At 41.5% G+C, this 221988-nt stretch overlaps 1 protein-coding gene across 1 annotated transcript; it reads left to right on the forward strand.

Moving 5' to 3' along the window:
• Window positions 1-27916: 27916 nt before the first annotated feature.
• On the forward strand, window positions 27917-200163 carry ank2b (ankyrin 2b, neuronal; the record flags this gene model as incomplete). The annotated part of the gene is made up of 46 exons (XM_083937194.1): window positions 27917-28045; window positions 70145-70246; window positions 81050-81148; window positions 82721-82819; window positions 82960-83058; window positions 84534-84719; window positions 94098-94196; window positions 99454-99552; window positions 100443-100541; window positions 112949-113146; window positions 114208-114306; window positions 116271-116369; window positions 116520-116618; window positions 116748-116945; window positions 125962-126060; window positions 126809-126907; window positions 127720-127917; window positions 128218-128316; window positions 128491-128589; window positions 128949-129047; window positions 129132-129230; window positions 129712-129784; window positions 136241-136382; window positions 137556-137643; window positions 139425-139528; window positions 141195-141233; window positions 142839-143063; window positions 147989-148143; window positions 148275-148486; window positions 149060-149264; window positions 149368-149464; window positions 149590-149818; window positions 151860-151985; window positions 152129-152255; window positions 164319-164393; window positions 164530-164661; window positions 169952-170101; window positions 170205-170439; window positions 171647-181622; window positions 182627-183598; window positions 187053-187145; window positions 187970-188053; window positions 188164-188316; window positions 189507-189695; window positions 189937-190028; window positions 196395-200163. The coding sequence occupies 46 exons, from the start codon at window positions 27917-27919 to the stop codon at window positions 196594-196596; spliced, it is 16671 nt and encodes a 5556-aa protein (XP_083793320.1). The 3' UTR covers window positions 196597-200163.
• Between the last annotated feature and the right edge of the window lie 21825 nt (window positions 200164-221988).

A 221988-nucleotide genomic window follows, 5' to 3' on the forward strand; every position in this document is an offset into this window, starting at 1 on the left:
CCTCACAGTCGTTCTGTGTGTCTGGAGGCATGAAGCCATGAAGCCTTAATGGCAGTCTAGCCCACAGTGGTTGGGATAATCCAGTTAGCTCAGCTCTGTAGCGCGGCCCATTCACTGTGCCTCACCACCAACATCAGCTTTTGTTTCTGCTAATCCCATTGGCACAGTCGCGCCACACGCTGCACACACAAAGACACACATACACACACACAAACACACTCAGACCTCTATACAGTCACACACAGAGTGAGACAGGACATCCTGCAAAATCTGTTGCTTTGGTGTAAAACCTGAAACCCCGACTCGAGGATTAAGAATGGTTGAGTGACACCTCTTGCTGTGTAACATGATAAAGCTGTATTGTGACCGGGGCTAAGTTACATTCAAAAACTACGCTCTGGTTTAATTTTCTTAGCATTTTCAAACACACCCTGTCGATCAGCAATCAGTGGATGTTGAATAGTGTCCTCAGGCTGAATCTGCCCTCAGTCCTCGGCAGATTCATCTCGTCAGTCTTCATGCTGATCTTGACGAAAGGCTTTCCATTGTCATTGCTAAAGATTGGATTCAATATTGAGTATGTTTACCAAATTCACAATAGGCCCAAAATGGAACCCAACATTTGGATCATGTTGTCATGATCCAATTTTGAGATTTTTTTTACCGGGAATGGGAGTCATTCTTTTTTTTCCTGTTTCTAGCAGGACGACACCACCTAACTTCTGGCTAATCCAAAACTGGGTGGGTCGAATAAAGCCTATACTCTACGGTTGCGTCCTGTGTCTTCAACAGGGAAGTTAGCTATAGAGACTAAAAACCTTTTTTTTTCTTCCAGACTGTAAACATGTTTATTTCTGCTCTAAAGTTGGGCATTTCAACATGGGGCTCTGTGGGGATTGACTCGCTTTTGGAACCAGCGTCAAGTGGTCATTCAAGGCACTGCAGTTTTTGGCACTTCTTTGTTGGCTTCATTTCTCCGCCCCCCAGGTTGCCGCTTGGTTGAAATATAAATAATGTAAAGATTGATTGAAAATCCAAGAAATTGTTTTTCTTGTAATCAGAAAAACCTCTTGACAGGAGAGATTCAGTATGATTCAGCATGATATCAGTTACAAAGATGGCTCTACGGAGTGCTTTGCTTTATATTGCAGCAATTGAGATTTAAGATATATGAAGATAAATTTATTTATTTAGCTAAGTTAAAGACATTCTGTCATTGCATATCATTTCCTCAAGAAGTTGATCCCCGAAGAGAAGCTATTTTCTGGTATTTCTGGTATTAGTCTATTCAGGCTCTGCCCTGGCTCTAAACATGTTGGCAGTGTGAAGCTAATAGCTAAGCTATCCATAAGGGATTTACAACAGAACATGCTTTTCCACTTACTGAGAGGGAAGGGGACCTTGATTAGAGCCCTGGGGAACACCACAGTGCCTGTCCTGTGATCCGTATTTAGTTTACTATCATGTACCAGCATGTATGAGGGTGGCTTTTAACAAGCTTAAAGGTTAACTACAGTTTATGACTATTTGGGTTTCATTATAGCACTGGCCATTGGTCAGTTATAGTAACACTGTACTCACCAAAGTGAGATCGGTGACATGTCCACTGGGTCAAGAAAGATGAGCAGGTTGTAAACAAGCTCACAATTTTAAATTTCCATTCATAATGGAATGTGCCACAGGCTGCCCCGTAAAGGTCTATTTTATCTAACTGGATTCAATATAGATTAAAGAGCCCCATTATGCTAGTTTTCAGGGTCATATTTATATTTTTCAAGTCAACTAAAATAGGTTACAGAAATGTTAAGCCCCTTACCATATGCGGTATCAGTTACCTCAGTAGCTGAAAACACTGTTTATATGGAAGCTAGCCATGTTAGCTGTGCAACATGCTAACGTTAGCTTTAACAGGTTAACTTCCAAAATAAACTTACAGCTTACAATTTGAGCCTGTGTGTAGGAGAATGACCAATAGGGAGGTCAGGATTCTTCTATAGAGACAAATTCCAGAAAATCAAAGAAATCTTTGATAGCGAGTGACACCCTAGAGTTCAGAGCTGAGCACAGCCAACACAGACGGTCAGCAGGGCTCACATCTAAATGCAAGTACTTCATTATTTGATGCTTTGGTATTATATTTATATTTAACAATACTATAAAACATTATAACTACACTCATAGGTCAGAAAAGACGAAGAAGCATAATAGGTCCTCTAAGCATCACAGAGGTTAAATTCTTAGGAAGCGCCTGACTGAGGATGAATTAAAGCCCATTTCAAATGACAAGGCGAGTCATACATGTGAGAGCAGCACTGGAGACATGACAGCTCACTGAGCAGCAAGGGCAAAATGCTAAAAAGCCAGTCTATTCATCGGCATAGAAAGACCGCCTTGTCACACAAGACCTTCCACTGCACCTCGTGTTCTTCCACTCCTTGCTTCTCAGTAGTGACACAAAGGAAAGACAGACAAGTGCTGTCATCTGTATCTTAGAGATCTTTGTTGATGTTTTGGTCAGTGTCAATTTTCAAATGGAGAAATCGGATGAGAATTTAATGAAATTCAATAGAGAGGTCAGAGGATCAGAGCTCTGGTGTGCAGTCTTTTCCGCAGCTGGAGGTTACAGACAGTCTAATTGGTCAGACTGACACGGTCAATTGGATGCACAGCTTATTTTCCCCATTAACTGCCTGATTTATATTCCAGGCCAGGCTCTTCAATTCTGTTTCATTAGTGTATATTACACTAGTGGGAGTTATATCTTGCAGCCCAATTGAGTTTTTAAGGTCAGACTTTATTTACTGTGGTAAATGCCACATTCGGTAGTGTCCTTGTTAAAGGTAGGTGTGCATAATGTATGGTCATATTTGTGCCTAAATTCTTGGTGTGTGATGTGATGTATTGATATATTGAAAAGAAAAGGCACATAAATTAAGACAAATAAGATAAGCCTTTGTTTATCTTATATATAATGCAAATAATATTTCTATTTGAGAGAACCCAGTATTCCACTCACTCATCACTTCACTCATCTTCAACCGCTTATCCAGGGTCGGGTTGCGGGGGCAGCAGCTCTAGCAGGGGACCCCAAACTTCCCTTTCCCGGGCCACATTAACCAGCTCTAACTGGGGGATCCCAGGGTGTTTCCAGGCCAGTGTGGGGATATAATTTCTCCACCTAGTCCTGCATCTTCCCCAAGGCCTCCTCCCAGCTGGATGTGCCTGGAACAGCTCCCTAGGGAGTTGCCCAGGGGGCATCCTTACTAGTTGCCCGAACCACCTTAACTGACTCCTTTCAACGCAAAGGAGCAGCGGCTCTACTCTGAGTTTCTCCTGAGAAAACCCATTTCGGCCGCTTGTACCCGCGACCTCGTTCTTTCGGTCATGACCCAGCTTTCATGACCATAGGTGAGGGAAGGGACGAAGATTGACCGGTAGATTGAGAGCTTTGCCTTCCGGCTCCAAACTCACTTGGTAAGGACTCATCCCCTACCTGGAGTAAGCAATCCACCGGTTTCCTGCTGAGAGCCATGGCCTCAGATTTAGAGGTGCTGATCCTCATCCCAGCCATTTCACACTTGGCTGCGAACCGATCCAGTAAGTGCTGAAGGTCACTGACCAAAGATGCCATCAGGACCACATCATCTGCAAAAAGCAGAGACGAGATCCTCAGCCCACCGAACTGCAACCCCTCCCCACCACGACTACGCCTCGATATCTACGCCAACCCCCACCAGGAACGAATCCGACTTACTGCCGAGGATCCGGACACAGCTCTCGCTTTGGGTGTACAGAGATTGGATGGCCCACAGAAGTGACCCTCTCACCCCATACTCCCGCAGCACCTCCCACAGTATCTCCCAGGGGACCCGTTCATATGCCTTCTACAGATCCACAAAGCACATGTAGACGGGATGGGGATACTCCCAGGCCCCCTCCAGGCTCCTTGCGAGAGTGAAGAGCTGGTCCGTTGTTCCACGCCCAGGACGGAATCCTCATTGTTCCTCTTCAATCTGAAGTTTGACTATAGGGCAAACCCTCCTTTCCAGCACCTTGGAGTAGACTTTACCAGGGAGGCTGAGTAGTGTGATACCCCTTTAATTGGCACACACCCTCTGGTCCCCCTTTATAAATAGGGGAACCACCACCCCGGTCTGCCACTCCCTTGGCATTGTCCCAGACTTCCATGCAATGTTGAAGAAACATGTCAACCAAGACAGCCCCTCCAAACCCAAAGCTTTCAGCATTTCAGGACGAATCTCATCAACTTCTGGGGCCTCCAGCTCTGCCTCTACAAAAGAGGATATGTTAGTCAGCCCTACCACCCACAGGCGTAAGGAGGCGACCCTCTCGTCCACCAGGGTAAACTCCAACACCGCAGCGCTCAGCCGGGGGTTTGTGAGCATCCTCACACCCGCCCGGAGCCTCAAACGTTGGGCAACTCCAGAGAAGAATAGGATCCAACCCCTATCCAGGAGTAAGGTTCCAGAAGGTGACATTCCACATCCCTGTGAGTGGTGGGCCCACAGGATGTAGAGGGGGGAGGTGCCACATCACTTTTATGGGCTATGCCCACCGGGCTCCGTGGCAAACCCGGCCACCAGGTTAACAATAACCTATATTCATCCCTTTAGTTGTTCAACACTGAAGAGTAAATAATCAGAATGAACTCTGTATATAGATTGTTTCTCATTTCATTTTCCTGTCTGGGACTATTGCAGTGTTGATCAATGTCTTGTTCTGCACTGGTGTAATGATTCACAAATGGTTCGCAGGTGACAGCCAATGGGAATTGGATGCAGCAGTAATCTCATTGGTTGTTGTTCCATCGTTCTTCTTTCACCATCTCAGGTCACCTTTGACCCCTCCTCCAATCCAATGAATCATATTTACCTTGGTCTGACATGCACACACACACACACACACACACACACACACACACACACACACACACACACACACACACACACACACACACACACACACACACACACACACACACACACACACACACACACACACACACACACACACACACACACACACACACACACACACACACACACACACACACACACACATCCTTCACCTGCTACCAGTGTCACTGATTGACACAAGTGTTTTAATCCCTCCAGTGCTGCTTCAGCTCCTAACAAGCTGTGGAAAGAAAGAAAAAGCGTTGTGCTTTATAAGAGATGCTAATCCAAACCCTTGATACAGCGTATGGAAATGTGTTCTCATGATGTGTAATGAGACCGTGTTCCTCTGCAGCCCCTCCAGCAGCCTCCTACCCCGACTCTAGTGTCCTGAGGCTGTGGTGAATAATCACCATCCCACCCCCTTAGCCTCTGCCCCACCTCCCACCTACCCTTAGCCTCCATCCATTATTCAGTACCCTGTGGAGGGAACGGTGTGTATGTGTGCACATCAATTTTCTGTACCTGAGCATCACCATTGTATGCTTCAAGTGCTGTCTGTTATCATGTGCATGTGTTAGACATGCTGTTGCATTTGTATATGGGATATTGTCTATGTGTTTGTGTGTGTGTGTGTGTGTGTGTGTGTGTGTGTGTGTGTGTGTGTGTGTGTGTGTGTGTGTGCGTGTGCGTGTGTGTGTGTGTGTGTGTGTGTGCGTGTGTTTCTGAGCATGAATACAGGCTGTAGGGGGGGTAGTGGAGCCAAATGTCAGCCTGTGGACACCATAGTTGAGCTATGGTTCATGTTTATTTTTGTTTCTATTATTACAATAAAGAGCAGTTTGTTCTATTTGCACAAAAAACTATACAAATAATACATAAAACCACTTACAGAGAACCAACAAATCCATTATTTATTGAACTAAAAACTAGAGATGTTCCGATAACATTTTGTCCTTCCCCATACCAATTCCAATACTCGTGCTGTGGGTATCAGCTGATACCAAGCACCTATACCAGTATGTTTTTAAAAAAAATCTTCCTTAGCTTGCATGACTGTGATAGGATTATTATTGTGGTAAGGCCTGGCTCAGGTTAAACAATTTGTAAAACATGAATGAAAACAGCAAATGGAAGCCATTTATTTTTACATTATTTTTTTTAAATCTAACAATAAAGCAGTAGTGCAACATCAACTTAACTTAATAAATATAGGAATAATTGTTAGAACTACTAAGAATTATTAAACTGATTAATTAAAGATTAAAGAGTACTGTGTCTGAGCTAACGGAGCTAACCAGTAAATAGATTCCTATTTCTAATAAATTACATGGTATCGGATCAGTACTCGTCGATACCGATGCCAGCATTTACAGCAGTATCAGAAGCATTTCCGGTACTGCTATCGGATTTGGAAAATTTCTACTTAAAACACTTACATTTCTTGATTTGATCGACTATAAAACTATACAATTCAATTTCAAACCAAATAAACACCAATTGCCTCATGGCATCCAGGAGTTGTTCCAACTGAGCAAGCAAATCTAAGTTAAGAGGAACCTGTATATTAAAAAAACACACCAATAACAACCAGTACAAAACTACACTATATTATGACAAAGGCTGTTAGTCTGTGGAACAACTGTGATGATGAGATGAAAGAATGTACCAATATATCAAAACTAAAACAACTCTTCAAACACAATACATTGAATTCTTATGAGCTAGAGCAGTGAATTTGTTTTGCTGTGATTTGTTTTAACCAATGAGCCAAATATCTGATACCGATACTTTGTTTATGAATAATAATTATAAATAATTATAAAAAAAAGAGGGGGTAGGACCGGAGAGGTTTTTATCCCCTTCCATCCCTTTGAACATGAACTATATTGTTTGAGTCATGTATTTATTGCTCAGGATCCTGAGGATCCCATTTACTTGTTTTTCAATTTAATTCAATTAAATTCAATTTTATTTATAGTGCCAAATCCTTTCAAAAGTTATCTCAAGACACTCTACAGAGTAGGTATGATGTATGATTTACATAGACCCAACAATTCCCCCGTAGAGCACAGTGGCCACTAAAACCTTCCCTTTAACAGGCAGGAACGTCGGACAGACCCACCTCTATGGAGGACGGACATCTGTCTGCACCAGTTGGGGAGGAAGAAAAGAACAGAGGAAGAGAGAAAAGACAGACAGATGGACATAAGAGACAAAGACAGACAGACAGACACTTCCAGACACTTCTTTTTTTGCTTTCCTTTTTACTGCTCATTTGCTTTATTTAGTTTGTATTAATATGTTTTTTTTTACATGTTCTATTAAGATTAATGGACATGTATTCTCTCACTTTTACAGTTAACTGATTTTGTCATTTGACACCCCATTAAAACACCAAGCACATAACCTGAGCTCGTAAATATGTATAGTGATGCTGCCTCAGCTGTGGCGGCACCTGCTGACTGACACACCTCACTGCATGAATGGGTCTTGCCCCACATTTATTGTACCCTTACCATGTGAAATGTCTTGAAATTAATAGTTCAACTGAATGCATAATTTCTTCTATGTATCAGGGTTTCACTTATTGCTAATAGGACCCAGGTAAGAATATGTTGTTGAGCAGCCTTCTGGTACTGAAGAATGGGTGTCCCCCTAATATGAAGTATGTCTGGTCTAGCAAAATTATTGATGACATCACACTTTGGAGGCGGAGGGTGAGGACCTTAGCAAGAATCTTACAATATATGTTTAAAAGGTCTGTAGCTGCCACACAAAGTAGGATCCCTGTCTTTCTCCAGGAGCAATGGAATAGATGCCTCATACAAGGTCGCTGGCAGTCTGCCTTCAGTAAAGGAGGCATTAAACATTCTCACAAGGATGGGGGGCTAATAGCTTAAAGAACTCGACTGTAAAAGCATCGGGACCAGGTGATTTCCTGTTTTTCATAGACTTGATCGCTTCATGCACCTCCTACAGAGAGATGGGTCTACTGAGTTCCGTAGGTTCCCTAGTTCTGAGGGTATGTTAAACAGTCTAAGGCACTGGTTCTCAAACTGTGGTACTTGTACCACTGGTGGTACTCAAACTCTCTCTGGTGGTACTCGAAACAATCTCCAAAATAAAAAAAAGGAAACATTAATTACTAAATAAATATAATACTATCAAAATACTACAACATTTTAAAAGAAAAATACTTAAACTTTTAAGATCCATGAAATGTAATTTCAAATAAGTTTAGCATATCCTGTCATATTTCATTTCAGTATCAGCCTGCTACTTAACCATGTTCATAAGTCACAAGCTAAACTGTGATGGCATTAGAGTAAGCAGAGGTAAAATGATTTTAAAAACATTGCAATCGTTGCTTGCGTTTCAGCTCTGAGAGGGCACTTCAGCAAATGTTCCGGTGGTACTCAAGAGAACCTGATATTTTCTGAGGTGTTACATAATTTACAAAGTTTGAGAACTACTGGTCTAAGGTATTAGGGTCGCTGCATTATTGGGCTGCATTCAGAAGTATATATTGCGGTGTAGAAATCAGAAAAAGACTCGTTTACAATCAATTGATCAGAAGTGAGGCTGCCATCCGGTAGTTGAATTTTAGAGATCATTCTAGAAGCACTAGCTGCACGGAGTTGCTGCACCAGGAGTCTCCCTGCCTTATCTACCTGCTCAAAAGGCTTTGTTTAGGTTGTCGCAGCTGTCTCTCCACTACACGTGTCATTAAGAGGCCGTGTTCATATCATTCATTTTTATATTATTATGTCAGAATAGAAAAAGTGTTGCAATATGGGTTGTTTTTAGTTTTTAGTTAGTCCAGTTCAGCATGCAAGAGTTTGCCCCATATTTTGCTGCGACAGGGGAAACACATTCATGACAAGTGCAAAGTGTCAAACAGACCTGTGTCACAGCTCAAAAATAAAATGAAATGATATCTCAAACAAAAGTAGTGTAGGTGTAACCACAGATGCAGCCATAAGCAGATGATGCAACACGCCTTATAAACCCTATAAATCCTCTGGGGCAGGACGGCTGGTTTTTGATGCACAGGTGGGCTGAACACTAATCTGTTCCAGAGAAATGGAAGATAATTAACTTTCTACATGCAGCTCTTACTGGGACTAGGCTGAAGGAGCTCAAGTGACTCACTGTTATCTGCATACAAAAAGTAACAGTTTATATCAAATGATTTGAAGTAATAGAATGTAATCACAGTATTTGTGGCATTACATATTGTAGTATTAGAAAATACACAAACATATAGTGCATACATACAAATGATGGTATTGTTATGAATTTTAAATTTAGCATTGCAGGTCCATACAGATGGGGGACTCAAGAGTCAGATTACAGATTACTTGTTGTCCCTAATGATGACATTTTTTAAAGGGTCCTACAATTCCAATAATGCAACCCAATAATGTATTTCATTATTTCAAACCTCATGTCGTCCAAGTACACGTCCCAATTTGTTTTCAATTCAATTCAATTCAATTCATCATTATTTATAGTGTTGAATCATAACAAAAGTTATTTCAGGACACTTTACAGAGTAAGTAAAGACCACACTCAATGACTTATTTATGATTTACATAGACCCAACAATTCCTCTGTAGAGTACGGTGGCAACGAAAACCTTCCCTATAACAGGCAGGAACGTCAGACAGACCCAGCTCTGTAGAGGACGGCCATCTGTCTTGACCGGTTGGGGAGGAAGAAAAGGAGAGAGAAAGAGAGAAAAGACACACAGATGGACAGAGAGAGACAGACACACTTCCAGAGATGCAAGCAAAGCCTAACAGTAACTATAATAATGTTTATAGTATTGTGAATATAACGTATATGTTAAGACAGTTAATACAACAGAATAGTAGAAACAAGCACAGCTATGGTGACAGAATATGAAAATGATAATAATTATGGTGGCAAACATGATCAATGATGAGTAGTGGCAATAGCAGCTATGATAAAGCTACAAATTTTATAGTTTATTAAACTAGTGATAGTATATATGAGTAACAGTGATAATAGCAGCAGGAAGCATCATGTAGGACCACGGCAGCAGGCACCACCACGATCAGCAGAGACCTGCGAGACGACAAAGCACAAACAACTCCGGGGAAGAAGCTGAATTAGTAACATGCATTGATGAGACATGAATGGTACAGACAGAGAGGAGAGAAGCTCAGAGTATCAGGAAAAGTATTATCACCCGGCAGACTAGGCCTATAGCAGCATAATTAAGCAGAATAAAGTCTTATCGTAAGCCCTAGCTGTAAGCTTTATCAAAAAGGAAAGTTTTAAGTTTACTTTTAAATAAGGGGACAGTTTCTGCCTCCCAAATAACATTTGGGAGTTTGTTCCACAGGAGAGGAGCTTGGTAGCTGAAGGCTCTGCCTCCACTTCTACTTTTGGAGACTCTAGGAACGACGAGTAGCCCTGCATTCTCAGAGCGCAGAGATCTGGTTGGGTGATGCGGTACTATGAGCTCTTTAAGATACGACGGAGCCTGACCAATAAGAGCTTTGTACGTAAGGAGAAGGATTTTAAATTCTATTCTAGATTTTACAGGTAGCCAGTGCAGAGAAGCTAATACAGGAGAAATATGTTCTCTTCTATTTGTTTTAGCTAGTACACGAGCTGCAGCATTTTGGACCAACTGGAGACTCTTAACAGACTTATTGGAGCAGCCTGATAATAAGGAGTTGCAATAGTCCAGCCTAGAAGTAACAAATGCATGGACAAGTTTCTCTGCATCTTTCTGAGACACAATGTTCCTAATTTTTGCAATATTACGCAGGTGAAAATATGCAGTCCTTGTTGTTAGTTTTATGTGAGAATCGAAGGACATATCCTGATCAAAAATAACACCCAGATTCCTTACTGTGGTGCTGGAGGACAACACAACATCATCCAGAGTAACAATGTCTTTAGCTATTGAGTTTCGGAGGCCTTTGGGGCCAAGTACAATAACTTCAGTTTTGTTTGAGTTTAACATCAGAAAATTGCAGGTCATCCAGCTTTTTATTTCCTTAATGCACATTTGAAGTTTGTCTAACTGATGGGTTTCTTCTGGTTTGATCGACAAATATAATTGTGTATCATCAGCATAACAATGAAAATTTTCATGGGCTTTCTTTTAAAAATACCGAGTCACAAGGCTGATCCCAGGCCCTCATGATCCATAAGGTCTTATGTGTTCGGGGAGTGCCCCTTTGAAAGGTCACGCCCATAGTATAATAATCAGGTTCAAAGCTCAGCTCACTAACAACAACATCAGTATCATTTTACAGGAAACTCAGTGCATTGTGAAGCAAAAGGGAGGGATTTGGGGCACAGCCATTGTGTATATTCATTCTGTTTTGTTTTGCCCGAACCAATCAGAAAAGATTGATATCAGAACAAATCTACTTAGTACTTACTTCCCAGTTTGTTAGACTTTTTTCAAAAGAAGGATCGGTCCTTTCTGAAACCTTTCTTCACATTAACGTCTCAGTATGCTTGAAACAAACTTTGATAAACTTTCATACGTTTGTATGAGGATTGGTGCGGCCACATCAAAAGGCATATGTACCAAATAATGAAATGCTATGACACTTGAAGCTGATGTGAAAAGGGTACTGTGATAACGAGGGGCGAGATATGCCTGTATTGCGACAAATGGGGATAACGGTAGACATTTTTAGACAGTCTCTCCTGAAGCCTTGCACAATACACAAGTCAACATTGTGGTATAGGGAAAAAAAAACACTCTGGGTTGATGCACTCTTGAAACCAAATACAATCATCTTGGCTGAATTCAGTTCGCCAGAAAAGGAATTAATGGTGTTCCACTTAGTTGTGAAAGTGATGGAGCTGCATGAAGAAGAAATAAATGAGAGTACATTCACATCTCTATACACCTGTGAAGTATGTGAAGTGAGCATTGTGTCAAATTCTGTTTCATTAAAGTTGCAGTTGGCAGCATTTGTTTGATCATATTGACTGAAGCTGACACTCTGCTCTGATAGAACATAAATCATCCCGTTTTAGAAAAAAACGTGCCACTACATGCAACTGGACCCTGTTTGTTTTGCAAAAATCAACCGTGTCCGTATCATCCTGTCCACTCAGTGCAGTTCACAGTTCGTGCACAAGCCACAGACCCCCCCCCCCCCCCCCCCCCATTTCAATAAAACAGGCACACGCCTCAAGCTAGGCATACGCTAAATGACGTTAGCACTTGCTATTTATGGGTAAGTTAGCCAGTCTACCTCCATGTAGTGTGTACTCTATGCCATTTATCGATGAGAGAAGACAGACGTGTTCACAGGAAACTGGTTCACGCTCACTGACGAGCGCTTGATGGGAGGGAGCAGAGGAGCTCGGTGGTAGAGGGGAGGGGCGTGAGAGTTGTAAATATTCAAAATTTGACTGAGTCAACTCTATCTGCCAGACTTGCCGACTGCAGCTTTAAGTTTTGAAAAACTGACAGATCATCATCATCATCATCATCATCATAATCATTATCATCATCAAGTATGATACCCTTATGGGTGGGACAGAGTAATTACATTCTGATGAGCTCCTTTTGCATTTAGACATATATTGCAGATATTTTCACCTTAGTGACATTGAGCTCACAGCCTGGACCTTTGTATGGTGTTCAGAACGTGAGGCTATATTTGCATTATATCAGTAAAAATAGTGAAATATACAGGACAACAGCTGAACTGTGTTTCTGGACGAAGTGAGAATGCAGCAGGTGTGTGTGTGTGTGTGTGTGTGTGTGTGTGTGTGTGTGTGTGTGTGTGTGTGTGTGTGTGTGTGTGTGTGTGTGTGTGTGTGGTGTACACTATGGCTCGTCCGCCCTCCATTGTCTCTTTATTGCACCGTTCTGATTCTAGGTCAGTAGCAAAGACTCCTCTATTTTTGTCTACATAATCCCCTCTAAGAATGCACACACCCCTCATTGTGCACGCATCCACGACTGTGTGTTTGTGTGTGTGTGTCTGTGTGTCGGCCGCAGTGTGTTAATACCTTCAGTGCGTTACACACTAATCCACTCACAGTCGGAAAGACAGTCCTGCACTTGCGCCTCTTCCCCCTTTCCCCATCTCTCACACACATACACACACATTACACACAGTACGCACACTTCTGTCTTGACTTAGGCACGCCAAGTCATACACACGTTGGATATATTTCACCCCAGGGTGTTGTGGTCTCTTCAGGAGCACCCATAACCACAGGCATGGTGGTGGGAGCAACAGGCCAGGTAAGCTCTGACTGGCAAGTCACAACTGGGTTTATGTGTCTGTTATTGGCAAGAAATAGGTGCAAATATTAGGTAAACTATTGAATACTTGAATTCTATAATTTGATGTATAATTTGGTGTGAAATGGTTGTGATGGAAATTGTGGTTCTATGCATATCCTTGTTTGCTTCGTGTACGACAGAAGAGATGTTCTTCAGACACCTTCACTGTCACTTATAGCTGTTCATTTGTCCCGGGTTTATTTTCACTTGCTGTTGTTTGTTAGCGGCTTCAAAGCGGCTTTAAAGCTTCTATCCAAGTGCCATGTCCTGGCCTTATAGTTTAACCTGTCAGTCTGGGGTGTGATTACTACTTTCTGTGGTTTCCCCCCTCTCTCTCAGGAGAAAACCACTTTGTACTTTCAGGATTTTTAACCCCTAATCCCTTTATAACCAGGATCCCTGCTCCATCTTTTTACACCAGATTAAAAATCTGAGAGGCTCATTAACCAGCCAAAAGCATTATGGCTAGTTAAGCAAGTGTTTCCATCAGTGTGCACACTTGACTTAAAGTGGTACCCATAAAACATCATAAACCCCATCTGACTGCATAGTAATTATTATAATCTGATCAGACATTTGTTAAATACTGCTTCTTGTCTGTATACAAATATGTTTTTTTCCCCGAGGGTAATACGACTCTATGTTGTTTTGAAATTTTCAAAGAGAGTCAGTGGAATATGTGGTAGTGCTGGAGTCTGTCTAGCATTAGCATCTGTGCTCATCATTTCACAGCCTAAAACAACATTAGTTGTGCAGGCTGTCCTAATACACTATTCGTACATATACCTATGAAATGTAATGCACTGTAATATTCATATTTATTACTGTAAATTTACGTCTGGGTCAAAGAAGGAAATCAGGTGACGTAGTATAAGAGAGCTCAAACCCATGTAGGGCAGAGGGTGTAGGATGTGTCCCAAACACAGGACTTTCACCCAAAATTGCTAAACCCGTGCATGACCTTTTATCTAATCTTTATCAAGCCATTTAGATGTCTAAACTTAACCGTCAACGTTTGTTGTCTAGACACTTAACTAACTTCTAACCTTTTGTGTTGTGTATCTTTGTATTTGCTGCTTTTACAGTTTGCAATATTTATCTATTTATTCATTTTTAAACATATTTTTATTGCACATTTTCTTAATTTACAAACGGTGAACAATATGGCACAATAAGGCACAAACAAGAAAACAACAACAATAATAATAGCAATAATAATGATGAAAATAGAATTTTTCAATAAATAAAGAAGAAGAAGAAGAAGAAACACTTTTCACCACAAAACAAAATATCATTGCATGTGTAAGAATCATGGTGGTAGAAAGGTAATTTTTTTTTATAAAAAAGTAAATAAATGCGTTTAACTCTCTCTCTCTCTCTCTCCACCCACACACACACACACACACACACACACACACACACACACACACACACACACACACACAGATACTTACAGTATACAACAATGAAAAGGTCTAAATGTGTATACTAAATCAAGATAAAATGAAATGATGGATAAATCTACTTCAATATCTCAAGGAAATTACAAAAAAACTTTCAAGACTTTTCAAAACGCGGTGTAGCTTATCTTTTCTAAAGCCAAGTAGCAATGCATCCCTGTAAACCATTGTGAAGTAGTAGGGAAGGTTATCCTTTTTCCATGAACAGGCGATACATTTTTTGACTTTCAGAAAACAGATGTTGAGTAAGGATTTTTCATTTTTGGAGGTCACAAAGTTGTCCAGGTAAATATTCAGTAAACATAACTTTGGTTTAAGAGGTACTTCTTTTTCAATAATTTGACTAGCCAGGTTCAACACTTTTTCCCAAAAAGAGAGGATCAGAGAGCATTCCCACATGCAATGGAATGAAGAACCTTTTTGTTCACTGTATCTGGGATTTTTTGGGTTAAAAAGGTGCAGCTTACCTGGGGTTATATACTGTCTGCTTATCCATTTGTGCGCCAGTATTTATAGTGCTCATGAAGGGGGTTGATTAAACCTCTGTAGCTGTAATAATCATGCTCCAGCTATGGGCAGATTTGAATAGCTGCGTATAACCATGTGCGTGTGTGTAGTGTTCTTCATTTAAGTTTTAGTATTTGCACACAGCCCTCCATTTTCGAATCAGAGCAGAAACTGGGACGTGCTTAAGATATGTGTGTGTGTGTGTGTGTGTGTGTATTGTGTGTGTGTGTGTGTGTGTGTGTGTGTGTGTGTGTGTGTGTGTGTGTGTGTGTGTGTGTGTGTGTGTGTGTGTGTGTGTTAAGATGAATAAGGCGTGAAGCAGCAAGGGGAGCTGAGATAGATGATGTCATCAAGGCCTCAGGGGAATTCTGGGACAGCTCATTTGGCCAGGGTGGGCGGGGCGCTGATGAATCCACTCCTCCTACCACAGCCGCGTCCTCTTTCTCTCTGTTTCTGTTTTGCTTCCTCGCCTCCTTGTGTCCACCATCAGTAGCGATGGGGACACTTGAGTGTTCAGTTCATGACACCTGACATTCACACGAAAATTTAACCTCCCATTTTTCATTGTGTGTGTGTTAGTTTGTTAGCTCATTAGGTAGGGGAAGGTGGTACTAATGACACCCAAGGGACTGGGTTATCCAACACACACACACACTCACCCCATCGAGAGCCTTTTCTCTTTCTTCCTTTGCTTCACTGTCATCGGTGACTACGCCCCACACCCTTGTTGCTAGGCAATGGATGGATGGAGAGCAGCAATTGTGTTTGGAGTGTTACTATGAGGAAGAAGAGGCTATTCTTAGTTTCAAACCCGTTATGGTGGCAGAATTATTTTTAATTTAATCTTTATAGAACATGTTAAAAATAAAATAATAATAATGTAAAATAAATAAAGCAAATGAGCAGTAAAAAAGAAAAGCAAAAAAAAAGAGAAAAACAAGCAATGGGATCCTCCGAATTCAAGTGTTAAATACATGACTCAAATAATATAGTTCATGTTCAAAAGGATAGGAAGAAGTTAAAAACTTTTCTGGTCCTACCCACTCTTATTTTTTATAATTATTTATAATTATTAATCATAAACAAAGTATCGGTATCTGATATTTGGCTCGTTGGTTCAGACAAATCACAGCAAAAAAGTAACAAAGAGAAGAACAAGAGATACCGAAGAAAAGAACCCAACCAAAACAAAACAAAAAACAACAGACAAACCAAAACAGAAATGTAGTGTTTCAGCTCATAAAAATTCAATGTTTTGTCTTTGAATAGTTTTTTAGTTTTGATATATTTGCACATTCCTTGATCTTGGTGGAGACCAAAGCAGAGCTAAAGGAGAGTTAATGCTGTTGTATTTCTGGACACCTGATGGATACAGTTTAATGATTTGTTAAATGAATGACTGAATGTTACTCTGTAATGTGATGTCTGATGTGTGAAATGCAATTGATCGCAACTTTCATCCATTTGCCCTATCAACTGTTTGGTGACGTAACAGTAGGGGCCTTAATATTAACCTGTCTCCGCCAGATGCGATATGCAGGGGGGTGAATCCACTCTGGAAGACAGACAGTAAAGATACATAGAGAGTATGACAGAGGTCAGACATGAAACTTATCTTCAGTTTATCTTTAGTCTTCCCTCATTCAGCAGTCGCATCAAGCATCACAGGTGAACAAAAACCCAACTGAAAGCAAATAGAATGTAAAAAGTAAGTCAGAAAATGTAGCACCCATACACACAACCCTAAAACACACTCAGAAATGTCACTTCCATGCAGGTTGTCAACCACAGAAACAAAAGTAAAAGAAGGCCTTTCCTAGGCTTCATAAAGTAATTTAAAATGAAACGGACAAAAACTGAAACAGAACAAACAGATGTACAGTACACAGTACACAGATTTCCATCAAGATTGACATGTAGATGGACAAACAATATTAGCTACCCAAACAAAACCAAATTAAGATCAACACCAAAGTGCACTATGTAAACTGTACGTCATAGAAGTATTAGAGTTAGAAATGAGGAATATATGAAAAAAGTTAGAGATTGCAGAGCAGGTTGGAGTAGTTGTGAGATTCTTGCCTTACCTTGCCATTCTGTAAGTGTGGTCCGATTTAATGTGAAAAAGTTGTTTACAAAAGTGTGAAGAATACAGTGACAAACTTGATGGTTTAAAAACTTTACACAGTCAAAAGCTTAGAATGGTGCAAATGAAGGTAGTGTGGATGCAACATGCTATTCAATGCTTAGTCTTTGGCCAAGAAGGTAATACCTTATTGGCTTCCCAAGCAATTATCTATCAGCATTGTTGTAGTAGAAAAACAATAAAAGTCATATACCAGTCATATGAAGATGTATATAAAAGCATACACTTGAAATATTTCATAAGTTTCATGTATTGAAGACGAGGACAGCCAATATTAAAATAAAATCATCTCATACATTTAAGTTTTTGATTTGTGTGTGCATTACAGAGATAATTTGATTTTAATACAGGTCCATGAAAATGTGGGCATTGTGTTCAGATGAGGGTTATTTGGCCTAACCTGACTCTGCCAGATGGATTGATTCTCATGATTCTCATTGTCTCTGCATATCCATCTTGGAACTCTGGTTTGGAGATCTTTTGGGAAGGGCCGAAAATACTGGTTGCTGATTGGATAAACCATCTGTCTATCACCAAGATACGGGACAAATCAACCAATCAGATCAACAGTTTAGGAGTTTAGGACATACTAACAGCGTGGAGGCAAAGCTCAGAAAGTAAACAACATGTGGGTAAAGGATATTTTTCGTTTGTGTAACGTGAATTTGCGGAATCAAAGGCCCAATTTCAGGAGCCCGGTCCATATTCAACAGAAGGATCCAGAGAAAAAAGAGTTAGTGAGCAGCTTGCTCCATAGCTGCTCATCTCATCTGTGAAAGCCTCCATGTTCTTTACACTGAACAGTCTCTTCTCGTTTCATCACTTACATCTGCCTCAAAACCAATGCTGATTGGTCCGGTCATTGGTCAAACTTCTCCAAATTGTCTCCGTTGCAGGTTACCAGACTGATCTCAGAGTAAAATACAATAGAGCTCAGAGATCAGGATGGACTCATGAGGATACCTAAATTCACCTTACTGTTAAAAAGCGTGTGTGCTCTATGAAGATGGTAATTATTAGAGGCAGCTGAGATGAGCTCACGAACATCTTATCAGAGTTTCTCTCATCTGCATTATGACATCTGAAAGCAGCGAAAATTACAGTATAGACAATTAGGATGACAACCTTACAGATAGACTGTAAACAGATGTGAAAGATAACTAATGAATACATTAAGATGAAGCTGTTTAATTAGTAATCAAAGTAGAAAACAAAGAGTGCAATTTACACTGCCACAGTTGAAACCAGTGGAAATTACACCTTTGATTTTAATTGATGGGAACTGTGATATATTGTAATCTTGAACAAAAGAGCTGAAATATGACAATCTCATCATGTATCGACAAAAGCAACAATACAGGAGGGAATCAGTTTGTCATCTCATCGCTGACACGATAAGTAAAACTGCAGTTCGAGCTGTATTCATCCCTTGGGTCCCATCAGACTATTGGGAAAACTGGATCTGGTAAAAACCTTAATTTCTTCATCGTTGTGTGTTTACGCTATCTGGCTAACAGCACACTGACACATACTACAGCTCAATCTGAGCATCGGTGCTGTCATTGGGCTGTAGGCAGGGGCCATAAATGAAACACATGCACACACACACACACACACACACACACACACACACACACACACACACACACACACACACACACACACACACACACACACACACACACACACACACACACACACACACACACACACACACACACACACACACACACACACACACACACTATCCCCAACCCCCTATGGTTTGGCCTCTCCCCTGTAGCATGTCAGAGGTGAGGCATTGTGTTTTCATGGCTTGGAGCAACGATGTATTACACAGACAGACACAATGGAGAAGATAACACTCCGTGGGCCATGTGTTTGTGATCACTTTAAAATGCAGATTATGACAGAGACAGAAGCTCAGTTCTGAAATAATGAATGTGTTAATGGTGTATGCTCGTGCTGGAAAGGCTAAGGCGTGGCAACATTAATGCTGCCTCTTTGTCTGCTCTGCACCCGAGGGACACCCCCCAAAAGGACACCCATGTCTCGGAAAGCTAACCTCTGTGGGATGTTGGAGGGATGTTTGTGTGGTGTGTGGCGTCTCTCTGTCTGGTGTGTGAGCTCATAATTGCATATCTTAATATCTTCATAAACTTTTCAGGATTCAATTGAAAGTATAGCGCAGTTTATTTCCACAATGGTTTTATTTTCATAAGGCCAATGGTTTTATTATATATATGCGTCGATAAGTCGTCTAATCACTTTAAATGACGACCACTGGTCGACCAAGAAAATACTATGTATATATATATATATATATATATATATATATATATATATATATATACACACACACACAAGTATAGCCTTAGCGACTGAACAACATAGTTTAACATAATTAAGTGCATACAGCTGCGCGCTATAAGTCTAATTCTGAATGTGTCAGAAAAATCAGCAAGGATACTGTCAGAACATTGGCAGATAGCTAGGCTAACGTTACTGACATGTTTAAGGTGGTAAGTCATGTTTGTCTTACGTTACTGACATGTTTAAGGTTGTAGGTCATGTTCGGCTAATGTTACTTACATGTTTAAGGTTATAGGTTATGTCCGTCTAATGTTGCTTACATGTTTTAGGGTGGTAGGTCATGTTCTTCTAACGTTATTGACATGTTTAAGGTGGTAGGTCATGTTCGTCTAACGTTACTTACATGTTTAAGGTGGTAGGTCATATTCATCTAACATTACTTACATGTTTTAAGGTGGTAGGTCATGTTCGTCTAACATTACTTACATGTTTAAGGTGGTAGGTCATGTTTGTCTAACGTTACTTACATGTTTAAGGTGGTAGGTCATGTTCGTCTAACGTTACTTACATGTTTAAGGTGGTAGGTCATGTTCGTCTAACGTTAATTACATGTTTAAGGTAGTAGGTCATGTTAGTCTAACGCTACTTACATGTTTAAGGTGGTAGGTCATGTTCGTCTAACATAACTTACATGTTTAAGGTGGTTGGTCATGTTCATCTAACGTTACTTACATGTTTAAGGTGGTAGGTCATGGTCGACTGACGTTACTTACATGTTTAAGGTGGTTGGTCATGTTCGTCGAACATTACTTACATGTTTAAGGTGGTAGGTCATGTTTGTCTAACGTTACTTGTGTGTTGAAGGTCGTAGGTCATATTCGTCTAATGTTACTTACATTTTTAAGGTGGTATGTCATATTCGTCTAACGTTAATACATGTTTAAGGTGGTAGGTCATATGACCTTCATAGAATCATCCTTGTTCTTTTCAAAGTGATCCCATATTTTAGACATCTTTCCCGACATAATTGATTATTAATTATTAACTGTCAAACCGCAAAGTGGAAGGGACCTGTATGTCACGACTTCCTGTATCTGGCCCTTCAAAATAAAAGTCCTCCAGTCTTTTAGGCCCAATACCAGCCAGTCACATATATTTTCACATAATCTTGACAAGAAACAGCCCCAAAGGTTTTTTTCCTGCGACCAATGGACTAATGAAATGTTGGTCTGCTAATGATTTTTTGGTCGACCAGTGCATGATCGACTATTTGGGGGTAGCCCTATTTTATTGGTAATGAGAACATTGTTGGCCTGCTCACTGTACCAACCTGCCTCCATGACAGACGTCATGACTTCATGGTTCTGTAGTTTTAACTCAACATAGTGCCCTACTCCCTGATAGAATCTGCAAAACTCCAGATTGTTTTATTCTTCATTGCTAATGTCTTTAAAATTCTTTCTTTCCACAACATCTGAGTGTGGCAACAACAGTATAGTTCATAGGGAAAGAGTTATGGTACAATGAGATTATTACAGAGAGGAAGAAACGACCAAAATAAGACAGTTTGAAGAAGTCCGACATGTGAAAACAAAGCAAGCCTACTTTCAACCCCTCAGAACCAGCTGGATATGTTAAACCTTTTTTTTTTTTTTTTTTTTATCTGAATAGTTTTCAAAAGCCTAAAGAGGCAACATGATTAGCATTCTGGCCTGTTTATTAGGATGGCACACTGAAGGAAAATTGAAACATGAAGTCCATTCAGTCAAGTCCATTACTGACTTTTCAAAGAGTAGTTTGACAAAATAATCTTTATTTAACCATGGCGAGCTTCATCTCGTGTTGTGCCTTTATCTAGGTAATTCAATTCAATTCAATTCAATTCAATTTTATATATAGTGCCAAATCATCATAACAAAAGTAGAGTACTGTGGCAACGAAAACCTTCCCTATAACAGGCAGGAACGTCAGACAGACCCAGCTCTGTGGAGGATGGCCATCTGTCTTGACCGGTTGGAGAGGAAGAATAGGAGAGAGAAAGAGAGAAAAGACGGACAAATGGACAGAGAGAGACAAAGACAGACACAAAGACAGAGACAGACACACTTCCAGTAACTATAATAATATCTATAGTAATGTAAATATGACTTAAATGTTATAGCAGATAATACAGCATAATAGTAGAAACAAGCACAGCTAAGGTTATATATTATAATAGTAGCAGGAAGCATCATGCAGGACCACGGCAGCAGGCACCACCACAATCAGCAGTCCCCCGGCAGACTAGGCCTATAGCAGCATAATTAAGCAGAACAAAATCAGCTTTAAAATAAAAACATTGCTAAGGGCTCGTAAGCCCTAGCTGTAAGCTTTATCAAAAAGGAAAGTTTTGAGTTTACTGCCTCCCGAATAACACTTGGGAGATGGTTCCACAAGAGAGGAGCTCTGTAGCTGAAGGCTCTGCCACCCATTCTACTTTTGGAGACTCTAGGAACAACAAGTAGCCCTTCATTCTCAGAGCGCAGCGATCTAGTCGGGTAATACGGTACTATGAGCTGTTTAGGATATGACGGAGCCTGACCAATAAGAGCTTTGTAGGTAAGGAGAAGGATTTTAAATTCTACTCTAGATTTTTCAGGCAGCCAGTGCAAAGAAGCTAAGACAGGAGAAATATGTTCTCTTCGATTTGTTTTAGTTAGTACACGTGCTGCAGCATTTTGGACCAACTTGAGACTCTTAACAGACTTATTGGAGCAGCCTGATAATAAGGAGTTGCAGTAGTCCAGCCTAGAAGTAACAAATGCATAGACTAGTTTTTCTGCATCTTTCTGAGACACAATGCTCCTATTTTTCTCAATATTACGCAGGTGAAAATATGCATTCCTTGTCGTTAGTTTTATGTGAGAATCGAAGGACATATCCTGATCAAAAATAACACACAGATTCCTTACTGTGGTGCTGGAGGACAACACAACATCATCCAGAGCAACAATATCTTTAGCTATTGAGTTTCGGAGGCCTTTGGGGCCAAGTACAATGACTTCAATTTATCTGAGTTTAACATCAAAAAATTGCAGGTCAGCCAGCTTTTTATTTCCTCAATGCACATTTGAAGTTTATCTAACTGATCGGTTTCTTCTACAAATATAATTGTGTATCATCAGCATAACAATGAAAGTTTATGGAGTGTTTCCTTATAATATTTCCTAAGGGAAGCATATATAAGGTGAAAAGAATCGGTCCAAGGACAGAACCCTGTGGTAGGATGTGAATAATGTTAGTGTGCAAAGAGGATTTGTGGTTTACATGTACAAACTGAGATCTATCTGATAAATATGACTTAAACCAGCTCAGTGCGGTTCCTTTGATGCCAATTAGACGCTCCACTCTCTTCAGTAGTGTTGAAGGCAGCACTAAGATTTAGTAAAACAAGTACAGAGACAAGTATTTTTACCAGTGCTGTCTCAGTACTATAATTCATTCTAAATCCTGACTGGAAGTCCTCAAATAACTCATTATTATGTAAAAAGTCACACAGCTGATTGGCAACTAATTTCTCGAGGATCTTAGGGAAAAAATTAAGGTTAGATATATGTCTATAGTTGGCTAGTACCTCAGGATCAAGACTGGGCTTTTTAAGAAGAGGTTTAATTACAGCTACTCTAAAAGACTGTGGTACATAACCTGCTGATAAAGACATGTTAATCATATCTAATACAGGAGTGCTAACTAAAGGTAACACTTCTTTAAGTAACCTAGTTGGATTCGAGTCTAGGATACAAGTAGAGGGCTTTGATGCCGGAATAGTAGAGGTTAATTTGTTAAGGTCAACTGTAGAAAAGCAGTCCAAGAATATATCAGGTCGTACAGTTAGTTCCTGGGTTCCTGGGTTTGAAGAAAAATTGGTGGCAAGTGAGTTGATTTTGTCTCTAATAGTCAGAATTTTGTCATTAAAAAAGGTCATGAAGTCGTTACTACTGAGGGTTATAGGAATACATGGCTCAATAGAGCTGTGGCTCTCTGTCAGCCTGGCTACAGTGCTGAAAAGAAATCTAGGATTGTCCTCATTCTCCTCAGATTACAGATGATTGTAATGGAAGCAATGGGGTTGGTTCAGGTGTTTTATATCTGTGGATCATCATAACTCCTGTCTCCTTTCAAAGATGCTCTCTGGTGTAAATATCCATCTTGATCTTTCCCTTGTCACTGACTGAGGTTGATGACCTTTGACCTCCCTCCAGTGGATGCTGTGAGAGCTGTGTTCTGGTCTGCTGTTCACAGACAGTTGATGTCTGTTTCTGGTGATGGTGTTCATTCAGTGGGAGTGCACCAGCAAAAGATCTGAAGTGTTTGTGGTTTCTGACATTAGGTGATTTAAGAGGCCGTACGTTTGTGTAAAATAATGTTCAATTTTTTTTATCTGTTGTAGTGGCCTTTGCTCATTAATTAAACTACATCAATACAATGTTTTGAAGATCAGAGATTACAATTTCCAAAAAACGTGTGCTTTTTATGACATTTTCCTGCTGAGAAATGCTATTGTTAAACAGTTGTCTGAACCCTGATGTCTGGTTCATACAATAAAACATTACAGTAATGTTGTGAAATTTCATGTTTGTAAGGATATCATCTTTTTGTCAATTTACTGAAATGCAGGTCCAGATTTTATGTTCATCACTTATACTAACTCAGTCCTTTTGTCTTTCTTGTCTTCTAGGTAAGTTCAAATGGACGCGGAGACACACTGAGACTGGGGCTTTGTTCTAGGTATTGTTGACCAGCTCCTTTAGCCCCTCTGCTACAGGACGCAGCTGCACCTGCTACTGATTGCTGTATTGATTTCAACACTTGGATAAGCACATCTTCAGCTGAGTAGTAAAACTGCCCCCCCCCCCCCCCCCCCCCCAGGGCTAATCCATTACTGCCGTCATCATATACACACAAACTCCCACCTGTCCACTTGTTTATTCTCACATCAGCAATGGTCACAATGATGTATTGTACTAATTGTGGCCCACACTCTCTAAAGAAATGTTTTTTGCTCAAATTCGCCTTTCTTAGCCGTCCCTCACTCCAGCCCTCTCTTAACTAATTAACTAATAAACCTGACCACAAGGCTCCGAGGTCAAAGCTCTGTGGGTCACACTCCTCGGGACGTGAGGATTGTTTGAATTTTGTGTAAGCCCCACCCATTATTGAGGATGGTTAGGAGGGTAGAAGCAGCTTGAGGTCCTTTAATCTCTGAGACCCTCAACAGATTACTGATATACTACACATCCTCTCAGTTAGTGAAAATCTGGACAAGATTAGTCACCAGGCAGACTTCTTCTGCCGCATGTTAAACCAGGACTTGCGCTGATTGAGATTTGCTTTGAATTGAAACAAAAGAGCTTTCTTTAAATTCTGGAGGCTTTTGACTGAAGCCTTGTTCTGTAAAGAACCAGTTAAGGTAAATGCATGATATTATATAAGTGGTATTGATAGAGAATGATTAAAGACCTTTTCTATGTGGATTTTGCACTTATGTTAAATTTGTTGAGGAAAGAAACATTCTGAGTACCAGTACAGTTTCTGAAACAAATAACTTTATTAAATAATTTTTACCATTTTTCTATTATTCATGCAGTATTCATGCATCATTTAAATAAAGAATAGATAAAAAAAATAAAAAGTAGATATATGACATCACCATCTCTTTTTTACATTATATGTTCTGGAAAAAAGTTTTTATTTCGGCACATATCAGACATATCAGTTTGTTAAGCAGCTGGGAGTTGTTTCTGGAAAGAAGAACACTTGATTCCTTGACTCAGTTCTTCTTCAGATAAACTATTATCCTACCCTGTGAATTCCTCCCTTCTTGTACTCTAGATCCCATCTTATTCACATTCATGAGCGTGTTGGGCTTCAGTGCTTCGACAGTGCCTGTTGTAATTCATTGTTTTAATGCCACTGTTTTTCCATTTATTGACTCAATGAGTTGGTCATACTTTCTAAGCCATGCTTCTACATGCTATATGTTAATGTAGAAACACAATGTGAGATGCAAAACCAGTCAAACTGCACATTTGCTTGACTGTAAACACCCTCATATTCGAAAAACTGATCTTATGTGCCAACCACTCTGCACACTAACTGATACACACTCTTACACACTTTCTGTCTTTTCATATAGCCCAGGACATGTAAACCATCCGTATTTACATATTATTACACAATAAAGGGCCAACTTGTGGTCTGAGAAAGTGATTTTATTTAAAATTCTGTTTATTTCCCCCTTTTTTTTAAATTATTTCTTGGGAAATATTGTATACTATCACCTCTTCAGGCATAAACAAACCTTCAAATCAAACAGTCTAAGAGAGAAAAGTCAATAATTCATTGAATTGATTACAGCTCATGTCCGTACTCAGGCCACCACCTGTAATGAGGGTAATCTCAGGCGGTCAAAAGTTTTAAAACAACTGCCTTAAATCAAATGTTTACAAAGCCAGTCTGTCTGAAATGTGTTTATAAGATGATGGCTGTTATAATATAATATATAATCTCCTAATTGGAGTTGGAGCTGTCATCGTCTGTCTATGCTGTTTAATCACATGGATGTTCCCCCGACAAAGAAGACCTTGAGCTTTCATTCTTCAGTCTGTGGACTACTTCTGCCAGTCCTTTGTCCTGAACTTGCACCCAACTGGGTTGGGATATTCTCACCATCCTCCTTTCTTTTAGTTGTCATGTTGGGCCGAGCCATGGGGTGGCGCCATGGTATCATAAAGCAAAAAGGGTGAGGCTTTGGAAAAGATAAACATTGCAGTGGATGTGTTTATACTGTAGAGTATTAAGTAAGGACTTTATCTGGTGTAGTGTGTATATGTATGTGTGATTTATGTGAGTAGATGGTGGTTGGCTGGGTGTTTGTATTGAAGACTGCCTGAACTTAGACAGTGGACACAATAATGCCAGTGAATACATTTTCACTACATTCCTTTATACTGGTTCTTGACTGAGAAAGCTGGTAGTGCTAGACATACTGGTTAGTAACAGTGGACAGGCATCTTTTGCTGCCCTTCAGGGGGGCTTAGAATACACAGCAGCATTGTGACTTCAGCACCATGGACAAGGCTTGTGTGGGCTGATGCACAGTAGCATTGCTCTCTCTAAATCAGTCCAGCTGAAGTGAACCCTCAGTCATAGTAAGTGCTTCTGTCTCTGCCTTGTGGTACAGGATATATTATTAGTATTGGACGTTGTGGTACAATTGATTTCAGGTCATACTGTGGGTTCTTTTAGTGTCATGAAATCCGACACGATATAGCTGATGTACATGCAGTTATTCTCAAAAAGCCGTAATATGCATGCATATAGCAATGTTCAGCCTCAGCCCATTATCCCCCTAAATTTCCAGTTTAGTTCAGCTTCACCATTTTCATGAGATAGAGCTAAAAACTGTGTGCTCGGAAAAATGACTGTGATTTGTGTGTGTGTGTGTGTGTGTGTGTGTGTGTGTGTGTGTGTGTGTGTGTGTGTGTGTGTGTGCGCGTGTGTGTGTGTGTGTGTTTGCGCTGGAGCTGTGAAATCTCCCAGTCACCAATGCAGACTGAACCATTTCCATCTTGCTTGTAGGGAGGGTTGAATATAATGAGTGGAGTCCAAGTGTTCCCCCCTTTGACTCCAGTAAAAGTGGTTCTTCCCTTAAGGACAGTTGCTGATGCTTCCGTGTCCTATATCTCCTCCCATATATGGTTCCCTCTAACTCCTACCTCTACTCCTATAATCCCCCCACACACACTGTACCTCCCCCTCTGATACATAATGAGTGGGGAAGTCATGTTTTTGGAGAGTCTAAATCGGAAGCTTCCCAGGTTCCCATAGCATCTGCTGCTACCTCTGCAGCTCAAGCGGTAAAGGGAGGGGAGGAGCTCTCTCCGTCTTTGCATTTCTATTGGTCTCCTATCTAACCTCTTGGTGGTGTGTACTGGTCTACCCCTCCTCTCTCTCTATTCCTGTCTCAGATGCAGTTATCCAGGCAGCAGGGAGGGAGGCTTTACAGACACACACTCTCTGCATGGGTGAAAATAACTAGTGGGTTAGGACTAGAGGATATCAGCTCTACCTCTATCCTCTTTCCACTTTCGGCTACTGCATAAAAAGAAAGTCACCTTGTTTCCTTGGATGACTGGGGTCTTTGCCAATGAGACAATCATTCTGAAAGGACTTCTGAAAGTGATTTGAAGGCTAGTTTTCTGCTTGTGGGAGCAGTGAGAGGGCAGCCATGGCTCACGCCGCAGCTCACATTAAGAAGGCAAGGTCCGAGATGGATCAACCTCCGGACCTGAAGGCTCTGGAGAAAGCCAGAGAGAGGAGGAGGCGTTCCCGAGAACGGGCTGAACGCAAGCGCAAGGTACTGGACAGACTCACTGGAATAACCCACCTATTCATCCCTTCCTGCTTTATGTGACCAATCAATATTTTACTGGTCACTTCATAACACCTCCAGTCATCACATGACCAGTCATCATTCCTCCCTATCACCTTACCTTCACCTTTACCGAATGAAGAAGACTTTATTAGAGTCCATTGTCAAGGACTGTGGAAGAGTTCAAAGACTGCCCATGTCCTAATCTTTACTATTTCAACCTCCACCTTCATCATCACCTAGTTGTATTCAGTAGTACCATAAAGGGGTAAGAGTGTAAAGGGACTAATATATAGAAACACTCTTGATTAGATGGAATGAAAACCCTTTTATTTTACAAGACTGAAGATCTAAACCATTGGACAGTGCTCTGTGAGCCACCACAAGAACGACAAATGACAGAGAGCTGTGATTCCAGCAGAACATAGCCCATAATGATTACACTGTGCTTGATCCTTGCTGCTGTCAGTGCTTGTCCTCACCTAATTTTGTACAATGCTGAAGGATCTTCCTCAGTCCATCCCTCATTCCACTCCTCATTCTGTCATCATGTGCCTGCCACAATATTATTAATGCCTTCTGTAGTCAAGTCATCAATCACTTAATCAGCATTGCTGTCTCTCAACTCCAGCATGCCCTGGGTGGGCTCCATCATAACACAATCTATACTCAGTAAAGTAACATTGCTATAAACAACTCTGCTGGTCTCCCTGTAGATGCACCTACGCAGATCGGTCTCTGGTGCATTGCTAGGCTGCGCAGTGTATGCTCATTCTATTTGTTCATGGGTAGACACATCCTCTCATGCAAACATAAAATCCTACTGGTGTGGTTTTATTGGTAGGGTGTACAGCTGAGGTATGTTGTATATTTATGGTCAGTGATTTTATAGTGACTTTAGACTTTATAAGACTTAACTCTAACGAGCCATTTTAGGGTCTCAGGATTCTGTGCAGAATTACTGTTCATGCTGTTTTGGCAGCACTGCACATGACATGCAATTGCAATTGATTGCAGTTAGGAAAGTTAAAGGTTGAATATGGAGAATGAGTTGAACACAGCCATCTAGTGTCTCAAGACAGTAGTGGCAAACATTCCATCTGTCGGGTGGCCAGGTTGGTCAGACCCGGTCCAGTAGCCTACAGGAGACCAGAGTCTGTTTGAGCCTGTTTGAACCCATCCCCTCCGGCAAATCACACCATAAAAACAAGGATTAGAGGAGTTTGACTGACAGTTACCGTTAGCGTTAGCCTTTACCGTTAGCGGTTACAGCTAATCAAAGATGGAAGTGATGTTAGCAATCAAGGAGAAACGTAGCCATTTGGGCGTGCGTTTTAATGGCGTTGAACTTTTTCTCTCAGTCCATGGAGTAAATGCTTGGCCTTCATTGACTCTGGTTGTTGCCCGTCTCCGGTCACTCAGCTGCTGGGACAAATAATGCCCCCTTCACTGAGGCTCTGAAGCAGCTGCAGGATTGGCAAACTCCATTTCACCCAGCCAGCCTACAGCAGCGGCACCCAACAACAGACAACCCTAGAAACCAGATTTTGGCTGCTAGATATCTGGAATGTGTCTGCGAGGCATCACAATTCACTTATAGCACTCAAACGCTGATTTGTAAGCAAAGAGCAAATGCCATTAATCTGTGGCTTTTGTCATTGACTGAAAAATGAGGGCCAAAGTCCTGTAGTGTGTCCATGAGAAGGTTTATGTTTGGATCACTGCATATGTACCACTGTTGTATGAAATGGAAAAGGAGGATCACACTCAGCACTGATTGAGGCAGTAGAATTTGCATGGATTACAACCCTGTGGGATATTTAAATCAAGGATAATAGCTGCCAAATTATACATTGCATGATTATAATGGAAGATGCTGTAGCTGAACCACCCGATGTAAAGTGGAAGATGGTTGGCCTTGTAGCTGCTGTCTACAGTCTAATACTGACCCATTAATTTAGAATGGCAAACAAATATGTCCGTCCGAGCTGTCCGGTTAAACTGTCCGGTAGAGCTGTGTTATATGAGGATATGTATGGTATGATAATAGAATATGTTTATCGTTTTATATGTTGCTCTGTCATTTATCTTGCGTGTCATGAATCATGCACTTTACAGACTGAGGGGTGTGTGAAGATGAAGTGAGCCGAAGCCTGAATCTAAAAGGATTCACTCGTGTGTTATTACAGGCGGTGTTTCTCTCTTCATTAAATCGCCAGACAACAACTGTAACACACACAGAGACTACACCAGACGCATGACACTAACTCCGTGTGTGACTCTGACACAGGCTGCAGTGTTTCAGTGGAATTAATAAATGATGGGTTAATTATTCAGTTAATTCCGACCGACAGTCTGACACAGCGCCATGAAAGTGAAACTACAGTTCTACATATACCATCAGCTTTTGTCAAAGAAAGATACAAACAAAACACAAATACAACAACAAAAACTCCCCTATCGAGACCAGAATTCACATCACTCAGTCACCAACTGGCGTGACCGCGCAGCACTGGACTCACGTGCACCCGCACTCACAGTTTATTACGCTCAAAGTGCAATTAATAATAATAAATATATATATATATATATATATATATATATATATATATATATATATATATATATATTTACATACACTACTGTTACTAAAAGTTGGGATGAAGAGCTGTTGTTTTTGTGTTTTCTCTGTCTCTTCCCCCTTCACTGCCCTGCACTGCACTGCACTGGAGATTATCACATGGAATTATTGGTGTTCCCTCTCCGTAGTTCCTCTCTCTACACTGTTTCAACACACACACACACACACACACACACACACACACACACACACACACACACACACACACACACACACACACACACACACACACACACAATGTTTATGCCTGCATGTCATGAAATGCTAAAGCACATTGTGGACATAATAACGTATTTCCTCTCTTACACACCATCATGGATGCACAGTTATGCTAGCATCCCCAGTATGTAACAAAGCAGGGAAAATGCATCCTAAACAAGGTTTGTTAGCCTGACTGCAGTAAACACCCAGTACATGCTAAGGGATCCTCTGGTGTCCTGGCTGTGCTGCAGACCACAGGATCTTTTCCCTGATTTCTGTTGTAGTGTTGTAGGTTGGTAAGTTTAAGTTGTACAGGTAGTAGAAAAAAGCTTTTAAAGCTTTTAACGTCTGATATATTATTTACCATAAGTTCTCACACAATTTCAAACAGGCTGATATTAGAGACGGTTGTTAATTAAAGTTAGTTAAAGTATATTTCATTATATTTGTTATCCACTGTTGATGCTGCTTATTGTTACAGTTGTTAATTAACAATCCCTCCATGTTTACAGTACAGGCTGTCTGGATAAATCAATATAATGTGCATTAACACAGCACTGATTCGACCAGTACAACATAGTTATATCATATTCAGCACTCAGAAATACGGCTTCCATTCAATAATTATTTCAAGTTCAACAGCTCAAAGAGCATATTTCTGTTCCTGATACTCTTTTATTTTGAAACTCTTGATTAAGTGTTGCGTTTCTTTGCCATATTTAATTTAATACCACTAAAAAAACAGCAAAGAAGAATCCAATCCGAATATAAGACATTTATTTGACATTTTGGGGTCGTCAGTACAGATCTGTTATCATACAGATAAGTGGAGGTAATTCCACCCTCATCAATGTTTATTTACCCAGCCTTTATTATTATTAGTATTAGTATTATTATTATTGTTATTATTATTATTATTATTATTATTGTTATTATTTGTTGTGCGGGCCCCTCATTTAGCTATTACTTGAAACATGGCCATTATTTGTTGGTTTACAGTATTACAAAATTTCATGAACGCACAAAAAACGGTTTAATTTTGAAATTCAGTAAATATTTACTGTGTTCAGGAAGTTCAAAGCAAAATCCAAACCAGTCTCCGACCATTATAGACAAATTGCAAACATATTGTATCATTCTTGACCTGAACCCAACCTTAACATTTGACGTTCTGAAAGTCAGTGAGATGGGGGGCGGCATTTTTAGTGTTCTGGGGAGATGGTGCTCTGAATTTACTCCCATAATAGTCTCTGTGTAATCTATGTCTACTCTCTCAGAACGATGAAAGGGGGAAAACACTTTAAACAACACTTTAAAAATTTCAATAACTGGAAATATACATACTGTACATGATAATACATAACACAAACTAAAAACAGTGGACAGAACAGAGAACATATTGTAACATATTGTCTTGCATATGCATTTAACCACTTCCCCACTACTCTGCCACTCAATAAGGCACATATATCACTGCAGGGGTAGTGGTGCCATTAAACGAGTTATTAATTTAATGAGTTTATGAGTTAGATACTGAAATTACAGTACATGACTCCATCTTTGTCTCAATAGCAAGTTGTGTCCTGAGGAAGAGGGTTTATTTGGCACACACTGCCATCTTGATGAAGCTCTCTTGTAGTTTATTGTGCTGCACTGGCAGTCAGCACGATGTAACGGATTCATTAGGCATATTAAAGCCTATTTCAGCACTGAGTCACAGGGTGCAGAAAGTTTTGCCTGCGATACTCTCTGAGGCTTTAAAGGTTTAAGCATGCTTCTCCTTTGGCCACACCCTCATTTGTGATGTCAAAGCAGGTGCATTCACTTGTCTGTCCAATAACTGTTGAAATAGCCTTTAAAAAGTTTGGTTTGCTGAAGTAGCTAATTTAATATAAGATTGTCTTATCAAGGAAATGTTCCACTAAGTCAGACACACTTAGATACCTCTGTTTTTATTCATTTGTGTATTTATTTGTGTCCATTCCAGGGGACATCAATTAAACTGGTGCTTGGTTGTTTTCACCAACTCTGGCCGTCATCCTCTTGGAAGTGCCTGACTTTGCCTAATTCCCAGCTAATCCAAAAACAGGCAAAGGGGTGGAGCATGAAAGGAGCTGAGGCAGGCCGAATGAAGCCCACAGCCTCCTGTGACAGCATCCACCTGTCATTAAAAGCAGCCATTAAACCAGCCACACCCTTAATTATGCAGAAATTTAAGCCTTAACATAATTTAAACAGGTGAGATATAAAAAACATTCACCCCCTGTACAGTTGAACAGTGAAATTATCTATAGAGAAGAAAAAGATGTTTGTTGTAGCAGGCTGTTTATTTCTGCTGTAAATTTGAATATTTTAACATGGGACTCTATGGGGATTTGTATTGTTTTGGAGCCCCAAGCGGCCACTCGATGAACTGTTACTTGATTTTTCTGCCCCGGAGGTTTCAAGGTTTCCATTTGGTTGTTTTGATAAGAGATCTGAATTTATTTATTTTTTATTAGGCTAACTGCTGTCCTTTTTTGGACACATTTTCAGTCAAAGCCTTTTCTGCTACAACTAAATCTAATTGGATAACTCTATTTTCAAGGTTTTAAGCCACTCACACTGTAATTTCTGAAGCAAACTTGATAGAAAATGAGGCTAAAACTAGAATTAAAAGAGATAATTATTATTAATTGAAATACATTCAATATGACATCTAAATGCTGATATGTTGGGACTTCTTTGAAGTCCGAGAAGTCAATAAGGGTTCGAAAGAAGTAAAAGACTCACTGAGCAGCTTCTCATCATCGTCTGTGTGTTTTGGCCAGAATGGCAGCTCAGACAACCACAGGATAGCATGAAACAGCTGATGCTCCATACTGCGGGTGACATCTGAAAATGATGTCCATTCTGTCATATGGTGGAGGATACAGCCACCAATTTAAATGCCTTTTACGTTAGGATTGAAGCTAACATTCACATCTGTGAGTGTTTATCTTTCACATTGTTATCTACACAGACATTGCAAACTGAGACAATCTACCCATTTCACCATTAGTATTCACCTCACACTGCCCTAGCAGAAGACATGTTGGATGTTTCCTGCTTGTCATCATATTCCACTTGCTCTGAGTCAGGATGCCTGATAATAAAGCAACTGACTCAAGACAAGTTTGGGAAATGCTCAAATTCAGTGCTGTAATTGCCACTTGTGGCCAAAGTGTTTAAAAAGTGTCTGTTGTTAGGTGATTGTACAGTTCCACTTTAAAAGTAATGTATGGTGATGTTTACTGAACATACCTACCTACTACCTGCCATTAACCTCGTGAGACCATCCTGATCTCATAGCTCCTTTGTATTTTACTCCCAGATCAGTCTGGTAACGTGCGGCCGAGAAAATTTGGAGCCGTTGGCCAAGCGAGCTAACCAATCAGTGTTAGTTTTATAGAATCCATCCATCCATCCATCCATCCTTTTGTAACTCCTCTGTAACTTATCTAATAAAGGCACATTCAGCGCTGGATGTGAATGATTAGGATATGTAGTACTACAGTATACGTAATGCTTCCAATAAAAACATAATGGTGAAATTGATAAAAGTATTTTGAATGTAACGATGACTCGATTGTTCCACTATCTGCAGTGAAAATTCTGCTGTCTAGTTGCCTTGACTACAGTGCCAGTTGTTCAACGGAAAACTTACAAACTTGTTTGGCTCACATTTCATATTTAATTACTTGATCGACTCATCCGGAGGAGTTATTTTGAAGTTCCTTCAGGAGCCTTATTGAAATGAATTGAACAATAACATAATTCCCCCTTAATCTTACGCTGTCTAGTCACTCTGTTCTCTCGCTCTTTCTATTCCTTTCTGTCCATATCTCTCAAATATAATATTTAGATTGGCGGTGTATTACTTATCCGCTGTAGGGCCCCAGTGCAGTAGTAATCCATTAGCCATTTTTGCCGTGGTCGTTTTTATTGCTGTTTGTGTTTGACACAGTGCATTTCAGCCCTAACCTTTTCAAATCAGGAACATTATTTAGAGCTGTTTCCATTGTTAGGCTTGCTTTAATTTGCAGCCATGATGCAAATTGAAATATAAGAGTGATTCTTAATGGGCTTTGTAAACAACATTTATTCTAGCTCTATTTAAACGCTGTGGGAAAAGCTTGGAGAGGAACGCAAATGGACAGTTAATCCTGTTGAAATGGTTTGCCAGGTGCAACATCATACTGCATGTGTGACTCATAAGAACACCTGTGATTGTCCAAGTTGGTACTGTCTCTACACACATTTCCAGCTCTTCCTAGTGTGTGGGCAGCGCTGACTGAGAGGAACACAGAGAAAATGGTGGATGCAATTTAAATACAACATATATCAAAACATGTGTCAATGAAGCCAATTAATAGTCCTGTGGGTCAGTGACCACAATGTGGTCTTGTGACCCACAGTTGCAGTCTGCAGCATCTGAAGAAAAATCTGTGCAAACACTAGGGCTAATGTTTTTGGATAACTTTGTGAAAAACTTGTCCCAGACCTTTGACTCACCACCTTTATCTCCAATTTGAGATGATTGAATAAGATGTGGTAGAATCGCCACAAATTTCAGGACAATCCAATTTTGAGATAGACTGTACAGGTTGTTGTAAATTAACTTATATACACAAATAACAAACTCATGGATCAGCTTATTTCTTCAATTGGCTTAAGAAATGTTAAGTTGCAGGTGCTTACTGTTTATTTATTTTGTTATTTGGTCTTGCTTTTCTTCATATTGTAAAATCCGATGGATTGGTGTGCTAGTGTAAATATGTAAAGATGTAAGTAAAATAAATGATCATTTATATTGTACATTACATATAAGTTATATTAAATTACATTGTATATGTATGTTATAATATAAAAGAATGCTGTATTGTAGTTTATGTAGTATAGTAGTAGCTTAAGCTACATAAGATACATAAATATACATAATAAGAAAAAAATATATTTTTGCAATTAATTTATATCTTGTTAGAAAATAAAGATTATTGGTGATTAATGTATTAGATCAAGTCGAAATAATTGTTGTTGCATCAATAAGGAATATACACAATAAACCTACTAATTACTGAGAAGGGCTGGGATTAAATCAATTGTACTTCTTCCCAGTCCTTTTGGAATATGTTAACCAAATTAATTAATCAAATACATTTTTTTGCAATTGTATGATCTTTTTTTTTTTTAATTTACATATTTGACAAAAACATTTCAATCAGTACTGATCATTTTGCGTTGACAATGCCAATATTATAGGTATCTATTCCGTATCTTGGAATTAGAACTATATTATCATCTTGAATTATATAACTAAAACTTTGAATAACAATACTATCATTGTAGTCTTACCGGTAGGAGCCAAGAGTAAAGGCGCCAGTATGTATAATTCCTCAGTGGATCATCTAACAGTATCCCAAATGGACCCTTTACCAACAGTGGACATTGAGTGGGAAGCCTGTCTGCCTGAGTTTTCGAAAATAGACAATCACATCCACTTTCACAGTGATTGGCTGCTATTTCCATTGTATTATTACATCAGGTTAAGACAACAATGACTAAACCATTTGGATAACTTTTGATGGCACCCAATTAATTAATTCACACACTAAAATATATGCTTCAAATGCCTTTGTGTGGGGAACAAGTCTTTTTGGGCAGTGTGATCCTTTGTGTGCCAATATTGTCAGGGTTTATAGGGGCTTGGCCAACTTCATCTGAAGCATACTAAGGCCATGCCTACATTACATAACTCCAGGAACAGACATTACAGACACATTAAATTAACTTTTCCTTCAAAAAACTCTACAGTGAAATGTACTTAACTTCCATCTCCTCACACAATAGTGTATATAACAATGTTGGCAAAAGGTGTGCTTTATTTGTCCGTCAACTCCATTCCATCTGTGGTTTGGATGCTCTTCTGACCCTCCGACCCCCTCCAGAGCATTACATTATTTAGCTGTCCTGCTGGCAGTATGTATAAGGCGTCAGTATGTATAAGCGCTCAGTGGATCATCTAACAGTATCTGATATGGACCCTTTACCAACAGTGGACATTGTGTGGGAGCCTGGCTGCCTGAGTTTTCCAAAATAGACAATCACATCCACTTTCATAGTTATTGGCTGCTATGTCCATTGTATGATTACATCAGGTCAAGACAACAGAGACCAAGCCATTTTTGATACATTTTGATGGCACCCAATTCATTCAGGCCATGCCTACATTACGTAACTCCAGGAACAGACATTACAGACAAATTACATTCACTTTTCCTTCAAAAAGCTCTACAGTGAAATGTACTTAACTTCCATCTCCTCTCAATGTTAGGGTGTGAATATTTACAGCAAAGCTCAACATAGTTGAACTTTGTCCATGACACCCAACAGAAAATCAGAGTATTGCACGCTGCTATAGCTCACACAATAGTGTATATAACAATGTTGGCAAAAAGTGTGCTTTATTTATCCGTCAACTCCATTCCATCTGTGGTTTAGATGCTCTTCTGACCCTCCGACCCCCTCCAGAGCATTACATTATTTAGCTGTCCTGCTGGCAGAGCCACTCTACTGTCTGTTTTTACATCTAATCTCAGGTCACAGCTGGGTGCTCAGCTGATGCAATTCAGGGGGAAATGTTTGTGGCGGAGATGTTAATCACTGCCTCCACTACCCCCCTCTTGCCTTCTTTCCATCTATCTATGGATCTATTTTCTGATCCGCTGGAGATTTAGACCGAATGTTTATACACTCTATGACTCTATGTTCATAGTGTGTTGCTGTATATCAATAATTTTACTATAGTCCTTTCTGGTGGCTAATAGTGGGCTCATTTATGTCTGCAACCATAACCTTGTTAGATGTTGTACTAGGGACTTCCACTGAGTGACACCAAAAACCAATAAACACTTGCATGTCCCAAAAAACAACTCATTATTCTGGATTTAGATTGTTTTAGTGGAATTCCAAACACACAGCGGCTCTTATTCTAAATCAAGAAATGTCCATTTTACTCAGTATGACTCCATGATGCCCCCCAACTCAAAATCTTCACTTAAGACAGCAACCCACACACACCCCACTGACGGTACATGAATGTTGAGCCTGCACCACTGTTTGATGCTTCACTGGGATTGGCAAAATCCTGGATTAGAGCATGTATAATCTGGTTGCTGTGGCCCTATGGGACACTGCAGCTCAGGAGAGACACCAATCCTAACGTCATGGCAACCAAAAGAGGGAGAATCAGATGGTCTACCCTGGATGTGCAGAGATACACTGGTTAATAGCACTGTATTATGGCAGTGTAGTGTCAGGGTATTCATCCTAGACTTCAAACATTTAGATCCTTTATTCTTGTCTTTCAGTTTATCACTGGTTGTTCGACATCCAGGTCCATGAGACCATATTTTTACCTCAAAGTCTGAATCTGTGAATCTGATGATTTCTCATTGTAAATATAAGCACATAAGACCAGTGGCTGTGTCAGAGAAGATGGCCACACTAATGTGGTCCAAAGTTGAAAGTGCGGTGCAGTATAGCAGATGATTATGTATCTTAGTTATGCAAGGATCACCCAAAGGAGCTTAGCCTGAGAGCTATCGGCCTCAATGTCTTTTCGCAGAAGTCAAGATTTAGTTACTTTTGGTCTTAATGGACGAAACTCACTTTTTGTGAATTTAGCCCTTGAGATTTGGCATCAAACCATCTTTGGCAATAGAATAGTACCATGCTGTATAAAGCTCAGCCTTTTATGCTAGAGAAAGCAGAGGGTTTGTTTTTTATTTGTCCATGTTTTGAAATATCTGTTTCTGAGATGTATGCCCTGCCCCAATACCATGAAGGTGAATAGAATGGGTAGGTCAGGAGCCCTCTAGGATATCTGTAGAAAAAAAAGGTTTCTTGTGTTGGTGAGATCGTTTATAGTGCTCACCAGAATGTTTATTGTCTCTCTTGATCAGTGCTCTTTATTATTACCACCTGCATGATTTCACCTTTTGAGTTCGGTTTGTGTCATCTTGAAAAATCGTGAGTTGCCGACTGCGGCAGTGTCACAACCATGCAAGGTACAGTCACAAACTTCAAAACTGTGTAGTTGAAATAAAAATGAAGATTGTATTTGAAAATGGATGTGATCTGAGCAAGGGGTCTGGAAGTATGGGGTTAGGAAGTAGCAAAGGGGGGCATTGCACTTTACATCCCTGTTTTGTTGTTTTAATGTGTTTCTAGTTCTGTGTTTTCTACTTTTTGGACATATATCCAGGGACAACTTATAATGAAAAAATAACGCAACACCATTATCTGAGTCAAAAAAAACAAATAAAAAGCCTAGCTTTTTTATACCCTGGTTATCTGGTTTGTGTCACATTTCTTTGCTGGCAAATCTCTATGGTTAGTAAGTGCAAGCTGGTCCTCTCAACAAATACGGTTCCAATGTTTAATTAACATCAGTGATGGCATTCATTTAAATCTGGTTTGGTCTTCACCAACTCCTGAGAAAAATAGCTGGCTCTTAACTCTGTTCACCAGCTAGTTAGAGCACTAAGAACTGCCTCCTGCTACTGCTAACTAGGTTGATGAGAGCACTGAGACGGCACCAAACAGTACATTTATTGGCTGTAAAGAAAGATTGTATAGCAGTAATGGTTAACAAAGCTAACCTTAGCTAGTTAGCGTAAACTGGTAACTTGATGGTAAAGGAAACTTGAGATGTTCAACCAGCTCTGTGTCACTGCAGAGAACAGCACCAGTTATCAGAGCTCCCAGCTCAGCTCAGTGATAGTCCACTGGATGACTGATTCAGCTGGTTTAACACCAGCAAGAGGCGATCATTTGGTTTCAATGTCAAGCGCAGTGTCTCTACTCAAGGCAGAGTGAGGTGGTGCCCGGAGGTGTGATTTGTGTTTCTACCTAAAGACTGTGTGTGTGTGTGTGTGTGTTTGTTATCTGTAGACTCTGCATAGCTATTCTCCCTTCTGCATACTCACAATGCTCCTTTCAGCTTCCCTCTGTCTCTCTGTGTTCTGTCATTCCTTCTCCAATCAGAGTCATTCTTCTTCTCATCTCCCATTCAGTTCTGTGGGTGTTTGGTCTTCTATTTTAGGCAGTTTCATCATCTCTCCACACAACAGTTTCTTCTCTGTGTTTAGAAGGCTATGCTAAGGTTGCAAGGCTTGTAAAATGTTATAGTTACACCGATTCAATTAAACATAGCTGGGAGAGGCTCACTGCGATTACTTTGCCCTGCTGGATCCAGTCCAGGCACCAACATTGCTGCAAGTATGTGTATGTCTGTGTTTTCTGATTACTCACTGCCTGTCCTTCAGGGCATCAGAGCAAAAGACAGATTAAATTACAGCTGGAGACATTTGGAAGCAAAACGCTTGAGCTTCGCTTCGTAAGTGGAATAACTCTGCCCATTACATTTCTTTCTTTTCAGAAAGATGTCATTAAAATGTGCACTTAAGCAATTTAGTACTTCACTAACTTGCCAGTGATTTTTAAAAAATGTTCCAAAAGGAAGAATCAGAGACAGAGCTATTTAGTCTTTAAGGCACTAGTATCCTCCAAACCTCCCACGATGACATGTGATAGCATTTATTAGACCCTCCCAGCCTGCTAGATGTCTCCTTTAAACTCATGGTTGATTGCCCCTCAAAATGAGTGTGATAGATAAGTAAGGGCGAACTCACACTTTCCATCTGTACCGTGCCCGAGCACATTTCACGGCTAAAGCCTAGTTCATTTGACCAGTGTAAGTGCAACCGTATCGCGTCTAGGAGCGGTACGCTTGCCGGCCACGGCCCGTTTGGGAGAGGTTGGCTTTTGTAAAGCACGTTATCGCATGTACGAGCACGAGCGTGCGCACATGAAGGAGGATGAGCACGAGGCCTACGGCGGATCTGACGTCATTTTATGTGCGCCTGTTCGGACATAGAAAAAAGAAGGACGGATCATGCGTGGACATTTAAAACAATGGTGGCGAAAGTTTCATGTTGGTGTGATGCGGAGGTGGAGTGTTAACTGCAGATTTGGACGGATGAAAATATTCAAAAACAGTTGGACAAGATGCACAAAAACTCTGAGGTCCATGGAAAGATTTGTAAACAAAGTGACGCATCGCAATGATGTCATCAATGCGTGTGACGTGTTACGGCGTGATGACGTATAGGCAGCAAGAAGCATTCCGCTGAGGCCCAGGTAGTGTGAGTACAAACGGGCCTGGGCCACGGGGGAAGAGGGAGGGGGGGACAAGTACCCTAAAGCATGGAGCACGGTACGGATGGACAGTGTGCCCTAAGAGTTTTAAAGATGTAGTTTTTCCTGGATGAATGCCCAGTTTTTAAACTGATATTTTGTAGATAATTGTGGATTTGATTTAATATCGTCAAATGCTGACTGTTGTTTCTATTGCTGACAATGTCCTGTCATCTCTCTACTGTTGGCTATGAAGTAAATCACACTTTCGAAAAAGGGAGATGTTTCTCATTTAGAAATATTTTAAATTGGATTTGAAATTTTAGAAATTGTTTTAACCTTAAACTTAACCGAAGGCATCAATTTCATCCATTATCTTGATGTCTCTCAGTTTATAGTGTTATTAATGTATTTATGTCTTGGTTATTTTTATGATAAGATATGTAAGTTTAATACTTGGAAAAATAAAATATAACCAAAAGGGTGTTACCAGAATGTAGTAAGGCAGAGAAAACATTTACAGATGTGACGTTTATCATGATGAAGCGTAAATAGTAGTAAAAGGCTTCCATAGTCTAGTCTAGTAGGTGAAAATCAAAAGTGAGACCTCTTCTTGCAAGTCTCTCTCTCTCTCTACCCTTTCTGTCTTGAGCCAATAGGAACGTTCTCTCTCTCTGCAATGACCTGTGATTGGCCACAGTCTCCCTTCACACCTACATTTTCCAAAGCCTCAAAACAGACCCAAGAGCAGGTGCAGAAGTCTAGTTTTCTCTCAAAGGCTGCTGTATATCCCAAAAATACCAGGATACCCTACCACATCTGGTCTAATTTTGCATCATGCAAGCCAGCATTTTCTGCTTTTCTGCCCAACAATCATTTGTGCAGCACATACAGTATGAGTCAGATGATAAAGTTAAGGCGCAATGTTATGAAGAATTAGGGCGCACTCACACTGTCCTTCCGCACCGCGACCCGGGCTTTAGGGTACTTGTCCCCCCTCCCTCTCCCCCCGCACCCCAGCCCTGTTTGTACTCACACTGCCAGGGCCTCGGCCAATGCTTCTTGCTGTCCATACGCCATCACGCCGTAACAGTCACACGCATTGATGCGTGTGTGTGGCTTTGTTTACAAATCTTTCCACAGACCTCTGAGTTTTTGTGCGTCTTGTCGACTGTTTTTTAATATTTTCATCCGACCAAATCTGCAGTAAACACTCCACCTCGGCATCACATTAACGTGAACCTTTCACCGCCATTGTTGTTGTTGTTAAATGTCCGCGCATGGTTCCTCCTTCTATTTTCTATGTCGGAACAGGCGGACATAACGCTACTGCCGTAGGGCTCGTGCTCGTACACATGCGCACGCTCGTGCTCGTAAATGTGCAAACGGCTCCGCTAAAGCCCACCTCTTTCAAGCGGGCCGTGGGCGGCTTTTAGGTACTAGGCTTTAGCTGAAAAAACGGTTTTGGCCCGGGCCAGAAGGACAGTGTGAGTGCAGCCTTAGTATGCCCCTATAGTATGCATACTTACTTTTAAGGACAGCTGCAGTACATACTAAAAGTAAAAATAATTGTGATAAGAATGTAGATACTTTAGGTTTAATTGGATCAAAAGTGTGACTTCCAAATTAAATATTTGTAAAAGGAAATTAATAAAGAAAAATTACTAAAAATTAATAACTTTAATTTATTAAAACTTCACACGGAGAACCAATTAAATGTAGGGCCTTGACTCACGTTCAGATTATGAGATTGAGTATTCTCAATAAATTTATCGTTAATCAAGTAAATATTAGTTATCACCAATAATTATCAAAGATAATAATAAAAATTACTCTAGTTAAACCAGAGTTCCTCGGGGCACCACCGTCATAGACGGAGTGAAAACTAATATAAAAGTCTCATTAAATATATTAAACTACTAATTAAGGGATGAACACCGATAAAGGTAATAGTTTAATCACTTGAAGGATTTAAAAGTTCTTTTCTTAGTAGAGGCTGGCTCATTCATCTTTGAGTAATATTAAATATTAAAAAAAGTGTGTGTGTGTGTGTGTGTGTGTGTGTGTGTGTGTGTGTGTGTGTGTGTGTGTGTGTGTGTGAGAATAAGACAAAGAGGAGAGGTGGGGGCTTGGACCCCTGCAGAGAAGGTGTGAACATTTAAGTTACACAAAGGCCAGCAGGCTGAAGACCTCAGAAGTTAGAATCAGGTTATAACAAATGACATTTCTATCTAGCCTTAATACAGTCCTATAACATATAGTAATGCCCAGTTGGTGATTAGTTACCAGTCCATGAGATGGGAGATGTTTTGCGTTGCTTGATGCCAGTGGCTGGTTTCAGAAAGATTCTTGTCTTGGTTGTTGCTCTTAGACAAAAGAGGACTCAGATCGCTCTTTGTTCTGCTCAGTTGAGTGGATAACCGGTTGGTTAACCTTTTACAGTGATCCTACTCCATAAGCCAGGTTCAGGGCCTAGGGACAGCGGGCAGCTGGTCCCTGGATCCAGCAGGAGCGTGTCGAGTTGATTTGGTAGGTTCGAAGAGAGAGAAAGAATGGGTGTCCTACAGTTTTATAGACACCGATGATGTCATCACCAGAGGTCAGGTTAGCCAATTAACTAACAGTTTGGGGGTCCCTCCGGGGATTCATACCTGGGTATGACCTGTTGTGGGGGAAGGTTGCATGGCAGGCCTTTGTTTCAGCAGGCTGAGGCCTTCTCATAATCAAACTGAAAGTTCACGTTAATCCAGAAATGAACAATCATCTTTGGGGTGCCGGTTGCGCCTACAAGAAGCTCAGACTCCTCAGCAGATCCATTAACCTGGGTCATGTGGGAGGTGAACAGGCTCATTCACTGCTTTGTGAACCTATTTGCATGGTGTGTGTGTGTGTGTGTGTGTGTGTGTGTGTGTGTGTGTGTGTGTGTGTGTGTGTGTGTGTGTGTGTGTGTAGGGCCGTGTACTGTAAGTAAGTTTAAACTGGAAATTCAGTCAGTGTTTGAGTAGAGCACCTAGTTGTTCATAAGGAGGTCGTCCCCACCACTAATTTCTGATTCCACAGAAAGGCTGTTCAGAGGCTGCAGGACAACTCAACAGAAAATCTTTTGGAGAATCCTTCATACCTTTATAACTTTAAAGATGAACTCACTGCTGTCAGTTAAAAATGCTTCAGTTATTCACCACAGTCTGAGAGGAGTTCTGCTGGGTAGCATTAAAGGGCCATTTCAATAGTAACACCTTTTTATTAAATTGGTCCAGTATTGAATGTGAGTGCTGCAGCCTGGCTGCTGTGAACCACCGGGCTGCAATGGAATCAAATGGACCAACTCTGCAGCGTCAATGTACAGTACATCTGATAAAAGTGCTTGTTTTTGCCCCTGACAGGCTCAGATTGTTATCGTAAGTCTCTGAACTACATTATAGAGAGATGGAGTAGTCTCACTCTAATATGTTGTTCTGAAATCTCATAAAGTGACTTGTTGGAAGACAGCGTTGTGGAACTGTGTGGAACTGGAGTAAAAGACAGAGGGTCACTGTGATGGAGAGTTTGTGTGAAGTGAAGCTTTGTGAAATCTAAAAGATTTTTTAATAAAAACAATTGTTCATGTATTTCTGAATCCCATCAACATGTTGCTTTGTGAAACTTGAGATTTTGACTCAAGTAGGACCCAAGTCACAAAAATATGGTCTTGGGACTTGATTGGACTTGAGACTTTAAGTCTCGTGGTTTGCCATGAAAGTGTTCTGGAATAATAAAAAGAAGATGTCAGACAGGCCTTGCATGGCTGCTTAGCTTAAAAAAAACACTTGTGAATGGAAAAGAATATATAACAAACCCAACCAAAACAACAGCTAACTTGCTGGGTGTTATGGCCAAAATCGTCTCCCCTGATATACATAATGTCATACCTCGACATAGCATGTTTTCAGGTTATTCAGAAAATAAATATGAAATTACCACATGGTAAACCCTTTGTTGTATACTCCTGTGTGTTTTAAATATTTGACAAATGAAACATTATGCTATTGTTTTAACAATATATATTGTTATATCGCCCAGCCCTACAACCAGCTCTTTGATAGGTGCCGTGTCAAATACTCTGCTCCTTTCAAAGAGCATGAACCCAGCGTTGCAGCTGTAGGTCAGGCAGTGAAATTTGGGCTCAATGATAAAAATAATGTCTCCCCAGTACAACTTGGTTCCATTTGTTCAGACCAAAGAGCAGTTAATAAGAACCACATCATTCACAAAGAAAGTCACTACAGCTTAACCTTGCGTCATCTGATTTAAAAACAACTCCCTCTAACTTTACTGACAAAGGCTTAATCATTTAAAACCCTTTTTCCACCTTGTATTAACATGCAACCTTTATTTCGATTTTTTTTAGAACAGGAGTAGGAATCTTGAGCACATACAGAGAAAAATCCACTCAGCAAGCTGAAATTGTATATGGACTGCATTTATGTAGCACTTTTCTAGCCCGACCATCTAAAGCATTCAATAACACTAGTCACCATTAACCCATTCACACACACAACCTGGAAACCTATCAATTCAATTCTCAATTCAAAATGCCAGTCCTATCATTGGGAAAATAGAGATATTCAACAAGTCACTGTCCTTTCACTTGTAACAGTCAGATATGTCAGTTTCAGCCAGGTTTGATACAGAAGAAGCCATTTTCTGCAGGAAGCAAAAGAAGAATTCATGCATGAACCTTTTCCAAATCTGTGTTTCCATAGCAACCTGGTTTCTAACCTCTATAATTCCTTTTTTCTGATTATTTTTCAGTAAAGCATGTTAAACTGTAGCCTGTTCTTTATGAATAGAACCTACAGAGTGTAGTAATGTGTTTAATATTGATTTATACATATATCTACATTGATACTGTATATTAAATATCACATCCCAGATTTGTGTTTGCATCAATAACTGACCACCCCCTGCTGCAGTACTAGTGTCTCATACATGGGCTGCACTTCCTTTGATTTGTGCACAAATTCAACTTTAAACTAGTGTCACCTTTAGCTGGTAGTCTTATATTAGTTAAAAATGCCCATTGTCTTTATTTTTAAAAAAAGGATAAAGAAGTGACTTGGACAACTCCCTGAAACTAAAACATCTTGCCTCTCTCTCTCCTGCCAGTAAACCCTTTCATGCAACTACTGTAAACACACACATCAACACATTTCCCCCCACAGCAGGAACATGAAGCAGTACAAGTGGCTTTAACCAACGCCCCTCCTCCCTCTAGCTGCCAGTGAGCCATATGGTCAATCACGGATTAAAAGGGTTTGTTGTCTACGACTGCCCCGTCCAGTGGATTACCGACCCACAGAGGGAGCATGGGGGTGGGAGAGGAGAGGAGAGGAGAGGACAGGAGAGACAAGAGAGGAGAGGAGAGAAGAGACAAGGGAGGAGAGGAGAGACAAGAGAGGAGAGGAGAGACAGGTTTTTGGTTTTAAAAGTCCCTTTATTGAACCACTTCAAAAAAAAAAAATTCACTCTTTTACTTGCCTCAGGATGACAGTATCAACAAACAACAACATCAACAAAACAACAACAACACGGTCAAACAAACCAATGAGAGTCTCAGACGTGTATTTTCAGCTCCCCATTTTCCCCCACAGAGCACAAAACCTCCTCAACAGCCCAGAGATCTTTGAACACCTGCATAGTGCCAGTCATTTTGTAATAAGCGTGTTCTACCCACAGTCGGGCCTTCAGCAGTCCTTTCAGAACCCACACTGGCTCCACATTGCCGACAGTTTGTGCCTGATTTCTGCGGGTCAGCCAGATGGCCAACTTTGCAGAACCAGATATAAAGTTAAGCAGGGTATGGACAGGCTTTTTCTTTGCACAACATTTTGGGCCGAAGATAAACAACTGGAAAGAAAAAAACCTCCCCGAAACCCAGAAACCAGGTTTTTAGCAACCTGAACAAGATGTCCAAACGAGGACACTGAACAAACAAGTGTGCCAGAGTCTCAACCTGTGGACAAAACAAGCATCCCTCCCCGAGCTCAGGATCAAGGTGCACTCTGTATCTGTTTGTGGCTATTGCCCCGTGCACAATCCTCCACTGGAGGTCAGCTGTCCGTTTCTCAACGGGTAACTTGTACAGAGACCGCCAGCTGCCTTTGGGGGAGGCGTCTGGGCACAGACTTCCTCCACCACTTTATGAATCAGCCTGATAGAGGTGATGTTGCTCTTGTTCCTCAGGTTGTCCAGAGATGTCGCAGTCATCTTCATTAATTGGCCAAGTTTGGTGCAGCCAGCTCCTCTCAGACTGGCTCGAAGGCTGGCAGACTGCAAAGTTCGGGTGTTAATTAAGCTGTTGAAGAACAGAGGCTCCTCAAACAGCCACAGCCCCGGAGTCTCTGCAGTGTCACGCTTCATCCTGAATATCTGCCAAGCCTGCAGGACCGAGGTGTAGAAAGGTGTTATTCCATTTAGGTCTTAACAGCCAGCGAGCTGTGTCGCACCAGCTTTGGACACAGTCATACATAAGTTTTTGAGCAGTTCTCAGTCGGAAAGCGGCGATTTTGGATTGGATGCTGATCAATCCCTGTCCCCCTTCAGCCACAGGTAGATAAAGGCCAGCTGCACGGATCCAGTGTCTCCCAGACCAGAAAAAGTCCAGAACTGCTTTTTGAATGTCCTCTATCAGGCCTCTCGGTGGTGTCAGTGCTGTGAGTTTGTGCAAGAGGGTCGAGGCAACCAAGTTATTGGCAACCAGAACTCTCCCCCTATATGACAACTGGGGTAGCAACCATTTCCATTTAGACAACCGAGCACACACTTTTTCCTTCACTCCCTCCCAGTTCTTTTTCTGGAAGCCTTCTGTGCCTAAAAAGACTCCCAACACTTTCAGTCCCTCCTTCCCCCATTTCAGTCCTCCAGGCAGACCTGGCACTACCTGGTTATTACAGCCAATCCACAAAGCTTCGCTCTTTGCCCAGTTTAGCCGTGCAGAAGACGCCTTTTCGTAAAGGGACAGGGTGTCCTTCAGACATTAAACATCCCCTTGGCTGGAGATAAGAATATTTACATCATCTGCATAGGCAGAAAGGGTTGGAAAACCTCGATTAGGCTTGAACGAACCAGTCAATGAGAGACCACCGAGGCGATCTCTCAGCCTGCACAGCAAGGGTTCAATGGCTAAACTGTACAGCTGACCTGAGATTGGACAACCCTGTCTGATTCCACGCCCTACAGGGATTGGCCGACTCAACCCTGCCCCCACCTTCACCATACACTGTGCATCCCTGTACAACAAACTTACCCAAGACAAAAAAACGATACCAAACGCCTTAAGTGCAGAAAACAAATAGGAGTGATCCACCCTATCAAACGCCTTTTCCTGCTCTAAAGAGACAATGCCAATGCTGACATTGTCACATTTACACACATCAATGATATCACGAAGCAGGAAAATGTTGTCCATGATCGTCCTATCAGGAATACAGTATGTCTGATCAGGATGTACAATTATTTCCAGTACATCCTTGAGTCTGTTTGATCTGGCTCTGGAAATCACCTTATAAACGGTGCAAAGGAGAGCCACAGGCCTCCAGTTTTTTAGTAATGCCAGATCTCCTTTTTTTGGCAGCAAGGAAAGCACTGCGCGCTGACAGGAAACAGGAAGAGATCCGGTTCTAAAACACTCCAGCAGAACACAGTGCAGGTCAGGTCCCAGTATATACTTCAGGTCCCAGAAGTGTTTAAAAAGGTTAGTGGAAAGACCATCAATCCCCGGTGCCCTTCCTGGTGCCAACTGATTAACAGCAATTGTCAGTTCCTGTAAAGTCAGCTCGAACTCCAGAGCAGCTTTCTCCCCCTCGCTGAGCTGTGGAAGCCCTCCAGGAGCTCCTCACGGCCTTCCATGCTACATTGCTCTTCTGCAAAGAGTTCAGTGTAGAAGTCCATTGCATGGCTTCTCATTTCTTTTGGAGAGGTGGTCACTCTACCTCCCGGCAGCTCGAGGCAGGTCATGTGTTTCCTCTGTGCCACCGTCCTCTCCAAGTTAAAGAAAAAAGAGGTTGGGGCATCCATGTCCTTCAGCTGAAGGAAACGAGACCTTACCAGAGCCCCCTTCACCCTCTCCTGCAAAAAGGAGCTCAAAGCCAACCCCTTCTCTTGTAGCAGTTGGCCCTTGGTTGGATCTGAGTCTCCATGTAGTTCATCTTCCATGCTCTTTATGCTCGCTTCGAGTTCCTGAACTGTTGATTTGATCTTAGCAGTTGAATGGGAATTGTACTGCTGGCAAAAAACACGAATCTGTGCCTTGCCCACCTCCCACCACAGCTTCAGAGAACTGAAGTTAGCTTTTTGAAGCTTCCACTTTTGCCACAGTGATTTAAAATGCTGGCAAAAAACAGTGTCCTGCAGGAGCTTGTTGTTAAAGAGCCAGTAGGACTTAACCCTTTCACCTGGCGAGATGTTCAAAATTAGATTAACAAAATGGTGGTCAGTGAAACCAACTGGATTTATATGGCAATGAATCAGTCTGGAGCTTAGGTTTGGGGAAATGTAGATCCTGTCCAATCGTGCAGCACAGACCCTGCTGTTACTGACCCTCACCCATGTGTACTGTCTGGACTGTGAATGTTTTACCCTCCATGTGTCTAACAGATCCAGATGTGTGATGATGTTATTGAGGCCTTGAGCTGACTGAGGATGGGGTTCCTCACTTGTCCTGTCTAAAGTGAAATCTAGTGTGCAGTTAAAATCTCCACTAGATTTGGAGATCTAGTGGAGATCTCCAAATCTCCACTAGAGATTGAGCTGGTCCTGATGGTAGTTTCTCAGCTCATTTTCCATCTGATTAAAGAAACGTACCCTTTCTGCTCCATGATTTGGAGCGTAGACGTTGACGAAGCAGAACACGTTGTTATGTATTTCTGCCCGTACAATGAGCAGACGACCCTTGACCACTTCAGTGCAGGATATAACTGTTGCATTAGCTGTTCTCTTAAACAAAACAGCTACTCCTGCACTGAAGTTAGTGCCATGACTGAGGACACATGGACCCTGCCACCATAATCTCCAGTCTGTTTCATCTGCTAGATTTGAATGCGTCTCCTGCAGGAACAGCACATCTGTGTTTTTTAAAGTGGAAACTTCAGCTATCAGAGCCCTCTTGCGTCTATCTCTCCCCCCATTGATGTTCAGAGACCCTATTTTAAGACTCTCCATGAAGAAGTTTGAAAAAAGCAACAGACAGGAAGAAACTATACGAGTACAGTGAGTAGAGAAAACTAGCCTGTAGTGCATGATCGCGTTTTACTTTCTGGTCCTTCTTTAAACAGTTTTACCTTTTTTTGCTTTTCTCAATGTTGTGAGATGTTTTTGAAGGCGAAAACGCTTCTTCTCATCCAAAAGGTCAAAACCAACTAATCTTTTTAAGACATCGACAGATCTTATGAATTTGTCAGTGTCACTGAAGTAATCACTGACTTTTACAGATTTTTTGTACGTTTCATCCAGAAACTGATTGATGTCTTCCAGCGAGTAAAGATCTGTGGCCCTGGTGGTTATATCGCCTACTGAGGTGGCATCTGACTCAGAGTCATACTCCATCTCATCTGTTTCCCCTAACACCTGGCTGCTGAACACAACCAGTCCTTCTCCAGTGATCTCACTGTTTTGTGTGTCAGCCACACTTGTAGATGCTGTCTCAGTCTGTCCTGCCTGTGCTTCAGCAGCTGCACACTGAGAGCTGCTCAGGTTTTCTGCAGCTACATCAGCCTGCTGCCTCTCAGGCTGACTCTCTTCCTCCCTATCTATATTCTTTTTTAACAGTGCACCAGTAGCGCCGGCCGCGTCCTCACCACCATCATCCGCACTGTCTTTGGGTCCACTGGGTCGGACCGCGGCGCAACCGCCCGCAACACCGAGCGCAGCACCGCCACCGGCCGCGGGCCCGGCGCCACCACCGCCGTCGGCAGCGGGCCCGCACGGGTCGCGGCGGCGGCAGCCACTGCCCGACCCAAGCCCCCCCGCGGCATCACTGACGTGAGCTGCCGCCTACTGTTGGTGCGGAGAGGTGTAAAGCTTATGGCCCACATCTCCACATTCAAAACACTTGAGTTGTCCTGAGCTAGCGTACACCATGTAAGAACCGTCTCCGTGTTTCACTCGGAATGACACCTCCAGTGTTTGAGACGGCGAGTCTAAAAACATAAAAACCTGTCGCCTCAACAACTGGACGTGCTTCAGTTTCGGGTCCTTACACCCCAAACTCACAGTTTTAAAGACGCTGGCAAACTTCCCAAACCTCCGCAGCTCATTCTTCAACAGCTCGTTGGGAATGAACGGCGGGACTCCGGATACGGTGATCCGCGATGAGGGAGCTGACAGCGGGGACACCTGCACAAACAAATCTATGACGAACACTCCACTCTGCACCAGCTGATGAACAAGTGGCTAAACCATCAATAAACAGATATTAGATGAAAATTTAAATTGATGATCAGCTCCCCTTCACTCTTCACAGAGCACAGCACCTCCCTAACAGCCCACATTGTCCATCATTGAATAATAGGTGTGTTCCACCCTCAGTCTGGTTTTTCACCAATCCTGCCAGAACAGGCACCGGCTCCACACAGCCAGCTTCCTGGACCCGGTTCCTACATGTCAGCCAGATGGCCAGCTTGGCATCACCGGACAAAAAGTTTAGCAGGAGGTGCACAGCCTTGAACAGTGTACTTAGGACCAAAAATAAACAAGGCAAAAGAAAACTCCTCCCCAAAAACCTCCAACCAAGTTTTTAAAAGCAGAAACTAGGCTGAGAGACGAGGACATTCAACAAACAAATGTTCCAATGTCTCAGCTCGAGAGCAGAAAACACATCCCTCCCCAACTCTGGATCAAGGTGCGCTCTGTACCTGTTTGTAGCTATCGCCCCATGCACAAACCTCCACTGGAGGTCAGCTGTCCGCTTTTCAGCGGGCACCTTGTACAGGCAACGCCAACTGCCTTTCGGGGAAGAGTTTGGACCAAAGAACTCAGTCCACCTCGACTCCTTTGCTCCTTCCAAGGAGACAAGGTTCAACAACTTCACAAGAAGTTGATACATTTCTGTCTTCCCTGCATCCTGAAACTATCAAGGCGAGGGATTTTAAAAGAAAGCAGCTGGCCTCCTCCTTCCTGCCAGTACCCCACAGCTGGTGCGATGGACAACGCAGGGAAACTGTAGTTACTGTCCTCAATCCACTGGTCACACAAGGTGGCATCCTCAACGAAAGCCCTCAGGGACCGTGGCAGGGCTCCACGAACCTCTCCCACCACTCTGGTGACCAGCCTGAGAGAGGAGATGTTGCAGTGGGCTCTAATGTCATCCACAGAGGATGTTCTCATCAAATGGCCCACCTTTGTAAAACCAGCCTCCCTCAGACTGTTTTGCAGGTTGGCAGACTCCAGCATTTGTGGTCTTAGCCAGTTCTTGAAAAACAGCGGTTCCTCAAAAACCCACATTCCTGGTACTCCATCCAAGGAACTTGCAGTCTTTACGACCTGTAAAGCCTGCAAGACTGAGTAGTAAAAAGGTGTCAGTGCAGTAAGGTCCACCTCACTGAGCTGCATATCTTGGCTGTGTCCAGCCAACCTAGGCCACAGGCATAAAGAAATTTGTTTTGCTGTTTGCAGTCTAAAGCAGCGATCTTCGCCTGGATATATACAAGTGCCTATCCCCCTTAAACGACTGCTGCCTGGACCCATTGCCGACCAGACCAGAAAAACATATCCTTAATCAGACCTCTAGGTAGCGTCAAAGCAAAAAGTCTGTGCCAAAGGGACGAGGCGACCAAGTTATTAGTAACCAGAACTCTTCCACTATAGGACAGCTGGGGTAGCAACCATTTCCACTTAGTTAACCAAGCGCACACCTTTTCCTTCACTCCCTCCCAGTTCTTAGCTTGAAAACCCTCAGTCCCCAGAAACACCCCCAGAACTTACAAGCCTTCCTTTCCCCACTCAAGCCCACTGGGCAGAATGGGCACTGCCTTATCCCGCCACTATCCAACCAACAAAGCTTCACTTTTTGCCCAGAAGAGGCCCTTTCATACAAAGAAACGGTTTCCTGCAAAAACTGAACATCTTCTTGGTTAGAGACAAAAACATTAATATCATCAGCATATGCAGATACAACAAATGAACGATCAAGATCAATAGACCCCGACAGTGACCCCGACAGTGATAGACCCCTGAGCCAACCCTGAGGTCCTGCTCTAAAACAATCTAAAAACACCGGCGGGGAAATCAGCAGGAAGACTCTAAATTCCAGGCGCCTTCCCCGACGTCATCTGGTTCACTGCAGTTGTGAGCTCCTCCAGTGACAGCGAACAATCCAAGTGTTTTGGTGCTTGTGCCCCAGTGTCTGTGTCTGCAGGCTGAGAGCTGCTCAGCTCCTCTGCAGTCACAAAGGCCTGGGGCCTCTCGGGCTGGCTCTGTTCCTGTCTGTCTGAAACTGTTGTTCCTCCGCAAGCCCCCGCTAATGAACTACAATCCGCGGCGTCAGACGTTACCGAGGCAACGCGAGCGAAGTCCACCGCGTCAGCGTCGCTCGCTGTATCTGCGGAAACCGCGGTCCCTGTCGCGTGCGCGGCATCAGCGGCACTCCGCCGCATCCGACTCAGCGGCAGCCGCCACCGCCCGCTGCTTATGCGGACAGTTAAAGCGCTTATGTCCGACATCTCCACATTCAAAACACTTCATCTGTCCTGAACTCGCGTACACCATATATGAGCCGTCCCCGTGCTTCACTCTAAACGACAGCTCCAGGGTCTGAGTGGGCGAGTCCAGGAACATGAACACCTGTCTCCGCAGAGACTGAACGTGCTCCAGTTTGGGATCTTTGCAGCCCAAACTGACAGTTTTTAACCCGCTTGCGAATTTGCCGAACTTCCGCAGCTCGTTTTCCAGCAGTTCGTTGGGTATAAACGGCGGGACTCCAGACACAGTAATCCATGTCGAAGGCACTGACAGCGGGGAAACCTGTACAAACAAGTCCCTGATAAAAACGCCACTTTCCACTAGCCGGGGAACATGTGGCTCGTCCTTAAGGAACACTACCACAGCTCGGTTCATCCTGGACGCATAGACCAGGTTATCGTGTCCGACCTGCTCCCCTGCAGCCAGCAGAACCTCCTCCACACTTGGTGCTATCCTGCGGGGCAATGCGCACTCCCTGCCGGATCGACGGAGGAGACGTCTCGGAGGACGCCATTCCTCCAGAGAACACCCCCTACAGCCGCTGGTAAACTCCGGACACACTCGAAAAAACGGATAACCTGATCATGTACAAAGGGACAGGGGGAAGGAAACAGCCACAATCCAACAGAAAGCGACAGAAAACCATTCAAATCTCCATGCTACTCGCGCCTCCACCACCACCACTCACACCGGAAACGGAAACAGAGGAGAGGAGAGGAGAGGAGAGGAGAGACAGGAGAGGAGAGACAAGAGAGGAGAGGAGAGGAGAGGAGAGGAGAGGAGAGGAGAGGAGAGACAAGACAAGAGGGGAGAGGAGAGGGGTGACAAGAGAGTAGAGGAGAGGGTGATTTCTGTTGGTATTTTGGAGACATTGTTTAAACTTGTGATGAGTTGAAGAAATGGTATTACTTACTTGTATATGGCCAAGTTGGCCATTGACCTTTGTGTCTTTAAACCACAGACACACAAACTAATTTGTGTTCTACACTAATTGAATGAGCTTTTTGTCAGATGATGGCTCTTTAGAGAGGAAATGAAAGGGGACGTTAAGTAAATTTCATCCAGGAGACGTTTAATGAAACTTAAAAAAAACATTGGGTGACAAAGCAGTGGAAGGCCATGCCTGATTGTGAGCATGTTATGGAGCTTAACTGAATTGAAGCGGTATGTGTGTGGAAGGGAGTAGCAAAATTGTGACACTTGCATTAAGCATGAATGTGTGTTAACTCACTGCAAATTGTCATCTTAGCAAGTCATTTTTCTTGAACTCAACTAATCAAGCGTTGAAAGAAGAACTAACACATTGTTCCTTTTATAAAAGAAAAGTCCATTTCAACAGCAATGCAACGGATATTTGTAAGCTGCTACAGTCTTACTTGGTGTGGTATGACCAGTGGCTTGTGATGGCTAATGTTAACAAATGTTTGCAAATGCACATATACGTATATTGTTATGTAACTGATATTACTAAGTCCATTTTTTCCACTTTACAACTCCTATACTTGTCCTTCTGTCACACTACATTTTAGCATGTCACAGAAGAACAGTTATCACAAATGTGTATGTTGTCTCCTGCTTGTGGTTCCAAGACAATGGTTACATGATTATTAAATTTGATTAGATTTTGTCAGATATGGTAAATATGATCATGTGCTGGATTACTCAGTTTATATTCATTAATTTATAGAATACTCCAAAGCTTCTTTATTGTGAAGTCCCTGTGACTCTCAACAATAAGGAGTCTTTCTCTCTCGGCTAATATATTCAGTGAATGAGAATTGTTTGGGTGATATTTTCAACAGTGAGAGTATTGTGTGACTAATGACCTAGAAGAGTGCAAAAAGAATGGGGATATTTACCTCCCTGATGTCATTAGACAAGGACACATACATGCCCACTGGGTGAGTACAGACATATGTGACCGTGGATAAGACATACACTGACATGTAGAGACAGCGGGTACCTGATGACTGAAGTTTCTATTAAACAGCCTATGTGTCCCAATCAATTTCAATGAAAAGGTCTGTGTAGCTTATACTTTCATTCAGTCCATCTGAATCAATACAGCTCTGCTCTGGGCTACAGTCTGACACAGATCTGCATTAGCAAATCACTGTGCCTGCTTCCATTAAACAGTCCATGACATGACATTAAGTGAACATAATGCAAAATAAAAGTCACTTTGTGGGCTTGACTAGTGCCAAAAGCCTGGTATATTGCTAGTGTTTTACACCAGTCACCAGTAGGGGTCAGCCCGTATGATGACCACCTGTACTCATACTTTTATTGTACTTTTAATCAGTCTATAGTCAATTTGACTTTAATCTCAGATAATTCCAAGGTTTACGTCATGTACTACCAAAAAGAAGTTAATTAAAGTGTGCTTCTTTTAAACTGAAAAATTAGAGCTTATACTTTCAGTTTACTTTTTATGTACTTATCAGATAAAAGTATTCTTAGGTATACTTGGCTTATTCTGACATGTATACAGAAAAGGCTTATACCTGTACCTTTCATTGAGATATACCTTGGAATATTATAGCCTATATACAAATTAACCTGTAGTTTACTCCAAAGTATGCTTTCATAAAGAGTGTGCCAACTTTCCCTTAAAAGTGTGCCAATTTAGTCCTAAACAATATTAAAATAGTACACTTATAGGTATACTACTAGTACATTGATTATTACATTGACTAAACTTAGAGAAATATTCTTGAACTTAACCAAAGTTGACAGAGAGACTTATTAGTAGACTTATTATAGGTAAAGTGAAAAGTATTCAATGTTTTCTTATGTCATTTTCTGGCTAAATGACTTGTTATTTTTTCCAAACAGTTCCTCTTATAGGAAGAGCTGCTCCTTAGCAGGTGTTCAGCAAGCATGCAGTAAAAAGCATGGCTTAGTTTTCAGTCTGGGTGAAGGCATTCGGGAAAAGGTCGCATGAAGGAAGTGTTACTTTATTATTATTTACTGGTATGTGTATATGTACTAGCCTTGTGAGACTATCCTGATCTCTTAGCTCCATTGTATTTTACTCCCAGATAAGTCTGGTAACCTGCGGCAGAGAAAAATTGGAGAAGTTTGCCAAGCGACTGAACCAATCAGCGTAGGTTTTGAGGTGGATTTAATTGTGATGAAATGACAAGAGACTGTTCAGTGTAAACAACATGGAGGCTTCCACGGATGAGATGAGCAGCTATGGTGCAAGCCGCTCACTAACACTTTTTTCTCTGAATCCTTCTGTTTAATATGGACCGGGCACCTGAAATTGGGCCTTTGATCCGTAAATTCATGTTACACAGACGGAAAAAATTGTCCTTGTTGTTATTTGTTATTTTTAAGCTGAATTTGTCAAGACAGGTGTCCGTCCTCCACAGAACTGGGTCTGTCCGACGTTCCTCCCTGTTATAGGGAAGGTTTTCATTGCCACCGTACTCTACCGGGGAATTGTTGGGTCTATGTAAATCATAAATAAGTCATAGAGTGTGATCTATACCTACTCTGTAAAGTGTCCTGAGATAACTTTTGTTATGATTTGGCACTATAAATAAATTGAATTGAATTGAATAGAAACCCTTCTAATACTATTTCCACCTCAGTCAGTCAAAGATATTGTAATGTTGACCAAAAACAGGTGAAACATCTGCACAAATGGAAGGCAGGAAGCCCCATCATCTTTGCTCTAATCTGAACCTGTGGAAATCTACAGATTATAATGTTGGCCCCATTTACACTTGTTCCATCTGTAGTATCTGGATATTATCCAGATATGATTTAATATACTTTTATTTACAATTAGCAGAGTAATTGCACCTCTGTTTGCCAGACCAAAGAAGAGTTTTTGACACTTTTGGTATTTGAAGTGCTTGATTTGACCTCATATCAGTTCATGCCAAGTGTGCCTGTGAAGCCCCCTCCCATCCCCTCCTGTTTTTGCATGCCGTCCACCCTCTCTCTGCTCTCTCTCTCTCTCTCTCTCTCTCTCTCTCTCTCTCTCTCTCTCTCTCTCTCTCTCTTTACATGCATATCTTGGCTGGTGGGTGTAAAAATAGCTGGGTCAGGGGGGTGCTGGTTAATAGTCAGAGAGTTGGAAACAGCAATGAATGAGACTTAGCACTGTGCTGGCAGTAGGGACAGGAGTGCTGCTGAGGCTAAAGAGAAGTAAAGTTTGGCTGGGATTGAGGGGGTTGCCCCCCATGGATGGTAGCCTGATGGTTTTGGTTTTAAGGGGGGTGGTAGAGGGAGCAGGGACAGGGATTGGATTATCAAAGTGATTAAATGCGCTCACTCAGATTCCTTTACGTTCTGATGGGATAGACTTGTAAACCTTGCAGCATGGGCAATGTGGCCACGTGTAAGGTGTGTGGCTCAGACAAGAGCCTGAGGCCAGCCGGGAGCCAATCTAACCTGGACCAGAGTGCTTTGCCAGACTTCTACTGTGTGGATCATTTTCCTGTGCAGCCTCCACTCATGCTGGTAAGAGCCCACACTGGCAGGTGCAGCTGGGACGTGCCTGAAGTACTCTTTTGAGTAGATTTTTACAGATAAGAAGGTTTTGAGTCTTTTGTAAAGCAGAGACTTTGAAGCAGTTGGAAGCCAGTGTCAGCTATCTCTTTAAATCCTCAGTTATTTTTATTCTGGTCACAGTCTTGATGACAGGACTGTTGTTTGTGTCTTTCACTAACAAGCTACTCAAGTTGCATGTAGCTGATACATTTCTGTTTTCACTGAAAGCATAAACTGCTTTTGGACTTGTTCTGACTTCAGAGCCAATACTCACTGATACCTTCGCATTACGTATTAACAGGCATACATACATGATTCAGATGTTTAGGGTCTGAGGTGTTTGAGGAGCTTGTGTGTGCATTACTGTGTAAGTGTATGTAGGATTGGGTGGGGTGTTGTTACCTCTCCTCGCCCTTTAAAGGCCAGTGTGACATTTTTGCTCTTAAAGTATCCCTGCACAGCGGCATGTGGACTCTTGTGGCTAATTTGAAAAGCAATGTAATGACCTAGACAGCATGCCACTGCTGGTGCTGCTGCAGGGAATACAAGACAAAAAGTATCACTCATTTAGTCTAGTGCTCATGGTCCTTATGTGTGGCTCTTCCCACAGCAAGTTTGCTGGTGTATTCTAGTGCTTGAGGAAAAATTACTTGAAACACACAATTAACACATGGTCCTTTTGATGGAGCCTATGTTGCTTTATTATATTGTGAGTTCAGCTTCCAAAAGCAAAGCATGATAAAGCTTTTTGACACGTTGAATGTCAGAACCTCCAACAAACACCAACAGATTTTAGCTGTGTCCCAAGCCCCTGCATATGCTAATTCCATTCAGTATATACTTCATATTAATAACTATAATATATGTTTTATGTTATTTGGACTAATTATTACAAATATATACAATACTTCCTGTTATGAGTACAACCTACAGGAAGTTGAAATCTATATTTGCATTATATGATGTGGAAGTTAGTTAGTTAACGCATGCCACTATTTAAAAAGTGGTAGTGTTTATTTTAACTGACGTAAGTCAGCACCTGGCACAAGAGGGTCCACACTGCTGTAATTGGACTGTGTGCAGGAGGTGGTAGTGACCTGAAAGCCTCCAGTGATCCCTGGAAGCACAGGTTCCAGCTGAGCTATGATCTGAGGGGATGAAAGAGAGAGGAGAATAAGAGGAGCATCACAAAGAGAAAAATCAGAGAATTAAAGCAAAGCAGTGTGACAAAGAGTTGAGCTTTATTACAACAGTCTCTCTGAGTGAATGTTAACATGCTTGACACATTTACTCTTTGTCAAATAAACCATAAACACATGAATGGATAGTTACAGGATTTAATTGCTCTTCATGGATATGAATTCATATTTTTACTCTAAACAGAGCGCAGTACGGTGGTGTGGTGGTTAGCACTGTCACCTCACAGCAAGAGGGTTCCCAGTTTGAAATCCGGTTTGGGGCCATTCTGTGTGGAGTTTGCATGTTCTCCCCGTGTCTGCGTGGGTTTTCTCCAGGTTCTCCGGCTTCCTCCCACAGTCCAAAGACATGCACGTGTTAGGTTAATTGATGACTCTAAATTGCCTGTAGGTGTGAATGTGAGTGTGAATGGTTGTGTCTCTGTTTGTCTCTATGTGCCCTGTGATAGACTGGCGTCCTGTCCAGGGTGTACCCTGCCTCACGCCCAATGTCAGCTGGGTTCGGCTCCAGGCTAAATATACACTTAGGGCGTACTCACACTGTCCTTCCGTACCGCGACCCGGGCTTTAGGGTACTTGCCCCCCCTCCCTCTCCCCCCCGCACCCCAGCCCTGTTTGTACTCACACTGCCAGGGCCGGCCAATGCTTCTTGCTGTCCATACGCCATCCCGCCGTAACACGTCACATGCGTTGATCATGTGTGTGAGGCTTTGTTTACAAATCTTTCCACAGACCTCAGAGTTTTTGTGCGTCTGGTCGACTGTTTTTGAATATTTTCATCCGACCAAATCTGCAGTAAACACTCCACCTCCGCATCACATCAACGTGAACCTTTCACCTCCATTGTTGTTGTTGTTAAATGGTCCGTCCTTCTATTTACATGTCCGAACAGGCGGACATAACGCTACTGCCGTAGGGCTTGTGCTCGTGCTCATACACGTGCGCACGCTCGTGCTCGTACATGTGCAAACGGCTCCGCTAAAAGCCCACCTCTTTCAAGCGGGCCGTGGACGGCCCGCTGGCCGCAGTTATGCGCGGAGCGGGTGCACTCACACTGCTTAAAGGTACTAGGCTTTAGCTGAAAAACCGGTTTTGGCCCCGGCCAAAAGGACAGTGTGAGAACGCCCTTAGTGTGTATGTGCTACAAATGATAAGGATATATATATATATATATATATATATATATATATATATATATATATATATATATATATGTATACACACTTTGCTTGCTGTAGCAAAATTTAGATGATAATATGGTATGTTGAATAACATGAAATAATGTAAAGTTACAATTGTCATTTTGAACTTTTAATATCTGCTCTCTGTCAGAATAGTGTAAAAGATACATTATATTGAGTTAGAAAGTAGGTGGTACAGAACATTTCTTCCATAATGTCTATATGCACATTTGTATCTACAGAAAATATATCTGAAACATGTAATCCTCCAGGTCCTGCACTGACAGGACAGCTCAGATTGGCTGGGCTATTTCCAAGTTGTTTTTCCAAGCTGTGCACTGCTGTTTACAGCTCAGCTGACTTTGGTCATAATGGACATGGAGGGAATGGAAACAGGGATGGTGATTGTGGTTGATATCAGGACCCACTATAGTTCCAGCTGAGGATAATGAATTAGAATATTCTGGATTAATAGTCTGTAGTATGTCATTATCGGAATAATCTCAATGCACACCTTATGTGTCTGAGTGTAAAATAAAAGCAGTTGGCTAATTTTTGTGGTTTTAATGATTATTGGTTGCATTGATTGAAGTGCTGTTGTTATCTCTAAACACGAAATATTGTGTGCACGGCAACCAAAAGGGGCTTTACAGTTTTTTTTGATTGCTTTGACCTGGTTGAAGAAACTGGTGACCTCTCAGTCTTCATCATCACTCTCTCAGCAGAGCAAAGGACACCTCTTGCAAATGAGTTAACCCATTGTCATTGTTTTGACACACTTCCCGCACCCTTTTGCAAATCAGTTAACGCAGATGTCATTCAAGCAGTCCAAACTCCACTGCTTTAGCTGTGGTAACCAAACAGAACATATATGTCCCAATCTCTCAGACACTTCTTGACCAGTATGCAATCACTGAAGCACCTGTTTGACACTGCTTCACAAAACTTTTCAATTTGCAATCAGTCTGCAGGCTTCCTCCATACTCTCCATTTTTAAATCCTATAGAGGAATTCTTCAGTGCATGGAGATGGAAGGTTTACGATTCAAGATTCAAGATTCAAGATTCAAGATTCAAGAAGCTTTATTTATCCCGAGGGAAATTATTTTGCAACAGTTTCAATACAAAGGTGGGAAAGGGTCAGAGTAACAATAAGCATAAACATAAATCAAATCAAAATAAAGCTAACATCAGATAAATCAAGCAATGAACTAAGTGTGACAGAGTGCAACAGACATCGTGGTTAAACGTAGGTATATACAATATACAACAATACGCACTGTTCAGTTTAGTAGCAGATTGAAATGAAATAAGTACAAACTAAATAAGTGAGAAGGAGCGATAAGTTATAAGTGTTAAAAATGTTAAAAATGTAGCAGCATTTCCTGTAGAACTAAGTGACAGTATGGCAGAGTGGAGTGTAGCAGCATTTCATACTGAAGTAAGTTACAGTAAACCACAGTGAAATGTAGCAGCATGTCCTAAAGCACAGTAAGTGTAGCAGCAGATAGTTACAGTACCACAAAATAAGTGATGTAGTGGTGGTATAAAGTGACAGTGTAGTATGGCAGCATTTCTTACTGAAGTAAGTGACAGTACAACATCGCCCCTATGACCAGATGCCCTTGATCGATGCAATGACCGCTGCTGCCCAAGATATAGATGCAGATGCATGCCAAGGCTGGATCAGGCATGCAAGAAGATTTTTCCCTAGGTGCATCGCAAGAGAAAATATTGAGTGCGATGTAGATGAGGCCATGTGGCCCATTCGTAAAGAGAGAATTGACTAGAAGAGATTTTTTTCTTTATTGTACAGAATTTTTATTTTCATTTTCCTTATGTCTTACACAGTGATGGATTTTTATACTATATATGTGGTTTCTGTTGGAATATTTAATTTCTTAGCCACAATCTCAAAAAAAAAAGAATGAATGCTGCATTCAATACAATTTGAAAAATCATTGTATATGATTCTCGATCTATTTTTTGCAAGAAAGCAAATTGGCACTGATATGTAAGCTGCTGACCAGTAATGCAGCACTGATTCACATTGAGAGCTGAATGTTGTATTTTGATGCCCCTTGTCTAATAACTGATTGGAAGCGCTTATGCACTTGTGTGCAAGTTGTGTTGTTTTAAGGCAAAATTTGCTTTTGGTCCATATTTTAAATGTTTTGGCGGAGTAAGAGCCTTTTGCAGGCAAAATGAGTCATTTTGACCGTTGGTGCCACGGTTTAGGCCTTTGCGTTAACAGTTTTGAAGAATGTGTATTTTCAATTCAATTCAATTCAATTTTATTTATAGTGTCAAATCATAACAAAAGTTATCTCAGGACACTTTACAGAGTAGGTAAAGACCACACTCAATGACTTATTTATGATTTACATAGACCCAACAATTCCTCTGTAGAGTACAGTGGCAACGAAAACCTTCCCTATAACAGGCAGGAACGTCAGACAGACCCAGCTCTGTGGAGGACGGCCTTCTGTCTTGACCGGTTGGGGAGGAAGAAAAGGAGAGAGAAAGAGAGAAAAGACACACAGATGGACAGAGAGAGACAGACAGACACACTTCCAGAGATGCAAGCAAAGCCTAACAGTAACTATAATATTTATAGTAATGTGAATATGACGTATATGTTAAGGCAGTTAATACAACAGAATAGTAGAAACAAGCACAGCTAAGGTGACAGAATATGAAAATGATAATAATTATGGTGGCAAACAACTCAACAATTTTGAGTCGACTACTGTGTCAAAGCAATCAAAAAAAACTGTAATATCAGAAGCACGCACAAACAGCCAGCACCAAAGGGAGAAGTGCAGGTACTAGTAAACAGAGACACTGTTATTCCATCCTCACAGCTAGGAATAGAATGTGCTTCTTCAATCAAATAAACAAGGGCACAGCTGCAATTTATATGTTCTTACTCTTGTTCTTACTGTATGTGGGTCAAATATCTTCTTCAAACTATTCTGAAGGATAGAAATGTTCACGGTTAGAATTAGGTTTAAGTTAAATATATGGTATTGATATAGTTAAAGTGTAATGCTGCCGCAAAATCACACCATGGTCTTACATACATCAAATAAGCCATCAAGACAGTTTTTTGTGTATAAACTATTGACAGAGAAATCCGGGAGAGTCACTAACAGTCTTACATGGCTAACAGTGATTAGCTCGGGGCAGTACGATGAAGGCATTCAAACGTCTTTTTTAACCAGTAATACAGCTCAAAATAACAGCAAACCTCTGCTGTAGCATGAGAAGAGTCCTTACAGAGAAAACAATTGGCTCCTTCCGTTTGGATTGACTTTGGTAATCCTCTTGAATGGACTTTACTATGAGAGGAGCTGGTACCTGGGCCAGTAGGTAAGTCTTTAAAACACACTTTTAATAAACTCCGGGTTCTCTAACTATGTTGTTGGTGCTTTGTTTTCTTCGTAAGGACTCTTCTCATGCTACTGCAGTATTAGTGGTTAGAAAAAAAGCTGTTTTAATGTGTTAGCTGCATCCAGCTGTTAGCGACTCTGCCAGATTTCTCCATTAATAGTTTGATTGTGATGTATGTAAGTGCCAAAAAAGATCATGGGGTGATATTGGGCCGGAATTACGCTTTAATGCATTTTGTTTTTGGTGGACATACAGTAATGAGAGTGCACTCCCATCTAACTATAAAGCAGGGATTCTCTGTGAGTCCGTCACACACTCTGAAAGCTCTTTTTTATTTTTAATCGAGAATTTAAATCGGGACACCGCTATATGTGTGATGTTAGTGTGCTATGTACTTTCATTTGTTTTTTTTGTGTGTGTTCTTAAGTGGTCGAGTATCATCATCATTTGCTACAGTTTATTTTCTTTACCAAAATCTTTTATGGGAGCTTGAAGGCCTTTTTATATGTTGGAGTACGGAGAATAGGTACAGTCTATGTAGTCTGAAGCTACAACATCAGATACTCCTGTATTGCTTGCCAGGTGGCAGCAGAGTGACAGCCTGTATGTGCCAGTGTGTGTGTGTGGGGGGGGGTTGTCTTTTAATATTATTTGGGTTCTGTGCACCTCACTGATATCAGTCATGCTTGGTAGATGGGTACCAAAAGATGCCTAAATCATGCCACTTAAGTGCCAACAACGGTTGTATTTCCTCATGAAGCTCAATTATTTTAATGTTGATAACTTTTAGGCAGCTAAATAAATTTTAGATGTCTTTTACAAGTCCTTTATTGAGAGTATCCTGTTTTACTGTAGCATATGCTGGTATGGACATTCAAAAGTCACCCATGAAAAACAAATTATGGAAGATTGTTTCATCAAAAATCATTGGAACACAACAAGGAGACATGTACCAACTATATCTGACCAGAGTGACACAGAAAGCAGACAAGGTTTGCATGGAAAAAGCTTATCCACTTTCAGTAGCATTCGGCATGCTCCTTTCTGGCCACAGATACAGATACCCTACCGTCAGAACCAGCAGAGGAAATAACTAATTTATTCCCATGGCAATAACACAAATGAATCAGATCTGGGCAGGGGCACGACACCGGGACAATTCCGAGGTCTAACAGCAGTAGTATATATTTATAACACAAGGCATTTAGGGAAGATTGCTATAACCAACACTTGTTTGTTTTACTGTGTTATATTTGTTAATATGTGTATGTAAATGTAAATGTCAGCGAATCAGTGTTGTAGATGTCTCAATCAATGTCTGTGTCTGTGCTGTAAACCAAATTGCATCTCGTGGACATTATAGTTTTCTACCTACCTACTCTCCTGTGACAGTGATATATTAAAAATTTCAGTGACAAAATCAACTAGTTGTCTTAAGTCGTTCTATCCTGCTAAGCCTTTAGCATACAAAATGTTGAGTGATAAGCCTCCACTAGTAAGAAACTTAAAGTGTCATCATTTGTGTTACCTAGCATAGTGTGTATGTGTGTGTTTATTTCAAGCAGCAACCTTCAGGCTGAAAGAAAAACTGCAGTTGGAGTGGCAACCCACATGTGAAATTGCCCAACTATACACTAGAAAGAATCATGTGTATAGTCTAGTAAAAAAAAAAGAAAAAGAAACGTTTTGGTCTCTATAGCTAACTTCCTCATTCATGACAACTGTATAGAAAGTGAATGTTCAACTCAACCATTATACGTATTATACTAATTATATAAAGCTTACATTTCTGTATAAATTTGGCTGCTTTAAACGTCAGATGAAGCTGAGGCTCCATCCACGCTCCACGAATGAAGCTCCACCTCTTCACATATTTATGGATTATCTAGGAGAGGGCCGTGGCAAGCACTGCCAAGATGGTGACGGCAGGAGCCTCTGGGAGCCTCCCACTTATAGCTTCATGAGGGCTCTTCAAAAACCTCTGGATGATGCCACGAAGACTATGTCCATATTTTATACTTTTCTTCTGTATTTGTCCACACTTACATTTATATATCACTCAAACACGCACACCTTAAGACCTGTTATGTCTCACAGGTGAATGATACACTGATAACCAATGGATGTGTTAATAGACACTTCTAAAGGAAGCGATGTCATGTTTTCTGTGCTTCTTATGACAGAGCCTTGTTGTCATGATTACATCCAGAGAGGTGCTCGTCTAGGCACTGGTTTCTCACAGTGTGAGTGTGTGTGTGCCTGTTTGTGTGCCTGTGTGTGTGTGTGTGTGTGTGTGTGTGTGTGTGTGTGTGTGTGTGTGTGTGTGTGTGTGTGTGTGTGTGTGTGTGTGTGTGTGTGTGTGTGTGTGTGTGTGTGTGTGTGTATGTGTGTGTATGTATGTGTGTGTGTGTGTGTGTGTGTGTGTGTGTACATTTGCACAGTTATTGTTATTGGGGATTGTTTTTATGTCACTAACTACCTAACGCCATTCTAGAATGTTGTTCTGACCCCAAACATGACATTAATTTACATAATTGTAAGCCTTTTTAAAAAAAGAAATTTCCCCTGATCTCACAGCACATTTCCCCTCAACGAGAGGCACAAACTGACTAAGAGCCTTATAACCAGGAGTTATGAAACAATTTCTGTAGGAAAATGACTGACACAAGTGTCCCTTTCTTTTTTTCCATTCAAAAGCCCCACTTGTCTGAGAGTCCTGTTGGTCTAAGTGTCGCCATAGCAACCCGCCAGTCGCAGAACGATGATTAAGTCAAGATCTTGTATAATGTGACTTGGCATCCTGGCAGCAATGTGAGGATATTATCAGACAGGCTTGATTGTGGTAATGCTGCTTGGTGTCGTGCTGCTTGAACACAATGCTAACCCTCTAAGAACATGTATGAGGCTGTGTGAAGTTTCTCTCTTCTCTTTAGTACAATCCATCCGCAGTCAATCGCCCCCGTGTTTGATAAAACACAGAAAAAGTGCCCTGTCGGATGCTACGATGGCAGATAAAACATAACAAAGTTCCTTGAAGAACGCCTTTACAGTGGAGAAAACGTGATGCATCCAGTGCCTTTCATGCTAAAAAACTTGTGCGTGCTGCTGCCTCACAGCATGCAGCTGGTGCCCTTCTTATTTTTTTCACCACTGCCCCTTTTCGACAGCCTGAGTCTGCCACTGCCTGTAAACTACTGCATCACGTATCTCAAACAGCATTCAAGTCTCTACAAGTTGACTTTTGCAGTGGACAGGGTTTCTATGCAGTATGGAAAAGTATGGAAAAGCATGGAATTGAATTTGAGTAATTTCCAGGTCTGGATGAGTATGGAAAAAGGGAAAAGAGTATGCAAAGATGTTTTTATTGTTTCCAGATTATTATCTCACTTTCTAAAAAAAAAGTATTAATACATACAAATCAAACAAGTTTAATAACGCAACATAGCCGACCTGTAGATGATATGAAACTAATCAAGCTGGATTTAGAATTTGCCGTGCAACTGCAATTCTCATTTATCTATTTTCCATACGTGTTGTCTACATTTTATTTGTGATTTATTTTTATTTATCATTATTTTATTTATTTGCAGTATGTTTACTCCATCTAAAAGCTAATGAAGCAAAGACTTGCGTTTTCCTTTTTAGTTCCTGGTTAATTGTTCATCCCTGCTGTTACTGTCTGTAGTGTTACAGGTTCACAGTTATTAATTTCACTCTTTTAGCATTTAGATTAAATAAAATGCTGTGCGTTGAATATGTCTCAGTTTGGAGTTCATTCACTTATATAAGCTACAATAGGTATGTAAATTGTCCTGTAATTAATTGGCAACATAATGGCATACATAGTCAGAATTGAACACATGTGTTAAAAGTTGGATTTTAAAACCATTTATTTACATAATATACATCTAACAATTGGTATTTACATGTTTAATATTGACCAAAAAATCCTCAGAGAAGTCCTGAAATTTGAGTCTGAAAAAGTCTGGAATTTTGAAATGGAAAATGTGTAGGAACCCTGAGTGAATTGGTATGAATTATAATCTGTCTGTAATATAAACTTGGAAAAGTATGTGTACATTGTGGACTAACACATGGAGAAACAATGTCATCCCAGTATGATCGTGTTGTTGTTGCGGTAATCTTTAGTAGTCATGAGTGATGCAGTGCAGTTGTCTGCAGCAGCAGCCAGACAGCAGCTGACTGCAGGTTAGCCAGAAACATCAGACTAGGACTATTTGTATGTGTGTGAAGTAGACATCAGTGCTGCAGTGTCACTGCTCATTTTATACGTCATCAGGGCTGCATTCTTTCCTCTGACCTCTGCATTCTGTATGTGAAAATGTGTGCAGGGTGATGCTGTAGGTGACTGTGATGAAGAAAAGGATACACTAAACTCTGACTGTCAACACTGAAAGGGTTTGCTAATGAACATTTTAGGCAAACCGTGACCTTGACAGCCAATGAGAGACCATTCCTCAGCTCAACATCCACTGAAGTGTCATGGCAGCATGGCAGTGAGACCCCAGCAACCTCCAGTGTGGTGCTACACTATATCTGAATCTGACCTCTGACCTCCTGTTGGAAGGAGTGACGCAGTTTGATTGCAGTAAAAATAAGCATCACACAGTGTTTTTCCACAGAGGAGCAGAGAACTGGGAGCGTTGAACAGGCTGATTTAGCTTTAGTAAAGGCACCAAGAGGAAAATGCTGAATCATTCTTCCTCCTTACAGTCCTGGTCTGTTTCCAACTGCAGCTAACTCAGTATCCAAAAACAACCAGGAGACATGTCCTTCCCCACGGCCCTGGACATACACATTATTATGCACTAAGGAAACCGTATATGTCTGATTATGGCTGCACAATTATTGTTGATAATGATTGATTGTAAGATTCTGCTCAATGTCCATTAAGACCTTAGTCCTTTATAGAACATTAAAGCATGTTGATTGTGTACGCCTGCATAGATAGATAATTATCCATCCATCCATTAATTTTAATCCGGTCATCTGGGGCAGCAGGCTAAGCAGTGTATTCCAGACGTCGCTCTCCCCATCGGTGCTTTCCAGCTCGTCCTTGGGCACCCCAAGGCATTCCGAGGCCAGAAATATATAATATCTCCAGTGTGTTCTGGGTCTAATACTTCATTCACTGTGAATAGGTTTCGATCTTCTTGCTACCATGTCAACACTGATATGTCATGTAGTGTATTTCCGTGCTCAAAATGAAGTTTTTAATGTGCGGTTTTTGATATTCGTTGTGTAACACACACACACACACACGTCTCAACACAACACGTCTTCTCCTCCAGCAAGCTGCAGATAAAGGCTAGCCTATATTACACCGTTAAATAGTAAAGTATGTTCTGCACAGTTTTTTGTTAGGCTTTAAGTTAGCCTGTGTTTATGCTCCCACATTACAACAAACCTAAGTGTCCCTGATTCACAACAGCATCAACTACGGTACTAAAGGACATACGTCCATCTGGCTGACACATACCTATGAGGAGAAGTGAGGGCCAGAGACTATCTGTAACTCAAGAAGCTGCGCCCCTAATTATTCATGAACTTTAACCTTCAATAAAATAAAAACTAGCTTGGTTCCAAAAAACTTCACCCCCCTCAGTTTTGTCATGGGGATATGACCCAAACATACGGACTAGAATGTTTTTTTTTGTACCAGGCCTTAAAAAAGTTTAATTATGCTGTGAAAACAGCCTGTTTAACATGTGGGTCAATGAGAAACTGCTCTATAATAAAACTGCCCCTAGTGGACACTCGGGGGAACTGCAGTTTTAATCACTTCCCTATTGGATTAACCAGGAAGTCGCTGTGGTGGAGGCTTGTGTAAAATGAAAGATTTAAATATGTTTTGAAACAAGATCCATTACTTGAAAAGGATTTGACTCATTCAGCCATAGAGGCTAAATTTCGTGATTACCATTCATCATCGACAGCCAATGAGCAAATGGAAATGTTGTTTGGGTATTGTGTAGATTATGTTTTAAAATGCATTTGTCCTCTGTCTCTTCCAGTCAGACAGCAACACCAGTTTCCTGCGAGCGGCGAGAGCAGGGAACATCGACAAGGTTTTAGAATATCTGAAAGGGGGAGTGGACATCAGCACCTGCAATCAGGTAGAGACATATTACATAACACGTTCACTACAACCACACTCACACACTCCCTTCTGTGGCACAGTATGGTCAAAAAATACATAATATTTTTGTAATGAAATTTGATTCATCATAGTAAAACATGCACATGTGTAACTAATGTCATTCATGATGGCTGCATTTCATTTAGTTCCAACATGCATGCATTGTCTTTGTTATTACTTACTGGGCTACTTAAATGGAATGGGGCCAATGTTAATGTTAGTTTCACCTGTGCCTTTAAGTGTCAAAATGTGACATGACAAAGAAAGTTTTAGACATTTTGGGTATTTTTAGTAACAGATGTTATAATGTTCCAGAGGCCAAGTGCACAGATTCAGCAGTACAACAAGAAGCTGCCAAATTCTATTTCTGAAATTGAAACTTTTTCTAGCACAGTAAGGTTGTGGTGTCTGTTATTTCATCTAAGCTGCATTAAGTGATTTTTGGCCACTTGTCAAGCAGGAGCTTATTCATACATCCAGCAGACACAGAGCCACATCGGTATTTATTTGAGTTTGTTTGTGTCCACCTGATGGATATACAGTTGTTTTCACATATGAACCCGGATAATGTAAGGAGAATCAGGTCTGGAGATAATCCTAGGTAGACTGTGTAGGATGGAGGACATGACATGATTACAGCACGCCAACAATGCCTGTCCTTGATCACAAACAACAGTCTCTTGCTGTTCTTTGAATTTGTCTGATGATTTCAGTGTCCTTACCATCAGAAGTTCCTGAACCTCATCATCTCTCCCACATTTTTGTTGCCGTCTTTGTGTAAATCACCCTTCTTCTTCAAAATTTGTTTTGCTTCACTGTTAGCCGACGCATAATATAAACGTCATCCAGATGCCCCATTCAACTCCATGGATACAACAATAACAAGCAGGTGTATTCCCACTGTGAGTCCACAGAGATGATCTGCTGATAGATGCGTTCACACATACAGTATCACTAGTTAATGTCTAGATGATTTCAGGTTTGCAGTGAATGTGTCAGAGGGTCCTAAGTCTCCCTCCTTTTAGCTCTGTTTTGGTCTCCACCCACTCCTGAGAAAAATATCCGTCGAGCTAAAAGAGGTCAAAATGCTCAGTAGAGCTAAGGGGAATTGCAGGGTTGATATTAATTCTTTATGGGTTTGAAGCAAAACTTTTCACATCACACATAGTAATTTGATAAATGGTAAATGGACTTGAACTTATATAGCGCCTTTCTAGTCATCTGACTACTCAAGGCGCTTCACAGTGTCTGTCACATTCACACTGATGGCAGTGGACATCTACATACCATCTAATCTGAACTGATCTAACCATTCACACCACATTTACACACCCATGCGCAGCACAGGGAGCAATTCGGGGTTCAGTGTCTTGCCCAAGGACACTTCGACATGTGGACCGGGGGGCGATGGGGATCGTACCACCAATCTCTCGAACAGAGGACGACCCACTCTCCCACCAAGCCACAGCCGCAGATAGCGGATCTGGGTCACCAGTTGGACAGTTTTTGTCTGAATTCTATCAAACTTTCTGTTTAACCTACAAATATAAATGATGGTGTAATGTTTAGAGTTAATTACTGCAATTTCCCAGCTTGGAATCAATAAAGTATTTCTATTCTATTCTATTTAATGGTGATAAACTAAAGTCTACCTTCTTATCTTTGTAATCAAATATCGTTTTATCGTTTTCGTGTTATGATTTATTTTTGTGTTAACCAGAGTGGTGAAAAGGACACTAACACCGGTGAATTAGCCGCTTGTTACTCTCGGCCCTAGTCAGACACCCCAATCTCCTCGCCGTAAACACTGGGAGCTGCTGGTTGTTCTGTTTAACATCAATGTTGTCAAAACATCTGAGACCATTCTTCAGTCCTTCAGTCCTTCAGAATAAAATGATGATATTTAACAGCTCCAGCGTAAAGTCTTCTTAATTTCCATTTTAATGTTAACCACCACCTGAGCCACTCAGGCTGAGCGTCGCCCAAACGTTCTTACACCACCACAAAAAGACCAGAAACTGCAGCAGACTAGCTCCGTCCGGATAGGGATAATACCAGCGAACGGCGTCCAACTGGTGATACAGTCAGTTATATATTTGCCTGTTAAGTGAGTCCAACCATGTTTGCTACATATTTAGCATATAATTCACAGAATGTATTATTCGAAGTGCTAATGTGCTCATGTTGTCATGACTAATCTAGGCATTATTATCATATAAAATGGTTCTACATGGTTGTCAGCTGTTTGATCAGGGACAGCGTCTTTATTTAGGCCTAGTCATTATCTAGTCCCCTCTAAGCCTATTAACATTCCAGCCATGGACAAGGGGGGCAGTGAAAACTGATATGATGTAAACAGCCCTGTCCTGGCAACAACCATCATGACCAACCTGGTAAACAAAGTCGCATGGAGTTCAAATTTAAGATTTGCTGGTGGCTCTGTGGTGTGTGAAGATTAACTGAAGTGGCAGGAATGTTGTTGGCACCACCATCACTTGTAGCCTAGAAGATATTTTGAGCTCCTGTTTTTTTATGTGTTTCTCTGAGCAGCTGAGTAGAAACACATAGTATCAAATGTAATCAGTTATTGTTACATCAAAGTATCATGTCACATTTTAGTTAGTTATTGAGAAACCTGTTTTTGAATTCCTTTTTTAATATTTAACTAATTTGATACTTTACATTGAATGAATCAAACTCCCTTCTACATATACTAGCACTGACAGAAAGACATCACAGCACACAGGTGGGAGATGCCATTCGTGTGTGATAGTAGGCCTAGACAGAAAATACCTATATATTTTTTAAACTTGGAACATTCCAGGAGTCTGGGCTGTCATTCATATTTGTCTTGTGCTAAGAAGGAAAATGGACAACTGTTTGCTGTAGCTAACATGTCAGCTATAACAGCTTTATTTAAGCCAATAATAAACCAGATGCTGTGTTGGATCAGTGGCTTAGCCAGCTGGCCAAGAGGCCTAATAGTACTTCATTTTCCATGGATCAAATGAAAAAGCCGATCACAATGAGTATAGATCACATGCAGATGATTATTAAAAATTGGCCTTCTACATGCACGGTCACTTTGCAACAAAGCTTTCTCGATTAAAAAACTAGTTGTTGCCAAAAACTTGGACTTGTTTATGGTAACTGAGACATGGTTGACTCCATGAGACTCCACTGCCGTAGTGGAGGCTATACCACCTGATTCGAAACATCTTGATTCATCTGTTTTTTACAAGAAATGTAGGGAATGAGTCCTTACCCCAAGTGAAGGAGTTCAAGTACCTCGGGATCATGTTCACGAGTGAGGGGACGATGGAGCGCAAGTTTGGCCGGAGAATCGGAGCAGCGGGGGCGGTGTTGCAGTCGCTCTACCGCACCGTTGTGACGAAAAGAGAGCTGAGCCGGAAGGCAAAGCTCTCGATCTACCGGTCAATCTTCGTTCCTACCCTCACCTATGGTCATGAAAGTTGGGTCATGACCGAAAGAACGAGGTCGCGAGTACAAGCGGCCGAAATGGGTTTTCTCAGGAGGGTGGCTGGAGTCTCCCTTAGAGATAGGGTGAGAAGTTCAGCCATCCGTGAGGAACTCGGAGTAGAGCCGCTGCTCCTTAGCGTTGAAAGGAGCCAGTTGAGGTGGTTCGGGCATCTAGTAAGGATGCCCCCTGGGCGCCTCCCTAGGGAGGTGTTCCAGGCACGTCCAGCTGGGAGGAGGCCTCGGGGAAGACCCAGGACTAGGTGGAGAGATTATATCTCCACACTGGCCTGGGAACGCCTCGGGATCCCCCAGTTAGAGCTGGTTAATGTGGCCCGGGAAAGGGAAGTTTGGGGTCCCCTGCTAAAGCTGCTGCCCCCGCGACCCGACCCCGGATAAGCGGATGAAGATGAGATGAGATGAGATGAGATGTTTTAAGTGCTCTAATTTCCTTTGGTAATTTTATTACAAAGTTTTTAGAACTTTTATCTGCTATTTCATCCAAGTATGTCAGTGCTTATTCTGGGTGACTTTAATATTCATATATGTTGCACTTCATACCCCATGTCTGCTGAGTTCCTTGATCTAGTGGAATAATTGTATCTTGCACAATCAGTCAAAGAAGCTCCACATTCTAAATGTCATACTCTAGAGTTGGTACTTGCTTCTGTCTGATAACCTAGAGTTAGTAGATGTATTCCTGTCAGACCACAAAGCTGTTTTTATTAAAACTCCTTTACTTACTTCTTATTCTGTTTTACATCCTCACCACGTCACTCAGTCCTGCGTTTTTCTGCCAACTCTGCAGCCAAATTTTATAATTGTTTGATCCCCGCTACAACACTTGAGAAAAATCCAGATGAATTTGTAGCCTGTTTTAACAGTCAATGTATTTCTATTCTTGACTGCATTGCTCCAAAAAAGATCAGAAACCTAAAATCAAACTCCCTCCCTTAGCCTATAGCTGCAGTCGCCTAGTCTGGCAGATGGAGTTGACTCAGTCAAAGTTCGAATGTTTACAACTCTCACGTCCCTCCCCCTCTACCACCGAGCTCTCGTGTCCCTCCCATTGAGTGCTCGTCAGTGTGCGTGCACCAGATTCATGTGTTATCTAACGTTAGTGAAGTAAAGTCAAAAGTTCAGATTAAACTAAATGACAAAAGAGGAGGGAGTTAGCTAACATTAGTAGAATAAAGTCAAAAGTTCAGATTAAATTAAATGACTAAAGAGGAGGGAGTTAGCTAACGTTAGTAAAGTAAAGTCAAAAATTCAGATTAAATGAAATGACTAAAGAGGAGGGAGTTAGCTAACGTTAGTAAAGTAAAGTCAAAAGTTAAGATTAAACTAAATGACTAAAGAGGAGAGAGTTAGCTAACATTATTAAAGTAAAATTAAAAGTTCAGATTAAACTCAATGCGGTGGTGGTTGGACAGACTTCTGGGGGTGAGAAGAGGAAAGAGGCAGGGGATGAGGATATTGACAGAGAAACTAAGAAAAGAAAATGTAATGTCAAATGGCTGACGGGTCGTGGATGGCTTGTGTTTGATCACAAATATGTCATCATGTTTTGTTAGGAGTGCTGCATGTACATGAAAGAATAAAACAAATCAAACAATTTGGTGGTCGGAACTAGTAATTTTAAAGTCAATGCAGTAAAGGACCATGAGAGTGCCGGAAGTCATCAGGAGAGCCTGAGGAACTTGGATGTATTATAGATAGATAGATAGATAGATAGATAGATAGATAGATAGATAGATAGATAGATAGATAGATAGATAGATGGACTTAGATCGATCGATCCCAAGCTTGAAATTAAATGTTTGCACTTGCTGTGTTTATTTTGTTGTATGTATTGTACTTGATATGTGTATGTGTTTTTCATAACAACAATGTTAACAACATGGTCGTTCCAATAGATCAATGGATGCAGTTATGCTGTTGTGCCAATATCCCATCATGTGACAAAAGGTGACTGCGCCTTTGATGTCACAGCTCCAAGACTGTGGAACTATCTGCCTATTGAGATCAATTCAATTTCAATCCAATTCAATTTTATTTATAGTGTCAAATCATAACAAAAGTTATCTCAAGACACTTTACAGAGTAGGTAAAGACCACACTCTATGACTTATTTATGATTTACATAGACCCATTCCCTATAACAGGCAGGAACATCGGACAGACCCAGCTCTGTGGAGGACGGACATCTGTCTTGACCAGTTGGGGTGGAAGAAAGGGAGAGAGAAAGATAGAAAAAACGCACAGATGGACAGAGAGAGACAGACAGACACACTTCCAGAGATGCAAGCAACCAAAGCGTAACAGTGTCTATAATAATATCTATAGTAATGTGAATAAGACTTATTTGTTATGGCAGTTAATGCAGCAGAAAAGTGGAAACAAGCACAGCTAAGGTTATAGATTATGAAAATGATAGTAATTATGGTGGCAAACATGATCAGACTTGCCACAACCATAGCATCTTTTATTTCCCTTCATTAAAATGTTCTTTTATAGGAAAGAGTTGAGGTCCATTTAATATGTTGCTAGATTTTATCATCACTCCTTTCCTTTTTAATATACACTGGAGATCAACATTAGAGAACAAATTATCAATACTTGATTTGTTCTGAAATATTTTTTTTTTGTTGTTCAGAATTTGATAGAATATTCGCTGAACTAGCATGTTTTTTTTTAAATAAGTAAGGCACATACTTTGTTGCCAAGGATTTTCCAGAGATTCTCTATGGGGTTTAGAACTGGAGTCTGGACTGGCAATTTCATTGTTTCAAAATTCTTAGCTTCAAGGAACTGCTTCACTTGTTTTGCAGTGTGACAGGGGACATTGTCTTGTCTTGTCAGGTTCAGATAAACATTTGCATTCACCCTGCCACGTAGCTACAAGAGGCCCAACTCCTGCTGCAGAAAACATCCCCAAACCATGACACTTCCTCCTCCAAATGGAACTGACTTCTCTACACACTTTGGGTTCAGTCTTTCCCCAGTCCTACACCCAACATAATGTTTCCATCAGACCCAAATAAACGTCCTCTCATCACTGAAGTCACTCTGGACCAACCAGCAAAGGAAGTCTAGCCTTTTGATTCTTTCTGCTGATGAGAGGTTTGGTCACTAAATAGGGTGTGTCCAACAATGAATACAATCGTCACCAGGTGCCAGATTAACACCAATAACAGGGTGGGATCTGAAAATGTTCTCTCTTTTTTTTTTTTTTACAACATAAAGGTGCCTTGGTTAATTAAAAAAAACATGCTAGTGCAGCAGTGGTATAGCCATAGCGGACATGCTATCAGATTATTAACAATAAAAAAACAACAGTATTTCACAATAAATCATTTATTCATAACTTTTTCTCTAATTTTGATCTCCAGTGTATATTCATTTTATTTCTAACGTTATAATATCCTCTGGTGTTAATGTTTTATGTTTTCATGATACCACTGTTTCTGTCCATTGTTTTCTGTTGTTTTTGGTTTCATCTTATGTTTTTCTGGAAAGCACTTTGTAAGCTTGTTAAGAAAAGTGCTATAGAAATAAAATGTTTTATTTTTCGCTACAATATTATTTACCATTTCCTCGAAAAGTGTTGTGTGACACTTTGAACTTTCCCTGAAAGACTTATAGTCATTAGTGTTTTACTACAGATTACAGCCCAATGACCTACTGCACTGATGAGGTGGTATTTACTCTGATTATAACTGCCTGGCTCCCCTGAGACAACTCCATCACTGCTAAATTAAATTTTCACCACATAATTTTTCATTGCTAATAGATCTAACAGATGATTGGAATGGTCTCCTATGTAATTGTGTTCATGTGGGCTGACAGAATGAGGTAACAGATTTTATGCTAAGGAATGGCTGTACAGAGAATGATAGAGGAGTTAGTGGCTTCCTTGGGGTGAAGGAGGGCATGAGGAGTAGGGGATGTACAAAAATGAAAAGAGCCCCTGAGAGTTATGGCAGAACTAGAGGTTGTTTAATCAGTGTTTTTTATATTACTAAAAGAAAAGCAGAACACATCATGGTTTTGCTTACGGCAAATCCATTAATTAGAAATTGTGAATAATTAACATGTAGTAAATTTGACAAGGGATATATTTATAGACATTCTATATGAGCATGATTAAAAAGTCCTCTCCTGGCAAATGGGAGCAATATGAAGTGGAAATTGTAGTTCTCTGACTGTTGCTATCATTTGGGACCAAAGAAACTGTGATATTCACAGGTGAAAAATAGCTGCTGGTCTTTTATAGCAGAGCAGTGACAGGTGCTCCTTCAGACAGGCTGTTGAATGCTTGTTCTGAGATGAATAACTGAACTAAAACCACGGAGTGGGGGTTGGAATTTGGAAGTTGTTGTCTCTCCTGCTGTCCCACAGTTGTCTTACATTTTTTAACATGCTTTTTATGAAGTATAATTGATGTTATCTTTATCTTCTGGATTCACAATTCACTATCTTTGATGTATGTACCTAGGTAGCTAGTTATATAGGAAGATCCCCCATGGATTTTCCAACAGAGTAAAAGAGTAGTCAATGGAGACAACGTGACACCCCTTTTTGTTGTCAGAGAGGTCTGGGCCTTGGCTCCCAATTACCAAGGCCAAGCAAAAACGTAGGGTTATCAGGTACATTATGTACATCCATACTACATGCACCTATCCATCACCTGTCTTCCTCCTACCCCTTGACCATACCCATCTTCAAACTTTATTTCAATACACACTTGTAAGGTTTTGTGACTGTATCTAGTACAGCTGTGATGCTATCGCAGTGACAAAATCTGGCCACAGAAAGACATATAAACACCTGGAAACGTTTTTGAGTACTGTGATAGGTGTCTATACAGTAAATCTGTCTGTGCCTACGCTGCTACAATAGGTGTTTTCATTGCCACATTTTGCCATGATTGCACACACACACACACACACACACACACACACACGCAGCTGGTAATAAAGGGTTCACTTCCCTGTATTTTGAATTAGTATTTGAGATACAGTGGTTATTAGGCCAGCATGAGGCAGGTAGGTGCTTGGACATGTCAACTGATTTAAAATCAGCAGAGCATGTAAGCAGATCACAGGTGTTTCATCTGATCCCCTCCTAACTGCTCCTCTAAATATTGCTACACGCTTAGCTCAGATTTTATCCCACTCCACTAAAATCTTCTTCCATCTTCTTCAAAATCTCCAACCTTCTTCCATGTCACCAGTGCATGGAACTCCTTGCCCACACGCTGGCAAAATGTCTGCCATCCCCCGGCCGGATCTCTTGGTCTGAGTGGTGCTGGAATAAATTTGCAGTGGGAGGTATGGTGATGTTTCAACGTTTTAAAAAATCCACTCTGCACTCCATCCAAAGTCCTCCTGCTCTCTGCTCACATGCTCTTTGCTCACATGCTAACTAAAATACATAATCTGCTCTGTTACTGAACATGCCTCCTGCCAGCTGTGAAAAACCTCTGGGCAAAAAAAGCAGAAACATAGTCAGATGATTCTAGGATGAGCACTCACTCTCTTGGTATCCCACAGGGAGCCTCTGTAGGGACCAGTGCAGTCCACTGGGACCATCAGCCTCAGGGGGCTGTGGAAGGGTTAGTTTGGCAGTCACAGAGGAAATTGCTTATCGACACAGCAGCCCTTTTTATGGTTCAGTCTAATGCTCGTGGTGCTGAAAGGGTTATTGAATAAGTTCTGGGTCACTTAGGAGAGTATAGGGGCAAACTCAGGAAAGACTCTGAATTTACCTCCATTTCTTTGCTTAAAAATGTGAAAATGGAATGCTGGTAATGGAGTTATGTTTTGTTTTGGCTGTCATAAAATATCTTGATTTTCATTCTACTATTAAAGCTACACTAATCAATAGTATTTACTGTATATTAATGATGGATCAAATTACTATGTGTAATGGAAAAGGTGTTGGTCATAATGAAAACCTTACAGAGAATTATTACCCGCCTGTAAAGATCCTCCCAGCTTTACAGAGCCCTTTAGCCTTGGTTAGCTCATTGTTTTTTGTTTTTTTTACAGGTTACGAACACCACTCTAAATGACCACATTTTTGGCAGATTGCTGTTATAAGCAAAAAAAGCTGTGCAGTACCTGTCCAAAACAAAACATCATTTAGCAGCTCGAGAGCCCAATGCTTTTCTCAGGAGTTGGTGGCGACCAAAACCGAGCTAAAAGGACAGTGATTATTTAGCTAACGTCAACAGATGCACAGGAACATGGCTCCTCTGTGTCTGTTGGATGTGTAAACCGTATTTAAAAGATGAATGTTTGTGTATTTATTAAAAAAATCTGTATTAAAACCAAAAATTAAATTTAAGTCCCTACACATTCACACTGCATTTCCAATAAGCCCCTTGTAAACTTTTTTTTTTCAGTCATCTGTTTTCATCACAGTTTTCAGGCTTATTCTCTGACTTGGTGAGTCATCTCTCAGCTGACTGAGCCTGTTCTACGTCCTACCTGCCAACCAAGCAGCACATGATACTGAAGAGCCCAATACAGATATTAATAGAGGTCATGAGTGATTTTGACCTTTAAACATCACTACTCTGAACTGTCAAGTTAACGAAGATTCATTTGTCAGTATTATCTGTTATTAGATATGTTTAATGAAATGACAAGATTCTGTTCACTTTTTCCAAATGTGTTTCTAATTCATTTGGTATTTTAGAATGAATCCCCAATTTATATTTATTATATATTATATATATTTATTTTCATATTTGTGTATAAAGGATCTACATGACACCTTAGAATGAAAAATAAGAGGATTTGGTTGGCTTCATCTTCTGTTTTTCTGGAAAACACTTTGTAACCTTGTAAAGAAAAGTGCTATAGAAATAAAGTTTATTATTATTATGCATCATATTATTTACAATTTCTTTGAAGAGTCCCCCACCCACCCACAAACACACACACACACACACACACACACACACACACACACACACACACACACAGACATACCCATGCACAACTATTTATATCTTCATATTAAGGACGGCCTCTGCTCCACGACAACATGACATTGCAAAACATCTGACGCAACTTTGATAACTAGCTTTGATATTCCAGTCCATCACTCCAAATGTAGGAGTGAAAGACACGTGTTCAAAAGATGGAAACTGAGAAAGAAAAGCAGACTTAGTCAGTCATGGACCTGAGGGAGGAAGTAATCCCTTCTCTTTACATTTGGATATGTCTTTATTATTTATTCTTGGAGTTTGGTGGACATTAGGCTTTACCTTTCCTCCCTCTTCTTTTTCCAGAATGGTCTTAATGCACTGCATCTGGCAGCCAAGGAGGGCCATGTGGACCTGGTCCAGGAGCTGTTGGAGAGGGGTGCAGCAGTGGATTCTGCCACAAAGGTAGGTTATCACAGCTTCCCACTGGGCTGACTTCAATTGCTGAAAAGCAGGATTCATCCACATGTCCTTGCAAAATAGATACTATAGGAGAGTTGCAGGCAGCTAGTAGACTTAGGATGCACTCACACTGTCCATTCGTACCGTGCCTGAGCATGCTTCACAGCTAAATTGTAGTTTGTTTGACCAGTGTGAGTACAACAGTACCGTGCCCAGGCATGGCATAGTGCCCAGGTCAGAAAGGTTGGCTTTTGTAAAGCACGGATGCATATGTACAAGCACAAGCCTGATAACGAGTCCTGATGTCTATTTATATACGACTGTTCCCCGCTACGGATAATAAAGATGCAGTCGAACTGTTCAGGAGCAGCCTTCCACTGAACAGGCTCCTCTGGTTGCTGATGACGGTGTCCAGGGGATGGCTGGCATTGTCCATAATTAACAGCAGTTTGTCCAGTGTCCTCCTCCCTGCCACTGTCACCAGCCCGTCCTGTTTCATGCCGACCACAGAGCTGGACCGCCTGATCGGTTTATCCAGTCTGGAGGCATCCTTCTTGGATATGCTGCCCCCCCAGAACACCACAGTGTAGAAGAGGACACTGGTGACTACAGACTGGTAAAACATCCACAGCAGTTTGCTGCAGATGTTGAAGGTTGAAGATTCCTCAGAAAGTACAACCTGCTTTGTGTCTTCTTGTACATGTGGCTGGTGTGTGGTGTCCAGTCGAGTTTATTGTTCAACAACACAGCCCGAGGTATTTGTCCACAGCCTCCACCTCAGCTCCCTCTAGCAGGACTGGTCGCGGTCTTGGTCTGGACCTCCCAAAATCATTGACAAGCTCCTTCGTCTTGAAGGTGTTGAGCTATAGGTGGTTAGTGTGGCACCAGAGAGCAAAGTCCCCCATCAGACTCTAATACTCCTCCCTGTCACCCCTGATACATCCCACTATGGCTATGTCATCGGTGTACTTCTGTATGTGTCACAGCTCCGAGTTGAAGCAGAAGTCCAAGGTGTAAAGAGAAGAGGGGCCAGCACTGTGCCCTGAGGGGCTCCAGTGCTGCTAAACACAGTGTCAGACGTGGTGTCCTTCAGCCTGACGTACTGTGGCCTATCAGTGAGGTAGTCTCTGACCCAGTCCACCAGATAGGGGTCCACTCCCAGCCTGTTCAGTTTGTCCTGAAGCATAGGGGTCTGGATGGTATTAAAGGCACTGGAGAAGTCCAAGAAGAGAATCCTCACTGTGCCGTTTCTCTGATCCAGATGGGAGTGGACTCCTCCACACCAACATCTGTCTGGTACGCAAACTGCAGGCTTCCAGAGGGTAGGCACTCTCCCTAGCTGCAGGCTAAGGTTGAAGATCCATTGTAGTGGTTCCCCCAGTTCAGGGCGGGAATATGACAATTGCAGCACTTCACATCTGGACAGTTTAAAATGTACATACACTATATTATCTTTTAATTAGGTCAGATCAAAGTTGATCAGAATATTGATATGGCCCCCTTGTATAGGTAATGATTAATTTATATTAGGAATTGCTTCTTCTCATCATCCTTTTATGTTTTCTATTAATCCAGAAAGGAAACACAGCACTTCATATAGCCTCTCTTGCTGGTCAGGCTGAAGTAGTGAAGATCCTGGTCAAGAGAGGAGCTGACATCAATGCACAGTCTCAGGTGAGCCTCAGTGAAGCTGCTATGCTGAAAGGCTATAATAATCTTCCTGAGAGCTGTGTTTGGTTGAGCACAGTTAATACAGTTGATCTACATGACCTGCAGTATAATGGTAACCTCTGTTGTATGCCTGTTTGCTGCAGAATGGATTCACTCCTCTATATATGGCCGCTCAGGAGAATCACATGGATGTGGTGCGATACCTGCTTGAGAATGGAGGAAACCAGAGCACCGCCACTGAGGTGAGAGGAGTGTGTGTATTTAAGACGACTATATGGAATCACATATACTGCATACCGCAACAGATGCAAATAAATCATAAATTAGCAGTGAACACAAAGCTGAAACTGGAAAAGTATTTCATAAATCGTACCTCATCAAATATAATTGCAATCCATCCTGGACATGTCGAGACATTTCACTCTGATAAATGTCAACAGGTTAGTAACGCTAGAGGAAAAGTTTTGGGATCACCAAGTTATTACAATACATTATCTGGGAATCATGATAATAAATGACAAAATGTCATGGCACATGATTACAAAGTGATAGGCCAACTCACCATCATTATCAGGCCTCACCAAAGTCATTAGGATTCATCCTCTGGGGACCTTGAATGTCTGTACAAAATGTCACGCCATCCATCCAGTAGATGTAATGGTTGACTCCCTAGAGCCCCCAATAGTGTCCATCCTCAAGCTCCAGTGCCGGGACCCATCTCCAAAGCAAGGACCCATGGTGGAAAATCATCACTTGGTGTCTCTCAATCAAAACATTACACCGCCATGAAGTAGAATGTGTGGCATTATGGGAGTTGTCGATGAAAATCTCAGGAATAAATAATGTTGACGGACAAGTTAAAGTTTTATACATTTTACATTTGTAACGTTTATTAACTTTTTGTGGGAAAGAGGCTGTTGCTATAACCACTAACTTAAAAAGTTAAAGTTATATCAAAATATTAAGGTTATATTTTTTATCTTAGTGTTATTTGTTGAGGTCATGCAGCTATCCATACTAATGAGGCATGCTATCCTATCCCGATAGGATAGCATGTCACATGCTTTCTCCAAGCTGAGGATCCAAGAGGACCGACTGAGGAGGGGTTTCTGAGCCTGGAACTCTGCAGCTAGAGCAACCCAGCATAAGTGAAACTTCTTGCCCGGAGGCTTCATATAAGGAACCAAGCTTGGCTCAAACTGTATAGTCCCTTGCTGTCCTGGCAGACTTTCGGTTTGAAACATATTCAGGAAGTGTTGAGTAATATTGAAGGTAGTTTAACAGCGATCAGAAAAGCAGCAAAGAAAAAGCAAATAGGAATGATTTGTGAATCAAAACAGTATTTTTTGTTAAAAAGATAAAGTAATGAATATGACGTGGCTGTGTTGTACTGATAGAATCAATACCGTGGTAATGGACATTATTCTGAATTTACCATATCAACTGTTATAGCACAGGTAATATCACCCCTCCTTATTGTTTTTTTACCTACCTTTATGCTACTTTATTTCTTCTTGCTATTATTTGAGATGTGACCATTATTTTAACACTTAATTTTATTTGATAATTCACTGCAACGCCACTCATTGAATGTCTTTCAACCAAAACAGTTAGAAGTTTGGAAATAATAGTTTGGATACTTCATTAACATTCCCAAATTAACGATTCTTGAAAACAAGATGTAGCTAATCCTCTTAATTTGTCTTGCTTCATCCAGGACGGCTTCACCCCTCTGGCCATTGCCCTTCAGCAGGGCCACAACCAGGTGGTCTCAGTCCTACTGGAGAACGATACTAAAGGCAAGGTCCGACTGCCTGCCTTGCACATTGCTGCCCGCAAGGATGACACTAAGTCAGCGGCCCTGCTCCTCCAGAACGACCACAATGCTGATGTCCAGTCAAAGGTATGCCCATAGCATGGTTTGAGTTGAGGTTGGCATGTGAGGAAGCCAAGATAATGTGGTGCGATTTGCTTGTCCATACTGTGGCTATGGGGACTCGAATGTATGTATGTATGAATTGTATGAGGCTGTAATGGATTTGGCTAAATAGGATCTGGTAATATTTGAGGAATGTAGAAGGTAAAGTGTTGAAAACCAGTATAGCTTTCTTTTAAATTTCAATGGTTTTAGCATACAGTACTAACACTGGGGTTCAACCATGGGTACAGGCTTTGGATGGAAAGACCTTGTTTACATCTGCTATTAAAATGTCATCTCTACCTGGATAGGTTATCCTGATAATCAGCAATCTGTTCATACTGCTCTCATTACATCCTTTATTATAACAGGGTCTCATTTTTTTGCTCATTATGCATAGTAGGCGAGAAGCTGGAAAGCTGGCACATACAAACACAGGAAGGTGATGTTGCAGTCTGGACTTGGACTTGTGTGGATTGAGCTGTAGTTGTAGCAATGACATTACTGCTGCTGCTTCCGATGATGTAATTAGCCTTGATGATGAGGTATCTACCCACAATGATGATCCTCTCAGCCCATAGCATTTCAGGGTCTTCCAGGGAATTGTATGCACACAGTGGTGATGTTTCTATGTAAGGTAAAGCTGTTCTGGCCCACAATGATTATATTTGTAACTTTAACAGAGATCTGAAATTTTAAGGTTTTCACATGTGGTATGATATTTTTATCTCTAAAGATAAGACAGTATTTCTACCCACAGTGACTGCTAATTTGCCCTGTTTCATCCAGGAACACCAAGATTAAGAAGTCGCAGGAATTTACAACTGTCATCATCTGACTTTATTGATATGCACCATAATGTCACGCCATTGCCATGTCATTGCCATGGTATGTTGACAAGTTGAAACTAGATACAGCATTACTCAGGATTGTCCTTCTTGTCACAGTTATAAGTGAGATGCATGTCATGCTCAAACCTACCGAGGTTGCATATTTGGGAGCCCTGTAATAGACGGTGGCAAAGGTACAAGATCAGGTGACATCCGTAAGAAAAAGAGGTTGTCCTCAACAGAAAAATAACAGCATTGGTTGTTTGGCCAAACTCTGAGTATTACCTACAATTATGTTTTCCTGAGGAGTGATCTCTTGTAGCTGTACCAATAATGACTGTCGTCCATGCAGAGCAAAAGCATATAAGATAAGTTAAGATAACACTTTATTGTCCGTTTGCACAGAAATTTGTCTTGCAACACAAGCTCCAACAATTATACAGTTATACATAAGGACATTGGATAATATCAGTATAAAACATAAACAACAGCTGTGAATAATAAATATGATGGGGTTCCAGCCCTGCAAGAGTGGTCCTAAATAATCTGGGGGTAATCATCACTTCTGTGCGTTCCTGTGCTGATTCAGCAGTGATATGGACAAAGGAAGAAATTAATGTTAGCATTTGTTCTTCCTGCACTCAGGAACCCTATAGCGCCTCCCAGAGGGCAGGAGCTGGTACTCCCTGTGCAACACACGGTCCAGAGTGATTTTGTCAGCCAATCTGACTGTGTGTCTGTTGTTGCTTGATGTAGTTGTAGTGCCGCAAAATTTGCCAGGGAGGTGTCTAAGGTGGAGGTCAATGAAGTGTAAGACTCTGACTCAGCAGTTTGCATGCTACCTGCTAACAGTCTAGAGGTGTTCAGTACATGTATGAACCCTGATATGTCAAGCTGAACTGACAATACTGACTCATGTTACTAACCAAATCATTAGCCTTTAGCAGTGAAACTCCCTTTGCTGGTGACTAAAACTACCTTGTCAGATCAGCAGTTAATAATTAGAAGTATAATACTTCCTGTCTAAAAGCTTATTGACAGCATGAGATCATTATCATGTAATACCTGTTTTGCAAATATGTGGCTAAGTTTTGTTCTGAACCAGCAGCAGACTGTACTGACGACCACCAGTGACGTGACAGTTAGGAATATAGAGATGGATGTAGCTGCTGGGTCTGAAGAGTAAAGCCAATGCAGAAGTGCCTTTAACCTGCATTCTCTTTAATGTGCAGCAGGGGGTGACCCAACTGGTTGCATTAAAAAGTAATTTGTTTGGAAGTCAATGAGAAAATGGGCCTACTTCTCACTTGATTTATCACCTCAATAAATATTTTCACGAGTTTATTGTCTCAATTGCTAGTTTCAAGTCTTCTTCAATACAGCATGATGTTCATTTAGTACATTTGCTAAATGGTACATGAATGGACTTATATAAAGCACCTTTCTAGTCGTCTGACTACTCAAGGCACTTTTTACACTACTAGGGAGCAAATTGGGGTTCAGTGTCTTACCCAAGGACACTTCGACATGCAGACCGGAGGAGCCGGGGATCGAACCCTCGAATGGAGGACCATCTACCTCTGATCCACAGGCGTCAACATTTAGAGTAAAATAAATAATAAAGCAACAGATGCTTTAGAGTGAAACTGACTTGTGCCTGACAGGTTGCTGTGCTGGCGACAAATTTTAGGTTTTAGGTTTAAAATAGCTGTGAACTTGTTTTTGGGTGTTTCTTTTGAGCTTCGACCCTATGTGTTTGTAGTTCATTAAAAGTAATTGTAACATGTTGGATGCCTAAAAATGGTATGAAATGTGCTATAAAAATAAATTAGCCTTGCCCTTCCTTGATCAGCCGCAAACGAGAGCTAGCTGGCGCTAGGGTTAGCTAACTTAAGGGGAAAATGCAGATTATAATCCAGCTCTTGGTCAATGCAGTGCGGACAGTGCATGCAGATCATAGCCACCAGCACCAGGAGCTCCCCACTTACCCACGGTCAATAGTTGGTTAGCAGTTAGCAGCTGGTTTCGAAACACCAAGAATCTGTTAGAAACTATGGAATACCAGATGTGAGAGGATGCTGGCGTGGTAGTGTTGGTCTCTTCTCCTTTTGAGCTTTAATTCAGTCTGTTAAGTCCTTCTTATGCTCCTCAGTGAGTTTTATTTTCAGATCCTACTTTTCTTTTCTGCAAGCTATCCTTTTGACATCTCACCAACTCTGTTTGGATTGTGCAATGCTACTGGACTTCTCACTTACCTACACTTTTTCCACTGCACTGGTAAGTCCACGTTAAGTAGCCTAGCTATCTAGCTAGCAGCTGGCTACCAGCTGTCTAATACCAACAAGCTAGCCAGCTCCCTGCCTCCCCAGTCTCTCAGGCTATCCCGGTGCGAATTGTCAATGCAGACTAGGACCGTTGCCTCTTCAAGTTGGCTGCCAGCTTGCCGCCTGTTACACTCATCCATGGAAACCTCCCGGACAACTAGCTGGTTAACTAGCAGCTTCCTGCCTGCTGGCAACCACCAACAAGCACCAGCAATGTAGTTAGCAAACCTGGAGTGTATAAAAAGTGTGTTTTGAAAGACTTACCAACAGATTCAGCAAGTCCATTCAAGTCAATTACCAAAGTCAATCCAAAAGGAAGGCTCCCATTGGTGCTTTGTTTTCTGTGTAGGGACTCTTCCCATGCTGCTTCAGAGGTTTGGTTTTATTTTGAGCAGTATTATTGGTGAAAAAAAGACGTTTTAATGCCTTCTCCCAGATTTCTCCGTTAATAGTTGTTACACGAAAAAAACTTTGTCGATTGCTTAGGCTATTTGATATAATTGCTGAAAAAGACCATGGGATGATTTTGTGCTGGAACACAAGACTTCAAAATGGTAGTCCGCAAACCAGTTGATGACATCATGCTAGCTAAGTCCATTCCTGTTATATAGTCTATGGTTAGAAACAGCACCAAAAATTTAAAAAACAACATTATCAGTATGAATCACTCCTGTGTAACCATCTAAATAGTAGGCTATCACTGTCAGTGGCACACTCACACTTGTTATGTATTGTTTCGTGTTGGTGTTTGACTTTGGGCTTCAGTAGCTGCCTATCTTTGTGTCCCTCGCTGTACCCTCAAGTTCTGTGTGTGTCTCATTACTGTGTCTCTAAACAATATACACGAAGTGAGCACATAACATGGCCCAGATGATCCGTGCCTTGCTTTAGCGTAATCCTCCCTCTTCCTCCTCGACTGCTTGTTGCTTATACGTCATCACCCCTTAAATATTTAGTTTTGTCAGACTTTTTTTGAACATTTCATCTGACCAAATCTACAGTAAACACTCCTACCTCCACATCAGACCACCGCAAACCGTCCGGCTGCATCTTTTTAAATGTCCGGCGCGAGGAACAGACGTATGCCGGCATTGAGACTGCCGTCGATGCACGAACACATGCGCACGCTCGTGCCCGTACATGTGCATACACGTTAGTTTGTAGAATTTTTAAAAAGCATACGCAAAAATTAAACGGAAATATGAAAGTGGTGCCCAGGAGGAGAAGAAAAAGGCTAATGCCTTGTTTATTGTGATGTGTGAACAATGTTGTAGTGTGAATTAATAAGGACCTGAATTAGTAGTAGTAGATTAGCAAGACAAAGTTTAGGCAGGTTAAAGCCTAATGTGTTATTTGCCTGCCTGTCCTGATATAGCCTTAGGCCCAGCCTAAATTATTTATCTTCCTTATAATTGTACGTGCAAATTTCTGAATACATTTTGAAAAAGATGTATGTTCTGTAATGTCTGTATTGGTTAGCCCTGGTAGAAATAAGCCCTTGGAGTTTAATGAACATACAGTTGCTTAACAGACATGGACAAATATTTCCATAAAGATAATCATTGTTTCATATACAGCAAACGTAAATGTAACATAGGCACATAAACTTAATGTGGATTCTGGGGTTAAATCTGCAAAGTTAGTGATCGGCCTGTGTTGGTTTGTTCAAGGGGGCTCATGGTTGGACTCTGCAGGGGGGCCCAGGGTAATTGAGCAACGCCACTGGTCACTGTAGCACTCTGTTGTGGAGTCACTAATTGAAAGATATCACTTATCCAGATAAAATATCCAGATAACAATCACAGCAGGTGTAAATAGGGTCCACGGAATTAATGATGCTATTATTTAGTGTATGACAGAACTAACTTGTTGTGATGTACTTATGTCATGAAACTGTAAACCTGTGTACAGTGTGTTTGTGTTTCCATCTGTCTATCTATGCATCTCTCTATGTCTCTGTCTCCCTCTCTCTCATTCAGTGTCTCTGTGCCTGCCACGTCACTCCTGGTCCTGACACTAACTGGGTCTCTCCCTCTATTTCCTTTCTCTCTTTAAATGCTACCACTCACACACTTCCCCCATCACCCTCTCCTTCCCTGCTGCACCGGTGTCTAAGTGTAGCACTGTCCTCTGCATGGAGTGTGCCACTGTCTGCAGGTTGTATGGTGGTGATATTCAGGGCTGCATGCAACTAATGGGGGGTTGGGTTGTATTAACATTTACACTTAATTTTTTAGTTTTGACTGTTCCTCTGATGCTGGATAGTGGCTTTAAGTGACCTGGCTAGAGTGAAGATGATTTACTGCACTACACGTTTATTTAACCCCCTTCCTGAATGTTAATAATTACTTCTACAGCATATTTCAACAAGGCACCAATTATGTTGTTATGTAATGAAACAATGTCGAGGCACTGTGGAGCATTTATGCATGCACTACGTACTTTATAATGTATGCGGTTCAGCTGTTGTGATGCAGCCCAGCTCAATATGACTCTTAAAGAATGCCCAGAGTTTACAGTTCTAAACAGCAGCATGTACGCTCAAGCACATGTACACAAAAAACACACATTACTGCCACGCAGAAGGCCCAGTTCTGTTAATACATAGGGAAAACAGTCCAATGACAGCTTTCTGACATGGGCAGCCTTAAAAAGGGCAGCTGTCCTGTCAGAGTATTCTGTTATCATCAATGCACAATTCTGGGGACAGCATTTTTGACAAATACAAAACACTGACTCAGCACTAAGCAAGCAGTTTGTTCATTTATTGGCTCAATTCCCACTTTCCTGATGTAATGGTACAGATGTTTTTCCTAATACAAAGTTTCATAGAGAAGACTTCAGATTAGTTAATTCATGTAGAATGTTACATTTTCAACACCGTGTGATGATTTACTACATTACTTTGTTTTATATCTTTGTAACATGTATATCTGTAGATTGTGGATTTTTGATTGAAAAAGAAAAGTTTGGAGGATTTTTTAACTATAAACAAACTATAGGTTAATTGATAATGAAAACAATCATTAGTTCCCTATTCAAGACCTTAAAGAGGACCTATTATGCTTCTCCGTCTATTCTGACCTATAAATGTTGTTATAATGTTTTATAGTCATGTTAAATAATACCAAAGCGTCAACTAATGAAGTACTTGCATTTAGATGTGAGCCCTGCTGACTAGCTGTGTTGGCTGTGCTCAGCTCTGAACTCTAGGGTGTCGCTGGCTATCAGAGATTTCTTTGAATTTCTGGAATATGTCTCCGTAGAAGAATCCTGACCTCCCTATTGGTCATGCTGCTACACACAGGCTCAAAATGTAAGCTGTAACTTTATTTCGGAAGTTAACCTGTTAAATCTAACATTAGCATGTTGCGCAGATAACGTGGCTAGCGGAGTTTTCAGCTGCTGAGGTCACTGATTCCGTATATGGTAAAGGGCATAACATTTCTTGGTACGCAGCATAAACAGTCGACCAATCACGGGGGGGAGTGGGGGGTGGTTGGTAGCGTATAGAGCGTACATCTGACTGCAGTGCAGTAATGTGTTCAACAAGCTTAACTGAACTGATCTTTCCCTCCCTCATTCCTCCTGCTTCAGATGATGGTCAATAGGACTACTGAGGTATACATGCTCCTTTACTCTCCACAGAATCACTATACAGTTATTTCTCTTTCTTTCCCTCTACCATTCATTTATTTCACTTCCACAGCACTGCATGGTGTCAATAAATATTTATTTGATTCATTTTACAGTTTCAACCGTTTCTGTGGGTTTGTTTAATAGTCAACATGCATGGCTAAAACGAATGGACAAGCTACTGCCATGTGTGCTGCACTCAGGCACTGCACAGTCTGCTTCAATTTAATTTTTGTCTATACATTTTGTTTGGTCATACTGTGAATTTTCTTTTCTTTTTTCTTCCCCTTTTATATTAATTTTGTCACCCTATTGGGAAGCCCCTTTTGTTTTTGTCATATCTGACCCTCACATTTTGAACTATCTCTAAACACCACCATTATCTAGATGTAAGGTATACTGATTTTCTTTAATGCTTAATCTCATGCAAGGTTTTTATTTGAATACTGATGCTGCTGAATACTATGTGAACAGCTATGAATGTATATTTTCTGCTTATTTGTCTTATAATATTGTCTGTATGTTTGTGTTATATTGCATGGTCTCTAGAAATGCACTATGAACTGCTTAGTTTGAAACATGATTGGTTTTATCAAAGCATATTATTAATACACTTCATTGTGTATGGAAGTCCAGTGCTGCCAAAAAAAAACAATATTATATATTATTTTCCATTTGTGTGCCCATGAAAAAATAAAAGAAATCTGATTTTTATTCCCATGTTCAAAATACATACATACTTTTCAACGGACAACACTTCTGCAATGTTGAAATTCAATGTTAAATTGACTTTTGTTTTTATTTTCAAATGGGCAGACAATGTGCAAATGCAAACCGGACATTATGTTAACATCTGCTCAGAAACCAGAGCAAATTTAAAGTGTGTCCATTTCTTTGATTTGGGAGAATAAGATTAAAATTAGGACATAATTCAAATTAAACTTTAGATTGCACATTTTCTACCATTTAGAAAAATTTAAATAAATTGTCCATTTCCTGCTAAGTCAATATGGCAGTGTATTGCTCTGAAGTAAACTGAAACTCCTTTGTCAATAGAATACACATTTGAATCCAGATCTGTGTCGTGGCAATGTGGGACATCCGTAGGATTCGTTTCATTCTGCAGAACACAGCAGATCTCTGATGTTTTGTTCTGTAGGGACTTCGCCACAGAGACAGGACAAACATAGCCCTTCAAGACCATCCTGATCTCGCAAGCTCCACAACATGGCGGCTTCCATGGAAGAGATAAGCGCAGCTATGGAGCAAGCTGCTCCTTAACTCTTTTTTCTCTTGGATCCTTCTGTTGAATATGGATCCGGGCACCTGAAATTGGGCCTTTTATCTAAATTTGCGTTACACAAACGGCAAATATCCTTTACCGACATGTTGTTTACTTTCAATGCTGTTAGTATGTCATCCGCTCTGGGTGATTTGGCCTGTATGTTGGTGATTGACAGATGGTTTATCTAATTAGCAACCAGTATTTTTGCCCCGTCCCTAATGATCTCCAAACAAGTGTTCCCCGATGGATATGCAGAGACAATGGGAATCAATCCATCTGGCGGAGTCAGGTTAGGCCAAATACCCGTCATCTGAACACAATGCCCACATTGTGATGACACGGACCTGGATTAAAATCAGCAAATTATCTCTGTAATGCACACACAATTCAAAAATTTAAACGGATGAGATGATTTCATTTTAATATTGGCTGTCCTCGTCTTCAATACATGAAACTAATCAAATATTTCAAATGCATGCTTTTATATACATCTTCAGATGACTGGTATATGACTTTTATTGTTTTACTACTACAACAGTGCTAATAGATAATTGCTTGGGAAGCCAATAAGGTATTACCTGCTTGGCCAAAGACTAAGCATTGTATAGCATGTTGCATCCACACTACCTTGATTTGCACCATTCTAAGCTTTTGACTGTGTAAAGTTTTTAAACCATCAAGTTAGTCACTGTATTCTTCACACTTTTGTAAACAACTTTTTCACATTAAATCGGACCACACTTACAGAATGGCAAGGTAAGGCAAGAATCTCACAACTACTCCAACCTGCTCTGCAATCTCTAACTTTTTTCATATATTCCTCATTTCTAACTCTAATACTTCTATGACGTACAGTTAACATAGTGCACTTTGGTGTTGATCTTAATTTGGTTTTGTTTGGGTAGCTAATATTGTTTGTCCATCTACATGTCAATCTTGATGGAAATCTGTGTACTGTGTACTGTACATCTGTTTGTTCTGTTTCAGTTTTTGTCCATTTCATTTTAAATTACTTTATGAAGCCTAGGAAAGGCCTTCTTTTACTTTTGTTTCTGTGGTTGACAACCTGCATGGAAGTGTCATTTCTGAGTGTGTTTTAGGGTTGTGTGTATGGGTGCTACATTTTCTGACTTACTTTTTACATTCTATTTGCTTTCAGTTGGGTTTTTGTTCACCTGTGATGCTTGATGCAACTGCTGCATGTTGGAAGACTAAAGATAAACTGAAGATAAGTTTCATGTCTGACCTCTGTCATACTCTCTGTGTATCTTTACTGTCTGTCTTTCAGAGTGGATTCACCCCCCTGCATATCGCTGCTCACTATGGTAACGTCAATGTGGCCACTCTCCTTTTGAACCGAGGGGCAGCGGTTGACTTCACGGCAAGGGTAGGATTCCACCCTAAGCACAATCATTCGGTTCTTATTAGGGTATTAAAAGATACTGTAATGCAGTTTTCAAATATGAACCCCAGACAATATCAATCAATTTCAGACATAGTTTTTAGTCTCTCTATTACATGCAGTACACAACAGGAGAGAGACGACATTACATTACATGCCATTTGAGACCGTTTTGGTCTTAATTTTGGTCATAAACAACTGAGAATCCCTCCTTTTTGAAAAGTGTCTGAGGATTTTGTCCTTACCGACAGAAGTTCCTGAATATTTTCCATTGTGTCATACTCCATCGCTCAGAGACGTGACATGTCCTCTTTTTAACCTCCTTGTGTTGGCTGCCGCAAGATAGAAACATCATCAAAATGCCCATTTGCTATCTGTGAATAGAGCGGAGAATAAGTGGCACACAAGCTCATTCCCTGTACGAGGGAGTCTGGAGGGTTTACACTGTTCGATGACCAGTCCAGCTTATTGTCCGAATGACATTTGTGTTTAAACTTACAGCCCCTCTGGGCAATGTCTAAATAATTTCAGGTTTGCAGTGCGCTATTGCTAGTAACTTAAAGCAATTTTTACCTTTCATGCATGGCTCAAAGCGCTTCCCTCCAGGGTCCCATCCTCTTCCCCCTGCCTGACCTCTGAAGCTCCCTCCTCCCCCGACACATGCTGTGAGTGCTGTGTTCTAGTGCCATGGAAGGTACGAAGTTTCTGACCTCCAACTAGGCAAAGTGTACTGGAATACCTGTTAAAGTGGAACCTCCTACTCTACTAGCGAATTTGTGGGGGATCGACTTACCCTGAATTCACTAGTAGGAGGTTCACTTTGACAGTCATTCCAGGGCATTTTCCCATGGCACTGGAACACAGCAAGAGCAGCGCAAGTGAAACTTGACAGGCTGAGAGCTCAACAAATCATTTTATTAGGACCGCATAGATGTATTGCCTTGCTTTGGTTACATCTTCCTATGCCTAGTCAATAGATTTGGGAAAGGGGAGACACTGAAAATTTCTACCTAAAACCTAACCCAACCCCCTACCCTTAACCGTGTTTTAGTTGCCTAACAGTGTGTCTACACAGGAGGTGTTTCTGATGAAACAGATACGCTTGTATTTCAATCAATCCAGCTGTTTAAAATGGCTCGTATATACCCGGGTGATACACATGTGAAATAGAAGAGAAAGAGGTGCCCTTACTACACTCCCTGTGAGGACTGGATGGAGCTTCCTCATCCTGCCTCACCCCTCGCTAACTCATTCAGATTCAAAGTACACATTGTTGTCTTCAATGTATTTCTGGCCTTTCCGATATGTATATTATTCAATTAATGTCACCAAGAAAAAGAATTTAGATGCCCTATTTTTAGCCCTGCGAGCATTGTGGATAAAAATAGCTTTTTTTCTCACCTTGCACTCTCCTAATCCTCCTAGGATTGCTTGTGTAACAAGGAGATTGTAGAGTTTTGAAATCTGTGGTTAAAAGGTTTGAGAGAAAGCACTCTACCTGTCTGTATGAGATTCTTATTTATTGTTTTGATTTTGATTAACAGTAGAACTGCAACTACCTGGTCTGTCAAATGATGCCCTCGAAATGGTCATGATGGTGAAAGGGACATCTGTACTTCAGTGGATACATTTTCTGAGCATCATAATCCCTGCAATATGACTTGTTTCACCATCTGAATATGATCTATTCAGTTCATTTACATTTCAAAAATTTTGGGTAAAACTGAACCCTTTCTTTCAGAAAGCCCTGAAGGCTAACACAGCTGGCAGATGTCTGTACACCTGCTCCTCTGGGTATTTATAGACACAGCGTCACTGAGCATTCTTTATAGGAATGAGCAGGGCTCTGACCTGATAGCTGTATCCAGTTCTCTTTGTTCATCCGCTATACCCATTGTACTCAACATAGTATTGAAAAGCAGAAAATAACATTCACTTGCAAATATATTTGCCTTCCAGGCACTAGGGAGTGTCCTCAGCATCATCAGGAGTAACAGTAAGACTATTACTAATAATACACAGCAGTGGGTCCCAGGTTTTGTGGAATGCTGTCAAAGATCCCCTCTGTGAAAAACTTAACTTCTCTAACCGTAGACTAAAGGAGAATGTCACGTCTGGCGAGCAGAGTGGTAAAGGCCACAACACGTTGTGTAGTAATGGGCAGATTTTTGGACGGAGGGACCCCAAAAAGGGCAGTCAGGGGATATGGTCCCAAATTTGTGTTACGAGTCTGTTTGAAGATTTGAAATATATCAGACCAAAATTCAGAAAGCTTCGGGCACGTCCAGAACATGTGTGTGTTGTCGGCTGGGGACTACTTACAGCGGTTACAAGCATCACTGTGAATAGGGTATCTTTAGCCAATTTAGCGTTGGTGAAATGGGCTCTATGAAGCACCTTCCACTGTAATAGGCCGTGCACAAATTGAGGATGAGTGAATCAGTTTTAAAAAGTTCCCCCACTGGACCTCATTGATGTCTACCCCCAAACTGACAGATATCAGTTGCTTGTGTTGTAAGTTGAGAGACAGGAATTGGCCCATCTCAACTTCAGGGGGGCGGTTTTGAAAATTTGGGAATTGCTTTTGGTTAAAATGTCTCATTTGAAGGTACCGAAAAAAGTGGCAATTAGGCAGGCTGGATGCAAAAATACCTTCGTCATACAGGTCATTAAGCGTTTTGAGGCCTTTATCTGACCTTATTAGGAATGCAGGGTCGGTGCAGGAAGAAAGAAACGCATAATTGTTAATAAACTGGGGCAAGGATCGAAGCCCTTATCAATCCCTACTGCACCCTGAACTGGATTGAAATTTTAATGGTATAGATGACATCTGGATTTGGTGAGACCTTATGGGCAGTTATGGGGAGCTGTGAGCTAATCGTAGAATGCAAAGAGCATGAGAAAGATGTTATCTCAGTATGAGCCGAGGGCGAGCAGACATCTGTAACTCCATCGCAGAGCCAATATAGAAGTTTAGTAATGTTGCAAGCCCAGAAGTAGTTGTGGAAATTAGGGAGTGCTACTCCCCCTTCAGGTTTAGGAAGTTGAAGAATATGTTTGTTTTTTTTATACGGGCTGGTTTATTCTGCCAAATAAAGGGGTTGAGCTGTTGGTCTAGATTAGCTGATGAGCTAGATTATTTGTTAAGACAAATTGGGAGATGTTGAAAAAGATACAGAAACTTTGGTAAAATTACCATCATAATAAGATTAACCCGGCCTGCAAGGGACAGGGGGAGGCCTACCCATCTAGAGAAGTCTGACTTGCATTTATCTAAAAGTGGCTGGAAGTTCTTTTGAAAAAATCACCAGCATGAAGGAGCTGGTGATAAACAACCTCAAAGTATTTGAACCCCTTGTCAGCTTTTTGTAAAAGGGAATGTGGATTGTGGGAGTGATCTCGCCAAGTTGTTAGTAAAAAATAACTCACTTTTCTGAATATTCAACCTATACTCCGCTAGGTGCCCAAACTGATCTAATTTATAAAACTGTAGGGAGGGAGGATGTGGGGTTTGAAATAAATAAGAAGAGGTTGTCAGCATATAAGGAGAGTTTGTGGATTAGAACAACACAAGTGATCCCCTCATACTCATTCTGGTTCCTAAGCCAGATGGCTAATGGCTCGATGGCTATGTTGAACAACAGGGGTGAGTGCAGACAGCCCTGCCGGGTCCCACGTTTGAGAGGGAAGTATGCTGAGCAGACACCGGTATTGTTCACAGATGCAGAGGGTGTTACGTACAGAAGGTTAACCCAAGAAATAAAATTAGAATCAAAGCCGGTCGAAGGCTTTCTATGTATCCAGTGCCACTACGACCATGGGAGTGTCCTACCCAGGTGAGAATATGATGTTGAGCAGCCTTCTGGTGTTGAAGAATGGGTGACTACCTAATGTAAAGCCTGTCTGGTCTAGAAAAATTATTGATGACATCACACTTTGGAAGCGGAGGGTGAGGACCTTGGCAAGGATCTTACAATCTACGTTTAAAAGTTAGACCGGTCTGTAGCTGCCCCATAAGGTAGGATCTCTGTCTTTCTTCAGGAGCAATGAACTAGATGCCTCATACAAGGTCGCTGGCAGTCTGCCTTTAGTAAAGGAGTCATTGAACATTCTCATAAGGATGGGGGCTAATAGCATCGAGTACCCCTTAAATAACTGGACTGTAAAACCATCTGGACCAAGAGATTTCCTGTTTTGCATAGACTTGATCGCTTAATGCATCTCCAGCAGAGAGATGGTTCTACTGAGTTCCCTAGAGATATTTATATCTCTGAGGGTAGGTTAAAAAGTCTAAGGGATTAGGGGTTGCTGCAGTAATTGGGCTGCACTCAGAAGTGCGGTGTAAAAATCAGGAAAAGACGCGTGGATCATCACTGGATCGGAAGTGTTGCTGTCGTCCGATAGTTGAATTTTAGTGATCAGTCTAAAAGCACTAGCTGCGCAGGCCTGCTTTGTCTCCCTGCCTTATCTCCCTGCTCAAAAAAGTGTAGGAGAAGATCTGTAGAGTCACATCAAACAGGACTCTTTTATGAATGATAATAGCTACCCCTCTAACTCTATCTGTAAATTTGGAATGGAATAAGTGGCTCACCCACGCCCTCTTAATACTTGGGGTGTCAGATGACTTAAGATGTGTTTCCTTCAGATCATCACCATCACATGACATCCCCCTTAAGGTGCTGTAACCGTGTCAGGACCTTACCGAATTGGATCGCTTTGTTCATTCCCTTAGTATTCCAGGAAAGCAGACGCACTCCAGTACCTGTCTTTGCAGCATGAGCCATAGGAACAATAATAATAAGTTAGAATGACACTTCATGACCTTAAAGAATTCTGTAGTAGTGGAAAAACAGAGTGGGAGGGAGGGTAAAACAAAACAAAACAAAACAAAATAAAGGAAACAAGACAGTAATATTGTGACCAATCTGAGGGCTACTCCCATAGAAAAAACACCTTCTGAGCTCTGCAGCTCGCAACTAACAGCTAAACTGAACTTCCGGGGTCTCCTTCCTTAACTAACAATGTTTGACCCCTTGAGTTACATGAGAATAATAACGATAATAATAAAAAAAATATCAATAGTGATGATTTTGAACATCCACAACAGAATAAAAAATATTTTTTTGTTCTATATAATATTCATTTTTGCGAATGGATTACTATTACGTTCATCCCTCATATACAACAGTATAAGTGATGATTAAATTCCTGTCACTAAAAGTCCTCTTTCTCTCTCCTGTAGAATGGGATCACTCCTCTACATGTGGCCTCCAAGCGTGGCAACACTAACATGGTTGGCCTGTTACTGGACCGTGGCTCTCAGATCGATGCTAAAACAAGGGTGAGTACCATGAGAAGCCAAACTATGGTCATGTTGCCTTAGTTTTGAATTAGTAGACTGACCAAGACTGACTATCTCAAGGCTGCAGCATCTTCCCTTTATCTCCTCTCTCCTCAAGTCCATTTGTCTATTATCGCTTTTACTAATGAAACACACAACTCATATCTAATGTTTTTGCTGTTACATCCACAGGAGCAAAAAAAAAATATATAAGCTCATTTTTAATACCTTCATTAGTGACAACAGATGTAACTATGAGCTAAATGCAGCTCAGCTCAGTGTGCCAGTGGATTAAATTCAGTCTCACACTGGACATCATGACCTCTGCTTGGTGTTATTTTGATTTGGATCTGTGCCAGCTAGCACCACACTTATGTTATTAGCTTTATTTGATTCTAACCAGAGCTAACAGCATCCAGCCTAGGTTATTCACAGGCTACACCTGGGTTTCAGGAGGAGAAAAGAATAGAATAGAAAGCTTTTGTTGTTATTGGAAAATACAATGAAGTGTTACTGTGCCATTTAAAAATAATTTACACTCATTAAAATCCAAGTTATATAACTAAGCATACATATACATCATTTGAATAAATATGAAGTGCTATAGTGGCTGATATTGGCATGATATGCAATTCATCAGATTTATTTTAGTAACCTGGATGTGTGTTAGAACAACTGATTTCTTCAGGTTAAGCTATTGAATTCATCTGAACAGAATAACTTGGTTCTAAAAGGACTGTATGCAAGAAATGACATCAGTAGCGTTAAATCACTGCTTTTTTTAGCCTCCAGCTAAGTCAGTTTGTATTGAATGACTGTGTGTGTGTGTGTGTGTGTGTGTGTGTGTGTGTGTGTGTGTGTGTGTGTGTGTGTGTGTGTGTGTTCTGTAGGATGGTCTGACTCCACTTCACTGTGCAGCCCGAAGTGGCCATGATACAGCTGTGGAGCTGCTGCTGGAGAGAGGAGCACCCATGCTGGCCAGGACCAAGGTGTGTCACATGTCCTCTCACCTTTTACAATTAAAGGGACACAATTCAATTCAATTCAATTTTATTTATAGTGCCGAATCATAACCAAAGTTTTCTCAGGACACTTCACAGAGTAGGTAAAGAACACACACTTATTTATGATTTACATAGACCCAACAATTTCCTCGTAGAGTACGGTGGGCAACGAGAACCTTCCATATAACAGGCAGGAACGACGGACAGACCCGACTCTATGGAGGACGGCCATCTGTCCTGACCTGTTGAGATACAAGGACAGACACAAAGACAGAGAGACAGACACACTTCCACACTTCCAAAAATATCTATAGTAATGTGAAATTGACTTATATGTTATGGCAGTTAATACAATAGAATAGTAGAAACAAGAACGGCTAAGGTAATAGAATATAGAAATTATAATAATTATGGTGGCAAACATGATCAATGATGAGTAGCGGCAATAGCAGCTGATGGTGTTTTTATGGCTACAAATTTTATAGTTTATAAGACTAGTGATAGTATATATGACTAATAGTTTAATTAGTAGCAGGAAGTGTCATGCAGGACCACTGCAGCAGGCACCACCACGATCAGCAAAGACCTGCGAGACAACAAGGCACAAACAACTCCGGGGAAGAAGTTGAGTTAGTAACATGCATTGATGAGACATGAATGATACAGACAGAGAGGAGAGAAGCTCAGAGTATCAGGAAAAGTATTATCCCCTGGCAGACTAGGTCTATAGCAGCATCATTAAGCAGAACAAAATCATCCTGAAAATAACAATATAGCTAAGCCCTAGCTGTAAGCTTTATCAAAAGGGAAAGTTTTAAGTTTACTCTAACAGTTTTTCTCGATTGCTAAGACACATTTCTTGAAAGCTTCTCTCCTTTTCTTTAAACTGTGAACACAAACCCCAATTTTCAAGCTACATTCACAAAACCTCAGACTCTTCTTGCAAAACCAAACTTTCACCTCAAAACAGTTCAATCTGTGCCCAAAACTGAACTTTGTTGTCAAATCGTGCCCCAAGTCAATCAAAATTAAAAACACTACTGAGCAGTCACTAAACACTACATAGGAAAATAGAAAACACAATGCTCAGGACATGAAGCTGAATGCATGTTGCAAAACAAAAAAACCTATGCATTTAGCACTTGTACACAAAGACGAAAAACAGAAATCTTGTGCATTTACACACAGCACTTGCACAAAACAAACATAAATCGTATGCATTTGCCACTTGTGTACATGTGCCACCTGTCCTCCCACCCCCATGTGGCAGTCTTTCAATTCTACAAAAAGAGAACATGCAGTTACAAAAAATATACATGGAATACTAGGCAGGCCTACAGACAGTTAGACTAACCCTCCATTACAATACTACAGTACATTGGCACAGTGATGTACTGAAACATATATTTACTTACAGTATATACTGTGGTACAGTATATACTGTAATATGCCATACAGTAATTTGCTCTCAACATTTACATACTGTACTATAATGTCAAAAAAGATAATTACCTGTTCTCTTCTCTAAATCTTCGGATTATGTTGGACACAGTGAATCTACCGATGTTTGGTTGTACCCTTTGTCTGGCCTCCCTCATGCTCATACCATGGACAAGAACATGGTCAATCACAGTAGCTCTGATTTCATCAGATATTACTGTTCTTTTTCTTCACTGACCACCTTGACCACCTCGACCACTTCAACCACCTCGACCTCCTCGACCTCCTTGACCCCCTTGACCCCCTTGACTCCCTCTCACACGAACTCTTCCTCTCAGATTTCTATTCATTGTAGTGTACAAATCAGTGCTCTCTGAACTGGCTTTATATATTCCCTCACATCATCAGCCACAAGTGTGATCAATTTTGAGTTGTTGTGTCCAAGTAATGACAACCGTGCTTTAATTGTGTTTGACTTTTGCAACCTGTGCTTACCATTATGCAGCACAGGTGCATCACAATGAAAATGTGTTGGGAAGTTGTGTCTAAACAGGTGAAAAGTGCTCATGGTTTTGCCAAAAGAGTGATTGATTCAATCAGTGTGTTCAGGCAACAGAGAAATTGGTTCAGACAACAGGGTTTAGTCTTTTAGCAATTGAGAAAAACTGTAAGTATAGGGACAGTGTCTTCCTCCCGAATAACACTTGGGAGTTGGTTCCACAGGCTCTGCCTCCTATTCTACTTTTGGAGACTCTAGGAACGACAAGTAGCCCTGCATTCTCAGAACACAGCGATGTAGTCGGGTAATACGGTACTACCAGCTCTTTAAGATACAATGGAGCCTGACCAATAAGAGCTTTGTAGGTAAGGAGAAGGATTTTAAATTCTATTCTGGATTTTACAGGTGACCGGTGCAAAGAAGCTAAGACAGGAGAAATATGTTCTCTTCGATTTGTTTTAGATAGTACTCGAGCTGCAGCATTTTGGAACAACTAGAGACTCTTGACAGACTTATTGGAGCAGCCTGATAATAAGGAGTTGCAATAGTCCAGCCTAAAAGTAACAAATGCATGGACTAGTTTTTCTGCATCTTTCTGAGACACAATGTTCCTAATTTTCTCAATATTGCGCAGGTGAAAATATGCAGTCCTTGTCGTTAATTTTATGTAAGAATCGAATGACATATCCTGATCAAAAATAACACCCAGATTCCTTACTGTGGTGCTGGAGGACAACAAAACATCACCCAGAGTAACAATATCTTTAGCTATTGAGTTTCTGAGGCCTTCGGGGCCAAGTACAAAAACTTCAAATAACATTCGAAAATTGCAGGTCATCCAGCTTTTTATTTCCTTAATGCAGATTTGAAGTTTAGCCTACTCATCGTTTTTTCTGGTTTGATCGACAAGTACAATTGTGTATCATCAGCAGCAGCATAACAATGGAAATGTATGGAGTGCTTCCTTATAATTTTTCCTAAAGGAAGCATATATAAGGTGAATAGAATCGGTCCAAGGACAGAACCCTGTGGTGTTCCGTGACTAACTTTAGTGTGTATGGAGTTTTTGTCGTTAACATGTACAAACTGAGATCTATCTGATAAATACGACTTAAACCAGCTTAATGCAGTTCCCTTAATGCCAATTAGATGCTCCAGTCTCTATAGCAGGATGCGATGGTCAATAGTGTCGGATTCTGCACTAAGATCTAGTAAAACAAGTACAGAGAGAAGTCCTTTGTCTGAAGCTATCAGAAGGTTGTTAGTAATTTTTACCAGTGCTCTCTCAGTGCTATGATTCGTTCTAAATCCTGACTGGAAGTCCTCAAATAACTCATTATTATGTAAAAAGTCACATAGCTGATTGGCGACTAATTTCTGGAGGATCTTATAGAGAAAAGGAAGGTTAGATATAGGTCTATAGCTGGCTAGTTCCTCAGGATCAAGACTGGGCTTTTAAGAAGAGGTTTAATTACAGCTACTTTAAAAGACTGTGGTACATAACCTGCTGATGAAGACATGTTAATCATATCTAATACAGGAGTGCTGACTAAAAGTAACACTTCTTTAAGTAACCTAGTGGGAATAGAGTCTAGGAGACAAATAGAAGGCTTTGATGCTGAAATAGTAGAGGTTAATTTGTTATGGTCAACTGTAGAAAAGCAGTCCAAGAATATATCAGGTCGTACAGTTGTTTCTAAGGTTCCTGGGTTGTAAGAAAAAATTTTGCCAAGCGAGTTGTTTTTGTCTCTAATACTTATAATTTTGTCATTAAAGAAGGTCATGAAGTCGTTACTACTGAGGGTTATAGGAATTCATGGCTCAATAGAGCTGTGGCTCTCTGTCAGCCTGGCTACAGTGCTGAAAAAACGTCCTCTGTTTCATTATCTTCTTTTTTAAAGGAGCAGCAGAGTCGAGTGTTGTTCGTAGTGAGCCTGCAACAATGTCAACAAGGTGATCAATTTCAGAGAAACTAACAGGAATCAGGTTAGTACAGGAATCTTGAATATTAGGATAGGATGGAATCGCTTCCTTAAATTTAGTTACAGCACTATCAGATAAACATCTAGTGGAGAAACTTTTGCCCAGAGGTGAGTAATCCTGTAATACAAATTCAAAAGTTATTAAATAATGGTCTGATAAGATAGGATTTTGTGGAAAGACATTGATTTCCACACCATAAGCCAAAACAAGGTCGAGGGTGTGATTAAAACAGTGATTTAGGTTTATATACACTCTGACTAAAACCAATCGAATCTAATTTGTAGCTGTATCGTAGCTGCTATTGCCACTACTCATCATTGATCATGTTTGCCACCATAATTATTATCATTTTCATATTCTGTCACCTTAGCTGTGCTTGTTTCTACTATTCTGCTAGGTTTTAGTCAGACAGAGTAAATCAATATGGTTATCTGATATCAGATAATTTACTAATACAGCTTTAGATGTCAGAGATCTGATGTTTAAAACTCCACATTTTATTTTCAGATTTTCTTGCATTATCACATATTTTGTGTTGATTTGTATCAGGTTTTTCTGTATAGCTTCTCTTCTGTTCATTTTTGATCTGGTTAATTTTAATTTGATGATCGTGGGGCAGACGGCGTTTGTATAGGATACTGATCTGGGAAATGCTCCACAGGGAGCGCAGAGAGGTGTGTAAGACTGCAACTCTGCTTCCTGGGCATCTGTGATAAGGGCAGCGCAGAGGGGTGTATTAAACTGCGACTCTGCTTCCTGATCCCAACACTGGGTTGGCATGGTTTTAGACCGCTAACAAACTCGTCCAGGTTCTTAGATATAAGAGCGACACCCTCCAAAGTAGGATGAATATCATCTCTCCTCATAAGACCAGGTTTTCCCCAGTAAGACAATTATCTACGAAGCCCACGTTATTTACCGGCACCATCCAGACAGCCAGCAGCGGAATGATGACATGCGGCTATACATGTCATCGCAAGTCAAGTTGGGCAGGGAACCAGAGAAAATTACGGAGTCAGACATAGTTTTTGCATATGCACACATCGACTCCACATTCATTTTAGTGACCTCCGATTGACGTAATCAAGTGTCATTACCGCCAACGTGAATAACAATCCTACCATATTTACGTTTATCCTTAGCCAGCAGTTTCAAATAGGACTCAATGTCGCATTTTACTATGGTCCCTGGTGTCGCTATGTTCACGCTTCTCAGAATGGAGCTGCCAATACTTAGTGTTGTTTCATCAGCAGGTGTGTGACTGAGTGGAGAAAACTTGTTTCAAACGTGAACGGGCGGATAGCACCCTTTCTGCTCAGGGATTGACGGAGAAGGGCTAGCAGAAGCTAATGCTACACTGTGTGGCTTTGCACTGGCTAAAGTTATAGGTGGCCGGCTAGCTACCGTAGCACAAGACTGAGCTTCCATGGTGCGGAGCCGTGCCTCTTACGCACTGAGCCTCGCCTCCAGCGCTACAAATACACTACACATAACATATTTACTATTATCACTAAAGGGGGCAGAGGAGTAGCTAAACATACGACACTTAGAGCAAGAGAGAGCAGGAGAATCATGTTTCTATCATGTTTCCTATTAGCTGGTAAACAGATTCAAAGTAGTGAGTATACAGTCATCAGACAGACCTTGTCAAATGTCCCTACATAAGGTTCTCTACATAAAGTAGTCTAGTGTAGAGACTAAATCTGTATGCTTCTTTAGGATTCAAGAGCTATTTAAAGGAACAGTTGGACATTTAAAGGTTGAATATGAAGAATCTTTACTAAAAGGCAAGGCAAGGCAAGGCAGCTTTATTGTATAGCACTTTTCATACACAAGGCAGACTCAAAGTGCTTCACAGCACAACATGTCATGAATTCAAATGCATTACAGGAAGACAAAGAGAATAAAAACATAGACAATAATAAAAACAGTGCGGACGTTAAAAGTGCGAAGATTTAGCAGAAAGCTAAGGTGAACATAAAAGTTTTCAGTCTAGTTTTAAAAGTGGTCAGAGTGGGTGAAAGTCTCAAATCTTCAGGAAGTTTATTCCAGCTGTTTGTTGCATAATGACTGAAAGATGCTTTCCCTTGATTTGAGTTTACTCTGCGAACCACTAACAGATTGGTCTCAGAGGATCTTAGTGATCTAGAAGGCTTATGTAGTGGGAGCATATCAGTGATATACCTCGGCCCTAGACCATGAAGTGATTTATATGTGAGCAGGAGGATTTTGAAATCAATTCTCTGACGTACAGGAAGCCAGTGTAATGATTTAAGAATTGGTGTAATGTGCTCCCATTTTTTGGTCTTTGTTAGAACTCTAGCAGCAGCGTTCTGAACAAGCTGTAGCTGCCTGACAGTTTTTTTGGGAAGACCTGCAAGGAGACCGTTACAGTAGTCTAGCCTACTGGTTATAAAGGCATGGACAAGTTTTTCTAAGTCTTGAGCTGACATGAGCCCTCTAAGTCTTGTTACATTTTTAAGGTGATAGTAGGCCGATTTTGTTACTGATTTGATGTGACTGTCGAAATGTAAATCAGAATCCATAATAACCCCAAGATTTCTGGCTTTATTTGAGGTTTTCAGGGACAGTGATTGAAGGTGTTGGATGACTTTAGATCTTTCTTTCTTAGCACCAAAAACAATTATCTCAGTTTTATCCTCATTTAGTTGAAGGAAATTTTGGCACATCCAGTGTTTGACCTGCTCAATGCACTGGCACAGTAGATCTATGGGGCGATAGTCATTTGGTGATAGCGCTACATAGATTTGGGTGTCATCGGCATAGCAATGGTGGTCAATGTTATTATTTTGCATGATTTGTCCTAGTGGGAGCATATAGATATTAAATAAAGTCGGCCCCAAGATTGAACCTTGGGGGACTCCACACGTTACGTTGGTTTGTTCTGATACAAAGTCGCCAATGGAAACAAAATAGTTCCTATCTTGTAGATATGACTTGAACCAGTTTAGGACTGTGCCTGAGAGCCCCACCCAGTTTTCCAACCTGTCCAAAAGTATTGAGTGGTCGACAGTGTCAAATGCAGCACTGAGGTCCAATAGCATTAGTACTGAAGTTTTGCCAGAGTCTGTGTTAAGACGGATGTCATTTATAACTTTAATAAGGGCCGTCTCTGTGCTATGAAAAGGTCTAAATCCTGACTGGAGGTTGTTGTGGCAGCCAGTAGAAGCCAAGAAGTGAGTTAGTTGTTGGAGTACAACTTTCTCAATTATTTTACTTATGAATGGTAGATTTGAAATTGGTCTGTAGTTGTTGATAATAGAGGCATCTAGGCTCCGCTTTTTTAGAAGAGGTTTAATGACTGCAGTTTTGAAGGCCTTTGGGAAATTGCCCGATTGAATAGAATTATTAACTATTTGCAATACGTCTGTTGATAGGCAGTCAAAAACATTCTTAAAGAAGTTGGTAGGTAAAGCATCGAGACAGCAGGTGGTTGGCTTTAGATCCGTCACTGTTTCCACTAGAGTTTTAGAGTCTATGGCATTAAAGCTTGCCATCATTGCTGTGTTATTTTGGCCTAAACGGGGTGGTGATCCAACTTTTTTGTTTGAGATATTGATGGCACGTCTGATGCCTTCAATTTTATCAGTATAAAAGAATGCAAACTCATTGCATTTCTGTGTGGAATGGAGTTCGGCTGGTATTTGTGTTGGGGGGTTGGTCAGTCTGTCGACAGTTGCAAATAGGGTTTTGGCCTTATTAGTGTTGCTGTTTATGATATTGGAGAAGAATGTTTCTCTAGCACTTTTTAAGACTAAATTGTAGGCCTTGAGCCTCTCTTTATAGATGTCATGGTGAATATGAAGTTTTGTATTTCGCCAGATTCGTTCAGCCTTCCTGCACTCTCTTCTCTGGGCTGTTACAACAGCAGCTTTTCTCCAGGGTGCCTTTTGCTTACCAGAAATCGTTTTAACTGTAACCGGTGCAATGACATCTATGATATTCACAATTTTGGAATTAAAGTTGTTTACAAGATCATCAGCATGGCATGGGTTTAGAGGTGGTAGCGAGGAGATGGCATTTTTAAAGAGTACATTAGCATGTTCATTGATGTAGCGCTTTTTGACATTCTTTGATTCTGTTTGTGTCTCCGGAATTAAATAAATATTAAAGAAAACACAGAAGTGATCAGACAATGAAAGATCAGTCACAAGAACATCAGAAACATTGAGACCTTTTGTGATAATCAGGTCCAGGGTGTGTCCTTTACAATGAGTAGCCTCTTTCACATGTTGAGACAGGTCAAATGTATCTAAAATAGTAAAAAGTTCCTTTGCACCCTTGCCATTCGAATCATCAATATGAAAATTAAAGTCACCAGTTATAACTAGGCAGTCAAAGTCAGTGGAGATACTAGACAATAATTCGGTAAAATCATCGAAAAAATTTGCTGAGTATTTAGGTGGCCTGTAAATAATTAACAGAAGAATTTTGGGAGAGCATTTCAACACAGCACACAGGTATTCGAATGATGTAAAATCACCAAGTGACATCTGTTTCCCCTGAAATATGTTTTTAAATATAGCAGCAACCCCTCCCCCCCTTTTCCCAGATCTACATACATCAATAAAGTTATAGTTGGGGGGTGCTGTCTCGATCAGAATGCTTGCACTGTTATTTTGCTCCAGCCATGTTTCAGTTAAAAACATAAAATCAAGTTTGGAAGTAGTAATAAAATCGTTGACTAAAAATGATTTGTTATTCAGAGACCTAACATTGAGCAGACCCATCCTGATGGTGTTATTGACAGGCTTCGATGTTGACTTTGATTTGGAGAGGATAGGAATGAGATTGTTTAGGTTAGCAGGGTGTCTACGTTTCCCAATGTTCTCTCTCTTGGTAGTCACAACAGGAATGTAGAAGGTGCCAAGCTTTGACGTAGGCAGCCTTGGGCCCAGCTGATAATGTGGTCTACTGCTGAACCCTGTTTTGTATCAATAATATTCAGGACTGCTGTCAGGGCGGGACGGGGGTGGCCATGAGGGGGAGGAGGAGTGGGCAGCGTCAGAGCTGGAATGAACTACTGGAGGTGGACGTTGAGGGCGAAGAGGGGGTTTACGTAAGAGGGGCGGAGTAGGGCTGAGGGTTTGTGAAGCACACCTTCGTGGAGGGGGGGGAGGAGGTGGGACGGAGGTGCCACTGAGATGACGCTGAGGGGGGGATCGCTGAGGTCGGTCAAGGGGAGTAAAAATAGGAGTAGGGCGGGGAGTGGGTGGGGGTAGCTCCCGGAACTCCAAAGGGGATAAGGGGGGAGAAAGGCTTACTTGAGGGAGGGAGAAGGATGGAGACCTGGATTTAGGCTTGGGCGGTGTGGGGGAGGGATCTTCAAGCCCATTTGAAATGAAAGGGGAGGTAGAGGGGGATGGAAACGTCTCCTCTTTGCTCCGGTGTCTCTCATGGTCAGCGCTCTCCTTTTGCAATGGCGGTCCTCCTTCGACGTTCATGATAAGCTGTGTTGTGTCTGTCTTTTCCGTTGGTTCCTCTTGTCTCTTGTCCTTGGCAGTGTTGATAGATGGATGACGCAGGAAGTAAGACATGTTGGTCATGAAAAGCTTTACTCCCAGCTTATTTAGACAAAGTCCGTCTGCCTTAAAAAGATGCCTGCGGTCCCAGAAAAAGCTAAAATTGTCAATAAAATGCATCGAACGAGCAAGAAAAACGCTGGAGAGCCACTCATTCAGCGAGTAAAGTCGACTGAATCTCTCAGCTCCTCTCCTGATCGGGGGTAGAGGACCACTGATAAACACCTCAGCATTCACAGCGCTGACTGTTTCAAAGAGTTTATTGAAGTGCTCTCTCAGCTCACTTGATTGTTGTTTTTCAATGTCATTAAAACCAATGTGCAGAATGATATTTTTCACATTTGGGTGTGCAGCCACAATATCCAGGATTCTTTTTTCCAAGTCAGACACCGTATCCTTCGGAAAGCAGAGTACTTTGGTGTTATTATTGCTTTTCATATCTTTTACAGAAAAGTCACCCACAATCAGATTTTCAGGCCCACTTGTTAGCTTTCTCGGTGGTTTTAAGTTAGCAGGTCTTACCCTTCTGCGTGGTGATGGTGGGTTATTCAGGCAATCAGAGGGGGATCCATTGTCCGACAACAGTGGAGCAAACCTGTTCTTTAGTTGAACACTTGCTTGCTGGGGAAGTTTCTTGGTACTTTTCCTCTTCTCAGCTGTCCGCTGCTGTGTCCTCCGTGGCAGGGGAGTTGATGAAGCGCTATGCCTGGATAGAGATGGTAGCGCAGGCCAACCGGTCAGATCAGAGATATCGGGGCGCTGGGTCCTCCCGGTTGTCCGTTCTCCCTTGTCGCAGGGAGGTGGTCTTCTCTTTGGCTTTGCCCCAAGTGTGTTCCAGGGAGGATTATCGCTGGTAGATTTATTACCCTGTACAGGGACCTCCCGTTTCCTCGTAGCTTCATCATTGCTAGTTAGCTGGGCTCTGGCCTGCCCCTGTCCACTGTTTTCAGTCAGTGCTAGGGTGGTATTGTTGTCACAATATCCATTCACTTCTATAAATACTTCTAACCGATTCATTTTTGTTTCCAGCAGCAAAATCTTCTGTAGTAGTTTGTGGTAATCTTCCATAGAGAAGGGAGGCATCTTCTGGTGATTACCTTTAGCACTGTAGCACAGGCTCAGGCTTATCTTGAATGGTAGGCCTCCCTGCCTAGCGTTGAGGAAGTCGTAAAAATATTGAAAAATGCCTCTGTTATCTAAAAGAAATATAATCCCACTGGTTTTGTAAGTATCCAGGAGCTGTTGCTCTTTGTTTCTTATTGAGGAGAAGCAAATAGTAGCAGATAGTAGCAAAAAATGCAAGCAAAGGCGAGAGCAAGCAGAAAAGCGTCCGCACTGTAGCAAAGCAGGAAGCAACCGATAAAAGCTATATTTAAAAAAAAAAAATACACCCACAGGGAGTTTTGAGGGATATAGAATGAGAGTATTGCTTTTCCATAAAACATATATATATTGAGTCTGAATTAATATTAAAAAAAAAAAGTTTGAGAAGTTTGACAATGACTTTCTGTCACGTTCTGTTTATGTTGTACCAGCCAATAGCGTTGGGCATTGCGGGTTGCCAGGGTTGTCTGTTGTTGCTACAGAAACAAGGAATCATTTTGAGTTTAGAGCTAGCTAATGGATTCCACACCACTCAAAGACAGAATCTCAGTTGAAGACTGGCTAACGGTAAACACTGTTGTCAAATTAATTGATTAGTCCAAATAAGACATTACGCTGTTTGATTCATCACTTGACATGGAGCAGGTTGATCGCCTGACACACTCTGCAACAAACCTGGCAACCCGACTGTTATGTTGGTGAGTGAAGCACAGGAGACGAAAAACTGTTGAGTTGTTCATTTGTTTTCCCAGCAAACTGCTAACCACATACCCTTGCGCTCTTTCTCTCTCTTTTTCTTAAACTCTTCTTCTCTTCCCTAATTCCCAGTCTAGTGGAGAACCCTACTGGCGGTCAAGCACAAATACACCCACAAAGTGAACACATACAAATTAGGAATGTCTGTTAACACAATAACGACTGCTGGAATTATTTTTTGTTGTTGGCACGACGATCAGACATAGTCCTTTTAAAAGCAGTTTAGAAACAACAACAGTATCTTGTTTATATACAGTACAGTAGTAAGGTTATTGTTGGAATTCTACTGTGAACGAATTTGAGGTGACTCACTCCCAGATGTATTGATTAGCATTAGTATGGAGCTACATATAAATGAGACAACCTCTTACACAGGTCTTGAAATATATATTTTTGCACCTATACCAAAGCTAGCATAGCTCTGTTCCTCATAGCTTCCCTGCTTCCAGTATGTGTAGCCTACTAAGTTAGGCTAAAAATATCTAATAGCCATTGCATCTCTTCATCAATGAACCATTTAATATCTCTGTATTTTAAGTGTAAAATGCTTAATTTCAATAGAATGAAGATAAAAAACAGAACACTTAAAGATGCATTAATTTGAACATTACAGACACATTGGGCCCATTATGACCTTTGTTCATAACGCTAACTTGTTAGCAAGCAGCTGCCTATTAACACACCCAGCAGAGCAGACACAACATTAGCTTTTATTAGAAGTCATGTTTGTGTCCTCCTGACAATATAAGTCTTATAGCCACTCTTCTTTCAGCTCTGTTGTCATTTCTACCTGCTCCTGGTCATTTCCACCTGCTCCTGAGACAATGATCAGACTCTTCAGCTCCTAAATGCTCCATCTAAATATTCAACAGCTAGTTACTAAATATGTATAAGCACACTTACACCCTTAAACTGTTTTTCTTTTATCAGAGGATTCTCTCAGCGGTCATGATTTCATGTACATCCGTGACATTAATCTATGGAGCAGTGTTGTATTTAAACAGCCACAAACTCCCCTCCCACAGTTTATCTCCATCAAAACAGCTGACCTTTCTTTCACATTTTAGAACGGGCTGTCTCCTCTTCACATGGCGGCACAAGGCGACCATGTCGAATGTGTCAAACACCTTCTGCAGCACAAGGCTCCTGTGGATGATGTCACATTGGACTACCTGACAGCGTTGCATGTGGCAGCTCACTGTGGTCACTACAGAGTCACCAAATTGCTGCTGGACAAGAGGGCCAACCCCAACGCAAGAGCACTGGTATGATACAAAGACACAGTGTTGCTGTAACAATCCTCCTGGGGCAAGATACAAATCAAAATTTAGTCAAGCTATGCAGCATATATATAGAAGGTATATATATCAGGGGTGAACCTGAATAGTCGACTATTTCATGATTCTCTCCAAGGAGCCTGATTCGAGGCAAAATGCGAAAAATGTGGTGATGAAACAATGGATTATTCCATTCTGGCTCTGGGGGTGCTGAATGTTTGATTTTACATATAGATGCTTGGTTTCTCCCAACAAACCATGATAAATAGCTTATATGGGTATAAATATAAGTCTGTTAATAAATACTGTTAATAAAATGTGAAGATAACTCCTGTGCTTTTAATTTATCTCCTTAATGTGCAGGAATAACCCCCTCCCCCTCGTAGACTAAGTTGTTTTATCCAGGATCCGGCACTCAGAGTGCATCTTGGCTGGGCTTTAAATCTATCTGAGCATCAGAAATACAACAGTCTGCTCCTGTTTAATCATTTCATTTGAATATCTGCCCTTTTTTTTTTCATTATAGACATCCAATCCAACACAGTCTGACACAGCGCCGTGAAAGTGAAACTATAGTTCTAAATATACTGTCCGCTATTGTCAAAGATAGATACAAACAAAACACATTTATGTCACAATAACAAATGAATAATTATAATTTATATATAATATAATAATGATTAATTTAATAAGATTCTCCTATCAGAAATCACATATTTCAGTAACCCTCTGCCTGACACGTGTGACCACACAGAGCTGAACTCACGTTCATCCGCCGCTGTCTCCTTCATGTCCATGGCTCACCACCCCGGATCAGAGGGTTTTTCATGAGCAACAAAAAAAAAAAGTTATTCGACGATTAGTCGACTATAGTCAAGACATGACCATTCAGATTTGACTATGAACATTTTTAGTCGGGGACACCCCTAATATATATATACATACATATATATATATAGATATATATTTATATATATATATCTATATATATAGACTGATGATGACTAAGGTGAACATTTAGTTAAATATGTGCCACGTTTCCCTTACAGAACGGCTTCACTCCGCTGCACATAGCCTGTAAGAAGAACCGAGTGAAAGTGATGGAGCTGCTGGTCAAATATGGAGCCTCTATCCAGGCCATTACAGAGGTAGGTCACACACCTGAGTGTTTCCTTGATCCGACAGGGGCTACCACATGGGTCAGGGTCTGGTTGGTATCATATTATGGCTTTACCTCAGTAATACCAGAGCGGAGTCCCAGCAGATACAGGAGTCTTTCACCTTTATTTTAGGTACACAAAAAAATGTGGCTGGTGGCCAGAAACGTTAACTTCAGGCCTTGCTCTTAAATATGGGGACAGTGTCTGCCTCCCAAACAACACTTGGGAGTTGGTTCCACAGGAGAGGAGCTTGGTAGCTGAAGGCTCTGTCACCCATTCTACTTTTGGAGACTCTAGGTACGACAAGTAGCCCTGCATTCTCAGAGCGCAGCGATCTAGTCTGGTACGCTACTATGAGCTCTTTAAGATACGACGGAGCCTGACCAATAAGAGCTTTGTAGGTAAGGAGAAGGATTTTAAATTATATTGTAGATTTTACAGGTAGCCAGTGCAAATAAGCTAATACAGGAGAAATATGTTCTCTTTGATTTGTTTTAGTCAGTACACCAGCTGCAGCATTTTGGACCAACTGACTCTTAACAGACTTATTGGAGCAGCCTGATAATAAGGAGTTTCGATAGTCCAGCCTAGAAGTAACAAATGCATTGACTAGTTTTTTAATGTGAGAATTGAAGGAAATATCCTGATCAAAAATAATATCCAGGTTCCTTACTGCGGTGCTGGAGGACAACACAACACACAACATCATCCAGAGTAACAATATCTTTAGCTATTGAGTTTCGGAGGCCATCAGGGCCAAGTACAAAACATCAGAAAATTGCAGGTCATCCAGCTTTTTATTTCCTTAATGCATATTTGAAGTTTATCTAAGTGATCGGTTTCTTCTGGTTTGATCGAAAAATATAATTGTGTATCATTAGCATAACAATGAAAATGTATGGAGTGCTTCCTTATAATATTTCCTAAGGGAAGCATATATAAGGTGAAAAGAATCGGTCCAAGGACAGAACCCTGTGGAACTCCGTGACCAACTTTAGTGTGCATGGAGGATTTGTCGTTAACGTGTACAAACTGAGATCTATCTTATAAATACGACTTAAACCAGCTTAATGCGGCTCCTTTAATGCCAATTAGATGCTGCAGTTTCTGTAACAGGATACGATGGTCAATAGTGTTGATGGCCGCACTAAGATCTAGTAACACAAGTACAGAGACAAGTCCTTTATCTAAAACTATAAGAAGGTCATTAGTCATTTTTCCAGGGCTGTCTCAGTGCTATGATTCATTCTAAATCCTGACTGGAAGTCCTCAAATAACTCATTATTATTTAAAAAGTCAAACAGCTGATTGGCTAACCAAGAGCTCAAACATGTAGGCTGATGGCTGATTCTCTCCGATGTGTGGCATCTTTGTAAACCACCAGTAGAAGCTACAAGAAGTTAATCAAGAATCTCTAGCGGGGGCAAGGCCAAATCCAGAATTCTTCAATGAGGGAGAAACAGTATATGTGCTTCCAGCTCTATACTCAGCTCATTTTTACTTTCTCTGTCGCGAATGCATATCAAACAAAATATTAATCATGTTAGAGTTGTCTTTAAAAACTTAAACACATGCCTGGAGTGGGACTTTAAGCATACTTAGAAGGTTTTATTTAAAACTTGTTGTATGTATTTAGTTTTGTTTTAGTGTGAAAATATGTAGAAACTTGCAGGAACTGAATAGAAATGACATTGTAAGCAGTTGAAAATGAACTTGTGAACTCTTGTATTAAAGTACATATGTAAAAAGTCAAACGGTTCCTTTTTTGTAGGTTGGTTTTGGGGTTGTGTTTCCTACTAGTTGTGTTGCCAACTCTGCCAGATGACGTTATGTACTATTTGCATATTAATACGTTTGATGAGCTCTCCTTGAGTAGCACAGTGGCATTCACCATCCAAATAACATCCATTTCACACCTCTTGTTCCTCTTCTGCCTCCCTTCTGGGGTCTAGTCTGGTTTGACTCCCATCCACGTAGCAGCCTTCATGGGTCACCTCAACATCGTCCTGCTGCTGCTGCAGAATGGAGCCTCACCGGATGTCAGCAATATTGTGAGTGATGGGAAACAAGCCAATCACAGAGAGGCAAAGTCATTTGTGATGTGAAGTTATTTTTCAGTAAGAAAAGTCATCGGTCAGCTAGTTTAAAACTGTGTGTATTGACTCTGCTGACCCACATGTTGCTCTGTGTTGTGTGTACAGCGTGGAGAAACAGCGTTACACATGGCAGCCAGAGCAGGTCAGGTGGAGGTGGTCAGATGTTTGCTGAGGAATGGAGCAATGGTGGACGCCAGGGCACGGGTGAGACTACTGTTATCTATAGTAGTACATCAGGCAACACTTTGTACTTTAATATTTTGCCTGCAGAATACGCTTTTTAAAAAAGAACATTACCAAGAGTTAGTTCTGATTGCACTGTGCCATGTTCAGGAGGACCAGACTCCCCTCCACATTGCGTCCCGTCTGGGAAAAACAGAGATTGTTCAGCTACTGCTGCAACACATGGCTCACCCTGATGCTGCCACAACCAACGGCTACACACCCCTCCACATCTCGGCCAGGGAGGGTCAGGTGGAGACAGCCTCTGTCCTGCTAGAGGCCGGAGCTTCACACTCACTGGCCACCAAGGTGGGTTGAGATGTGTTTTGTCTTTAAATTTGAATACCTGGACACCAACTAACTCCTAAAATGATTGTAGGAGTATTCTGCATTTAGGATTTCATTATTTTATTTAATATCAAATATCAAAGCAGCCGTGCCTCCCAGCCATGTGAGAACAATACTTAAAGGTTGAATATGTAGAATTTTATTAAAAGCTATATATAAAAATAATCCACCCACAGGGCGTTTTGAGGGGTACAGAATGAGAGTATTGCTTTTTAATAAAAAATAAAAAAATTACCCTGAACCGAACTAATAGATTTTTTAAAATGTTGAAAGGTTTTGACAATGACTTTCTGTCACATTCTGTTTACGTTGTAGCAGCCAATAGCGTTGGGCATTGCGGGTTGCCAGGGTTGTCTGTTGTTGCTACAGTAACAAGGAATCATTTTGAGCCGAGAGCTAGCTAATGGATTCCACACTACTCAAAGGAAGACTTTAAGTTGAAGACTGGCTAACGTTAAATACTGTTGTCAAATGAATTGATTAGTGCAAATTAGTTGTTACCCTGAATGATTCATCACTGACGTGCAGCAGGCTGATCACTTGACACACTCGGCAACGAACCTGGCAACCCGACTGCTGGACTTCTTTTTTGTTGTTGCGACTACGATCTTGAGACACTAGTTGGCGGTGTTCTGCTCATTCTACATATTCAACCTTTAAGATGAGAAATATCAGCTGGAGTCAAGACATGTAGTTAGCTTAGCTTAGCATGAAGACTGCAACCAGGGCAGTGCAGCTAGCCTGGCTCTGTCCAAAGTTAAAACATACGCCCACAAACACCTTTACAGCTGTCTGATTAATGTTGAGTTTCATTTGTTTAATCATAAAAGCACAAACAACATGTAGTTGAAGGGAGAGGCACAAGCTGGAACTGTTTCTTGACAAACTATTTGTTCCCTATGAACAAAGCCAGGTTTGCAGTTTCTCACTGTATCCAGTCATTATGCTGCTCATGAAGTAAACTTTTCATTTGTAAGTTGAATATGTTATTCTTTCAAATGTCACATGGTCTAGCATTAACCACAGGGGCTTATTCTGGACTCTGAGGATTATTATTTTAAGGACACATGGAGCACCACTCCTTAATGGAGTTAGCCTTTAGTTGATAACATTAGCCTACTCTACACTTTCAACACAAAAGGAGTGATAGCCATCGGATGTTGATATCTATCAGTGACTTAAAACATAGTTTGCATATGGCCGAAAGACCAAAAGGTTGAAATAGAAATGTGTTACAACAGAATTAACAAATAGGATATGCATTATATACTGTAGTAGATAAAAGTAGAAAAACAAACACTTTATTCAACCAGACAATCTGTTGAATCTTTAAAAAAATAATACAGCTAATACACCCATCCACTTAAAGTGTAATGCCGGCACAAAATCATCCCATGGTCTTTTTTCGACAGAGTCAGGAGGGTCGCTAACAGCCGGACGTGGCTAACAGCGATTCGCTTGGGGCAGGTTTTTTAATTTTTGACCACTAATATGGTAAATGGTAAATGTACTTATAAAGCACCTTTCTAGTCTTCTGACTACTCAAGGCGCTTTTAAACTACTTGTCACATTCACCCATTCACACAGACATTCACAGTGATGGCATTGGACATCTACATACCATCTAATCTAATCCAACCATTCACACCACATTTACACACCACGCAATTTGGGGTTCAGTGTGTTGCCCAAGGACACTTCGACATGTAATAGAACCGCCGATCTGCTCTACCTGCTCTACCTCTGAGCCACAGCCACGCCCCTAATACTGCTCAAAATATCACCAAACCTCTGCAGTAGCATGATAAGAGTCCCTACACATAAAACGAAGCACCAACAATGTATTAGTAGTAGATTTGAAAGACTTACCTATTGCCTCCTGTACCAGCTCTCTCATAGTAAAGTCCATTCAAGTCAATTTCCAAAGTCAATCCAAAAGGAAGGAGCCCATTGGTGCTTTGTTTTCTGTGTAGGGACTCTTCCCATGCTGCTGCAGAGGTTTGCTGTTATTTTGAGCAGTATTAGTGGTTAAAAAAGATGTTTTAATTCCTTCACCGTGCTGCCCCGAGCTAATCAGTGTTAGCGAATCTACCGGATTTCTCCGTTAATAGTTTATAAGTGAAAAAAAAACAGTCTAGATGGCTTATTTGTGTCACAGCTCATCTCTGCCTCACACTCTGCACCTGCTTCAATCTGTCAATCAGACACCCCCCCCCCTCATCAAGCAAACTCCACTCACCTGTGCTCTCTGCTCTGGCTGCATTTAAGCCCCAACTCCACACTCACTCATTGCCAGATTGTTCTCGATGCTTGCACCAGACTCTCCAGCGTTACTCTGCCTGATCTCCCGGTTTCGACCCAGCCTGCCTCTGACTATCCTGCCTGACTGATCTCCTGGAAACCAGCTCAGCCTTCCGTCCCTGACCACAATCCTCGCCTGTCCCCTTCTGGATTCTGCCTGTCGGCTCCTGTGGCTAACTGGCGGTTACCTGGTTCAGCTCTTCAGAGTGAGTGTAACTCAAGTCTCCTCTGTGGCTACCTGCAGCGGCGTGACTCTGATTATTCCCTGCATCAAACCAATAAAGTTTGTTACCAACGATACCTGCCTGTATTTGTGCTGCTATTGGGTCCCAACCAAACCCGTTACAGTACAATCTGGCCATGAGTGTGGACCCAGCGCACAACCCGGATCCACTGGCTCGCCTAGACCGGGTGGAGACCCAGCTCCAGCACCAAGAGGTGATGTTAGCCTCCACCACGGCTAACATTCAGGTAGCAGCAGCTAACCAAGAGCAAGCGCTAGCCACGCTATCCGCCCAGGTTCAACAACTCACCGTTGCACTCGCCCAGTCCATCCCTCTGCCAGCTCCCGCGAGTCATCCTCCTCCACCAGCTCCGGTATATCCTGGTCCCGTCCTTGAGCCTCGAGTGGAAGTCCCAGAACCCTACGCCGGGGATCCAGAGGGTTGCAATCCATTTATCACAAACTGTTCAATCCTCTTTGCTCTGCAACCTCACACCTTCGCCTCCGAGGAAGCAAGGGTGGCGTTAACAATAAATAACCTGACTGGTCACGCTCGGCTGTGGGGAACAGCCGAGTGGGAACGCCACACACCTTCTTGCCTATCCTTCAATGCCTTCTCCACCGAGCTCCGCAAGGTGTTTGGTGTAGCATCCAGAGGTCCCGACGCTTCTGGGGTCTTCTGGGTCTCAGACAGGGAGGCTGCTCGGTGACTGACTACGCCATTGACTTCCGCATCCGGGCTCGGCGGAGCGAGTGGAACTAGGTAGCTCAGGTGGACGCTTTCCTGCTTGGACTGGCCGACTACATCAAAGATGAGCTGGTGTCCTACGACCTTCCTGCCTCTCTCGACAATATCATCGAGCTGGCTTCCCGTGTGGACAGACGGATTCAAGCCAGACACCGAGAGAGACGTCAGGGACGAGGGGAGGGGCTTCCGACTCCTCGTTCTCCAGCTCCTGCCAGGTCACTAACTCCGCTCTCCAGCACACTGGGGAGGGATTCTGAACCCATGCAGATTGGCCGGGCCAGCCTAACCCCACAAGAGAGAGAGAGGCGCCGCATAGGAAACCTCTGCCTCTACTGTGGGCAGCCCGGACACTTAGTTTCCAGCTGTCCAGTAAAAGGTCAGGCTCACCAGTGAGGAAGGAGGTCCTGGTGAGTCACACCTCTAAACCCTCCTTCGCTTCACGTCCCCTGTGCCAGGTTCAACTACTGCTACCCCAAGGCTCTCAGACTTTTGCCACACTCATAGACTCTGGTTCAGACGCTAACTTCATCGATAACAACCTAGCACTTCAGCTAGGCGTTGGTCGAATTCGTCTGCCAGTTCCTGCTCCCGCCAATGCCCTGGACGGTCACCTCCTGGGAACTGTCACCCACCAGACAGTGCCCATCCACATGCTCCTGTCTGGCAACCACCATGAGACTATCCAGTTCCATATCCTGCCCTCTCCTCGTCATCCACTCCTCCTGGGATTTCCTTGGCTCCGGCGTCATAATCCACACATTGACTGGACCACGGGGGCGATCCTAGGTTGGAGTTCTACGTGTCATCAAGTCTGCCTTAAACAAGCCACCCCTCCTCAGTCATCTACCTGCTCCATCCCTGCTCCAGATATGTCGGGGGTCCCCGCTGAATACCTAGACTTCCGAGAGGTCTTCAGCAAAGCAAAGGCAACCTCTCTTCCCCCGCATAGACCCTATGACTGTGGCATCGACCTCCAGCCTGGTTCTGTTCCACCCAGGGGTCGCCTGTACTCTATATCCGCCTCTGAGAGAGAAGCCATGGACACTTGCATCAATGACTCCTTGGCCGCAGGCATCATCCGACCCTCATCTCCAGCAGGGGCGGGTTTCTCCTTTGTGGCTAAGAAGGACAAGACGCTCCGCCCCTGTATTGATTATCGAGGACTAAATGACATTACGGTGAAGAACCGTTATCCCCCATCGCCTCAGCGTTCGAGCTCCTGGAGGGAGCCACCATCTTCACTAAGCTCGACCTACGCAATGCCTACCACCTGGTCTGGGTCCGAGAGGGAGACGAATGGAAGACGGCATTCAACACCCCTACCGGCCACTACGAGTACCTGGTGATGCCTTTTGGCCTCACAAATGCTCTTGCTGTCTTCCAGGCCCTGGTGAATGACGTACTCAGGGACATGCTCAATAAGTTTGTCTTCGTCTACCTCGACGACATACTGATCTTCTCCCGTTCCATAGACGAACACATCCACCATGTCCAGAGGGTTCTCCAACGCCTTCTGGAGAATTCTCTCTTTGTAAAGGCTGAGAAGTGTGAATTCCACGCTACGTCCGTCTCCTTCCTGGGGTACGTCATAGGGAAGGGGACCATCCAGATGGACTCTGCCAAGGTCTCTGCTGTCACCTCCTGGCCCACTCCAGACTCCCGTAAGCAGCTTCAACGATTTCTGGGCTTTGCCAACTTTTACCGGAGGTTCATCAGAGGGTACAGCACGGTGGCAGCCCCTCTCACAGCCCTCACCTCCTCCAAGGTGGTCTTCGGCCGCCAATGAGGCTTTCCGGTCCCTGAAGACACGTTTTACAACAGCCCCCATCCTCGTAATGCCTGACACCGAACGACAATTCGTGGTTGAGGTGGACGCCTCCGACGTGGGAGTAGGGGCTGTCCTGTCTCAGAGGGTCGCCATCGATCAGAAGCTTCACCCCTGTGCCTTCTTCTCCAGGCGGTTGACCCCGGCCGAAAGAAACTATGATATTGGTAACAGGGAGCTACTAGCAGTGAAGTTGGCTCTGGAGGAGTGGCGTCACTGGTTAGAGGGGACCAAACTGCCGTTCCTGGTGTGGACGGACCACAAGAACCTGGAGTACATCCAGTCAGCCAGGGGACTGAACTCCCGCCAGGCCCGGTGGTCTCTCTTCCTCACCAGATTCAACTTCTCCCTCTCAGATCGGCCGGTGTCCCGCAACGTCAAGCCTGATGCCTTGTCTCGGCAGTTTCAGGAGGAGGAGAAGGAGGCTCGAGAGCCTGAAACCATTCTCCCAGCTTCACGCCTCATCGCCACACTTACCTGGGAGGTGGAAGAGAGGGTCAGAGCTGCCATCCAGGACCAGCCTGGACCCAGTTCCTGTCCACCAGAACGTCTGTATGTTCCACCTGACCTCCGGTCCGAGGTCCTCCAGTGGGCTCACAGCTCCAACCTCACCTGCCACCCTGGGATCCAGCGGACGAAGGAAGTTGTGCAGCGTCGCTTCTGGTGGTCCACTCTGGCCGAAGATACACGGAGCTTCGTCAACGCCTGCCCCACCTGCAACCAACATAAACCCACACTCCAAGCTCCTGCTGGTCTTCTGCACCCACTACCAATACCTCATCGTCCATGGTCACACATCTCCGTGGACTTCGTCACCGGTCTACCACCGTCCAACGGCAACACCACCATTTTGACGGTGGTGTACCGGTTCAGCAAGATGGCCCACTTTGTGCCCCTGCCCAAACTCCCTTCTGCCAAAAGGACTGCAAGACTGTTGCTTAAACATGTTGTCCGCCTCCATGGCATCCCAGTAGACGTGGTTTCTGATCGGGTCCCCCAGTTCGCCTCTGTTTTCTGGAGATAATTCTGCTCACTCCTGGGGGCCACTGCCAGTCTCTCATCAGGATACCATCCCCAGTCTAACGGTCAGACGGAACGCAAAAATCAGGAGATGGAGACGGCACTCCGCTGCATGTCATCCCAATCCCCCTCATCTTGGTCCGAACAGCTCCTGTGGGTGGAATACTCGCACAACACCCTGACCAGTTCCGCCACAGGCCTCTCTCCCTTCCAGTGCGTCTATGGCTACCAACCACCTCTGTTCCCGACCCTGGAGAGAGAGACTTCTGCCCTCCTCAAAGCCGCTGGACGCTATGCCTCTGCCTCTAACCGCCACCGCTCCCAGGCTCCAGAATATCAGCTTGGTCAAAGGGTTTGGCTCTCCACCCGTGACCTTCCCCTGAGGCTGGAGTCAAAGAAGCTGGCTCCTCGCTTCATTGGTCCCTTCGAGGTGATCAATATCATCAATCCCGCAGCGGTGAGACTCCCCACCCAGATCTATGCGTGTTCATCCCACCTTCCACGTCTCCAGAATCAAACCGGTCCGAGAGAGTGCCCTGGTCCCCGCCATCCCACCTCCTCCACCTCCTTGTTTCATTGACGGAGGCCTCACCTACACGGCCCGTCGTCTCCTGCAGTCCCGCCGACGTGGGAGGGGCCTCCAATATCTGGTGGATTGGGAGGGATACGGCCCCGAGGAGAGATCCTGGGTTCCTGCCAGACACATATTGGATCGCCACCTTGTCAGGGACTTTCATCAGCGTCAAACCCGATCAACCCGCCAGAACCAGTTACATCCCCAGACCACGGACTCCACCTTCCCAGCCACTCCATCGATCTGAACAATTGGATGATGAGTCCGATAACCCACCCTCGGATGCAGATGACTCATTCCCTACAGTCAGGGATGAGGGGATGGAGGTGGACGTCTCTGACGAATATTAACCCTCCTCCGGACCCCCTCCACCCACCCAGCTCTGCATTGGTTTGTTTGGGTCGCCCCTTAAGGGAGGGGTTCTGTCACAGCTCATCTCTGCCTCACACTCTACACCTGCTTCAATCTGTCAATCAGACACACCCCCCTCATCAAGCAAACTCCACTCACCTGTGCTCTCTGCTCTGGCTGCATTTAAGCCCCAACTCCACACTCACTCATTGCCAGATTGTTCTCGATGCTTGCACCAGACTCTCCAGCGTTACTCTGCCTGATCTCCCGGTTTCGACCCAGCCTGCCTCGGACTATCCTGCCTGACCGATCTCCTGGAAACCACCTCAGCCTTCCGTCCCTGACCACGATCCTCGCCTGTCCCCTTCTGGATTCTGCCTGTCGGCTCCTGTGGCTAACTGGCGGTTACCTAGTTCAGCTCTTCAGAGTGAGTGTAACTCAAGTCTCCTCTGTGGCTACCTACAGCGGCGTGACTCTGATTATTCCCTGCATCAAACCAATAAAGTTTGTTACCAACGATACCTGCCTGTATTTGTGCTGCTATTGGGTCCCAACCAAACCCGTTACAATTTGAAGTGTGCAAGTTTTGAAAAAGACCATGGGATGATTTTGTGCCGGAATTACACTTTAAGGATGCATCTTAATGCCTTAGCAGGTTGGAACAAATATATAAATAGCAGCTACTGATAGAAAGGATTGTAAGAGAAAGCATGCAATAGCTGAGTATCCCACAGTGCCCTCAGATGAAAAGGTTACAGTATTACTGTATGAGCAGGTCTCTGTCTGTTTGACCCACTGCTTTCCTCTGATTTGCGCATGAAGCCTGAACGCAGTCAAGTGACTTATCATCATCACTGTGACGTGTTTACCAGAGGACGCTGCATAGACAACATCTCCACTTCACATCCAATCTGGGACAGATTAGTCCTTTAATGTATTCAGACACGAGGGGAACACAAAGCCCTTTGTGGTGCAGTGTATTCGTCAGGGCTCAGTGGCTCTCCTATCTCCCATCCTTCATGCCTCGCTCCATGGTTGCTCTCCAGGGAGGAAGGGTGTGGTTGTTTCTATGGAAACCAAATCAGAAAAATATTGTTATCGTGCAATGGTAACACTCTCCATCTCTCCAAGCGGGTTCATAATAGTCATGTCCTTAATTTGCTTGGTATTGTGTTTATCTTTCACGCCTCAGTGTATGGAAACCCTCCCACCTCTCCGCCCTCCACCCCTCTCCTCTCCATCACCTATTACATCAGATATAATCCCGGTTTTGACAAACAAAGGATCGCTCCGTCCGTGGGTAGGGCTGGGCCATACACACAGTGGTCATGTGATTTCAGTCAGCTCTAGTCTAGTTCTGTATTTTAAAATTGATAAAGTGCTCCCTCTGCTGGTATTATTGTGAAAGTTAAGACTAGTTAATATTTTGAGGTTACTCAGAATTGCATCAGCGTGTCAGCCTGCTGGGAGTTCTTTCTTGTTGTATGTCACTTACAAAAGACCAATTAGACCTCAGGGAATATTTTCTGATGACATTTTTGTCCCAGGGACCCTTAAGGGAAGATTTTAGTTTTATTTTGTATCAAAGAAAAAACTTTGTCTATGTAAAACAAATCTAATTGAATAAACTATTCATAATGATAATATGTATTGATATATGTAAATGAAAAATAAAATGTAAACTGAAATATAACCCTTCCTGATTTATGGGTTCTCAGAAATGATGACCATATTCAAGTCAAGACTTGCTTTAGTCCTACAGTGATGAAATAATGCAAATATTTATGTAGAAGGATACCAAGGCACCAATACCATAAATACATCGCCATTGATGAGGTCTGACTTGGATTCAAGCCGACCTGAGTTAACCTGTCTGTATAGCCTGTATTTACTGTATTTGAATATGTTCCCCTCTCTGGCTGTTTCTCTCCACAGAAAGGGTTTACTCCCCTGCATGTGGCCTCCAAGTACGGAAGCCTAGATGTGGCCAAACTTCTGCTGCAGCGTCACGCTCCAGCTGATTTTGCTGGAAAGGTATGCATCAAAAATAAACCCCTTCTAATTATATCTTTATAGTACAACAATTCACATGAAGTTGGGACGTTGTATAAAACATAAACAACCTATATTCAATTGAATACACTACAAAGACAATATATTTATTTATTTATATTTGATGCCTTACAACTTCATTGGAATTAGTGTTGTGAATTAGTGTATATATACTGTGTATATATATATACACATATATATATATATACACATATATATACAATATATACATATATTATATATTATATATCACATAATGTGTCCAATCTATGGGATGTCGCATGTTTGAATAATATCCTGTCCACTCTCTAAATGTTTTGGTGAACCTTTTTCCTGCATATCTGTATTTTAGGTTTTTTTTTTAAATCTAAAGCATGTGTTGCTATTTTTCTGTATTGAGGTTAAGACGACAACAAGAGCCCCGGTAAGAATAGTTTGAGAAAAATAATTCCTTCATGTGGATTAACTATCATTTATTCCAGAAAACATAAAACAGATAACAGAAGTCTTTTTGCATCAAGATTACTTTTTTTCTTTGTATATGTTTTGCATCTTAATAAAGACCCACTCAGTGATCCCTTCAGCTTTTGTTGTCTCATGTAACCCTAATCTAAAGCTGCTGCGTAGCCCCTTTGACACTTCCTATTAACTTTGTGCGGATGGTGTTTATGGCTTGGTGCTGCACTAACTGCTGTTTAATCCATATACGCTCACCGTCCATCCCTTACAGAATGGCCTCACCCCGCTACATGTCGCAGCACATTACGATAACCAGAAGGTGGCGCTTCTGCTTTTGGATAAAGGAGCGTCCCCCCACACCATGGCCAAGGTGAGAGTCCACAGTAAAGAGCTGTAGACACTGTCCTAGAGATAATGGAAAGGCTGACAGTTTATCCGGGTAAATATATAAATAGTTCTAAAATGAGCATAAAACTTGCACCCCTTTTCCTCATCCATAACTGAGTCAAGTCTGACCACATAGCCATCATAAACATTTTGCTGGAACTCCTTGGAAGCAGTGGAAAAGAATCTACTAAGAATGGTCTTTAACCTTAACTTTAGTGTTTTGTCTGGACAGTAGACAGGACAATGGCAAGCTAAAGTTTGGAAATGCTTATTTTTCATTCTAATTTTCTATCATAGACATGTCAAACAAACTATCTTGCGAGCAGGGCCTCCTCTTATTGAAAATGAGTTATTAAGAAAAATCCTATGGCCCAATGAGACACACAAATCCCATCTTCTATGCCTTTATTCAATTACAGCTGGACCTCTAACAATTACTTATCCAGACTTTTCAAACTACTGTTTCCAAGTTCAATAAGGAACTTTTTTGCCCTCCAAATACACTGCAGATTAAATTTAATAATGCCTCTGCCCATGAGATTTGTTGAAAGTGGAAATATAGACAACCTTTGCCTTAACAACTAGTCAAAATGTCTTGGTAGGATGTTTGCTCAAATATACTCGTTACAGTAGACACTTGGTTGCTTAAACGTTTATTTTACAGCACTATTGTATAACCTAAAGTGACACTAAGGCTGTTTGTTAGTTCCCAAAAAGACCTGTGGTATGTGGGGTTTACAGTGGCAGTAACATTCAGCATTGACACAAGTCTCTCTCCCCGTCCTCATGAATCAGAATGGATACACTCCCCTCCACATTGCCGCTAAGAAGAACCAGATGGAAATCACCACCGTGCTGCTGCAGTACGAAGCCGACACCAACATCCTGACCAAGCAGGGTGTCACGCCGCTCCATCTGGCCTCCCAGGAAGGCCACGCAGACATGGCTTCCCTGCTCATGAGCAAGGGAGCCCAGGTCAATGTCCAAACTAAGGTACTATACAAAACCTAAGTTGGATTTGAGTAATACATCAATGAATCATCAACACAAGACACTTGACAAGTAGAATTACCATAAAATGCAAGTCGTTTGGGTAAGAATTTATTAATTTTGAGGAACAGTCAATTAATTATACCACAGTTATTATCAGAAAGTCTAAGTCTGACATTTACACAAGAAAATCTTATTTCCAGAGTCTGATTGGCTATGTTTACTTGTTTTAAAAGAAATAATAAAGGGAATGTGTTGTGACTTTGATGGAATATAGTAACTGTGTTGTGTGTTGTCACACAGAGCGGCCTGACTGCCCTCCATCTGGCAGCCCAGGAGGATAAAGTGGCTGTTGCAGAGATCCTAGCCCGAAACGGAGCCAACCTCGACCAGCAGACCAAAGTATGAACAATCGTGCTTAATTTTCTGCATTGATCATTACACCTTTCAGAGTCATCTCCCATTCTGTTGAAATCATCATCTTCAATTACCGTATTCTGTTTTTCTTCATAAATGTAAGTATTGTTCTGTTATTCTTGATTAGAAAATTAAAATTGATTTGCTGTTGTTTTGAAGCTGGGATACACCGCGCTAATTGTAGCATGTCACTATGGCAACGTAAAGATGGTCAACTTCCTGCTTCAAAATGGAGCCAATGTCAACGCCAAGACCAAGGTACTTAAACTCAAGTAACATTCATTATTTAATATAAATTCTATTATCATATTTCAGATATTAATCAAGATATTTCCAAGTGATAATGAGATGATGATGTTTTCCTCCATATTGCTACTCACCAAATTATTTATATTAATGTATTTTAATTCTAGTCGAAGTTGGTACATCGAGAAACAACTTAGAAAATGTTCTTGTTATACTGATGGCAGCATCACAAATGAAACTGAGTTCATTTGATTTCACACATGGTCCATTTTATATCAGCTGCCTGAATGTTAAAGATCTATGAATAATCAATTTAGTTATTGAAGGATTTATACATTTTATGTTTATCTGCTGTATTCTTTCCTTTCCAGAATGGATACACCCCCCTTCACCAGGCAGCCCAGCAAGGAAACACACACATCATTAACGTACTGCTGCAAAGCGGTGCCAAGCCCAACGCTATTACTGTGGTACGTAAACAGACACAAAAACACCATGACACACACTTTACAGTGCATGGACATACCTCTCATTCACTCTGCTTTCCTGTCCAGAATGGTAACACTGCCCTGGGTATTGCTCGGAGGCTGGGCTACATCTCTGTGGTGGATACACTGAGGGTCGTCACGGAGGAGATCATTACCACAACAACGGTATGTCACACACACCTGGAATAAAATTCCTGTTATAATTCAAAGGTTATGTTATGAAAAGAAAAAGTTCATTGGTGAAAACAAACCCTAAGCTATGACAAAGTTTGTATTCTTAATATAATGTACCATATCATGTGATTAATCATTGTACAGGTTGCAAAACCAGAGCTGTTGCAGGATAAAAGACAATCTATTAAGTGTAATTCATAAGCAATACACTAAGAAATGTTGTTGCTACGGTCTTACTAAGTGCAGTATGATCAGTAGCTACTGGTGGCTAATGTTAGTCAAAATTGACCATAGATATAGATGTATAGATGCTGAATTAACCGCAGCACTAAACATCATGACCCTCAAGAAAGTAGGATTTATTACAGAACTTTGTTCCACTTCATTGGTTTCAGTTAGGCTTACCTAACAAACACCTGAGTGTATGCTGTGAAGTTTGGTTAATGGGATCCCTTTCCTCCCATGCTGCCAGACGGTGACAGAGAAACATAAGTTAAACGTGCCAGAGACCATGACTGAAGTGCTGGATGTGTCAGATGAAGAGGGTGAGTCATGCTGTCCACTGGAGCCTGTCCACATTAAACCACAGTGAGCCCTCAAAAGGAGAGAGATGGTACTCCAACCATGTGGATGAGTTAGATGAACTCAATTAACTGTTGGTCCCACAACAAAGCCCTGTTTGTGTGCTTGACTTAGTGGTTGATTGCAATTAGCTTATTTGTTGGTTTGTGCTGGTCATTTAACAAGACACTTAGTGAATATGTTTTCCCTGTCACAACTCTGTTTTCAGCAGATATGACAATATATCATCAAAACAATACAAAAACATGTATGGTTTATATTTACTAAAACATGTTTAATTTACTTTTTTATTTTATTTTATATTTATTTTATTTATTAAAGTATATATGGAATTACTCGAAAACATGCTAAATCATGACATATATCTTTATCAAAATATGATATATCAACCAGCCCTAGCAGCAGCAGCAGCAGCTGTTGACAGCCATACAGCTCTGATAAGCCTGCTGTACACTACCCGCCCAGCACCAGACACATATTTCCACCAGTAGTTGGTCGAGATCAAAGCAAAGCCAAAAATATTACTCCATGTCTGATAGATGTGTAAACAGGCAAGTCTTGCTAACATGTTAGCCATTACAACTCTGTAAGGTGTTAAAGGTTGAATATGGAGAATGAGCAGAACAGCTCCATCTAGTGTCTCAAGTTGAAGTCGCAACGACAAAAAAAAATTCCAGCAGTTGGTCAGACTACAGGCCTACAGGAGTCTGTTTTAGCGGCACCATAAAAACAAGTTTTGCAGAGGAGTTTGAATGAGGTTTTACCGTTAGCAATTGCCATTAGCTGCTACAGCTAAGTAAAGATGAAAGTGATGTTAGGGATCAAGGAGAAACGTAGCCATTTGGGCGTGCGTTTTAATTGCATTGAACTCCTTTCTCTCAGTCCATGGAGTGAATGCTTGGCCTATATTGACTCTGGTTATTGCCCGTCTCCGGTCACTCAGCTGCTGGTACAAATAACGCCCCCTTCACTGAGGCTCTGAAGCAGCTGCAGGATTGGCAAACTCCATTTCACCAAGTGCCAGCCTACAGTAGCTGCACCAAACAACAGACAGCCCTGGCAAGTACATTAGTACATTCTGTCTCCCTTTTGAGAAGAGTTCAGAGGTCTTCTGCCTTTAGCAGATTTTGGAAATAGTGAGTGACTGTGCTATCCCACAGCATTGAAAAGCATTGATGATGATGATAAAATGTCAGATGGAAGGTATTCAGCACAGTGCATTGTGTGACAACTTGCTGTGCTGACTTGACCCCAGTGGGGTTGTGTGTTATGCATGGTCTGTTGGCTGTTTGGTTAAATGATACAATACTAATTGTAGTGTAATATTAGGAAAGAAGCTATGCAGAGAAAGTGGTTGAAGTTGAATAATGCCAAAATATTCCCTAACCTGACCCTCTTTTTATTAGAAGACTTACAACATCAATACACAAGCGTTGCTGATGTATGTCAAAAGGGGAAAGTTCGGGGAAAGACGCTTATTTGCTTCCTGTGTGAATTTGAGTTGAAAGGATTATTAAGAGCCATGTCAGTGTATTCAGTAAAGAGCTGGGGTTAGGACATTGGTAGGCTAGCTAGCATAAAACAAGGGGTAACTTTCTCTCTCCCTCCCTCTCTGAAACACACACACTACTACATCTGTGCTACTATGATGTGTACAAAGGTCCGGGTTCGAGTGGTCGGTCAACTGTGTCCATTGGCTCACACTAGAATTCTTTCTGGAATGTCAGCATGCTATACTTCATCTTTCTTTGGTTCAGTGTGAAAAAGCAAAGCTGGCTTAACGGAAGATCGTCATTACAGCACTGTGATAAAGGAGCTATTGAGACTGACGAGCATTAACACGCACATTCACACCTTCAGGCAATTTCTCTCCAGAAAAACTAACGTGAATGTCCTCTGACTGTGGGACGGAGCTGGAGAAATCCCACGCACTCACAGGGGACTAACCACTACACCACTATCAACTTAACATTTATTCTGCTCTCAGACTCCTTTTGACATTAATGTTTAACTTTAAGTGTCTTATAATCAGGAGAAAGTCTAAACTTTGTTCATTATTATCAGATTTTAAAACATTAATAATGAAAAAAAAACAATGCTTGTGATGTGTGAAGTCAAATATCACTATTACTGCATTAGTGATTACTGCTTTATACTTCATTATTTACCAGTTATCTGAAGCAAGACCATACAGAGCATATTGTCAGCAAAAGACATAGCGTCATAATCACTTAATTTGCTCTAGAACTATGTTGAATATTTTTTCTTTATTTTAAGTTTTGAATGAGATAAATTATACTTAAATTGTGTTTTCTCTAAAGATTTCAATGAAGCCATGTCTAACTAGGTCTGTTACGATACCAAATTTTGCTGGGATATAAACTGTCCCAGAAATGATTGCGAGAAGCAATAATATTGCCATTTTGAGACCATTTTCAACTGATATAATGATAAGCTGATAAAGTACATCCTTTCAAAGATCAATAAACATTTATTTCCAAAGAATATTTAACACTAGAACTGGAAGACATTTAAAATATCCAAAATAAATAAACAAAACAACCAAAAACAATAGATCAAATCAACTCTTCTATTTTAACAAATTGGTTCTTTTAGTTGCTCCTGATTTAAAACAAGTGTGACACAGCGGCTTGGTTCAAGTGGTTCACCGCGGTCATTTCGTTTGAACCTGAAGTGCTCCCACACTGCCACAGCTGTGGCGTTCGGAGTACCAGCAGGAGTACCATCAGCAGATGGAATTTGCATTCTATAAGTAAACTGAGTAACTGTGTTTACCTTAGCTTCACCGATCATCTCTGTATGATAACAGCAGTCTCAGAACAAGCTCCATTGAGTCGCTGTTCAGGAGCTTTCAGTCAAGTCTCAATATCTTTCTTTTTTTTAAATTTTTTTTATTGAATTCTGAAGTACACAGCAAAAAGTATAATAGTTGTACAGTGCGTCTGCTTTAAGGTGAAAAAACACTCCTTCCAGGCACTAGAATGTGTTGTCAGCGTCATATGGATTAACAGTAAGACTATCACTAATAAGTGCCAGCAGTGGGTCCCAGGTTTGGTGGAATGCTGTCAAAGATTCCCTCTGTGAAAGCCTTTTCTTCTCTAACCTTAGACCAACCTTAGTGGAGAAACATGTTTCCATTTAAGGAGAATAAATGGAGAAAAAGAGCAGTCATGGGCTTTGGTTCCACGTTTGTGTTAAGAGCCTGTTTGAGGGTTTGAAATATATCAGACCAAAATTCCAAAAGCTTCAGGCACGTCCAGAACATGTGTGCGAGGTTGGCTGGGGAATGCTTACGGTTACAAGCAACACTGTGACTAGGGTATATCTTAGCTGTTTAGCATTGGTGAAATGGGCTTTATGAAGCACCTTCTACTGTAATAGGCCGTGCCTGGCACAATTCGAAGATAAGTGGACCAGTTTTAGAATGTCCCTCCACTGGACCTCAGTGATGTCTACCCCCAAATCCTTTACCCATGCATTTGAGGTGAGGCAGTGGGGACTGGGCTCAGAAGAACAATCTTATTATAAATTACAGATATCAGTCGTTTGTGTTGTACGTTGAGAGACAGGAATTGGCCCATCTCAGCTTAAGGGGGGCGGTTTGGAGAATGTAGGATTTCCTTTTGGATAAAATGTCTTATTTGAAGGTACCGGCTGTATTTGTCCGACATAAATGCAAAGGACACAAAAAACCCTTCGTTGAACGGGTCATTAAGGGTTGTGAGGCCCTGACCATATGCAGAATGCAGGGTCAGTGCAGGAAGGGAGGAATGCATAGTTATTCAAAACTGGGTCAAGGATTGAAGCCCTTTGCAATCAGTTCTGCTTCCTGAACTGGATCCAAATTTTTATAATATTGGCGACGACCGGATTAGGTTAGACCTTATGAGCAGATATGGGGAGCATTGAGCAAATTGTAGAATGCAGAGAGCAGGAGGAAGATGTTTTCTCAGTATGAGCCCAGGGTTGGCAGACAACTGCGACTCCACTACGGAGCCAATATAAAAGTTTATTTATGTTGCAGGACCAGAAGTAGTGGTGGAAATTGGGGAGTGCTAGTTCCCCTTCAGGTTTAAGTAGTTGAAGAATATGTTTTTTGATACGAGCTGGTTTATTCTGCCAAATAAAAATGTAAAGTTGTTAGTCCAGATTTTTAAAAATTTGTTTAGACAAATTGGGAGAATTTGAAAGAAGATACAGGAACTTTGGTAAAATGACCATCTTATTAAGATTAACCCAGCCTGCAAGGGACAGTGGGAGGCCTGCCCATCTAGACAAGTCTGACTTACATTTATCTAATAGCAGCTGGAAGTTCTTTTTAGGTCCCTGACGGAGCTGGTGATAAACACCCCCAGATACTTTAACCTCTTGTCAGCTGTTTTAAAGGGGAATATGGATTGTGGGAGTGATCTCCCTAAGTTGTTGACAAAAAATAACTTATACCCCGATAGGCCGCGGCCCCTCCACTGCTTCAGGTAGTCCAACCACTCTGATATTACTGCGCCTGCTGGGGGACTACAGTTCACTGACTTTAGCCAGCAGCTTAGTGTCTTGTAGCTTTACATTTATCTCAAGGGAGCCTATTTTCTGAGCGTGGTCAGATACTGTGGCGTGGACGTGGTCCAGCTTTGCTTCGAGCATTGAAATTGAGGCTTTGAGATCGACAGAGAGGGCTTTTAACTCGGCAGAGAGGGCTGTGTGGTGCTGCTCCAAAAGGTTAGTAATTGGCGCCATGTTAATTTGCCACCTGCCTCCTCTGCGGTGCTAGCCTTTGCCCCCTTGTCTTTACAGTCCGTCTGGTCGCATACATCAGCATATTTCCGTCCAACAAGACAAATATTACTATTGTAGTGACTTTCGGGGTCCTGAAACGTGAAATTATCCAAAATTTTCGGGAGCAAGACTCACCTGTGTCTACTCCATCTCAGCCAAACCGGAAGTCATCCTCATTATCTTTCTGATCAAATAAAGTTTGCCCAGCTGAAACAGAATTGTACTTCAGATTTTCATTTCTTAGCACTATAAAACGTATCATCCATGTTGGTTTAGAGATATTAATTATTAGGAAATGAAAATCCATTCTTAATCTTGGAAACGTTAGTTGACATTCAACAGATTACTTTTTCCAAATAAACTTTATCCTTTTAGAATGATATTATTTGAAATGGGAAAGATTTATTTAATACATAAATGACCCGTCTTTTCGGCAAATACACTCATCAAATAAGCCATCTAGACAACTATTACAGAGATATCCCGGACAGTCGCTAACAGGACAGTGAAGGCATTAAAATGTCTTTTTTAATCACTTATACTGCTCAAAATAACACAAAACCTCTCCAGCAGCACGAGAAGAGTCCTTACACATAAAACAAAGCACCAATTACATAGTTAGTGAACCCAGAGTTTATTAAAAGAGTGTTTTAAAGACTTATCCAGTGGCCCCTGTACCAGCTCCTCTCATAGTAAAGTCCATTCACGTGGATTACCAAAGTCAATCCCAAAGGAAGGAGCCCATTGGTGCTTTGTTTTCTGTGTAGGGACTCTTCTCATGCTGGTGCAGAGGTTTGGTGTTTTTTTGATCAGTATTAGTGGTTAAAAAAGACATTTTAATGCCTTCACCGCACTGCCCCGAACTAATCACTGTTAGCTGCTTTTGGCTATTAGCAACTCTACCGGATTTCTCCGTTAATGGTTGTAACACGAAAAAAACTGTCTCTGAGTTATTTGATGAGTGTATTTGCTGAAAAAGACCCTGGGATGATTTGATGCCGGAATTTCACTTAAAAGACAACCCCAGAGTTTAGCTTACTTCTGTCTCCACACACACACACACACACACACACACACACACACACACACACACACACACACACACACACACACACACACACACACACACACACACACACACACACACACACACACACACACACACACACACATACATATACACTTTAATTTGCCCACTTGGTCTCAATAAAGTCTTCATAACAGCTCTCTATGTTATTTTTATATTGTTTATTTGCCTTGTAATTCCTTTTTGGTTCTAGTTAATTGTCTTAGTCTGCTGTTTGTACTTATATTGGCGTATATTGTCCTTAACTGTCCTTGTTTAATGTTTGTACGTATTCAAAATGTAATAGTATTAATCGTAAAAAGAAAGTCACGCACTTCACTGACGATACATTACATTCAGTGTTGAAATAAGATGTTTAAAAACCTTTGAATACACAAATGATCTGACCATATTCTATGCTAAAAGTTTAGCACTGGAGCTACATTTGGATAATTTGATGTCGGTGTTTGTATCAGCCAATGATACCCTGACAGTTGGAGTGTGCTATTAAGCTGTTTGTTTTGTTTTACCTTTCCACCCTTCTCCTTTCCCCCTCAAGGTGATGACACGATGACAGGTGACGGAGGCGAGTATCTGAGGGCAGAGGACCTCAGGGAGCTGGGAGATGACTCCCTACCAGGACAGTATCTGGATGGGATGAACTACCTCCGCTTCAGCCTGGAGGGGGGACGCGCTGATAGGTACATAAAACTCTCTCATTTCACTTAGCTAACAAACAACTACAACAGTTTGATTAGGCTTCAGTGTGGCTTTGATAAACCAACTAAACTCCTGGAAGTAAGAACTTGAATCTGACTCGAAGCAAATGTTAATGTTCATCCGCTTCATGCACAAATAAATGCTTATCTGCTCCATGGAGCAAACAATTGTTCTTTGTGTGAGTAAATAGAGTGGCATTTGTTTCCATTTTAAGATATAGTCCTTTTTTTACCCTTTTCCAGTCTAATTACTGTTATTGTGTATGCTGTGTATGGTTGTTCTAACTTGATAATGAAACAGTATGTGTGGCTCTGTATATACATGTGACACCTTTCTTCTCAAGGGCAGTAAACTCAACAACTAACTGCCTGTATATATGTGTATGTGTGTGTGTGTTGCTACCTCTCCTGCTCATACCTCATCGTTGGTCTTCCTTGTCATGCCTTCATAGTCGAATGCAAAGGTATGTGCTGATGCTGGCCAGATATCTTCAGCACTGTTGTATGACCCAGTTGACCCGTGTCCCTGGGACTGGCTATTGAACTGTTTTTAGAAGGGAGTCAGGGTGAAATGAGATATTTCTTGATAGATAGTTTTTAGGCAGTGTTGGTTCTTACTCTGTCCACCAATGTGGCCCAGATATGACACCTGCTTATATCAGCACGTTAGCATTGCCAATCCAAGCATGTTAGCACCAATGTAAAGTTGTTCAGTGGTGCATCTGTGCTGTAGACTTTTAGTCTTAGGGAATCAGCTGTATGTGATATTTGCCCGTTAAGCTAGTGGAATATGAAAGTGGAAGACAATGCTAGTCTAGATGCTGCCAATCTTTTATTATGCCAATGGTTCTGTTTGTGTTAAGACAACACTGATGCAAACTGTAGTTGTTGTTTTACCATTAACATTTACATTTATTTTTTAAACTCCATTTGAGTCCATTCATTTAATAAGAGTTTTCTCAAACTGACATTTATATAATTCATGCACTCGACTACCTCTTGTACACATCAGCTGATTTTGACAGTTTTTCTATGAATATTTATCTGTTTGTGGAAATAAAATGAAAATGTATTTTCCCACCTGCTGTGATCTCTGTTATTGTCCTGACCATTGAACTTCACCAGCTTCAATCCTTTTCTTCTGCTGTGCTCCAGCTCAGACAGGTCCTTCACACCCATCCACCACAGCTACTACTCCCCGAAACATGAAGGCATGATGGAGGAGATGCTCACTAGTAACCAGGTGAGCTACATGGTCAGTGTAGTCTCTGCCATTGCAGATGAAAAACACCTTGAGCTTTAAAGTATAATTCCAACAAAATCATCCCAGGGTCTTTTTTGGCACTTACATTCATCAAATAAGCCATCTAGAGATTTTTTTTAGTGTAGTGGGGAAATCCGGTAGAGTCGCTAACAGTCAGATGTGGCTAACACACTAGCTTGGGGCAGTATGGTTTAACCACTAATACTGCTCAAAAACACAGCAAACCTTTTGCAGTAGCATGAGAAGAGTCCTTACACAGAAAACAAAGCACCCCTGGGCTCCTTCCTTTTGGATTGACTTTGGTGATCCACTTGAATGGACTTTTTAATAAACTCTGGGTTCGATAACTATGTTGTTGGTGCTTTGTTTTCTGTGTAGGGACTCTTATCATGCTACTGCAGAGGTTTGGTGTTATTTTGAGCAGTATTAGTGGTTAAAAAAGACGTTTTAATGCCTTCACTGTACTGCCCCAAGCTCATCACTGTTAGCCACGTCCGGCTGTTAGTGGCTCTCCACGATTTCTCTGTTAATAGTTCATACGCGAAAAAAACTGTCTCTATGGCTTACTTGATGAGTGTGCTGTGTACATTTATCTGACTGCGATAGCTACCAGTTAATCTGAAGATTTTACATTAAAAATAAATCAAATCAACTGCCAAACATCAAGCTATTCAATGTGTCCAATGAACATTCAAGTACTGCTTACATGTTCATCAGAAATAATGATCTAATAATAGCAAACACAGTGAGTGCTGTTACTTTGAGTAAATATGATTATGATAATTCAGTGTTAGTAAAACTCTATTTGATATTTTGATTATGCAATACATGTTAACTAACTTCCGCATATGTGGGGGACAGAGACAGATAAAAATGTCAAAATTGAAGCAGCAGAGGCCCAGATATGTCTGATTTTTAGTGAAGTTCACACTGGAAGCCTTTAAAGCAATTCTTACCCTTCTGGCATGTCTCACAGCACTTTTGAAAAATTTGAACATGAACAACTCATTGAACAACCTCTAAAGTCCCATCCTCTTCTCCCTGCCTGACCTCTGACACTCCCTCCTGCCCTGACGTGTGTGGTGAGAAAGTGAGCAACGCAAGTGAAACAGAGTGATGGACTACAGGCAGGATGCTCGGCAAATCATTTTATTTAGTCGCAATAAAATGATTGGTCAGACTTTCATCAGAAATATATATGAGTATCGTATATTGAAGTTTCAACACCTGGTGGATTTCTTTGAAATGTTAGTGGGCCATACGCTTATTAGGAGCATTTTAAGATAACAAAAGAAAAGTGTCAAAATGCTAGAAAGGTAAGAATTGCTTTAAATGAAGATGTGAAGGAATGACAGTGGTTTGAAGGGACACTGGGTTTCTGGCCCTCTGAAATGTCCTCTCACTCAGTTTGTCTCCATTACAGTATTAAAAAATACCCCAGAGGGATTTACCAGTCAGGAGGTGACAAATCACAAATACAGGAGAATGGCACTCCGTTTGCTTTTTTTTTCCAAGTGAGAAATACAGAATATTTGCAGTTTGATTTAAGGTTATGTAACATGAAAGAAAACACTCCAGACTGCCTATGAATTAGAACTTCTAGATCTGCATTCTTTTGTTGGTGAATTGTGCTATACAAATAAACTTGCCTTGCCTTTTGGCAAGCAAATTCTATTAATGCACACATTATCTTCATTTAGTATTGTTACATTCAATAATTGCTGGTATGTGTATGTCATAAGTTCTTTGTTTGATTCCAGGTTTCATCACTTACTAGGGAGAATGAGAGGGATTCATATCGTCTGAGTTGGGGTACAGAGAACCTGGACAATGTGGCTTTATCCTCCAGCCCCATTCACTCTGGGTAGGTTACAGAATAGAGGAAATGATTATTATCTAAACAAATACAATGTTCTCTCTTCACTCTTACATATTGAGCACAGATGGGCACAGGATGTACAAATTGTCATACATGTACTGAAACAACAGCAATTCACATTATAAAAGGCTCATTAAAGTCATGCTTTTAAGTACAAATTTATATGTAATTATAGCATAAATCATTAATTGTTGAATTAATGTTCATGAACAGTTAATTTAAAGTTGTGTAGTGGAGTTGACTTTTAAGCAGTTTAGGCAGCAAAACAATTAAGTAATTAGCAATAATAATAGTAATAATTCACAAAAAGTGTTGTTGTTTTTTTAGAAAAATCCCATTTCTGAGGCCTTAGCTCAAAATGATACTAAAACCTTTTTGTGAATTCCTGTCTTTATGGCTTATAAAATACATACATGCATACATTATGTGTTCTTCTTTCCATATGATTTCCATTACCCCAAAAAGTCTAAATTTAGTAACAGTTGAGAAGTTTATCCCAGACCACATGCAGCTTGCCGAAGAGTGATTCCTGTCCAGAAGAGCGCTCTTGGTTCATCTTCGAACATCAGTCTGGGTCCCCTTGGGTTTAAACAAATAAAACTTGATATCTGGAGAGAAAAAATATTATATTATTAAATATGTTAAAGACATAGTTCAATATTTTGGGGGATACACTCTTTATTTTCTTTCTGACAGTGAGATGAGAAGTTTGATATCAATCTCACGTGTGTGTTAAGTAGGAAGCAAAAGTCAGCATGTGGTTAGCTTAGCTTAGATTAGGTCAGCTTAACGTAGTTGAGCATTCAGACAAGGTTTCTAAGGTTCAAATTTACACCTACCAACACTTCTAACACAAACAAATGTAAAATTTTGCAATTTGAGGTGATGTGCTGAAACTGTTTCTTGTTGAACAACAGCCAAGCGTGGTGACTTCTTGTTACAGAGCAGATTTGGGAACAGAGACCTAAAACCCCATACTCACCAACCATGTCTGACATCCTGCACTTAGCCATAGACTCTGCAGAGAAATACTGTACAGATGTATACACAGTCAAGAAACAGTTCCAGGGTGGCTGTTGCTTCAATGGTTAGAGCAGTCGCCCCATGTAAAGAGCCTGAAGGTCCTCGAGGCAGCGGCCCTTTGCTGCATGTCTCCCCCCCTCTCTCTCTCTCTCTCTCTCCAAATTCCCTGTCTGTTCTATTTAATAAAGGCTTGAAAACAGCCACAAAAAAAAATCTTTAAAAAAAAAAAAGGCACTGTTCCAGCATGCAACTCCCTTAAAACACAAAACATAATTTCATACATTTTTGTTTGTTTGTGACCCTATTATTATGAGTGAGCTTTAGAGGTGTTGGTGGCGGCAGTTTTAAACTTTAGTCAATTTGTTTCCATCTGCTTCCAGTCCAATTCATTGTATTTAATTCAAATGACAATTTTGCAATTCTGTTTTTGTGGTTCTTGCCAAACATATTTGGTGAAAGTAGTGTTAGTAAGCAGCAGGGAGTACTCATGTCGGCGTTGGTTGACAGTGTTAGGGCGTGTTTGAAAAATCAATGTGACAGTGTCTCTTTTCCTTATTCTGACGGCTCTGCTTCTTCTCTCTGGGTTTTTCTGAATTGTTTATTCTGATGATGTGGTTGTTGTTTTTAGCCATTCCTCTCCGTGCCCTGATCATGGAGACCACAGCAGGTGACCTTCTGCACCTTGGTTAAATCATACTCCTCATCTCCATCATTCTCTTCCCCCCCTCACAGTGTGCTCTCCTGGTGGAGAGGTGTATGTGTCACTGTCCTCAACAGACATCGCCTCGCAGAGTTCTCTGTAGGTTTACAATGTATCAAATCATTTTAATTGTTCTGACCTCAATTGTCAAAATCATACACCTAGCTCCACATTCCAGAGTCCCAGAGTTGATGACTTCTCATAGACAGATCATGTGATCATCTGGGCAGGAGGCGGTGTCAGTTGAGGACATGTTTGTTGATTTCATACAAAGTCTTGTTAATTGTGCTTTCCCACTAACGTACCCACCAACCTGAGAAATGTTTTGGAATAAGATCTGTATTATTATATAAAACAAGTACCTACCTTTACCTGGGATCTCTTTAAAAAACAATGTTCTGTGAATCAGAAAACAGCAATATTACAATATTAAGCTAAACCACTGAGGTACGTTTCGGCAATGGAGGACAGAATCTTTTGTCTTCTAACAGTTCACTGGCCTGTGTTGTCTGCGTTATTGATGCCAGTCACAGTAGAACTGGGTTATGATCACATTGTAACGAGACATCATCACACCCATACTCCCGCTCATCAGATGTGTGATCCATGTACTTACAGTATCTGCCACTTTGCATGAGGAGTGAGGACAAAAAGTCTCAAGCTAGTGAATACATTTGATGCAAGATTTATAGAGATGGAGCCGTCGATCCCAGTGACCATTTAGTGTTTTGAGAAAATAGACACCAGTATGGCCCCAGTAGATCATTGTCTGCAAGAACACTGACTTTTTACTTATAGTTTTGTTTATTATATAATCTGTTTAAAACTTAAAATGACATAAAAATAAACATTTGCCTTGAAGCATGTTAATTCTTTTGAACTATATAACTTTTTAAGGAAAAAAATGCATTCAAGTAGTATTAAAATGAGTGTTTCCATTACTCTGTAACTGCCAATTCTGGCTGCTGTTTAATGAGCAGCTTTAGGACTTTTTGGCTCTTTTGGTCTTGTTTTCATCTGTTTGCTGATGAAGACTGTATGGTTTGGTCAAAAGCTCCAGAACAAACTAGTAAATGGACCATGAGTGAAGACTATTTTGTCAAAAGTGAATTTTCAAATTCAACTTTTTAGTCCCTTGTAGTTTAAAATGTGTTAACCTTCCAACATGACAACTCAAGAAATAGATCAGTTTGGTCCTGTTTCACCCCCCACCTCTTGGGACCACAATGGAAATAAGCCTTAGGGCTTTTTGTGTTATCCCGGCAGTCCTCTTTTAATGTTAGCGTTCTCTGCTCCAGCTGTCTTTTTTTTTTTTTAATTGAGATTGTCTGATGAAATCAATCAATTAATTATTCACTCAATCAATCAAAACATACACATTAGCAGTATGAGCACTATGTGTAAATATTCAGGATTAGTAACCTCTTTAAGCAGCTACCCTTTGACATACTGCTAGTATCAGCACTTGAGCAAACAGTCTACCAAGAAGCTTTGGTGTCTATATTCTTATCACTGAATGGGATCAATGAAAAATGTCTCTAATTTGTGGAAATACTTCCTGTTCCTTCTCAGCTTCCTGGTCAGCTTCATGGTGGATGCCAGGGGCGGAGCAATGCGTGGTTGCCGGCACAACGGCCTACGCATAATTATCCCGCCAAGGAAGTGCAGCGCCCCGACACGGGTGACGTGCCGGCTGGTGAAGAGGCACCGTCTGGCAACCATGCCACCAATGGTTGAGGGTGAGGGCCTGGCCAGCAGGCTCATCGAGGTGGGGCCCTCTGGAGCCCAGTTCCTGGGGTAAGACCACAGGGTTGGATGAGGGAATGAAGGGATACCTTGGAAGTTAGTAGGTATACAGGATTAAGAAAGTGGGAAAAATTAAATGATTCTACATAAAATATAGTATCATTTCATTGCTAATTATTGTTAGATTTGAAAAAGTAACATTCTGGTTTTTCATTTTTTACACATTTTGAAGCAGGTTTGGATATATAGGGCCAGGGAAAAAATTATATAGAAAATATTAACGAATAGAATTTAATGAAGTGTTTAATATCTCTAGTGTAAGAGGGAAGTTCAGTGGGAAGAACGACATAATGAATAAAACAGGAAGAAGAGGTCAGACCTGTAGTTTACTATCTCTATCCCTTTCAATGAGAATCTCACAACTTGCTGCCCTTTTTTTCAGATTAATTTAACCTCTGCCTCTGCATTACTAAAACTGTTTCTGTATCTGCTCTTGCTTTCTCCCAGCATCAGGGATATGTTAATATTTGCTCTTCAGCATGCCCTGTTTTCTTTCATAACAGCTGCAGTCAAGCTTGTTTTAACCTTCTCCCTAACCCTAATGGAAAAGCCTCACTTATTAACCCCACCTCCAGTATATTGCACCATGATTGGTTTGATATGTGGCCTCAAATTCAGCCCTCTGCTGGCAATGCTAGTGTTAGTGTAAAAGCATTCATAACATACAGTATAGATGATATAAACCAGTTTTGAATTACCCATTATCCAGTTATTAACTATCCACTGCAGACATGACAAAGACTTTCCCTAAAATACTACTGAAATACAGTATATGGTTTTTTATTGTTGTTTGAATTAATATAATAACGTGTGAGGCCTTCCTCACTCTACTCCAAGATGATTGATCCTATTATAAATGTAAATTATACATTTTTGTTTTTCATTTGGCAGAAAAAAGGTACTATTTCTTAGAGCATATTTGAAACTGTCTGCAAAAAAATGTCTTAAATGTCCAAAGCGAGAGACACATACAGAGAGCCTAAGCACTCAAAGTAATGTAAATACAGTTGTTATTGCAGTTTATATGGGAAAATGTGGTTTAATACTAATTAATTCCAGAAAAACACTTTACATTTCACTTCATTGTACACCAGTATATGAGACAATAACAGAGTTTATTGCAGGTCATGTTTCTTTTAATTTCAGCTTATTTTATTTTAAGAAGTATTTTACTAACTTTTGTCTCTTATTCAGACCAAAGCGACAACACATCACATTCCAGACACTGCCCTCTTTTTCTTAATTGACAGGCATTGCGATGGGGCAATATATAAAAAAAATATCTTATTGTAAAAAAAATTGCATTAAAGATGAAAAAAAGATTTTTAAAAAGGCTTGAACTAAATGAAACTGACAGTAATGAAAGAAAAAAAAAACATCTCATAATAATGAGTTTAAAAAAGCAGATTGAATTATCTCACAATTTCATTTTTATAGTATACAGTATATTGTGTATGTGTTTATTCATATCATTATTCATTTTGAACTTTTTTGGTCTCCATAGACATTCAGCTTAAATGACCACAGCGTTAATCAGAATCAGAATCAGGTTTATTGCCAGGCTATTTCTATTACAAGGAATTTGACTTGATTTGACAGTGCCTACATAAATATAAACATGAACACAAACAAACTAAACAAATAGCATTGAATTATATACATGACATAATCTCATTCAACTGTTGCAAATCAGTCCCCAAAGGTTCCTATTTTGCACCCAACCAAAACACTGTGTTCTCTTTCTTCCTCACTGCTGCGTATGGACTCTTGGTCGATCACACAGTAAACTCCACCTCCCCACTGCCCCTCCACCTCTTAATGAGGGAGAGAGTTTGGTTAGCAGAATCCTCCAGCTCGGCCCGCCGGGGACAAAATTCCTTGGGTAGGGTGAAAAACAGTGTGCATATAAAACAATCCATGGATGCCTTTCTCAGTGTTTTATTTCACAAACCCTTCCGTTTGATGTTATTTTGTCCATAGTTTTGTTTGTTGTGCTGGGCGGTATATATTATTATATAATATAGCAGTTTAATTTCCTGTATGATATCAGACAAGTGCATAGCTGAAACATTGGTGAATGGACTTGTATTTGAGTGCCTTTCTAGTCTTCCGACCACTCAAGGCACTTTTACGCTACTTGCCACATTCACCCTTTTACACACACATTTCTACACTGAGGCGGAGGCTGCCATGCAAGGTGCCACCTGCTTATAGGGAGCTAATCTAATCATTCAGATGCACATTCACGTACTGATAGTACAGCCTTCAGGGGCAATTTGGGGTTCTGTTTCTTGCCCAATGACACTTTGACATGCTGACAGGAAGAGCCGGTCAACCCACTCGACCTCTTGAGCCACAGTCGTGCATAATCACATTCACAAACTCTTTAGTAGGCAACAAGATATATAATGTTGTTAAACCTGTGAAACCTCGGTCAGGACAGGGCGGGGACTGGGCGTATTGACAGGGGACCGCTATTTACTGCGTAGTATGTACCCTTCTTACTAACGGTTATAATTTTTAACACAACAATTAATAAGCAACATATGTTTGATCATATTCACTGAAGCCGACACTATGCTCCGATAGAACAACATAAATCACCCGGTTTTAGAAAAAACGTGCACCTTGAGCCTGTTGTTTGTTTTGCAAAAATCCATAGCGCCTGTATCATCCTGTCCACACCGATGACTGTCAGGTGTTTGTATTATGATTCTACACAACAGCGGCTCTCCGTCTCTTTTTCTCCGTTGTCGGTGTATTTCTGTGGCAGTTACAGCGCCACATCCAGGCCTGGCAGGTGTATTTATATGTTTTGGATGGTGTGGACGTACTGAGTCAACTCGATCTGCCAGACTTGCCGACTGCAGCTTTAACACTAATTGTATATTTTACAAAATAACCAAACGGCAGGTTTTTTAAATTCTATGTGCTCTATCAGTAGAATAAGCCACTTTAAATCTTTAAAATGGCCCACTCTTTCCAAACATCCAAAACAAAAAAACTTTAATATACAGTATGAACCACCAGTGTCTTAAAAAATGCCTGTCATACAAATATTTGGTCATACCGCCCAGCACTGCTATTCGCCACCTCATCTGGTTCTTATTACCCTCTAGACATCCCGTACTGTGACTTTATTTTGCTATTTCTAATTTTCTTTCATTCCGCTCTTCTGCTTAGCCTTTCCTATTTTTTGTGCTTATGTTTTCTTAATAAATGTGTGTCAGATTTTTGTGTGAAATTTAAATGGTTGTGTGGTCTATGACAAGATAGGGTGAAATTTGACAGTTTGGTGTAGGCTTGTGGTTATTTTTTCTTCCTTTCGAAAATGTTTTCACCATTTTAACCGAAATTTCGTTTCGAAGTCTTGTCCAAGGACACAATTGAAAATTATGGTTTTTTATACCAACTACTTGGGCCAACCAAAGTGCAAAGATGCTAGTGCTAGCTTTAAAACACCATATTTGAAAATGTTTTTAAAATAAAAAATGGCAACAATAGATATACACATTATCATCTACAGTACTGTCAGGCCACAGAACCCTTAAATGATCACATGGCAATATCATCAGTTATGCGTAATAGCTGTGTTTGTCCAATGTGTGATTGGATTGTAGCATGCGTTATAGATGTGTTGGAAATGTGTTGTGATTATGCATCAGGTAAGTATTACAGTTCAATACATCAATCAACAAGAACATTTTTCACATGCACTTCTTCAGCTTGTAGCTTGCTGTGTTACCTGCTAAGATGTTGCGCACCACTAGTGTTTTACATTGTGGTGAGCAACAGTAAGTACAGTAGCTCATTGTACAGATATAGACGTCTGTAAAGTTGTCTTGATGCTAACCAGGTACTGTAAATGGTAGAATTAAGAAAATTCTGCAAGGTAATCTCTACAAGTTAATGCACCTAGGTACAACCAGAGCACTTAAAGTGTAATTCCAGCGCAAAATCATCCCATGGTCTTTTTTCGGCATTCATCAAATAATTGAGACAGTTTTTTTATGTATAAACTATTAACGGAGAAATACGGGAGATTCGCTAACAGTCGTTAACAGCCAGGCGTGGCTAACACTGATTACTTCGGGGCAGTACAGTGAAGGCATTAAAATGTATTTTGTAACCACTTATACTTCTCAAAATAACAGCAAACCTCTTGATTAGCATGAAGAGTCCCTACACATAAAACAAAGCACCAACAACGTAGTTAGTAAACCAAGAGTTTATTAAAAGAGTGTTTTGAAAGACTTACCTACTGGCCCCTGTACCAGCTCTTCTCATAGTAAAGTCCATTCAAGTCAATTACTAAAGTCAATCCAAAAGGAAGGAGCCCAGAGGTTTGGTGTTATGTTGAGCAGTATTAGTGGTTAAAAGTACTTTTTAATGCGTTCACCATAATGCCCCGAGCTAATTAGTGTTAGCCACATCCGGCTGTTAGTGACTATCCGGTATATCTCCTTTAATAGTTCATACATGAAAAAAACTTATTTGATGTATATAAATGCTGAAAAAGACCATGGGATGAATTTGCGCTGGAATTACACTTAAAGTCAGACCAAAATAGTCAATACTTCATGCTGTACTCATTCAAAAAGTATTTCTCGAGCAACAACTGAGTCATGTAAGGTGTACTCAAGAAGTGAACTCCAGCTTAGTAGCTCCTAGAGGGTTAACTTGTAGCTCCAACCAGTGAGTTACAAGGCTATTGACATTAGCACTAAAATACTAATGCTAGCTGTATCACAATTTGCATGGAAATAGCTTTGTGTCAGGCTCCTAGACTTGTGGCTATGTTTATAAGCCTAAAGCTGAACATTTCAAAGAACAGCATATCTAAAGCATTTGAATTTTAAATAGTCCAAGTAAATTACACACTGTACTTACTCCCACTACCTGGCCCACCCCTACAGTCCTGTGATTGTGGAGATACCCCACTTTGCTGCACTGCGGGGGGAAGAGAGGGAGCTGGTGATTCTGAGAAGTGAGACTGGAGAGAGCTGGAAGGAGCATCACTGCGAACACACCCAAGAGGAACTCAATCAGATACTCAACGGCATGGACGAGGGTCTGTCCCCGATGGTTTACCAGTAGCATGCACCATGACTTTAAGAAAGCAGACCTAAATAACTATACATTTGTTCCTTTATTCCTACATTATTGTCCCTGACACCTGTCCCCTTCTGCCTCCTCCTCCAGAGCTAGACACGCCAGAGGAGCTAGAGAGGAAGCGCATTTGCCGCATCATCACTAGAGATTTCCCGCAATACTTTGCGGTGGTGTCGCGCATCAAGCAAGACAGTAATCTGATTGGTCCTGAAGGAGGCATCCTGAGCAGCACAGTTGTGCCCCATGTACAGGCAGTGTTTCCTGAGGGGGCCCTCACCAAGAGGATCAGGGTCGGACTGCAGGTAATTGACACAAGCATCAGTAAAGGTGTCCTTTGATAGACACTATAGATTTGTCTGTTTCTGTTGTATTTGTATTATTACAGCATCGCATACAAGCTCACATGTCAAATGGAATGCAGAGCCAAAGTTGAACCAGTGAATGGTGCTAGATAAAAGTCATCACCTAATCTAATACAGATTTAGCTCTAAATCAGAAACTTGCTGGTGGTTTCAAATTAAACGTCAACAGAACAGGGATCAACAAGGTTGTTAGACGTGCATGTGCAAAATTTAATTCCAGACAAACATGGTGGATCAACCATTCCATTTTTTTAAATCGTTCATAAAGAATAAAGATACTTACGTTTTTTTCCCCACATACCTAATACAATGTGCATGAAAGTGCATCTGCCCGGAAGGTTAGATTAGATAGTTGTTGTATGTTATAGCTTGTATGCAATTGCTTGACAGCCATGGTACAAATTTCTCTGCAGCCAATATGTCAGTCAGGAGACCACTCTCAGTGCATGGCCTGTGTAGGATTAATTGACATTCAAAAAGTAAGAATGACATCTACTCTGTCAATTCTCCCAGACGCAGCCAGTGAGTGTTGATGTAGTCAGGAACATCCTGGGGAACAAGGCCACTTTCAGCCCCATTGTCACCCTGGAGCCCCGAAGGAGGAAGTTCCATAAACCCATCACCATGACCATCCCTGTCCCCAAGAGCAACTCTGATCTGGTCCTCAATGGCTTTGCAGGGGACACCCCCACCTTACGACTGCTCTGCAGTATCACCGGTTAGAGAACATACTCAAATGCATGCACATAGCTGTGAATAGACCAACCAGACCACACGCTCACATTCTAATGTGTCAATCTTGTGTTTGTCTCCGTACACAGGTGGAACGACGCCTGCTCAATGGGAGGACATTACAGGAACCACTCCGTTAACATTCATTAATGACTGTGTCTCTTTCACCACCAATGTGTCTGCAAGGTCACACAAAAAATATTTGTTGTAGCACAACCAAATGTATTTCTGATTTAAGATGACTCCGATGCTGCAGCCAACAACAAAGACCTAACTTAACTGGTTCTGTCCAATCCCCTTGTGCTTTCTAGATTCTGGCTGATAGACTGTCGGCAAGTCCAGGAATCTGTCAATTTCTCAACTCAGGTGTACAGAGAGATCATCTGTGTCCCTTACATGGCCAAGTTTGTCATCTTTGCCAAGACCCACGATCCCATTGAGGCCCGACTGCGGTGCTTCTGCATGACAGACGACAAGATCGACAAAACCCTAGAGCAGCAGGAAAACTTCACCGAGGTGGCCCGCAGCCGAGATGTTGAGGTGAGGGAGGAGAGTTTTCATTTCATTTATTTATTTAAAGGACAGTGCTAAGATAATACAAACATACTCAAAAATACAAATAAAAACAGATTACAGTAGAGCATGTCATCAATTGACAGACTCCTTAAGACATACATATAGCCAAAATAAATTCTCACCCGCTACAACAATAACCATGCAATCAGATTAAATACTATCATACTAAACTGTTGAAAGTGATAACATTTTGATTGTGGTTAAATATATGATGAGGTGTTGTTCTTTAGCTACATAATATTGGTATTGTGTTCCACAGTTTAGAGGCCCTCATATAGAAACACAGTTTACCAAAGGAACTGGACCTAAGAGGGACTGAGTTTTGAATTTGTCTGCTGTATGAAAGTGCAGAGTGGTGGGGAAGCCTTGCCATTTGTAATCTTAAAAAATAGACAGCCATCAGCATTGTTTTAAAAGATTTTCCCAAATAAGCAGGTTATGTTTGCTGACCCAGGATGATGCAATGATGGTAAAGCTTAGGTTTTTTTGTCCAGAACTTGTTTGCAAAGTGATAGGATAGGCATTAATGTAGTGCTATTCACCTGGGTCCAGTTGGTCACACAGTATGTTAGGTGGAATGATCATGGCACTTATGTAGAGTTTTGCTACATGCGTTGTCAAACAGTTCCTTGTGTACCTAAAATTCACTATATTTTATTTGGTTATTTGCATTACTGGTCTCACTTTTTACGAAGGATAAATTTGGCAGCTGCTTGTGCTTTGGTTTTTGCATGGACACAAATGACAGTGACAGTCTGGAAGGAATGCCTCAAAAACCACAGCTGATGGCAGGTGGTCAGTTGCATTTTGTATCAGCTAAAGGCGTAGTTTGTGTTTTAGCTTAACCTCAAATTCAATGAACTGCAATAATCATTAATCAAACATGAAAGCATGGACCATCACAAGTCCAGCGTGAGAAACAGAAGACCTGATTTTGGATGGTCCTCATTTTAAGGAAACCTGACATAGATCTTTGTGTCATCCACATTAAACTGGAAGTTGTGTTTTTGTATAGTCCTAGTAAAAGCATGTACTCTGTGAACAAAAGGGGGCCCAGGCCAGGATAGAGCCTTGAGAAACACCACAGATTGGGGAGCACCAGAATGGAGGCACCTATTTAATCATCACTTTCAATATATGGACGCAGCATACTTGTTGGGATCCGTTCTCTTAACTTGATCCAATCATAATCGCCTAAGGGATTCACCATCTTGTCAGCTTTGACTTTGCCTCATTACCTCTCACCAAAAAAGGGCATGTATGGTTGACGTATACCTCCAGGAGAAGTGAGGGCCAGGGGCTAACTGTCACTCAAGAGGCCGCACCCTTAAGTATTCCTAAAACTTTAACCTCCAATAAAATAAAAACAAAAAAATTAACCCCCATCAGAGTTGTCATTGATATATGACCTAAACATACAGACTAGAATGTTTTTTTGTACCATGCCTTAAATAGGTTTAATTATGCTGTGAAAACGACCTGTTTGACATGGGGGTCAATGAGAAATTGCTCTATCATGCTAGTGGACACTCCAGCATTGGATCAACCAGGAAGTTGCTGTGGAGGGGGCTTGGTCTAGACACCAAATGTTCTGCTGTTTGAATAAACATTTTAAACCTGATTGTCTGACTGAACTCTGATTGAACCAGTTAAAGGCAGGATCCCACACATTTTCCACCAAAATTGCCTGATCAACATCATCAAATGCTAGGCTAGGATTGATCAGTTTTAGAGCAATGAAGGGCTGAAACCTCATAAAAATGGCTCTATATATTATGGGCATCTATAAGAGAGGTCAACTTTTACGAAAACAATTTTCCCGAAAACTTTTAATTGTCTTTTGACTTTTTAAATGGCAATTTTGACAAGGGCTATGCTCAATAGTCAAGGCTAGGTTTCTTGAGATATGGGTGCAGAAAAAGATGATGAAAAATGTGAGTGTTTTTCTTGTTTGTAAGTTATTATTCATTCCTTGTACTCATCTACCCACTGTTGTATTTCTCAGGTCCTGGAAGGCAAACCTATCTATGCAGACTGTTTTGGAAATCTTGTTCCACTCACCAAAAGTGGCCAGCACCATCTCTTCAGCTTCTTTGCCTTTAAGGAGAACAGGCTAGCACTCTTCATCAAAGTGAGCACTATTCTTTATGTGACACAAATCAACAATAACCAGTACTTTTAATAATTCACAATAATTTATCATATTGAACTGTTGCAATCGAACATGATTTTAAACATTTGACTGACTAATGCTGAACTGCTTGGCTGTTGCAGATTAGAGACAATACTCAGGAGCCATGTGGCCGTCTGTCCTTCATGAAAGAACCCAGGAACTATAGGTCACTCACCCAAAATGCCATATGCAACCTCAACATCACCCTCCCATCATACTGCAAGGTAAGTGCACTACACTGTTGTTTGACTCAACAGAGAATGTTTTATGTTACGTATCTTGTTAGTTTATGAAAAGCCCTTCAATTGAAATGAACCAGTTGTTTGTAAGCTGAACCGTACTGCAATCTTGAGCTGTTTTTCCTGTAACACTGTAAAACATGCTTATCTCCCACTGTAAAATTACTGCACGGTTCCAAAACATAACTCCAATGATTTTATATTCAATCTTCCTAACTACAGTTTATTATTACATATATCAATGTTTTGCATCCTAAGCAGTAAACTGTACTAATTGCTTTGTAGTGTTGGTATGAACTGCTTTCTACCCAGTAAGCCATCGTCAAAGCTGTGCTAGACAACATTACAGGCTGATGGCCTTTAATCAGATCAGAAGAAAACTAAATATAATCGACTGCAGTCATGTAATATGATGATGAGTCTGTGAGGAAGCACCAAGAGACAAAAAAAAAGATTAAGTACGATAGAGGCACACATCATTAATCTGTTTTTACATCAAAAATCATTGCACAATACCCTGAAATCACACTGATTGGTTGTCTGTGTTGTTATGGTAACCATACATTACCCCTGTCATATTTCTCCCTTTAATGTTGCTGTTATTTTCTATCTGTACGTCTTTCTGCTTCTCCCTGCTTCTTGCTCCCAAAAGGAATCTGATTCAGACCAAGAGCAAGAGGAAGAGGTAAAAGCAGCCACCGCTTCCCCCTCCCTCTCCTACTAAATCTCTCTGCTAATCTATCCCGTCCACTGTTTTTTCATCAGGACTAGATAAAGGACATGTTCACAAGTAGTCCAATGTATTAATAATATTGTATTTGAGATATATTTATATATATGTTTAGTGTAATAGATTAGATTGTGAATGATGAGTGGCATAGCTCATTTTCACTGTTATGTTATGTGTGTCATTTGTGTTGTTTTCCTAAAGTAGCAGTTGTAATAGTAGAAGTAGTTCACATACAGTGGATAAAACAACACTAACTTTGACCTATTTTCAATTTCTTTTTCCAGACCAGTGGACTGCTAGAGAAATGTAAGACACTGTTTCTTATCTTTTTATAACTTATATTAAAAAAAAGTTGCTGTCAAAAATAATACTGCATGCCTATATTAATTAAACTAATATAACAATAAAACATATATTGTTTGGGTGATTAGTCTAATGAGGAATGCAGAGGAATATCCAGACTACTACACTGACATCCCCAGCATAGCTTAATCCTAGACCATACACATCTTTTCAAAGCCCTTTAAGCTTCATGTATTTCTGTCCTGTCACACAAACTCCCCATGTCAATGTTCTGTTTCACCTGAGGCTTATTTTTACTTGTTACTTTACTTCTTTTCTGATTTCACACCTGCCTGAATATCTTCAATTTAACTCTTTCCCCTTCACAATTTGAGATTTGACATTTGGAGAAAGAGTTAAACACTGCCATCTACGTATGTACATGAAAATTAAACATTCATACTGTGCTGATGTTAATTAAGAAATGGCTTCTAATTTTGTGCTGGATAACACAGTCACAGATTTGTGCTTCTGCCTGTTTGATCATTTAGTGGCTCCAGATGAACCCGCTTTTGTTGATGTGGGTGGAGTGACACAACTGAGGTTGTGATTGTTTTGTCATAAAAGCACTAGCATTTTACCTGCTCAGACCACAAGAGTCAGAACAAAAGAAAACATAAACTAAAATTACAATTAAAGTGTAATTTCGGCGCAAAATCATCCCATGGTCTTTTTGTCCAAAGCGACTTCCAATAAGTGCATTCAACAATTAGGGTACAAACCAGAAGAGAAAGTTATTAAGTAAGTACGGTAGCTTCAAATAAGCTAGAGTGCTACATATAAGTGCCTTTTCTTCTTTCTTTTAATCATCTTCTTAGCCAGGTGTAGTCGAAAAAGAGATGCATTTTTAGCCTGCGGTGGAAGATGTGTAGATTTTCTGCCTTTAGAAGGTCGATGGAAATTCCACCATTTGGGAGCCAGGATGGCAAATAGTTGTGACTTAGTCAAGTGACTCTGTCTTCCTCTCAGTGAGGGAGCGGCAGGTGGATTTGCTGATGCAGAGCAGAGAGGGCGGGCTGGGGTGTAAGGTTTAACCATATCCTGGATGTAAGTTGGGCCTAATCCGTTAGTAGCACGATAAGCAAGTGTAAGCAAGCTAGTGTCTTGAAATGGATGTGAGCAGCTACAGGAAGCCAGTGAAGGGAGCGGAGCAGCGGTGTAGTGTGAGAGAACTTAGGTAGATTAAAGACCAGTCGAGCTGCTGCATTCTGGATGAGCTGCAGAGGTCAAATGGCACAGGTTGGCAGACCAGTCAGGAGGGAGTTAGAGTAATCAAGGCGTGAGATGACAAGAGCTGGACCAGAACCTGTGCTGTCCTGTTCTGTGGGCTACCACAGAAAGGAGGGAGGGATCGGATGTTGCAGACAGGTACTGTATCTGTTGATGAGAATGGTTTGTCAGATTGGGAGAGTGGGAGGTAGTAGGATATGAAGAAGTGCTCGGAGACATGAAGTGGAGTTACAGTGAGGTTAGAGGTAGAGCTGTTTCTGGTAAATATGAGATCAAGGAGATTACCAGCTTTGTGAGTAGGTGGAGAGGGAGTGAGTGAAAGAGAAAAAGAGGAAAATAACAGAAGTAAATCAGATGACTTCTCTGACTGGATGTTGAAGTCACCTAGACGAACAGGTGGAGGGCCATTTTCTGGGATGTTTGAGAGGAGGACATCTAGTTCCTCCAGGAACTCTCCCACTGGACCTGGTGGAGGGTAGAGAACTATAATGTTTAACTGTACCGGATGAGTTACAATCACAGCATGAAATTCAAATGAGAGTGAAGTCAAGTGTGATAGTGGGTTAAGAGAGGGACTTCGTTTGGGGTTGATGAGCAGTCCTGTCCCACCACCTCTGCCAGTGGGTCTGGGTGTGCGGGAGAAAGAGTAAGCAGTGGAGGGAGCAGCAGGGGTGGATGTGTTGGCTGGTGTAATCCAAGTCTCAGTGAGAGCAAGGAAGTCAAGGCAACACTCGATAGCAAAGCCAGAGATGAACTCAGTCTTGCAGGTAGCTGACAGGAAGTTCCACAGGCCCCCAGTGGCAAGGGCCCTCATTTATCAATCTTGCGTGAAAACGGGCGCAGATCTGAGCGCAGAATTGGTCGTAGGACAGGACACACGTGTGATTTATGAAACATTCGTATCTGACCAATCTCAGCGTACGAATGAGCGAGCCTTGATAAATGCGGCGGCTGAATTTGATCGTCATTAACATGTTACGCCCTTAAATATTCCTGGTTTGGAGGCCTCGCCCACTGAGGTCAAACATGGAGAGAAGGAACACTGGGAAGAAAAGAAACTTTTCCGACACAGAGATCGGCATCCTGACATCCGAGATGGAGCAAAATAAAGATGTGCTTTTTGGCAGTCCTAAGAGTGGAATAAAAGGGGCCCATAAAAACGCTGTATGGAAAACAATAACGGAGGCAGTCAACCCAAAGCAGCGCTCCACTGTGACCCGTGTGCGGGTGTGCGCACTGTTGAACCTGCGCTCCTGCTCTTTAGCGGGGTTTGCCAGCGGGGTTATTAGGTATTCCGTTAGGGGATAACCTTTGTCACCTAGAAGAACCATACCAAAATGTTAATCATCTGATACCTTGTTTGATTTAATGCAATTTATCGAGGGTAGCCACTAACCGAGGAGATGACTTTGGCTCTGCAGTGCGCTTTGCTGCAGCCGTGCGCCAACACATTCATTCTTTCATTCAATCTTCAACCGCTTGTCCCTGTCGGGGTCGTGGGGGGCTGGAGCCGAGCTTTTTTGAAATATAAAAGAATGGTGTGTGTCCCCTGGCCACCTGGCCACCACGTTTAAAAGCGATACCTTGGCATCACAAATCACCTGTACATTTATCGAGTGGTAGTTTTTGCGATTGATGAATGCGTAATCATTCATGAGTACAATCAATTGCTCCAACCACAATTTTTTTTTAAAATTCGTTTTAAGAATCCGTTTTGATCTGTTCTTAATATGTGACTACTTATGCTTAATGACAGCTGAGGTTTGTTCATTATTTCCAGCCAAATTTTGCTGTGCTGCACCGCAAATCCACAGTCTCAAATTTGCGTACATGATCTCAGAACTGACGTGAGATTTGATGGTAGCTCCCGCTCACGTCCAAATTGATAAATGCCGTAGTTTGCGTGGAAATGGTCGTACGCATGAGTACAGGGCTTTTAGTATGTACGAGATGACACATGAACAGGAATACAGACAGTGCACGTCTAAAAAAAAAGAAAAAAAGCAGAGAAGCAATGACAAGAAGATTTTTAGCCTACTCCTTAGACTCCTTTGTCTTCGTCTTCCTGAGTCTTTGTTTGAAGAGGCTGTTGCTAAAGCTGGTTGGCTACAGATGGTCTGACCACAGCTCTGGTTTGAGTTAAAATCAAATCAAGGTATCCTTAACTCTAGCTGTTTCTAGCTAGCTTACAAATCTGTATATAACGATCCTAGATCAGAAACTGCACAACAAAGCAGACAAGTAAACCTTAGACAGCAGATATAGTAACAGTCAAGCAGAAAGGTCTAGTTAAAAGTACTTAATTTCTAGCAGCCTTGTAGTCGGAGCCAGAAAGTCAAATGCACATTGCATGTACAAACTATTAATGGAGAAATCTGGTAGAGGGACTGACAGTTGGACATGGCTAACACTGATTAATTCGGGGTACTACGGTGAAAGAATTAAAATGGCTTTTTTAACCACTAATACGGCTCAAGATAACACCAAACCTAGTCCTACACATAAAACAAAGCACCAATGGGCTACTTCCTTTTGGTTTGTATTTGGTTATCGACTTGAATGGACTACAAGAGGAGCTGGTACTGGGGCCATTCTAAACGCTGGGTTTGCTAACTATGTTGTTGGTGCTTTGTTTTGTGTGTAGGGACTCTGGTCATGTTACTGCAGAGGTTTGTTGTTATTTTGAGCAGTATTAGTGGTTAAAAAAGACGTTTTAATGCTTTCACCATACTGCCACAAGCTAATCAGTGTTAGCCCCGTCCGGTTGTTAGCGACTCTCCCAGTTTCCTCCGTTAATAGTTGATATACAAAAAAAACTGTCGTGATGGCTTATTTGATGTATGTAAGTGCTGAACAGACCATTGGAGGATTTTACGCCAGAATTACACTTTAAGACTTTCAGGTATTTCGAATTTTGCATCTTTTACTTTGATATAATTATAGTACACAATAAAATGCACATCAAATAAAACTTTTATTGGCATTAAGGCAGACTCTGTGCCGCCTAGATTAATGGGAGACTCTTACCAGTAGTTCACAACTGGTTGTGGGATGTATGAGATCCAATCTCTTTCAGTTAGTTAAGTTATTATATGGCAGAAAGAAGGAAATTAGAGCAGATTTAAAGGAGATGTAAAGGAGTGATGTGATTTGTCATCTACAAAGCACACCTGGATTCCAGCTGCTGACACTGCCTTCCTCTTCCTAATAATGTATTAATGCTGCTGCAGCCCCTCTTCTGCCATGCTGTGCCAGGGTTGTGTTAGCACCTCTGGTTGTCCAAATTCTAAAAATGAGTAGCTCATGTCCATGTGCGCTTGTGTCCAAGCTCTTGAAATTGGGTGCTCGTGATTACTCTGAGTGTCTTCGTCCATGTAGTGAAGTGCATGCAATGCAAGTGCACCTAAACTAACATCCCATGATATATATGAAACATACTGAAAATATATGGATGACATGTTACTTAATAATTCCATGGATATGTTTTCAAAAGAAGTTTGTTATAGGTACCGTGTGTGTTTAATATACTAGATGATAGTGATATTGTGTAAATGGACCAAGAACTCACCACATTACTGAATGAAGACAAGTATCTTCTAATTTCAGATTTAATCAGTACATTGACCTTTCCACTCACTCCACTCACTCTTCACTAACACCGTTCCATCAGCACCCCCCTTTGCTTTGCATGGAAATAACTTGCCTTACATAAATGTGTATGCTTGTGTTTGTATGTCTGATGATCTATGTAATGTTTCGTTAATGATCGTTAATTACTTTTCTTGTTGGTGTGCGGCTTTTTGAATGTTCCCTCACAACACCATTTGCTTATGGTTTTGTGCATAGTTTTGCTTTTTTCCAGTTTTCATTTCAGTTATATTTATATTTATAAATGTTACAACATGAGACTGAATGCAGGGCAAGAGGAAATCCAAATATTGTTTTTTGCAAGATGTATTTTACTAGTATTCCGGAGATTTACCTGCCTTCTTAGATTCTCTTAAAGAAAAAGATCTGCTTTGTCTAGAGTGAAAAGGATGGCAAGTCATCATATTTCCTACAACTGGCTTTCTTTGATAGACATAATCTAGCAGTCTGAGTTGTTTTCAAGCCATTTTTGCCTGTTATCACAGTGACTTTTGTCATACATCCGAGCAATCTTGAGATGTCTTGATGTTCTCTCTTTGTTCTCTCCTTTTTCTGTTATCCTATTTTCCATTGTACTCATTGGTTTCTTGGTTACCTTGTTTCACACATAGTTGCTATCATTTTAATAAAAAAGTATTTTAGTTTTGTTCAATAGTTTTGTCTTGTGAGTGTGGCTGCGCTGAGTGTATAAGCAAGTTATTTCCTGCTCATACTCCTTTCCATCAGTGTAATTTTGGTTTTGCTTTACCACAGTTCCCCAGATATATCTGACAGTATAAGCCATATTCCCTTGATACCCTGATGTAGAACCCTTTGTGAATTTGTTATCCTATGATCCCTGCAGTGTGCTCCAATCTTGTCCTGACCATATTCTTCAATGTCTGTCTCCTTTCATTTGAATTTTTGATTTTATTTACTCCTTACTTGTTCTTCTTCCATATGGAAGATGAAGGGAAGCCGACATCAGTCCTGAAATCAAAGCTGATTCGAGAACCAGACCTCCTATCCGACGTGTCAGAGATGAAACAAGATTTGATCAAAATGACTGCCATCTTGACTGCAGACTCTACAGAGAAATCCCCTTCCTTAGGAAGGTGTGGTCTAGAGAAAGGGGCCGAGGATGTTTCTGGAGAGCCATTAGAAATAATGGAAAAGGACTTAGAGAAAGTCAAAGAGGACCTAGAGAAAGTTAGTGAGATACTGAGGAGGGGAACATATGAGGGTGAGGCAGCAGAGGAGGCAGCAAAAGCAGCTAGAATGGCCGAGGAGTGGGTTCTTCTCTCGGACAGTGAGATAGAGGAGGCCAAAAAGATGGCAGCCTTAGAAACTCAAGAGCCTGTGTTACGTGAAAGTAGAGCAAGCAGAGGGGCTCCCCGACCTAAAGCAATAAAGGACAGTGGCGACCTTAAAGAGTACCTCCTGGATGCACCAGTAAGCTCCAAAATAAAGGTTAAAAAAGAGCCTGCCGTACAAGACAAATTCACAGAGGTTGTACTACGCAAACGTACAAAACCAACTACACCAACCAAAGTGGATGACAAAACAGCTGCTGGTGATGTTAAAAAGCCAATAAGAAGGAAGGGGAAAGACCAGGGGCAGGGAGAGGAATTGACAGAGGCAGGTTCTCTTCTAAGTGTGCCTACAGCCCCTGTCCCTGCATCGCCTGTATCCCCAGTGGTAGAAGAAACTCCCATTGGGTCAATAAAGGACAAAGTCAAAGCATTGCAGCAGAAAGTTGAGGCAGAGCAAAAAGGCAAGAAGGCCACTGGAAGCAAGCCTTCACAATTGCCTGTTAATAGCAGCAAACCCTCTCCAAAAGCCAAAGAAAGCCCTAAATCGAAACATGCCCCCCCTGAATCTCCCAAAGCTGAATCTGAAAAACTGGAGGAAACAATGTCAGTTAAAGAGCTAATGCAAGCATTCCAAACAGGGCTGGACCCCTCAAAAAGAAAGTCTGGATTATTTGAGCTCAAAACATCGACTACATCAAGATCAGAGAAACCCACAAAATCAGAAACCATCCAGTCAAAATCCACAACCAAAGTAATAACATCACGTATTTCTCAAGGACAAGAAGTATCTTTGGATTTCAAACCTCAAAAGAAAGAGACCAATCAGCAAGACAGAAAGATAGAAACTAAGTCTGTTGCTCATTCAGAGCTAACTGAAACTGTAGACTTTGGACATGGTGGCCTTGATGATAGCTCTGACAGCTTAAAACATGAGGGTGGGGCAGACTCACTAAGTGCCAGTTCTGGAGATGGAACCCCTCATCTGACATCTGATGACAGTTACAAACACGAGGGTCTTGCCACTCCGGGCACAAGCCCAGAGAGTATATGTCTTTCTCCCAAAACAGGACGGCAGACCTCTACAACTTCAGCAGAAACTACCACAACGGTCGAAAGAGAAAGTAAAGACACAGAGAAGCCTGCAGACTCTGGTGTAGCGACCACTGTTGACCAACTGTCTACAGAATTGACTCTCCCTGTTTCTTCCAGCGAAGCTGCAGATGATCACACTACAAGTGAGTTCATATCTGTTAGGAGGAGCGAGTCTAAGCCATCTAAACCTCAAAAGCTTACAAAAAGAATTTCAGAGACTGTAGAAACTTTTCTTAGCGATGATGATAGCCCTGATCATCAGCTAGAATTGTCAATAGTTGGTTCTCCAGCCTCTAGATGCTCTTATCAGCGTCATGAAAGCTTAGAGCTGCCTTTAAAACAAGACTCAGATGCTCTCAGTCCATTAGCTGATGACTCTCTGACAATAAGCCACAGAGACTCTCTAGATGATAGTCCTCTCATGGAAGAAACCTCCTCCCATAAATCCCCAGATTCCATTGAACCTAGCCCGACCAAGGAATCACCCCCTCATGACTCCTTAGAGAGCAGCCCTGTAGAGCAAAAAAGGCACCCATGCTTCCCATCAACTCTAGGTCCACCTAGTAAATCCTCTAGCCATCCAGAGCCCTCCAAAGCTGCAGAATTCCCCCAAGATGCTTTGCGTGGTAGGATGCTTCGAGACCATGAGCCTAGTGCTGATGATGACAGTTGTGAGCAGACATCTCAGCTGACAAGTTCCGGTAAGAGTCCCCTCTCCCCTGATACTCCTAGTTCTGAAGAGGTAAGTTACGACGTAAACCCTAAACCCCCTGATCATACATTCCTCCTTGTTCCACCCAAACCGGCTGTCATCCCTGAAGACCAAGAAGAAGAGGATACATCAGACAGCTATGAAGCTAAGAGAAAAATCACTCCAGAGGAGGAGATGTTTAAGATGGCAGCCAAAATAAAAACATTTGATGAAATGGAACAAGATGCGTGGAGCAAAAAGAACTCTAGAAAAGATTTGCTTCCCCCAGCAGGTGCCAAATTAGGGGATGGCAGCTATGAATCAATAGAACCCACAAGTGAGAAGCTTTCACAAAGTGAATGTGGGCTCGATAGACCCACTGAAGATTCAGAGTTAGCTCTTTGTGTTGATCCCCTCATTAAAGTACAACCTCCCTCTCCTTTTTCAGCAGGTTTGCATGACGGATCCCACAGCAAAGAGATCAAGAACACAACAACCACTACTGCCACTTCAGAGGGACCTCACTCTGTCTCAGACCAGCATCATTCAACATCCAAACTGGAAACTGCACAGGACCAAAGAGTCCCACTGTCTGTAAAAGCCGATAAAGACAGTACTGCCAAAAAGGCTGCTGTATCATCAAACACTGAAAACAGGACTGATGAGCAAAAAGAGGAGAGCTTAAGGAAGACAAGAGATAACAAAGGAGACAATAAGGATGGGCAGGAATTAGATGTTAGCAGGCTAACGACTGGTACACTAAAACAAGGTAGCAATGTAACAGATGAAGTGAAAGGAGATCAAAAGGAGCATAAAACAGCACCCGTGGCTGGACTTTCTGCAAGTGCTGTCATGGGTCAAACAAAGGAAATGTTCAAATCGGAGGTCTGTATATATGATGACACAGAAGAAGATGATGAGGCACTCGAACCTCCTAAAACTGAGTCCAGAGGTGTCACTGCAAAGGTAGACACTGACTCATGGTCTGCTATGCGGGAGGATGATGCAACTTTTGCAGCTCGTGTCAAAGAGGAGGAACAGAAGATACTAAATCTGGTGGTGGACCGTCAGTCTCTGCAAGCAACTCCAGACACAACACCTGGTAGAACACCAACAGAAGAGAGCACTCCAACCAGCGAGCCCAATCCTTTTGTATTCCAAGAAGGGAAGCTCTTTGAAATGACCCGAAGTGGTGCTATTGACATGACTAAGAGGAGCTATGAGGAAGAGGGGGGTGGTTTTGCCTTTTTCCAGATAGGTGAACAACATTTAGATGAGCCTCTCTTAGAAGAGGCCAGACAAGAAGGTAGGGGATCAGCAGCAGAACCTGAAGTTGGCCTCAATCTTACACTAGAGATTAAGACTGAGGATACTGAGAAATCAAAAGAAACAAGTGAATCTCAGCGTCAGTCCCCAACTGAAGGTGATCAGACGGCATCTAAAGCTGATTCCTCAAAATCTAAAATCCCTAAAATGGGTATTTCAGCTTCAGCTAAACCTTCAAAGAAAGATCAGACAACACCTGAAGCTCCAGAGATTAAAACAGACAAGAATGTGAATGAGGGATGCTTAGATTTAGAAAAGAATTCCCCTGACCAAATGATAACAACTGTACAGACAGCAGAAACTACAGTCACTAGGTCAGTTTACTCAGAGCAGTGCCAAGAGTCCTCTGATTCATCGCCAGAAGAACCACAGTCAGTGATAGAAGCACCCAAACCAACAGGCAAGACCAAACAAAGCACTTTCAGTAGTGTTAAAAAGACCCCAGGCAAAACAAAAACTAAGTCTGCTCTACAAGGTCAGGGTAAATCGACAATTCCCTCTCCATCTCACGCAACCTCCTCTTCAACCGCTCTTAAAAAAGAGGCCTCTTTCGTTTCTGAATCTAAATCTAGAATTCCCATCAAGGCTAGCACTCCCAAACCTGATTCTACTGTCAAACGCACTGAATCTAGCCAAGACAAAAAGCTTAAGGTCCCTATAAAAAAGGCTTCAAGGAGAAAATCTGAGACAGATGCAGGTCCCTCTGTGGATATCAAAACCAAGACAGTATCTTCCAAAGCCAAGAGCTTCTGTGAGGAGGAGCCTATCAAGCCACCTGCTAAAAAAGATCAAAGTCGGCCAGTGAGTGCTGAGTCAGCAAAATCGAGAGGCTTCCAGTCCAGATTGCCAGTCAGAGGCAAAAGTGGTCAGTCATTTCATTCATCAACACCTACTAAAGACAAAAGAGGGCCACGCAAACAGTCCATCGAGTTCTTCGAAGAGATCAGTGATGAAGCAGCAAAACTCGTGGCAAGGTTGGCACAGGCAGAGACAGAAAAAGTACAAGAGGCTGCAGCCGCCAACTCAGACGATGAGAGCAGTCTCATTGATCCATCAATCATAGAGAGAGAAACGTTCCCTGAGATGCAGTTCCCTCCCTCAGGAGACATCTTTCCCATTAGACCACTGTGGGATGACCCTGTTGAGACACAGATGCAGCGAATCCCAGATGATAAAGTCCAAAGTCAAGGTATCCCCCCAGTTTAAGGGGCTATTATCTATCTCTTGTGCCTCATTAGTACACTGTAGCTGTAAAGTGCTGCCTCTCTGTCTCTTGTAATTAAGTTTTGTCGTATTTGAAGAATCCATGTGGCTTTGTTGTTTGAGCTATCGTTGTGTCTGTAATGACGTTCTCTTTCCATCTTTGTGTGTTAAAATCTCAAGATTGACTTAAAGGCTTAATGGAACTTGTAAAAACAGCTTAATGACTCAAACGTTTTTTAAACACAACATCATTTAAACAATCATGTAATGTCATTTATTTGTAATGATTAAAATGTATATTTCTAAATAATCATAGATTCACTACAAGATCTATCACAACCATTCTATACAGGCATTAACCAAACAGACTATCACTCCTATAAGAGCAAGAAAGCCAGTGAAGATTTTTTTGAATATGATTTGTGAATGTGACTTGATATGTATTGGTATACCTTGCGGCTGTGACCGTTCATGGCTGTCTGGTGGTATTTGCGGTAGATCCACAGGATGAAGCAGAGAGAAAAGAACAACGGTTGGCCATTATAGCCGACCACCTGGGCTTCAGCTGGACAGGTGAGTCACACCTCATTAGCAGTGATCAAGCAATCAACCATACATCAAATAAGCATTATTAGTTCATTTTCACTAGAAAGGAATGGATTTTCCGATAATATACATAATCATTGTTATATGTTCTTTTTCTTCAAAGAGTTGGCACGCGAACTGGACTTCAGTGAGGAGAGGATCAACCTGATAAGGATCGGAAACCCTAACTCACTGCAAGACCAAAGCCATGCCCTTTTGAAACTCTGGGCAGAGAGGGAGGGGCAGCATTCCACAGGTTAGTGATAATTACACATTTGTCATGATTATTGCTTATTAAACCAGAACCACACAATTAAAACCTTTTTTTTCCTCCCTTGTTCTTAAAAGGTTTTCCGTCCACACGGCCTCGACTCAAGAAATATCTGCGTCATAAAAAAAGTGTTTTATTTTTTTTCCTCCAGTTTTTTTTTTTACTGTCCGTGTATCTTTTGGGTCCTTGTATTATGATAAGAAAAATTGAAATCACTAGAAGAAAGACAACAGTTTTATTCATATTATCTGACCGGAAGTTTCCATTTCCCCAGTAAAACAGCTGTGAGGACGGTGCTGTGTCGGAGAGGGATTTCTGCTTCTTATTTAATATTTGAACTTGTGACAAAACATCGTTAAGGTCCAGAGGGGTTTGACTGTTGGTAGTTTTGACTGGTTTTGTTCAGAAGTGCCGAATTCTATCTTTATGGCTCATTTTTGTTGAAACGCTAGCTTGTTGTTGTTGCCATAGCTACAGTAAACATTCAGCTAATGTTAGTGACAGTGTGTCATTATTATTATTATATGGATAAAATACAGAACGACAACCCATAATACTTTATTGATATACTAAGAGCTACAATTAAGGTTAGACATAAGGCCACAGAAGCTGTATCTTTTAGCCTATATTAGCCTATATTAACTTAGCTATCATCTTCACAACAACAATAAGACATGAAATCCGGCATATCTGAACAAAACCTATTACAAACAGCAACAGTCAGAAACGTAACTGATGTGTTGTGATAAGTTATTTTGTCAAAGTTGGACAGCTGTTAATCTACAGTACGTCACTATATCACCAGTCGGGTGCCATTCGCTGGTATGGTCACTATCCAGACACATCCCATCCGGTGAAGTTTCCGGCCTTTTCTTGATTCTGAAAATAGAAATTAAGAAAACTTAACATTGTATTTTTGAGCTGTTAAAGCACGCCATTTATTATGAAGGACTGAAGAATGGTCCTGGATGTGTTGACAGACTTGTTTAGAGCTCCAGTGTTTACGGTGAGGAGATCGGGGCGTCCGAGTAGGGCGAAGGGTAGCACACGGCTAAGGTTAATTCTACAGTAAACACAAACCTAAATTGGGCCGTTAAAACAATATATGGTTACAAAAGTAAGAAGTTAAACTTTAGTTTAACACCATATAATACATGTAAAACATTACACAAGCATTCATATTTGTAGGTTAAACAGAAGGTTTGATAGAATTTAAAAACTGTCCGACTGGTGATATTAATCTGTTACATAGTGATGTTCTAAGATACTCAAGCAATCTAACGTTGATAAATAAACTGACCACAACCATAAAGACTCACTGCCATAATAGCAAATGTAAGTTAGGTGACATTTACCCACACAGGTAAAATAACATCAGGACGTGGTGGCTAATTACATTTCTCTAACTTTGACAAAATAACTTATCACAATTAGTTACGGTTATAACGGGTCTGACTGTTGCGTTTTGTAATAGGTTGGTTCAGAAATGCCGGATTTCATGTCTTATTGTTGTTTGGAAGATTATAGCTAAGCTAATATAGGCTAAACGATACAGCTACTGTGGCCTTATATCTATCATTAATTATAGGTCTTAGTATATCAATAAAGTATTATGGGTTGTCGTTCTGTATTTTATCCATATAATCAGAATCAGGTTTATTGCCAGGCAATTTTCATTGAAAGGAATTTGACTTGATTTGACAGTGCCTACATAAATATAAACATGAACACAAGCAAACTAAACATATGGTGTTGAATTATATACATGAAATATAAGTGTGTGTCTTTGTATGACCAGTGTGCAAGTTAAAGTGTCCAGTGAAAAAAAAAAACAAAAAAAAAACGGGGGGGTTAATATAACACCTGAGATTTGGGTACGTTAATATAACGTATGAGTTCCAGATGTCGTTAATATAACGAATGACCGTTAAGTGTCTTTAACAGAATTCCAAAGCCTGATGGCAGAGGGGAAGAAACTGTTCTTGTGGCGGGAGGTTTTGGTCCTGATGGACCGCAGCCTCCGGCCAGAGGGGAGAGGTTCAAACAGATAGTGTCCAGGTTGGGAGGGATCAGCAGCTATCTTCCTTGCACTCCTCAGGGTCCTGGAAGAGTAGAGTTATGGGAGAGAAGGGAGGTTGCAGCCAATCACCTTTTCTGCAGAACGTATGATACACTGCAGTCTGCGCCTGTCCTTGGCGGAGGCAGCAGCGTACCAGATGGTGACGGAGGAGCTGAGGATGGACTCGATGATGGCAGTGTAGAAGTGGACCAGCATTGTCCGCGGTAGATTGAACTTCTTCAGCTGCCTCAGGAAGTACATCCTCTGCTGAGCCACCTTGATGAGGGAGCTGATGTTTGGCTCCCACCTGAGGTCCTGGGAGATGATGGTGCCCAGGAAGCAGAAGGACTCCACAGTGTCTACTGGAGAGTCACACAGGATGATGGGGGAGGGTGGGGCTGTGCTCTTTCTGAAGTCTATAGTCATCTCCACTGTTTTGCGAAGCATTGAGCTCCAGGTTGTTCTCCCTGCACCAAGTCACCAGATGGTCGATCTCCCATCTGTAGGCAGACTCATCCCCACCAGAGATGAGTCCAATGAGGGTGGTGTCATCCACGAACTTAAGGAGCTTGACGGACTGGTGACTGGAGGTGCAGTTGTTAGTGTACAGGGAGAAGAGCAGGGGAGTGGAGCTGTGGTGGTAAGAGGTTTACAGTCTCTATTGTGGTGATGGGGGGAGAAGGGCCGATTGGCTGGAGCTGGTGGGTAGAGTGGTGGGGGGTGGTGTGAGTACTGTCCAGGTGATGTTCAAAGCGGCAGTAGAAGTCGTTGAGGTTGTTGGCAAGGCGTTGATCGTTAGCAGCGGGGGGGGGGGGCTCTTGGCTTGTAGTTGGTGATCTGCCTGAGCCCCCTCCAGACAGAGGCAGAGTCGTTAGAGGAGAACTGATGTTGGAGCTTCTTGGAGTACAGATGTTAGCGTCCCTCACCGCCCTGCTAAACCGTAATTGGCCTCTATGTACTCTGCTCTGTTGCCACTTTTGAAAGCCCTTTCCTTGTCAGACCTCAACTGTCACAGTCTGGATGTGAACCAGGGCTTGTCATTGTTATAAGGGCGCACTCACACTGTCTCTCTGTCCCGGGACAAAACCGTTTTTTCAGCTAAAGCCTAGTACCTTTAAGCAGTGTGAGTGCACCCGTTCCGCGCATAACAGCCGACACGGCCCGCTTGAAAGAGGTTGGCTTTAGCGGAGCTGTTTGCACATGTACGAGCACGAGTGTGCGCACGTGTACGAGCACGAGCACGAGCCCTACGGCGGTAGCGTTATGTGCGCCTGTTCGGACATAGTAAATAGAAGGAGGGACCATGCGCGGACATTTAACAACAACAACAATGGCGGTGAAAGGTTCACGTTGATGTGATGCGGAGGTGGAATGTTTCCTGCAGATTTGGTTGGATGAAAATATTCAAAAACAGTCGACAAGACGCACAAAAACTCCGAGGTCTACAGAAAGATTTGTAAACAAAGCCACACACACGCGATCAATGCGGGTGACGTGTGACGTGTTACGGCGTGATGGCGTATGGACAGCAAGAAGTATTGGCCGAGGCCCAGGCAGTGTGAGTACAAACGGGGCTGGGGCGCAGGGGGAGAGGGAGGGGGGCCAAGTACCCTAAAGCCCGGGTCGTGGTGCGGAAGGACAGTGTGAGTGCGCCCTAAGTCACCCTGGTGCGTGTTGGTACACAGCAGTCCTCACAGAAGCTGATGTATGAGGTCACAGCTTCTGTGTACTCATCCATACTGGTGAAACCAGTCCTGAAAACATCCCAGTCAGCGCAGAGTCCGGGATGTTCTCACACAGCCATGACTCGGTGAAGCACAAAACAGAGGATGAATTGAAGTCCTTGTTTCTCCTCAAAAGAATCTGAAGTTCGTCCATTTTATTGCCCAGTGAGCGCACGTTAGAGAGAAATATGCGACGGCGTAAAGTTGTAAAGGTGAGGGCACCTTTGACTAAAAAGTTCACCAGAACCGATGTGGGAGCCAGAAATTCTGGAAACAAACCCTGTGGAGTTGTTGCCCGAATGTTCATGAGCTGTTCTCTGGTAAAAGAGAGCCGTGAACCCAAACAAAAAACACTGTTTACAAACAAAACAAGACAAAACAAAGCGCACCAACAAACCGAGGCAGCCATCTGCGGCGCCATCTTCATAATAATAATGACACTCACTAACGTTAGCTAAATATTTACCGTAGATATGGCAACAACAACAACAGGCTAGCGTTTCAACAACAATTAGCCATAAAGACAGAATTCGGCACTTTTGAACAAAACCAGTCACAATTCCCAACAGTCAAATCCCTCAGGACCTTAACGATGTGTGTCACAAGTTCAATTATTAATAGGAAGCATAAATCCCTCTCAGACACAGCACCAACCTCACAGCTGCTTTACTATGGAAACTTCCGGTCGGAGAATATGAAAAAAAGTTGTTTTTTCCTCTAGTGATTTAAATTTTTGTTATCATAATACATGGACCCAAAAGATACACGGACTGTAAAACAAAACACTGGAGGAAAAAAAAATAAAAGACTATTTTTCTGACTTTGAATCTGATGAATTTCTTTTTTTTTCCTTGTAGATTTTCTAGTTTTTAAACTCGTAAATCTGCAAGTGTTTTCTTGTAGATTTGCCACTTTAATCTTATAAATCTGTGGCATTTGTCTCAAAATATTCCCCCCGGGTCTGTATTTTTATTAATCTTTTTATACTTGGCCCTAATATGTCGTCATACTTTTCACACCTTCTTAGCAACTTTATTTATAAAAAGCTACTAACGAACAACTTAGCGACTTATTCAGAGCATCAGGAAAAAGGGAGAAATATGTGGTCAGCCTAATTCAGTAAAGAGTCCAGTTCAGTAAACAGTCTATGGGTCAGTCTCTCTCCTCTCACGCTATGTTGTTGCTATGTGATGCCGCAGGGGTTCGAGGTCAGAGGTGCGGAGATGACGGCTTCATTAACAAAGTAGGAGGTTTCACCATCCTGATGACAACGCCATGGAGGGCACTTTCAAATCTTCCCACTCTGGGACCCGGTTTCAAAAGATACTGTTTTTCAGGCTCCGATGCCGCCGGCTGCATGTGGATGGTCGGACAAAACCAGACTAAAGTTATGCAGTTACAGGAAAACCCATCTTTGTGTGGACGAGCCCTAAGTAGATGCACTTATTCAGTTTTAGAATGGAACTGTTAAGCCTGTTTTCTGTTTCAACAGAAACAACACTGATAAAGAGACTGACTAAGATCAACAGAATGGATATTGTTCACCTCATCGAAACCAAGATAATCAAGTTCACTCAGGAGGAGACATCATCACATACCTATGCAGAAATAGAGCGGACTATAGCATTGGATCATAGTGAAGGTACACAAGCCAATATTTACCTGAAGCAGGCTGATAGTTAGGTTGTTATGTCTATGCAGTAACATCCACTCTTTCTGTATGCCTGCACTGTACCCTTTGTCAGGTTTCTCTGCCCTACATGAAGACATTGACAGCCCCAACCCAGGCAGACATGCAGGAGCTGCTCATAGGAGTCCAGGCTCAGGACAGGATGTGCCCATGGTGTCAGCAGAAGACCTGACCTCCAGTTTGTCATCACTTCACGAGACAATGGGACAACCAGAGACAGATTACACAGCAACAGATCTTCTTAGAAATGCTCAGAAAGAAAAACTACAAAAAGAGATGGAGACAACATAGTAAGTTATCCAGAAACATTAATTCATGTGACACATGTTAGCTATCTAGCTGTTTTCTTTTTATCTACATGCACTACACTTAAGCTTGCTGAATGAGCTACCAAACAAACATCCACAAGAGTAAAGATGAACAACTAGATAGATTACAACTAGATAGCTAACTAGTTAATCCACTGTAGCACATAGTGATGTCAACATTGGTCAGTTTAGATGCCTATTTGTATGGCCCTTACTCAAAAGGAGCGTTTCTCCACAAATACCTTTTTTGTTCTTTTCAATAACTAGTGCAATGCCTGTGGAAAACAAGTATTCCTATGGAAAAGTGTTAGCCCAATGAGCCCATATATGCCCAAATGAAGCCTGTCTTTGAAAGTAGAACTCACAAAGAGGTGTCCATGTAGGCAGTCTCATAGTCACTCAGACATACCACACACTGTGACAGACATGACCACACATTGAGACACACTCACACAGCTAATGTAAGAAAAAGACAAACACACACTGACCAATCATGGTCAGACATATAGACACAGAAAACACAGGAATATACACATTAACATTAGATGCAGAACAAAAACAGACAGATTTCAATACAGTAGTTGATGCTGTTGTGAATCAGGGACACTTAGGTTTGTTGTAATCATGGAGCATAAACATAGGCTAACTTGTAGCGTAGCCTACTAAACAAACTTTGCAGAACATACTATTTAAAAACTTAATTTTAATCACCAAAATAAACTACTGGACAACTATTCGCACCTGCAGCGATGTGAGTCTGCGACATTAAAGGTTTGAATATTGGAAGCAGCTGATCTACGGCAGCCTGTTTAGGACAGAAGTCCTTCAGGACGATGCTGAAGAGAGAAGAGCGAGTGAAAGGAGAAGTGTTGCAGCATTTTATGATATAAAAACAATATCTTTGGAATTTTTAGTCCAAACAAAATTGAGGATGCACATCATTGTGTCATGCAGTAGCCTATTGAAAATTTAAGGTCAGTCTGAACCTGATCTGCAGAAATATTTGAGCCACATACTGATACACATACAGACATACAGACAGGCAGACAGACGTTCCTTGCTTTTATAGGTAAATAATACATTTGAAACTAATTTTAACACATATTTCTGACCTCAAAGGGAAAGGGATGACTTTCAGATTTTAGTTTTCTGAAGAAATATTGTGATTATCGGATTTTTTTTTTCACAGCTCATCACAAGGGGCATATGAGGAATTGACAGAAACGGTACACACAGGCAGTTTTAAACAAGTAAGTCCTTTCTTCATATTGTACCGCACCTCTCCCTACCAACTCCGATCCCATGTGATAGACCCTGTGTACAAAGGGGGTCCCATGTTAGGCGCCCAGACCCCACCTCCTTGCCCCACTGTTGAACCATGTGATGGTGAAGGGAGGGGTGGATATGAGGGGGCGGAGGGGGGAGAGGAGTGGAGCTTGGAGTGTCTACAAACCACCCATTCTGAAAATAATGCTCATTATTTGTCACCATTGCCTTGGCGAGAGTCATCCAATGGTTCTCGAACAGGTGTATGCGAGAGTCGACCGTTGTCCATGACCGATTTTGAAGATAGCTTGATTGAGAGTGATCAAGCTGAGCAAGACTTCAGGGAACTGTCTATGGAGCTTAAGGAAACTGATGAAGTGTCTGAAAAGATTTGCTTTATACAACAACCTACAAGGGAAAAAAGGCTTTTGCCTACTCAACCTGCTTCTGTGCCACCCTCTGGTTCCGCTCACACAATGACAGAATCCACGCTGACCAAACAAATGGGCAGAAGACACATGGATGAAGTTTCAAGTCGTCTCTATAAAGTCCTGTATGGATATGAGTATGTGTCTGTGGATGCCTCCCCTAAAGATGCAACTCAAGCCGGAGTCAGGAAAGATGAGGTGGAGGAAGTTGCTCCAGTTGTTTCAAACTCTGTGCTTGAGAGTGACGCTTGCCAAGTCTTAATTTCAGGTGACCATGATGTCAAATCCATTCATGGCCTGAATCAAACTGCCACTGCCACTCAAGCATTAGCAGGTCCCTCTGATGTCTGTTGTACCATTCCAGGTTTAATGCCTCAAAAAGCAGAACTTTTAAGCTCAACTGGCTTCAATCAAGTGTCACATGACTCAACTTTTGAACAGATAGATGTTCATTCAGTAGATAATGTTTTGTCAGGAGCTGAGTACAGCTTTAAGAAAACAGTGTCATTAAGATGGAATGAAAATGAGGCTGTGGTCTCTGGGAAATCTACACCTGAGATTGAAGCATCCAAAACTAGATCCACATGTGAAACCATTTGTGAAAGTCATAGCTTAGTTCATGATAGATTACCTGAATGTGTGACTGACAGAGAAAATACAGAAATATTACTGACAGAGAGTAGGGTCTCATCACCTGAATCAGCTCCGTCAGTAGATGAGCAGAATTTACTTGCACCTGACTCTCCAGTACTTCAGTTTAGGCCCTTGTCTCCCCTACCACCTCCTGTTTTTCCATGGGAAACTGGTTATGTTGGGGCTTCTACACAGGGACAACCATCACTAAGTGCACCAAGAGAGACTATTATGCTGTTAACATCAGAAGCAGAAGAAAGGCCTTTAACACCAATGGTTTCAAACAAAAGACCGTTTGGAAGGCCAGTATCACATGGCAGCGATTATAGTGGTGAGAGTTCCATCTCATCTCAGTCGTTAACTTTTGACATAGACGACAGAGCATCGTCACCTGAATCTGCCATTTTAGAAATGGTTGAGTGTGTTTTTACATCCTCTGAGCATGTGACTTTGATAAGACCATCATCACCTGAATCCAGCGAATGCATCACTGCGGAATGGTGGCTTCCAACAGACTCCCCTATCCCAGAATTTAGACAAGTCTCAGAGTCTTTTTCAACTAGTCAATGTAGATCATCATCACTCGAGTCAGCATCATTAGATTTAGAATTAGAAACAGCACTTTTATTATCAAAGCCTTTCGAAGACAGGCTGTCATCCCCAGATTCAGTAGCGCCCATAAATGAATATAAAGCACTGTCACCTGATTCACCTATACCTGAATTTAGACACAACTGGCCTGACTCAAATATTGTAATGATAGGGGAGAAATCGTCTTTACCTGAATCAGTATGCTCAGATGTAGGAAATGGCTCCATATCTCCAGCATTAGCTAATAACAAAGATGGAGCTTCATCAAATGTTTCAGCTTCTGGGGATGAATCTAAATCTGTTTTACCTGTCGTTGGACATAGATCTCCCTTCTCTGAATCAGTTGAATCTGCAGAGATAGCGTGTGATTCCATACGTGATGATCACAGAAGAAAATCACCTAAACCATTAGTATCTGTTATAGAGAAAAAACCACCAAGATCAGTGGAAGCAGTATCTGAGGACGATGATGACTGGGTTGTTATATCCCTGTCTGATATTAAGGAAGGACCAAGTTCACCACAGTCGGGACCTGACTACAGATTTGTGTCTTCACAATCAGCAATGTTAGACATTAGAGTAGCCTCTCCTGAATCAGAAACATTTGATGATTCTCCCATATCGCAATATGCGCTGTCTGTGCATCAGGCTGTTACTATGAATTATCTTTCATCATCACCAGAATCTGTGTTGTCAGACACAGAATATGAGGCCATGCCATTGATATCATTTGAGAATAGACCTTTATCTCCTGATTCAAGTGGGTCTGTATGTGCTCATGGGCCTAATTCTGTGACTGACCTGCCTCTTAAGGAAGACATGAATTTATTTGAACTGACACAAGCTGCATCTATTGTAGAAAAAGCATGTACTGAAAAGCAGTTTGGAACAAAAACGAACATAATTGTTGATCTAGAAAAGTCAAAAACTCAAGAAAGATATCCAACCTTTATTTTGTCAAAATCTAAAGAAAATCCAAAGAAATGCAATGAAACTGAAGCTACCAAGATACGATCAGTTGGACCTGAAGGCAGCCAGTCTGACCAAAACATTATCACACCATCAGCAGGATTTGAAGTCTTGTCAACAAAAGAATTATCTCTTGAATTGTTTGATGAAGGAAATTCAAAGGAAAAATGGCATAGGCTCATAACTGGGAGGACAAAATCTGCTAGAAAGAAGAAATCTAAGAAATCTGTCAAAACGGATTATGAGCATGTGCAGAATGTTACAATGTATCAAAAAGAATCACCTGAGTTCATAGCTTCATATGAAGAGACCCATGGTGCAATTAAAGCTCTGTCACCTCTTTTGTCTCCTGGAACTGCATCTGATCTACCATTCTCATTGGTATTTACTACAAATGTCCCTGAAGATCAGCAGTTACCTCCAGGTCCGGTACCTCCGGTATCTTTAACAGAATATTCAGTCCCAGACTACAATTTAACCTATGATGCAGAACTTTGGAAGCTAATCTCTCAAATTCGTGACCCACAGTATGTAGGAGAAAACTTTGTGAGTAAAACAGGACTGTTTCAGATTGCTGGAACAAAGTCGGATGTAACAGTTGAAGATGAAGCTGCTACTTTGCAATCTGAAAATGAACAAAGACCAAATTCACCAGATTCTGAAGCAGAATATAGACACATGTCACCGCAATCGCTGTTGGTACTGGACGCACTTCGACCAGATTACTCGTACTCAGGGACATCTGTTGATTTTCAGCATGCTTTAATGGTAGAGTCCCCTATTCCTCAGTACTTTGCCTCCTTCTCTGGGCCCTCTCAAATTTTTCACAGATCAGTGTCAACAGTGTCACTATTTTCAGATCAGGATCTGGAGACTTATTCAAATACTTCTTTTATTTTTGAGGACAGACCAGCATCTCCTGATTCAGTATCATCTGTAAATGTATACAGGGCACTATCGCCTGACTCACCTATTCCTGATTTTGGAGCGTCAGAATCAGTTGTGATTGCTGGATTGGATCGATCTTCATCACTTGAATCAATTACCTCTGAAATAGAAAGTGTATTCACTCATAACAGACAGTCATCTCTATGTTCCGTTGATGAAAACAGGCCACCTTCACCTGAGTCACCTATTCCTGTATTTGGACAGGGGTTACCAGAATTTGCTGCTCGGACCACACCGTCAAGATCCTTCTCACCTGTTTCTGTTTGTTCAGATTTAGAGTACGGGGCTATGTCCTATAAATTTAGACCATCCTCACTTGATTCAGTAGTCTCTGGAGATGACTACAGAGGTGGGCTGACGGAGTCAGTTTCAGTTATTGCTCATCGATCATCTTCTCCTGAGTCTGTGGTTTCTGATATTGAATATAAACAATCAAGTTTTGATTCAAATATTTTCAAACAGAGACCTGACTCACCAGGATCAAAAGTATTGGAGACCACAGAGAGAACATTGGGTACTGGTAGTCAAACCTTACCTCTTAAGGCAATAAGAGTACAAGTATATAGACCTGTTTATGATGCTGAACTTTGGAAGCTAATTTCTCAAATACGTGATCCTCATTATGTTGGGGAGAGTTTTTGCAGTAAAGAGTATGCCCGAACAAGAATTGATTATTTTCTGGAGGATTCAGGTGTGAGAGAGGGTGAGTTGGAGGGTGCTGTGAAGTTAGATATAATAGATTCATCTGATGCAGATGTTCCACAAGAAATGCAAACAAAGATCAAGAGGGTAGAGAGTCTAGTGTCAGAATGCAGGCCTATATCACCTACGGCACTGCTGTCTGAATACCCTGTTTCCGTGCTTGAAGAAAAGCAATCACCTGAGGCTGATGCAACAATTAGAGCAAACCAGTTGATATGTCAGATATATGATGCCCATTATGTAGGAGAAGCCTTTGTAAACAAAGTAGAAATGTTTGAAGATGAGGAGAGAAGTAATGAATGTGTAATCCTTGATTCAAATGCACAAGAACCAATGTCACCTAAAACTGAGGAAGAATATAGACCTCTCTCACCGGAGGACGTGAAGTTACAGAGTGTTCTGCAGTCCAGTTTGCAGGAGAGCGGAAAAACTATGGACGAGAATAAACCTTTGTGTCCAGGTTCAACAATTCCCCAACTTCCTGAATATGCAGTCGAACATCACAGGGCACCATCTCTTGAAACTTTGTCAGATACAGAACTTGAGCAATTTCAGGTTGCTGCTTTATCGACTCCTAAGTCAGAAAAATCAAGAAACAAACATGGGCCCCTCTCAACTGACTCAGCAATGCCTGACTTAAGGCCAGAGTTACAGACTGCTCGCACTTTAGTTGGTGGATATAGATCTTCCTCATCTAAATGTGGTACCTCAGATCTTGCAGACTCTGGATTATTTTCCTTACAATTTGGCATTCAAGACGGACCAGAATCTCCTGATTCGGTGACATTTGAAATTAACATGAGGTCGTTCTCACCAAAATCAGTGAGAGAATATAAGCCTGTGTCACCTCAGTTACTGATGATGACAACTGAGTTAAGATCATCTCCTATTTCAACAACATCAGATAATGAGTTAAGGACTTTATCGCCTGAATCCCCTCTACCACAGTTTAGGCAACGTATAGAATCAGCCTTGTGTGTTTCATCGAGCATATCATCATCACCTGTATGTGTAATGTCGGACATTGAAATGGATGTTCTGGACATGCCATTGATTGAGGTGCAAGGGAGATACTTCACACCAGAATCTGAAAATGAGTTCAGGGCAATTTCACCTGATTCTCCCAGACCTAAGTTCAGACAGGCTATACTTCATCCAACTTTTTCAACTGCTGACTGCAGATCTACATCCCCTGTGTCTGTATGTTATTCAGATATAGAAAAAGAAGATGAGTCATTTTTATCAAATTCAGATGCTCGTCGACCTCCATCAACTGAATCAGTGGCATCTGGAGATGAGCGCTGGGTCCTTTCACCGGATTTACCTGTACCTCAGTTCATAGCAAGAGTAGATAAATGTTCTACATTTGTTGGATTTAGGTCAACATCTCCTGAATCAGAAACATCAGATGCTGAGTATGCACCTTTGATTTATTCCCCACCAGATACTGAAGAGAGACCAGATTCTGCAGAATCATTAGAACTAGAGGATGAAGAGAGACCTCTGTCACCTGATTTTGAAGTAGAGTATAGGCCTTTCTCGCCTGCATCACTGATTCTGATGTCAAATTCCAGGTCATCCTCTCCTGAATCAACTTGCTCTCTGAATCAATTTAGACATCTTTCACCAGACTCACCCATTCCTGAATCTAGACAGGCATTAAAAGAATACTCCATATCACATATGGACTTAAGGTCTACTTCACCAGCTTCAGTGATGTCAGATTGGGAGGAAGAAATTAAATCATCTTTCTCGATGTTATTGGAGGACCGACCTTCATCTCCTGAGTCTTTAGCATCAGTCAGTAAATACAAACGACTCTCACCTGATTCTCCCATACTTAAGTTCAGCCCGGCTTTGCCAGTTCTTTATGCCCCCACTATATCAGGAGTAAGATACAGATCCACATCCCCTGGGTCAGTGTATTCAGATGAGGACTTGGAGACTGATTTGTGTGTCCCCAAGCTTGTTGCAGATAGAGCAGCATCTCCTGGTTCAACTGCATCCAAAGAAGAATTTAGACCTCTTTCGGCAGACTCGCCCATTCTTGAATTTAAACAGTCACTACAAGAGTACTCGATACCACACATGGACCTAAGGTCTACTTCACCTGAATCAGTGTTATCCGATTTGGGCGAGGATATTGAGTTACCTTTCCCAGTGGTCATAGAAGAGTGGTCTTCTTCTGAGTCCTTAGCATCTCTGAGTAAATATAGAAGACTTTCTCCTGATTCACCTGTACCTGACTTCAGACAGACTTTTCTAGAGACATATTCTGAGTTAAATGCTCACAGGTCATCGTCACCTGAGTCGCAGGCTTCAGAAATAGAATATGCTCCTTTGATTTCACAGATGTTGGATTTACAGGACAGAGCAGAATCCTGCCAATCAGGTGTGTCTGACTCTGATCATAGGTGTTTGTTTCCTGACTCTCCGCTACCCCAGTACACCATGAGTGCCCCCACTGTATTAGGAGTAAGACATGGTTCCACATCCCAAGGGTCAGTGTATTCAGACAACGATGTTGAGACTGATTTGAGTTTCCCCTGGCTTTGTGACGATAGAGCAGCATCTCCTGGTTCAGCTGCATCCAAAGAAGAATTTAGACCTCTTTCACCAGACTCACCCATTCCTGAATTTAGACAGGCACTTCAAGAGTACTCCATATCACATATGAGATTAAGGTCTACTTCACCAGAGTCAGTGTTGTCAGATTTGGAGGAAGAAACGGAATCCTCTTTCTTGATGTTATTGGAGGACCGACCTTCATCTCCCGAGTCTTTAGCATCAGTCAGTAAATACAAAAGTCTCTCACCTGATTCTCCATTACTTGAGTTCAGCCCAGCTTTGCCAGTTCTTTATGCCCCCACTGTATTAGGAGTAAGATACAGATCCACATCCCCTGGGTCAGTGCATTCAGATGAGGATTTAGAGGCTGATTTGAGTTTCCCCTGGCTTTTTGATGATAGAGCATCATCTCCTGGTTCAGCTGCATCCAATGAAGAATTTAGACCCCTTTCTCCAGACTCACCCATACCTGGATTTACACAGGCACGACAAGCGTACACCATATCACATATGGGCTTAAGGTCTACTTCACGTGAATCAGTTATGTCAGATTTGGAATTCACCGAGTCAACATGTTGTTCAGGTGTAGAGTACATCGGGGCATCGGAAGATGAATATCAGATTCTGGCACCAGACTCACCCATCCCTGAATTTAGACCAGAAATGTTGGAACGTGTAATCGTGAATGTTGGCTATAGGTCACCCTTCCCTGAATCCCCTGGACATGATATTGAGTATGTTTTGAGTGAGGTTTTGATGCCCATGAATTTTGGTGTAGAGGATAGACAATATTCTCCTGAAGCAGTAGAATCAGAATTACAAGAGAGGCCAGTATCAGTTGAATCCATACCAGAATACAAACCCCTGTCGCCTATGCTATTGATGCTACTTGAAAATATCCAATCAGTATCTCCAGAAACTATTCAATCACTTGATGAACGCAAGAGGTTGTCTCCAGACTCACCTCTTCCTTGGTGTACACAAAACGTTCTTGAGATTACAGCAGCGGAAACACACTATAGGTGTTCGTCCCCAGAATCAACATTGTCAGAAATGGAAGATGGATTGACGTCATGTGACATAGAAGTCACTGACATGAGACCACTTTCACCTCAGCCAGAGAGATCAGATGATGAATGTAAACCCCTGCCATCTGAATTATCAATACCTGATCTTACAAAGACATTTATAGAAAATATTACGACACTGAGAGCCAATTCACCCACTGAGTTTTCAGATTCAGATTATTTGTCACAAACCTTTGACCTGTGTTGTACAGAAGAGAGGTCAGAATCAGATAAGGAAGAATCATCGGTACCAAAATTAAAATTCTCACCTGCCAATGAAGCAACCATCGATAGCACTTTTTCATTGTCAACAATGGTATCTACCTCCCATGAGGAATCAGCCATCATGGCAGCTGAGTATAATCTCATTTATGGTGCAGAGCTATGGAAATTGATTTCTCAAGTACATGATCCTCAATACACAGGTCAAACTTTCTGCAGTAAAACAGGGTTTATGCAATTAATTGGCAGCACAATGGAATATGAAAGGAGGGTTCCAGCTGAAGAACAAGATACTAAAGTAAAAGATCAACATGAGCATGATGTCATTGCCACGGTACCTTCACAGGGAACACATCCATTTACTTCAACAGACACAGTAACAGCTGATGATGACTTTCTTTGCACTTCAAGTGCACAAGTCATATATGACATACCTATTTCAAAGTCACCTTCACCAGTGGTTGAAAACATTTTGTCTTCAGGAGCAGCCCCATACAGACAAGCTAAGTACAGATTTGAGATACCTCCCCCTGAGGCACAAACAGAATCTGATGAAAGTCAGTTGGTTGCACCAGTATGTGACATAGATGATAATGATCTATCCTATTCACCAGAATCCTGGATAGACTACAGACACATATCCCCTAATTCAGTCATGGTGATAGAAGTAAGAGCATCATCACCAGAATCTGTAACATCGGTCAATAATTTTAGACCCCTCTCTCCAGATTCCCCTTTACCGGAATTTACAATGGCAATGCCAGAGTATGTAGAATTTCTGAGATCAGCATTATCTTCACCTGGAAGTTTAGCATCAGATATAGATTATGAGCCATTTGAAAATTCGGAATCTCAGTTTGCAGAATGCAGTTCATCTGTACTGTCAGAGGATCAGAATGAGAGAGAAAGGCCCTTGTCGTGTCAGTCACTGCCTGAATACAGACCCATGTCTCTTGAATCAGCCATGGCTGACAAAAGAGCATCATCACCAGAATCGATGCCTGAGTTTAATGAGAACAGGTCACTGTCTCCAGACTCTCCCATCCCTCAGTTTACAGTATGTTTGGAGTACACTACTACATGCAGGTCATCATCACCTGAATCAGTTGGTTCAGATTCAGAGTGTGAGCTTGTAGTCACATCATCAAGAGATGCTGAGACTGACAGACCATCCTCACGTGAATCTATATCATCTGTAAATGAGTTCCGACAACTATTTCCAGACTCCCCAGTACCTGATTTTATGAGAATATTGTCTTCTTATTTTATGGATGCTACCAATGTTGATAGATCATCTTCACCAGTTTCTTTGGCGTCGGACTCTGAGTTTATAGCTTTACCCATTGATTGTTGGATTGATGATAGCCCAAGGCCAATTAGTCCCCAAACTGTTGAGTCAGAGGAGGAATTACGCTTTTTTTGTGAGGGGACTGAAGTTTTGAGTCATGTGACATATGATTTATTACCCAGTCTGTCTTCATCATTACCTAACAGAGGGCCATTTGCAGTATCATCATCACCGATTCAAACTAGTGAGACCAAGTCTCAGAAAGGACATGCCAATCCAAAATCAGGAGTTTTGTCCAATGAAATGATGCAGTGTGGATCAGACAGTGAAAGTATCCCAACTTTACAAACCATAGTTTGTGAGTTAGATTTCCAAAAAAACTTTCCTGTGAAACCATCACCAGTTCAAGATCCAAAAAGAAAGGAAAAGAAGATCCCAGACATCAATTATGGAGAATTAAAGAACAAGACAGAGTCACAAAGGGTAAGACTAAGCGCATGATCATCAAGCAAAGGCTCACTTTTTGTGATGGACATATTCATTAACATGGCACTTGGATGGAAAAAATAACTGCCTTGATGAACTTAAAACAAACTAAGCGAAGTTACTACATCAAATGTGTCCAGGGTTTGACCAGAATGTTGACATACTTATTGCTCTTCCTTCAGTTCTTACTTATTTGTCTGATGCTTAATGGCATTTCCACTTGCATGTCATGGCTTCACATGTTTTTCTAAACTTCCTTAAAGTGAAATTATGGCATAAAATCATCCCATGGTCTTTTTCGACACTTGCACACATCAAATAAGCCATCAAGGCATTTTTTTTGTGTATGAACTATTAATGGAGATATCCTTAAGTGAGTCGCTAACAGTCGCCAACAGCCGGATGTGTCTAGCACTGATTAGCTTGGGGCATTAAGGTGAACGCAGTAAAATGTCTTTTTTAACCACTAATACTGCTCAAAATAACACCAAACCTCTGCAGTAGCATGATAAGAGTCCCCACACATAAAACGATCACCAACAACGTAGATAGCAAACACTGAGTTCATTAAAGGAGTGTTTTGAAAGACTGAAAGTACCAGCTCCTCTCGTAGTAAAGTCCATTCAAGTCGATTATCAAATGCAAATCAAAAGGAAGGAGTCCATTGATGCTTCATTTTATGTGTAAGGACTCTTATCATGCTACCTCAGAGGTTTGGTGTTATTTTGAGCAGTGTTAGTGGTTAAAAAAGCTGTTTTAATGTCTTTACCTTACTGCCCTGAGCTAATCAGTGTTAGCAACATTCGGCTGTTAGTGGCTCTACCAGATTTCTCTGTTAATAGTTGTTAATTTCACTTTAACTGAGATGTTGCCTGTATGGAAAATAACCATCGCATAATGATGCTAATCTGGTGAAATGTTGAGGTCATTTTAATGGTGCATACCAACCTGCACGTTGATATTATGTTACTTACCTAGATTCTGTTGATATACACTTACAGGCTCCTCGTAAGACACCAACGGAAACACAGTTTCAAACAGACGATGAGGTGCAAAGCAAGCCGTTGTCTGCTGCAACAGAGACACAAGACGCCAGTAAAATAGGTGTAGTGTTCATTGATGTCAAGCCAATGAAATCAATACCCCTACAGCTACCTGACAAGACCTCATACACAACCCACAGAACTGTTACTCCAGTTCTATCTGCATCTGAGAAAACATCATGTTTCAAGTCAGATAGATCACAGTTTCCCGCTAAGAAAGCACAGTCAAGCGAGCTTTTTTCACCCATGTCAACTCAGTTTTTGGTTCCACCAGATTATGAAGCAGTATTTTCCGGACATCAAACCCTGAGAGTTTCTGAATTGAGCCAAGCCGTCTTGAACGATATAAGTTCAGTTTCTCCAGTTTTCAGTGAATCAATCTCAGCTCAGTTTGTGACTGAAGCCACCACCAAGGAAGTGTCTGAAAATGCTTACGACTACGAGTTTTCTCCAGACTTTAAAAGAGTCCTCTGTGATTTTGAGAAAACAGTCTCTGAATTAGAATCAGGGGATCCAAAGGTCCTGCCAAAGGAAATCAGAAAGGGACCGGAATCTCCACAGCACTCTGACTCAGATGTGGAATTCTTTGACTGCAGACAAGCCTTTTCTGACTTCTCTGAACCAGAAGAAGAGAAACTGGAAAACAAGATTACCATACCAGATTATCATATTTCCGAACCCCCCTCTCCAATGCCTGGGAGTAGCCCTGATGCCGGCTTTCTGAAAGGCAGCCCTCAGCATGCTGGTCACACTTTCCTCCGGGTGGAAGATTACAAGCGCTTCTCATCTGGTAGTGAAAGTCTCAGTGAATTTGCTTATGATTCTGAGGGTGCGCAGGAGTGCCCAACAGAGGACACACTCCCTGTGTGGGAGGAGCTTCCTTCCAGAGATCACACAGGGTATTATGATGATGATGACCACCTAGGAAGGGTAAGCTGTTGAGCATGAGCACAGTGCTGCACTGGCTTTTTTCTTGCCTGGCCAGACTGGTTGCTGTGGTGCTGCATTCTAGACTCAGAAGATAAAACTCTTAGGTCTGCACTTTAGCTAAATGAGGGTGACGTGTGCTTTTCTGTGCATAAGGGCCTAAACCTTTAAAAAAAATAAATATATAACAACTAAGATGAGTTGCTGTATTAAATATTGTGTCATCAGTTGCTAAGAAAACTGACATTGGTGGTGTGATGTGTTTACTGTTCCTCATTTTGAAGTCAGCCTTAGTGACATTTACAGGCTGCTTCATTAACATATAACTCTTTGTTCACACCTCCACCTGTTTGCATCCTTTGATTTCTTGTTCTAATCAGTGTGCGGAATACTATTTGACAATCAGGCTTAGTCCACACAAACACAGGTATTTTTGAAACCAAACTTTTATGGTCCCCAGTTGAAAATAAAATCCTGTCCACACTACCGGTGTGATAAAAAAAAAATTCCGTCCACATGAAACCGCAAATTCCGCCTCAAATAATGTCATTCACATGCCAAAGCAGTACGTGGCCAATCACAAGGCTGGAAGAATTCATACCGAAAAAACAACAATGGCGAACCGAGGCCGGGCAGAGTCCTTCAGGTGGACTGACAGCGAGACACACACAAAGTGCTGATAAGTTGCTAAATAGCACCAGTATTTTGGCTAGGTCTTCCATGACAGCAACTCCGTCAGCTGGTCACATCTAGAGTGCTCCACATGTCTGCATGGAAACGACTTACTGTTTACCGTGGCACAGTGTTACGTCAAACAATGTTGACCAGAAATTGCGGTTTTCCTCGATTTTCCTGTCCATGGCTGCTGAAACTGGACTTTTCCAAAAGTTCACCCTCGACTCCAGTTACAAACAAATCCAGTTTCAGGAGCCCACAACTGCGGTTAAGTGTGGATGAAAGGTCAAACCATGCAGAAAACACACTGTTTTCAAAATGTCCGGGGTTTGTATGGACGGCCTCTCAGAGTCCCCTGCTGTATACACACTCCATAAGTTGTGCTAACTTTGTACTTGCCTACTCCTTGTGTAAACCGACATCACACTTGCAAAACTGAGAGCCAGAACCAACCTCTTACTCTCAGTTACCTCTAAAGAACTTCAAACTTATGACCTAAACTGTAATTACATTTGCCAGTACACAGGGTTCCTATGCAGTTTGGAAAAATATGGGAACAGGGAAACGAGTATGGAAAAATGTTTGTGTTGTTTCCAGACTATAATCTCCCTTTCTAAAATAAAATGTATTAATACATACAAATCAAACAAGTTAAGTAATGCAACATAGCCGACCTGTAGATGATATGAAACTAATCAAGCTTGCTGTCAAATGGTGTCGGGTTATTAGGTTACCGTTCACTGTGCGACTGCGATTCTCATTTAATTAATTATTTTTATCCATAAGTGTTTTATTTATGATTTATTTTAATTATCATTATTTTATTTATTTGCAGTATCTTTACTCCATCTAAAAGCTAATGAAGCAAAGACTTGTGTTTTCCTTTTTAGTTCCTGGTTAATTGCCCATCCCTGCTGTTACTGTCTGTAGTGTTACATGTTCACAGTTATTAATTTCACTCTTAGCATTTAGATTGAATAAAATGCTGTGTGTTGAACATGTCTCAGTTTGGAGTTCATTCACTTATATGAGCTACAATACATATGTAAAAATGTCTTGTAATTATTACTTGGCAACATAATAGTATACATTAGAATTTTAAGTGTTAAAAGTTGGATTTTAAAAACATTTATGTACATAATAAGCATCTAACAACAAAAGGCTCGGAGGTAGATCAGTGGTTCGATCCCACTCTGCATGATCTCCGGTCTGCATGTCGCAGTGTCCTTGGGCAAGACCCAAAATTGCTCCCTGTGCTGCGCATGGGTGTGTGAATGTGGTGTGATTGGTTAGATTAAATGAGATGGTATGTAGATGTCCACTGCCATCAGTGTGAATGTCTGTGTGAATGAGTAGTCAGAAGATTAGATAGGCGCTATATAAGTCCATTTACCATATACTATTTACAATTGGTATTCAGATGTTTAATATTGACTGAAAAATCCTCTGAGAAGTCTGGAAACTTGAGTCTGGAAAAGTCTGGAATTTAGAAATGGAAAATGTGTAGGAACCCTGAGTACAAGCAAAAGCTGTAAGGGTGCCTGTGTTTCCACCTGCTTAGTCCATCACTGAAGCTTATACTAGATAATTTGCAGTGTAGGTACTTTAGGTTTAATTAGATCAAAAGTGTGACTATCAAATGAAATATTTGAAAAAGAAAATTAATAAAGAAAAATTACTAAAAATGAATAACTTTAATTTATTAAAACTTCACACGGAGAACCAATTAAATGTAGGGCATTGACTCACGTTCAGATTATGAGATTGAGTATTCTCAATAAACTCATCGTTTATCAAGTAAATAAGAAAAAGAGGACTCAGATCGCTCTTTGTTCTGCTCAGTTGAGTTGGTAACCGGTTGGTTAACCTTTGCTGGTGATCCTACGCCATAGGCCAGGAAGAGAGATCCGGGAGAGAGAGCCGGGAGAGAGAGAGAGGAAGTGGGTGTGCTACAGTTTTACAGACACTGATGATGTCATCGCCAGAGTTCAGGTTAGCCAATGACAGTTTGGGGGTCCCTTGAATAATTCACACCTGGGTGTGACCTGTTGTGGGGGAAGGTCCCATGGTTGGCCTTTGTTTCAGCAGGTTTTGGGCCAACTTTTAATCAAACTGAAAGTTTGAGTTAATCAAGAAATGAACAATCATCTTTGGGGTGCCGGTTGCACCTACAGCAGAATAGCAGCCAACTAGCACAATCCCAAACCTATTTTGCATATGGATTGTTTTGTGTGCCTTTCAAACATAGAAAGGGATAGAAGAACTGCAAGTTTAAATATCTTATTGTATGAATGTAAATTTATAATTATTCAGTGTATAGTTTTGGCACCTGTATCCTTGTTAGCAGCGGTATGTTCACTGTCAGAGGCATTTGGCATCTGTTCTGCTTATTATTATCATCAAAATTACAAAATGCAAACAGTCTTCACAGTATAGATCAAGATTAAATAATTATCTTTATTATTTTAGACACCCCTACCCCCTGAATCTTAAGTGCTAATGGGGGGGTCTGTGGCTCCCTGTATTTCACACACTGATTCCCATCCTTGCATGTTTATTTTACTTGGAAGTTTGTGTATAACTGTGCCTTCTCTTCATCTCACATCACTTGTGTAAAGCCATACATTTTTTCCATCCTTCCCTTGTACATAAACCTTTTTGGCAAGCGAACATAAAAGTGAGGTGTAGAGAAAAGAAGGAACAGCTGTGTGCAGAAGTGTATTGTAGTAACCTTGTGTAGACCTCATACATTGACTCATGCTGGTTGTGTGCACTATCCCAGGAGATAACAGAGGAGCTAGGGTTGCTGTCTTCTGATAGCTCAGAGGAGGAAGTGCTGACCACCAGGGTGGTCCGGCGCAGAGTTATCATTCAGGTAAACAAGCATGATGCAGCCCCAGTGCACAGCTGGTGCAGGGTTTTGTTTGTGCTTGAATTGATTTACAGGGTTAATCATGTCATACTCAAACTTGCTTGGCAAAAAAGTTAATATTACATTCTGCAAAACATAAAGTAACATTTCTAAGGGTGGAAGAAGAGCTTTAACCAACATTTGTGTTTAGTTATGTTATTTTGTTTCTGCACACTCACCTGCTTTCAGTGTTCTCATTTCTACACCATTTTCATCATTCTAGAAATTAGAGTTTTAAATATTTTGACTTTGATGCCCCCAGTGGTAGTGAGACAGCAAAGCAAGACACCAAATTTTATTTTATAAAAAAAATTGGTCATATGTGGGTGATTTGTATCACCCACACATGACCATGATTGGTCATGTGAAATAGTTTTTCTGATGTAAAATAGTTTCTCTGATGTAAATAACATGTTGTTGGTTGCTAGGGCCCTTCTGTGTGGAGTTTGCATGTTCTCCCTGTGTCTGTGTGGGTTTTCTCCAGGTTCTCCGGCTTCCTCCCACAGTCCAAAGACATGCAAGCGTTAGGTTAATTGATGACTCCGAATTGCCCGTATAGGTGTGAATGTGAGCGTGAATGTTTGTCTGTCTCTGTTTGTCTCTATGTGCCCTGTGATAGACTGACGTCCTGTACAGGGTGGACCCCGCCTCACGCCCGATGTCAGCTGGGATCGGCTCCAGCCCCCCCGCGACCCCAATAGGGACAAGCAGTTGAGGATGGATGGATGGGTGAATGGTTGTTCCCCTCTGTGCAGTAACATGTAAAAATGTGTTTTGTGTTTTTACAGGCAGATAACCTACCAGATATCCCAGCACAGACTGTCACAGAGGAGAAGTACACAGATGAGCATGGCAACATGGTAGTGAAGAAAGTGAGGTTTTATTCATGTCAACTCCAAAACATCCATAAATAGCACTCCACGATACTAACCAGCTTACAGTTCTAAGAGCAAAGTTATTCTCTTCCTGTTTTGCCAACCAGATCACAAGGAAGGTGATTCGTAAATATGGCATGGAGACACAGGAAGTGACCATTGAGGGCTCTCACCAGGAGTCAGTGCAGATCGAGGAGGGAGACACTGTCTCCAGAGTGGTGAAGAGAACTGTGCTACACAGTGGGGGAGATCAAAAAGAAGTCAGTGTTATCTACCAGCTACTGTCATATGGTGTCATAGCAGCACCACTTAGATCCTAACTACATTACTTGGTTTCCATTTTGTAACACTTCATTTGAAGATGTGCGCATAACTGTCCCAACCATGACATGATACCTATCATGGACATGGCGACTTTATGAATGTTAATGACACTTATTAAGTGTGCTCAACATTGAACATGTGTCATTGGTGTTAATAGAAGGGGTTATTATAATTGTGCCATAAATATTTTCTTTTACCTCATGAACAGTGTTCTAAATGGTTGTACAGTTTCATGAGGCTGTTATTATCCCACAGGTCACAACAGCTCATTTTATACAGTGAGCTCAAGTTTCAAAAATGCTTTCACTACAACATAATGGTTACTATGGAGACTAACATCATCACCCATGAGTAAAACTGGACTCATTGTTCACACTGTTTAAGGAGCCCAGTATACAGAAATATTCTATCTTTGATTGTCATAAAGTAGCCATTTCAGTAAAGGGAAGACTCATGGTCCTTTTTGAAAATGGACATTCCACTTTTTCCCCTCACCAAAATTTAGTTTGGGGTGTTATTCAACCCCCTTACCGATACTATTCTTGGTAAAAACTGTCACCTGGTAAGTAATTTATCAATTTAACAGACATCACACACATTCCACATCATTGATATTTATGGGATTTACATGTATACCTATCATATTTTGATAGTTAAATGGATAATTTTGCATGTGATGGCTCAAACGATGAAAGAATGTTTAGAAGGTGTGAAGAGTTTGACAATTTCATTGAGAATCACCTCTTCAGTTTTAAAGTAAGCCATGTGCAATTGTGCAAGTAGACAGTTGTACTGACTCTTTCACACACGTGAGCCTAAACACTTGCAGTTTGCTTGAATGACAAATTATAATCTGTTGTGAAGAGAAAACTAATTGTCCAGAAATTTGAACTTATTGTTGAAAAAAAGATCACTGTCATTTGACAATTGAGCCAAAGAAAATAAGAAAAACTCAAAGTAGGATTGAAGGAGACTGGTGTTAACAATTTTAATTTGTGAGGTTGAACGACAGACAGGCAGGCAGACAGATAGACAGGCAGGCTGGCAGAAAGACAAACAGACAGATAGAAATGTCTTCATGTTCAATAACAGTTGGTGCCTTTACATCTTGTCGTCTTCTCTCCAGTTGAGCTTCTCAGAGCCCCTGGCCCTGGGTGCTGCCACAGCATCAGAGTTTGAGGTGGAGCCAGTGAAAGGTCGAAAGGTCAGCAAAGTTATCAAGACAACAGTTGTGAGAGGCGAGAGGATGGAGAAGCAGACAGGAGACCCCTCACTGGCTGCAGATCTCCCCTCAGCCAGAGAGGACTTTGAAAAGGTGAGTGTGTCCAAAAGTGACGAGAAATGATTCTATGACGTAATGTGTTATTAGATTATCCATTGGTCATGAGAGAGAAGTCAGAATTAAAAAATGTGGAGGTGCTGTTGGTCGTGGTACCAAATTCACAGTGTATCTTTACAGCTGTTTCGACAACATGATGATTACTGTTGCAGATTTCAGTATCTGTTTCCTCTTTTCTCCTTCTGATCTCTCTCCTCCCTCCTTGTTTCCCCTCCAGGCATTGAGTTATGCTGGAGGCTTTGGGAAAGTGCTCCTGCCTCATTTAGTAGAGAAAGAGGTTGTGCAGGACGACGGTTCTGTGGTTAAAAGGTTGGACAGCAGCATGGGAATGTGTAGAAACTGGTGTTGACTAAGGGCGTACTCACATTGTCCTTCCGTACCGCGACCCGGACTTTAGGGTACTTGTCCCCCCTCCCTCTCCTCCCGCGCCCCAGCCCCGTTTGTACTCACACTGCCAGGGCCGGCCAATGCTTCTTGCTGTCCATACGACATCACGCCGTAACACGCCACACGCGTTGATCGCGTGTGTGTGGCTTTGTTTACAAATCTTTCCACAGACCTCTGAGTTTTTGTGCCTCTTGTCGACTGTTTTTGAATATTTTCATCTGACCAAATCTGCAGTAAACAGTCCACCTCCGCATCACACCAACGTGAACCTTTCACCGCCATTGTTGTTGTTGTTAAATGTCCGCGCATGGTCCGTCCTTCTATTTACATGTCCGAACAGGCGGACATAACGCTACTGCCGTAGGGCTGTACAAACGGCTCCGCTAAAGCCCACCTCTTTCAAGCGGGCCGTGGACGGCCCGCTGGCCGCAGTTGTGCGCGGAGCGGGTGCACTCACACTGCTTAAAGGTACTAGGCTTTAGCTGAAAAAACGGTTTTGGCCCCGGCCAGAAGGACAGTGTGAGTACGCTCTAAGAGTCAGCAGAGTTTAACATGGAAGCATGGATTGACTGCACTTCTCTCCCCTTTGATGTTACAGTCTAAACTTTGACTTTGCAGATTCAGTCAATTCTATGTTTTACAGCCTGTGTGTTTTTGTAGTTTTGGACATAATTAGTTGTAGTAATAGTAGTTATTTTTTAGTAGTTCTAATTTTACTCACCAGCCTTTTTCCTGAAGGTCTGGGATGCAGCAACACTGTTAGAGACAACCTTACAAGGAAACCTTAGAAGCAGTTAGACCAGTTTAAAGTTAATATTAGTAGAAGTTTGTAGCACCTTTCAAATTCCCTCGGATGGCATAGGATTTGTTTTTAGAAAAAAGAGATAATCCCAGTTGAAATGGTGCAGTTAATGTGTTGCTTAGTGTTGCAATGCAACTTAGTTACTCTGAGTTGCATTGCTCTCTGCCACATTGTCCTTATGTAGCGCCTCTCTAGTGTATAAAACTATAGTGAGAGGTGGCTAACCTGAGCTCTTTATTACTATCAAGCAATAACATGGGGTCTCTAATAGACTTAAAAGTATACACTAACAGTATGTGTGAAAAGTGATTTTTAAATGTTGTCTTGACTTACCCTTTAAATCAAGTTCTTAACCATCCAATTTACTCTCGGATGAACTTAAAAACTTCTTAAATCACAGTACTTTTAAATCACTTTTTAAATGTAAAATGATTCATTTAGACCTTAATGAACGTAATATATTAAACACAGTGACCACAGCTGTTTAGTGTATATAAAAAAGGTATGGTCTACTCACAAATTATATTTAGCAGGTTCACACACTTTTTGTTTAAAGATAACAAATAATAGATATCACCATGACACTTTAATGGGCCCCGTGAAAAAAAAATAGCCGGCAATAAAATAAAACTCAATTGTTCAAATAAACTGTTCAACTGATGCAGGCCTGAATGCAGCTCGGGTACGTTGTAGCCTCAAACAAATGGCTGCTTCGCCAGGACAAGGCAAAAGAAAAGGGAGAGGTACCTTAATCCACAGTTGTTGAAGCCTCACACACCCGCGCTTGAGAATGGCTGAAACAGGAGGAGGAGAGGGGAGGAGAGGATCCATTTGGAGGAGAAGAAGAAGACACACGTTGCTCGGCTCCGACGTCCGCGTAGCTGCCAATCTCACTGTGGCTCGGCTCCGTTGTCCGCAGCTCCAAACACGCGTTCACACAGGCTCTACTGTAGGGGTTGCTAGCCGCTAGCCTGTTAGCAAAGTCTGTGCAAACTACTAGCCACTTCTTCAGCAGCTAGCTTAACGTCTTTCACTTATCTTGAGTTGAGCTGTCCGTGTAGATGTCCATTACATGTTGCAGATCTACTTCCTGGTTAAAATTGACCTGTCCTTCTTATTTCATGTGTGTAAACATGCAGTTTTAAAGCACAGTGCACAATTATACCTTAACTTTTCCTCACATTTTTGATGATTGGTCATGTGACTGTGTCATTAGGGGTTTTTATATAGAAAATGTGTCACATTTGCGGCCAGGCAAAGGCTGTCCAAGGCTTCCTTTCCCAAAAGATGGCTTTCTAGGATAGGCGTAAACATGTAATGTGACGTGAAGCTCAAAGTTGGGCCAACAGTGACATACAAAATATGCATCGGAAGAAGTTAGCCCAGTGATCTGATAATTTACGACTCTCTCTGCTGTGATGGCCAGCAGCTCACCATCTTTCCGGTTGCTCATCACAACGGTCGATATTTTGCTGTCTTTCGTGTCTGTGATCAGCTGTTTCCTGCTTTAAAAACTCACAGTTGTGGGTCGCACAACAGTTCACGTCTTAGACACTATGCCCAAGTCAAGCCTGTGCCGCCAAGCTGCATCAACTCTATTACATGGACATCAAGCCGCCGATATGTGTAGGGTCCAAGCTGTCACAGGTCAGGGCACCAGGTTACCTCGGTCTGTCTGAATTCAAGGACCAGGCCGCAGAAAAGGGCAGCTAAATAACCGTCTTACTGTCCAGTGTAAAAACACCTACTGACTCCATTACAAAGATGTATTTAGTGGTGTTGCTGCTTCACCGTGTCTTCATCACTAAGCTGGTAAATAACTGAAAACTGGACAGAATTTTGAGAATAAAGTCCAGGTTGAAGTAGATAAGAAGTATTAAAATGCGGACAAAATTGTGTGGTTTGTATTCACATTGTAAACCTAACCAGAGGCCTTTACTATGAAGCAGGGTTTGTGGTTACCCAGGTAACTTCACGGTTTACCCTGGCTTTTCCATCCTGTGATGGATCAGTGTGTTCCAGACCTGTACACCTACTGACCACTTTAAAGTGCACCTGATACACGGTTCTACTTGCAGTGGTGCATGCTACTACTAGGGGTGGAACGGTTTATTAAAAAAATCTGTCCCGTTCGGTACACTTGTCACGGTTTGGGACACGTGTTTACCATTCGGTTTATGAGGTGCAACGTAGCGTAAGCCTTCATGAGCGCTGTCCTTTCTCATATCCATCTCAGCGCTACGTCTCAGCGCTACGTCTCAGCGCTACGTCTCAGCCCTACGTCTCAGCGCTACGTCTCAGCGCTACATCTCAGTGCGTCAAATACCGGCGCGCTGTGAGACTTGCTCCACGCGCACCTACCACAACGCTCCTCACGCTCCTGCTACGCTCTTCTTCTTGGGTTTTGAATCCTCTTGGCAACAGCTCGCTAAGCTCCACTCTGTCTGGTTAAATCCGTAGGTAAATCACCACATCAATGTCTCTTTCTACTCTGAAAAATAGAAAGGTTGTCACAGAAAACTGTCAGTTCACCAGCGAATGAATCTCAGCGCTACGTCTCAGCCCTACGTCTCAGCGCTACGTCTCAGCGCTACATCTCAGTGCATCAAATACCGGCGCGCTGTGAGACTTGCTCCACGCGCACCTACCACAACGCTCCTCACGCTCCTGCTACGCTCTTCTTCTTGGGTTTTGAATCCTCTTGGCAACAGCTCGCTAAGCTCCACTCTGTCTGGTTAAATCCGTAGGTAAATCACCACATCAATGTCTCTTTCTACTCTGAAAAATAGAAAGGTTGTCACAGAAAACTGTCAGTTCACCAGCGAATGAACAGAGAAGTTTTTGATTCCGTCACTGTGAAGCCTGAGTTTACTCTGAAGCCATACCTGAGTGGAAAGAGGATAAAGGCATTTTCAGAAAAATCATGCTGCTCTGCATTTATGTCACGTTCAATTTTCTCACTACAGTTTTTGATGAATAAACTAATGTTTCATATGTGCTTGTAAGCCTGGTAAAGTAACTATTAACTAAAGTAATCAGATAAATGCAGTGCAGTAAAAAGTAGAGTTCCTGCCTGTTATAGGGAAGGTTTTCGTTGCCACTGTACTCTACAGAGGAATTGTCGGGTCTATGTAAATCATAAATAAGTCATTGAGTGTGGTCTTTACCTACTCTGTAAAGTGTCCTGAGATAACTTTTGTTATGATTCGACACTATAAATAAAATTGAATTGAATTGAGTAGAGTATTTCCACTGATTTGTAGTGGAGTAGAAGAATAAAGTAGCATGTAAATAAAATACTCAAGTAAAGGACAGGAGCCTCAAACTTGTGCTTTAGTCAAATAATTGAGTGAAAACCTCTTGTTCACAGGTTTGTTCATTTAACAAGGATTGTTTTTGACAAGGTTGTTGCACTTTCAGGTCATGACTACTATTTACATTGATAAAATAAAGACAATATATATACTCCTATGTCGCTGCATTGTTTTACAATATCCATTAATGTGATGCTCATATTTTTCCGGCCCCTCATTTTGGATCATTTTCGTCAACCGAAACAATCAAAAACCTATTCTATTCATTTTTTTTAAGATTTGATCATGTATAAGTGTTTATATTCTTGCCTTCTAAGTAAGAATATAAACACTTATACATGATCAAATCTTAAAAAAAATGAATAGAATAGGTTTTCGATTGTTTCGGTTGACGAAAATGATCCAAAATTGTTTACCTTTTTGCCAAATAAATATATAAACACGTAATGCAGCAATGTCTCTCCTACTGTTTCAAAATCTCACTTCACTTTCATTTAAGATTATTACAGTAATCCCTAAACAAGCTGCCTCATTATTTCAGTTTTTGCATAATTGCATGACATGTCCTTTAGAATATCTCATTAAAAAATAATATAATTATTAGGTTATAGATGTGATACATGGTATTTTTAGAATCTAAAAGAAATAGAAAAAAACAACCGAACCGGAAACCGTGACCCCAAAACCCGGATATGAACCAAACAGTGGATTTTGTGAACCGTTCCACCCCTAGCTGCTACTAATAGTGAAATTAAAGCCTATTAATTTACACATTCACGCAGTAGAGCAGCTAGTACTGCGTTGTTTTTCGTCTGGATTGTGTGTTTAACTTGTTGGTATTTGTCTAACTAAGTATAAGTTGCTCTCTGCTCTGCTGTCAGCAGACTTGTGATTGGTCAAACATTGCAACATCGCCACTTTTATGTGAACACTCTCATGTCTAGATTGGGAAACAAATAAATTCTGACCAGTCCAGCTGGCTTTATTTTATAACAGCATTTTTACCAGCAAGACTAACGTTTCATAATCCTGCATTTCATAGCAGTGTCTTTCTCTCTTAGTATCAGCTCATTCACACCAAAGCAACAGCTGATCACATCACTCTTTCTTCTATGTTTATCTTGATACATGAAAAGTGCTATTGTGTCATTGGACAAATTTGTATTGTAAAATAAAAACAGAATTTTTGAAAAATGCTGCAATGAAATGCAAATATAACCTAAAAACTGAATTGTGAATAAAAATTAACATTTCATAAATATCATGCTAAGTTTTAAAATATATTTGACAATTACTGTATTTGTCAAATATTACTCTCTTCACAGCAGGTTTTATGCAGTGGGATGTCTTATGTAGTTATTGACCAATGCAATTTCAAACATGAAAATGAGATTTAATTTTTCTATTTTAGTTTTGTAATGGACACAAATGGAAGATGAAATGTTGGAGTTATTTAATTGTAGTTTTGGGAGGCCTGGATGTTCACAGTCACAGACAGTGACATAGCCTCCACCACAGGGACTTGCTGGTTGATCCAACACGGAAGTGCCGGAAATGTCAGTTCTCAGAGTGTCCACTAGGGGTAGGTTTCATAAAAGAGCAGTTTCTCATTGACCGGAATGTTAAACAGGCCGTTTTCACAGCATCATTTAACCTATTTAAAGCAAAAAAAAAACATTTTAGTCTGTATGTTCAGGTCAAATCTCCATGACAACATTGAAGGGAGTGAATTTTTTTGTACCAGGCTAGTTTTTATTTTATTGGAGGTCAAAGTTTATAAATAATTAGGGGCATGGCCTCTTGAGTGACAGCTAGCCTCTGGCCTAACTTCTCCTCGGAGGTATACGTCAGCCAGATGGACGTATCTCCCTCCCCCAAACATCACATACAAGCCCTTTTTTGGTAAGAGGAAATGAGGAGGAGTCAAAGTCTGACAAGATGGCAACTCCCATGGGCGAGGACGATTGGATCAAGTTGAGAGAATGAACCTTGACGTAGAGGCTACATATATTTTTTTTACATTCTATGATAGTGACATGTGGAATGTGTCCCATTGAACCCCTCAGAGCGGAACCTAGGGAAGCTCGGTGCATGCCAGGAACCATGGCCCGTGACTGACGGTCCATCAGAGTCTGATTGATGTGGTGTAACTTTTCTTTTTTGTTTCTGCAGAAGCCAGATGCGTAAGTCACGAACCCAGAAGAGGACTGTGGTGAGGGATGCCCATGGTAAACACGTGCACCTGGAGCGTCTGGAAGACAACCCAGACACCCTGCAGCCCGACGCACTGCAGCAGCACCTGCACCGACTGCTCCAACGTTACTGTAAGGAGGAGGACGAGGAAGAAGAGGAGGAGGAGGAGAGCTTTGTCTGAGCAGTTGATCTTCTCCAATCAAGATGATCCTTCTTGTTTTCCTCGCCAAACACTGGATTTATTTTTTCCTTCTTCTTTTTATTGAATAGTGGAACAGTATTTTTGTGCTTTAACACTCTTCCTTCCTTCACATCGTTTTATTTGCTCCCTTCGTGACCAAAGATGCCACCCTTCAATTGTGTCGGATGTTGATTTTTGTTTTTACCTTCCGGCTGCTGTGGTGTGGTTACGGTACGACGCACCAAAGGTGGATCAAAGTCCGAGGGGGCATCTTGGACATTTCATCTCACATACAGGCCTCTTCTCGATGAACTCTTGTAAACATTTGTACATAGAAGATATGAAAAATTCATGGACTTGACTGGGAAAAAAAGTAGAAATAAATTCAAAGCATTTAATACATTATCCCATACAAACCTGCTGTATATGTACCGATCCAGCTGGAGAATGGCCGCCGTACAGATGAGATTATTGTTACATAGATAATAAACCGGGAGGAGTGAATGTGTGTATCACCATGGACTCTTTATACAGCCAAACACCACCCTGCTGATCTGTTTACAAAGGCTGCGTGATCACACCTTTTGTTTTCCCACAATACATCTGACCTTTTTTGTTTGTGTCTGTCTTTCTAATGTATTTTGTGCATCCACATGTAATCTGTCACAGAGCTGCCACTACTGTGTGTATGTATACAGTGTGTCTGATGAGAAAGAAAGTAGTGATGAGAAATGTTTTGATGCCGATCGAGCACTTACCCCGCTTTCACTGTAGGTCCTGTCGGCTGTGTTGCAGCCTCTGCCCTCACGTGCTGTTTCTCCTAACCTCATACTGTATTAGTGCTCATGGAGTTTTTCGCCATCAAGCCTTTAAAAGGATAAATCCGGCTGCATTTTTCTTTTTAGGGTCTCAAATCTTCAGGAACACTAGTAGTCCATAGAACAACTTCATAGTAAGACTGACTCGTTGCAGCTTGTGGCCTTCATCAGGGTTTTGCTATGTTTTTCTTCTTGTCAACAAATCTCATGTGCAGAGCCACCAACAATGAACTGACCTACTCATAATATTGTGTATCATTGCAGAACATATCGTATTCCTCTGTGCCATAGAGCTCTGTTGTTGTCCAAAAAACATGTCAATGAGCCACACTGTTACACTGCTCCTTGGTAAGTTCAAATGAGTGGACAAAGTGCTACTCACCTCTGTGTACTGTTGCTGTGGAGGACCTTTGTCAAGTCTGGGACTGTAACCCTGATGATGTCATAGTGATGTCATCAGGGTCATCTCAGTTTGGGCTTGGGGACTACCGATTTGCACTGAAAGCCACAAGTCATAAGCTGGAGATGTGTTTGAAAAATGTGAGTGCATACCAGCAGAGAAGGTCTAATAAAAGGGGAAATGTAGAGTTCTTCAGAGTTTGAATCATACCAGGTAGGTAAAGGTCAGGATACCTTGGCCTCTGCTTTATGGAACTTTATGGCCATGTTCCCCCCCTTTAAGATCATAAAACATAATATTCTCATGGCTCATATCAGGACTCTTTATTTGTGTGATGCTGTAGATGAATCGCTGTGTGCCAGGCAGAAGCTAGGATTTATCGTGAGCTTTATTTACATAGTTTCCATTTTTTTCCTGAAACATGTAGGCTACTTTAAAGTCCCAGTCTGCAACATTTGTTTGTTCGTATCAGCCGACACTCTGCTCCGATAGAACAACATAAATCATCTAGTCTTAAGGGAAAAGACTCTCTACGTGCACGTAGAGACTGTTGTTTGTTTTGCAAAAATCGACCTGTATCATCCTTTCCACACAGCATAGTTCACAGTTCATGGACACGCCAGAGATCCCCCCTCCCCCCGCATGTTACAAAATCACAGGCACACGCCTCAACCTAGGAATACGCTAAATGACGTTAGCAGTTGCTATCTATGAGTAAGTTAGCCAGCCTACTTCCATGAAGCGTGTACTTCATGCTGTTTATTGATGAGAGAAGACACAGGCCTTCACAGGAATCTGGTGCACATGCACTGACGAGCATTCGATTGGAGGGAGCGGAGGAGCTCGGTGGTAGAGGGGGAGGGACGTGAGAGTTGTAAACATTCAAAATTTGACTGAGTGAACTCCATCTGCCAGACTTGCCGACTGCAGCTTTAATGTTTCTGCAAACTATGATGTATTCTCATCATAATCTTATTACGACATCCCATCTCACAAAACTTTCTTTCTTTGGTTCCTCACATCCTCAGTAGGGCTACACGGTGGTGTAGTGGTTAGCACTGTCGCCTCACAGCAAGAAGGTCACAGGTTCGCATCGCGACCTCGGCCTTTCTGTGCGGAGTTTGCATGTTCTCCCCGTGTCTGCGTGGGTTTTCTCCGGGTACTCCGGTTTCCTCCCACAGTCCAAAGACATGCACTTGTTAGGTTAATTGATGAGTCTAAAATTGCCCGTGGGTGTGAATGGTTGTCTGTCTCTGTACGTCTCTATGTGCCCTGTGATGGAGTGGCGTCCTGTCCGGGGTGTACCCCGCCTCGCGCCCGATGTCAGCTGGGATCGGCTCCAGCACCCCCGCGACCCCGACCCCGGGATAAGCGGTTGAAGATGAATGAATGAATGAATGAATGAACATCCTCAGTAATTAATGTAGTTAAGGGAACTGTCATGACGACAGTCAGTCCACATACACCACCCTGCTGTCCAAAGTACTCAGCAGAAACGGTGGTTTGGTTTGTAATCTGCCGCTGAAAATAGTCCCCGACAAATGACACATTTCCTCCAGTTTGAGTAAATCTAGTGCCCAGCTGTTTTAGGAAATGACTGAGTCTTTTTTTAAATAATGAAACTATGTATCTGTACATCCTCAGTAGGAACCAATGGGTTTGGGGCTGAGATCCTCAGACAGGGTCAAAAGATGCAGAGACATTCTAACACGTTGTTGGTTTTGGTCCTTTCATGGGGTTTGTTGACAAAAATAAAATATGGAACACCAGACTTTTCCTTCAAGTTTTAGGACACCACCCATATAGAGATGCTTTGCATTAACTGACTTGTTCTTGTGATCACTGTTATCAAAAGTCCCACACATCAACTGCAAATCCAAGCAAAAGCTGACCACTCATTTCGGTCATCAGATACACATGCGTCCTTATTAATTTATTGCTGTCCATTTGTGATCCCTGTATGCTCCAGAAGTTGAAGCTGAGAGTGTGTGTGTGTGTGTGTGTTCGGGTGTGTGCTTGAATTAGATTTTTTGCCGTCATAGACAACCAGGATTTTATTTGAAAGCTGGTTGAATTGTGTACAGGCTGATAAAGTGTGTTTGGTCTTTATCCGTGTAACAATATGATCCTCACTTTGCTGTTTACTTTGTGTGATCCAACAGAAGAATACAAGAAATGTCAATAAGACACCACTGAGTTCATAAATGAGCATCTTGTTTCCATGGTGATAACAATATATACATATTAACAGTGCAAATATCTATGCGGGCATGTATGACTTTATCAAATGATTACTAAAAAAAAATAAACCTGATACGCTAAAACGGCATAGCAGCTGCAGTGTGTACATGGCAGAACAATAAAACTGTACATGTGTCAATGTGAAGTGATGTAATTCTTTCCCACAGCAGCTGAAAGGAGTTCAGTTCAAGGAGTTCAGCTGACTGTGTTGACAGAAGGTGATGGTGTGTGTGTGTGTGTGTGTGTGTGCGTGTGTGTGCGTGTGTGTGCGTGTGTGTGTGCAGCCTGAATATTACAGCAGTTGAGTGCAGGAGGCAGCACAGCTCTAGTTTGATTGTTATGAGGCTTTACAACATGAGTAATTTGTTAAAGGTTGAATATGTAGAATCTTTTTTGAAAGCTATATTCTAAAATAAAAAATACACCCACAAGGAGTTTTGAGGGGTGCAGAATGAAAGTATTGCTTTTCTATAAAAACATATACTGTATTTAGTCAGAAGTAATATTTGAAATTTTGATGGGTTTGACAATGACTTTCAGTCCCATTCTGTTTCCATTGTAGCAGCCAATAGTGTTGGGCGTTGCTGGTTGCCAGAGTTGTCTGTTGTTGGGTGCAGCTACTGTAGGCTGGCACTGGGTGAAATGGAGTTTGCCAATCCTGCAGCTGCTTCGGAGCCTCAGTGAAGGTTGCGTTATTTGTCCCAGAGTCAATATAGACCAAGCATTCACTCTATGGACTGAGATAAAGGATTTCAATGGCATTAAAACGCATGCCCAAGTGGCTGCATTTCTCCTTGATCACTAAGATCACTTTCCTCTTTACTTAGCTGGAAAGGCTAACGGTAACTGCTAACGGTAACTGAAGCTAGACACAGCTGTTATAAAACATGGGGCCTGCGTAGTCATTTAATATGGTCCTACGTTTTGATAGCCAGCCTGTCCATAGAGTCCATATATAGTCTACAGAGAGGGTGACTGACCATACCGCTGTTTTTAGAGAAGTAGCCCACGCAGTAGCCTTTGCTCTTTTTATGCAGTTAATCCTGTGAGACAAAAATCTGAAGGCTCACACATATGGGTAAGTTACACTGAGATCACAGATGTCAGAGTGTGCCGGTTTGGCTGAGATCACAGATGTCAGAGTGTGCCGGTTTGGCTGAGATAGAGAAGATACGCATCATGTCTTGCTCCATGTAATTTTGATAATTTCACGTTTCAGGACCCCGAAAGTCACCACAAATAGTAATATTGTCTTGTTAGACGGAAACACAACCGATATATGTCGATGTATGCGACCAGACAGACTGTAAATGACCAGGGGGGCGAAGGTTGGCACTGCAGTCAAGGCAGGCTGCGAGTTTAGCATGGTGGCTATTGCTCACCTCTGGGCAGAGCACCGTACAGCCCTACTGCCGAGATCAAAGCCCTCTTTGTCAATCTCAAAGCCTCCATTTCAATACTCAAAGCAAAGCTGGTAAATGCAAATCTACAAGACGAGCGTCTGCTAACACTGGAGGCCTCCTATGCCACGCTAACAAAGAACAATGCTAAGCTCTTAGCAAAAGTCAGCGACCTGGAATCCAGTGGTCGGTGCCATAATATCTGTGTGATCGGCCTATCTGAATCAGTGGAGGGGCCACGGTTGACAGCCTTCTTCGCGGAGCTGCTAATAGAGGTTTTCAGTGAACACTGCACACTATCCAGATCCAAAGGGATAACAGACAGTCATTATCAGGCTGCAAAGCACAGCTACCAGGTGAAGGTGAAAATCATACGCGAAGCCCGCGCCAGGAGAGGGAAGCTGCAGTACAGAGGCTTCACATTGCCATCTACAAGGATTATGCACCAGAGGTGGTGGAGAAGCGCCAGAAATACAGAGAGGTGATATCGGAGCTTTATAACCTTGGCTTCAATCCCACGCTGCTGTTCCCTGCCAGGCTTGTCATCACAATGAAGGACGGAGGGAGGAAGAGAATCTCTTTGGTCAACAAGGTGAAAGCCTTCATTACATCCACCCGCACGGAGGGGCCTGATGACCGTGGATATATATATATATATATATATATATATGCGCTATAGCTGCGCTTTAACAGCCCTGGACTGGTCAGAGTTTATTTTTTGACTGCATCGTTAACAGTTAAAGTCCTGATGGGCTGCTGAAATTCTGTCTGTTAAAAAGTTTTGAACAGAAATCGCCAAATGGACATTTTAACGCACTGTGGACATCTCGACTCGAGAACCGGTGTTTTCCGATGCTTTTTAAATTCCTGTTTCTTCATCCTCTTTCTGTGCCTGCTCACACTATTATGTGAATTTGGATTATCTTTAATCGGCCTCTGTGCCAAGCACTGGAAGCTCGTCCACATGTGGATTTCAGTCCGTAACTATATATTTTCTTCACAGCTTTATTTGATCTTATCTGAAGTATTCTTTATTTCTGTTTGGTCAAAGGGCTTTACTAAAGCCTGACACTTGTCATAGACTGATGTACAGAGGTGTCCTGCATCAATACAGCATATGCATTCGAGTCCAGGCTGGACGGTGGGGTTTCATACAGGCATTTTATTAATCTTATCACTCATGGCCTGCCTGCCCTAAGGCATCTTAGCACCCCCTGCTGTCTAATTTAATTTAATTTAATTTAAATTTGAATTCTATGAGAGTAGCCCTCAGATTGGTCACCATGTTATTGTTTTATGTTGCTTTGTTCTGTTTTATTTGTGATTGGGCTTTTTCTTTGTTTTGTTTTTATTTTTAAGGGCCAGAGCATCGACAAAGTCGCCGTCGAGGAACCTATTGTATCCCTAGTGATTTTTATTATTATCATTATTAGGGCCCGAGCACAGACAGCGTCAGCGGGGGATCTATTGTTTGTATTTTCTATTGTAATTCTTCCCTATTATTAATTATTATTATTATTATTATTAATATTATTATTTATCATTTATATTATTCAGAACCTATTTCCAGGATCTCCAGTTCTGTGTTACAACACAGTCTGTTACAACTACTTGGCCTGGCCCACCACGGCCAGGCTGATTGATGAAAAAGCAGGTGCTCTGCAATTTAGCCTCAGCCATGTCGGGAAGGTGTACAGACCAAAACTGAAGTCCATCCATTGAAAACTCTAGGATAAGTTTGTTAAAGTACAGAGCAAAGTTTTGGAAAAAAAACGTCAAGAAATTAACAAAAATGACATGTTTAAATCAAAATGGCGGACTTCCTGTTGTGTTTAGGGCAAACCACCAAGAGGATATTTTGTGTGTCTCTGCATTCTTCACATGCCTACCAGTTTTCATAAATTAGGTAAAGGCATATTGAGGGGCTGGGCTTTGGCAATATTCAAGGGGGCGCTATCGAACTAGTTTGCCAAGCCAAGAATGAGACCCATAAAATATCAAATTATTCACCACTTCTGGTCAGTGTGCAAAGTTTCACAAAAAGTTATACATGTTGATGCCTTCAAAAATGAAATTTAAGAAGATTTAATTTTAATTTAAAATAATAATAATAATAATAATCATAATCATTCCAATTGCTATAGGGTCCTCGCCGACTTAGTCGGTGCTCGGGCCCTAAAAAAAAAAATAATAATTATCTTTTCAAATACAATAGGGTCCTCGACCGACATAGTCGGTGCTCTGGCCCTAATAATATTCTCATGTCATTTAATTTTCAACCGCTTATCCAGGGTCGGGTCGCGGGGTTAGCCGCTTTAGCAGGGGACCCCAAACTTCCCTTTCCCGGGCCACATTAGCCAGCTCTAACTGGGGGATCCCGAGGCATTGTGAAAGAAATTCTCTGGAGTCCTCAGTGTTTCTCAAATCATATCTTTACTAAATACTGCTGCAGACAGGAGAGGTCAGACCAACAGCCGGGTCTCAATAATCTCTGCCTGTCTCCAAATTTCTTCAGCAGATATACAAGTCACATCAAAGCATCTTACAAACACAAGGACATTAAAGTAACAAAAACAAACTACCCAATGTTTATGACCCCAGTGAATGTTATCAGTGTTTAACGACCCCCCTTTTGTCACCATTTGCAAACCCCCCTGTGACTCCTATCCACAATCCCCCCCAGCAGTCATTCACAGCGTGACTGTTAATCAACATACAGGGATTTACATTATAAATAAAAAGTTAGGTCAATCTTTGGTTATTTCTCACAGCATTCCCAGGCCAGTGTGGAGATATAATCTCTCCACCTAGTCCTGGGTCTTCCCGGAGGCCTCCTCCAAGCTGGACGTGCCTGAACACCTCCCTAGGGAGGCGCCCAGGGGGCATCCTTACTAGATGCCCGAACCACCTCAACTGGCTCTTTTCAACGCAAAGGAGCAGCGGCTCTACTCCGAGTTCCTCATTAATTGGCTGAACTTCTCACCCTATCTCTAAGGGAGACTCCAGCCACCCTCCTGAGAAAACCCATTTCGGCCGCTTGTACCCGCAACCTCGTTCTTTCGGTCATGACCAAGCTTTTATGACCATAGGTGAGGGTAGGAACGAAGATTGACCGGTAGATCCAGAGCTTTGCCTTCGGACTCAGCTCTCTTTTCATCACAACGGTGCGGTAGAGCAACTGCAAAACCACCCCCACTGTTCCGATTCTCCGGCCAAATTCACACTCCATCGTCCCCTCACTCGTGAACATGATCCCAAGGTACTTCAGCTCCTTCACTTGGGGTAAGGACTCATTCCCTACCTGGAGTAAGCAATCCACCGGTTTCCTGCTGAGAGCCATTGCCTTAGATTTAGAGGTGCTGATCCTCATTCCAGCCGTGGAATGACACTTGGCTGCGAACGGATCCAGTGAGTGCTGAAGGTCACTGTCCCAGACTTCCACGCAATGTTGAAGAGACGTGTCAACCAAGACAGCCCCTCCAAACCCAAAGCTTTCAACATTTCTGGACGAATCTCATCAATCCCTGGGGCTTTGCCACTGTTGAGTTGTTGGACTACCTCAGTGATTTCCGCCATAGATATTGACAATAATTCCCCATCAGCCTCCAGCTCTGCCTCTACAAAAGACGGCGTGTTAGTCGGATTAAGGAGTTCCTCAAAGCTCCTTCCACCGTCCGATTACCTCATCGGCTGAGGTCACCAGCGTCCCGTCCTTACTTTAAACAGCTTGGACGGTTGCCCGTTTCCCCCTCCTGAGATGTCAAATGGTTTTCTAGAAGCACCTTGGTGCCGCCCAAACTCCTCCCACACCCGTTGCTTTGCCTCTAACACAGAAGAGGCTGCAGCCCTTCTGGCCTGTCGTACCTTGCAACTGCCTCCGGAGTCTTCTGGGATAACATATCCTTGAGGCACCTAAGACCTTGAGGCCACAGCTCGCCGCTGCAGCTTCAGCAATGGAAGCTTTGAACATTGCCCACTCCGGTTCAATGCCCCGAACCTTCACAGGGATGCCAGAAAAGCTCGGCCGGAGGTGTGAGTTGAAGATCACTCGGACAGGGGCCTCCTCCAGATGTTCCCAGTTCACCGGCACTACTGGTTTTGGCTTACCTGGTCTGTCCAGAATCTTCCCCCATCCTATGACCCAACTCATCACCAGATGGTGATCAGTTGACAGCTCTGCCCCTCTCTTCACTCGAGTGTCCAAAACATACGGCCTAAGATCAGATGATAAGATCACAAAATTGTTCATCAACCTTTGGCCTAGGGTGCCATGGTACCACGTACACTCATGAGCATCCTTATGTCCGAACATGGTGTCAGTTATAGACAATCCATGACTAGCACAGAAGTCTAATAACTGACGACCACTCGGATTTAGATCAGAGAGCCCGTTCTTCCCAATCACGCCTCTCCAGGTGTCTCCATCATTGCCCACGGGGGCGTTGAAGTCTCCCAGCAAAACTATGGAGTCCACTACTGGAGCCCCATGCAGGACTCCATTCAGGGTCTCCAAGAAGGCCGAATACTATGAACTGCTGTTCGGTGCATATGCACAAACAACAGTCAACAACAGAGTTTTCCCCCCTACCACCCACAGGCGTAAGGAGGCGACCCTCTCGTCCACCGGGGTGAACTGAGTATCCCCACATCCGCCCGGCGCCTCACACCCCGGGCAACTCCAGAGAAATATGGGGTCAAACCCCTATCCAGGAGTACGGTTCCAGAACCAAGACTGTGTGTGGAGGTAAGCCCCACCAGATCTAAATGGTAGCGCTCCACCTCCCGCACAAGCTCCGGCTCCTTCCCCTTCCCCCATTCCACGTCCCCCACGGCCAGAAGCGCACCCAGCCCCAGCGGTTCCTCCTGCTCGGGCTCTAACAATAATAATCATTCCAATTACAATTACAGTAGGGTCCTCGACCGACGTAGTCAGTGCTCGGGCCCTAATAATAATAATCATTACAATTACAATAGACGTCTATTGTAATTGGAATGATTATTACTATTATTTTTTTATTATTATTTTTATTATTGTTATTATTATTATTATTTTTCCTCCTCTTAAATCGAATTTTTGAAGGCCTTAACATGTATAACTTTTTGTGAAACTTGCTCGATAGCGCCCCCTTGAATATTGCCAAAGCCCAGCCCCTCAAAATATCCTCTTGGAGGTATGCCCCAAACACAACAGTCCTGAGGCCTGAGGACAACTACATGCTAATATCGACTAACAGACACAGCGCCATCTACTCGCAACGGGAAATCACACTTATATGGCATAGGTGTAACCCTGGTAAAAATTCATTGCATAATAAAAACCAAGATGTTTCAATTAAAAACACTGAAATATCACAGTGGAAAAATCAATTCATGAAATAAAATGATTTGTTTATGATTGAAAAATAGATGTTCGCTTAAAAAAAGAGAACTAGAACTGCAATAAAATAAGCTATTTAGAGTTTTAATTTGTTGAGCTTGGATGGAGATTTTCTTTCCTCCAATCGGAGAGAAGCTCCCGCCTATTGACCTGAGCGGATCGAGTTCACTTCCTCTGAAGCTGCTAGGAGAGACAGAGAGAGAGAATGAGTAGCTGCATTGAACACGAGTCACGATACACACACTTTGGGACGGTGAAACAATAAAATAAACGTGGATAAAACTCAGAGAAAACTGTCAGAGAAATCCCCCGGACGACCTGGACCTGTGTGAGCGCAGTTGGAGCCGCTTGGGAGGAAAAACGCATTGGTGAGCAATCGGTTTGAAATGCTAAATTGCAAATGCTAATAGCGAAACATCGGAGCGCTAGCTCCTGGTGCTCATTAGCATCAGGGCAGGCACACTAGATAATGCTGAAGCATTAATCTGACATTTTCAAGACGTTCATTTTCTATTTGTTTTTTTGTGCACACTGAGCTGTATGATGTATGTGTTTAGCACTTTATCTGTGAACTATAAGATCATTTAGCTACAATTTTATACTGAAAATTGTGATTTCATTACAACAGTTATTCAATAAAAAGTTATTCACTATTGAAATAGTTTGACTAGATTTAACATGATTTATGTTCTATAATTCATTGAGAGCTGAGAAAATTAAAATGAATGCTCTGACCCTACTTATCGTAGGTCAGGTTATTTTCATTGGACCCTATTGAGATTTGGACCACCTGGATGTTGGAGCCAGTCGAAGTTTGATGGCGAGCCACATCCCGGAGGATACTTAGAGATACGACGACGCGGAACCTGAATCCTTTTACAAAGTTACACATACACACCATCCACAGACAAGTGAGGTGGGACTGATTTTCCACCTATACGGTGCTGAATGAACTAAACTTTAGAATAAAAGAAGCTGCAAACTTAATTTCATTTCTTCTATTTTCTATACTTACCCGGGTACGAGTTGTAATTGTGTCATCTTCCCCATCTTGTAATAAATGTAAGCATCATTTTTCTTAAAGAATATACTGTGCGAGTGCCAGCGACCAGCCACCTCTCTGACATGCACCGGGTTTGAGGGCCCGTTCATCGCTGCTTGCAGCTTTAATTATTATTATTATTATTATTACATCCAAAACTATATAGACTTTGTGAACAAAGTTCAAGACTTAAAAATGGATAAAGATGAAACCATGGTATCCTACGACGTGACTTCCTTGTTCAGGCTTTGGCCACAGTAAGAAAGCGGCTCACACAACTCCTTACACAACTGAACAAATCTCAAATCAGACAACATTTGCCAACTTCTGGATTTGTGCCTGAACACCACATATTTCCATTTTAATGGCACTTTTTACAGACAGAAACACGACTGTGCCATGGGTTCACCAGTATCCGCTTTTGTGGCAAATCTATACATGGAGGTGGTAGAGGACAAGACTTTGAAATCCTTCAAAGGAGTAACCCAGAGCCATTAGTTCAGATATGTGGACGACGCATGGGTTAAAATCAAATCCAAAGAGGTAAAAACTACCGAACATATAACCTCTGTGGACAGAAACATCAAGTTCACCAGAGAAGAAGTCAAGGACAATAGTTTGCCTTTCTTAGACTGTGACAGGGGGCCTCCACATTGGGGTATACAGTAAACCCACTCACACAGATCAATATCTACTGTTTGACTCCCACCACCCCCTGGAACACAAGCTTGGAGTTATCAGAATACTGCAACATAGATCTGATAACGTACCCACCAGCTCACAAGCTGAAGAACGCAAGCACCTGAGAGGCGCCCTCACAACTTGTGGCTACCCCAGCTGGACCTTTGTGAAGACGGAAGCTGCTTCCACAATGAAAACCAAAGTGGTTGAGAAATAAAAAGAAAACAAGAGAAACAACATAGTCATTCCGTATGTGGCAGGGGTATCAGAGGAACTCAGGAGGATCTTCAACAAACACTGCATCCCTGTGTATTTTAAACCCAGTAACACACTCAGATAGAGACTAGTACATCCCAAGGACAGAACACCACACACCCACAAAAGCAATCTGGTTTATCTTGTCCAATTCAACTAAGAATGCAAAGATCTCTACATTGGAGAAACAAAACAACCACTGCATAAACGCATGGGCCAACACAGGAGAGCTAACTCCTCAGGCCTGGACTCTGCTGTCCACTTACATCTCAAGGAGAAAGCCCACTCCTTTGATGACAACAATGTCCAAATCCTGGACAGAGAGGACAGATGGTTTGTAAGGGCGTGATCACACTGTCCTCCCGGACCGAGACCCGGACTTTAGGGTACTTGTCCCCCCTCCCTCTCCCCCCCGCGCCCCAGCCCCGTTTGTACTCACACTACCAGGGCCTCGGCCAATGCTTCTTGCTGTCCACACGCCATCAAGCCGTAACACGTCACACGCATTGATCGCGTGTGTGGCTTTGTTTACAAATCTTTCCATAGACCTCGGAGTTTTTGTGCGTCTTGTCGACTGTTTTTTAATATTTTCATCCAACCAAATCTGCAGTAAACACTCCACCTCCGCACCACACCAACGTGAACCTTTCACCACCATTGTTGTTGTTGTTAAATGTCCGCGCATGGTCCGTCCTTCTATTTACATGTCCGAACAGACGGACATAACGCTACTGCCGTAGGGCTCGTGCTCGTGCTCGTGCTCGTGCTCGTGCGCGTGCACGTGCGCACGCTCATGCTCGTACATGTGCAAACGGCTCCGCTAAAGCCCACCTCTTTCAGCGGGCCGTGGACGGTCCGCTGGCCGCAGTTGAGCGCGGAGCGGGTGCGCTCACACTACTTAAAGGTACTAGACTTTAGCTGAAAAACCGGTTTTGGCCGCGGCCAAAAGGACAGTGTGAGCACGCTGTAAGAGGAGTTAAAGAAGCCATCCATGCAAAAGTAGAGAAACCATCACTAAACAGAGGAGGAGGTCTGAGACACCACTTTCATCCCTTCCCAAGAGATTCAACAATCTAACCTCAAAGAACAACTGTTCACAAATGGCCTCCTGTGACTCTAACGACTTTCATTAAGACTCAATAGAGCACTAACAAAGTCGAAACCTACTTCCCACCAACGACTGCCACTCTAACGACAGTCGTTGGCACTTGGAGCACAAAAGGTTCCAGTGACATCATCGGCCTTGTGAGAGGTTAAATTCCTGGATCTCCACACCAGTTAGTTGGACCAGTCCCAGCCTGGTCAGATGCGTACATGAACTGATGAAGCCTCTTGGATGAGAGGTGAAACGTCTTCCTAGACAAATAACCAAGTCCAGTTGCTTTTGACTGAAATTGCTTTGGGGATAACGACGACCTGGACAAATGAGAACATACACAGGCCTATTATTAATGTTATTATTTTTTCTCCTCTTACATAGCATTTTTTAGGGCCTAAACATGTATAACCTTTTGTGAAACTTTGCACACTGATCAGAAGTCGTTAAAAATTTGATATTTTATTAGTCTCAGTTTCGGGCGTGGCCAATTAGCTCAATAGCGCCCCCTTGAATATTGGCAGAGCCCAGCCCCTCAATACGCTTTCACCTACATGTATGAAAATTTGGTGGCATGTGAAGAATGCGGAGACCCACAAAATATCCTCTTGAAGGTATGCCCTAAACACAACAGGAAGTCCGCCATTTTGATTTGAACATTTTGGTTCTTTTATGGCAGTTTTTAAAAAAAAACTTTGCTCTGTACTTTAACAAACTGGTGGAGTTTTCAACGGAATGACTTCAAAGTTGGTCTGTACACCTTCAAGACATGGCTGACGCTAAATTGCGGAGCATATGCGTTTTCATTAATCAGCCTGGCTGTGGCGGGGCCTCAAATTTCGACGCCATGCCATGAACCAGGAAGTGGTCTTTAAAACTTTAAAATCATGACCATACGTTGTCTAATCTGTCCCGAACTTCTCAGGTATGATTGGCCTCTCGGCCTGAGAAAAGTATTTACGTATAGTCATAGTGCCCCCTGCTGGTAACAGGAAATGACATGTTTTTTTACTTCAACGTCCTCGGCCTGACTGGTTCATAGCATCCTCCACAAAAGTGGTGATGACAGCCTCAAGACGCGAATGATGCTTCATTGTGACCATGGGACGATGTCATGTAATGGCACAGCTGTGACAGCACGGCAAATTTCGATGCAACACCATGACAAAAGACACCACTGAAACTGCACACCAGGTGTTCAGATCTTTTCCAAACTTCACATGTTGGATAAGACACCCGCTCTAACACGTTTGTGGGACAATTTAAATCGTAGTCATAGCGTCCCCTACTGGTGACAAGAAGTTACATTTTATATATTTTGATGTTCTTTTCCTAGCTGGTTGAACACAACTACCTCAAATCCTGTCAGCACATACTTAAGACCTTCATGATGCTTGATCATGTAGCTTTTGGCTTTACATCAAATTCTGTTGTCGTAGCGACCATCCTTCTACTACTCCTTCATCGAGAGCATCATCACGTTCTCCATCACATGCTGGTTCTACTCCACCAGCCTCCAGAACAGAAACCGCCTGCAGAGCGTCGCCACGGTCTGTTCTAAGATCATTGGACTTCCTGTTAGAACTTTGTCGACCATCCACGAGCAGCAGACACTCGGGTTAGCTGGTCGGATCATGCAGGACCCCTCTCACGCTCTCTTCTCAGCGTTTGAGTGGCTCCCCTCAGGACGCCGTCTTCGCTGTCCCTGCTGCAGGACACAGAGGAGAAGAGCAACCTTCATCCCCAGGGCTGTCCAGCTCCTCAACTCCTGACCCCTCTGACCATCCCCCTCCCCACTCCTGACACCCTCCCCTGGACACTTCACCCCCCCCCCCACTCCAGACACCCTCCCTGGACACCGCACCCCCCTCTCCCCCCCGGACACCCCTCCCTTCACCCCTCCTCCTCCCCTCTCCAGACATCCTCCCTGGACACCATCACCATCACCCCCCCTCCCCACCCCTGACACCTTCCCTGGACACCTTCACCCCCTGGACACCCCCCCCCCCCCCCCGGACACTCACCGGACACGTGAACTGGCTATCTACCTCCACTCCTGTCCTCAAAGCTGTGAACTACTGGTTGATTCACAATTCCACTTATTCTGTTCACTCTGTTTATAATGTTACTCCGGTCTGTTGCACTACTCCACTTATTTACTCTGTTTATAATGTTACTGGACTGTTGCACTACGCCACTTATTTACTCTGTTTATAATGTTACTCCGGTCTGTTGCACTACGCCACTTATTTACTCTGTTTATAATGTTACTCCGGTCTGTTGCACTACTCCACTTACTTATTTATTCTGTTATTATGTTCACACCGGACTTATTCTGTTACTCTGTTCTTACTGGTCCACTTGATTCTGTTAGTTATGTTAATTTATGGTATTAATGCACTACTCCACTTTATTGTGTCTATCAGGTCTTATATTGTATCCATCACAGCACTATGGTCACTTTATTCTTCAGTATTCATCTGTTACACAGAGCTAGCATATACTTAGACTGCTGTTTTCCTGCCATGCACCACTATCACTTTATTATCTAGCTTATAGTTATATATTATATTTATACTCTATTACTGCACTATAGTTCTGTTACGTCTGCTCATTACACACATGTATCATGTCTGACCTCATCGGAATCCGATCACTGTCCACTTATATCTTCTCTGCACTACAGTTCTGTTTATACCTGTTTCAACAGTCTACTGCATGTTTACACTGTTTACATCATATACACCCGCTCACATGTCTGCTTACATCTGATACACACATGTCTTTCTACATCTCACGCCGACGATGTTCTCTGTATCTAACCTGTACTAACACACTAACATCCTGACACTTATTCTACCTGTACTAACACACTAACATCCTGACACTAACTCTTCTTTTACACTTTATTCTTGTGTTAGGTTAAAATGTTTTTGTATAATTGCACTGTCGTTATTTGCTGCTCTGTGTGCCCTGAATTGCCCCCCGGGGACAAATAAAGTTTTTTGAATTGAATTGAAAAAAACAGGAAGCGGTTGTAGCATCGTGCTATCTACTTTTGACTTTGTTTTTTGACATCGGTGCAAAGATGGCGGCAAGCCCTGCAGGTAGCTCCGGTCTGTTTTTATCGGAGGATCTAACTCATTTTTGTCTTTTGGAAGTGAAAGAAGTCGTGTATCATCATCCACTGGTTTCCTGTCCAACGCGCTGTTAGTGACACAGGCTGGCAGCGGTGCGGAGCAAGTTATTACGTAAATCATTTCAAGAATAGCTCAGTATGCTATGGAGGTTAGTCTGTGTGTATACCGTATTCAGCAGCCCTGCCATGAAATGCTCGCCCTCGCAGGAGCGCACGCGCACGGGCCACTGAGTGTATGTGTCTGAAGTGAAGCAATTAGCCTTTCGTAAACAAACGCAGGGGAAAATACCATTTTACGATTTTAATTATTTATGAAGGAGCTAGAACAGAAGAACATCGGTCACTAACAGTCTTTAAACTCTATTAAAGTGTAAATAACTGATGTTCTTCTCAACACAAAATCGGATAAAAACGGACACAAAACAACGTCCTTTCGTATGTTCTGTGGAAATATACCCCAGCCATAATTACAAAATGAATTAAATGGATTGTTTTGAGCAAGTATTTTTTTTTAAAGTAATTTATTTGACTTGGCATTTCATAAGGCTAAATAGAATCCCAGCTTCTCTTGCAATTCATAGGTTCAAAACTATGTGCTTTTAATCGTGTTACCTGTGTATAAGCTACTCATAAAGGTCCAAACAATAGCCTTTTGATCCAGAATATCACCTATAATGAAAATGTAATGTGGTCTATATGCCTATAGACTGATAGACAAGTCATAACCTCTGTGTGTGTTTCACCATAGAAGGACATGTTCTCTCCATCAAATACTCTTGTTTTTAAGATATTTAAAAATCGAATCCCCCATCCACCACTGACTCTTCTGTTGTTAGACCTATCACACTCATACATACTATATATTGGCACCAAATGTATGCTGTTAAAGGTACCTGATGCTGGGGTAAAACTGACTGGGATCAACAGAAAAAAAGATTAAAAGGGGGTGCTTTTCACAGCAGATACAAAAACAGTCCTGCCGTGAAAAGCATCACAGTTGGGAATTTCGGATCCTTGGAGGTTTATCCCCATGGTAAAGCTTTCTATTTTTTTTCCATGTATATGATACATTCTCCTGAATTGATTTTTTCTTACTCAAAAATAACCTCCTCGACTGTTTGAATGCATGTAAATATCACCCAATAGTCACTTATGACCACGCTCCTACCACAGTTGACATTAGTATTCCAAGGGATACAATTCCACCTTCACCATGAAGGTTCAGCTCACACTAACTGTTCGATAGTAAGTTCAAAGATTTTGAGACCCAAATCTGCTCTTACATAGAGTTTAATGACACCCCGAATTCAGCAGCGGCACTCTGTGGGAAGCGCTTAAAGCTACTATTTGGGGACAAGGATATACTTTTTCTTTTTTGTTTCTCAAATGAGAAGGGCTGAATGGGCTAAGCTGGTGAAAAATGCGGAGTAACTGGTAAAACTTGATGGAACTTACTCCACGTCTCCACAGTCTTACTGTTACTCCTAATGATGCTGAGGACACTTCCTGATGCCGTGGCGTGGGTTGTTGGGAGGGATGGCAGATTTCGTGTTGAGGTTTTTCTTTTTTTCTTTTTGTCACTGTTCTTTTACAGTTTAAAGCAGACAAAGTGTACGGCTGTAATGCTTTTTCTTGTGTATGTGTCTGCAAAATCTCATACTAAAAAATTTGAAAAAAAGACATGTCAGAATGTGTGTCCGTCTTTACTGCACAGACTCCATGTATGATCATATCTGGGCTATAAAAAATAGGCTCTGCGATCAAAATCAAATCAGGTCACAGAATTTGATGCGTGGTCCAGGTGTTAGACTAAAGTAGTGTAACACCTGGACCACATATTTTCTCTGACAGTGCCCCTGAATCATGACACTCACTGATGACAGTAAGGTGATAATGGGCCAACAGACCAAGACACTGACTGAGTACAGCCTCAGACACAGAACTAATGCTAGATTTCATCTTGTGAAGATTTTTATTTATTTTTAAATGTTTTATTTTTGAAAGTTTTTATTAAGTCATAGACAAGATGGCACAAGGGACAAATACATCACACCATGTGGATTAAAAATACAGACAGTGGACATAAAGTACAGATAACAACAGATAACAGAATAAACAGAATACGAATACGAAATACGAATTTACATTATGTACTGTATATAGGTGGTATATGAGTGTGTGTGTGTGTGTGTGTGTGTGTGTGTGTGTGTGTGTGTGTGTGCATGTGAATGGGAGGCAGGTGGTACAGTATTTCTGAACACATAACATGGCATATACAGATGATATAATACAGTTAAAAAGTAAATAAGGTAATGAATAATAAAAGAAAAAAATATAAGAATGAATAATCTAATGTGAACCAATATATCACGATTATGACTATCATAGAATTATTATTAATTACATATTGCAGTGTTAATATATTGCAATGAGAGGTGAGGACAGGACAGGGCATCCAAGGTAAGCAGGGGGTCCCCCCACCCATATACACATACATATATATATATATTGGTTTGGTGTACAACTCACCATCAGGGGGCGTATTTGTGCTGGTAATATTACTAAACACATTCAACGAAGTGAGCTGATTAATCATTGTCTTAGTCATAGTGATTATGAAAATAGTGATGATTTAGTAATAATATTGACAGTAATAATAATAAAAAGAATAGCAGAGGAAAATAAAGACTGGAAGAGAGTGGTGTGGGTAAAGGTCCGTCGAGGAGAGGAATGGGGACCATCTTTCTGTGAAGGCACTTATAGTGTTGTTATTGTAAGCAGTGAGTTTTTCCATAGAGATGTGTTCCAAAAGAAGATTGATCCAGTGGTTGATGTTTATTGAATTTCCAATTTAGGAGAATTATTTTCTTAGCGACAGTTAGAGAAATGAGCAAGCTGTTCTTGTATTTATTTTGGATGATTTTATATTGGATTGACTGAAGATTTGTATTGCATGTCATGGTAAAAATATTTTTATTTATATCTATCCAGAAGTCAGTTGGAGGGGAGATGTTCAAGTCAGCGTTTCAGTGGGCTATTGGGAGTGTTGTAGAGTTCTCTGAAGTCAATATTAATCTGTATAGATTAGAAGTTAGTCTATTTGTATTTGTAAAAATAAACATGTCGTCAATTATTTCAGAAGGTTCGAGTCGGTTGTCTTTCATGTTGATTTTAGATTTGAGTATGGATTTAATTTGTGAGTAATTTAAAAATTGATGTCTATCTATTCCGTGGTTCTGTATGAGGTCCTTGAAGTCTATAAACTGATTATTGTTAAAAAGATGGCGGAGATGTGTGATACCTTTTTGTGACCATGTGTGATAGTGAAGAGGATTATTGTGCAGTCGAAAGTCAAGGTTATGCCATATTGGCGTGTATTTACATGGTGCTGGAGTAGAGCTGAAGATCTTGAGGTCTTTCCACCAGGCTGTCAGAGTTGTAGAGATTACTGTGTTTTTGAAGCAGCGGTGTCGTTTGATGGTTGTATTAAGGAAAGGTTAATCTGAGAGTAGGATGTTTTGGCAGTAATGCTATTCTAGATCTGACCATGAGGTGTTATAGTTGGTTTTGTGGATCCATTTTGCAATATATTGTTTCATTTGCGAGGCAGTTTTGTAAAGTAGATAGTTTAATTATGGCTTTCCTATATTTCCAGTAAAAAATCATAATGATATTTAAAAGATTTGAACCAATTATCTGTTGGTATGATGGGTAGCATTGAGAAAAGGTAATTGATGTGGGGGAGTATTTTCATCTTGACTGTGTCTATTCGTCCTAATAGAGATAGTGGTAGAGTCATCCAGCGTTGGAGATCATCTTTGATTTTTTTAAATAATGGATTATAGTTGAGATGAAAAAACTCAATATTGCCAGTGTACTTCACACTGGCAATATTGAGTTGTTTCAATACTCTTCTCAGCTCCACTTCGGAGGTGAGAAGTTTTGTCCTGTGTAACCCAGGTGAATAAGGTAATAAACTGATAGAAGATAGATCAAACCTAAATGTAAGCAAACAAAATGACTGTGTTTAATGTAACAGAATGTCATAAAAGCAGTAAGTGTTCAATTTATCATTTATTTAGCAAGTGCAGCAGTAACAGCCAATCAGGTGACTACAGCGCTGCGTGCTGGAGGGAGGGAGAATAATTAGAGCAAGAACGGAAAGCTACCAACGGCAGATGGAAAAGACTAGAACGAGAGGAAAAGAGGAACTAAATAGGAGTAAAATGAGTGTATTTTGAGGTTTTACACCTTGTTTCTTTCATTTTTGGGAGGATATTGTACTCAGCTGCTGTTCACGTTTCTGGTTTCTGTTTATTTCATTTTTGAACAAGGATTTGGTGAGTGTTGTATGGCCGACTAGGTTTTTTAGTCGGGATCACTGGTGTGTGAAATACATGGATTTTAACACTGGGATAAGGACAAGACTGACAGGTTTTGCAGCAATACAAAGTGGATTTAATTTGAACTGATAAAGGACTTACCTGAAAGACTGGTCATACACCAAACAGAGGAGATCTGAGTTACTGGTTATCCTAATCTGTGAAACTTGATTGAGTTGTATTTTGATACATTTTCTTGAACTGTGTTTTATTTTGTTTGTTCATTTTTCCTTATGTGTGTCCAATTGCTATTACAGGGATGGGCTGTATAACATGAGTTGAAGCCTAAACAGAGCTGGATAAGCAAACCAAACAGAAAACAGAAACATAGAACTAAACTCATAAATAGGCCTAACTAAGATAAAATGAGAACTAGGACTGAGTTAGCTCAAAATAGATACCAGGAACTAAACAACCAACATAAGAAACCTAAGTACAAACTTATATCTCAGCTCAAATAGGCTGGATTAAATCTAAATAACATAAATAGGGATAAATAACCTTATTCTCCTGAGCTTCTGGTTTTATTCTGAATAGTTGAGGGGAGATTGAATAATTCATGTCTTGTATGTGTGTGAAAGTGTTTGGTACCAATTGTTCTTCTGACGTTCTCTACATATAAAAAGCCAGCAGTTAAAATTCCCTCACTGGTCTGTGGTCTGTTAGGACCAACCACTCACCTGAACCTAGACTCTGGTCCTAGACTTAAAGTGCTACACCTGCAGGATTCTGCAGCATCTTCAGAGAGTGGTAGGAAGGTGGAGATTTTTGAAAATATGTCAATAAGGTTTCTTTTAGTGTTGGTAATGGATCCTGTAAGTATAATGAAACATCATCTGCATAGGCTTAGTTTGTGCTGGTGGTTTGTGGCGTGGATCCTTTTGATGATATTGTTTTGACGTATAGCGGCAGCAAGTGGTTCTATGAAGATAGCAAATAAAGATGGAGAGAGTGAGCATCCTTGCCTGGTGCCCCGGTGAAGTGTGAAGCTATGTGACGGGATCCTGTTTGTGGTGACAGTGGCTTTAGGTGAGGTGTATAGTATTTTGATCCAATGGATGAACGACTCCCCGAAGCCAAATCTATGTAGTGTATGTAATAAATAAATCCAGTTTACTTGGTCGAATGCTTTTTGTGCGTCTAGTGATACGATTATTGTTTTGGTTTGAGTTTGTTGTGCAAGATTGATGATATTGAATAATCTTCTTAATTATTGGAGCAATGTCTTTTCTCAAAAAAACCTGACTGGTTGGGGTGTATTAAAGTGGAGATAATTGTTTTTAATCTGATCGCTAGAGCTTTGGTGATGATTTTTAATTCTGTGTTCATCAGTGATAGCGGGCGGTAGCTGGAAGGTTGTGTTGGGTCTTTATTGGGTTTGAGTAGAACTGATATGGCAGATGTATTCATGTGGGGAGGGATTTGTTTTTTGAATTTCTAATGTTAGTTTGTTAAAGAGAGGGGACAGTATCACATCCTCTGATGATAATGGTCTATCAATTGTTGTATCACAAATAGTTTTTTTTTGCTTATAATTTCTTCTAACTGTGATTTGGTGTTATGTAGCTCCTGTTTTATTTGTTCGTTGGAGTGGTTTGAGTAGATATCTGTAAGTTGTTTCATTTTTTGTTCCAGATGTTTTTCTAGTGACTGTTCCTTTTTCTGTTTTGTTTGTTGAGTATGATATTATTTGTCCTCTAATTACTGCCTTACCGGTTTCCCATAGTACTGACAATGAAATTTCTGGGGAGTTGTTCAGTTCCAAGAAGGATGCCCACTCTTTCTGGAAAAACAACTGTGAAATCCGAGTCTTGGAGTATTGAGGTGTTAAAACGCCAACGGGGAGAGTATTTTACAGCTGATTCAAATTTTATGGAGAGGGATACTGGAGCGTGGTCACTAATTATGAGTGGATGTATGATTGTCTTGGATACCTTACTTAGAAATGTATTACTGATCAGAAAGAATTCTAAATTCGAGAATGATTGATAAGTGTACTCTCTTGATGATGGGTTTCTCAATCTCCAACTGTCGCCAAGACCAAAATCTGTCATGTATTGTTTTGGCAGTTCAGTGGAGTGCCAGGATCGTAAATTGCCTGAAATGCTTGATCGGTCCATTGTGGGGTTGATAACTGTATTGAAATTGCCACCGATTATGATATCTGTAGAATTTTGTAATGTAGAGAAAAATATGTGGAAGAAGGATGGATTGTCTGTGTTAGTACCATATATGTTGGCGATTGTACATTTTTTTGTTGTAGATGGTTGCAGTAATAATGATGCATCGTCCTTCTGGATCAGTTATTGTGGAGTGGTGAATTAAAGGGATTCTTTTATTTACTAAGATACAGACACCTCTTTGTCCACTGTTGTAAGTGGCTGAGAAAGCTTGGTTGAATTGTTGGGATTTAAGAATATGTGATTCAGAGTTAGCTAGGCTAATTAAAATATAAAAATATAATAAAATATTGGCTAATATTTGTGTGTGTATGTGTGTGTGGGTGTGTATATATACCATGTAATATATACAAAAAACAGTGTCATCAATACAATGACTGCTTAACATTAGAAATTACGTTTACGTTCATTTGTGTCAGTCCAGTTTTTGATGAATAACCTAATGTTTCATATGTGCTTGTAAGCCTGGTAAAGGAACTATTAACTGATGTAATCAGAAAAATACAGTGGAGTAAAAAGTAGAATTTCCACTGATTTGTAATGGAGTCGAAGTATAAAGTAGCATGAAAAGAAACCATAAAGGACAAGAGCCTCAAACTTGTACTTTAGTACAGTAGTTGAGTGAAAACCTCTGGTTAACAGGTTTGTTCATTTAGCAACAATCATTTTTTGACAAGATTGTTGCTTTAAGTTGGCCTATCACTACTTGTTTTGATCAGCAGTTATGCTGTTAAACTTTGAGGCATTTTGCTACTGTTGATATTGATAAAATAGAGACAATATATGCACTCCTATGTCGCTGTAGTGTTTTACAATATCCATCAACCAGCCTGGATTCCAAATTAATTGAATAGCCCTTCTCTGATATATATTCATACTCCTCTCAAAATGCACCTTTTTCACCCCTGACCATTTTTAATGCCTGGTATGTGACTCCAGGAAAGCAGAGGGCATTACCCAGCAGATAAATCTCATTGACGGACACAGACTGTGAGAGGTAATAAAGTACATCGAGCAAGGGTACAATGTGCCCTCTAAAACAACCATAACCACCCGCGTGGAAGCAAGCTACGTGAGGAAGAAGACCGAATTAAAAGCAAAACTTGCAACCACGAACGTGGCCCTCACAAAAAACTGTTGGACTTCCTTGACTACAGAAAGCTACATCACAGTTACATGCCACTACATTGAACCAGACTGGCAGGTAATGTCAGCAGTCCTACTCACAGAGCACATGCAGTGAGTGCTTACATCTCAAGGAGAAATTCCACTCCTTTGATGACAACAATGTCCACATCCTGGACAGAGAGGACAGATGGTTTAAAAGAGGAGTAAAAGAAGCCGTCTATGTAAAAGTAGAGAAACCATCGCTAAAGAGGTCTGAGACACCACTTATTTCCAATTTAGAATGCAGCCCTTTCATTCCTTACCAGGAGATTCAACAATCTAACCTCAAAGAACAACTGTTCACAAATGGCCTCCTCTGACTCCAACGACTGTCGTTAAGACTCAATAGAGCACTAACAAAGTCGAAACCTACTTCCCTGACGACTGTCACTCTTTGGCACTTGGAGCACAAAGGGTTCCAGTGAATCATCGGCCTTGTGAGAGGTTAAATACCTGGATCTCCACACCAGTTAGTTCGACCAGTCCCAGCCTGGTCAGATGCGTACATGAACTGATGAAGCCTCTCGGATGAGAGGTGAAATGTCTTCCTAGACAAATAACCAAGTCAAGTTGCTTTTGACTGAAATTGCTTTTGGGATAACGATGACCTGGACAAATGAGAATTTTCACAGGCTAGGAGTAGACATATTTAAAATGCTTATTATGCTCTTATGCATAATGTGTATCCCATGTTGCCCCTTGTTGAATGTTTTAAGATATTAAGAATATAATTCATTTTGTACCTGCATGTAACAGTACTACAAAAAGGTGCTAAAAAAAACATCAAATAAGCCAGAGACAGTTTTTTTCCGTGTATAAACTATAAACAGAGAAATCCGGGAGAGTTGCTAGCAGCCAGACGTGGCTAACACTAATTAGCTCGAGGCAGTACGGTGAAGGCATTAAAGCGTCTTTTTTAACCACTAATACGACTCAAAATAACACCAAACCCTGCAGTAGCATGATCAGAGTCCCTACACATGAAACAAAGCACCGTTAATAGTTCACACACACAAAAACTGTCTTGATGGCTTATTTGATGTGAGCAAGTGTCAAAGAAGACCCTGGGATGATTTTGAGCCGGAATTATACTTTAACCACTCTGCTGTTCCAGAGTTTAAAAACAGAAGACTACTATAAAAAGGAGGGAATAAGAGGTTTCTTTGTAAGTTGAACTTTTTAGTTTTTGAGTGATGTGTACATAATGGGCCTCA

The sequence above is a fragment of the Echiichthys vipera genome (assembly GCF_963691815.1).
Source record: "Echiichthys vipera genome assembly, chromosome: 22".
Classification (NCBI taxonomy): Eukaryota; Metazoa; Chordata; class Actinopteri; order Perciformes; family Trachinidae; genus Echiichthys; species Echiichthys vipera.